At 32.0% G+C, this 265,565-nt stretch overlaps 8 protein-coding genes and 2 long non-coding RNA genes across 10 annotated transcripts; 7 read left to right on the top strand and 3 right to left on the bottom strand.

Annotated features, from left to right (window-relative positions):
* Positions 1-2,822: 2,822 nt before the first annotated feature.
* On the top strand, positions 2,823-5,352 carry LOC136988010 (uncharacterized). Its single transcript, XM_067285783.1, has 2 exons — positions 2,823-3,100; positions 4,304-5,352. Exons 1-2 carry the CDS (start codon positions 2,901-2,903, stop codon positions 5,349-5,351), a joined length of 1,248 nt encoding a protein of 415 aa, XP_067141884.1. The 5' UTR covers positions 2,823-2,900; the 3' UTR covers position 5,352.
* A 2,487-nt stretch (positions 5,353-7,839) lies between these two features.
* On the top strand, positions 7,840-242,143 carry LOC136988014 (uncharacterized). The gene is made up of 7 exons (XM_067285785.1): positions 7,840-7,896; positions 8,690-8,757; positions 10,427-11,030; positions 12,650-12,846; positions 240,522-240,924; positions 241,545-241,663; positions 242,034-242,143. The coding sequence occupies exons 1-7, from the start codon at positions 7,863-7,865 to the stop codon at positions 242,118-242,120; spliced, it is 1,512 nt and encodes a 503-aa protein (XP_067141886.1). The 5' UTR covers positions 7,840-7,862; the 3' UTR covers positions 242,121-242,143.
* Positions 25,451-27,090, top strand: LOC136988019 (uncharacterized). The gene is made up of 3 exons (XR_010882712.1): positions 25,451-25,516; positions 25,660-25,849; positions 25,937-27,090. It is a non-coding gene; the product is annotated as an uncharacterized lncRNA (long non-coding RNA).
* On the bottom strand, positions 99,811-101,331 carry LOC136988016 (uncharacterized). Its single transcript, XM_067285788.1, has 2 exons — positions 101,050-101,331; positions 99,811-100,962 (listed from the first exon to the last, which is right to left on the bottom strand). The coding sequence occupies exons 1-2, from the start codon at positions 101,220-101,222 to the stop codon at positions 99,861-99,863; spliced, it is 1,275 nt and encodes a 424-aa protein (XP_067141889.1). The 5' UTR covers positions 101,223-101,331; the 3' UTR covers positions 99,811-99,860.
* LOC136988026 (uncharacterized) lies at positions 119,526-122,064 on the bottom strand. The gene is made up of 2 exons (XM_067285808.1): positions 121,765-122,064; positions 119,526-120,573 (listed from the first exon to the last, which is right to left on the bottom strand). Exons 1-2 carry the CDS (start codon positions 121,962-121,964, stop codon positions 119,526-119,528), a joined length of 1,248 nt encoding a protein of 415 aa, XP_067141909.1. The 5' UTR covers positions 121,965-122,064.
* On the bottom strand, positions 130,799-140,752 carry LOC136988027 (glutamate receptor U1-like). The gene is made up of 8 exons (XM_067285809.1): positions 140,407-140,752; positions 137,531-137,610; positions 135,980-136,138; positions 135,763-135,910; positions 135,460-135,689; positions 135,076-135,329; positions 134,812-134,995; positions 130,799-130,927 (listed from the first exon to the last, which is right to left on the bottom strand). The coding sequence occupies exons 1-8, from the start codon at positions 140,750-140,752 to the stop codon at positions 130,799-130,801; spliced, it is 1,530 nt and encodes a 509-aa protein (XP_067141910.1).
* LOC136988017 (uncharacterized) lies at positions 191,501-192,924 on the top strand. Its single transcript, XM_067285789.1, has 2 exons — positions 191,501-191,668; positions 191,745-192,924. The coding sequence occupies exons 1-2, from the start codon at positions 191,586-191,588 to the stop codon at positions 192,829-192,831; spliced, it is 1,170 nt and encodes a 389-aa protein (XP_067141890.1). The 5' UTR covers positions 191,501-191,585; the 3' UTR covers positions 192,832-192,924.
* Positions 207,201-209,921, top strand: LOC136988011 (uncharacterized). The gene is made up of 3 exons (XM_067285784.1): positions 207,201-207,551; positions 208,531-208,704; positions 208,781-209,921. The coding sequence occupies exons 2-3, from the start codon at positions 208,532-208,534 to the stop codon at positions 209,865-209,867; spliced, it is 1,260 nt and encodes a 419-aa protein (XP_067141885.1). The 5' UTR covers positions 207,201-207,551; position 208,531; the 3' UTR covers positions 209,868-209,921.
* LOC136988012 (uncharacterized) lies at positions 228,738-230,116 on the top strand. The gene is made up of 3 exons (XR_010882710.1): positions 228,738-228,826; positions 228,905-228,993; positions 230,011-230,116. It is a non-coding gene; the product is annotated as an uncharacterized lncRNA (long non-coding RNA).
* Positions 236,159-240,190, top strand: LOC136988028 (uncharacterized). The gene is made up of 4 exons (XM_067285810.1): positions 236,159-236,233; positions 237,016-237,083; positions 238,358-238,805; positions 239,985-240,190. Exons 1-4 carry the CDS (start codon positions 236,185-236,187, stop codon positions 240,188-240,190), a joined length of 771 nt encoding a protein of 256 aa, XP_067141911.1. The 5' UTR covers positions 236,159-236,184.
* Positions 242,144-265,565: the final 23,422 nt, after the last annotated feature.

Consider the following 265,565-nt stretch of genomic DNA (forward strand, 5'->3'; position numbering starts at 1 on the left):
TATGTGATTTCTATTGATGTAAAATTGACATGCAATAATCAATTGTTAGCATTGTTAGGAAGTTATTGTTATCAAGTTCATGTAACTACGTCCGATTTTAAAAAATAAAGCTTCAGAGTACAAATTTAATTAGTGGTATCCTAATTTAACAACTGATTGGGGCATGCACAACATAATAAATTTTGTATACCAGTTTAAAATGTTTTCTGAGGTATATAACTTTTCCGAGAATGGAAAATTGTGAATTTCGTAATATACAAGTAACTTTTGGTGAAAATTTACCGCTGGAATTAATTATATGCATGATGACTGGCAAAAATTAACAACGTTATTCACTATTTCGAATATGTATACTATGTATTTCTATATGTAGACTCTGCTGTATTTAAGTACAAATAAACAGTACAAACTGCAGTCTAAATCGCCTATTCATGTTTGAATACATCAATGAATATGTATGCATTATTCAACGCTCATTTCATACATTCTCATGCAAATATATAGAATGTTCGATACTCTCATAAACTTTTAATAAAATACATGGAACATATGTTATGTACCATTATCTTGGAACTGCATTCAAATGTTTTGTAAACTAGGCATATAATTAATTCTATTGCTATAATTAAAATTAATCAAGCTGTCAGTATATACAGTAAAAAGTGTAATAATAATTACATGTATAGAAGTTAAATACATAATTACCTTACGAAAGATTCCTATTTTCTTATATAAAATGCCTTGACTCTTTCCAGAAACTGCACACTTGACCACACTGTTGTATATCTACATCATCTAAACATCTAAATATGTATAGTAGAACTTCAGGTATTTTCAAGACTTTAGAGGAGATTTCTTCAGAGGTTATATTTTCTAGAAAAGACTCATTTATTAATAATTCATTTATTAAACCTCATCCGAAAATTGCTCACAGACGGCTGATTGAATAAGTTCTAAAGTTATCAAGAATTCTTGAGAACTTTAATAGTGAGAACTTTGGAAGTGTCCAAAGTAGTGTTGATAAAAGAGTGAATAAGAAGTAGTTGAAGTTGTTACTCACAAAAATTTAACGAGACTGTAAGTTTAAATGTTGAAAAATTGTCTGGTCTTTCAAAATTTACTTCAGAAACAACAGAAATCAGCACAGAAAAACATTGTCATATTTCATACGACGTCATTACATAATTCCGAGATTTTCTGTTATAGGAGTGTTGCAAACAGAGACAAAGCTATTGTGGAGCAGTTGGAGCAAACTGTCCAGGCGCACGAATCATGAGAGCGACAAGTTAGAAAGGGCAAAATAGAAACTTGTAAAAACATTTGCAAAAAATTTCTGGATTTAATAATTAATCAGTTAACTATCAGATCTGAATCCGTTCGACAATTATGTACACTTTTCGAGTGCTTATCGCCTTCATATCTTGTCGTGTCATCTGATAAAAATATTCTAAAAGGATCAGAATTTTTACAGTCGGCATATTTGCCTAGTTTTGGATCTCAACTGTTTCGATTTAACATGTGTTTTTATAGTCAGATAAAATAAATTTCTTGTATAAGCGAAGTTGCAGAATTTTTTTTATTTCACGTCGCAATAGGTTCATCGACATTATTGCAGCATGGCTCATTTTATTAACTTTACGAGCGACGACAACGACAGCAAAACCAAGTTTTTCAAAACTAAAATTAATCAAAACTTATTTAAGAAGCAGCGTGTCACAACACCGTCTTATCTCTGGTTACTATATCATTTGAAAAAAACAATAGCTTGTCAACTTGACCTGAAGAAAATGATTATTCCATTTGCAAATGAAAAAACGAGAAAAAACAATTTTGAAGTGTTTTTTATGTATTTGTTGTCAAACTAAAGTTGCTTACAGTTTGTCAATACAGTTTATATAATATGAAGTAAATATTATTAGTTAAAAAATTATATTTTGTTTTATTATTAGGCTTATATTTATATTGTAGATTAGCCCGGCGTTGCTCGGGCGAAATGTTACGATAGGAAACGTTAAGATTATTAGATTATAGCCGATCTTACTCCTTTTCATTGGATGCAAGAATTAGGCCCTCCTCTTCCGAGATTAATTAGATAAATTTTTATGGGTCTAAAAATATGTCGATTTTTCGAAAAAAACGCAAAATACCACTTTTAAAATAGTAGAGTAGAAGCCAAGTTTTTCAGGGTGATGCTTAACTCTCTCCCTCTTCCCCCAGGGTGGAATTTCGAAAAATTCCTTCTTAGTGTGCATTGGCGCTGCGTACTCTGTGTACCAAATTTCAAATTTCAACTCCTAACTGTTTCGGTTCTGCGATTATTATTATTATTACCCATCTCGATTATATTATAACACTAGCAGATGAATCGTTTCGCTATGAGGACGGCCTTATTGTCTTTAAAGTTTTTGACACGGGACTTTGTTCCTTTTACTGTTGAAATTGAAGGTATATTTTAAGAAATAGCGTTTTATAACTTGATTTCATCTCACTGCAAATGCAAAAAATTGAATTTCTTTCAAGGATTATAAATTCAAACGAAATTTGGTTTTATTAACAAATTTGTTTTTTAATTCAAATTTTCTGATTTATTAAAATGTCTTATAAAATTCATACGATCAAAAAAGCAGGTAATTAGCATAATTTAGCACAATAAATATTTATATATAATAATATTTTCCAAAAGTGTTTAGTATCAACTATTTAGTGAGCTCATTTGCATAAAAAGTGAAACATGGTTGACGTAACCGTGTCTATTCTGGTGAACGTAACACGAGAAAGTGTTTATTTTGAGTGTCAAGTATCGAGGAAGAAAATTATTGACTAAAATTTGAGAGATTCCAGCAACATTCGTTATTATTCGTACGAGTTTCTACTAATATTATTGTAAGAGGCGAAATAAAATGTCAAACGTGCAAGAACAACGATTTAACTTTGACGAAGTGAGTATATTCAACGAGAATGGAGAATCTGTCGTCGTGTCACGAACATCCTTGATAGAAAACGGGGGATTGCTGAAAAACTTTATAATTGTGTGTCCGAATGAAATGAAGTTTATTCTGAAATTACCTCTGACTTTGGAAATGCTCAACCTATTTTCCGGGTTTGTATCAATCTATTGTATAGACGTTTCTTAGTGTTTAAATCTACCTCGCAACAACACGAGAACACGTATAAGGGAAAAAGCTTTTTTTTTTAATCTGTGCAATTATTAAAAAAATAGTTTGCGTATGTTAATGATTGAAATGAAACCGAAAAGTAGTGGACGAAAAAAAAATCTTTATTGGATCGAAATAATGCAATTACTACTGAAATTCGTTTATTTTTTAATAACGAAACAGTTAATAAACAATTACTTAGTATATTGGATGACCAAACGATGTCGTGAATGCGATTTTGCTGCCAATTACCAATCGCGATTAATAAAGGTTCTGATCGGTGTGAAGTCCAACTCGCATTCTCTGACATCACCAACTACGAGGATATTTTGAATGATGGGTTAATGTTACCTATGGTTCCAAAATGGCGGCTCGTCTCTGATTCAAGGGAACAGAATAAAGAAAACAGTGGGGACCACATTCTAACCTAACCTATTCTAATAAGTTGGTTGGGTTAATGTTACCTTAGATGCAAAATGGCGGCTCGTCTCTGATTTCAGCGAGGAAACAGTGGGACGCACGTTCTAACCTAATCTAACCTATTCTAATAAATTATCATAATTATTAGCAACCAAATTATTAGAATAGGTTAGGTTAGAACGTGCGTCCCACTGTTTCCTCGCTGGAATCAGAGACGAGCCGCCATTTTGGAACCATAGGTAACATTAACCGAATGATGTATAAAAATCGACTGAATGGTTAAAGGTTTTTCCGAAATTTTGGATCTATTTTAAACATTAAGATATTTTTAACATTACACTTAATAGTTTTCCTTGTTCATTTTTTCTCCGCCATTAATATTTCTCCGTGTTTATTTTAATGTTTTCATTAATCAAGGAATGTCGCGATGTCTTCGAGTACAGAATATTTCACTTTAAATCCAAATTTGACATCACTTCGTCGGAATATATCTTTATGAAAATAATTTCTATATATGGGGCACTTTAACTGATCCGGTAGCACCTGGAATTCTATTTTTCGTGTTATTTTCAGACAAAACAATAAGACAATTCTTCCGAAAGGTGATTTACGTGTCTCCGATTATCGGTGATTCGTTTCTTACGCGAAAAAATTGTAAAATATTATAAATAATTTGCATATTTTATAATATTTTGACTTTGTAATCTTTTTAAAATCTTTCGTTACAGATTTTTGGAGAAAGATGGTGTTATTTTTACTTCTGCGGATAACGGACTCAAAATGTACCTCATCGGCAAACGTTACTTTATTACCCAACTGGAAAGAACGTGTTTCGATTATCTTGCAAAGACGCTACTCTGCACAAACACTTGTCGCATCCACGATTTCGCTTGCAGACACGACGAGAAACAATTGCAGTTTCGTTGTTGGCAGAGTTTCAATTGGCTCGGAAAGAACGATTTCCACACAGACGACTTCAAACGGTGTGAAGAAAGTACTATTTACAAGTTATTGAGGTGCTTCGTCTTTTTCAGACTAGAGGAATCTGATTTGTTGCGTGGGCTTCTCGAGTGGGTCGAGCAGAAATTTTCTAAACTGAGAAGAACAAACAAAGACATTTCGAAGGGAGAAATAATAAGACCGTTCCTGCCGTTGATTAGATTCTCCATCTTGGAACCACAGTTAATAGAACAGCTTTTGAACTTGATCAGCAAAGTTTGCATTTCGACGAAAGAAGCTAAATCCATCAGAAAATATCAAATTCAAAAAAATGTCGCGACTCTTCCACCAATAATATCTGCTTACGCTAAACCGAGAAAACCGTCTGAATATTCCGCCTTAACTGCCGTAAATTTCACGACTGATGAAGAGTTAAAACGAAATACAAGAATGAAACCAATTTATCAGTTTATGGCTGATTTATGGGTTTTCAAAAGTTGTGTGGCGAATGCGGTTGTGCTGCCAATTAACCATCGAAACCCTGAAGGAATAAAGGTTTTGGTCGGTGTGAAGTCGACGTATTCGCAAGATTTCGTCTTCGAAAGAGAGACTTGTGATATGGACGGAATTGTAGATTTTCGAAATATGAAATATTTGCGGGAGAGCAGCTTTAAGATATTTTTAGTCAAGATTCCGAAGGAAGAAATAAAATCAAACTTTATTGAGATTTTAAAACGAACTCCCGAATATATCCCGATATACAAACTCCGACGTGAAGCTATGAGACATATAGGGGAGAAAACAATATTCAGTTGTAGAATTTCTCTTATTTTCTAAATTTTGTAAAACTGCTTAATTACTTTTAACACGATGAATGTTTTCGTTTCTTCCCTAGAACGTTTGTAAGTGGTCTGACGTCTGTGGTTTTTACAGAATACGAAAATTAATTTTGGGTGTTTAAATAATTATACAATGTAAATACTCAGAATACACGAGGTGATTGTAAACGAAACAATTCTTGTGAAATTATTGAATGACAATAAATTTTAAAAACTTTCGTTTTTTATTTTGTAGCGCATCGTTTCAGATAACATCGAATAGGTATTACGTATTTATGTCATACAAGCGTTCTACCGATGATATGTTATATGAAAGAAATATAAAATAATAACTACTTTTATTATTTTACTACGATAAATTATGATATTGTAGTTATATGATACTTGTAATAAACTACTTAAATAAAATGAATTTTTTAATTATTTTATTAAAATTAATTTCCGAAAACGATTTATTATACTGCATACGTTCAATACTTTTATTGTATAAGAAATGCAAACGTAATAATTATATAAGGAAAATCAATATTTGAATAGTATTTAATCAACTAGTATTTAATCATTATCCAATGTTATTTTCATATGATTTTGGTTTTGTTAGTGAAATAAGTCAACCTGTATGACAGAGTTCGTGTAGTTAATGTGTCATCATGCTGCTCTGGAAACGAATCCCACGTAGGAGGCTTTATGCCCACAGGGAAAAAAGAGTGAAACAATACTCAGGAAATATGGGAGCTAATCCGCATAAAAAATATCTCCAGAAATTTTTTTGGGTGTTAAATGATGGACAAAGCCCTTGTTTCTCACTATCCGGTCGCTCTATTGTCGGGGAGGTCGAGTCCGCAATGAACTCGATGAAAAGGACCTTTTTGCACACGGGGCCAAAAGATTAAACAAAACGAATGTTTGCAGGAACATTAACATGAATTCACGTGTGAAGTACGTTTAAATGATGCGTGTTTAATTTGTAAATATCGTTTATTAAGATCGCATGCAGAAAATAAATCACCAAACTATCGATACCTTTAGACTTTAATACTAATTAATATTCACGCGCAGTAAGGTTAGTAGTGACTCAACGTGAGAGTTAATGGGAATTAAACTTGGAGCCTCCAACATTTAAAAAGTTCCAAGACAAGAAAAAAAGCAGAACGCAATTTAAAAAACTTTTTAATTGCGAGACATCATAAACTTGGTGTTTTAAACCCTTACTTAAGATAACCTTTGTAGTTATATAAAGCAAATACTATAATTAGACTTACGAATAGCCACAATGTGTCTTATATAGAAGATACCGTTTGTTTATCTTCATTCCGTCTGGAGATATTAAGCGAAATAAACGCCAATACACGCAAACAAACATGCGTACAGTACATACATATCCACGGAATTTATTTTCTTTTTTTTTTTTGTCTTTATTTTTGACTTTTTGGGTCAGGAGTCTCAAATCGTGGAGATTTGTAAAAACTCGGAGGGTCAAATTTGACAAGATTTCATTATTTTTCCTTGTTACGTATACATAACAGCCGGAAAATAGAAAGATCTTGAATAGGCTAGGAAACTCACCAAGAATTGTTTTTTATTTAAAGTATTTAGTCCATTTGTAGAAATTGACTGCAAAACCTAACAAACCATCAAACAAGATTTAAATTAAAAACAAAACTCTGATGCAAAATTCGTCTTAAATAATGTCAATTACTTATTAATTTTAAAAGAATAAATGGGCTGCATTTGAACAAATTATAAATTTACACAGTCGAATGGCTGTCTGTCGATCTTTAATCTCGAGAACGATAAAAGCCAATACCAGATATAGAAAGACTAGAGGCAGAATGCTTCGATTATTCATATACGAACTTCCGCTTTGCACAGGAAGTCACGTTATTTTAATTAAACTTTTCTTTTAAACGGAGTTAGATACATGACCGGCACGGCTCCATTCATAATGGAAAAATACGACGTGACGGACAAAACACGATTAATTTAAAGCGCAAAGAATATATTATAAATTAAATATATTAAAAATATGATTAAAAATTTCAGCCCGGCAATTGTAACGACGTGGAAATAAATAATTTCTCGTCGATAAGAAAAGAGAATTAAGCAACTATTACAATATCACGATGTATATAACCACGATTTCACATACTCTAAATACGCATTAAGTGGAATAACTTAACACTTTACTTAGAAGAGAGTGTTTATATGAAAATATTCATATTAAAAGACCAGGTCAAATAACTCCTTATTTAGTTTTTTGTGTTTTTTCAAGTTATTGTCATTTAAGAGTCGGCACATTGTCACGCAGTTAAATTATTCTAAATTTTTCAACTGACTGTAGCTTTCCGATATTAACGAGTAATTCACTAACATACGTCACTGTAAACAAGCGCTGTGTGGTTAACATTACGTATTTACGTTTTCTATTAAGTTAACAATACGCGTTAATAATATAATATTGACGATTGTTGAGATTTAATTGTCGAAGATTTTCGATGCGAATTTTTGAATGCGAATATTTTTCAACATTATGAGTTATTTAAGTAAGTTAATTCGTGTTTATTCAGCGTAAAATCATACTAAGTTTCTTATATAATGTCGTATTGCATATAAAATACGAAACTAATAATAAATTTTTTCCCGAGACATTTAAATATCCCGAAAATAGTACACAGTAAATTGTAATAACCACCGCTGTTATGTTCTCTCTGAAATAAAAAAGATTAGAAGTAAAAATAATTCGATGCCATTAATAACAATTAATTTTCAAGAATTAATTCTAAGTAATTTTATTCTGCTGTTTTCAAAGTAAAGTAACGCATACAAATAAAATAAAACAAAATTTCCTAGCGCAAATTTTATAACCCAGACCAGTCATTGAGCTAATAAGAATTACGTCTGAGGAAATGTGTTACGCATTGATAATACTTTCAAACTTAAGCGTATTTAGTTATTTATTTATTTCCTAGAAACTGCGTTAAGAGAATCTCTTAACTGCAAAAACTAAACACGCAAGAAATTGGGCGAAGTATAACGAAATATTTCTGAATGTAATTAATGATATTTAATTATGTTTGAAACATTTTGAACGTTGAACAGATATTGTACAAATAATAATTCACGATTTTCTTCTTATCCAACATTCCGGTGTTACATGCAAAATGGAGATAAGTCAGACAACACCAGAAATTATAAGACATTTCAATACAAATTCATTTTACACGACTTGTCACTTGATTGGAAGATTTGTTATAATTTATTCAAACATTAAAAGAAATAATTATATTTTAATTGTGTTGAGAAAATAAATAATATTCATATAACGATTGTTTTCAGATTGCGAATATTTATTTGCTGGAAGTTACTTGCCGTTGGGTAATAACTTTTACTTTAGTAATCATCAGGTAAGTTTACTTGAAAATTCTAATCTATGCATTACTTAGAATCGAGTAACTAACATTATGACAGAAATAGAAGTAAAATATATTCTTACGTAAGCCAAATACAAAGCAAAAATTAATACGTAAAGACACTGAAAAATTTCAATCATTTTACAAACACTTTAAAAAAGTGGGCATAAGAGCTCTCATGCCAGTATTTAGTCTCTTACTTACTGCACAATGTAACATATCAAGCAAAGTGTATTTCTCTAACGCCATGAATGTGCAGTTATGTTTTTAGTGTCCAAGACAAAAACGAAATATTTTAATTACACCAGATTTAAACAGAAAAAGCTCACAAGACATTTTACATTGGTTCGTGTATCTGTAAGAAAATAAGATTTGTTATAAATTAAAAGTATTTACATTGAAAAAATACTAAGATTTTATCAATATTGTTTTATTAGATAACTCGTGTTTAAAATATTTTGAAGACGAGGATAAAATTTATTTTAATTCTCGAACAGATACATTGTGACTGTTGTGTAGAATGTTTAGTGTGGCAAATCAAAGTCAACACACGAGAAGGTGCATCAATTACGCTTGGCCTTTATAAATTATATATAATGGAAATGTTGTTCAACATTAAGCATCATCATTATCGATCTCCAACAATATAACTAATAAAGAGAAAAATAATTCTTTTACAAAAAACCATTAATTTTTAAATTAATACATACTTTGTATTTCGTGTGTGATTTTTTTATTTAAAGTTACATTATTTAATATACTATAAGCAATTTGTGACTTAGATATAAACGTCAATGCTTTAGAACTAACAACTGTAGGACTTTTTACAGAATGACATTTTATATGTAGAAGTATGTACAATGGCGATATTTAAAAGCCTAATATACGACACTAAACAATTTAATGTCTGTTTCAAAAACTTACTTTTGTGTGATTAATGTTAATTACTTCTAATTCTACTCATACACTGTACAAATGTAAAAAACAATTTAGGTTTCGTGAAACAAAATTTTAAATATATATATATATTTTAAGTCAGAATTGGAATATTATTTTTCCGTGTACTGGTCAATAGTACAAATAAGTAAAGACTGATTATCTGACTCCATTGTTTTTAAAATAAGTTTTTTATTTATATAATTTTTTATTAATCACTAAAGTATTTCATGAAGGTTTAAGGTAATAAATAAAATTGTAAACAATTAAACAAATGGAGCCAATTGGCTTTATATATTTTCTTTTTCAAGTGTCTTCTCCTGTCAGGAGGTTGACAACCATTTCACGCCATCATGATCTATCTTGTGCTTGTCTTAAGCACTCTTCATACGTTAAGTATGTCCATTTTCTGATGTTGTTGAACCAGTTCAATCTTGGCCTAACCCTACCTCTTTGCCCTTTAATCATTCCCTCTAGTAATAGTTTTTGCAGGCTTTGGTATCGCAGTACCTCATTTTTCTTTTCCTTACTACTTCTAGTAAGGTGAAAAATTTTAATTAATTATTAAATCACAAAATAATCTGTGTTAAATACTTTTGTAATAGTATATTGTGAGAAAAAATAATTGGTTTTAATTATAATGGAAAATAATTAGAATTTTAAATGAAACATTTACTGTGATACTTAAAATTGTTATTATTAATCAATTTTATTCTTATTATTTCAGGATAGAATGCAAATGCCCCAATATGGGCTGGTTACTGAAGTGCCTGAATTGCATGGGTCAGTGCAAGAAGTGGGTGGATACGAACCACCGATTCAAATGGCCGAATATGGGTCTTCTCAAATCTCAGAATACGGGATAGTTGCAGCAACACCCCAATATATGCCATCGCCTAGATTCTATCAATATGGGCAAAATGTGGGTGGATACGAACCACCGATTCAAATGGCCGAATATGGGTCTTCTCAAATCCCACAATACGGGATGACTGCAGGAACACCCCAGTATATGCCATCGCCTGGTTTCTATCAATATGGGCCAGTGCAAGATGTGGGTGGATGGAAGTCGTTAATTCCATTGTTTAAAAATAGTTCTTGGTCAAAAGTGACCGGATATAAGCCAATATTAGAAGTGTCTAAAGAAAAACGAATGACAGAAGAATCAAATAGTGCATCATCGGCACAAGTGCCAACGTATACACCATCATCGATAGCTTTCGAAATTGAGCCAGCAACTGAAGTGTTGGTATGTGAGCCTACCGCTGAAAGTATAGCAGAGACTCCTGTGTTCTCAGGTTCGATGGAATGTTTACTAAATCATAATAAAGGTACACATTATTGATATTATTACAGTATTAATTTGATTATAATATAGAAATATTTATGAAACTTGGGTGTATTTTTATACATTGCTACTGTCGAGATTGCAGTTAGGTATTTGAGGTTGTTACTTAAACCATGTTTAAATCTGGTATTGTGTTTTAAATAAGGGAAAAAATATCTTACGTTTTCACTACGCATTAAAGATATAAAATAAAATGAATTAAAAGACAACATTTGAAACATAAGTGAGAAACGAATAATAAACATAGCCAATATGAAATTAATAATTTATTGTATTTTAAAGTAGAAATGGTCGTATACACTCAGAGATGTAAATTAAACAATAAATATTCGTTTTTAATATATACATTTTGATAACATTTCAGTATTTTTAATCATCCAACAATTCGATATTGTGGCTCACTATATTACTTGTTGACATTGCTGAATACATTTTTAGCGTTAAATTCAGTTTTCATAATTAAGCAATTTGAAAGAGTACACATTTTTCAAAGGTTATCACATGTAATTATTTTTGTTTTATTAATTGAAATTATACATAATTTCCTTTAATTTTCATCGCGATTTTGGTAGTATAAAAATATTTTTCCATTTAATAGTTATTAGAAAATAAATTGAAAATTAAATAGGCGTTACAGACAGAAATTTAGTTTGTTTTACATTTAAATACCTATAATGCAGACATTTCATAATTAAGCCAAGTTGCCAATGATAAGAGCGTATTCCCATTTAAGGATAACAATATCTGCAATTTTTCTCGTTCTCTTTTATCAAATAATCATGATTTTGTAAGACTCAGCGAATTTATCTCGATTTTACTTCAGCAATTTTTCTTTTATTTATATAATTCTAAATTAACAATATGAAACGGGTAATATTACATTGTCTTATTGTTGTCTGCGACATTTAGAGTTCAATTCTTACAACATTTTTTTTTACAGGGCTGAAGATTTGGGTTTACATTACTTGAAAGTAATTCGACCAAATGCACACGAGTATTGTTTATTTCATTTGCGTTTCGCAGTGTTGCAAACCAATACCAGCAATTATTTGTTCTGACATTGTCACAAAACCGGGCTGCAATTTTTAATTATACTTGAAATTACATAAATTTTTAATTCGCTTTCGATCTCAAATGACTAGTGGCTTGTCCGTATCCAACTGCATTCGGGAGAAATCTTTAAATGGAAGTAACGTGACGTTGGTTTTGCATCGAAAGTTCATATATAGTTAGTTGGGTATGCTGCTCCTAATGTTTTTATTTATCGGCGTTCTTCTATATAACTCCCTTCTTGATATTGACGAAAGACAGACTCACAGTCTGACAGACAATAGCGGGAATTTATAAGTCGACAATTTTTTTCAAATTGCAGCCCGATTATTCAGCATATAGCGAGTACATTTTATACTTGATCCGCATGTATTGCCTACAAAACCTCTGACGCGTTTCTTTTTAAAAACACTGAATATTTATTGTGTTCTTATATTTATAAATATCTAGAATTTGCTATAAAATTATATTCTAAATATACGTTAAAATATTGTTATATAATACTTGAATTCACCTGTTTTAATAATTACTCTGTTTTCTTTTGTATTCTAGTTTCTAATTCTCCAACTGATGTCGTTGACACAAGTCAAACTATCTCTTCAGATTTAGATCAGTGCGGTGCAGGAAATTTCACCGAACATACAGATATTGCTGAAATTAACGAACCAGAAATACACTCGAATACAAACCGAGAAAGAAAAATCGATGAACTTTCTGATATTTCCGATGATGAAGAATTTCTTTCTAACGTAAGCTGATAGATTATACATTAATTCAAAGTAATTCTTACATCCTTTTAAAGTTATCACCGAGAAATAAATTAGGGTAATGTATTATTGAAATGGCTGCAAGTTATTTATTTAGTATTAAAGAAATTTTATGCCATTAATAAAAAAACCAATTTTGGTACTTTAATATTGTTTCTAACAGTAATCAGAATCGTTTCAAGTTTCCTCGTATTCATTAAACGTACAATACAAATTTTAATACATTAATTTGCAATAAAATTGTTGAATATGGATTCAACATTTTTTTAAGTTAATTCGAAATTTTAAAATATTTATTTTTCGTTATTTTACAGAATTTCGATGAGCAAAAGAGTGAAGATTTTGATTATTCTCCGGAACAATTGACGGAAACTGTGGACGACATGTACATTCACAGACCGTTAAAATGGGCTTTTATAAATTTAGAAAGATTTTCACTCGTAAACGAAATCATTTATGAAGAAGACGAGTTTGAATCCGAAAATGCATCATCGGAAGACGACGATTCCATTTACACAGACAGCGAATTAAGAAACAATGACCATTCCGATGATGACGTCGAGTCGATTAAAGAAATTCAACAAACGAATGTTGAAAGTGATGCGTCATCAATATCTTCCACGAAAGATGACATTGAGGAAAAAATCTTTGTTAACAATATGAATATAACATCGCTACAAGTCATTCAATCCACTAAAAGTGAAGAATCTGTAAAAGGTACGATTACAACAATTATTCAATATATACTTCTAGCGAAGTAAAATGAGGCATCGATAAATTCAATGAACAATTAGTATACATTTATGGAAATTATTTCGTATGATCTTAATATTTTTTTATAATTTCAATACGTTAAGAATATTGTTGACCGAATTTTGTGTATTAGATGTACTATAGTAACTACACATATAACATAAATATGAAATAAGCATTTGTAGCAATGTAACGTGAAATAATAATTCGAATATTGTTTTAATAAAATTTCAATTGTCTCAAAACAATATTACGTCGTGTTCGTGTCATTTATGCGGACAACAACAAAAGATGCAATTCACTGAATTAGCCTGTGGTTTTCGGCAATCACATATTTAATATTATATAAAAAGAAAATACAATTTATTTTTGAATGAATATTTACTACGTGAATTGCAAGTAATTCTTATACATAATGGCGTAGTTTCTTCTTTTCCGCCAATCCTAAAGTCTTGAAAGTCATTTTGACTCGTGCAAAGCAGAAAATGGAGTCTTTGTATTATTGGAAAGAGCACAATTAGAATTAAAAATATACTATTGTTATTATCATTAAGTTTAAATAATCACGACGTTTAAAATATAAATTGTTTGTTTTAGTGAATCATGATGAACAGAAACAAATTCATGAGTTTCAAGGCTTAACTGAATGCAAAGATAGCGAAAATAAGGACGATGGATCTTTATTCACAGCCGAACCCATCGAAAAATACGAGAAAGAAGTAACAAAATATTTTATAATTCTATTAGTTTAGACTTATAAACCCATATTCACTTTTTTTTTAAAATTTTTACTCTCGATTTTATTTCGGAGTTCAGATTTCGATTTTTTTTATGTACGAAATCGTTAAATACTTTAAAGGAAGTAAAATTTGTTTTCAGTTTTAAAATAATTTATATATTCTGATTGCAAAAATTTAAATATTAAGTGGAAATCAGTAAAGTTACTTAATTTCCTTACAAATGACGTTTTCTCTCTTCCAATACCAAATTTTATACTCGTTCACATGATTAAATATCCAATTATAGGAAATTGTTTTTGTAATCGAAATAATTGTAAAATTTTATATTTGAAATTCTTTTAATTAATCTTTATACTCTTTGTAGGAAACTGCTAACTGCATGGACATTTTTTGGCATTTTCTTCGCAAGTTTTCATCTGTGGTGTGTCCGTGTTTGAAACGAAGAAAGTAGAGTGGTCGATATTTAAGAAGGTATGTTAAGTAATATGTCAATTTTAATTCTTTACGTTTCGTTGATAAAGGTTAATCGATTTAGCATGTTTTCGTCAATCACTTTTAAAACAGTTAAATGTTCAAACAAAATGCCACTGAATTTGAATTAACACGAGTTCATTATATCAGTGTCCCAACGGAGTCAAATGCTTCGACGTCCTATTATAAACACTGACCAGAAAAATTAATTGTCTTACAAAATAGTGTTAGAGGTTTAGAGTAAAAAAATGGAAAGCAAAATTACACTTAGAGAAATGCTTCAGTCTTCCTGCTTTTCTACACTTATCAGTCATCCTGACACTAATGCTATTTAGATTATGCAAAAAAGGGTGTTAATATTTGTTTCATTACACATTTATTTCCCATATTTTGTATCTGTTTGCCCTAGCAACCAGTGGTAACTTGCGGAATTCGATGCAATCGGCCCGCCGATGTTTATCTGTATTTTAAAACGTTTATTAATACCACATATCTCGATGCAACTGCGGCTTTATTCTGAATAATTAAGTGTAATTTACGATCTCGAAGTAATGGAGATTTTGTAGTGAATGCAGTTATACACCACCGTAATATTTTCTTTGATAAGACACTACTGTCGTGTCTGTAAAGTAGCTGTGGCGATACAGCACTTCTGTTACGTTTCCCGTCTAGTTTAGTTAATAAAATTTGACAAAGCAGAAGCTTCCAGTGGCTATTGCTCTTAAATAGGCTTTACTGTATTAATTATGGGAAATTTCGTATTAAAATTAAAACTAACATCATGATACGGTTGTTGCTAAGCTGTAAGAGTTCTCTACTGTATAATCTATGCAGCAGATTTCCTCCTTCAGTTATGAGGGTGTCCTTTTAATTAGAGTAGTGATAATACATACGTTTGAAAACATTATAACATCGTGGATTGTGCTGCATCAAAGTTAAATACGTATCAATGGAATTCGTTGGTTTGAAAACTTGAGCGCAGCCATAGATGCTGTATAAACAATACAGCATCTATGGCTGCGTTCAAGTTTTCAAACCAACGAATTCCATTGACTTCATCAAAATCAAGTGAGGTCTGCATACCATCATACATATATAGAGCATATCAATGTGACTGTGTGTCTATAACTAAGCACGTAAACTCGGTTTTATATTATATTTTGATATAGCACAAATAATGATAAAAAAAAACTTATATTGTAAAATAAACCAACATTGTGAACACTAGGGCAATCCTTCGAAACTAATTTAAGATCCTAGGAGTCCGCAATACTTTAGTTTGGGAAACACAGATCGGTTAGACTATGGGAAACATTGGCCAAGCAGAGGCCGTTTGTTCGGATGCAGAACAATTCTTTGGATGTTATCGAAATGTGTTTATTATTTACAGAAAAAAGGATATCAAATAAAATTAAAATATCAACAAATTTTTACATTTTAATTTTAAATAAAAATGTTTTTAAGTGAACATTGAAATTATTAATATTCTTTCAGGAGAAACTGCAGAAAGGACCAATTTTCTTCTTCTTTTTCCTTGAATATTTTAAAAATTTCTGTTTATGAAGTTAATCTGTTAGAAGAAATGTGTTGAATAAATTACGCTATTAAATAAGAATTTAGTAGAAAGTTGCTTGGTCCATTGAAAAAAAGAAGTCATTTGAAAAACGACAGACGAAATCGTATTTATAAAACAAATTTTATCTTTTCAACTATTATTTTCTCACAAGAGAATTCTAAAATTTATATAAATCTAGACGAAACCTGCAGTTTATTTTGGGTACGATCGAATGTTTTTAAAATTTTGTCTGCAGGTTTTCTGTGGACTTACAGTAATTGTTATAACCATAAAAGCGTAACGAGTGCTTGGATTAGTTTTTGATTATTTCCACCACTTTGTTACATTTCTTCTGGAACAGAATAAATTTAAGAAAATTAATTTAAAACAAAAATGTTTAAATTATCTACTTGTGATGATTTGTGTAAAAGTGTCTTTGTGCTTTAACTTATTTAGGCCTAATTGTTAAAATTATTGAACGTATTAAAGCACAAATCGTTAACATTTATGTTTTATTCTTCTAATTAATAAAATTAATGTGCCTTGATGATGTGTATCGTTAAATTTGTCAGAGGCAATATCTGAATATTTTTACATTTACACCAGAAAATATAAAAAAAGTAGACACTCACAAATATATAAAAGTGTTAAAGTAGAATAAAGGGGGTAAGAAAGCTTCTTGGTACGAGGGAATTGAGACGTAATAGTTTCGGTTATCCACCTGTATAAAGCGTACAACATACATTATAACTGTTTAACATATTTACTAACACCCTAGTGTGAAATCCGCGAATTTAACGCAGTTGTTGGAAATTTAATTGTAAAGAAATCCGATAGAAAAAAACGCTCGTTGCGAGAATTATATCGGAGGTCACCGTTTGTGATAACAAACAGATGGGAAAGTTGACACATTGGTGTCAAGAATGCACCGTTATGGTCAACATTTGACGATCACGTGACCCCCTTTCTTACGACAATGAGTCAGAAGCGAGAGCTACCGGAAGCTCGGGGCGATCGACATAGGAAGTTATAATTGGTGATAGTGACACCTCGACTCCCGGACCTCCATACAGCGGACCCGATCCAGCTAAAGGGAGAAGACATCGGTTGGAGGATACCGAGGACTACTACCGCTTCTACGCTTGTACGATCGTCGCATACTGCTCTCCATATTCGTCCTCGAGGTATTTCGGGACTATACGTTGTAAACTTTCTCTCTGATACGCAGATAAGGCACGCGTCATAGTTTCGACTTTAGTCGCCAATTTTGTGTAAATAGTATAGCTCGTAACTGCATTTAATCTTAGAACTTATATAGTCAGTTCCCTGTAATGTAGATTTAGTTATTAAATAAATGCTTAATTATTTTGTTAAATCTGTCTCCTGTCACTCCAAACCATCTGTCGACTCGCTCACCTCTTTCGCCACTCGATAAAAAGCCATCCGAAACGACAAAGTGGGCGGTCTTTGCAGACTGTTGCCGAGTAAGTGGTCAGGAGGGATTAACCCTTGGCCCACTTACTGGGTAACAGCGTGCAAAAATCGCCTACGTTGTCGTTTCGCATGGCTTTTTATCAAACAAGCTGGAAATTCAAGAATACATCGAAAATATCATCTAGACCGTCAGATAGAAAGAAAAGTATACGACATTAATATGAAACCGTCAATTGGGCTTCGGAGATCAGGGTGACAAAATAGAAAATTTTTTATTGTTTTCTCCATTAAAATCATCATTATTTTCTATTAATCCCAAAAAATTTAATATCTTTAAAGAAACAAATTAAACGAGTTAAAAGAACGGTTTTATAATTAATTAACAAACATTTATGCACATTACGTTATTTATTTATTTATTTATTTTTACAAGTGAGTAGGAAAGTTTCAAAAGACGATTGTTGTCGATCCCCAAAATTAACAAATATACGTAAAAAGAAAGAAAACAGTTATATAAAATTAAAGACATTGCGTTATACGTTGAAACCGAACATATAAAAGTTCTTCGATAGAATATTTTTCGGAGACTCGGTGTTATTTGACTTGCATTGGTAACCTCTTCTGACATCCAATAACTAATGCCAAATTATTTAACCCTGTATGATAATGAACACATGACAAATGGATGCTTCTTATAACATAATACAGTTCCATTAACCTGCGAACATAAGAACGTTAGAAGTATTTGTTTTTTTAGAAATTTGTCCATTAGCCTTACTATTATGCAAGACCAACAGCTACGCACGCAAGCCTATGACAAAATTTGTTTAATGGAAAAAGAAGTTTGCCATTGTCTTGATTAGATGCTTGTCCTCTAGATGCATCCGTAATTTAACCTCTTGGGATGCCGAGTGTCGTATATGACACACAATTTTCCTTTCAAAGAATGAGAAGCAGCTTTTCTTTTTTGCTTGTTAAACAATTAGGCTAGTTATTCCTTTCATCACTAGAGTTTAGTGAAGCTTATTAGACCACATGCATCCCACTGTGATAGAGATGAAGGAAAATATAGTGACGCCAGATACGTCACTAGTAAAGAAAATAAGTGATTGTCTGAGCACACGTTTTTGGAAGTGATCACAAATATGACTGTTTCATGTAAGTATTCATTTTTCTCTATTACTATTGATTATAATTTTACAATTTAAACGTGTTTTTGTTCAGGAGACTTCTAAGATTATATAACAGTATTTTTAAAAAACTGTATTAATAACAGTATTTCATAAGATGAGCTAACTTTTGAATGTGTCGTATATGACACGTTGGTTCTTAGTGTTACAATAATTACATTACAGCCTATGAACTGTTTTCATATTGGCAAGTTATTTACTTTTATAGTTATTTTGTCATTTAGTCATCAATATGTATTCTATTATTTATTTTCATTTTTTATTAAATTAATTTATTAATAAAAATGATTATTTATTTTTATTAATAAATGAATAAATTAATTTCTGTGATTTGTTTTTGTATAGTTATTTATCTGGTTTGCAGGATTTTGTTTGTTAAGAATTTATAAATTATTAATATCATAAATCATATATTAAAACTAAATCATTGATATTATAAATTTTTCAGTGTCAACAGATGAAATAAGGAAAAAATATGTTGATATTGATAGAAATTTGTGTGGACTGGAATGCTGGATCCAGTGATGAAGACAGTGACCAAACATTTAAACCAGTCAGAACATTTATCAACCAAACTGTCTTGAAGAATGTAAGTCATTAGATGATACATTTGACGATGATGAAAATGATGCTTCAGCTATGTAAATAGAGGAAGATTTCTTGACATCAGTTCAGTAACAGACTTCACCATGGCGCCATACAAATAGATTTAAGCCCTTGCTACCAGCTGTTGCATTTCAGGAAGAACCCTGAAAGGGTAAGGAGTGTGAGTCTGAAGAATATTTCTTGAATTATATTCTTGAGAATCTCTTTGATGTCATTGCTTGATGGTGACATGCACAAATCAAATATCACTGATTCACCTGGAAAAACTTTTGAACTTTACTGCTGATGAAATGAAAACAATTTTTGGATAGCCTGCAGAAGAGATAGCAGAGCAATAAAAAAAGAGGAAGAAAAACACACTTCAATATTTAAAATTTAAAGTAAAAGTGTCAAAATGGCTATTACATTCAGATAGTACAGAAAATAAAAAAATGAACAGTGAAGATGACAAAGAAAAGGAAAATAATAAAAAATACTCCAACTCTACATCCCAGAAAAATACAATGCAAAAGTGGAGCAAAACACATACCAGAAATCATTACAAATGGCAAAAATCACTGCTGCCAAATGCACTGATATAAAAGTGTATGAGCTACAGTATACTGTATTAAATGCAAAATCCATCTGTGCCTTGTGACAAATAAAAATTGCTTCAAAGCATGTCATATGTAAATATAAAATGTCAATTATTGTACAAAAACAGTCAAATAAACCATTTTTACATGAACAGGACAGTTTGCATTTTGTACAGGTAGAGACCCATTGTGTCATATATGACACATGCCATTTTTTAGTGACCGAAAACAAAAAAATTAAAAAAAAATGATAGTTTACTAAAAGTGACACCCAAAGGTCAATAATATAACAAAACTTCAATAAAAAAACAGTTTTTTTTCTATTAGTGGATCTCAAGAGGTTAACATGAAAATTACAATTTACTTTTAGTGGTGCCAAAGTTTTTTTGAAACTTGTAACTGGCAGTTATGAGTAACGTCTTAATACTTTCATTTGACGTAAGAATTAAAAATTTTTCAGTTATAAAATGTTATAAATATGGACTTTTGTAATTAGGAAATGAAAAACGTTTATTGGAAAAAGCGAAAATACAAACAACATTGAATCCATGAATGTTTCACGTGGATTTTTTCAAGTATTCGAATTACATACGAAATGTTTTCTATTTTATTCGATAATCGAGTAAATAGATACACGAATTTCCTAAATTTAGTAAATATTTACTGAATGTAAAGAAGAAAATGAACTAGTTTCCTTATTTTCTTGTACAGTACCTCATCCTAACGACGTGACTGAAAGGTTTTGATTAATGTTTTGTCTGTATCGTGGATATGAATTGTTGCTTTTGAATCAAAGAAGAAATTGGCCCTTAGTGTTAATTTATCGAAATTCTCAGAAAGTGACATCACTTTATTTTAGCTCACCGTTAAAAGCATTAAAATAATTGCATCTCATTTTTTCAGATTTTACAGCTGATTTAATTATTGCCAAATATCTTTTGTATATTTAAGATTTTTTGTTGTTAATCATTTAATACTTTTTCAAATGTTTTTTCAATTGAGGAAAAAAATGAAATTTACTAATTCTTTATTATATATTTAATTTCTACATTTTTCTTGAAGAATTTTCGTCAAACGTTAGAAAACAGAACTGAAAATTGGAAAAAACAATCGAATACTTACTTCTGAAAATATGGATTTGAAATTAAAAACATTCTACCTTTCAACAAACTTGCTGTAAAGATTGTGTTGATGAATAAACATTGAACAGTTTTTAACAACAGGAAGCGGGAAAATTTTTAAAAACTGTTCTTTCGTGTTTTTTTGTAAAGCAAGCGCTGAGTTGTTTGTTCCAAATCTCCTTTATCTTTGATTAAATTTAGATTTATTTGTTAAGATTTTGTTGAGTAATTATTTCCAAGATGTGCAGAAGTATTTTTTTCTGCATTCGTAGTAATTAACATTTAAGTTTAATATTTTATATTTCGTAGATTTCGCAAATCAAAGTCTATCAAATAATAATAATAATAAAAAAAATTAAAGTAAATTCCTACTTAGGTCAAGAAAAAAGAATTTTATATTAATTACTTTTTATTAAATAATTACAATTAATATAAATATGTATATTGTGATCTGCTTCAGTTTATCCTCACAGAAAAGCATGATGCCTCACAGAGAAGCAAACTTAGGTCGTCGGACTTAGCGCCTAGGACATAAAATCCTTAATCCTAATATTAATTAATTACATTTAATTAATGAATTAATATTTGAAAAAAACTGTATTAACATCAATTGTCATCCACTACAAGTTAAATTAACATCCACTACAAATAAATAAATAAATAAATATATATATATATATATACTAGCAGACCAGGCCACGCGTTGTTGTGGCTCAAAATGTATCTATTATAAATGTATAACACTTCCTTCATGGGGGGGATTTCAAAATATCCTTTCTTAGTGTACACTCTCTTGACATACCTTATTAAAACGCAAAAAACAGCATCTAAAATAGTATAATAGAAGCCGAGTTCTTCACGGTAAGCCTTAATCTTGTCCATCTCCCCCAGTGGGGGGAATTTCGACATGTATATTATATAAAAACACGTGCGTATTTGAATGCAATGTTGCATCAAAATTTCAAAGGAATTGGTAGGAACAAACGAACGTTATATTTTATTTATATAGATAGATAGAAAATGATCTGCTTTAGTTCATTCTCACAGAAAGGCATAATGCCTCACAGAAAAGCAAACTTAGGTCGTCGGAGTTAGCGCCATCTGTTGGACATAAAAGCCTTAATCCTAGATGATATCTTTTAATTTATATGAATGTTTAACGGAATAATATATAGCCTATGTCCACCCTGAAGGTCCATCCTAAATATTGGTGAAAGAATTTTTGAAATCGGATGAGTAGATTCGGAGATTACCTGTTACAACCAAACTTAGTTACCTCTGTATACATTAGTATAGATATATAGGGAGAGTGTGAACTAATAGTAGAAATTTGAAAAAGAGGAAGTTTATCTGTGGAAATTGTGGCAAAGAATTCTGTTGGAAGTCACACTTTGAAGGCCATAGGAGGATTCACACAGAAGAAAAATCGTTCTGTTGCCAGTTATGCGGTAAAACGTTCAATCACATATCACATCTACGAAACCACCTGAGGATTCATTTCGGACAGAATCCTTTTACCTGCGACTATTGCAAACGAATCTTTATACATAAGCAAAATCTAGTAAAGCATCTTCGAATTCATACTAGAGAGAAGCCATTTAAGTACAATTATTGTTTACGAAAGTTCGCTGACAAAAGCAATTTGAATTCTCACATCAAACGCCATAGCCGACAGAATCTTAATTAATTAACATAAATATAGTAAATGTTTCAAACTTGGAAGTAATAATATAATTTCGAAATTTACCATTTATTCATTTCTTTTGACTTTCTCTTGAAACTTTATTAAAATAGTTAATTACAAACTTAAAATGAAAAATACTGTTAGAAAAGTTATGGAAACAAACATGTTTTGGAATTGAGAAAGAGTTTTTATGCTATCAAAATTACAATTACATTTGCCTCCTATTCTATCAGATTATAGGATAAAGATATGCATTATACAATTTTTATGAAAGGAAAATTGAAGTACTTTTCGGAATTTGAGACATTTCGAAAGTCCAGATTTTACGCCTTTTTATTTCGAAATTAAAAATGAACATTAAAATTAGAGAAAAATTGTTTTTAAAATCGTATTTACTGGTATCTTTATGGGTCTCAATATACACATTTAACTATGTATACACTCGTATAACAAGGAAAAAAGTATGCAATATTTCTTTCCTGCAGTATAATTTCTAAATAAACCATTTACTTTTACTTTCTGGCTGTTATGTATATATAACGATGGAAAGTGTTGGAATGGAAGACAGAAGGGAGCCGTGTTTCATATTTCCAGAAGGGTCAAACATACAGATTTTGCCCATTATTAACAATTTTAATTTTTTATAAAACTCGTTCCTAGCCTTAAAATTAAGTTTTTGTTATATTTTTTAATTGTACAGTAATAAAAATATAAAACCTCATAACAGATGACGCCACATACAATTTTATTTATTGTCGTTAATAATATAAAAGTTATTCTTTAAATAAAATTACATAACAGCCGGGAAATTTATGCAACTCGTTGCTGGATTTTTAAATTATTTTTTCTGTCAAATTCTGAAATCTATTTTTAAAACAAGAATCTATCGAAGCAATTACAATTATATTCCCAAATCATCCTTTTGTTTTACTTCGGATTCGAAAGAAACAGCTGAGATATAGAAAATTTGCGCCAAATAATAAATACATCAGTCAAATATTTTTCTCAGAAGTCTTTCTTTGGTAAAGATAACTCTGGCACTTCGAATCGAACGGTAAAAAGTAGGGAAATATTTTGTGGAAATCGGTTGCCGTTACCATTGATGACCACTAACGGTGAAGTCACGGGTAACAGCTAGTATAGATATAAATATATGTTTCGATGTGTTTTTTAGCCAGTTTCTTGTATTAAGTTTTACTAAATTCATTGCGATAAAAATATTCACAAACATAAGTTGCAGAAAATAACGTTTGAATTTTTGTTGAGTACTTCCTTAAGCTGGGAAATTGATATATTTATTCATATTTTATTCCACGTGGGCCGCAAAAATATTACTGCGGGCCGCGTGTTGCTCATCCCTGCTGTATGCGATCTATTGATTTTTGTGCTAGTATGCTATCTTCATCTTTTAAGTACAAAATACTGCCTCTTTTTATTCTGAATTTAATTCCTTACGGGTGATTTCTTGCAAATTTACGGCAAAATATATATATATATTGTTGCTTAAGTTTTGCATACCAATGTATTATATAGCCCCAAATAATTACATTTAAAAATAATAATTAAAACTGGCCTTTACCTCGAAACTGAAAGTGAAGTAAAATTCAAAATAAAATCATCAAATCAATTAAAACATAGTATTGTGGGGCGTGTGGATAACATAGTTGTTTTCCGTTTTCGTTGGTTTGGTTATATTTCATGCAGGCAGAGTTGAATTTCTCTTTTTATTACTTATTTGTAGTGTTAGTTTTTGGTTCAGTTGGCGGTGACGAAATATTTTGCTTTTAATATATATATATAGAGTAAATATAGATATAAATTTAGATAAAACTAATATTATATTGTCTTTATCGGCATTTTTATGCCGCTTAATCCATTTTACACTGTTTCTTATGGAAACATTTTCTTTATATTTTTAAAAAATTAGTTTTTGAACAACTTTTAGGAACGAGTTAACTTCGAAACTAGAGGTTTGACTGTGTATATGTATAATACAAGAATTCTTGATCAACAGTTAATCAATCGATGTTTCTGCGTAAATCAAATATGGTTCCTCATTATTCAACCGAACAATCACCACCCACTACAACAAATTTTCCATTAATAACAATAATTTCTATTTTTATTTTATCATTAGTAAAAAATATTTTCTTTAATAAAAATGAGCAACTAATTTCAAAATAAAATAAATTCTTAAAGCTCCATTGAGGATTAAAAAAAGCAACCCAAAAACAAAGAAGAGAAAGTATGAGACCCAAGTGCCCAAGTTTACGGGCGCCTCCGCTATTCACTCTTCTTCACATTTTCATTTCCTTCTTCAGGTTTTTGATGTTGAACGGATATTCCAGGGAACTAAACTTCAAGCTACAGGCCTGGAAAACCTGCTATCAAATCCGAGTGAATATCCCCAGAAATTTTTCACCAGTGGGCTGTCTCAAATATGTCGGGCCTCGTCTTTTTCTACCTGACCGTCTCCCTTGTGGGTCTGACCAAATCTGCAAAGGAATTGTATAAAATACGTTTGTCATTGAAAACAGGGCAAGAAAATTTACAATGAAAACTACAATTTTTGATCAAAATTCCGTTTTCTCTTTACACGTCGTCATAATAAAACTGTAACAATTGGCAATTTTATTCTTATTCATTGCTATTAAAGTATTATTTAGTTCCAGCTGTTCACATTATGGATTCAGAGACAATCGAACTTGTAACATCAGACGGGAGTAAAATAATTATTTCTTCATCCGCTTTTAATAAAATTCGCAACGAACAGCTGGAATCTATAATGGAATGTCAAAAAAGTTCGAGGATTCTGAAATTGCCATACCCGACAGAAGTTGTCGCTCGGGTCGTTAAGTAAGATAATCTTAATATGCTGTGTCTTAAAATACAAAAGTAAAAATATTCGCGTTCTCATAAATATATTTCCTACTTATCTTGCAGCTATTTGTGTACAAATGACCCTCAGTTAAAATCTTTGGACAACGCTTTCCAGTTGTATGACTTGAGCAGAAAATATTCAATTAGAATTTTAAGCAGGAAATGCGAAAAGTTTATTATCGGTCGGTTAAGTAAGAAAAATGTATGCGCAATTTACGATTTTGCGTGCAAAATGAATCTCTCTCAGATGGAATATAGTTGCTGGAAAATTTTCGATACGTATTGGCCAGAGATATTCGAGGGAGAAGACTTCAAATCCTGTGAAACTACGACAATAGACAGGTTAGTGTCTCGTCCGTTATACACAAATATGGACGAAGTGGATATATTTTCTGGCCGTCTACAAGTGGATCGAAGAGAAGACCAAACGAGAGATTGGAACATCATTCGTTCAAATGGATGAAAACGCCAAGAAACAAAAATATCGAGAAGAATTGCAACCGTTTCTTGAAAAAATCAGATTCTTAGCCATGAGCAAATGGGAATTAATTAACAAAGTATTCAAACTCAATTTGTTTAGTGAAGAAGAAGAAAAATCCATTCTCGTCTGCAAGGAAACCAAAAATGTTTCAGATTACCCGAGTTATTTCAGCAAAAACTCAAACGACAGATGCAGGAGCAAATCTTTAAATTACGCATCTCTATTTGAGTTTAAACATATTAAAGAATTCCCTCGCGTAACCGAAGAAACTAAGAAACCATTTACATTATTCAGCACTGAGGTATTTGTGAGGGAAGATTGTTTCGTCACTAATCTCGATCTTCCCATAACTCTTAACATAAAATACATACCATTGCATATCTATGGCTACATAAATTCGGTAGAAAACGGTGTTTTTCATTTGGAATCTTTCTGCAATTTCCCTAGGAAAAGTCGAGTTGGTTGAACCAATATTCGTCGGGAAAAATTCGACTTGCCGTCTGTGCGCAGTTTTTGCTCAAGATCACTGGCTCCTTCACAATATAAATTTACCTTTACGATCAGCAGACACTTTTGCTACTCCCGAACAATCGGAGGGGGTGTTATTTGAAGAGAAGTTGATTAAAGACGGGATCATTGAAGAAGAAAGTGATAATTTTTACTTCCGCGTCTACTTGTACTTTTAGAGAGAGTTCATATATTGTTTTACTTATATAAATTCGAAATACAAAATCTGAAAATTATTTTAGAGACTTGACATTATTTCACGGCATCAAATTTTATTTCGATGAATTGTTAAAAAATTTCCCGTTTATTAATAATTTAATCAACAATTTATAAACAATATTTTTAAAATAAAATTTTGCGTATTTAAACATATTCAATTTTTTGTAATTTTTAACACTTCGTTCCTGTAGGCATTAAGAGGCCTATTTGTTTACACACATTTAGCCGAAAATTGCGATTATCTGGGCCGACATATTTATAATTAATAGCTTCTGCTGATGTAACGTTGAAGGATGTGATGTGTGTTGAATCTAAATTTTAGATTTTTTAAAAAGAGTTTAAATTCCTTAAAATTAGTTTAATTTCGCATCTATGGACCAGAGTGATGCGTATTATTAAAAAAAAAAAAAAATCAGATTACCAAACGTTTCTGTGTAAGATGAGTCACTTTAATTCCTGAAATGGTCGCTTAGTGTTGACCGTGACGTAATTATATCGAAACAACAAACGCATTCGAGTTCGAACATGTTTTACTTGTTCAATTAATACGTGCGTCAATCTGAACTTATTTAAATTACCATGAGATTTAAATAAACATTATTTCTGATCTGTAAGACCCAATTACGGCATCCAAAAATTCAGTATAAGTCCTGTCTATATATATAATCGAGACGAGTTGATAATAATAATAATCAGCGCAGAGCCCAAACAGTTACGAATTGAAAGTTGAAATTTGGTACTCAGTTAGGGTACATCACGAAAACGCACACTAAGAACGGGTTTTTCGAAATTCTTCCCCACGAGGGAGAGGGACAGGATTAAGACTTAAAACTTCCATCAACAATGGAAGTGTTGAGAAACAATGGAAGTGTCAAACAATGGAAGTGTTCAGAGAAAGCGACATGCAAGATGCAGATGCAGTTTTTTTCGTTTTAGCGGGAAATCGAACATATTTTTGGATGGGTCTAATAGGTCCAGACTAATTACAGAATTTCTTGGATTCTGTGAAAACGGGTAAGGTCGACTATAACGTAATAATCTTAACCTTCGCTATCGTTACTTTTTCCGAGCAACGCCGGGCTTACTTGCTAGTTAATTGATAAAATACTAGTAGACGAGATAAGTTTAAGTAAGACTTTGTTTATTACTTTTCATTATAGATGTTTCTTTTATTAAGTGTATAAAGATAAACTTTCTACACTATTATTCTATCTGATAGATGACTGGAATAATTTCTGATTGTAGGTTTTAAGTATATAAGATGTTTAGTGTTAACTGTTAGAAAAATAAAAAAAATTTAGCTGTTTCCAATTCCTTTCCAAAATGATTTATAATGGAAACATTTTTTAAACAAAATTAAATATAACAACACTCTTATTGTTACACGCATAATAATAAGTGTAATAATAATTCGTAATTTGTTTTTAAAATAACGGTTACCTTAACAGAAAACAATTTGCTCTAACAAAACAAATGTGCTATTTAAATAGAAAACTCTTTTACTTCAAATATTCACGTCTGTGGATTATTCTGTGTAGATTAATAATAATTGAGAACATACATCAGAGAATTTTGCATAAAAATACTACCAAGTCTCATTCTTTTTCTTAATTCATTGGGAGTGTTTTAGTATTTGTCGTTTTGCAAAGAAATGATGATTTTACTTATCTTTTTCCAAATGTACAACTGTAAAATTTGCAAATAAATCGAAACATTTGGCTAAAGTTTGGCAAAAGTAAAGAATAAAATCCTGATTCGTATTTTGAAAGTTAGCTAATATATTAGTTAGCTTTCTCTTCATCAAGCTAACTATTTACTTCTAAATATTAAAATGTAATAGTGAATTCATTCTTTCCTTATTCTGTGTTAGAATACTTAACGAAAACTTTCTCTCAATATCGCCCATAAAAATATAAATATAATAAAATAATTCTGAAAGTTTTGTACAATAATCAAGAAAATTGCATTTAGAAACCAGTGATATGTCGAAACGGTCCAGTAGACAAAGTCGTACACAACCATCATTCCAAATAAGTTACGCTCTATGTAAAAAATTATTCTTTGTAGAAGAACATAAACTAAAAAATCATACTATCATACTGTGAAATAAATAACAACGTATTTAATTAAATTTCAATTATGACTATTTACAAAAATTATTAAATTTTCGAGTCTGTCTTACATCCTTTTTTACACCTCAGAGATTCACAGTATAATGGCTTGAATTAACGTATTTAATCTATTATTGGAATAATAGCAGACAATTTCAAAGGTAAAATACGAAAAAATCTTTATTAAATTAGACAAATCCACGATTCACTATTAAAAATAATACACAACAAATTATGCATTCGTAATCTATTAAATAGGCCTATCCGAAAACAGAACGTCGCGTTTTAAATATAGTTTTACACGTTTCTGTATTGTGTAGTTTATACTCGGTTCTTTTTTACTAAATGTAAAAATTCAGAATTTTATTTTCAAGTTGTCTGATATTAGTCCTTGACATGAATTAAACCACGTTTTCTAAGACTGGAATTCTATATAACTGAAAATCTTACAATTACTATTTTGCTCTTTCTTTAATTTGTTTTGTTTGTTAACAGTAAATGTATGATTATTATCGAGAATGCTACAACTAATATTTAACATCAAATCTGAAGTTAAGAATATGTACAAAAATATTCATTTTTGACTCTATCCATTAATCCTTTAACACAACCATAGAAGTAACCGTTACATTGGTTTGAAGAAAACCTTAATTAAAAAAAGACAAATAACAACAATAGGTAAAAATTCACAAAGTTAAAAACAATCAAAAGTCAGCCTTTTATTCGAGGATCTGAATAGAACTAGGGTAGATGTACCAGTTTTGGCCAGTGTACCAGTTCTGGCCAGAAAACAAATTTAACTTAAAAATATAATCACCACATATTCAAATCCGTCCAATGAAACAAACTTTTATTGTTAACTGTTCACATAGTTAACAATAAAAGTTTGTTTCATTTGTGATTATATTTTTAAGTTAAATTTGTTTTCTGGCCAGAACTGGTACTACACTAGCCAAAACTGGTACATCTACCCTACATAATTTATAACAGAAAAAAATTTGTTAACGTTGTAGCAATTTTCTATTCATTCATACCTTGCAAGATTATAGAATGGTAGCCGTGGCAGTTTACATTTGCAGCTGCATATATTTGTGGAGCTGCAATTTGAATATGAGTGCCATCAATAGCTCCTACAACACCTGGAAAGCCACTCTTGTTGTGTAAACTTTGAATAGTTTGCTGCACTCGCTTTCCCAAAAGCCATTTGATAAACTATGGTGCAAGTTCTGAGAGAGCAGTGCATGTTGTTTGCACAGTACGAAATAACGTTGATTTAAATTCATCACACCTGTCACTAACAGACCTACAATATATTAAATATCTTTTTACTACATTAAAATTAATACAAAGAGATTAGTAGTTAACCCCAGTTACGTCTGTCAAGAAATGACTGATTCTGTCAATATTGTATAAGAATATAACGAACTCACCCTAAGAATATTCTATATAATTTCAAATGTTTCGTGTAAAGGTTTCAATGTACTGTACCTCGAAAATTTTTATTTCATTTTTGCACGTCTTTCGTAAAATTTTATTCGTCAATCGTCAAATATTTGTGAGAATAAACTGCAAAGATAATCTCATTTTTAAAATGTATATTTTCTTTCCTGAAATTTCTTCGCTAAATGCTGCAACGAAATGTAAAATGGAGTATGATCTTTTTCACGATAAAAATTTTATATCTTTTTGTTATACAAATCTGTAGTTTGTTAACTTAATCTTTAATTTTCGTAATAAAAATTTTTCTTCTGGAAAAATTCGACTAATTGTAATGTTTCAAAAACAAGATATGAAAATTTTGTAATTATAAATTTACACTTAAGACGCAATTAATGGATCTTTGCACTTAGCATTAGAAAATGCCATTCACCGAATCACATATTTCAGATTGCGCAGAAATATCCTTCTGCTCGAAATTACTCCTTTAAAGGTTACGCTAAGATTTCAATCATTGGTTACTTGTCGCAATAGTACTAGTATTGCGGGACAAGGTCCCATCCGAATGAGAATCAATTATTACTATTACTTCCAATACAGCAAAATTAAATATTTATTTAAATACAGTGAATTCAATCCCACCATACAAAAAGAAAGCAAGATGTACAGCGGTGGTAATAAAACCATCTGTTTTCTTTATCAAAAGAATAATTGTTTTCAGGTGGATTAATGAAAATATAACTGGGCCATGGCTTGAAAGTAACAAAGCTGACGACAGGAAACGATTCTCTAAAAGCTCGAATTAAAGGATCGAAACATTTATCGCACACACGATCAAAAATATACACAAAACATTTCTTCTGTAATATTTTGCGTTTGAAACGCTTCAACTTCTGGAATTTTTTTTTCACAATCTTATATTTCACGTGTCGGAAGCAAAGAGAAAAAGCATTTATCTTTTCCCCATGAAATATTGTACATCTTTCTACATATTTCTTTACAAAACTAACACTTGAATTAAGGTTCTTCTTGTAAAAATACGCTGCTAGATCATTATACACGATGACACATTTCGTTTCTTTTACCGATATATTTGCTTTCTGGCATACGCGCTCCATGCGCGTGTTCCAACTGTCGCCCGGTATCGCATACAGCAAGAGTTCATCTTCATATCGATCCAATGGATAATTAATAATATTCAAGCCTGAAATATTCGGAAATATTGATAATAGTATTTCCACGGTTTCTTCTGCTGATGAAGACTCGGAAGATGCAGAAATTTTCTCTACTTTATCCTTGCATACCTTCCAGGTGACTTTGTCATCTGTGTCAAACACGTGATAGATATTACTACATTAAGTGACAAGAATACTAAAAATTACTCAAGTACTTACCACAAATTTCTGAAATGTAATTCCGTAAGTTACGAATACGAAAGTCTTTAGTTTTGTCACCTATATTTAGAGAATTCGGCAGTATTTCGTGTTTTTGTGCCAAGAACCAATTGCATTGAAAGTTGTGGTCGAAGCCTGCGTAATGACGTACTTTGCTTGATTCGCGGATTAAATTCACTGGAATTTCCTATTGAAATTAATCAGGATAATTAAAATCGTGTCGATAAATTCTGATAATTGTAAAATTTATTTGGATTTGATATTGTTAAGGTAAAGACTTTAATTCATAATTACGTCTTTGTTAATGTATTAAATTGAATTGATGTGTTTTATTTCTTTCTATCGTTTTTTTTAAATATTTGTATATATTAAAAAGTTATTTAAACTCAGTTTTATTGAATATTTAATTACTGTATATAAATCAATAAAACTGTAGAGTCGCTATGTAAAATTCTGTTATTCTTCACTTCTTTAAATTAACAAAATTTAGTATTAATGTCTATGACTCAAATGAAACATTTTATCGTTAATTTTGCGTTGACAAGTCTGACTTAAATACGCGACGACACATCTCAGTGTTTCGTTCGGTGGTTTGTTTAATTTTTTCCGGCAATACAATAAATAAAAAAAATTATCGTAATAATTATTTCATTGAGTGCGTGTAAATTGCAAAGAAAAAATTTGTGCCTAGATCTCTACAATCAAGAGATAGAAGATTCTATCATATGCATTTTCTAAGCCAGTTTCGATTCAAACCATGTTTCGAATCCTTTTGTTATTATCAAGAGAAACGTAAATTAAAACGTTGTTTGCAAATGGAACATTACTGTGTGAAAGCACCCGACAACTCGTATTAATATTTAAACAAAATTTTCTGCTGACAAATATACACAAAATCCGTTTACCTGATGTAATTTTAATGAAAAGTTACAATCGTGAAATTTAGAACCCAAACTACGACCAGCGAAACAAGTTCAGCTTGCAAAGATATACGACGCATCACTATAAAGATAAGCCCATTTTTGGTATGTATAAAATATACAAAATATTTGTGGCCGACCTGAGTATTATCAATTACGCGCAATTGGCCTGAAAACAGAAAAATTTGCATACCACTGAGTTAAAAACGCTTTTAGAAGAAAAAGAAATGAATGAAGCAAGACTTAAATGAAAACTTCTTCACAAATAAAAAATTTAAAAGTCAAGTATGAAAGATTCTTTAAACATTTATAAAATGTGCAACACTATTAAAACTTTGAACAAGAAACTATTATTCAACATGTGTTATCATTATATAAATAAGCCATGATAGAAGTTACATGACAACGATCACTCAAACTCAATCCTTTCACGACAGAACACAATTATCACAGATGCATACACTTTGCACACATAGTTCACAGTAATGAATTCGACAGCATTCCACATTCATTCTCATTATCCATCTTATAGAATGCTTTAAGTCTTAAAACAGTTACAGAAAACGTAACATAACACAACACAGAACATCACTAAATCTCAAACTTCACGATATGTACTGTACGTAACACCTATAAAAAATTTTAAGTTGCGCGTTATTTTTTTATTTCTATTAAATTGCAACCATCTTAATGTAGAAAACTTCCAACACACTTGTAGTATATCAACAATATATGTTTTTCAATTTCATTTCTTCTCCTGCAAGTTCAATCAATTGATTTAGATAAAGACTGACACTTTGATCTTAATGAATTTTACGTTTATCAAAATGGTTGATAATTCGTTAAATGAAAAAATAGTTTTTAAATCCATGTTGTAATCTCGATCATTTAAAAGAATTGTGTAAAATTGACCCGCCACCAAGAAAATAATTGAAAAATAATTACCCTTTTGATCATTGTTATTTTGTGATACATGATTCTGTCGACAACATCTCTCCATCCTGTACAGACTTGTCTACATGCGTCTAATTCTGCGTCTTTCAGATATTGAAATATATAATAAAATATTATCTCTGGCAATTCTGTTAATCCGACATATCCGCGTTGTGATATTTGGCACATTTCTTCTGGTCCTTGAAGTAACGTATCTTCCATTTTCTGAAATGCTGTAAATAAAAATAAGTTGTTAAAAGAGCAACAGGAACGTGTTCTGAATAATGCGCTGTACATTCTTTTTTAATGAAATTTTTCACTAAGCCTGATGGTGATAACGCATTCGTTAAGTTATTTGCGGTGTTTTTTTTTTATAAAATCAGCACTGCTGCTTTCGCTACGAAAGCGCTGCAATTGGTGCTAAATGTCTTTTAACATCGCACACGGGGCAGAGCCGCAGTTCCAAAATGGCGGATCTGGGTGCAGCTGTTAAAATGTGTTGCGAATAATTTAATTCGAAACATTTTAAAAGTATATCGTTTTTGTAATGTCAGGCTTTCTTTAGGAGATCGAATTAAGAATTTAAATTTAACGTGTGCAACTTCTTTCTACGACATGAAGCAAGGAATAAAAGATTAAAGATTAAGAGATAAGAAAAATTTCTTTAAATTAATTTGTAAACTAAAAAGCAAATTATTTCTATGTAAAATAATAAAATAAAAATTAATGCCTTTAAACAGAATTTTGCCACGAGGTGGCCTATCTACCTCATCAATATGTAAATGAATACAGTCATACGCATCAAACCAATAAGAATTCATTTGTACAATAGAATCTCTGGCTTCGATGTAAAAAGATCGACTAGATGACAAAAATTAATTAATGTACAGAGAAGTAAAAACAATTTTATGTTTGCAAAGATCTGTGATTTGAAGTTGGCTGAAGAGGGGCGTCAACAGCCCGAAACGTGTACAAAACTTAATACACGTATCAACTAAAGAAAAATTAGTGATGAATTTTGCCATGTGTCCGAGTAAATACACTATATAGTTAGTGTTCAAGTTGCAGAATAAGAACCGGCACGGTTTCATAAATAATACAATAAATTAATTTCATTATAATTTGCAAGTTCTATTTTACGGCGGTGTTAAAATATAACTTTACTTTGGCGCCTGTTCTCTACGGCCATGGTTCTCAATCCGTGCTCCGTAAAGCCACTTCAAGCGTTCCGCGAACAAATCAAATATATAATGAAAAACTGATGCAAAGGAAAAATCAGTAGAATGTATAATAATTTTTGTGTAGGAATGTAATCTGCAAATGCCAGTGATGTCATACACTGGACCAGGAGTCGCCATAGTGGTCGATATCGATCCCCAGAGATCGATATAACATTACGGGGGGTAGATTATCAAGCTTAAACTAAAGATAAGGGGGAAATAAGGATCAAGCTTATCCGTCTCACTGATGTCAGATACAAAACTTATTAACAAATATACAATAAACTAAAAAAATGCAAAATTAAAAGAAATGTATTAAAATAGTGAGTCCTTTTTTTGCTTGTAACAAACTATTTGGTAGGGGGCATTGTGAGGTTTCGATAACTTGTAACGGATCGATGATAAAAAAGTTTGGCGACCCTTGTACTAGATCGAGTGCTCTCTTGATATGAAAAAGGTTTGCCATGCCTGCTTTAAAGCTGATGTAAGTGTTCCGCAGAAAAAAATGTCAAAGTTCAGTGTTCTCCGATATGAAAATGACTGAGAACCACGGATCTATCCGACGGCACGATTTGAATAAAATGAAATATACATCAAATATTTTTATGGACTTTTTTACTCCATTTAGCTATATGAAACTGTCATAAAACATATTATTAAAAGTGCAAACCGGTCCCGTTAATACTAAAAAGATAACGAATTTACTTACACATAAAAGTGTACTACATCATTAATGAAAATATTAAAACATTACATTTTAAATGTGGATTAAAATCAATATATAACGTATGATAATGCGATATATAACTAATAATTCTGCTTTTCTTTTAAATGACAAAACCGTTTTCATGTCTTAAACAAAATTAAATTACAGTAGAGCATCGATTATCTGACCCCCAATTAACCGACCGCGTTCTAGTCGGAAAATACAAATGTCCGCTAGTGATGTGACGATACAATATTTGGTTATGTCTTGGCTACTTTAATATTATTTTTCAAATTTTTGCATGTTTTAGCTGGCAGCACTGGCTCGACCATGAAAGGGAGGCTAGTATTTAAACCAGGCCTAATGCACTATACCAATAATGTATTTTTTCATACTTTTCGGTTATACGACCAACCCCAGTCCCCAATTGAGTCGAATATTCGATACTCTACTGTATATTTATTTACATAAAGACATTAGACATCTGATGTTGCATCTAACAAATATTTATCATGATAATATAATTATTGTCCTTAGCCTTTGTTGGTTCATGTAGTCAATAATAATAATATTAAGTCGTTCTAATTACAATAAAAATACTATAGTATATTATGATCTATCACATGATGTCTCCAAAGTTCAGGAAAAAGAATAAGTTATCAGAGAACACGTCAGAGATGAGTAGTCACGTGACCGAATAGCATCCACAAATGTCTCGTGACACGCTTCGTACGCGTCCGCCGTCCGATGTGCCGCTCCGCGACGAAAAATCAAGCTTAAGCACGGGATTTCCGAACGGTGCACACTCGGTAAGTATTCCTACAATTTTTTGTTTATAGCATATTTTACGTGGATTATTCCAAAAAATTATACCTGTTTTGGAAATGTTCGAGTCAAGTTAGTCTAGAATCAATTATTTTTATAAAAGAAAACCTTTCAAACAGCCGTAACCCTAAACTGCACAAGTGTGGAGTACTTTATTTAAAAACGAACGTCAATCTGTTCGTATTGTTATGGTTGGTCGAATTTAGATATCAAATAAAACGTGGTAAATTCTAAATGTGCAGATTACTGCAGATATTTGAATGTATGTTCGAGTCGATTCAATTGTTAACGATTCAACCATTTTCGAGTGCTCACGTTACACGTACTCCACATAGACATCACAGCCATTACAATTTATTTCTGTGTATTCCCATGGTTACGCGTTCTTCCAGTTTACAAATACTCTCAACAGCTTAGAGAAGAAAACGCATAACGTGATGAAAGGCCAACGGATAATCAACTTCTCGCATTTCTAAATATATCATCACCTACGTTCGCGTCAAATGAACATACATTTCTAAAATTTGTATAGAAATTACTATTTGTAAAATATTTAAAACAGAAGTACTTACCAAAAATTTTAATTATCTAACTCGAAAAAATGAGTAACCGAAACTAAATAAACTCATACACGAGTCTACCAACCGTTTACGATGATAGAACAGAGACAGAGTGTTGCCAGATGTTTTCTGCTTTTGTAGCCATATAATTTTAAAAAGTAGCCAAAAAGTAGTCAACTCCCCAGCTAAATGCCACAGTCAACACGTATAAAGAATTAGATTCAATAAGTGCAGTCTTCAAAATTTAGAACACCAACATCGTGTTATAAGTAGTCCATACATATTAATTAATTATTCAGTCTTAAGAACTAAATAAGGTGAAATAAATGCAACACATATTTAGCAGCCTTTATTTCAGTTCTCTATTATTTTAAGACGTACAACGTACAGTACAATTTCCAACTATAGAGAACTTTCAAACTATAAATTATACTTATTAATAGTTTTTCGTAATTTATCAGGTAATTTGCATTCACTCACACGTATGTCTCTGGATAATAAGTAAAATCGAATGTGAAGGTGTGCGCGTAAAAGTTGTACCCAATTTGTACCGTGTGTCATTTTATAAATGGTTAACAGCAGAGAAAACTCTTTTTACTGAAGCATTTCATATCGGTAGTGCAAGTATATTCAATGCTGCTTCAGCAAATCGTGTTGCAGGATTGTTACTTGTAACATCCTTACCTATTATGATTGTTTTCCAGAAATGTTCTTCCATTGAATCTGGAGTAATTCCTGGAAGTTTTTGGACACAGCGTATCAACTTCTCGAATTCGACGCTGTTAAAATGGCATATGGATTTTGGTACTTTGCAAATGTTTTTCATGATTGATTCAATTTCGTGAATCTGTAAAAGTTTTGCAGATCGAACACTTTCTTCTAGATTTGACCACTGTATTGAATTTGGTAGGCGAATTTGTAATTGATGAATTGTTGATTTTAGAAAAATTAAAGCGTCTTTCCTTAATTTGAAATTTTGAATGAACTGAAAATGATGAACTTTCAAGAAAATGGTGGAAATTTGTATCCATGTCACAGTCAGGTATGAGCAAGTACACTGATTCGAAATTTATCAAATCCATACATAAAAACTGTCCTATAGAATGGCTATGTACGACTGAAGGTTTTATGATTCTTTTAGCAAATGACATAAACCCTGCCTGTAATTAATTAATAGCTGCAATAGTATTTATACTGTTGTGAAAATCCGGACTTGACGAAAACTTTGGGCTTGAAAATTAAATTTTTCCGAAATATTTCAGGTTAAAAAATTTTCCCAGCAAAAAACTAATTGAAATTTTCGAGATTTAAATTTTTGATATCTAAAGAAACAAATTTTATTTGAATGATCTAGTGTTTATCGTGTGACCCTTTGATGTATGTACAAGCATGGTTTAAACAGTTGTTCTCAACTGATGTTTCACAGACTTCTCTGCTGGTGTTATAAATTTCAGAAATATATTCAGAATGCTTTACTTAAAATATTATATATATATATGTAATATTAATACGTAATTCATTTTAATAATATAATATATATATTATATTATTAACCCTCCTTATTAACCGGTCCATAACATATTTATATATGTTATGGACCAAGTGATTAAGATGCCGGAAGGCCGCAGATTGTTTAACGTCACTAGTTATTAGAGAGGTTGAGGCGCATGTTCAAACGTTAAACTTGTATGGCAAGAAAAGTACACGTTTGACGTTTTTAGTCCAAATAAAAGATTTTGCGATGCACGTTCACAACATCCCATGAGTCAGTGAACGTCGCGCACTGAATCACGAGATATTTTTTGAAAAACGGCGGAAACATTCAACAACGATAAGTGTTACTAACGAAGGTAAATAAGCAAATTAAGCTATTTGAAAGTATTTATAGGATGTTTAATAACACTAAATAATTATTTTTAATTAGCATCGTGTCTCCTACCATATGATAAACAATAGGACAACCTCATACTTTTTTCGAGGGAAGTACTGGCTTATGTAAATCCGAAAGCAGCTCGAAAAGTTATTTTTAGAAAACTAACAAACGTATTACGCTGTTGATGGTAGAAGATGCCGTGTATCTGACAGTCTTACAAATCACCCATTCATATACCAAAGACATACAAATTGAGTTAGGTCTAGAGCAGCGTTTCTCAAAGTGGGCGATAACGCCCCTTTGTGGGCCGTGAGTAAATCTAGGGGGATGTAAAAGAATGTATTTTTTTTTACATTCTTTTACGGAGGCAGTAGCCTCAAAAGAATGGTCGTCTCCGAGGGACTGTGAATCCTAAAGGACTGTTGATAGTGTGAACGGCGGAAGTAAAGACAAAAGACAAAGTTCCAACTTTGTAAAGTCGTATTTAGCATCGTGTTTTTTATATTTATTAAATGTGAATAACGCCGGCCATGTTCCTGTATTTAATTTTTACTTAAAATATCAAACATATTTAAGAAAAATGTTATTAGATTGAAGAACAGGAGGAGTAGTGTGTTAGAAATTTTAAGGGTAAAAGGGAACAAACATTTTTCACACAAATATCTTTATGAATAAAAAATCAAATATACAAAGCATATACAATGGCAAATGATCATTCAAACAGAGATTTTTTTATAGCATATGTATGGTCCCTATCAATAGTATCAAGTTGAGCCTTAATATAAGACTTTTCTAACTCAGTTGGCTTAGTTAATCTTGAAACTGATTTTATTTTACGTTTGGTTGACTTAAACCGCACCTGTTGAGTAACATTTTTGTTTGCAGGTTCTATTTTTGTTTCAGGTATTTCCCCAAAGTCTTTACCACTATCACTGTTGTTAATTAAACTTAGTATACTATCTATACCTATCTTCATCTAAATTTACACCTGTTAAATAATATTTTACTAAATCCTATTTTCCAAGCAGCCTCTCTTTCGTATGTTTTTGTATCTGAATTGCTGTGGTGAATGTAGCAGCAGTAAATGTAAATAATTCACTCTGTTGCTGGCTAACAGGATCATCAGGCACCTGATCTTGCAAAGATACTTCTGATATACTGTATTAGAATAAGTTGATACAGCATGAATATGTTGGCAAATCGTATAGTTAATATGATAATTAGGGCAACTGCAACTGTAACTATGGAAACATATATTTACACACCTGAGATGGCAGTTTCTGCTGGACAGTTGTCATCTGTTTCTTTCCAAACACTGTATTTTACACTTCCCTCTTTTGATAGAACATTCCACATTGCACAGTTGACCTGAACTATACTATCTTTATTTATATTTTTACTTTTAATATGATTATTTTCAATCTGTTTTAAGCGATAAGATGATTTATCCTTAATTGCCTTATGCAGTCTGTCAAATAGTTTATCCCTGGTGAATCTTATTAGTGCATAAATTACCCTATCCACCCTTTTTCGTTTCTTTCGTTTCTTTGAATTTTATGAAAAGATTCCACATACATATTACAATTTATCCCTAAACCTCTCCTGTAGCTTTATGCCCACTGGTAAACTCAGTTTGCATAATGACACAAAAAATAATTTCCAAAATCTCGTGTAATATCATTATTTAACAGATCATTAAGCATACTATGTAAAAGGGATTGAAATTCTTCCTCATTTCTTCCTTCCAATAGCATCTTGATACATTTATACACTTGTATCTTAGTTTCTTGTGTACCTTTTACTTTCTGGAGTTGTTTTCTCCAGTTTCTGTCTACATGCCATATACAAAGTAAATGATTTTGTGGTTCTGGCATTACATGATTCCATGCATTATAAAATGCAAGATCATCATCTGACATAAATACTTTTGACTCAATAGAACCAACTTTATCACAGATTACCTTGAAAAAGTGGGTGAGAATTGCTGTATCTACTCTGTTAGACAATAGATAGGCAGCAGGAAACCCTCCTCCATGTCCGTCTACAACTAGAAGTGTAGTTAATAGGAAATCATAGTTAATAGTTCTATGTGTGGAATCTAGACAAACTATATTATTACCAAATTGCTGTAATGATGATGCTTGAAAAGGTGTCATTAACATGAGCATAAAATCATCCTTTTCAAGTAAATCAGTATTGCAATCCTTTTTCTGAGGCTTGTAAAATATTACAGGGGATTTTTATTTTTGACATGTCATTTAGCCAAATCTCTACATTTATAGCATCATTATCATGCGATCTCAAAGATTGATAAATGTGAAACTGTTTTTCAATATTTTTTAAGTCCTGGTAATTAGGCCACTCCCATAGCCAATTTACTTGCTATTTGAGTCTTTTCATTCTCAATGAGATGAATATGTGCAAGGTCAGAATCATGTATGTGTGGAGCAAACAATGTACATATAAATTAATTAGAATTATAACTGTGAAAAACTTCTATTGTAGAAGGACAGCACGATGTCATTTTGCAGGATCCCTGACTTTTAAGTTGTCGTCTTCTCTCATCTGTTATCAAGTTTGGTGTTCCTGATCGATGACAGATGTAGTAAGTTTTATTTCCCTATGAAGTTCTAAAGCCTGTCTGTTTTCTATATATGCATTTAAATTCCTTCTCTTCTGCTAATTTCCAACTCTGGAATTCTAAAATTGTATAAAAATGAATTGCAATTCTTCATAAAATAACAATTAATATCAAATGTAATCCTAACAAGTTACTAAGGAATTCTGATATATAAATACATTCCAAGTTTTTGAATTTTGCTCCTTTTTTATATATTTTAATCTCATGGGATGTAGTTAAATGGATTTTATTAATGCTAATTAAGATTCTTTTTAAATCAAAAAGCCTACACTGTATTGTCAATTTTTACATTACAACTGTTGAGTACTGTACAAACAAGTATTATTTAGAGTAGAAGAGTAATCTACTTTTATTATTACCAACAAGGTTTATTTATATTTACTAAAAAATACAGAATTTATTCTATTTTTAATAAAATGTAAATTTTATATGGCTTTGTGAACCTCTTCCACTGTGAGGGCTTAGAATAGAATTTATTAGGCAAATGCTATCAGTTACATAATACCGTATACTGTTCATACAGTGTTATGTGATATAGTATAAAGCAATATTAAATTTACAAAATTAAGTATGTAACAAATAAACAATTATTAGCCTACTGCCAAGTACCCACACATATAAACTAAACTTTTTAATGTGCAGCTATTTCTCAAAAACGGTACAAAATTCATGTTACTACTCATACATTGCATAAAAACTTGAAAAATCTCTCTTAAAAATTTACAGTGAAGTAAAATCTATAAATTAAAAATTATTTATTATTAGCTATCATACTGCAACTGCAGAATTAGGCTATGTGATTAGTCTCTTCTTTATGTAGAATTTTTGTTTTCTATTGTATTTTTTAGATTTATTCAGACCCTTTATAAGGAAATGTAATCAAGTCAGTAAGTAAAATTTTACAATATATTTTGTGACAATTTCTCTATGTTACAAATTACAAGATTTTATTACAAATTATATTATTGTGAATTATTATCATTATATTGAACTAACCTTTTTTTTTTTTAACATTTAGACGTCTAGTTACGCTGTGTTGATGTTTTGTCTCCTAAGGCATTTTTAACTGTCTTTCTGTTGATTAATTTGTTTTTTTGGTTCCTCCTATTTCCTTTTATACTTTGTCAATCTCCATGCCATTATTTAAGTTTATGGTGTTGCTTTTATTAACGATTGCAAAGTGTTCTTTAAATTTACGTAAATAACTGTCTTTTTCTTTGTGGATTATTTTTACACTTTTGATATTGGTTGTATATCCATATTTGCTGCAGTGATTAGTCCATGGAGATTGGTTATATTTGTGTCTAATTGCTGCTTCATGTTCTTTTATTCTGGTTCTGGGTTGTCTTCCTGTTTCTCCTATGTAGATTGCTGAATTTTTGCATGTACAGTACATTTAATCTCATGTACTACTTTCGCTTCATCTAGTTTATCGTTATTTTTAATTTTATTTTTTAGTTCGGCTGCTAGTATAATACCATTTTTTTCTGAAAACATTTTTATATTTTTTATATGTGCCTTTTATATAGGGAAATGACGTATATGTAATATTCTCATTCTTGTTTTTAACATTGAGTCTGTTTTTTATAAATGCTGTTATCCATCTTTTTAATAATCTGTTTGGGTAGTTGTTCAAAATAAAAATATTTATTACAGTAGAGAGTCGAAAATCGGAATCAATTGGGGACTGGGGTTGTTCCGATTAGTCATTTGTTCTGATTACCCATTATGTACGAAAAAATACATTAATCTGTCTGATGTTCAAATTTTTCTCCGTTGCGTGTGGCTTCGTGTTGAATTTTTCTCCGTTGCGTGTCGCTTCGTGTTGAATTTTTCTCCGTTGCGTGTCGCTTCGTGTTGAATTTTCGTCGATTTTAAGCCTAACGAAAATTTTTATAATAATAATCGATGCTATCGTATCGTTAAAAATGATTTCTGCATTTTGTACAAACAAAATAAATATATTGAAGAATATAAAAACATGAAAATTATACTTTAGAAGTAAATTTAGTATCAAAAACGTTCGATTCAGCATGACACAGTCCCACTGAAAATCGTTCCGATTACCGGCGATTCCGATTACCGGGGTTCCGATTAACGACTCTCTACTGTAGTTAATTTTTTTGTTTTTCTCTGTCTTCTACCTTAGATGTTCTGTTCCATATTTTTCATAGTGCTGTTATAAAATTATTACTTTTAATTTTTATAGAACAATATGATTTATAATTGAGAAGTTTATCTACATTGATGCTTTTTTTGTATGGTTTTATATTGAGGATGTTTTTTTTCCCAGTTTATGGTTATGTCTAGATAATTAATTTCATTCTTATTCTGTTTCACTTTCAAACTTTAGAGTATCACTTAGTGTGTTCGCATAGTTGTGTATTATATTTTCATTAGTTATTGTCGTATATTATTATTATATCATCCACATATCTAGCCATAAATACTATTCCATTTAAGTTTGCTAATTTTTTTATCTATTTCTGTCATTTATATTTCGGCAAGTTTTGGTCCGATTATTGTTCCCATACTAATACCATTTTTTTTTCTATATATATTTTTCTCTATATGGTAGTAATTATTTTTAAAACTATATTTTATTAGTTCTAGTACCGGTTATGTATGTCTATATTGCGTAGGCTTTTTTCAACGAGTTCTTATTTTATTGATGGGTACGTAGTAATTATGTCCTGACTTAGTTGACCTATATGTTGGTTTCATCTTTATTCCTATCAGTTTTCTTATTAATTCGTCAGTGTTTTTTATTGAGTAGTTTGAGTATGGGACTATTTTTAGTTTTTTCTTTATGAATAGTTCTAAGTTAGATAATATCAGCGCCGGATTAAGCCTTTAGCGGGCCTTAGACAAAATATAAATTGGGGCCCCATTTAAATAAGTTGTTTCTAAACAAATCTTAAATAATGTCACTTAAAATTTTTATTAATAATAGAGAATACAAACGCTAATACAATAATAATTGTACCAGTGGCGTAGCTGGCATGGGTGACACCCGGTGCGGATATCGTGGTGTCACCCTTTTTTAACTCTTTTATAAAACACTGTTGAATTGTAATATCTTCGCACTCGAGCAACTTGAACGCTATATTGAATATGCCATGTCGCGACGTATGAGTTTAGATTTATAGAATAGATTATAGTAAGACTTTCAGCTAGTGCGAGCTCCTCGTAGCAAAGAAACTGTCATGGGAGTCGAGCCGTTGACCTTTTTTTTTCTTTTTCTAGGTACGGGTCACCATAGGATTCAAGGCCGGGTGTTCAATCGTTAACAGGACATTGTGATAGTTTCTTTCCGATTTTAATTCTATCACGGTCAGGTGTCACTCCTACACAGGTGACACCTGGGGCGGGCCGCCCACCGTCCCCCCTAGCTACGCCTCTGAATTATACAACAAAAGAATTTCTGGTACAACGAAAAATGTATATAATTTTAGCTATTAATCAGCCTTTAAAATATTTAAATTTTTCGTTTTGGATTTTCATTTCAGAAAATTGATCAATCTAGCCGTTTGACAGTGTCTCTTTCTTTAGTAAGCATTATTAAAGACAGCCTTTCCTGTCCTGTCGAATTTCTTAAATATTTTTTAACTCGTTTTAAAACAGAAAAAGATTCTGCACTGAAGCCGGGCCCCTCCGAATTACGGGCCCTAGACATTTGTCTAATTTGTCTATTGGATAATCCGGCCCTGGATAATATTGTGTGTTAAAATCTACTAATGGTCTCAATATATCTCCAGGTTTGTGTGTTTTGAGACGTATTTTAAGTTGTGGTTTTCTAATATCTTTGTAGTTGAGTATTTGTTTATTCTCAACTGGTGTTATATTTTTTTGTTTATATATTGTAATTTTGTGATTTCTTTTTTCGTCCATTTTTTTTAATTTTTTCTTTTGGGTCTTCGGTTAGTTGTACAAAATTATCTGTTAAAACTATTTCAGATTTTTTCGTTTTTTTCCCATTTTTTATTAACAATAATGATTTTGTTGGTTTTATCTGTCGTGGCTATAATTTGGCTATAGGAGGGCGGCGGGTACATCTCTGCTGAGAGGGCGTCTTTGTAGCATTGGAGCAAGAGGTGTGCTTACCTTTAACGTAGAGCTTGTGAAACCATTTTAGTTAAGAATAAAGTTGTTATATCGTTCAAGGATTGTATTAATTGTGAGTACAAATATCCTAGCATGCGACAATAACGCAACAAAGGGTTATGAGCCCAGGAAGAAAATTCCAACGTTGATGCAACTGGATTAAACGACCAGCCATTGTAAGCCTAAATTTGCTATCTTAGAAACCGAACCTTTATAACGAATAGAATGGCCGAAATAGGACATGGTCAGTTACCGAAGTTTACGGGTAACAATTTCACAAGCTGGAAGTACCGTATAATGGCCATCCTAGAAAGTAGAGATCTAGAAAATCTGTTAATAGACGACCCACCTACGGATCCCGCCGAAGAGGCGAAATGGAAAAACACGGACTCACAGGCCAGAGGCATTTTAACATGCGCGATGGATGATACACAAGTGGCCCTTATTTTAACGTGTAAAACGGCAAAACAAATTTGGACCCACTTGGGAGAAAGATATGAAGGGGAGCTAAGGAAACAAACGATAGAGGCCAGAAACAATGTGGCGAGATTAGTAATGAATCGTGACGAGACATGGAGAGATTATCTCTTAAGAGGAGAAAAACTTCTGGAGAGTGCTAGGATAATGGGAGCTCAAATAGAAGACGACGAATTCATCACCGCACTATTGAAAGGTTTACTGCAAAAGTACAACCTAATAGCCATGCAATTCGACAACTTAAAGGACCCAAGATCTCTGATGTGAGAAAAACCTTTGAAAGATATGAAGAAAGAAATGGGCCCAAACAGAGGGAAAACCTCGCAGCCTACAGAGCACATCACCCACCGAATTACAAAACCCCAAAAGACAATGCACAAAAAAAAATCTCGAACAAGGGAAATGCTATGCTACATCTGCCGTAAACCAAATCACAAGGCAATTGAATGTTGGTTGAACCCGATTAACAAAGCAAGGAATAGAGACAAACGGGATAACTACTTCGATCTCGATAACCAAAGACCAAATTTCAAAACTTCTAAAATAGCTTGGGAAAACTCAGCTAGAGAGGACGATAACCGACAGAGAAAGGAAAAATCAGCTAACGAGGTTAACAACCGACAGAGATTAATGACTTCAAAACACAAACGGTGAGCCAGATACATGATGGATTATAGACAGTGGGGCGACCAGTCACATGACCCCAAATCGCCAATGGTTAGAGAATATGAGAGAAGACAGAAAAACAATCACCATGGCCAATAATAATGTCATACACTCAGAAGGCATAGGAGTCGCAGAAATAAGAGACGACAACTCTAATAGATCGAAACTCGAAGACGTACTATACACCCCGGATCTGAGCAACAACTTAATTTCTGTAACCAAACTGGCAAAGGAGGGAATCAAGATAATCTTCGACGCCGAGAATTGTAAAATACTTGACGAAAGAGGAAATGTCATCATGTCGGGCAAGAAGTGGAAAGACCTATACACTGTTAGACTCAGGACCCCCAGCCATGAATACAGTATGAAATCCCACCATAATGACTGGGAGACCTGGCATAAGCGACTCTGCCATATCAATGGAAATTACATGAACATTTTAGCCAAGAACGAGATGGTACACAAATTCCCACTCGTACCACAATCCAACACACCTGTATGCGATACCTGCATTCGAGCGAAGTTCACCAGGAAGTCCTTTAAGCCGGTGATCACAAAACAATCAAAAAATCCTTTCGATCTCCTACATCTTGATTTAGTCGGACCCTTCAGAGACGAATCAATGGGAGGAGCAAAGTACGTACTCACCATTGTGGACGCTTACTCAAGAAAACTTTTCACCAAATTCTTAAGGGCCAAATCCGAAACGACGGAAAAACGTCGAAAACGCAATTTCGAGAAATGTCAAACAAATCAGATCTGATAGCGGGGGAGAATTCCTTAACGAAAACCTAAGGACATTTTTAATGGATAAAGGTATTAACCATCAACTGACTAATTACTATTCCTTTGCTCAAAACGGAGTGGCAGAAAAGGCCAACAGAACTCTTATCGAGGGTACCACAGCGCTACTGATAGAAGCGGAACTGCCAAAAAACTTCTGGGCTGAAGCAATGAATTGCTTCACTTATGTACTCAACCGCACATCCACCCAGAACGACATGAAGAGGACCCCCGAGGAATTGTTCTCTGGAAGAAAACCCACTGCAATTAATATGATTCTAAAATTGTTTATTATAAATATTATATAAAAACATTTTTCATTTGACGATATAAAATATATAAATACAAAAATGACTAATATAAATGCAGTCGATTTAATCAATATTTTAAAATGGTAAACAATTAATCCTTTGTGATAATCATAAAATTTTGCTGAAAAGAACTCATCATACAGGGAACACACCAGTAATTGACTACGTCAACTTTAAATAAACAGTCAAAAATCTGTAATAAACGACCGAAGAGGAGCAGAAGACCCAAATGCATCGTCTTGTATAATAAAGTTAACATAGTCAATACTGGTGTGTTCCCTGTGTGATTAGTTCTATTCAGAAAAAAGTATTCTCATCACTAACGGAACCAATGGAAAAACGAGTAACAATTAAACAGCAAATGAACATTTTTTTCATATAGTTAATGACTCGACTAAGCGGACAGTTGCTTACACCATGTACTGTACATTACGTTCCGTAGGCGACCAATAAATATCGATGTTTTGTTGATAATGTCACTTGTCACACGTAGCTACACTACATATTGTTTGTTTGCTGTCAGATAAGTCTCGGAAGGTATTTTTGTCTGTTAATTTTTTAGTTTGTCGCCGATGGGAATGTAGTATTCGAACAAACGAACACACAACAGATACGTGAATGCAATTCATATACATTATAGGTTATATGTATTTGCATAATGAATTTTTATTCCGAGGAATTTTTCGTAATACAAATTATTCAGCCAATACGAGCAGCAATATACACCATTAGATATTTCGCTATTTCTTTCAATATTTTTTCTAGTTCTTCATTAGACGGCAAATTCAGTTCTTTCCACTGTTCGATAAGGACATCTACAAGAACAGTTGAACTTTTTAAAAATGTTACAAATGTACATTAATGTTTATTATATATAATTTAGTTTATGTAGAGAATACTACATCGTTTAAAACGTATTTATTGTTTTTGTAAAAATAAACTGTTCTTACCAATTGGATTCCCGGAACTTTTTTCTATTTCCCTATTTGTATGTCTCTCACAGGCCAGTTATTTCGTAAATTAATAGGGCAATCAATGTAGACATTTTTAATTTGCCGTCATTCGCTAAACTCTAGCGCGAATTAAGAATTTCCTCCACTTTCTCTGTAAAAATGACCGTCGCTATGTCAGTCCATTTTGAATACGGGAAAACAATGTCAATTACGAAGTTGTACATGAAAAATAAGTACTAATTCTCTTAAGTGTATTCTGAAATATTAAGTAGGAATTTAGAACAGGCTTTTACGAATGAATCGATTAAATATTAAAGTACTCGGCCTGGAAGAAACTGTTGTTTCCATGCTGTATACATATAGCTTAACTGACTTTTGTAGCTTTCTCTTGTTAATTTTATAATTATACTAGCTGGTAGGCCCGGCGTTGCTCGGGCAAAAGTAACGATAGCGAAGATTAACACTTCCATTGTTGACACTTCCATTGTTGACACGTTCATTGTTGAGACTTCCATTGTTGACACTTCCATTATTACCTAATACTTCCATTGTTGATGGAAGTGTTAAGCCTTAATCCTGTTCCTCTCTTCCGTGGGGAGGAATTTCGAAAAATTTCTTCTTAGTGTGCGTTCTCGTGACATAACCTGTGTACCAAATTTCAACTTTCAACTCCTAACCGTTTGGACTCTGCACTGATTATTATTATTATTATTATTATCAACTCGTCTCGATTATACATATAGATAAGAATCAGCCGATATTTTATTAATTTTTGTATTATTTTGAATAGAAGAAACATTAACACGATGGCAATAGTAGCTTATTTGTTTGGCTCATTTATAAAGTTGTATAAAGTAACATTAACGAATATCGATACATACAGAGACAAATGTGCGCAATAATCATAAACTTTCCTTTGTAATTCAATAAAATTCCAAACATCTGAACTGTGAGGCCCGGAAATAGCCCCCCCAAAAGGGAAATGTACAAGTTTGTTAAGTCAAACCGCAAGATTATAACTTTTATAAGTGTCGAGTCGGCGACACCGGACCTTGATGCCGACGCTCATAAAGAGTAACGGAAAAAACAAAATTTTACGTAAAGAAAATTTAGAAAGAAAAATATTAAAAATTTAAGACGCAGTTTAGAAAGCAAAACGAAACTAGAAAGAAAAAAATATCAAAATGAGCGTAGGTGTCATAGTCAACAAATAAACGCGATCATAGTCTAAAAGACGGTGTCGGGTAAACCTTCTCTTGCCTACCTTTCCTGCGACCTATTCGAAGCTCCATTTACACCTGGAGACAGGTGGGATACCAATTGGGAAGCGAGGAGGAGAAGAGTTAGCCAATCAGCGATGATTCGATCCCGAGAAAATTATAAAGCCTCCGATGTCAAGGACAGAAGAGCTTCCTCTAGACTACCTGTTGTGTTCATTTACCTCCAATAGTGGTGTTTCCGTTCATCTTTTGTGCACTGTCTCTTCAGATTTTCGAACTTTTAACACGACGTTGCTACGAGGCCCCTCCAGCGTAGGACCAGACCGAAACCGAAAACAACCTAAAGCTCTGAACTCAAGGACCATTGCTAAATTTATGTAAGCATTTTCGACTAAAATAAACGGTTTCTATGTAAAACGCTTGTTTTTCTGCCTCCTCAAAGCCGCCACACACATGCGAATAGCCCTTAGCCATCCAGACGGTTGGGAATAAAAACTCCCCTCATTTCGACGAACTTACAGAACGTTTAAGTCATAATTTCCTAATTTATTTGCAATCGTAACGAATCGCTTTATTACTATTGAAGAATTTATGACTTTAAACAAAGAGAATATTCCTTTTATTACATAGAACACTTGTTAAGTTTCATGAATAATTTTATACATTATGTTATTTAGAAATGAAATAATGTATAAAATGACGTCATACATTTCATTCGAACTGCTTCCTTTAAACTTCCACAGAGTTAGAGCTAGAATTCATCCAATTATAGTTTATTTTACTTTAACATATGAGTTTATCAATTTGTTTATTTATTCTCTATTTATGTGTTAATGTACTAATTATTATTGTTTTTATTTTTATTATGTTTTTATATATACTAAAAGTAAATTTTTCCAACTTCCCCAAAATTTTATGGTAATTTATGGAGCTGCAGATCGATTAACAGTTGCTGGTAATCTGATTGTGAACTTCTGCTCTAGACAAAGTACACGTTTGTAGTCTACATTTCTAACATTTATTACATTTTTAATGACTTCATTTATTTAATGATTGTCTGATTAAACATCTGACTGCCTGCTGTTTACTTATCTAAAACCTCTGCATTTCTCTTTCTTTTTTTTATTTTCATAATCAGGCAAAAGTGAAAATGTCTAAAGAAACTAAAAAATATGGGCTTTTGTTACATACAAAATCTAATTATTCTCCCGATATAAATGTACTTTTCCTGCTTGCAATAGAAAATTCAATTTTAGCCATTTAAAATATAATGGTGCAGGTAGTACTTTTAGATTCTGTCAGACCATTAATTTAATTTGTTAATTCATATATAAATTAGCATTGATATGTAAGCCCAGCGTTGCCCGACATGAAACGTCACATCTTTCAGCATTTCCATGGTAAATATAATAAATAAAATTATTTATTTAGTGTTTCGGAGCCCATTAAAAGTTAACGCTTGTAATGTTTCTAGTCTTGCTATTTAAATAAGAAATAAAACTATAAAATTAAAAACTATCCCGTTCTCTATTTTCCAGATGAATCAATATTTCTAAGTTATTCTCATTTATTCTACATAAATCTACAATACTTCATAAAGAATTCTGAAGTTCTTTAGAGGAAGCGATTCAATGTTTAAATTTTCACTTTCATTGTAATAAAGTTGTAATTCGATTACAAATGGCAAATTGATTTCTTTTCAAGAAACTTTGTCAATAATTACATGAAATATTTCATTTATGCAGACGTTAAAGAAGTTTTTCACGAAGGATAGGTTGGATCAAACGAGAAAATGACCAGATATTATTACATGACTCTAAACATGAAATATCTAAATGACCATAAAGTGTACCAAGAATAACCTAAAGTAAAACTAGTGATTTTTATTTTAAAAAATTTAATGAAATCTCTGTATTCATTTATATTTCACATAAACATTTCTGTAGTCGTTGCAAATTTAATTCCTTCTGCAAACAGAAATTTGAGAAATGTGTTCTCTCTGTTTAATGGCTCATTAATGTTGTTATAATTGGTGGATACAGATGGATCGAGCATGCAGAATTCACGTGTACACGTTGTACCTGTACTCATTGGATGTATATAAATATCGACTTCTGTTCGTGGTAATCCATTCCGAACTCGATTACATACTATCGAAGATGAACTCGTTGTTGATGATCACTGCTTGTTTGGTTTTGATCGGTGAGTATGAACTTATAATTGATTAAATTACTTGTTAATTTTATAACTCGCATAATTTAGTATTGTTGTTATTTATCGGAAAGTTATAAAATTCGCGTTACATTTATTAAATTATATTGTATTTTTGTGGAAATGAAAATACACGCAGATTATAGCTTGTTCTTTCATATATGACTTGAATCAGAAATCATATTTACAGAAATTTTTAGTTGAAAAATTAGGAAAATTTAGGTAAACTCATTCTATTATTTTAGAAATTAGGACGATCTGAATTAATTGTTAGGAACGACGTAAATTCCGTTAAAGTTGAATTATTTATGTATTATGAGATCTGCATTCCATAGATACATGGCAATGTAACAAAAAAGGCAACCTGCCAGGAAGAGATATCTTTCAGGGGGTCATTGTACGAGTTACTAATCTCTATTTAAGTGTAAGACGTGTAAAGTAAATCAATTTAGTGGTGTTATCCACTCTGCCACTGATCATTTCTTTATTTAAATATGAATATGTAGACCTGTCTAAATGAGTGATATATTTTTTAGTTCAGTGATTGCTATTTGATTTATAGAATTATCTAAGTATTTTCAGTCACTTGTGTGTGTTAGCTTGACAGATGCGATTAAATAGAATAACATCATAAATTCAGACTTACAGGAAATTATGTCCTGAAGTTTTTTTATTATAATGTCATTTCCCTGGCTAGATAAGTCGCCGATAATTACATGGTACGAATAACACATCATCTGCCTGGTGTTTAAAATAGCACATTTATATTTCAGTTTTTATAATTCCTGTGATATAATAATAATGTAATCGCTTTTGATACATCCTGAGTGCAAAGCGTTAATTATTTCAATTTTATTATATTAATAACTATTATTTCTTACGGTTAAACAAGTGTATTTTTGCATTCATTACAGGAACAGTGTGGGCAAAGGACGATTATCTGGCGATCAGGGGCTGCATATACAGTTGCGTGACGGATAGGGAGTGCGAAACAGAATGCAAGAAGTACGGAGGAAAAATTGGATTTTGCCGATTTCTTACGTGCTATTGCGAAGGTCTGCCCAAAAGTGTACCGACTTTGCCCAAACCTGGTAGAAAATGCGCCTAAAAATAATGGCAACGTCTTTTTATTGTCCACCAACAGAAATATTGTAACGTTTCTTAATTGCAATTATGTGAAATAAAGTGTAATACTTTTATTGCAATATGTTTATTATGCGATATACAGTTTACAGAATACAGAAATATTATGAATATTCTTCGTATGAAATCATTTAACTTTTAATTATAAAAACAATACTATCATTGAATCTACGTTTTGAATTTTGCTAGCTTCATTATATATTCATTAGCTCGATGATAATGATAATTCCAAAAGACATGACGTAATTAATGTGTGTCTACATTTACGTTTGTAAAAATGAGTTTAAAAAGAATGTTTTTATTTATGTAAATTACACGTGAAACGTTGCTATACATAAAAGATACCTTAAGGGCTATTGATCTTATATACAATACTGTATATACTAAATCAAATGCTCTCCTTAATTAATCGGGCTAATGAAATGCTATTATTAATGATTAATTTATTGAGTAACTAGCTGACCCGACCACGCGTTGTTGTGGCTCAAAATGTATCTATTATAAATGTGTAACACTTCCCCCGTGGGGGGAATATCGAAAAATCTCTTTTTAGTGTATATTCTGTTGACGTCACCTATTAAAACGCAATTAAAAACGCAAAAAACCGCATGTAAAATAGTATAAATAAAAGCTGAGTTTTTCACAGTAAGCCTTAATCCTGTCCCTCTCCCTCGCAAGGGAATATCGAAAAATCCCTTTTTAGTGTATATTCTGTTGACCTCACCATATTAAAACGCAATTAAAAACGCAAAAAACCGCATGTAAAATAGTATAAATAGAAGCCGAGTTCTTCACAGTAAGCCTTAATCCTGTCCCTCTCCCTCGCAAGGGAATATCGAAAAATCTCTTTTTAGTGTATATTCTGTTGACGTCACCTATTAAAACGCAATTAAAAACGCAAAAAACCGCATGTAAAATAGTAGAAATAGAAGCCGAGTTTTTCACAGTAAGCCTTAATCCTGTCCCTTTCCTCGCTGGGGAATATCGAAAAATCCCTTTTTAGTGTTTATTCTGTTGACGTCACCTATTAAAACGCAATTAAAAACGCAAAAAACCGCATGTAAAATAGTATAAATAGAAGCCGAGTTCTTCACAGTAAGCCTTAATCCTGTCCCTCTCCCTCGCAAGGGAATATCGAAAAATCCCTTTTTAGTGTATATTCTGTTGACGTCACCTATTAAAACGCAATTAAAAACGCAAAAAACCGCATGTAAAATAGTAGAAATAGAAGCCGAGTTTTTCACAGTAAGCCTTAATCCTGTCCCTCTCCCTCGCAAGGGAATATCGAAAAATATCTTTTTAGTGTATATTCTGTTGACGTCACCTATTAAAACGCAATTAAAAACGCAAAAAACCGCATGTAAAATAGTAGAAATAGAAGCCGAGTTCTTCACAGTAAGCCTTAATCCTGCCCCTTTCCTCGCTGGGGAATATCGAAAAATCCCTTTTTAGTGTATATTCTGTTGACGTCACCTATTAAAACGCAATTAAAAACGCAAAAAACCGCATGTAAAATAGTAGAAATAGAAGCCGAGTTTTTCACAGTAAGCCTTAATCCTGTCCCTCTCCCTCGCAAGGGGATATCGAAAAATATCTTTTTAGTGTATATTCTGTTGACGTCACCTATTAAAACGCAATTAAAAACGCAAAAAACCGCATGTAAAATAGTATAAATAGAAGCCGAGTTTTTCACAGTAAGCCTTAATCCTGTCCCTCTCCCTCGCAAGGGAATATCGAAAAATATCTTTTTAGTGTATATTCTGTTTACGTCACCTATTAAAACGCAATTAAAAACGCAAAAAACCGCATGTAAAATAGTAGAAATAGAAGCCGAGTTCTTCACAGTAAGCCTTAATCCTGTCCCTCTCCCTCGCTGGGGAATATCGAAAAATCCCTTTTTAGTGTATATTCTGTTGACGTCACCTATTAAAACGCAATTAAAAACGCAAAAAACCGCATGTAAAATAGTAGAAATAGAAGCCGAGTTTTTCACAGTAAGCCTTAATCCTGTCCCTCTCCCTCGCAAGGGAATATCGAAAAATCTTTTTTTAGTGTATATTCTGTTGACGTCACCTATTAAAACGCAATTAAAAACGCAAAAAACCGCATGTAAAATAGTAGAAATAGAAGCCGAGTTTTTCACAGTAAGCCTTAATCTTGTCCCTTTCCTCGCTGGGGAATATCGAAAAATCCCTTTTTAGTGTATATTCTGTTGACGTCACCTATTAAAACGCAATTAAAAACGCAAAAAACCGCATGTAAAATAGTAGAAATAGAAGCCGAGTTTTTCACAGTAAGCCTTAATCCTGTCCCTCTTCCTCGCTGGGGAATATCGAAAAATCCTTTTTAGTGTATATTCTGTTGACGTCACCTATTAAAACGCAATTAAAAACGCAAAAAACCGCATGTAAAATAGTATAAATAGAAGCCGAGTTTTTCACAGTAAGCCTTAATCCTGTCCCTCTCCCTCGCTGGGAATATCGAAAAATCCCTTTTTAGTGTATATTCTGTTGACGTAACCTATTAAAACGCAATTAAAAACGCAAAAAACCGCATGTAAAATAGTAGAAATAGAAGCCGAGTTTTTCACAGTAAGCCTTAATCTTGTCCCTTACCTCGCTGGGGAATATCGAAAAATCCCTTTTTAGTGTATATTCTGTTGACGTCACCTATTAAAACGCAATTAAAAACGCAAAAAACCGCATGTAAAATAGTAGAAATAGAAGCCGAGTTTTTCACAGTAAGCCTTAATCTTGTCCTTTTCCTCGCTGGGGAATATCGAAAAATCCCTTTTTAGTGTATATTCTGTTGACGTCACCTATTAAAACGCAATTAAAAACGCAAAAAACCGCATGTAAAATAGTAGAAATAGAAGCCGAGTTTTTCATAGTAAGCCTTAATCCTGTCCCTCTCCCTCGCAAGGGAATATCGAAAAATCCCTTTTTAGTGTATATTCTGTTGACGTAACCTATTAAAACGCAATCAAAAACGCAAAAAACCGCATGTAAAATAGTATAATAGAAGCAGAGTTCTTCACGGTAAGCTGTAATCCCGTCCATCTCCCGCCAGTAGGGGGAATTTCGACATGTATATTATATAAAAACACGTGCGTATTCGAATGCAACGTTGTGTCAAAATTTCAAAGGAATCGGTAGGAACAAACAAACGTTATATGTTATTTATATAGATAGATAGAAAATGATCTGCTTTAGTCCATTCTCACAGAAAAGCATAATGCCTCACAGAAAAGCAAACTTAAGTCGTCAGAAGTTAGCGCCCTCTGTTGGACATGAAAGCCTTAATCCATATATAAATATATTTTTGAAAGGGGGGAAATGGTGGTCTTTACATATGCCACAAACCTTCGTAGGAGTGTATTAAACAACTTCCCGAAGTTTCATGGCAATCGGACAAATGGTGTGGTAATGCATGAAGGACGAACACACAGACACACAGACAGACACACAGACATACATTCGTTTTTATATATATAGATTTTGTACTAGACATAAGCGTTAAAAGCCCTCTGTTATTAAATTTGATAATTATAATATTACGTAATAAATTTCGAATTTTCTGGAAGAAAAAAGAAGCGAAAGTTGCGGGTTCGAGTTCCACTCCGGGTCGATTCTTTTATCAAATTTGTTGAATTTTTACGTTGTTAAAACTTGTACAGGGTTCTAACACATATAAAGTGTTTTGTTCCATTCACTTTTTTCGGAAGTTTATTAAAGATTTTTTCAGATATTTTTAATGCCATGTGCTGGGCGAGGCGCATACCATGCGAATAAATGAATTTACTTGCAGGTGTAATAATAATTATTATAATGTATAAAAAATGGATTTTTTCACGTCTAGTTCGTTTTGAAAATTGTCGCCGCACGCCGTTGGTTTATAAATATCAATTTATACCTGCTTACATGTATAGAAAATATATGCCAAAATGCATTTCGGATTTGCTGGTTTTTCTTCAGTTGTCTTTCCTTATAAATGTATATATATAAAAATTAAACTATAGATCACCATTTATAGTATACTTTATATAAAAACTTTCAGCAATTCATATACGATATTACAATATTATCGTTTCTTCGTAATTTTCACTATTTGATATAATTTAAACTGCACATTTACATTTTAACAATTCAGTGTCTACCTTTCTTTTGTTTATTTTTTATACGTTGTTTTCTTCCCAAATTACAAGATATAATTTTAAACAGATAAAAATTTTGTACTAGTCACATTTGTATAATTTCTTTAATTAGATGAGCGATGACACCTAAATAAGAGGCTGGTTATATTGTAACTTCCGATTGGATAATAGGACGTCATATGGTCACCATAGAAAGATTTTCTGAAGAAGTGACCCGGTGCGGCCATTGTTAGTAAAATTTAAATTTAATGAAGTTTAAAATACGCTGTTTTCCAAAATATGTAAAAATGCAAATTAAGGGTCATTCCCTGGTCGAGCATGAACTTGATTTGGTCACTGACGTAGCCTGTAATTTTCATCAGGATATGACACGAATATAACCAAAATTTCATCTTGATTGGACAAAAATTGCAATGGTTATAAGGAATTCACACACAGACGACGGCTTTTATATTAGTGATTTATGAATTTTTATATTTTATATCGTCAGACAAAAATGCTATAATATAATAACTATAATCAACAATTTGAAAATCATCTTACTTATATACAGACTCACATTCCACTTTCAGATTACGTACGTAAATATCATCACGCTCATAACTACGCTACACCCTCACGCTTCTTTCATATTAGTAATTATTATTAATTAAATAATATCTATTATACCTTCTTAAGCCTTTTTTCGAATTTCCGGTACTAAGTACTAACATTAACGACCACTTAACTAACATTTTCGATCGCCTCCGCGATCTTCGACAGGTTTTATTCGACGGTTTTCGAGATAGAATGAACCTCGAAGAATTCTTTCATTCTACCTCGAAAACCGTCGAATAAAACCTGACGAAGATCGCGGAGGCGATCGAAAACGTTAGTTAAGTGGTCGTTAATGTTAGTACTTAGTACCGGAAATTCGAAAAAAGGCTTAAGAAGGTATAATAGACATCATATGTACCGGTATGAGGATTGTTTCTAATTAAATAATAATTCAAAGAAATTGAATAAAAATAAACAGAAATAAAAAGTACTAGTTAAGTACAATAAAAATAATGTTACATTCACAAAAAGAACTTCCCGACTATCGCGATAAAATGTTTTACTCATTCGGGAATTACCGATTTTCGAGAATTAAAAGATTTCGGGAATACAGCCATTAGACAAAATGTTATTATATTTAAAATTTCTTTCACAGATTTATAAAATATTAATTTAGAATAAGATTCTTTATATCATAGAAGAAATCAAATTTAATTATTTCCAATTTCTCTATTTTAATCGTTTTTCTATTTCAATCGTTAAGTAAAAGAATCTAAACTTGTACATGACACTATTTATTTACCCTCTGATTTATTAGTATAATTTCCTAATTAACAAAAATGTATTTAACATTAATTTCGCTTTGATTTTTGAAGTGGTATTCACACCAAATACAAAAATAAGAATAGAAGTCGAGATATTGTGTAACCTACTTCCTACTACTTCTTACTACTATAGAACTTACTTCCTACTACCTCCGAAATTGGCGTTTTTGGGTGGATTCGACACTTCAAATTTAGGAAAATAGATATAATCAACAAAGGTAACGAAAGGAAATTCTGGTTTGAACGCTTTCAGTGTTGCACGTATATCGTTCCACATGCTAGTGTAAATGAATGCGAAACATCTATCTTGCAATATATTCGGTTTCAAACGTTTCAGTCTCTCTAACCTTTCTTTGACCCTATAACAATCGCGTTCGATACGTCCGACACATAAAGAAACTGCCTGAACTCTCTCACCATAGAAAACAATGCTTCTTCTTATCTTCTTTTCGAGCGAGTAAGTACTGTATACACCAGTATCATCGTCAAGGAATTTGATCGCATAATCTTTAATTCCGATGACGCACTTTAGTTTCTCTCCTGGAATGTTGAGTAGCTGTGATACGTACGGCATTTTTCCTGTTTCGAATTCTAATGCTTTCTGCTTTTGTAAATGAAAAATGACGAATATTGAAGCCTGGAACCGACGGAAACATTGCAATATTTATTTCGATTTCGTCTTCTGTTGACGAGTGAGTATTAAATGGTAGTTGGACTTTTTTCCTATAATTCAGTAAATGGTTAAACATGGATGACATGAACACTGTTCATCATAGAAGCGATAGTTGTGAAAAATCAAATACTGTCCATGTTTTATTCCAAGAACTTAACTTCCTGAAATAATTTATATTTTATCGGTATAGTTGAGTGTCTGGGAAAATGTGGACCCACCCAATGACAAAAGATACAAAGTTCGATACAAAACCATGAGTACTGAAATTAATCACTATACCCAACAATAGAACGTAGTTTTTCAGAATTGTCTGCTAAGGTGTTCAGCATTGATATTGGTATTTTCTGTTTAAAAAATGACATATTAATTAATTCATCTATTTTAATACATCAAAGTATGGTATATTTATCACACTAAAAGTATGTTTATTGTTCAAATTGGTGAATAGTTAAAATAGAAAAATGGCAATAAATACAGCAATTTTAACACGTATTTCTTTGTTAATATTAAATGTGAGCTGTTATTTTTTATTTTGTGTGTGTGTTTATGTTATGGATTCTTATTGCAGACTGGTGAAGCCTAATGTAATTTTTAGTATGTGATTTTTATTGGTGTAAAATTGACAAAGAATAATCAATTGTTAGCATTGTTAGATTAGCATTGTTAGCAAAGACATGTCTGACGTGTTGGCAAAAATGATGGATAATTATTTAACCGATTTTAAAAATTAAGCTTTAGAGTAGAAATTTAATAAGTGATATTCTAATTTAATAATTGATTGGGGCATGCAAACATACTTAAATTTTGTGAAAACGTTTAAAATGGTTTTAGCGGTATATACGTTGTAATATGTAATCTAAAAGATACTTTGATGAAAATTTACCACTGGAATTAATTATATGCATGATGAATAGCAAAAATTAACATTATTTACTATATGAAGTGCTCAGTGTATGAAGACTCTGCTGTGTTTATGTACAAATAAACAGTCCAAATTGCAGTCTAAACCGCCTATGCATGTTTGAATACATTATTCAATATGTGTATACATTTTATAAGCTTATTTTATACATTCTCGTGCAAATATATAGAATGTTCGATACTCTCATAATCTTTAAATATAATATGTGCAACATATGTCATGCAGTTTTCTTGGAATTGCATTCAAATCTTTTGTAAATTAGGCATATAATTAATTCTATTGCTATAATTAAAATTAAGCAAGCTGTCAATATATAAAGTAAAGAATGTAATAATAACTAGTTAAGTAACGCTGCATCAGCGTGTAGTCGGAACGAAGCTGCTCGCACCTCTATTTTCTAGATTATGAGGGGAAAAAGAAACACAGAATCATTCTTTCTCAACAATATATTTGATTTCTATTGGATCATTTAAAGGTACAAATATAAGGTCAGAATAAGCCATTAATTAATTGCTATGCCAACGTTTCATGTAATTCTGGCTATCACTACGGGCCTCGGACTTACAGATCGACTCGTAGCGATCTTTATTGTAACTCTCTAAAAATACTGAGTCAGTTATTTTTTTTACTCTTCTCAGTGTAACATAGGTAAGAACGATAGATACCTCTTTTTTCCCTATATCTATTTTGATTTTTGAAAGAGTTAATTCCTGTGATTTATCTATAGTATCGAGTATGCTAAGGTAAGGGGAAACTGTCTACGAGATCGCAATATACTGCCATCGTTCGAGGAGCGAATTATGGGGATTATTGGAAACAGATTACCATAGATGAAAGGTCCTTGATAGCTATCGAATTACACTAAAATAAACAGAGGTAAAGATGGAGGGCAAGCATTAGGAGCATATATAATGTAGCGTATAGTTCCTAGTGAACCATTGACGAGACCTCCTTGCACCCATAAGTTGGCTCTCAGCATGATTCTGGCATTAACTGAGCGATTCAAATACTTGAAGAGACCAAGAGCTGAGTCATCTTTGGACAAAGGCGGGGCAATATCTGGAGTGTTTTCAGATGCTATATAAGCAAGAGGTCATCCAGTTGACTGCAAGTAGTCTTCGTTGCTTTGTTTAACTTGCTCGTTTGTTGGATATAGCTCTACTGCCGTTTGGAACTGATCAAGTTCATCTCTGGATAAATAGGCTCGATTTATTGTCGTCAGAATGTTCAGATTTGTATCAGAAAAATCTCCCGAAGCTATATGTTGTAAGACATCTGTGAAGGAACTATCTGCGCTGTTTTGTCTATGAGAATTACCTGGAGGGGTTCTAGGTTAACCCAATGGGTAGGAGGAGTGGCCTAGCAGTTGGGGTACAACTCTGTCTCTCTCTCCCTCCACATTGAAAATGAAATTGACTTTGAAAGCGGTGATCTGACCGTCAACACTTCTACATTGTTTATGTCCATGTATCCTGCAGCCTAGTCCCCTGGTGCAAGGGTGCTTTTACTCTGCTTTGTATATAAACTGATACTGCTGTTATTTGCTTTGCAACTGTCAATTTGTACATATTCATTGTTAACGCTTTACATTGCGATCGGGATAAGCTCTCCCGACTACCATATAATGTAAACTGTATCCTGCTTCCAACCATTAATTTCCATGTGTTTATTTAATAATGGTATTAATCAGAAAAGCTTTATAAACAGGATAAGTCCTCCTGTATACTGATATACACTTTATCTCATTGTATTCGCACCTACTAATTGTATTCGTTAAGAGTTAAGACTGCAAAACCGATATGTGGACCGGGAAGTGCCCCGTAGCATGCTCGGCAACACTACATAATGTTCTCATTTGTCCCGTGGGGGGCCCCCGGTAGCTTCTTTTCACACTTTCTTATCTCCTTGTGTTTCCCCTTCTACCTAACTTCTTACTTTCCTAATTTCTTTTTTCTGTTTCCTACAGGATTAAATCTGTGTTATAACGAATAGCCCTTCTTATCTTTAACATCAAATCAAATCAAATCAAATCTATGAGAATTACTAAGTTCAATGAACTTCTCAAAAGAATCAAATGTAATGTAATGTCCCAACAGGGTCCCTACTTTGTTGGGACATTACATTGTAAAAAACACTCGAGTAGAGAGAAGTATCTTTAACAGGAGGAAGCTGACGAAAATCACCAAACAAATAGATAAAAAATCCACCAAATGGCTCATCTTCTTCGGGGTTTATCTTCCTCAATCTTCTCTCGATCATGTAAAGCATTCTTGCACAAATCATTGACATTTATCATCGATGATGATAAATTTGAGCGATTTCATCTCAATCTGCAATCTCTGTGCAGCTTTTTCGTTTAGAGATCGAAATTTCGTACTAACGATAGTTAGACGAAGGAGAGAATGGATCGTAAAGCCATCAATATTGATCACTGCTGCTCCATTTATAGAATAATAAGTGAAAAAAAGAAAACTTTTTAAAACTTATTATTTTATAAAGATTCTTTATATTTGTTGTGTATCTAGTTAGCGATAACATTTACCTTTCAAAATTACTGTTTAACTGCTTGTCATATTTTCCGACCACTATATGATGCCGCTTCTACACGTGCGTGCAGGAAGCGACTAACACTTGACTTCATGCATTCCTTGTCAACATTATAACTCTAGAATGAGTTGTCCGATCTCGATGAAATTTTCTACGACGACTCATCATCACTCAAAGATGAACTGATTAAATTTCAACTCTCAAAAATGATCCACACTGAAGAAAAACCCCTATCTCCAGTTCTACAAAAACGGATTACTTTTGAGAGATAAAATTTTAATCAGTTCATCCTTGAGCGATGATGAGTCGTCGAAGAAAATTTCATCAAGATCGGACAACTCATTCCAGAGTTATTTTGTTGACAAGGAATGCACGAAGTCAAGTATTAGTCGTCACTGCGTTCCGACAATTAGAAGTGTAAAAATTAAATACGTAATTACTTTACGAAACATTGCTATTTTCTTATAAAAGATGCTCTCAGTAAGGTCATTCCATAAACTACACACTTGGCCACACTGTTGTAAGTCCTGATCTTTTAGAAATGTAAATATGTGTAGTAGAACTTCTGGTATTTTCAACACATTAGAGGCGATGTGTTGTGATGTTGACGATGTCTGTAGATGTATCTTCATTTACTCTTTGTTCCATTTTAAAAACTTTTTACAAAGAACGATTAATTTTGGAATCAATAACGTGTTGTTCTCAATATTTAATTAACAATCAAAAACAATATAATTCTTTAAAAAGTACAACTACATAGATTTTCTAGAAAAACATGAGAAATCTATAGGGCGATATATACATATATACACACGATAGGTAAAAATTTTAAGTTGATTAGAATTTAGACTTATTTCTGTAAAGCTATTTAGTCCTGCTATTTCTTTTAATGTGCTTTTTAAAAGACACATTTCATAGACATTTCCAAAATACAAAAAATACCTAACTTTTTGCCGTCGACCGATATATAAAACCTGATAAACAAAAAACAATAGGACTACTTAGAGACTCTGCATCGTTCGGCCGCCATTGCTTAAGCTCGTTTCCTTCGTGGAGTATAACGATCAACGACGGTGGCGTACAAAACGAGTAACTAGACTACTCAAAACTTCGCTCACTTCAACCACGAGACATCTCTGACGCGTTTTCTAAAAACTTTTCGAATTTTGAAGTGTCCGCGGACCACGGTTTGATAGACATTGCCTTTGTTACGTTTCCGGTAATACCGCTGTCAATTATGATACTCCACCATCGAACTGAGCTTAAGCAATAGCGGCTGAAACGTTGAAGAGTCGTTAAGTAATCTTATGATTTTTCTGTTTATAGCGCTTCTTGTATCGATCGGCAACAAATAATTTTGTGTGTTTTGTGAATTACTACCCGATGTGTGTCTGTTAAAACAAAAATTAAGATATAATTTTACCACATTTTTTTCTCACTATTTAATCTATCACGGTTTGGACAATATAGAGCATGACCACTGTACTTATCGTTCGAATTATTAAGAGTAAGATACAGAACAGAAAATGAAAACTTCGCGATATATAATAACATTACGTACATAAATTCTCTTATAAAGTTTTTGTAAACATTTCTATCTATAAAACGGTAAAAACACACGTACTTACCGGTAGTAACAAGCAAGCGTCTGATCCAAAAGAATGACAAATCCAAACTGAACCCTACTACGCTGGTCGGTATTCGATCCAACTGCGTTACTCACTGGATCTCGGGAAATCGACTCGCCCAGTGTTAACCCTGCATAGCTACTGATGGGTCGCGTAGACCCATCAGTAGCTATGCAGAACAGTACCTGCGAACTTTGGAAACGCAATTTTAACACAATAAATCTTAGACAACCCCGCTCTCCTGCCTTTGTATTATTGTGCTCGCTCTTGCCAATGGTGGGTGTGTTCAAACGCTCTGTGCATATTTCGCACCATAACAGTAATGACAGGGTCAGGTTGACCTTGAATAGCAACGATGTCGGTAAGTGAAAACTATTGTTTTATTTTAAATCGTTTTCTTTAGTGTAAAATATATATTATTTTAAGAGGATTTTATACGCCATTATAGCATAGGTTTTTTCCAGTACAGTAGAGCATCGATTATCCGACCCCCGATTAACCGACTTATCGGTTAACCGGCCGCATTCTAGTCGGCAAATTCAAATGCCCGCTAGTAATGTGGCGCTACAATATTTGGTTATGTCTTCGCTACTTTAATATTATTTTTGTTAAATTTTTGCATGTTTTAGATGGCAGCAGTGGCTCGACCATGAAAGGGAGGCTAGTATTTAAACCAGGCCCAATACACTATACCAGGGGTGGCCAACAAGTCGATCGCGATTGACCAATCGATCGCCAAGCCAACTTTGGTCGATCGCTAGCGATGTCTTGACTTAATGTATTATATTTGTAACCGAACGCAACTGTATGCAAGCAGTTATGACTCGACTCATAAGCAGTGAGTGCACTTCGTACTGAAACAGTGTATAAACATAGTATGTATTTCACACTTCCCCCTCCCCACTTAGACTATGTCTATGACAACAAGTCGATTGCGACACATTTTTCCGATAAAAAGTAGATCTTATGTGCACAAAAGTTGGCCACCCCTGCACTATACTAATACAGTAGAGACTCGTTAATCGGAACCCCGGTAATCGGAATCGCCGGTAATCGGAACGATTTCCAGTCGGACTGTGTCGTGCTGAATCGAACGTTTTTGATACTAAATTTACTTCTAAAGTATAATTTTCATGTTTTTATATTCTTCAATATATTTATTTTGTTTGTACAAAATGCAGAAATTATTTTTAACGATACGATAGCCTCGATTATTATTATAAAAATTTTCGTTAGGCTTAAAATCGACGAAAATTCAACACGAAGCGACACGCAACGGAGAAAAATTTAAACATCGGACAGGTTGTATTTTTTCGTACATAATCGGCAATCGGAACAAATCACTAATCTGAACAACCCCAGTCCCCAATTGATTCCGATTTTCGGTTCTCTACTGTAATGTATTTGTTCATACTTTTCGGTTATCAGACTTTTCAGTTATCCGACCAACCCCAGTCCCCAATTAAGTCGGATAATCGATGCTCTACTGTATTTCTGTTTTTTTTTCTTTTTTTTCTATTTGGGTTTGAATCGGAATACCACTGGCGACAATTAATTTTAGTCTATTGAATTCATCAGAATAGCAAGATAATCCGTGATCAACACAATAAACCGGAGATTATCACATTTTACATTGTAGTTGTCAAATTAAAATTTTTGTTCAAAATTCGACTTGAATTATAAATTCAGCATTTTTTAAACTAATGCAAAAAAGAAGAAAAAAGAGTAGCTTATTTATGAACAGAAAACGTATACTTATGCATTAATAATATATTTATGCACAGTTTATAAATGCTAGTTTTCTATAATGCCCAACAATTAATGTACAAAACTCATTTGTAATAAAAATGGTTGAAACAGAAATAAGTAAATATGCATGGGATATTTTAAAAGTTTTAATGAATTTTTATAATGAGAGCTTCAATGTCACGCAAGAATACGGGCAACAATAGATTTACCATTGTTACAGTTTCTTTGTTGAGTAGTTTTTTTCGAAGAAATAAGACGTGTTCGAAAAATTGTGCTTCGATTTCTTGTGGAAAATTTTGTTAAAAGTTAATGTGAGTAATATTTGACAGACTACAAAATATACTGTACAAATATTTTTATTAAAATAGAATTACTGATCTAGAAATTTGTCGTTACGTAATCATAAAACTCTCAATCTTAATTAACAGCAAAGAAGTTAAATAAGAAATTAATTTTAAGATAGGTTTAATATTTGAAAGTGATTTGAAATAAAATATATTTTATAACAATTGCCAAAGTAAATAATAATGAGCATAAATCTGTGAAAAATATTCGCTTGATTATTCCCTGACGCTCAGACCCAAATAATTCACGAATTGTTATTTTTTCAGATTTCAAAATGGATAGGTTTGTGAAGGATGAATATTTGCATGCGGATGAGGATAGAGATACAGAATTGGTGTTGTCGGAGGAGCAATTTGATCCTCACGATCTCAGCAAAAAATTGCCAACAAATTATGATGATCGAGATGATTCCTTGAGTTGGGATTTTGATAGTTACGAAGAGACAAATTACATGGCAATTGTTCTCGATCTCGCTGAGGAAGATTTTGGCTATAGCGATCTCAGCCCAACAGTTTATGATAATCGAGATGATGATGATTTCTTGAGTTGGGATTCGGAAAGTTACCGAGAAACCAACTATATGGAAATTGATCTCGATCTATCTGAAGAATATTTCGGCTATAGCCATTCTAATCCGCAACAGGTTGATAAAGAAAATGCTTACTTTCGTTGCAATAAGTATGAAAATTATCATATATCGCATGCTCAAAAAGTTGAGCTGCAAACTGTCAACGATTGTCTTAACAGGTAAGATTAAACATAAATGTCTTACGTATTTACGTATTTAATACGTATTTTATCTTATTTTCTATTGTTGTTTCTAGAAATCCAGAGTTACTGTGTGAAGAGCAATTTGATCTGCCTGCTCTTAGTATGAAATTACATACTGGTAATGATGATTGGAATAGTTTCTTCAGTTGGGACTTGGAAGGATACCAAGAAACTGGTTATTCGGACATTGTTGTCGATCTTAGTGAGGATTGTTTCAATGACAACGATCGTAACTCGCAACAGGTTTTAGAAGATCGTGTTTACTTTTGTTCCGATAAATGCGAGAATAATCCTGTATCTTGTGAAGAGAAAGTTGAGCTAAATGTTATTAAAGATAATTCTAATAGGTGAGATTTTTATATTTATTTAATACGCATTTTTATCTCACATTCTGTATTGTTTTTATATTATGGAAATGAAATAGTTTTAATATATTATACAAAAATATAAAAACACGATTTATTATTAAAATTAATATTTAATATTCATGTATTCACTAATATTAAATAAAAGATTTTATTTATTTCTTTTACAATATAATGTTAATTTCATGGTGAATATTTTATGTACTTAAGTAGTTAATATTTATTAAAGTTGATGGATTTTCATAGAACTTTTTTTATTTATCGGAAGTTTGTCTGAATGTAGATAGTTGTGACCTATCTTCAGTAATTTATGATCTGTAGTTTTTAAATAACCTTTTGCTAACAGATACTGAAAGAGAGAAATAATCTGAAAATTATTGTTTTGTGTGAGGCACGAATTTATTATTAAATTATCTGTATCTCTGATTGTAGGATTCTTTGCAGTTAGCATAGAATTTTTATCCTTTGTACCTGCATTATTCTCTGCCCCAAGTGAAGAATATAGCATCGTCCTTACCACAGGCAATTACGTGAATTCGAAAAATGTTAAACTAGATTTGTCTGAGATAGAACTCTTTAGAACTGCTAACTTGTGAGAGGCATTTCCATTTGATTCTTGCTAGTTATGTGGATTAATACATTCTGTATTTCTATTAATTCTGCCCTGTTCCAAAAAATTTAGGGCAAGCTGTACCAGCTTTTTAATCCTACAGTAGACAGCATATTATATTAATGTTTAATTTCTAAAATGTTTTTAACGGCATTGTATGATAGTAAGATTTTACACTACTTTCAACACTGTTACCATAAATGAAAATGTTACGTTAATGAAATAGACAGAGCCTTTGAGGATAAAGGTAGTATCAGCTCATGTCACGTATTTCCATTGAAAAAACAGCAAGTCAATGTAACATAACTATTTTATCTACTAAATATCTCTGTCTGAAAGGCTATATATTAATAACATTTATTGTGTAATAAAGTATGATACATAACATTTTTACTCATACAAAAAAATCGACTCCTTTCTCCATTCAAACGTTCAATTCTATTTCACTGTTCTAATCTTTAATTAAATATAATAAATATATGTTATCAATAGTTTTCAATTCATTTACATTTCTCATTTTAATACGATAGGACAACCGAGGATATGCCATCCAATGTGCATGTCAATCAATTAATAGAGCATGCACCAAAGAAAAAAAGATTTTCTAAATTGAGAAAATTTTTTAGATTCTTTTTTTTGTATGTATCTTTAACTTATATTGTATTATATAATGAATATGTTTATTCGCTATGCACACATAGGCCGTTCGACAAATTGCTATGATTCGACAGTTATTCTAACATACTTTTATCTTAGATACTGTTGTACATACCACTCTAAATGATTGATTGTATATATCAATTTGTGTATACATTCGATTCGAATCCCCGATTAACTACTCGTGTTCGGTGGCTTTGTCCAGATGTAGATAGCTAAAGTCAAAACTAGTGTTTAAGGGAAGCAATTTTATTTAATTAGTTGGTTAACTGATCTAAATTATATATGTATTTTCGTGTTCCCTTCTAAGACAAAATCCCGTAAGGTTGTAGTCTCATGACACTGCGAAAGCAATAGCATAAATGGTTGCAAAAACCATTATTTAGTAACCATATGTAATATGAATATGAATTGACAGTACTATAATTGAATACATTATAAATCACACATAGTAGTATCACTAAATTGCTCAGAGTCAATGCCTCCCTACCATTTCGATATTTTACAACTTTGATTGTAACGGGCTTTTTCAAAACCAGCAAGGGGTCCAATAAAAATCCAAGCTGCAGAATATCAAAAATGTACTTGGTTTGAGGCCATTCGGGATCAGAAACCTTGATGCATAAGCTTCATTACTTTCATAGTAGATATGCCAGTGCTCTACCATAATATACTTCAGTTTCAATCGCACACATTTTTATCTTATCAGATGATAAACATATTAATTTCAAAATTATTTAAATAATTGAATATTTCAGAAGAAAATCTTTATTATCTTTATTTTATTTTTACAGAAAACAGAAGAATTTCAGAGATTTTCATCTCTATGTACAAAGTTACATTTGGGTTATAAAATTCCAATTTCTTTATACTTGATTGAAATTTTTTATATTCCAATTTATTTTCCTTGACTTTGCTTGTTTTCCTTCTTACCTTTATAAAAAAATATTCAAGGAATATACGAAAAAATCATTAAATAATGAAAATACAAAAAAATCATTAAAATATAAAAATACAGAAAAAATCATTAAAATATGAAAATACAAAAAAATCATTAAAATATGAAAAATACAAAAAAATCATTAAAATATGAAAATACAAAAAAATCATTAAAATATGAAAAATACAAAAAAATCATTAAAATATGAAAAATACAAAAAAATCATTAAAATATGAAAATACAAAAAAATCATTAAAATATGAAAAATACAAAAAAATCATTAAAATATGAAAATACAAAAAAATCATTAAAATATGAAAATACAAAAAAATCATTAAAATATGAAAATACAAAAAATCATTAAAATATGAAAATACAAAAAAATCATTAAAATATGAAAATACAAAAAAATCATTAAAATATGAAAATACAAAAAAATCATTAAAATATGAAAATACAAAAAAATCATTAAAATATGAAAATACAAAAAAATCATTAAAATATGAAAATACAAAAAAATCATTAAAATATGAAAATACAAAAAAATCATTAAAATATGAAAATACAAAAAAATCATTAAAATATGAAAATACAAAAAAATCATTAAAATATGAAAATACAAAAAAATCATTAAAATATGAAAATACAAAAAAATCATTAAAATATGAAAATACAAAAAAATCATTAAAATATGAAAATACAAAAAAATCATTAAAATATGAAAATACAAAAAAATCATTAAAATATGAAAATACAAAAAAATCATTAAAATATGAAAATACAAAAAAATCATTAAAATATGAAAATACAAAAAAATCATTAAAATATGAAAATACAAAAAAATCATTAAAATATGAAAATACAAAAAATCATTAAAATATGAAAATACAAAAAATCATTAAAATATGAAAATACAAAAAATCATTAAAATATGAAAATACAAAAAATCATTAAAATATGAAAATACAAAAAATCATTAAAATATGAAAATACAAAAAATCATTAAAATATGAAAATACAAAAAATCATTAAAATATGAAAATACAAAAAATCATTAAAATATGAAAATACAAAAAATCATTAAAATATGAAAATACAAAAAATCATTAAAATATGAAAATACAAAAAATCATTAAAATATGAAAATACAAAAAATCATTAAAATATGAAAATACAAAAAATCATTAAAATATGAAAATACAAAAAATCATTAAAATATGAAAATACAAAAAATCATTAAAATATGAAAATACAAAAAAATCATTAAAATATGAAAATACAAAAAAATCATTAAAATATGAAAATACAAAAAATCATTAAAATATGAAAATACAAAAAATCATTAAAATATGAAAATACAAAAAAATCATTAAAATATGAAAATACAAAAAAATCATTAAAATATGAAAATACAAAAAATCATTAAAATATGAAAATACAAAAAATCATTAAAATATGAAAATACAAAAAAATCATTAAAATATGAAAATACAAAAAAATCATTAAAATATGAAAATACAAAAAATCATTAAAATATGAAAATACAAAAAATCATTAAAATATGAAAATACAAAAAAATCATTAAAATATGAAAATACAAAAAATCATTAAAATATGAAAATACAAAAAATCATTAAAATATGAAAATACAAAAAATCATTAAAATATGAAGATACAAAACAAGGATAAAACTTCCAATTTTTAAAAAAAAGTTTGTTTTCAATTAATTTATTATTAATTTGTATTTAAAGAAATGTTTATTCTTTATTTATTTGTTGTTAATTGATACTTAAAAGAAAAAGTTCATTTGTTATGTTCTTTGTTCCTATTGAAAAAAAGTGTATTTGAAATTTATTTATTGTTAATATGTAGTTAAAAAGGGTTTATTTGTTACTTCTTTGTTTTCTGTTCATATTGTAAAAAGGGGGCTTTGTTTTGAATTTATTTATTTCTTACTTATTTCTTTTTGTACATATTGAAAAAAAGGAAGTTTTGTTTTTAATTTATTTATTGTTAATATGTATTTAAAAAGAGTTTATTTTCAATGTATTTATTATTTATTTGTATTTAAAAAGAAGTTTATTTTTTTTATTTCCTAGAAATTCATGAATTATATCAACATTTGTTACATTAATTTTGTACTCTTTCTTACTAAATGTTTAACTAAATAATAAATATGTAAAATATTTTAATGTTATAAAAAATGTATTTATTAATAAATGTTTTGAATAAAAGTTTCTGAATGAAGTATTAAATCGATTTTTTAATAAAATTATTTAAAGCCGAGTTATAAAATTGTTATAATTTTAAATGTGAATAAAATTTACTATAAAAATAAGATATTTCATTTATTGAGCATCATAAAATATAATTTAAACATAGAAGCTTTAAATATATATAAGTCATTTAAAGTGTACGTTTTTATTTACTGTATTGCAATATATACACCAAGTGTCTCAAGTTTACATACGTACTGTACATATGTAAATTTATTCACAAGACTTTAAAATATCATCATTAAGATTTATGATGGAAAGTAAGGTGATCTGCCAAAGGGTTAACTGTTTGCAGGACTTCCTATGTGGAAACTGGATTTTGTTTAGTTGTTAGACACATGAAACTGGTGGACATGATTTGTGCTGTGGCGAACTTCACACCTTTACATCATATCAGTTATGAAAAACAAGCAATGAACTTTGGGTGATATGAGTCATCATCTCCTGGAACAAGTTTGAACTTACCCAGTAAGACTGTTAACTGTTAGTTGTCCGTTGTTATCCGCATCATCAAGACATGTACCAAATACGCGAGGAAGACAATAAACTCAGTTTTGTTACGATCTCGTCCGTCTCATCGTTTTTATCACGCGCAGTGACAAAAGGTAAAGCAAAAGTAGTAAAAACACTACAGTGTCACTGTATGAAGAGTTTTTGAACACCTTGAGTAGTGTATGTATATATATATATATATATACTTGAAATTCCCTTGTTCAGCATGATGGAATATTTTTTATAAGAAAGTAGAGATTAAAAATTGTGAAGGGGTATGGGTTTTATTGGGTTATGTGAGTTATACTTGGTTAACACTGGTGGCTTTGTACTATGCCGGATCAGAGTCAAAGCAGACTAATTAAAAACAAAAATTAAAGGGAGTGAGAACAATGCCTCGGAATTAACAATACTTTTTTCACTATTGGTATCATGGAAGAAGAAGAATCAGATGAGAGTATATAATATAAATATGAAGAACCTCTTGAAGGTACTATTTCATGACTTTGATAATAGATTTTTCCTTGCTGTAGCAATAGAAAGAAAACGTAACATTCAAATTTTTCCTTCAAAAAGAGTCTTTCCACAACTTGTATAACATGTGCCATCATAATGTTTTATTGCACGTTTGATCTGGATATTAATACTAAACCACCTTAACGTAAAATACTACGATATAAAATAGGACTAACTGTAAGTATAAGAACGTTTTTATTTACTGAATTAAAACCGTTTTAATACAAAAGTAACTCGCAAGGATTTGACACGATTTGGAAATCAGCTCCACAATTAGGGATCGAATGTTAAGTTTTACGTCACGCCAATTTGCAGAGTTTGCATGTCAAATGACATACCGAATTTTAAGAGACATCCTACCTCCTTAGCAAAATGGAATGGCCGAAAGGCTTATCCACAATTTCTGCGTCTATGAAAGACGAAAAACACCGAGATCGAGACCAAAGATTGAAAGAAATTGAAAGGAATTTAAACAATGTCCTACAAGCAAAACACCATTTGAGATGCTACACGGATATTCACCCAGATTCAACGTTGGAATCATCGGAAGGTTAACGGATGAAGAAACAGAGAAGTGGTGTAATCCTAAATCCGAGCAAAATGAATTCATAAATAGGACAGAGGGAAAACAGAATTTGAATTTTATTTGAAAATTTGATTTTATTGTTCAACAGCTCTTCCTAACCAATTAGGATAGGTAGAAGTGTAGAACGATTGAATCCGAACAAGGGGAAATATATTAAATCAAATAAAAGCAATGGGATCGGTTATTAAAATCAATAAAAATTAAAAGGTTTAAAATACTTAAACACAGCGAGTTAAAGTCACTCAGTTTTTCTGACTTCGCAGTAGTTAACACAAGACAAGTGGAAAGACTCTAAAGACTACAATACTTTTTATTAAACTTTTCAATATTGCTTGTTGTAGTAATGTAGTACTGCATAAAATAGAAAATGTATTTATAAGATGCTTTGTAGAACATAATTGTATCGGTAGCTATGCAAATACCATCAATTTGAATATGGGAGTCAACACAGATGCATGTTGGGATGTATTTGTTGAATATAAAAGCACGGACATTGTTAAACAGAATAACTACCGAGGGGTTGTGAAGCGTAATGCATATGGTGATAAAAGTTTAATAAAAAGTACTGTAGTCTTTAGAGTCTTTCCATTTGTCTCGTGTTAACTATTTCGAAGTCAGAAAAATTGAATGATTTCAACTCTCTGTATTTAAGGATTTTAAACCTTTTAATTTTTATTGATTTTAATAACCGATCCCAATGCTTTTATTTGATTTAATATATTTATAATTAGTAATGAAAAGTAGGAATTAAAAAAAGGGAAATAGTGGTAATGAAGATAGCTTCACAATCCACGTGGAAACCGACTAAACGCAACTTAAGGAGATAGATTCGTTGATAAGTAAGGAAGTTTTTTAATCAACTGATACATATAGAGAAACGCAGCTAGAGGAGAAGGAGAAGTGCTGTTTCTTTATTACTAGAGCGCATGTTAGCCAGCTTTAACCACGAAGGACCTCAACAGGATACGATGACGACGACAATAAGGATATCGAAACTCAAAAATAAGCGAGTGATGACGAGGTGTAAGTTAAGACGAAATTTTAAACGGAATGCTTTTAAATCAATTCATTACGAACCGTAATTTCTGAACCTGGTGTGATTAAATTTTTTGGAGAGGATTTGAGAACCTTGCAGTCATGTTTTCTTTCTGTATAACTTTTGTTCTGAAAATGTGTGTTAACTCGAATGAATTGTATGTTCGGAGAGACATGCTACTAGTAGTAGTTGTGAGAACGAATTTGTTTCTAAATGTAACAAACGGTAATAAGTACTTCATGTAATAATTCTTTATATTAATATTATCACATCTCTTAATTAATTTGTTAAAAGAAAAACAAACGTATTTCGTTTTGCACTCTCAGTCAATCAGGTGATTAACAAGTCAGGATGTAAGAGCTGAGGTTCCGTGTTCATTACAGGCTGCGAAATGAAAAAGTCTGTTAACAGTAGGGCCAACGTGTTTGCGTCGTCATAAAAAACGTCTTCTGATATAAGAGTCTCATCTCCTCATTAGCAACCTCGGGCTAAGCTAACATATTTTATAAACAAACATTATAATAAAACAAAATCTTTTACAAAGAGTTTAAAATCGTTAATACTGAAAAAAATATATTATATATTAACCTTTTAAGGTATTCATTTGTTCTTCATAATTGCTTCAACTCTATTGAGAGAATAGTTATTTTTATCTTGATGAAACCGTGTTTTATGTTTTCTTTCTTGAACAGACACAATACAGTGACAGTTAATTTAAACACTGGGCAAATTTTTATTCTTTATTCGGTTGGAACGCTTTTTACATCGCGCGTTTCGGGCCGATGCCCCTCCTCAGCGAACTTAGAATTGTCTGTACATATTACAAATACATGTGTACAAACAGCACAGCATTTATTGGGGGTTGTTACCTCCTGAATATTTACTTTGATGTTGAGAGCTTGTATACCATTAAAGAATGGACCGCACCTCGCTCGAAAAAATTTTAGACAGAGTACGAGTAGACTAACAGCATGAATCTGAAATTTGTCTCCCATCATGTTATTTGGGGATTCCTTTGCATGGTGACTAAAGTTGTTTCCGTATACAAATCTCACACGCCGCCACTTCAACTACATGATTTGGTTTTTTAATTTGCATACACTTGGCTAAGTACTCGATAGGGCAGGTATTAATTCAAAGGAATTTTTCCTTCCAACAAAATTATTCCAGAACATAACAACAATTCTTAAAGCTTATTAATATACAACAAGTGCCCATTGACAATTTTTTGTTTCATTTTTAAATTTTAATATCTATCATTATGCAAATGGCGTAATATCGAATATTGAAAACATTTTTTTATATTTTATAACATTTTTATCCAATTTACGTTGATTTTTATACTTAAGTTAGTATTTATACAATTCTTATTTTTATTTTTAATGATTTCTACACTTTCTTTGAATTTCCTGTTATATGTCTTCTTTTCTCTGTGTAGAATACTTATTTTATTATTATCGATTTTACAATTGTTTAATGCACAATGGTCGTGGAATGCAGAATTTAATCTATTATACTTTAAGTCGGCTATATGTTCTTTTACTCTTACTTTAAGTTTGCGTTTGGTTTCTCCTATATAGAAGTTAGTGTTTTCACAAGTGCATGGTATCTTATAAACTATGTTTCTCATATCATCTTTCTCTCTCTTCTGTTTCTTTTTTCTTTGTTTAGCTTTAAGTCTGGAGAACAAATTTTCGTATTTAGGGCAGGCTTTATATTATTTTTCCTCATCTCCATATCGATTTCTTCATACAGGTTCCTTATATATGGGAAGCTAGCATATTTTATTCTCGGTTCAGTTTTTTTATCCTTTGTTTTAATCTTATTATTAATTTTCTTTTCCCATTTATTAATCAATCTAGTTGGGTACCCGTCTAGAACAAAATTTTTCTTTAATTCTTTAATATGTTTAAGTTTATTAATTTCTTTACTGGTTCTAATCTCTATTTTCTGGTATTCCATGTTAAAAATATTTTGTTTTATATACAATGGTATATTCGAATTATACTTTATTGTAGTGTTAATCGAACATGGTTTCTTAAAGGGTTCGAAGTCTAATTCGTTTTCCTTTCTTGTTATTATGACATCTAGATATCGTATACTATTATCGGCTACATTTTCTTTTTCTATTTTAAATTGAATATCCTTATCTATATTATTTATTATGTTTTAGATTGTGCTAAGTTTTACTTCTGCATCATTATATATAATTAAAACGTCATCTACATATCTTTTATAATATTTTATGCCTAGTATGTTATTAATCGCTTTATCGATATCTATCATTGTTATTTCGGCTAGTTTCGGACCTATGACAGACCCCATGCTGATACCATTGTTCTGCGTGTAATATTTCTCATCTATCTCGAAATAATTGCTCATATACGTAAATTCTATTAATTCTATGATTTCAGGTTTTACTTCTATTTTTTTAAGTTTATCTTCAATTAGTTCCCATTTCATCGACAGGGTACATATCAGTCACGTCTAGGCTAGCCATTTTTGATGTTTTTTTTTTCTATTTTAACGTTTTTTTAGACTATCTAAAAGTTCCTCTGTGTTTTGAATAGAGTGTTTCGAATTTTGGTATTTTTTAAGTTTTTGTTTTAGGAATTTTTCCAAATTATATAATATAGCAAATTTAAAATCAACTATGGGTTTTACTTTTTCTCCCATTTTGTGAGTCTTGAGCTGCACGTTCAGTTTGGGTGTTCTGTCATTATCTTGGTTGAGGATAAACTCTTTTTCTGCTTTTGTGATTTTATTAAGTTTTTGCAGTTTTGAAACTCTATTTTAATTCTTCATATAGAATTTTTCGGATTAATTGACAATTTTCGAAATTTGTTGTTTTCCACTATTTCTAGTTGTTTTAACTTAATCCAATTTTGGGTTACTATAATAATTTGTTTAGATTTATCTACTTTAATGATATCTAGCTGGTTATATCTTAAAAATTTATGCAATGTTTCGATCTCGTTTTTATATTTATAATAATTTTTATCTGTTATAGTTGTTTTACTATTTTTCCTTACACTATATTTTTCAATTTTGTTACTTAAATTCGTTTTCAGGATTTTTGATTCCATGTCTTCGAGTTCATTACACATACGATCTAGGTTGGGTATTATATCCAGTACTTCCCAAGTGTTAGGGCCGTTAAAATCTAGTCCTTTCCTTATTGTTTCTAGAATATGATCGGGAATCGTAATTTGTGTTTTATTTAATACCAAGGATGTTCTCCATTCTATTACCTCCTCCATAGTTGGATATTGAAATTGCTTAACTAGCTTGTTATGTTTAATTATCTTGTATCTATTTATATCATATTTTTGTAGATTATCAATGATTTTTTCTTATTTCTTGAATCAGCCTTTCTTTTCTTTTTGTCGTATTTTTGTAAATCTCGCTTCAGCCTTCTGATTTTGATATGTTTAAATTTTATAGCTGATCTTAATATTATAAGATTGATGTATTTTCTATCCCTTGTTATAATATTTTCTGTAATGGACCGTGGAAGAGAAAGTGTTCTTAAGGGTGTGTTCTCTTTAAGGTGAGTTATCTTTAAGAAGAATAGTTATTGTTTTTACTTATAAAAATTTATTGGTTTCACAAATTGTCTTAACAGTTAAATTGTGTAATGTACAGGTTTTTTTCAGAAGATGCAGTTTTACTAAACACGTTATTTTCTATAGCCTAATTGATTGTTTTTAAAATATAAATTGTTCCACTTAAAATAACTTTATACATTAAATTAAAGAGCACGGCTACAATATAAATATAAGTTTTGTTTACTTTTTGTTTTATACTTTATTTAATTTTTAATTTTTTCCAAATAAAGATTAAACTTCCAAATTCCTTCTTGTGCACGAAAGCAACCCTTATTAATGTTCTAACTGTTCTGACAAGTGTTTAAAATTTCATGCTAAAAAATATACGTATTTTATATGGAGATAGGCCTGGTATGCTTGCTGACGTCAAGATTGTGTTGTGCTGCAAACATACCTACCTCATCAGCGGTTTTAATGGAAGGTAAACTGCAGTAAGCTATAATCCAATTTAGAGAATAATTGTTAATTTTTAAAGCCAAGCATTTTAAATTTTTGTAGCAATATAGTAAAGGCAGTTACAAACCTTAACTGTGTCGAAGCCAATAGTATTGTCGGTGAAAATGGTCATGTTTGTATTTTATTGAACTAATTAATCCTGCTCTAAATTTCCTTTCCACAATGACTGCATCTGCTTGTGAAGGCGAAATCTAGAAGCTTAAAACCGAACAAAAATTACAACAAAGGTATAACATAGACTACTATCAAGTTTGGAGCATCGGTAAAAGTGTTAATATCTGAGTTTTGAATACATTGTGACGATAATGACAATTCGGACTAGAAGCGAGCGGTATTTTGAATCAAATAACTTATTTTCATATTCTAACAAACAGAAGTTGCTATTAGATTGAATGTTTTAGGTAATGGTGAAATCTGTTGGCGGTTTATTAGAAAAAAGCTGAAATGAACTGTACTATACCATTTAGTATTAAAAAAGAAAACTCGTCGTGCTAACAACAGCTTTCGGATGTTGTGGGAGCTATAAATTCAACGAGCCTAAATGCCGCATCCATATGTGATTATAGGGTAAATAACAGGTCGTAAAATATACCCATTGCATTCTCGGAAGAGCATCAACTGTTCTGGTCAGCAATAAACATGAATTTTAAATAATGTCGATCTGGCTAATGTTAGAGATGTGGGAGGCTCACGTAAGCGCGGTCTTACAGTAAGACTTAAACTGTAACCTGCGAGCTTTATAGTAGAATTTCTCTTGTACAGATTTGTCTATTGTGGTTATTGTAGATTATGTGTTTTGTCTCATTAAATCAAATAATTTACACATTGCAATATGAAAATGGTTACATTAATTATTACATTCACTGGACTTAGTAACAATACCTGTTATAATACACACATACGGCGACATTCCGCAAAACTCGAAATATTTTCATCATGTTGCAAAAATAGAAAATAAAAACTAATCAGTTATTTCTATTGTATTTTTACGTGGTAGGATCTAAAAGCTGAAAAACCGCTTATAGTTACTTACTTTGAATAGTTTAAAACACCGATGCACTCTCACATTGAAAGTACTCCTCCTGGTCGACGATGCATCGTTTTCCAGCGTTGGTACAGGTTGTAGAAGATTTAAGGAGGATGCACTCATGCGGATCGAAAGTGAAAAGCGGCAGAATGACGTCAGTTTTTCTCGCCGCATAAGTCGATTTTGTGCCGCTCTTCTCGTGCCACAAAAGTTGGTTGAATTGTATTTTTTGCGGCGAACGCTGCCAAGACGCGTTTCTATCAGCGAATAGCAGTTCGTCTGGTAGTCACTTGAAAAAATGCAAACACGTGGTGTTTTAATGGCGGAAAGTTCGACGCGGTTAACAGCGAAAGTAACTTCAGAGTATTGAGAAAAAGTTAACAAATTTAACACAAGGAGCAATTCAACCTTCAAATGAGATAGTTGGTGACCCTCCAAGTTATAAGCCTCCATGTGCAATTAAAAACGCCAAAAGAACCATATTTTTACGCGCAACCCTCCACGAAATGTAGCCCTGTCATGCTTACTGTTATGAATCGCCTACATTATTTTCGTTCAAAGCGCACAAAAGCAAACAAAAAAAAAACAAAAAAAAAAAAAACGCAGGCTTCCCTGTTTAAGATCTTTTTTCTTCCGTCTCCAGGATCTGTCGTCGTTGCCGATGCAGTTTTTCATTCCACACGGCCCGCAGGACACATCTCCTGCCTGAAGTCGTCCAGGCCTGAATTTCCACCTGTTGTCTGTAAATACAACTACCGTATTTTACGGACTATAAGACGCACTTTTTTCTTCGAAAAATTGCCTTCAAAATTTAGGTGCGTCTTATAGTCCGTAGCATCTTATAGGTATTTTTTAAAAAATTGCTTAAAAATTAAGGTGCGTCTTATAGTCCGTAAAATACGGTAATTGTTATTATTTTTGTCTTTCCTGGGACGGTACATGATCCCCTGACCTTGCTGGTAGTAGTCCGCCTCTTTTCGCACCAGCCCACCACGTCGCTATGTTAGTTAACTCTCTCCCTCTTCCCCCGGAAGAGGAATTTTGAAAAATCCCTTCTTAGTGTACATTCTTATGATGTATCCTAACTCTGTACCAAATTTCAACTTTTAACCGTTTGAACTCTGAGCTTATCATCATTATTATTATTATTAACCCATCTCGATTATATTATAAGATTGTGAATACTAATATTACTATTTAATATAATACTTTATATAGTGGAGATATGACACATGATCCCTTCTATGTCTCTACCCTGTCGACCTTTAATAAAGAACCAAAATTTAATAGCGTTAATTCCCTTTATACACACGCTACTGTTCCAAATTTTGTTTCTTGAACTTTACTCATTTTGAGATATTGTTTAATAGTTCAGAACAGAATAAAGAAATTAAACAAATGAGACGCCAACATACGAGCATGGACGCGCGAATATCTCCCTTTATTCGACATTTTTTGAATTCGAGAGATCTCCGAACGTATAATTTGCAAAAAACTCGAAGTCAAATGTGACACGATTCAAATAATTCTTCGTTTTTTATATACAGTACATAACAAGTTGGGAAGGTAAAAAGGAGTCGGAGTCTGGAAAATTTTTGACGACTCTGACTCCTAATAAAGTACCAAAACTCCACTACTCAGACTCCGACTCCGACTTTGACTCCACATTTCTGCTTTCTTCAATCTCGAGAAAGAAATTAGACAGATGACATCCGAGATCAGATATGCAGTTAATTCATGATCAACACAACTGTATTGTTAAAGAAAAAGTATGATGTACAGGGGAGAGAAAGTACTAATTTGAGGTGGAGATTATATATTTTAAATAAAATAAATTAAAAATTTCATCCCGGCGTTGTGACGATCTTACAATAAATTCGTTTCATTTTCGATTTTAATTCTATCAGTATAAACGCTGGTATGTAAATACTGCCAGCTCTTTACATTGTTAGCAATAAAATTGCAGATAATTCATAACTTTACTATAACTTTATTTTTTGTTTAATAACTACGTGCTTCACTTACGTTATTAATTTAACACACTTTTTTAATTTAAAGAAATATTTGAAGTGTTCAGACGGGATTTGTTATATTTATTGTTATAGACAAGTGTTGCCTGAAGTCGAGTACAATAGCAACTTCTTGTTCCGTAAGTGCAATAAAGTTTTTCACTGTAAGAATATTTAATGTAAAAACAGTGGTATTTTTTGCATTTATTGGTGCGAAAACTGTTATCATATTATATATGATAGGTAATTACAGAATATATGCAGATTTTTCCGTCAGATTATTTTTCATATTAATAAATTGAAAGTAAATTTTGCTCTAATTTTAATTAAAATCTTTTTTTTTGTTTTTAGTTTCTGAACTTTTTCTGATAATATTTACAGCGTAATATTCATATGTTAAAGTCTTTCATACAGAATTCTTGGTTCTGTTAGCTGAATATCTACATTTTTTTTAGAATTTGTTTAACATCTTCAAAGATACACGTTAAAATCTTCTATTGGTTCTCCGTATTCTCGAATTAGCCTTAATTTTTAAACTTCAGTTTTAATTAATAAATACTTTATCACACTTTAGTAAATTTTCATTTTTGTACGAAACCATTTAAGTCCATTAATTCTATAGATTAAAGGGAGTGTGTATCTCTCGTTCGTTCTGAAAGCACTCACTTATATAAATTTCTGTTTTGACATGATAAATACAGCATTCAATATTTATATTGATAATAAAAACTGAACATTTTTCTATTTTATAAAATGACGAACATTCAGAAGAAATACACGAGACCATCCATTGGAATTTCTCTGTTAGACTTCACTGTGAAGAGGAGTATCGCCATAAAAGTAAGTCACGTTTTTTGTATTTTCAAACCGATGTATTACAAGTAGGAATCGTTGAAAATCGACAAATCTATCGAATTAAAATACGACCAAAGAGCCCATTTAAAACTTGGCATTCCACACAAAAATCATCTCAACAGCAATTATTTTCTAATAATACAAAAGTCATTTATTTAGCACGTAGTTAGCAAATAAAGCAAGAGTGCGGAATAACGCGATTTAATATTCTCATAACGGTTAGAACAGTTAAGAAAATACTAAATCGCTAGGCGGCACGAGAAAACGCTTGCTTATCCGACTTAACATTGTACAATTGCCATACCTGAACCATTGAACATTTCTCAAATTTCTGTTCAGCGGCATCGTCTAGAAAGCAACAGTTTATTTTAATACTTGAACTATGTACTGTACATTCATGGCAATATTTGTTAACTTATAATAATAATAATAATAATAATATGTTGTTATAATTACTTATTATTATTATTATTATTATAAATATTATATATTATTGTTATTTATTGCGTTTTTAGTTGTGGAATGCCTTGTTGGACTTTTTTCTATTTCTTCTAAAAGTGGAGAAATTTAGACGAGGAGAACGTTGACCCAAAGGAGGATTGCTTGAAAATTATTAGTTAAAATGACACAAGTGAATATTTTAAAAATATTTCATCGTAATATGTCACAGCTAATTTATAAATTCAAAAACGGTCGATTTATAGAAAAAACTCGCCATTCAGCCTTAAAAGCCTTATGTGCCAGGCGTACTGAAGGCTGAGGTCAGGATTGACCTATTTAGTTCTCCACTCATCTGAGCCTCTATACGGATTCATGCAGAGCCTCTATAATTGTGTACAGCAATAGCCACGAATCGTAGAATTTCACAAGCAAAACCGAATCTACTTTTCAACTCTTGAATATCGCCAGTACTTTTGGAAACTCCAAATAAATGCATTGATATGTTTGGTAGCCTTTTTAGCAAAGGTTATTTAGGAAAGGTTTTTAATAACCTTCCGGCGACAAGTAACCTAAAAAGGAAGGTCAGTCGCCGAAAAGTGTTTTGTCTTGAAACACAAAAAATAAATGGTGATCTTTTTTGGGCAGATTTTGTCTTTATTTTAATATATAAATTTATATTATCATAATTTTATGAGATTTGCAATATTGACGGAATAAGTGAACGCAACACATGAACTATTTGCAAAATCCCTATAATAGAAATTCCTCCTGTTAAACATGACGGACTACTTTATACTAGAAATGGAGATTGAAGAATTGAGAAGATTAGAGATTGCTAAAAACTAAATAAGAGTAGATAATAATTATACGAATTAACTGGTTTATACTGACTGTCGGAACATACTCGATACGCGATAATACATCTTAAATAACGAGCTTGTTACATCATTACTTTTCATTGGATAATAGATCGCCTTGTGGGTGTTTGTAGGCGCTCGAGCCCGAGATGGAGAAGGTCACAGAAAGAACAGATAGAAGTGCACTCCACTACGAATTTAACATTAAATAACTCCGGTTTATTTACATAAGTATTTTACATTTCTGTACATAAGTTATATATGGATCTTAGCTACATGCCAGTTATATAAGGTTCCCTAAAAAGTAGCAATTATCATTAATATCGCGGGTCCCTGACTGCGAGAGAGGGAGTTCACAATAGTCCGCGAGTTTATAAATAGTTAAATGCCCTACTTAAATCGAGGTTGATTCTTTCGTAAATCGGAGGATTGAAGAATCGAAGAACTTCTGGTTCGCAAGATTGTTCGTTAGATCTTCGACTAGTCGATTTGGAGCGTTGCTAAGATAACTTGCTCGGATTGGCAGGATGGACGATGTTTCCGAGATGAGCAACGATCTTCAGAGACGAACAAACTCTCGATGCGGACGGACTCTCTATGCCGTCATCGGACACTGCGTTTTAATTGGGGGTCCTCCCCTCTAACTTCTTATGCTTATTTTTGGTAATGTTGATTTCTCTGTCCAATACATATTTTTGTTGTTAGATTACATTCGATGTGTCACCTGGGAAAAGAAATGACTCCAACTAATGATACGATCATATCCTCAAAAAATTTAATTAGTTTGTCGCTGGGAAAAATTTTTAACCAGAAATATTTCGGAAAAATTTAATTATGAAGCCCAAATTTTTCGTCAAGTCCGGATTCTAACAACAGTATAGATACTATTGCAGCTATTAATGAATTACAGGCAGTGTTTATGTCATTTGCTAAAAGAATGATAAAACCTTCAGTCGTACATAACCATTCTGTAGAATAGTTTTTGTGTATGGATTTGATAAATTTCAAATCAGTGTACTTGCTCATACCTGACTGTGACATGGATACAAATTTCCACCATTTTCTTGAAAGTTCATCATTTTCAGTTCATTCAAAATTTGAGATGAAAGAAAGATGCTATAATTTTTTAAAAACAACAATTCATCAATTACAAATTCGCCTACCAAATTCAATACAATGGTCAAATCTAGAAAAAAGTGTCCGAGTTGCAAACTTTTACAGGTTCACGAAATTGAATCAATCATGAAAAACATTTCCAAAGTATCAAAATCCATATGCCATTTTAACAGCGTGGAATTCGAGAAGTTGATACGCTGTGTCCAAAACATTCCAGGAATTACTCCAGATTCAATGGAAGAACATTTCTGGAAAACAATCATAATAGGTAAGGATGTTACAAGTAACAATCCTGCAACACGATTTGCTGAAGCAGCATTGAATATACTTGCACTACCGATATTAAATGCTTCAGTAAAAAGAGTTTTCTCTGCTGTTAACCATTTATAAAATGACACACGGTACAAATTGGGTGCAACTTTTACGTGCACTCCTTCACATTCGATTTTACTTATTATCCAGAGACATACGTGTGAGTGAACGCAAATTACCTGATAAATTACGAAAAACTATTAATAAGTATAATTTATAGTTTGAAAGTTCTCTATAGTTGGAAATTGTACTGTACGTTGTACGTCTTAAAATAATAGAGAACTGAAATAAAGGCTGTTAAATATGTGTTGCATTTATTTCACCTTATTTAGTTCTTAAGACTGAATAATTAATTAATATGTATGGACTACTTATAAAACGATGTTGGTGTTCTAAATTTTGAAGACTGCACTTATTGAATCTAATTCTTTATACGTGTTGACTGTGGCATTTAGCTGGGGAGTTGACTACTTTTTGGCTACTTTTTAAAATTATATGGCTACAAAAGCGGAAAACATCTGGCAACACTCTTTCTCTGCTCTATAATCGTGAACAGTTGGTAGACACGCGTATGAGTTTATTTAGTTTCGGTTACTCCTTTTTTCGAGTCAGATAATTGAGATTTTTGGTAAGTACTTCTGTTTTAAATATTTTACAAATAGTAATTTCTATACAAATTTTAGAAATGTATGTTCATTTGACGCGAACGTAGGTGATGATATATTTAGAAATGCGAGAAGTTGATTATCCGTTGGCCTTTCATCACGTTATGCGTTTTCTTCTTTAAGCTGTTGAGAGTATTTGTAAACTGGAAGAACGCGTATCCATGGGAATACACAGAAATAAATTGTAGTGGCTGTGAGGTCTATGTGGAGTACGTGTAACGTGAGCAGTCGAAAATGGTTGAATCGTTAACAATTGAATCGACTCGATACATACATTAAAATATTTGCAGTAATCTGCACATTCAGAATTTATCACGTTTTATTTGATATCTAAATTCGATCAACCACAAGAATACGAACACAGTGACGTTCGTTTTTAAATAAAGTACACGGAACTTGTGCAGTTTAGGGTTACGGCTGTTTGAAAGGTTTTCTTTTATAAAAATAATTGATTCTAGACTAATTTGACTCGAACATTTCCAAAACACGTACAATTTTTTTGGAATAATCCACGTAAAGTATGCTATAAACAAAAAGTTGTAGGAATACTTACCGAGTGTGCACCGTTCGGAGATCCCGTGCTTAAGCTTGATTTTTCGTCGCGGAGCGGAACATCGGAAGGCGGACGTGTACGAAGCCTGTCAGAGTTACAGAGTAGGGGGCTGTCTGGAAGACTTAGCCCGGCGAAGAATGGGGGGAGAAGGATGGGAGAGGGGTATAGGTGGAAAGTAAGGAAGGAAGGGAGTGGGAATGGGATCACTTGAGATCTTACAACGCAAGTATTTATGAAAACAGTAATAAAATACATACAAACTACCAATTTAGCAGAGATGAATGTTGGTACACTTACATACAATATATGCAATCAGTACAGCGAGTCACATAATCCAATAATACAATGTAAGAAAGGAAGTAATACAGGAAGAAAATGCGTGTACAAGAAAGATTAAAACTGTAATTTACAATGAGAACAAAACAACAAGAGTTTATTGGCTAGTACAGTACATGCATACACAGTATGCTGTAAGCCAATACATGAACGTGTATAATGAAGACAAATTGAAACAGAGATACAACATTACACAGTACACAAGAAAGACACATTCACATACCACAGAATGTGAGAGTTAATAAACTGTCCATGGTTGAGAGGCCAACAAGCTTTTTCCGCTTGTCCCTTAATAGTGGGAATAGTATCCTGCTGTTGTAGTTCAGATTGCAGGCTGTGCTGAAGTCTGTGTTGCCCGGAATATGCTGCAGGATTCGACGAAAGTCACTAGGTGCCGGTAAGCCTCCTTGTCCGCACAGAGAAAATCGAGTTGGGGTGGCCAGTTTTGGCCCTTTTGTATACAGTAGACAAATAAGTCATGCCTTTCTGCATCATAGTGCGGGCAGTCAATTAGAGTATGAAACACATCCCCCAAGGAGACACCATCACAGTCACAGGAATTGCAGTTGCTCTTCCCAAACCGATGTAGATAATAAGGAAAGTTTCCGTGCCCTGTCAGACACTGAGTAAGGCTATAGGTGGGAGATATGTGAAAAAGCCATTGCCGGCTCTGCACCGATGGTAGGAAGCGGAAGGTGGTACGCCCAGTGGTAGATGCAGTCCATTCAGACTGCCAAGTGGACAGAGTCTTCTTCTGAAGATAGCTATTTATGTAGCTTATAGGCACTGTGTTGAAGGAAGGTGAGACATCTAGTGTGGCTACTCTTTTTGCTAGCTCGTCTGCCCTTTCATTTCCGCTGATGCCATTATGACCTGGAATCCAGCAAAAGAAAACATTCCTCCTTCTTTTGAGGTTGTTGATAAGATGTCTTACCTTGACCCCTGTTGCGGTACACTTCTGCGTGCCCTTTATCACATTTAGGACGTATCTGCTGTCAGTGAGAAATTGAAAATTTCCTTTTAGGGTTTTTAGTTTTGCCGTTATTGTTGTTAGGGCTTTACACATTGCCCAGAGCTCCGCTTGATTGTTGGAGCAATGGGCTTGTAGCTTATAATATTCCTCATGAACAACTGTGTTGGTGTTATTGTTTCTCACAATAAAAGCTGCCCCTGTCCCATTCTCATTTTTTGCTCCATTGGTATATATACTCCAGTTCACATCTGCAATGTTTTCGTCGTCCACTTTGTGTATCAAGGTGATGTTGCTATCGGCAGGATGCTGTCCCACCTCCACACCAGAATGGTACGTATCAACATCGCAGGTGCCAATTAGCTGAAGTAATTCCTGACAGCTGTCTGGATAGTCATTCTTGTTAATTATGTCCTGTGAGTTTTGTGTGTTCTCTCCCATCTTTTGAGGTAAATCCTTATTTAAAAGGTTCCACTTCCAGACAATGTTGTCTATTTTAATATGAATGGGGGTCAGGTTGGCCAAGACCAACAGGGCATCCGTAGGTGCTGTACGGTATGCCCTGCAGATCCGAATAGCAAAACCTCTTTGCACTGATAGTAATTTTCGTTTATTATGGATCAGGCTTGCCTTTTTGCCCCAGATCTGGGCAGCATACAGAAGTGATGGTTCGATTGCTCCTTTATAAATTATGCTACATTGTTTAGCTCCTAATCCCCAAGTATTGCGTGCAATGTAATATAGACTGTTAGCCTTTTGTTTAATCTTTTTGCAAAGTTCCTCTATATGATATTTCCAGCTTAAAGTTGGGTCGATGATGACTCCCAAGTACCTCAGATGCGAAGTGATTTTAATTTTGTTTCTGTTAATATAAAGGCAAAGAGGGCGTTGTAGTTGCTTACGTCTTTCCTTTTTTGTACAGACAAGGGCTTCACACTTTTTAAAATTTATAGGAAGCTTATGCTTCTCGCTCCAATTGTAAACTTCATGGAGGATTTCATTGCCTTTACTTTGTAAAATATTGCTATTTTGATGTTTAATCATTATGATCGTATCATCTGCGAAACCTTGGAGCCTAATATCTTGTGTACTTGGAAGTATTTGGAGCAGATTGTCATAGGCCAGGTTCCATAAGCCCGGACCACTACTGGAGCCTTGTGGACATCCCCGGTGAAGCCTGTCACGAGACATTTGTCGATTCTATTCGGTCACGTGACTACTCATCTCTGACGTTTCTCTGATAACTTATTCTTTTTACTGATCTTTGGAGACATTGCGTCATAGATCATAATATACTATAGTATTTTTATTGTAATTAGAACGACTTCCTATTATTATTTTTGACTGCATGAAGCAGCAAAGGCTAAGGAGAATAATAGCATTATGATGATAGGTATTTGTTAGATGCAACATCAGATGTCTAATGTCTTCATGTAAATAACGACATGAAAGAGATTATGCCATTTAAAAGAAGAGCAGAATTATTAGTTATATATCGCATTATCATTCGTTATATATTGATTTTAATCCATATTTAAAATGGAATGATGTTTTAATATTTTCATTAATGATGTAGTACACTTTTATGTGTACGTAAATTCGTTATCTGTTTAGTATTAACGGGACCGGTTTGGACTTTTAATAATATGTTTTATGACAGTTTCATATAGCTGAATAGAGTAAAAAAGTCCATAAAAATATTTGATGTATATTTCATTTTATTCAAATCATGCCATCGGATAGATCCGTGGTTCTCAGTCATTTTCATATTGGAGAACACAGAACTTTGACATTTTTTTCTGCGGAACACTTACATTAGCTTTAAAGCAGGCATGGCAAACCTTTTTCATATCAAGAGAGCACTCGGTCTAGTACAAGGGTCACCAAACTTTTTTTTATCATCGATCTCTTACAAGTTATCGAAACCTCACAATGCCCCCTACCAAATAGTTTGTTACAAGCAAAAAAAGGACTCACTATTTTAATACATTTCTTTTAATTTTGCATTTTTTTAGTTTATTGTATATTTGTTAATAAGTCTTGTATCTGACATCAGTGAGACGGATAAGCTTGATCCTTATTTCCCCCTTATCTTTAGTTTAAGCTTGATAATCTACCCCCCGTAATGTTATATCGATCTCTGGGGATCGATATCGACCACTATGGCGACTCCTGGTACAGTGTATGACATCACTGGCATTTGCAGATTACACTCCTATACAGAAATTATTATATATTTTATTGATTTTTCCTTTGCAACAGTTTTTTATTATACAGGGTGAGCCAACGAAAACGAAACGGCAGAGTGTTCGTGTTCGTCCAAGCAAATCGCTTGGACAGGTCGATTTTATTCTCGAGGGGACAACTTATGCAATAAAGTTTATGCGATTCTGTATATTAACTAAACAAACATTTTGGAACTGCAGCTGTGCTCCGTGTGCGTTGTTAAAAGACATTTAGCACCAATTGCAGCGCTTTCGTAGCGAAAGCAGCAGTGCTGATTTTATAAAAAAAAAACACCGCAAATAACTTAACGAATGCGTTATCACCATCAGGCTTAGTGAAAAATTTCATTAAAAAAGAATGTACAGCGCATTATTCAGAACACGTTCCTGTTGCTCTTTTAACAACTTATTTTTATTTACAGCATTTCAGAAAATGGAAGATACGTTACTTCAAGGACCAGAAGAAATATGCCAAATATCACAACTCGGATACGTCGGATTAACAGAATTGCCAGAGATAATATTTTATTATATATTTCAATATCTGAAAGACGCAGAATTAGACGCATGTAGACAAGTCTGTACAAGATGGAGAGATGTTGTGGACAGAAATATGTTTCACAAAATAACAATGATCAGAAGGGTAATTATTTTTCAATTATTTTCTTGGTGGCGGGTCAATTTTACATAATTCTTTTAAATGATCGAAATTACAACATGGATTTAAAAACAGTATTTTTTCATTTAACGAATTATCAACCATTTTTGATAAACGTAAAATTTATTAAGATCAAAGTGTCAGTCTTTATCTTAATCAATTGATTGAACTTGCAGGAGAAGAAATGAAATTGAAAAACATATATTGTTGATATAACACAAGTGTGTTGGAAGTTTTCTACATTAAGATTGTTGCAATTTAATAGAAAAAAAATAACGCGCAACTTAAAATTTTTTATAGGTGTTACGTACAGTACATATCGTGAAGTTTGAGATTTAGTGATGTTCTGTGTTCTGTTATGTTACGTTTTCTGTAACTGTTTTAAGACTTAAAGCATTCTATAAGATGGATAATGAGAATGAATGTGGAATGCTGTCGAATTCATTACTGTAAACTATGTGTGCAAAGTGTATGCATCTGTGATAATTGTGTTCTGTCGTGAAAGGATTGAGTTTGAGTGATCGTTGTCATGTAACTTCTATCATGGCTTATTTATATAATGATAACACATGTTGAATAATAGTTTCTTGTTCAAAGTTTTAATAGTGTTGCACATTTTATAAATGTTTAAAGAATCTTTCATACTTGACTTTTAAATTTTTTATTTGTGAAGAAGTTTTCATTTAAGTCTTGCTTCATTCATTTCTTTTTCTTCTAAAAGCGGTTTTAACTCAGTGGTATGCAAATTTTTCTGTTTTCAGGCCAATTGCGCGTAATTGATAATACTCAGGTCGGCCACAAATATTTTGTATATTTTATACATACCAAAGATGGGCTTATCTTTATAGTGATGCGTCGTATATCTTTGCAAGCTCAACTTGTTTCGCTGGTCGAAGTTTGGGTTCTAAATTTCATGATTGTAACTTTTCATTAAAATTACATCAGGTAAACGGATTTTGTGTATATTTGTCAGCAGAAAATTTTGTTTAAATATTAATACGAGTTGTCGGGTGCTTTCACACATTAAAGTTCCATTTGCAAACAACGTTTTAATTTACGTTTCTCTTGATAATAACAAAAGGATTCGAAACATGGTTTGAATCGAAACTGGCTTAGAAAATGCGTATGATAGAATCTTCTATCTCTTGATTGTAGAGATCGACTAGTGCTACGCACAAATTTTTTCTCTGCAATTTACACGCACTCAATGAAATAATTATTACGATAATTTTTCTTATTTATTGTATTGCCAGAAAGAATTAAACAAACCACCGAACGAAACACTGAGATGTGTCGTCGCGTATTTAAGTCAGACTCGTCAACGCAAAAGTGACGATAAAATGTTGCTCTTGAGTCATAGGCATTAATACTAAATTTTGTGAATTTAAAGAAGTGAAGAATAACAGAATTTTACATAGCGACTCTACAGTTTTATTGATTTATATACAGTAATTAAATATTCAATAAAACTGAGTTTATATAACTTTTTAATATATACAAATATTTAAAAAAAACGATAGAAAGAAATAAAACACATCAATTCAATTTATTACATTAACAAAGACGTAATTATGAATTAAAGTCTTTACCTTAACAATATCAAATCCAAATATATTTTACAATTATCAGAATTTATCGACACGATTCTAATTGTCTTGATTAATTTCAATAGGAAATTCCAGTGAATTTAATCCGCGAATCAAACAAAGTACGTCATTACGCAGGCTTCGACCACAACTTTCAATGCAATTGGTTCTTGACACAAAAACACGAAATACTGCCAAATTCTCTAAATATAGGTGACAAAACTAAAGACTTTCGTATTCGTAACTTACGGAGTTACATTTCAGAAATTTGTGGTAAGTACTTGAGTAATTTTTAGTATTCTTGTCACTTAATGTAGTAATATCTATCACGTGTTTAATTAACGGCACAGATGACAAAGTCACCTGGAAGGTATGCAAGGATAAATTAGAGAAAATTTCTGCATCTCCCGAGTCTTCATCAGCAGAAGAAACCGTGGAAATACTATTATCAATATTTCCGAATATTTCAGGCTTGAATATTATTACTTATCCATTGGATCGATATGAAGATGAACTCTTGCTGTATGCGATACCGGGCGACAGTTGGAACACGCGCATGGAGCGCGTATGCCAGAAAGCAAATATATCGGTAGATGAAACGAAATGTGTCATCCTGTATAATGATCTAGCAGCGTATTTTTACAAGAAGAACCTTGATTCAAGTGTTAGTTTTGTAAAGAAATATGTAGAAAGATGTACAATATTTCATGGGGAAAAGATAAATGCTTTTTCTCTTTGCTTCCGACATGTGAAATTTAAGATTGCGAAAAAAAATTTCCAGAAGTTGAAGCGTTTGAAACCCAAAATATTACAGAAGAAATGTTTTGTGTATATTTTTGATCGTGTGTGCGATAAATGTTTTGATCCTTTAATTCGAGCTTTTAGAGAATCGTTTCCTGTCGTCAGCTTTGTTACTTTCAAGCAATGGCCCAGTTATATTTTAATTAATCCACCTGAAAACAATTATTCTTTTGATAAAGAAAACAGGTGGTTTTATTACCACCCCTGTGATTCTTGCTTTCTTTTTGTATGGTGGAATTGAATTCACTGTATTTAAATAAATATTTAATTTTACTGTATTGGAAGTAATAATAATAATTGATTCTCATTCGGATGGTACCTTGTCACGCAATACTAGTACTATTGCGACAAGTAACCAATGATTGAAATCTTAGCGTAAACTTTAATGGAGTTATTTCGAGCAGAAGGATATTTCTGCGCAATCTGAAATATGTGATTCGGTGAATGACATTTTCTAATGCTAAGTGCAAAGGTCGATTAATTGCGTCTTAAGTGTAAATTTATAATTACAAAATTTTCATATGTTGTTTTTGTAACATCAGAATTAGTCGAATTTTTCCAGAAGAAAAATTTTTATTACGAAAATTAAAGATTAAGTTAACAAGCTACAGATTTGTGTAACAAAACGATATAAAACTTTTATCGTGAAAAAGATCATACTCCATTTTACATTCCGTTGCAGCATTTAGCGAAGAAATTTCACGAAAGAAAATATACATTTTAAAAATGAGATTATCTTTGCAGTTTATTCTCACAAATATTTGACGATTGACGAATAAAATTTTACGACAGACGTGCAATAATGAAATAAAAATTTTCGAGGTACAGTACATTGAAACCTTTACACGAAACACTCGACATTATATAAAATATTCTTAGGGTGAGTTCGTTAATAGCGGTCGCTGTACAGTGCATCTCTACTACGGGAGTTTGTAAGCATTTAGAAACGACAGTTAAAGGAAAAATAAGATGGCGGCGCCTATACTTATCGAGAATATCCTGATGACAGGGAACTATGATGTTAAAATATTCGATTTTGGTGATGTTTGAAGCAGAAAACTCTTCTCCCGCCGACGAAGAATCAGACGAGTCAGAGATCTGCATATGATGTTCGGGTAAAAAATTACATCACGGAGATTGCTCCGTCATACAGGTAGGATAAGGACCATTTAGAAATAAACGCCACTGGATGACTACGTTATTAATTTTTTTTATTTTGTTTTTTCATTTTTATTGACTTCAAAACTCATTTCAGGCTCATTTGAAGCGCTCAGTAATTTACAAATGCCAAAAATAACTAATAATTCTATTAATACGGCAGGGAGACCGTCTTTGACAGCATAAGGTGCCGATGACCTTATGGTTTTTGGGCAGCCGTGTGGTATGTTGGTAAATATTAACCACACGTATTACGAAATAATTCCAACCAGTAATCCTGCAGTTTACGTCGATCGATATTAACGCAAAAAACGAATGAATCTGCAATTTATCGTTTTAAGTATTCATCTAATCCATCTTCAAGAGTTGTCTTATTTTTATCTCATGGTTTATTTTCGAGGTAAAATTTTTGATGTTTATATTTTTTAAGATTACTAATTGCATTTTAGGAATCTGGAATCTGTTTGAATAAATTTAGAATGTTTTGGCTGCTTACATTGAGTTTATGTGCAATTTTCTGTTTTCTCATTATAAATAAATGATATATATAAAAAATTGGACAGACTATAGTTTTAAAGTATAGTGAAATCTTATACAATATTGACAGAATCAGTCATTTCTTGACAGACGTAACTGGAGTTAAGTACTAATCTGTTTGTATTAATTTTAATGTAGTAGGAAGATATTTAAAATATTGTAGGTCTGTTAGTGACAGGTTCGGTGAATCCAAATCAACGTTATTTCGTACTGTGCAAACAACATGCATTGCTGTCTCAGAACTTGCACTACAGTTTATCAAATGGCTTTCGACAGAGCAAGTGCTACAAACTATTCAAAGTTTGCACAATAAGCGTGCTTTTCCAGGTGTAGGAGCTATTGATGACACTCATATCGAAATTCCAGCTTCACAAATACATGCAGCTGCGTATGTAAACCGCCACGGCTACCATTCTATAATCTTGCAAGGTATGAATGAATAAAAATTGCTACAACGTTAACAAATTTATTTTGTTATAAATTATATAGTTCTATTCAGATCCTCGAATAAAAGGCTGACGTTTGATCATTTTTAACTTTGTGAATTTTTACCTATTATTATTATTTTTTTTTTTAATGAAGGTTTTCTTCAATCTAATATAACGGTTACTTCTATGGTCGTGTTAAAGGATTAATGGATAGACTCGAAAATGAATATTTTTGTAAATAGTCTTAACTTCTGATTTGATGTTAAATATTAGTTGTAGCATTCTCGATAATAATCATACATTTACTGTTAACAAACAAAACAAATTAAACACAGAGCGAAATAGTAATTGTAAGATTTTCAGTTATATACAATTCCAGTCTTTTAAAAACGTGGTTCAATTCTTGTCAAAGACTAATATAAGACAACTTGAAAATAAAATACTAAATTTTTACATTCAGTAAAAAAAACCGAATATAAACTACACAATACAAAGACGTGTAAAACTATAGATAGAACGCGACGTTCTGTTTTCTGATAGTCTTATTTAATAGATTACGAGTGCATAATTTGTTGTGTATATTTTTAACAGTGAATCGTGGATTTGTCTATTTCAATAGCACCCAAACTGGAGAATCTTCACAGATGGTGCAAAGAATGACCACGGCATAGGAGCGGCCTATGTAATCCAGGATACCTCAGACAATTATATCAAGGAAGAATATCGTAAGCTTGAAGCCCACTGCTCAAACAATCAGGCTGAGCTGTGGGCGATGCACAATGCACTGTTAGAAATAACAAAAAATCCCCGCAAATACTCTGGCACCATAAACTTTCTTACTGACAGCAGATACGTCCTGAGCGTCATAGTAGGCACAGCTAAACGGTCTTCTACCGGCACTAAAGTTTTTCACCTGGCGGCAAATCTTCAAAAACAAAGGAAGGCCAATTTCTCCTGGATCCCTGGGCATAGTGGTATCCCTGAGAACGACAGAGCAGACGCTCTCGCCCGAAAAATAACCAACCTTGATGTCACCCCTTCGTTTGGAGCGGTCCCATCGACTCATGTCAATAAACAACTCCTTCACTTTAAGCAAAAAATAACTCCTTCACTTAAGTTACGAAGATTGGCAAAAGGAGTGGTCTTCCTCTTCAACAGGAAGACTCACCTTTCAATTTATCCCGTCTATTTGGAATCGCCAACACATGCATCACTTTACCCCATCTTATCATCTGACCCAATGCCTCACCGGACATGGGAATTTTCCGGCTTATCTCACACGCTTTGGCAAAAGCGACAACAACATCTGTGAATGTGATAACACCTCTATTGGTGATGCAATGCACGTCCTCCTGGACTGTCCTGATCATGATGTAGATCGCCAAAGCCTCATAGATTACTGCTCAATAATGGACAAAATTGGCCTCCCAAATTAGACTTCTTGTGCAGCAACAAGGGAGCCTTTAACCACCTAAGAACCTTTGTGGAAAATTGCTGCGTGTATCAAGTCACAAACTCTCCGGCCTAGTGGGGACCTCTTACCTTGCCCCCCTATTTCGTTGCACAGGCAGTACCAGCCCATCTAGCTTCTCATCATCACCGCTACAACAATGCTATCAGTCCTTGTACAGTACAGTACATATTGTAATATATTTTCTGTAACTCCAATATTTGCCAGAATGGCACTCTGTATATTATTATAATATTTTTGTATCTAATAAATGCGATGCAGGACGCAATGTGAACTCATACCTACCTTCTCTTCTGTCCTTTCTCTCACCAACCCAACCTTCCCTTTCCCCTCCTTCTCCCCTTCTCCATCACTCTCACTCTATCTTCCTCACCCACCCTCTCCCCACTCCCCTCCTCCTCCTACCTAAGGCTAAGTTGCACAAACAGCCATATCTTTACTCATCATGTCTATTTCAATAAAGATTTTTTCGTATTTTATCTTTGAAATCGTCTTCTATTATTTTAATAATAGATTAAATACGTTATGTTATTTATTTCACAGTATGATAGTATAATTTTTTATTTTATGTTCTTCCATAAAGAATAATTTTTTACATAGAGCGTAACTTATTTGGTATGATGGTTGTGTACGACTTTGTTTACTGGACTGTTACGACATATCGCTGGTTCCTAAATGCGATTTTTTTGATTATTGTACAAAACTTTCAGAATTAATTTATTATATTTATATTTTTATGGGCGATATTGAGAGAAAGTTTCCGTTAAGTATTCTAACACGGAATAAAGAAAGAATTCACTGTTATATTTCAATGTTTAGAAGTAAATAGCCAACTTGATTAAGAGAAAGCTAACTAACATATAATGTGAATTATACATAATATGTTAAATTATTTTTATAACACTTATACGATTCTCGAGTTTGTGTATCTTTTTTATTTAAACAATAAACATAACTAATTATGTGGCTAGAATATTAAGTTATTTTGATAAATTATATTTATTTACTCATAATTAGTTATTTTAAAAAGAAATTACGAATTATTATTACACTTATTATTTTACCTGTAACAATAATTGTAACAATAAGTGTGTTATTTCTCTTAACATAATATTTAATTTTGTTTAAGAAATGTTTCCATTATAAATCATTTTGGAAAGGAATTGGATACAGCTAAATTTTTTTATTTCTCTAACAGTTAACACTAATATCTTATATACTTAAAACTTTCAATCAAATTATTCCATTCATCTATCAGATAGAATAATAGTGTAGAAAGTTTATCTTTATATACTTAATCAAAGAAACATCTATAATGAAAAGTATTAAACAAACTCTTACTTAAACTTATCTCGTCTATTAGTATTTTATCAGTTAAGTAGCATGTAGGCCCGGCGTTGCTCGGGCAAAAGTAACGATAGCGAAAATTAAGATTATTACGTTATAGTTAACCTTACCCGTTTTCACAGAATGCAAAAGATTCTGTGATTAGTCTGGACTCATTTAAAAATTCTCTAATTAGTCTGGAAACGGGGACCCTTTGGGTCCCCCTGTTTCCAGACTAATTAGAGAATTTTTAGATGGGTCTAAAAATATGTTCGATTTCCCGCAAAAATGAAAAAACTGCATCTGCGTCTTGCACGTGGCTTTCTCTTAACACTTCCATTTTGACACTTCCATTGTTACTTAACAATTCCATTGTTGATGGAAGTTTTAAGTCTTAATCCTGTCCCTCTCCCTCGTGGGGAGGAATTTCGAAAAATCCCTTCTTAGTGTGCGTTCTCGTGACGTACCCTAACTGAGTACTAAACTTCAACTTTCAACTCCTAACCGTTTGGGATCTGCGCTGATTATTATTATCAACTCGTCTCGGTTATATATATAGACAGGACTTATACTGGATTTTTGGATACCGTAATTGGGTCTTACAGATCAGAAATAATATTGTTTATTTAAATCACATTGTGATTTAAATGTAAGGTTGAGAACGACTCACGTATTAGTTCAAACATGTTCGACACACAAATGCGTTTGTTGTTTCGATATAATTATGTCACGGTCAACACTAAGTGGCCATTTCAGGAAGTAAAGCGACACACGTTGCAGAGAAACGTTTGGTAATCTGAATTTTTTTTTTAATAATACGCACCAATCTGGTTCTCTGGTCCATGGATGCGACATTAACTTACTCTCTTATTTGAAAAGTAGGAATTTAAATTATCTTTAAAGATCTAAAATTTAGATTCAACACACATCACGTCCTTCAACTTTACACCAGCAGTAGTTATTAATGATAAATATGTCGGCCCAGATAATCGCAATTTTCGGCTAAATGTGTGTAAACAAATAGGCCTCTTAAGGCCTACTGGAGCGAAATGTGTTAAATTAAATAAAAAATTTGAATATGTTTAAATACATAAATTTTATTTTCAAAATTATTGTTTATAAATTGTGAATTAAATTGTTAATTAACGGAAAATTTTTCAACAATTGATCGAAATAAAATTTGATGCTGTATAATAATGTCAAGTCTCTAAATTAATTTTCAGATTTTGTATTTAGAATTTATATAAGTAAAACAATATATGAACTCTTTCTAAAAGTACAAGTAGACGAGGAAGTAAAAATTATCACTTTCTTCTTCAATGATCCCGTCTTTAATCAACTTCTCTTCGAATAACACCCCCTCCGATTGTTCAGGAGTAGCAAAAGTGTCTGCTGATCGTAAAGGCAAATTTATGTTGTGAAGGAGCCAGTGATCCCGAGCAAAAACTGCGCACAGACGGCAAATCGAATTTTTCCCAACGAATATTGGTTCAACCAACTCGACTTTTCCTAGGGAATTGCAGAAAGATTCCAAATGAATAACACCGTTTTCTACCGAATTTATGTAGCCATAGATATGCAATGGTATGTATTTTATGTTAAGAGTTATGGGAAGATCGAGATTAGTGACGAAACAATCTTCCCTCACAAATATCTCTGTGCTGAAAAATGTAAATGGTTTTTTAGTTTCTGCTGTTACGCGAGGGAATTCTTTAATATGTTTAAACTCAAATAAAGATGCGTAATATGAATATTCGCTCCTGCATCTGCCGTTTGAATTTTTACTGAAATAACTCGGGTAATCTGAAACATTTTTGGTTTCCTTGCAGACGAGAATGGATTTTTCTTCTTCTTCACTAAACAAATTGAGTTTGAATACTTTATTAATTAATTCCCATTTGCTCATGGCTAAGAATCTGATTTTTTTAAGAAACGGTTGCAATTCTTCTCGATATTTTTGCTTCTTGGCGTTTTCATCCATTTGAACGAATGACGTTCCCATCTCTCGTTTGGTCTTCTCTTCGATCCACTTGTAGACGGCGAAAAATATATCCACTTCGTCCATACTTGTGTATAACGGACGAGACACTAACCTGTCTATTGTCGTAGTTTCACAGGATTTGAAGTCTTCTCCTTCGAATATCTCTGGCCAATACGTATCGAAAATTTTCCAGCAACTATATTCTATCTGAGAGAGATTCATTTTGCACGCAAAATCGTAAATTGCGCACACATTTTTCTTACTTAACAGATCGATAATGAACTCTTCGCATTTCCTGCTTAAAATTCTAATTGAATATTTTCTGCTCAAGTCATACAGCTGGAAAGCGTTGTTCAAAGATTTTAACTGAGGGTCATTTGTATGCAAATAGCTGTAAGATGAGTACAAAATATATTTATGAGAACGCAAATATTTTTACTTTTGTATTTTAAGACACAGCATATTAAGATTATCTCACTTAACGACCCGAGCGACAACTTCTGTCGGGTATGGCAATTTCAGAATCCTAGAATTTTTTCCACGTTCCATTATAGATTCCAGCTGCTCGTTGCGAATTTTGTTAAAAGTGGACGAAGAAATAAGTATTTTACCCCCGTCTGATGGTAGAAGTTCGATTGTCTCTGAATCCATAATGTGAACAGCTGGAACTAAATAATACTTTAATAACAATTAATAAGAATAAAAGTTGCCAGTTTTATTATGACGACGTGTAAAGAGAAAACGGAATTTTGATCGTAAATTGAAGTTTTCATTTTAACTTTTCCCGCCCTCTTTTCACTGACAAACGTATTTTATATAATTCCTTTGCGGATTTGGTCAGACTTACGGCCAAGTAGAAGGGGACGAGACCCGACTTATTCAACACGGCCTACTGGGGATAAATTCCTGGGGATACTCACTCGGATTTGATCGCAGGTTTTTCAAAGCAGTAGCTTGAAGTTTAGTTTTTGGGAATTTCCGTACAACGGCTAAAATCTGCAGAGAGAAGTGAAGATTAGTAAAAGATTAGTGAAAGGCAGAGGCGCGCGTACACTTGGAAACTTGAGAATCGTAATTTCTCCCCTTTGTTGTTGGGTTTTTTGAATCCTCAATGGAGCCTTAGAGATTTATTTTATTTTTTGATTAGATGCTCATTTTTATTAAAGAAAATGTTTTTTTACTGATGATAATATAAGAATAGAAATTATTGTTATTAATCGAAAATTTATTCTAGCAAGTGCTAATTCTTCGGTCGAATAATGAGGAACTATGTTTGATTTACGCGGAAGCATCGATTGATTAACTGTAGATCAAGAATTCCTGTATTATACATATACACAGTCAAACCTCTAGTTTCGAAGTTAACTCGTTCCTAAAAGTTGTTCGGAAACTAATTTCTTTAAATCTAAGCAAAATTTTTCCATAAGAAACAATGTAAAATGTGTTAAGCGGAATAAAAATGCCTGAAAATACCGATGAAGACAATATTATTTTTATCTATATATATTTTACAGTAAAAACCCGTTTTTAGTTAAAACTAGTTTTTACTGGATGCCATTGTTAAAACCCGTTTTGTCTCGTTAAACTAGAATTTACTGCTGTAGATGTTTTGATTTTAGTTAAAACTAATTTTAGCTACATAAATATGTTTGGGAGAAATAAATAAAGTGACGATTGGGATTAAAACATTTGTAGTATTTAATACGATATTTATTGAAAATATTGGTCACACATCTGTGTTATTAACATTAATTAACCCTTTGTCCCTGAAGGCAACGATCGATCGGTACCCTGGCTTTTTAAGCAAAACTTCGAGGGTACCGATTAATCGTTTCTTTGGTAAATATCGATTTTTGTAAAATTTATTAACAACAGATATAATCTCGTTCGGTATGAAGTGAATAAAGTGTAATAATTCATTATATTAGTTGATAGCAGTATAAAATTTTGATTTCAAACAAATGTTTGATATAATGTGCGATAATTTCACAACGAATAAACATACATGCATAAGTGTTATATCGAATTGTACAAAACAATATTCTACGTCTTTCTGGCTCAGTGCCAGCAAACAACTATGTAACTAGACAATGTTAATTTTCACAAAACGATACAAATTATCAAGTTTATGTGTCAGTTCTGATATATATATATTTTTTTCGTATAAATTTTTCTAATAAAATGCATTGAAAAATACCGTGTTTAAAAGTAAAGATATTAATAAATGTAAGTAATTTTTTTCATATAGATATAATAATAATTTGATTTTTGGTGAATTTTTAAAATAATATCGCCTGACTGACTTATATTGCCTTAGGAGGAATCGCAAAATAAACATAAACAAGATGTCGGGGAAAAGGGTTAAAGCGATACGAAATTCATCATACACTATAGGAACGTGTTAGCTGAATGACCTTCGTCGAAATAGTTTTACTAACCCGTTTTGTCTAGTTAAAACTAGGTTTAACTCACATTCATTTTTGACGAGCATTAAATTCTAGTTATAACAATGACATCCAGTAAAAACTAGTTTCAACTAGTTAAAACGCGTTTTAACTAAAACGGGTTTTTTCTGTAACATATATATCTATATTTATTCTATATATTTATTAAATACAAAATATTTCGTAACCGCCAACCGAACCAAAAACTAACACTACAAATAAGTAATGAAAAGAAACTCAACTCTGCCTGCATGAAATATATCCAAACCAACGAAAACGGAAAACAACTATGTTATCCACACGTCCCACAATACTATGTTTTAATTGATTTGATGATTTTATTTTGAATTTTACTTCAGTTTCAGTTTCGAGGTAAAGGCCAGTTTTAATTATTATTTTTAAATGTAATTATTAGGGGCTATATAATACATTGGTATGCAAAACTTAAGCAACAATATATATATATATATTTTGCCGTAAATTTGCAAAAAATCACCCGTAAGATATTAAATTCAGAATACAAAGAGGCAGTATTTTGTACTTAAAGGATGAAGATAGCATACTAGCACAAAAATGAACAGATCGCATACAGCGGGGATGAGCAACACGCGGCCCGCAGTAATATTTTTTTGCGGCCCGCGTAAAATATAATATGAATAAATATATCAATTTCCCAGCTTAAGGAAGTAGTCAACAAAAAAATCAAACGTTATTTTCCACAACTTATGTTTGTGAATAGTTTTATCGCAATGAATTTAGTAAAACTTAATACAAGAAACTGGCTAAAAAACACATCGAAACATATATTTATATCTATACTAGCTGTTACCCGTGACTTCACCGTTAGTGGTCATCAATGGTAACGGCAACTGATTTCCACAAAATATTTACCTACTTTTTACCGTTCGATTCGAAGTGCCAGAGTTATCTTTACCAAAGAAAGACTTCTGAGAAAAATATTTGACTGATGTATTTATTATTTGGCGCAAATTTTCTATATCTCAGCTGTTTCTTTCGAATCCGAAGTAAAACAAAAGGATGATTTGGGAATATAATTGTAATTGCTTCGATGGATTCTTGTTTTAAAAATAGATTTCAGAATTTGACAGAAAAAATAATCTAAAAATCCAGCAATGAGTTGCATAAATTTCCCGGCTGTTATGTAATTTTATTTAAAGAATAACTTTTATATTATTAATGACAATAAATAAAATTGTATGTGGCGTCATCTGTTATGAGGTTTTGTTATAAAATAACTTTATATTTTTATTACTACAAAATAAAAAATATAACAAACACTTAATTTTGAGGCTAGAAACGATTTTTATAAAAATTAAAATTGTTAATAATGGGCAAAATCTGTATGTTTGACCCTTCTGGAAATATGAAACTCGGCTCCCTTCTGTCTTCCATTCCAACACTTGCTATTATTATATAAACATAACACCGAAGAACGTAAAAGTAAATGATTTATTTAGAAGTTATACTGCAGGAAAAGAAACATTGCATACTTCTTTTCGTGTTATATATACATATTTAAATCTGTGTAGATTGAAACCCATAAAGATACCTGTAAATACACCTATATGTTAAACAGTTATAATGTATATTGTATGCTTTATACCGGTGGATAACCGAAACTATTACATCTCAATTTCCTCGTACCAAGAAGCTTTCTTACCCCCTTTATTCTACTTTAACACTTTTATATATTTGTAAGTGTCTATTTTTTTATATTTTCTGGTGTAAATGTAAAAATATTTAGATATTGCCTCTGACAAATTTAACGATACACATCATCAAGGCACATTAATTTTATTGATTAGAAGAATAAAACATAAATGTTAACGATTTGTGCTTTAATACGTTTAATAATTTTAACAATTACGCCTAAATAAGTTAAAGCACAAAAACACTTTTACACAAATTATCACAAGTAGATAATTTAAACATTTTTGTTTTAAATTAATTTTCTTAAATTTAAACAACACACAGTCAACTCTCTTGTTCCAAAAGAAATGTAACAAAGTGGTGAAATTAATCAAAAAATAATTCAAGCAGTCGTTACGCTTTTATGGTTATAACAATCAAATTATTTTTTTTCAATAAACCAAGCAACTTTCTACTAAATTCTTATTTAATAGCGTAACTGATTCAACACATTTCTTCTAACAGATTAACTTCATAAACAGAAATTTTTAAAATATTCAGGGGAAAAAAAAGAAGAAAATTAGTCCTTTCTGCAGTTTCTCCTGAAAGAATATTAATAATTTCAATGTTCACTTAAAAACTTTTATATTTAAAATTAAAATGTAAAAATTTGTTGATATTTTAATTTTATTTAATAACCTTTTCTCTATAAATAATAAACACATTTTGATAACATCCGAAGAATTGTTCTGCATTCGAACAAACGGCCTCTGCTTGGCCAATGTTTCCCATAGTCTAACCGATCTGTGTTTCTTAAACTGGAGTATTGCGGACTCCTGGGATCTTAAATTAGTTTCGAAGGATTGCCCTAGTGTTCACAATGTTCGTTTATGATAAAATATACGTTTTTTCTATCATTATTTGTGTTATATCAAAATATAATATAAAACCTAGTTTACATGCTTAGTTATAAACATACAGTCACGTTTATAAGCTCTATATACGTATGGTGGTATGCAGACGCCTTTGATTTTGATGGAATCAATGGAATTCGATGGTTTGAAATCTTGAGCGCAGCCATAGATGCTGTATATTTAATTTTTATGTAGCACAATCCACGATGTTATAATGTTTTCAAACGTATGTATTATCACTAGTCTAATTAAAAGGACACCCTTATAACTCAGGGAGGAAATCTGCTGCATAGATTATACAGTAGAAAACTCTTACAGCTTAGCAACAACCGTATCGTGATGTTAGTTTTAATTTTAATACGAAATTTCCCATAATTAATACAGTATAGCCTATTTAAGAGCAATAGCTACTGGAAGCTTCTGCTTTGGCAAGTTTTATTAACTAAACTAGACGGGAAACTTAACAGAAGTGCTGCATCGCCACAGCTACTTTACAGACACGACAGTAGTGTCTTATCAAAGAAAATATTACAGTGGTGTATAACTGCATTCACTACAAAATCTCCATTACTTCGAGATCGTAAATTACACTTAATTATTCAGAATAAAGCCGCAGTTGCATCGAGATATGTGGTATTAATAAACGTTTTAAAATACAGATAAACATCGGCGGGCCGATTGCATTGAATTCCGCAAGTTACCAGTGGTTGCTACGGCAAACAGATACAAAATATGGGAAATAAATGTGTAATGAAACAAATATTAACACCCTTTTTTGCATAATCTAAATAACATTAGTGTCACGATGACTGATACGTGTAGAAAAGCAGGAAGACTGAAGCATTTCTCTAAGTGTAATTTTGCTTTTCATTTTTTTACTCTAAACCTCTAACACTATTTTGTAAGACAATTAATTTTTCCGGTCAGTGTTTGTTTCAGGACGTCGCAGCATTTGACTCCGTTGGGACACTGATATAATGGCATGGTGTTAATTCAAATTCAGTGGCATTTTGTGTGAACGTTTAACTGTTTTAGAAGTAAATGACATAAACATGCTAAATAGATTAACCTTTATCTACGAAACGTGAAGAATTAAAATTGACATAATACTTTACATACCTTCTTAATTATCGACCACTCTACTTTCTTCGTTTCACACATGGACACACTACAGTTGGAAAGTTGCGAAGAAAATGCCAAAAATGTCCATGCAGTTAGTAGTTTCCTACAAAAAGTATAAAGATTAATTAAAAGAATTTCAAATATAAAATTTTACAATTATTTTATTGTTTGAATTAGTTCAAAATTTTACAATTATTTTTCAATTATCATGTAAACGAGTATATAATTTGGTATTGGAAGACAGAAAACGTCAAATTTAAGGAAGTTAGTAACTTTCGTGAATTCCATTTAATATTGAAATTTTTACAATCTAAATATACATATTATTTTAAAACTGAAAACATAAATTATACTTTCATTTAAGTGTCTTTAACAATTTCAGACAGAGAAAAATCGGAAATAAAATTAAAAGTATATATTTAGCAAAAGAAAAAAAAAATGAGTTTATTCGTCTAAACTAATGAAAGTTAGAAAATATTTTCTCACTTTTTCATATTCTTCAATGGTTTCGTCTTTGGATAAAGATCTATCATCCTCATTTTTGCTATTTTCGCATTCAGTTAAGTCCTGCAACTCCTGCTTTTCTTTCTGTTCATCGTACTCTAAAACAAAAAAATTACACTTCGTTATTTTTTAAGTTAATTATAATAACAATAATATATTTTTATTTCTAATTATGCTTTTTTAATTGTACAACGATGCCATTTTCTGCTTTGCACGAGTCATAATGACTCTCGGGACTTTAGGATTGGAGGAAAAGAAGAAACCACGCCATTATGTATACGAATTACACGCAACCTTCATTCGTAGTAAATATTCATTCAAAAAAAATTATATTGTTTTAAATATTAAATAGGCATTTCCGAAAACCACAGATTAATTCAGTGAATTGCATCTTTTGTTGCTGACCGCATAAATGACACTAACATAATATTGTTTTGACACAATTGAAATCTTTTAAGACAATATTCGAAGTATTATTTCACGTTACACCGCTACAAATGCTTATTTCACATTTACGTTATATGTGTAGTTACTGTACAGTACATCTAATACACAAAATTCGGTCAACAATATTCTTAATGTATTGAAATTATTAAAAAATATTAAGATCATACGAAATAATTTCGATAAATGTACAGTCAAACCTGTTTTTATGCGCTCTTTTTATGTGCGATTTTTATTTGTGCGATTTTTTTAATGCGAATTTTTAATTTGTGCGGTATAGTTGGCGACTAGTCTCGTGCGATTCGTCATGTCTCACGTTGACTTATTATAGCTAAATAAACTTATTGTAGCATAAATGCACTTATTATAGTAATATTATTGCATGAATATGCGAAAAATGAAATAATTTACTTTTTAAGTCAACAAAACACCACCTGGACAAAAATATGTAAAACAGACGATAGACCAGACGATAGACCAGACGATGCATTCAAGTGCTGACATCTGTTGTCAATAAATTTTATTTCGTATGGTTTTGAGTTATTTTCTACGTGAGACTTCTTTTATGCGGTCCCTATTGACCGCATAAAAAAATTATTTTTTTAATTGTGTTGCGAAAACTATTATTTACAGCCATTCGTGAAGTATTCGGTCAACAATATTCTTAATGTATTGAAATTATTAAAAAATATTAAGATCATACGAAATAATTTCGATAAATGTATACTAATTGTGTATTGAATTTTTTGATTCTTAATTTTACTTCGCTAGAAGTATATATTAAATAATTGTTGTAATCTTACCTTTTTCAAATTCTTCACTTTTAGTGGATTGAATGACTTGTACTGATGTTGTATTCATATTACCAACAAAGTTTTCTTCTTCAATGTCATCTTTGATGGAAGATATTGATGACACATCACTTTCAACATTCTTGTGTTCAATTTCTTTAATCCACTCGACGTCGTCATCGGAATGTTCATTGTTTCTTAATTTGCTGTCTGAGTGGATGGAATCATCGTCTTCCGATGATGTATTTTCGGATTCACACTCGTCTTCTTCATAAATGATTTCGTTTACGAGTGAAAATCTTTCTAAATTTATAAAAGCCCATTTTAACGGTCTGTGAATGTACAAGTCGTCCACAGTTTCCGTCAATTGTTGCGGAGAATAATCAAGATCTTCATTCTTTTGCTCATCGTAATTCTGTAAAAATAACGCAAAAATATATATTTCGAAATTTCTAATTAACTTAAAAATTATATTGAATTTATATTCAGCAATTTTATTTTTAATTAATGTAATAAACATTGTATTGTACGTTTAATGAATACAAGGGAACTTGAGACGACTATGATTTATGTTAGAAACAATATTAAAGTGCTAAAATTGGTTTTTCATCAATTGGCATAAAATGTATTTCATAATAAACAGATAACTTGCAGCCAAACATACAAATAACACCTTATCCTTGCCGAGAAAAATATTTACCACAAAAACAAACGTTTTCAGCCTGATTTACAGGCCATCATCAGGCTGTGAACAAAATTGAAACTAAAGCATTCTATTAATAGAATACAAAATTGAAAATCAAAAATTAAATTACTAACGGAATAACATAAAAAATGAAACAAAACATAAAATAAGTACATAGGATTGCTTACTAATAATTAACATAACACCTCTAATAAAAATTACTAATTGATCTCGTTAGTACATTTTTGAACCATAAACTTCCATGCAGAGGGAAGACTTTCTGCATCTCTCTCATTCAAACATCCTTCCTGTAGTTTACTCTTATAAATCTGAATCTTTTCAACGGTCATCGCCAAGATGGGAAATATAATGGTTTGATGATGGCTGTATTATTTTATTTGACCTCGTGTTTGCGCCATTTGGGACAAAATTGTTGCATTAGACCCGTTTCTGATATTATAACTATGTTCCTTGAGTCTAAGCCCCAAATTTGTGGTGGTTACTCCAATATAATTTAATATCTAAATGTATATTCTCGTATGTGATTCTATAAACTTTTGCAGTTCCTCTGACTCTATACTATCTTTATCATTTCTGAGGATTTTGTATAAACCGTTATTTAGTTGATACGGTTTGTGGGTTTTTAAATGTATATTTATTTTTGGTGTACGATCATTATTATCATTTAGGATGAATTCTTTCTCTTGTTTGGTTAGTTTATTTAATTTTTGTAATTTAGTAATTCTATTTTTTAGTTCTTTTTGTATAACTTCTTTCGGGTCAATTGGGAGTAGTCTAAATTTTTCACTTTCCACTAGATCATATTTTTTCTTTTTTATCCAGTCTGAATATACTATTATAAGTTGCTTGGATTTATCTGCTTTAAGTATATCTAAGTTATTATCTAACAAAAATTTTTTTACTTGACTAATTTTATTATTATATGTGTAGTAATATTTGTCTTTTATTACTTTCTTTCCTTTTTCTTTTGTTATATATTTCTTTATCTTGTTGCTAATATTCATTTTCATGAACTGAGACTCTGTGTCTTGGAGGGTGTTGCATATTTTGTCTAAGTTTGGTATAATTGTTAAAGTTTCCCATTTATTTGGGCCGCTGTAGTCTAAACCTTTTCGTAAGACGTCAAGAATTTCTTCGGGTATATCTATGTTAGTTTTATTTTCCACTATGGAATCTTCCCACTCTCTTATTTCGGTGGTAGATGGATATTGAAATTTTTTTATTAATTTCCCAATTTTTTTATATTTGTAGTGTTCTAAATTCTCTATTTGTTTTTGCTCTTGATGTTGGTCAGGCTCGATATCGATATTTTCTCTTTTCCTCAAATTACGTTTCAATCGCCTTAGTTTTATGTACTTGTACTTTATTGCTGATCTTAATATTTTTAAATTAAAATAATTCCTATCTCTAGTTGGAATGATGGCGGCAATGGATTTTGGTAAGGAGAGTGTTTTCAACGGTCTTTTTTCTTTTAGGTGTGTCTTGAGGTAGTTTATGTCTATTAAGATTTTTTGAATCATCACAAGGATGAAAGGTGAGATTCAAAAATCTTAATGAATCAACTAAATAAAGGTGGAAAAAAGCCAAGTGGTTGTTATTAACACGAATTTGTGTTTGATACTTCGAAGAATAATACAACACGGTTTCACAAAAATTCATCCAAATGTATATTCTCGTATGTGATTCTATAAACTTTTGCAGTTCCTCTGACTCTATACTATCTTTATCATTTCTGAGGATTTTGTATAAATATCGGGCCCTCTTTCGTAACGTTATTCATACTTTCATTATAGGTAAACTTTACGACTCCAGTCGGAACACTTTTAATTGACCTTTTCTTGATGTTTGCTTCATATTTATTAACTATTTCGGGAATTTTCTTTGTAGAAATGGGCTGGCAGAATTACAATTTAATAAAAAGTAGTAAACATTACAGATGGATACTAGTCCAATCTGTAATGTTTATTACTTTTTATTAAATTTCGGGAATTGTTCTTTTCCGGTAACCCAGGGTCTGGATCACGTTCATTATTCTATTTCTTTAATCTGGCTTGGATTCTGTCACAATACAAAAATACCCCTCTTCGGAAAGCCTCAATTTTATACTTAAATGAATACCTAGATTCGGATAGAATATACAATGGGCTGTGGGATGGTTTAATAAAAATGCTAGTGGATAAATGGCCTTTTTTGAATTTGATACTGATGACTAGAAAATACATATTTTAGGAGTAAACAACAGGAAGGATGTTTGAATGTGAGAGATGCAGAAAATCTTCCCTCTGCATGGAAGTCTGTGGTTAAAAAATTTACTAACCAGATAAATTAATAATTTTTATTAGAGGTGTTATGTTAATTATTAGTAAGCAATCCTATGTACTTATTTTATGTTTTGTTTCATTTTTTATGTTATTCCGTTAGTAATTTAATTTTTGATTTTGAATTTTGTATTCTATTAATGGAATACTTTAGTTTCAATTTCGTTCACAGCCTGATGATGGCCTGTAAATCAGGCTGAAAACGTTTATTTTTGAAATAAATATTTTTCTCGGCAAGGATAAGGTGTTATTTGTATGTTTGGTGTTTTGCTGAGTACTTCCTGATATTAACTTGCAGCCATTTCAATAATGAATTACCCTAATTCATTTTTCGGTAATAAACTTTAAATGGATGTAAGAATTACTTTCAATTAATATAATATGTATCAGCTTACGTTAGACAAAAATTCTTCGTCATCGGAAATATCAGAAATTTCATCGAATTTTCTTCCTTGCTTTGTATTCGAGTGTATTTCAGGTTCGTTAATTTCAGCCATATCTGGATGTTCGGTGAAATTTCCTGCACTGCTCTGATCTAAATCAGAAGAAATAGTTTGACTTGTGTCATCGCCATCACTTGGAGAATTAGGAACTAAAATATAAAAGAAAACAGAGTAATTATTAAACCAGGTAAATTCAAGTATTATATGAGAATATTTTAACGTATATGTAGAATATAATTTTATAGCAAAATCTAGATATTTATAAATATAAAAACACAATAAATATTCAGTGTTTTTAAAAAGAAACGCTTCAGAGAATTTTGTGGTTAAAGCATCGGGATCAAGTGTACAATGTACTCGCTATATGCTGGATAATTGGGCTGCAATTTGAAAAAAAAAACATTGTCGACTTATAAATTCCCGCTATTGTCTGTAACTGTGAGTCTGTCTTTCTTCAATCTCAAGAACGGAGATATATATATATATATATAAGAAAGCCGATAAATAAAAACATTAGGAGCAGCATACCCAACTAACTATATATGAACTTTCGATGCAAAACGAAAGTCACGTTATTTCCATTTAAAAATTTCCTCCCGAATGCAGTTGGATACGGACAGGCAACTACTCATTTGAGATGGAAAGCGAATTAAAAATTTATTTAATTCCAAATGTAATTAAAAATTACAGCCCGGCTTTGTGACGATGTCACAACAAATAATTGCTGGTATTGGTTTGCAACACTGCCAAACGCAAATTAAATGAACAATACTCATGCGTATTTGGTCGAATTATTTTCAAGTAATGTAAGCCCAAATCTTGAGCCCTGTAAAAGGAATGTTGTAAAAATTGAACTCTAAATCTCGCAGACAACAATAAGACAATGTAATATTACCGGTTTCATATTGTTAATTTAGAATTATATAAATAAAAGAAAAATTGCAGAAGTAAAATCGAGATAAATTCTCTGGGTCTTACAAAATCATGATTATTTGATAAAAGAGAACGAGAAAAATTGCAGATATTGTTATCCTTAAATGGAAATGTGCTGTTATCATTAGCATCTTGGCTAAATTATGAAAAGTCTGCATTATAGATATTTAAACGTGAAAAATAAAAGCCAAATTTCTGTCTGTAACGTGTATTTAATTTTCAATTTATTGTCTAATAGCAATTAAATAAAAATTTATTTCTATACTACCAAAATCGCGAAAAAATGAACAGAAATTCATGTATAACTTCAATTAATAAAACAAAAGTAATTAAATCTGATAGCCTCTGAAAAATGTGTACTGTTTCAAATTGTTTAATTATGGAAACTGCATTTAACGCTATAAATATATTCAGCAATGTTAATAAATAATATAACGAGCCACAATATCGAATTGTTGAATGATTAAGAATGCTGAAATGCAATCAAAATTTATATATTAAAAACAAATAGTTATTGCTTAATTTACATTTGTCAGTGTATACGATAACTAAAATACAATAAAATTATTTTAATATCATACTGGCTATGTTTATCATTCGTTTCTTACTTATGCATCAAATGTTGTCTTTTAATTCATTTTATTTTATGTATTGAATGCTTAGTGAAAACGTAAGATATTTTCTCCCTTCCTTAAAAGACAATACCAGATTTAAAGATGTGTTATTAAATAACAACCTCAAATATCTAACTGCAATCTCGACATTAGCAATGTATAAAAATATACCCAAGTTTTATAAATATTTCTATATTATAATCAAATTAATACTGTAACAATATCAATAATGTGTACCGTTATTAGAATTTAGTAAACATTCCATCGAACCTGAGAAGAGAGGAATCTCTGCTATATTTCCAGCGGTACGCTCACATACCAACACTTCAGTTGCTGGCTCAATTTCGAAAGCTACCGATGATGCCATAAACGTTGGCAGTTGTGCCGACGATGCAGTGTTTGATTCTTCTGTCATTCGTTTTTCTTTAGACACTTTTAATGTTGGCTTATATCCGGTTACTTTTGACCAAAAACTATTTTTCAACAATGGAATTAACGACTTCCATCCACCCACATCTTGCACTGGCCCATATTGATAGAAATCAGGCGATGGCATATATTCAGATGTTCCAGCAGCTATCCCGTATTCTGGGATTTGAAAAGGCCCGTTTTCGGCCATTTGAATCGGTGGTTCGTATCCACCCACATCTTGCACTGGCCCATGCAATTCAGGCGCTTCAGTAGCAAGCCCATATTGGGGCATTTGCATTCTATCTTGAAATAATAAGAATAAAATTGATTAATAACAACAATTTTAAGTATCACAGTAAATGTTTCATTTAAAATTCTAATTATTTTCCATTATAATTAAAAGCAATTATTTTTTTTCATAATACACTATTACAAAAGTATTTAACAAAAATTATTTTCTGATTTAATAATTATTAAATATATGAAGGCAATTGGCTCCATTTGTTTAATTGTTCACAATTTTACTTATTACCTAATGACATTAATTTAAACCTTCATGAAATACTTTAGTGATTAAAAAAAAATTTGTATTTTTAGAATTGTGTTTCACGAAAACCTAATTGTTTTTTACATTTGTACAGTGTATGAGTAGAATTTGAAGTAATTAACATTAATCTCAGAGAAGTAAATTTCTGAAACAAACATTAAATTGTTTAGAGCCGTATATTAGGCTTTTAAATATCGACATTGTACATACTTCTGCATATAAAATGTCTTTCTGTAAAATGTCTTACAGTTGGTAGTTCTAAAGCAATGACGTTTATACCTAAGTCACAAATTGCTTATAGTATATTAAATAATGTAACTTTAAATATTAGAAAACACACAAAATAGAAGGAATGTATTATTTTAAAACTTAATGGTTTTTCGTAAAAGAATTATTGTTCTCTTTATTAGTTATATTGTTGGAGATCGATAATGATGTTGCTTAATGTAGAACAGCATTTCCATTATACAAAATTTATAAAGGCCAAGCGTAATTGATGCACCTTCTCGTGTGTTGACTTTGATTTGTCACACTAAACATTCGACACAACAGTCAAAATCTATCTGTTCAAGAATTAAAATAAATTTTATTCTCGTCCAAAATATTTTAAACACAAGTTATCTAATAAACAATATTGATAAAATCTTAGTATTTTTTCAATGTAAATACTTTTAATTTATATCAAATCTCATTTTCTTACAGATACACGAACCAATCTAAAATGTCTTGTGAGCTTTTTCTGTTTAAATCTGGTGTAATTAAAATATTTCGTTTCTATCTTGGACACTAAAAACAGCACTGCACATTCACGACGTTAGAGAAATACACTTTGCTTGATATGTTACATTGTGCAGTAAGTAAGAGAATAAATACTGGCATGAGAGCTCTTATGCCCGCTTTTTTAAAGTGTTTGTGAGAAGATTGAGATTTTTCAGTGCCTTTACGTATTAATTTTTGCTTTGTATTTGGCTTATGTGAGAATAGATTTTACTTCTGTTTCTGTCATAATGTTAGTTACTCGATTCTAAGTAATGCATAGATTAGAATTTTCAAGTAAACTTACCTGATGATTATTAAAGTAAAAGTTATTACCCAAGGGCAAGTAACTTCCAGCAAATAAATCTTCACAATCTGAAAACGATCGTTATATGAATATTATTTATTTTTTTCAACACAATTAAAATATAATGATTTCTTTTAATGTTTGAATAAATTATAACAAATCTTCCAGTCAAGTGAAAAGTCGTGTAAAATGAATTTGTATTAAAATGTCTTATAATTTCTGATGTTATCTGACTTATCTCCATTTCGCATGTAACACCGGAATGTTGGATAAGAAGAAATCGTGAATTATTATTTGTACAAATCTGTTCAACGTTCAAAATGTCACAAACATAATTAAGTATCTAACATAACATTCAGAAGTACAGTATTTCGTTATACTTCGCCCAATTTCTTGTTTGTTTAGTTTTTGCAGTTAAGAAATTCTCATAACGCAGTTTCTAGATAATAAATAAATAACTAAATATACTTAAGTTTGAAAGTATTATCGGAGCGTAAGACATTTCCTCTGTCGTAATTCTTATTAGCTCTGTGGTTGGTCTGGCTTATAAAATTTGCGCTAGGAGATTTTGTTTTATTTTATTTGTATGCGTTACTTTACTTTGAAAACAGCAGAATTAAATTACATAGAATTAATTCTTGACAATTAATTGTTATTAATGGCATTGACTTATTTTTACTTCTAATCTTTTCTATTTCAGAGAGAATATAGCAGCGGTGGTTATTAACAACTTACAGTATAATATTTTCGGGTTATTTAAACGTCTCGGGTAAATTTATTATCATTTTCGTATTTTATATGCAATACGGCATTATATAAAAGTCTTAATACGATTTTACGTTAAATAAACATGAATAAACTTACTTAAATAACTCATAATGTAGAAAAATATTCGCATTTGCAAAATTCGCATCGAAAATCTTCGACAATCAATTCTCGACAATCGTCAATATTATATTAATAACGCGTATTGTTAACGTAACAATAGAAAACGTAAATACGTGACGCTTACCGCACAGCGCTTGTTTACAGTGACGTATGTTAGTGAATTATTCGTTAATATCGGAAAGGTACAGTCAGTTGAAAAATTTTAAATAATTTAACTGCATGACAATGTGCCGACACTTAAATCACAATAAGTTGAAAAAACACGAAAAAACTAAATAACCACATATTTGGCCTAGTCTTTTAATATGAATATTTTCATATATATGTTACCGGCAAATCCCGATTTTACGCCAAACTAGTTTGGCGTAAGCGTGTCAGGCCAAACTAGTTTAGCATTATTATTCAAGTATATTAATGGTTAAATATATCAATGGTTCAACTAAAATTAAAAGGAAATCAATTAGATAGACAATATTTATTTAAACATAGTCTACTTAATTTTAGAAAACGGGGTTAATGTTACCCTACGTATCAAAGGTGGCGGCTCATCCCCGAGTCCAGCAATCAGAAGACAGGGAACAGTGGGGACGCGCGTTTTAACCTAACTTAACCTATTCTTTTCAATGTCAGATGTGGTTGCTGTATATACGTAATGTGAATGTATAACTTTTTAATACGAATAAATAAATCCGGTAGATTTTCTCACAGCTATTGCTGTGAAGAAGTCTACCGGATTTATTTATTCGTATTAAAGAGACATACATTCACACTAACCTATTCTAATAAATTACCATAATTATTAAGTAGACTATGTTTGAATAAATATTGTTTATCTAATTGCCTTTTAATTTTATTTTAACCATTAATATACTTGAATAATAATTCTAAACTAGTTTGGCCTGACACGCTTACGCCAAACTAGTTTGGCGTAAAATCGGGTTTTGCCGGTAACATATACATTTGTTTCTAAATAAAGTGTTAAGAAGTCATTTCACTTAATGCATATTTAGAGTATGTGAAATCGTGATTATATTCATCGTGATATTCTAATAATTGCTTAATTCTCCTTTCTTATCGACGAGCAATTATTTATTTTCACGTCGTTACAATGCCGCGCTGCAATTTTAAATCATATTTTTAATATGTTTAATTTAAAATATATTCTTTGCATTTCAAATTAATCGTGTTTTGTCTGCACGTCGTACTTTTGCTTTATGAATGGAGCCATGCCGCTCATGTCTATATCTCCCGTTTAGAGAACACAGTTTAATTAAAATAACGTGACTTCCTGTGCAAAGAGGAAGTTCGTATATGATTAATCGAAGCATTCTGCCTCTAGTTTTTTTAAATATCTGGTATTGGCTTTTATCGTTCTCGAGATTAAAAAATGGACAGACAGCCATCCGACTGCGTAAATTTATAATTTGTTCAAATTGCAGCCCATTTATTCTTTTAAAATTAATGACATTATCTAAGACTAATTTTAGACCAAAGTTTTGTTTTTGTTTAAATTTTGTTTGTTTGTTTGTTAGGTTTTGCTGTCAATTTTTATAGTGGACCAAATACTTTCAATTAGGGACAAGACTGGTGGGTTTCCTCGCCTATTCAAGATCTTTTCACTTTCCGGCTGTTATGTATACGTAACAAGGAAAAATAATGAAATCGTGTCAAATTTGACCCTCCGAGTTTTTACAAATCTCCACGATTTGAGACCTCCTGACACAAAAAGTAAAAAAAAACAGCAAAAAACAAAACCGTGGGTATGTGTGTACTGTACGTATGTTTGTGTGCGTGTATTGGCGTTTATTTCGCTTAAATCTCCAGACAGAATGAAGATAAACAAACGGTATCTTCTATATAAGAGACGTTGAGGCTATTCGTACGTCTAACCCTTCTATTTTATAAAATTATAGTATTTGCTTTATATATACAAATGTTATTTCAAGTAAGTATTTAAAACACAAAGTTCGTAATGTCACGCAATTAAAAAGTTTTTAAATTGCGGTTTGCCTTTTTTCTTGTCTTGGAACTCTTTAAATGTTGGGATCTCCAAGTTTAATTCCCATTAACTCTCACGTTGAGTCACTACTAACCTTACTGCGCGTGAATATTAATTAGTATTAAAGTCTAAAGGTATCGATAGTTTGGTGATTTATTTTTTGAATTCGATCTTAATAATCGATATTTACAAATTAAACACGCGTCATTTAAGAGTACTTCACACGTGAATTCATGTTAATGTTCCTGCAAACATTCATTTTGTTTAATGTGTTCGCCCCGTGTGCAAAAAGGCCCTTTACATCGAGTTCATTGCGGACTCGACCTCTCCGACAATAGAGCAACCGGGTAGTGAGAAAGAAAAGCTTTGTCCATCATTTAACATCCAAAAAAATTTCTGGAGATATTTTTTATGCGGATTAGCTCCCATATTTCCTGAGTATTGTTTTTATCTTTTTTCCTGTGGGCATAAAGCCTCCTTCGTGGGATTCGTTTTTATGATCCCAGAGCAGCATGATGACATATTAACTACACGAACTCTGTCATACAGATTGACTTATTTCACTTACAAAACCAAAATTATATGAAAATAATATTGGATAATGATTAAATACTATTCAAATATTGATTTCCCTTATATAAATTATTACGTTATTACATTTGCATAACTTATACAATAAAAGTATTGAACTTATGCAGTATAATAAATCGTTTTCGGAAATTAATTTTAATAAAACAATTTAAAAAATTCATTTTATTTTAGTAGTTTATTACAAGTATCATACAACTACAATATCATAATTTATCGTAGTAAAATAATAATAAAAGTAGTTATTATTTTATATTTTTTTATATAAGATGTCATCGGTAGAACGCATGTATGAAATAAATACGTAATACCTATTCGATGTTATCTGAAACGATGCGCTACAAAATAAAAAACGAAAGTTTTTAAAATTTATTGTCATTCAATAATTTCACAAGAATTGTTTCGTTTACAATTACCTCGTGTACACTGAGTATTTACGTTGTATAATTATTTAAACACCCAAAATTAATATTCGTATTGTGTAAAAACCACAGACGTCAGATCACTTACAAACATTCTAGAGAAGAAACGAAAACGTTCATCGTGTTAAAAGTAATTAAGCAGTTTTACAAAATTTAGAAAATAAGAGAAATTCTACAAGTGAATATTGTTTTCTCCCCTATATGTCTCATAGCGTCACGGCGGAGTTTGTATATCGGAATATATTCGGAAGTGCGTTTTAAAATCTCAATAAAGATCGATTTTATTTCTTCCTTCGGAATCTTGACTAAAAATATCTTAAAGCTGCTCTCCCGCAAATATTTCATTTTTCGAAAATCTACAATTCCGTCCATATCACAAGTCTCTCTTTCGAAGACGAAATCTTGCGAATACGACGACTTCACACCGACCAAAACCTTTATTCCTTCAGGGTTTCGATGTTTAATTGGCAGCACAACCGCATTCGCCACACAACTTTTGGAAACCCATAAATCAACCATAAACCGACAAATTGGTTTCATTCTTGTATTTCGTTTCAAGTCCTCATCACTCGTCAAATTTACAACAGTTAAGGAGGAATATTCAGAAGTTTTTCTCGGTTTAGCGTAAGCAGATATTATTGGTGGAAGAGTCGCGACATTTTTTTGAATTTGATATTTTCTGATGGATTTAGCTTCTTTCGTCGAAATGCAAACTTTGCTGATCAAGTTCAAAAGCTGTTCTATTAACTGTGGTTCCAAGATGGAGAATCTAATCAACGGCAGGAACGGTCTTATTATTTCTCCCTTCGAAATGTCTTTGTTTGTTCTTCTCAGTTTAGAAAATTTCTGCTCGACCCACTCGAGAAGCCCACGCAACAAATCAGATTCCTCTAGTCTGAAAAAGACGAAGCACCTCAATAACTTGTAAATAGTACTTTCTTCACACCGTTTGAAGTCGTCTGTGTGGAAATCGTTCTTTCCGAGCCAATTGAAACTCTGCCAACAACGAAACTGCAATTGTTTCTCGTCGTGTCTGCAAGCGAAATCGTGGATGCGACAAGTGTTTGTGCAGAGTAGCGTCTTTGCAAGATAATCGAAACACGTTCTTTCCAGTTGGGTAATAAAGTAACGTTTGCCGATGAGGTACATTTCGAGTCCATTAGCCACAGAAGTAAAAATAACATCATCTTTCTCTAAAAATCTATAACGAAAGATTTTAAAAAGATTACAAAGTCAAACATTATAAATAATTTGCATATTTTATATTTTACAATTTTTTTCGCGTAAGAAACGGATTACCGATAATCGGAGACACGTAAATCACGTTTCGGATGAATTGTCTTATTGTTTTGTCTGAAAATAACACGAAAAATAGAATTTCAGGTGCTACCGGATCAATTAAAGTGCCCCATATATAGAAATTATTTTCATAAAGATATATTCCGACGAAGTAATGTCAAATTTGAATTTAAAGTGAAATATTCTGTACTCGAAGACATCGCGACATCCCTTGATTAATGAAAACATTAAAATAAACACGGAGAAATATTAATTACGGAGAAAAAATAAATAAGGAAAACTATTAAGTGTGATGTTAAAAATATCTTAATGTTTAAAATAGATCCAAAATTTCGGAAAGACCTTTAACCATTCAGTCGATTTTTATACATCATTCGGTTAATATTATCTATGGTTCCAAAACGGCGGCTCGTCTCTGATTCAAGGGAAAAGAAAAAAAAACAGTGGGGACGTACGTTCTAACCTAACCTAACCTATTCTAATAATTTATTAGAATAGGTTAGGTTAGGTAAGAACGTGCGTCCCATTGGAATCAGAGACGAGCCGCCATCTTGCACCTAAGGTAACATTAACCGTTGGTTGGTAATAATTATGGTAATTTAGTAGAATAGGTTAGATTAGAATGTGGTCCCCACTGTTTTTTTTCTTCTGTAACCTTAAATCAGAGACGAGCCGCCATTTTGGAACCATAGGTAACATTAACCCATCATTCAAAATACCCTCGTAGTTGGTGATGTCAGAGAATGCGAGTTGTAGTTCACACCGATCAGAACCTTTATTAATCGCCATTGGTAATTGGCAGCAAAATCGCATTCACGACATCGTTTGGTCATCCAATATACTAAGTAATTGTTTATTAACTGTTTCGTTATTAAAAAATAAACGAATTTCACCAGTAATTGCATTATTTCGATCAATAAAAATTTTCTTCGTCCACTACTTTTCAGTTTCATTCCAATCATTAACCTAAGCAAACTATTTTTAATAATTGCACCGATTTAAAAAAAAAGTATTTTCCTTTTCACGAGTGTCTCGTGTTGCTGAGAGGTAGATTTAAACACTAAGAAACATCTATATAATATATTCATACAACCTGGCAAAGTGGTTGAGCATTTCCCATGTCAGAGGTAATTTCAGAATAAACTTCATTTCATTCGGACACACAATTATAAAGTTTTTCAGCAATCCTCCGTTTTCTATCAAGGATGTTCGTGACACGACGACAGATTCTCCATTCTCGTTGAATATACTCACTTCGTCAAAGTTAAATCGTTGTTCTTGCACGTTTGACATTTTATTTCGCCTCTTACAATAATATTAGTAGAAACTCGTACGAATAATAACGAATGTTGCTGGAATCTCTCAAATTTTAGTCAATAATTTTCTTCCTCGATACTTGACACTCAAAATAAACACTTTCTCGTGTTACGTTCACCAGAATAGACATGGTTACGTCAACCATGTTTCAGTTTTTATGCAAATGAGCTCACTAAATAGTTGATACTAAACACTTTTGGAAAATATTATTATATATAAATATTTATTGTGCTAAATTATGCTAATTACCTGCTTTTTTGATCAGGTGAATTTTATAAGACATTTTAATAAATCAGAAAATTTGAATTAAAAAACAAATTTGTTAATAAAACCAAATTTCGTTTGAATTTATAATCCTTGAAAGAAATTCAATTTTTTGCATTTGCAGTGAGATGAAATCAAGTTATAAAACGCTATTTCTTAAAATATACCTTCAATTTCAACAGTAAAAGGAACAAAGTCCCGTGTCAAAAACTTTAAAGACAATAAGGCCGTCCTCATAGCGAAACGATTCATCTGCTAGTGTTATAATATAATCGAGATGGGTAATAATAATAATAATCGCAGAACCGAAACAGTTAGGAGTTGAAAGTTGAAATTTGGTACACAGAGTACGCAGCGTCAATGCACACTAAGAAGGAATTTTTCGAAATTTCACCCTGGAGGAAGAGGGAGAGGGTTAAGCATCACCCTGAAAAACTTGACTTCTACTCTACTATTTTAAAAGTGGTATTTTGCGTTTTTTCGAAAATACGACATATTTTTAGACCCATAAAAATTTATCTAATTAATCTCCGAAGAGGAGGGCCTAATTCTTGCATCCAATGAAAACGAGTAAGATTGGCTATAATCTAATAATCTTAACGTTTCCTATCGTAACATTTCGCCCGAGCAACGCCGGGCTCATCTGCAAGTATAAATATAGGCCTAATAATAAAACAAAATATAAATTTTTAACTAATAATATTTACTTTATATTATATAAATTGTATTGACAAAATTAAACAACTTTAGTTTTACAACAAATACATAATAATACATAAAAAACACTTCAAAATCGTTTTTTCTCGTTTTTTCATTTGCAAATGGGACAATCATTTTCTTCAGGTCAAGTTGACAAGCTATTGTTTTTTTCAATTGATATAGTAACCAGAGATAAGACGGTGTTGTGACACGCTGCTTCTTAAATAAGTTTTGATTAATTTTAGTTTTGAAAAACTTGGTTTTGCTGTCGTTGTCGTCGCTCGTAAAGTTAATAAAATGAGCCATGCTGCAATAATGTCGATGAACCTATTGCGACGTGAAATAAAAAAAATTCTGCAACTTCGCTTATACAAGAAATTTATTTTATCTGACTATAAAAACACATGTTAAATCGAAACAGTTGAGATCCAAAACTAGGCAAATATGCCGACTGTAAAAATTCTGATCCTTTTAGAATATTTTTGTCAGATGACACGACAAGATATGAAGGCGATAAGCACTCGAAAAGTGTACATAATTGTCGAACGGATTCAGATCTGATAGTTAATTTATTAATTATTAAATCCAGAAATTTTTTGCAAATGTTTTTACAAGTTTCTATTTTGCCCTTTCTAACTTGTCTCTCTCATGATTCGTGCGCCTGGACAGTTTGCTCCAACTGTTCCACAATAGCTATGTCTCTGCTTGCAACATTCCTTAACAGAAAATCTCGGAATTATATAATGACGTCGTATGAAATATGACAATGTTTTTCTGTGCTGATTTATGTTGTTTCTGAAGTAAATTTTGAACGACCAGACAATTTTTCAACATTTAAACTTACAGTCTCGTTAAATTTTCGTGAGTAACAACTTAAACTACTTCTTATTCACTCTTTTATCGACACTACTTTGGACACTTCCAAAGTTCTCACTATTAAAGTTCTCAAGAATTCTTGATAACTTTAGAACTTACTCAATCAGCCGTCTGTGAGCAATTTTCGGATGCGGTTTAATAAATGAATTATTAATAAATGAGTCTTTTCTAGAAAATATAACATTTAAAATAATGTGTTAAATGACATAAAAAGCTTTAAACGAAAAAGAAAATGGTTGATATGATCAAGCAATAATTCTTGCATTGAGCAGTTTAGCAAAAAATTAGTTTTCAATCGATCTCATAATTAATGAAAAATCAACGACCTTTTTAAATTTCCTTTTCAAACAAAATAATGTGCGGTGTATTCAAATTTAATTATAAAATGGAGTTTATTTTTCTTGTTATGTGAATCAACGAATATATAATGTCTGGCTCACGAAAATTATTTTTATTAACTAAAATTGTTAAGGTGGAACAGACATAAATTTACACAAAAAGTTTGTGACCTCGAGAATAATGTCTTTTATCACGTGTCTGATTATGTATCTTTACGAACGATTGTAAGTAAACAAAAATGTCAGTACTGGACACGTGTCGTATAGAACTTGCAATCAATAATAACTGCATCAACCAAAGATTGATTCAAATATTTTAAGTTTTCTTCTCATCTAGAGTTTACTTTCAGACATAATTTGCTGAATTCGATTAATAAGATGTATGCGAACAAGTGACTTCATTCGTTATTAAATATATCATTGTGTATTCATTCAGCAACCGTTACATGTTTATTTTTTGTATCTTTTATAAGTACACTTTCTTCAAATTTAGAAAAACTCTCATAAATTCGTAACGGGTTAGATACAAAACAGAAAATCAAATGATCTTACTTTTTAATTGTATCATCACCTTCGTTAGCGTCAAATGTATATTTCATTTTAAAATTCATATTAAAATCATTAAAATATTTAATATAAAAATAGTTACCAAAAGTCTCGTTTGTCTGACACGAAACGGTTACAAATGCAAACTAAAGAATAATCGTAGTATAAGCAAAAACTTTTTTCATGTGAGGTAACGGTCTGTCCCCTAAGTTAATCTGTGCATTTGCAACTCTGTAGCAGACACTAGCAAAGTCGGTAGATATACTGGTTTTTGCGCTATGTTCTCCAGTAGGATTAATTTCTCAGAGTGCCGATAACTGGCATGAAAGTCACTCTATGGGTAGAAGTTTGTTTATCTATACCGTTCGTAGGTAATTTTCTCGTTTTCAAACATTTTTGTAACTTTTTTCTGCTATTCTCTCAAAAAATCTTATTCGTAATTACATTTTTAAATTCTATATCATTTACAAGGAAAGAAAAAGTGCATTTGGTTTATAAAAATAATTAATAAGAGGACATAAAATTACAGATAAGGATGTAGATAAATTTAAAATATAACTATTTTTGATTTAATTTATCCAGGTTTCTAGATAGAAATCACTCTAAAACTGTTAAAACTAATATCTCAAATACTGTAGTAGAGATAACACAGACTTATCTCACTGCTACTGGTAACATGAAAATGACCCTTCTGTCATTTTAATGCTTCCAGTAGCCTTGTGATAAGTTTCAACAATTTTCAAGACAAGAAGTTCTTTTATAATGTCTAAAACTGGTATATTTCTATTGTTATATTTTATAGTCCACTAGAAAATTTATATAATTGCGTTTTTTAAAAGAATTACATGGTTTTTGATAGTTAATTAAATATTCAGAACAACACATTATCAATTCCAAAATTAATTTTTCTTTGTAGAAAATTTTTAAAATGGAAGAAAACATAAATGAATATGAATCGACAGAGACATCGTCAACATCCGAAGAAATCTCCTCTAAAGTCTTGAAAATACCTGAAGTTCTACGACACATATTTAGATCGTTAGATGATGTAGATCTACAACAGTGTGGTCAAGTGTGCAGTTTCTGGAAAGAGGTGAGTCAAGGCATTTTATATGAGAAAATAGCAATCTTTCGTAAGGTAATTACGTACTTAACTTTTATACATGTAATTATTATTACACTTTTTACTGTATATACTGACAGCTTGCTTAATTTTAATTATAGCAATAGAATTAATTATATGCCTAGTTTACAAAACATTTGAATGCAGTTCCAAGATAATGGTACATAACATATGTTCCATATTGTATTAAAAGTTTATGAGAGTGTCGTACATTCTATATATTTGCATGAGAATGTATGAAATGAGCGTTGAATAATGCATACATATTCATTGATGTATTCAAACATGAATAGGCGATTTAGACTGCAATTTGTACTGTTTATTTGTACTTAAAAACAGCAGAGTCTACATATAGAAATACATAGTATACATATTAGAAATAGTGAATAACGTTGTTCATTTTTGCCAGTCATCATGCATATAATTAATTCCAGCGGTAAATTTTCACCAAAAGTTACTTCTATATTACGAAATTCACAATTTCCCATTCTCGAAAAGTTATATACCTCAGAAAACATTTTAAACTGTTATACAAAATTTATTATGTTGTGCATGCCCCAATCAGTTGTTAAATTAGGATACCACTAATTAAATTTGTACTCTGAAGCTTTATTTTTTAAAATCGAACATAGTTACATGACCTTGATAACGATAACTTCCTAACAGTGCTAACAATTGATTATTCCATGTCAATTTTACATCAATAGAAATCACATAACAAAAATCACTTTTTTTCCGAAAAGAAGTGCATAGGCTTTACCAGACTGTAATAAGTATCCATAACACACACACAAAATAAAAAATAACAGCTCATATCTAATATTAACAAAGAAATACGTTTTAAAATTAAGGTATTTATTGTCTTTATTATATTTTAACTACTCAGCAATTTGAACAATAAACATAGTTTTGGAATGATAAATATAGGTATACCTGCAGTTACGTCGTTTCGAGTTACGTCGTTCTCGATTATACGTCGTTTGTCAAAAAAGTATATGGAAAAGTTTAAGTCATCTTATTCGACTACACATCTGTCCGCCACAAATATTGAAGTCGTAATATCACTAGAAAAGCGTTACAAGCAGATAAAATTATATTAAAATATGTACATTTACAGTAAATGTTAATACAATCATCATAAATCCTAGAGAACGAAACATGAAAACATCTGTGTTTCTGTGTTGTCGTCTTATTTAGCGGTCTTTAAGTGCTTATTATTGGCATTTTCCACCGTAGTTTCGACTTACGTCGTAATACACAAGTAAATTCGACTTACGTCGTTTTTCGGATTATATCGCCTCTCTTGGAACTAATTACCGACGTAAGGCGAGGTACACCTGTATACCATACTTTGATTGGTAAAATAGATGAATGAAAAGAACTTTTGTCTAATTAATATGTCATATTTTTACAGAAAATACCAATTTCAATGCTGAATACCTTACCAGAAAATTCTGAAAAACTACGTTCTATCGTCGAATATAGTGATAACTTTTAGTACTTATAGTTTGGAACCATGTAAGTTTGCCATTGGGATTGTCCACGTTGTCCCAAACACTCAACTATACCGAAAGAAGATGAATTATTCGATGCACTTGACTTCTTTCATGAAAATAAAAACAGTAAGTATTTGCATTTTTCACGACTATCGCTTTTATGATGAACAGTATTAATGTTAAGCCATTTACTCAATTATAGATGGATACACCGAATAACCATTTAATGTTTACCCATTAACAAAAGACAAAATGGAAATAAATATAGAAATGTTTTCATCAGTTCCAGGCTTCAATATTCTTCATTTTTCATTTACAACAGAAGAAAGCTTTACAATTCAAACAGGAAAAGTGTCGTACGTATCAAAGCTACTCAAGATACCAGAGGAGAAACTGAAGTGCGTCACTCGCTCAAAAGGAAGATAAGAAGGGGCATTGCTTTCTATGGTGAGAGAGTTCAGGCAGTTTCTATACGTATCAACCCCATCCAATTCGATTATTATAGTGTGAAAAAAAGTTAGGAAGATTAAAACATTTGAAACCGACAATTGTGCAAGAGAGATGTTTCGCATTTATTTTCCCTAAGATATGGATACCGGAAGCGTTCAAAGAAGAATTTCCTTCCATTACCTCTGTTGATTATCTCGATTTTCGTGAATTTGAAGTGTTTAATCTACCCGAAAACTATAATTTTGATTGTGTAGATTCTTCCTTTTCGCCATTTGCAAGAATAGTTTTTGTATGGTACGAATGAAAATGTAACAATAAAACACAATGTTTTTCATCTCAAATTAAATCATATTGCAACATTGTATATTCTCTCGTATTGGGCTGCATTGTGTTTAAACAAAATAGTTCAATATTATAGTAAAGAGTTTGTTGAGTGAATGCTATCGGCAAGATTTAAGCAATTATTTCAATGTCGTTCTAAAGAGCAACATTAGTTCAAATTTAGTTTAAAAATAGTAAATTTGGACGCATGAAATGTTAACTTAAATAATATCAATTTAAGAATGAGAACTGTAGTTATTTCAGTAATCGCATGTTCTGAAGTTGTAATTGTAAAATTGATTTCTATTCATATTTTTGCACCTGGTGTAATTACCATTTCAAACATTAAAGAGTAATTAATGCTAAATATATTTTTGTTAATTAGGAAGTTATACTAATAAATCAGAGGGTAAATAAATAGTGTCATGTACAATTTTAGATTTTTTTAATCAACGATTGTAATAGAAAAACTTTTGGAAATAAATTAATTTGTATTTGCTATGATATAAAGAATCTTATTCTTAATTAATATTTTTTAGATCTATGAAAGAACATATTTAAATATCATTATGTTGTGTCTAATGATTGTTCCCGAAATATTTGAATTCTCGACAGTCGATAGTTGCTTTTGTAAATGTAACATAATTTTTATTGTATTTAATTAGTACTAATTTTATTCAATTTCTTTGAATTATTATTTAATTAATAACAGTAACTTGTAATATAAAAGAAGCGTGGGCGTGTAGCGTAGTTATGAGTTTGATGATGTTTACGTTCATCATCTGAAAGTGAGAATAAGACTGTACCAATATATAACTAACACTATTCTAAAACTGTTGATTATAATTATTATGTTATAGCATTTTATTTGACGATATAAAATATAAAAATACTTCAATTAGTAATATAAAGCCGTCGTCTGTGTGTGAATTCCTTATAATACTTGCAATTTTTGTCCAATGCAGATAATATTTTCGTTATATTCGTTTTATGCTTTGACAAAAGTATAGGCTACCTATTTTACCAAAATATTGGCTAAAGATATCTAAGGCTTCGTACTTTATTTACTGCATGCGTTCCTAATAAACGATATTTTGAAATTAAACTTAATTGTACTTCACAGGATCGGAACGATGCGTTGTTCCAGTCCTGTTGCCGTTCCCTCGACAAGTCGATTGAGTTCAACAACTAGAAACAAAAAGAGCCTGAGAAATTATCATATCAACAATGATCGACAACGAAAATCAAGCCGCCGATCAAGGTACAGTATTTCTTATCGCGCGATATATTGTAAGCTCACTCTCTCGGCTAGGAACCTGTTAACTTCAATACTCAATCATGTTACGCTATACAGCTTTAGAAAATTTAAACTGCTATTTGAAAGCTAATGTAAATGCGTGTAAATCATATATAAATAAACAAGTATTTTCCTTCCTAATTAAGTTGTAGTGTAAACTTCTTCCGGCCTCTTTCAATCAGTCTCCATCGCGGACCCCAGGGGTCTACATAGGTGACCGCTGACACAAGAACGGAACCAAATAGTTCTCTGTATAAAACTTAATGGATACAGTGGTGTCAGTCCTAATGTGGCATTGTAACATGGTGCCGACCCTCTGGTCTCATTGTTATCAGTATAAGATTCACCCACTTTGAACTGTAATAACTCCTGTGCCTTTTTTCGTCGAAAATGATCAGAAATCCGCGAAATAGTTATTATTGTGTGAACACTTGTTAGAATTATTTGAATAAGAACTAATCAGTGTTTATAAACAAGATAACATCACAGGCGTTAGTAACGTTCAGCAAGGCTTTAATGTGGGCATCATTATGCATATTAACCCTTTATTTAAACGTTTCTAAACAAGACAAAATATTCTGTAGCGGTAAATTAAATGCAGTCGTCCTGACAAGTATATAGAAAAATCCGTTTTTATTTTTAAAATTAATTAATTCTGTGAAGAACGTATACGAAAGTTGGCCTGATATTATTTTTAATGTTTAATTCATGTATGTATTGATCTTTTCTATGTTAGGTTATATCAACACCGGAGTATTTGAGAAGAGTTTCCGAGAGGAAATTAAAAGTTCAGAAAAATGCAAGGAACATTTGTCCCCTGTAGTTTTACATTTCTCTCTAGAATACGTAAATACTTTTGTAAATAGTTTTGTTTCGGAATAAATATTAATTTTACGTTTTCAATTAAATAACCATGTAAAACAGAAGAAATAATAATATTATTATTTTCAATTGGCAGCATTAACTTTTCCTTTCCAAGAATAATACTTTATTGATATCTTTTCTCAGATTTTACTTACCAAGATTCAAGAAATTTCGCTGTGAAAGTTGTGGCCACGACCTCTTCAACGATCTATTTAAACAGCTAAAACAAGAATGAGAAAAAACAAATTATTATAGAAAATTGTCGTTATTATTGTTGACAAAATTATAGTTTATAGCTTACTTTGAAATCCGATTTCATTTAATACTAAATGTAGATTATAGAATTGTCAAATTCTCCTAATGTAATGCTGCATTCATTTTTGGAAATATGAAACGTTGATTGCACTGAATATTTCGGTTGAAATTTAATATTTTTATTTCATTATTTCGGATTTAGAGAATCAAAAACTTAGGAATGAGAAACATCAATGCGTAACCTGCGGCAAAGAATTTCCAAGACTGTTCCAACTGGAATGTCACGAGCGGATCCATTCTGGAGAAAAGCCGTTTCGTTGCAATTTCTGTGGTAGAAGATTTAACCACATTTTCAATCTTCGAAGACACGTGAGAATACATTTTGGCGAGAAACCATTTACTTGTGACAGCTGCAAACGAATTTTACACAAAAAGTACATCTAGTTCAACATCTTTGTCCACACAGGAGAAAAGCTATTCAACTGTAAATATTGTTTCCGAAAGTTATCTCAAAAGTCTCATTTGAATTCTCACGAGAAACTACATACCACAGAAAAACGTAACTGATGTAAGCATCCGTAAACTATTTTTACAAAAAAGATTTCAATTTATATTCGCATATCTACTATGTTCAATATTATAGACATTATATTACATTACTTTTATCGTGTGTTTCGAGTTTGTAGTTTTGTATTTATATTTTTATTCAAATAAACATTTTCGATATGTAAAATTATGTTTACTGTTGATGAAATAATTCACAATATTGCGCACGATATGCAGTCAGAAATTAGCGGAAGTTCGAAGAATGTAATCATTTTGCAGAAAGTAATGGATATGATGCATGAACCACGCTTTCGATTCAACGAGATTAGTTTAAAAACTGGATTAAAATTACTTTTTCACAATGACATGGCCCAACTTTCTGAGTCATACCTTTATATCTTTTAATCGGATATTTTCTTTAAATGAAAGGAAACACTGGATTGAATTCATATTTAGACGATGCTAACAGTTTATTCATTTTGGATCGTTAACGATAACACTAGTAACTTGATACTTTTTGACTTTTAGATTCTAAATGTAGTTGTCGTATTAAGTTTATAATTCAATTCAAGAAATTTTTGACTTGTCAAGAATCTTCCACAGTGTTTTTTATACATATTTGTAACCGTCCAGGTACTGGAAACTACACTTTAAAAAGAAGTAGATTCATAAATTAATATCTTTCTGTCTCCACTAACGAGCTAAAATATACTATATAGAGTGGCCGTAGCCACGCCATATTTAAAGAAAATTGAATACACGGAATCGGAATACAGAATGGAATTTTCATAATACCTGTTTGCAACCCTTTTTCAATTCCAATTTGAACCAACAAACTAAACATCTAATTTATTACTTTTTAATAATAATTTTATATAGCATTTTGTTCAGTGGAAAATTTTTTTTTGTAAAATAAAGGCATAGTCAATTCAAAAATTCTTTTAAAACCACTATTATTTTGTGGATTTTCCACCTGATAAAATCCTATAATCGAAAAAATCTTTTTGCGATAATTTGTCACCAGAGGGAATAATGAAAAATCTTCCGCTTAACACAGTACTCTTCTAGTGGATGAAAAAGTCCGAAATTTCCAAATGGAAATAGAATAGAAAACCAGAAGACGTCATAAGATCCACCAGTTCCAATTTTTCAAATATATATTTTTAATTAGATAATCTTTTGTGTTCTTAAGGAATGGTTTAACTGGACAGCGGAGTAGCCTATAAAGAAAGGTCAGGTTGTCTGAAGTTTCACTCTAAGAACATGTAATAAATGGTAGATTTTAAAAGAATCTTTGCATCAACTGTGTCTTTTTATTTTACAAAATAATTTTATAATTATTATTATTATTTGCCATTAAAGCAAAATTATCTTTTGATATTTCTAATTTATCTTGTAAATCAACATTATTAATTAACAGTTTAGGTCAGTGGTTTCCAACCTTTTTGTACCTGCGCCCCCTTAAAAAAATTGTTGCGCTCCCTTAATTTTTCTAACAATCTAATTTCATAAACACTCAACTGATATTATAATTTATTTAATGGGCTACAAAAATAATATACAATATTATGTAAAAATATACATAAAAAATAATTATTTATTATAAGAAATAATAATTTTAAATGTACTGAAAATAATGTACTATTATAACAGTCATGAAATTTACCTCAATATTAATTTAGAAGTTACCAAAGCGAAGTGTTTCATTCTATATATCAACGTGGTTATCGCAAGCACTACTAACGAACTAATTCTGTTCATAGACAACAGAAAAAAAAACAGATGCTTCTGTTTACTGAAGTTTGGCGAGAGTAAGCACGAGAATACCCGGGATGTTCCGAGTGATTGTCTTTTGTTTCCTCGCCCCGCCGGCGCTCGGCTCCAAACGCGAAAGCGAGATGTTTTCGTTCCAGCAAGAGTATGGATGGATGTTTTAGCATTTGTACCCGAAAAATTCGCGGCGAGGATTGTGGATTACGTATACCTATTTTGCTGATTCATTTTTTTGACACCTATTCGACTTTTTTGGTTTGTATTCGAAAATGATATTTCGGAAACAGCTGCATGCCCCTCTTGCAACAGTTCGCGGCCCCCTAGGGGGCGCGCCCCACAGGTTGGAATCCACTGGTTTAGGTTGATGTGATAAATCAATATGAAGCCATCTGACTAATCCATTAGTCTACTTTGTTTACCAATATTAAATCGTTTAAACATTTCTTAATTATTTTCTTTTATGGAGTCCATATGTTGTGCAGTATCTTTAAAAAATGATGCACTCTTTGAAAAGCTTTCTTGGGCTTCTTTTGAGTAAAATAAGACCAAAAAATTGCTCGATAGGAATAATTTAACTTGTAAAATTACTTGTTTGTCGTTTTGAAAAATGCTGTATTAAAGGAACGAACTATTGTAACTATAGTTACAAGTAAGCTTAACAAAATTACATGAAAGACAATGCGATTTGCTGTACTTTTTGAAAGCATCGGTTTTTTCGTGCGAAGCAAGTGGCAAATTAGCAGGTTTGGCAGGAGTCCCAATAGGAGAGAACATGAAAGTACATTACCTATCCAGCTCCTGATTGAACAATCGTTACGCCTTAAGAATCCCTGAAAAAAGAGGGACACAATCGAAAAAGAAAATTGTTTTGTCCAGACCCTTAACAGATAACAGATAGTACAGCAATTATTCAGCGCACTTCATGATTCAGAACATGTAGAATGAATGAAAATATTATCATGAAACTAATTTTATAAGTGTCAAACACAGTAAAGTTTACAATGTTTAATAAACGTAGTGTAATGTAAATCTTCAATCTGAAATCAGCAGTAATGTTAACAAAATGAAAATGTTTAAAGTATCTCAATCTCTTTTACTACCGAGAAATTCTAATTTAAAATTACATAATTCAGTTAAAGTTTAAACAGGTCTAAAATTTGTTTTATATCTTAATCATCGGCATATAATTAGAATAATTTATATTTAACACGGAGCAAATTAGCAAGTGCATTCTCACCTCTATTATCGATACGAAGTAATTAAATAATAATCGTAAAATAACAAATAACTAATTCTAAAATGAGTTGTAAATTAATTTTCGTTTATTTCATACTTCTTATAAAGTGTACAGTACATAATTAATAATTGTATTGTACAATTAACAAAAGTATGTTTAAATATTATGAATATATTATACGTTGAATTATAATACATGAAATTAAAAAATGATTAATTTTACATGAAAAAGACAGTTGTTATTTACGATACATGAAGTTTATAAATATTTCAAATACACGAGTAATCCAACAGGAGATGTTTCAATATCTATAGTAATTTGGTAAAAAATTTTCATGCAAACAGAAGTGCTTTTATGAAATTTTCGCGATATTTTTCACATAAACTAAATTCACACAATTTGGCATATTATAAATTTAGAAATTGTTAGGTCAATTATTATATATAATTATTGTTTTAACGAATTACAATATTCAGAATCAGATAGTATCAATATCATGATAAATTTGAATTTTCTGTATGTAACGCGAAATAGAATTTTGCGCTGTCTAGAATAAAATTGAAAATATTTAGTTAGTTAAACAATGCTTTCTTCTATCGATATAATTAATGGGCAGAATAAAGCAAATATAAAGTTTTATCTTCTCCTTGTTAAAATGATCAGCAGAATGATTACAATAGTTGTTATTTAGTATTTTCTACATTAATAAAGTGGATTGCAGGTAACAGTTTTAATTACCTTTGTTAATATTATTTCAATGGTTAAGCAGATTAAAGACACTAGATATCCAATGCCCATAAGCAACAAAGTACTTTTAACATCTTTGATTGTCAATGGTTTGAATTCTGATGCTTTTTGGAAATCTTCAAACTCTTGAGGAAACAATTTTTCAAAAATTCCAGCTTCAAACATGCGAGTTACTCTAAAACGAAATTGTTTTAAATATATTAAAATAAATATTAATTGTGGTATGCAGTGTAAATGAATTTATAAATTTTTTACGTGTCAGTTAAATCCTTTTTAAATGGAAAATTCTTTCTGATTGGATAAGCGATGATATATGTACGAAAAGAATCTTTCGACATCACGTATTTAGGCCTTTCTGCTTTATTGATGTGCAGATTTAGAAGAATTTTAGTCATTATGTATGCAAATCGTTCATTCTGCACTTTTTTAATGCCTTGTGGTATAGCCATGGAGTTATTATTGGATAGAATGTTTTCACGTAAAATTTTACTATTTTCTGACTTCGATTCCTAGAATTAATAATTATATTAATATAAAACACTATCGTTATGATGAACAAATTTTAAAATTAAAAAAAACATTTAAGAGGTCATCCTTCCATATGTAAAGTATAAATCTTTCAAAATTAAAAACACTTACCATGATGTCTTTCCACGGAAGAAATCCCTTGTATGTTCCGCATGAGTACTCGCCATTGCGGACAAAAACAGAAAGTTCCTGAAAATCTCTTGGAAAAGACTCAGTTAAAGGACATGTCATAAAAGACATTAACGTTCCGCTGTAACTGGATACTAAAACAACAATCGATAACCACCAAATTCCTATCATGAATCTGGATGCAAATCTTTTCACTTTCTCTAGATTCAATCCTAAATTCAATTAAATAGACTTTTACTTTTATGAAACTTGAATTTAAGTTACATTATAACTAACGAATGTTACCTTCACCCAGAAATGTACAAATTAAATTCCAAAAAACTACACACAGAGTCCATCGTTTTCCTGTTTTTGCAGTGATAAAGTCCTTCTCCAGCACTTTATGTAGCGTTAGTCCAAATATCAATACAATAGAAAATATAGCAATCCAAACCTGATTACATAAAATATAACTTAATGTTTGAGTTTTAATAATAGTTTAAAACTTGTTATAGTTACTTACCTTTAAGGTAAAAGGCTTCGTAAGAAAATTCCAATTATCAACATTATCTGGCGCTTTAATAACAAAACTTACAGGATAAAAGGAAAAAACTGACGTAAACTCCATTGCAGAGAAGCGTTCGTGATTGACACCTACAGGCAGAAAGGCCACATCTGCTTCCTGAATTAAAAAATTAATTATAAAAGTTGAAGTAAAAATAAATATACTTTAAAGCGTTGATTGACAAAATATAAAATTAAAGTGTTATGTTGTTTAAAATGTTATACGTTTTGTACTGACTTTTAAGGGTATTGTAGGATTTAGCTGTTTGAAGATTCATACTAATTTGATTTCGATTTCATCGATCCGCAACCCAAAAATTTAATTTTGTAAATATTACATATCAAATACATTTAATATCCATGGAGTTTATAGCAGGGAAAAATGTCCAATTCACTAGCTTTTAATAACAACTTATCTATATTGTTTGGTGAAAATATAATATATAGAGATTATATAGAAGGTTCTATTACTGCCTCTTAAGACCCTTTACCAGATACTTTTGATAACAGGCAATGGAACGATTAAGTAAAAAATAAATGAGAATTATAGATAAATCTACCTGAGATAGAAAAAGAAAAAAGAAGTAATCAAACGTTATGCAATATTTAACGTGGCTGAAAATTTGTTATAAAGATTACTGCAAAGCAAACCAAGTGTTTAATTGTCATAGTACGATATTAAGAAAGCAACGGAAAAAGTTTGCAAAAAGGAACATTTCAGGCAATACGTAATTTTGAATGGCATGAGAGTACACAATGTGTATATACTTTTATGGAAAAGTTCGTGACACGTATATTCAATTTAGTTTTACTCACTAAGTGATCTATTGTACTTTTTGAAACTAATAATGTACACTACATATAATAATTTAATGTTTTCATCTTCGTTGACCTTCTGCATTTGCTTTTATTAGGTTTCATAGGCCATCGACATAAAAAAAAATGTGAAAAATATTTATATGTGATCGGGACTGATAAAGGTATTCAGTTTTTACCTGACATTTTTTCTGACATTTAATTAGAAGTTGAAAAGCAAAGGAGATAGCTTTTTTCGTCGACGATTCTCTTGATATGGTTTAATTAATTTAAAGATTGTGTTTTTTCATATTTAATGCGTTCTAAGGTAAATGTTTAGTTTGTGAATGATCTATTTTTTCAATTCATTTAAACTATGCCTCTTATGACTTTAATAATGTATATCTGTGAAATTTTTCCTTCATTTGCATACTAATACATTCTATTTGGTGTTTATTTCACGTTTGGTTATAACTATACATTGGTTACCAATCAATGAAAGATTATTCAGTGACCGACATCGCGTATACGATCGTATACGTTCGTTACTCTATGTAACTCGATTTGATTCTTGACAAATTTTCATGTGATGAGACGCAGTGTTTAATTATTAAAGTGGAATGATAATCTATTTATTATTTTTAGACCTTTGATTGTAAAATTAGCTTTTTACACATTAACTTGTTTTAAACACTTGTATTTTATGTTTACTCACCTGGTTTGCAACTTGCCCTAGAACTCCGTCCCACTTACCACTTTCATGTTTATCTCCTAAAACGCTTTCTATCGGATGCACTACAAAGTATCTATTTAAATGTCACAATTTAATATTTTCAAAATAATTAACCTGATAAATTTATAATTTTATATCTTATATTTTATATTTAGTTAAAATAATTTTTAAAACGGTTTTTAAAATAAAAAGATTTTTATTTAACGTCATGTTAAGAGAATATAACTATTAGTAAATCAAAGCAACACTTTTAGAACAGGAATATAAATATATGCCTTCAAAATAATATTTAAAAATAATCCGAAATAAATATATATTTGAATGATATAATTGTGAAAACTATGGCTTTCGTTAGTGAATTACAACATGCAACAACAATATGAGATGTATATTAATTAAACAATTAAACTAAAATATTCACGAATATTCGTTTAATTCCTCATAGATACACTATATATTTTGACAGCTGTATGTAGCTTTTATTTTTGTATAATTTGTTGTTTTCCATTTTTTTGGTAGATTGCAATGTAAGAAACCTTTACAAACATCAGCGAACATAATGTCTTTTGCGAACGTTATGTATTCAAGTATGATACGTATTACTATTTACGTATTTTCTTATACATTAATTATTATATGAAATACAGTAGAGCATCGATTATCCGACTTAATTGGGGACTGGGGTTGGTCGGATAACTGAAAAGTCGGATAATCGAAAAGTACGAAAAAATACATTATTAGTATAGTGTATTAGACCTGGTTTAAATACTAGCCTCCCTTTTATGGTCGAGCCAGTGCTGCCAGCTAAAACATGAAAAATTTATCTAAAATAATATTAAAGTAGCCAAGATCACTAGCAGACATTTGAATTTGCTAACTAGAACGCGGTCGGTTAACCGATAAGTCGATTAATCGAGGGTCGGATAATCGATGCTCTACTGTATATATGAAATCAACGAAAATCATGTATATAACACATCTCTCACTGATGTTTTTTATTACTTTTCATTGCTTTTAATATAAGTGCAGGATATTCTATATGAGCCTACATTTTATGCACTATACATAAACAATTTCTGATGGTTATTTTACTTCATACATTTTTAAACGTTCTGACTTGGTAAACTAAAAGTTTTTGTTGTATCATTTAAAAAACCATGTAAAACTTTTATATTAATTTTATTATAACTTTTTTATGTTTGTATCTAAGAATATATCAAAAACATTTTCCATTATGTACAGCAATGAGTCATATCGGTTTTTCTTTAAATTATACTTTCTGCTATAATCATGTTTTTTCTTTCTCTATTCGTAAACTTGCATCTAATACAGTATCATTGTATTAGATGCTAGTGTATGAACTAAACTTACTTAATAATGTCCTATAAATTACGTCTAATAGATGATATAATATCTTTGATTTTAGATTTTAGTCTAAATGTAGATTAATCCAATTGTTTTAGATTTCAATCCAATTGTACGCTAGTCCGAGGAGGGTCAACAGAAGATGAAAAGCTTGACGGCAATAGCTAAATCAGAACGAAGACACACACACAGTCAAGTGACAACTTCTGCTTTCTTACTCATCGTACACCCTTTTTATATGAAGAGGTGTTTTGCAGGCCCTTCCTTGATTTTTCGTCAGAGGAGTCGATCTTCTCGGACCAATAAAGTGATGGGTGACATAGTTGTGACACAGAAATTTTACTTACCTTAACAAGGAACTCAACTCGTGGGAATCAAGTTTAAACCGATCTTATCAGAAAGTTTTGTCGGTTGGTTTCCCATTAAACTAACCCTTTTTGGTGTACTTCGTTCCGTTTTTGTATAAAATGTAGTTAAATATTTTGATTAAGATTATATAAAGATGTTAAAGTCCACAATATAAAGATCCCGATCTTCACATTACCTGGGTTTTATAAAATCAAGCTTGGTTTTATCGAGCGTGCTGGATTTTCACCAAAGGAATTGTTTTTACAGATTTGATTCGGTTCACTCTCTCTTGCATTATATCGCGATCGCGTCATAACGTTACAAAAGTTTTTATTTTCCTTTTCGCGGAGGTTATTAATACGGTACGGAAATTGACAATTTCCTAACGATATTTGCTCTCTCTCTCTCTTGTAGAATAGTGTAAGTTAAAAAATAAGAAAGTCATGAAATAGGTTATCTGGATTAAATATGATTCGGGGAATTTCTCGATTTAGGTTCCTCTTTCTTGTTACTTTTGGTGGTTGTATATTATTTCTGCCTTCCTTTGGCGAGCTAGCTTTTCTTTTAGGGATTCGACTTCGTCGTGGAGTTGGAAAGATCCAAGGGCGATCTTCCACAGGTCCTTGGCTTCTTAGAGCATATGAATGAGACGAAGTTGGTTGTTCCCCTTCGAAACTGGACTCTATTTCAGTTTCCTTTTCTCCTTCAGATTCAGATTCCGATTCCGATTCAGATGTGGGTTCAGATTGTTATTGTGACATCTCGGAGAAGATAAATTCGTCCCAGGGGTCTAAATAGAAACATTCCTTTGGAAGAGATTGATTGATGGATGTGGTAGTGGCAGGTTGATGTATAGAATTCAGCTCAAACTCTTGCCGAGCAATTGCGTGCTTGAGGCGATTAGCATGTACTTGAAGTCTTTTCTTGGTAGTTAGATTTTCAATGATGAAGGTAACAAGACTTAGTTCAGCCACGATTCGAAACGGACCTGACCACCTTGGTGCCAACTTTCGTTTAAGTCCCTGAGGTACAATTACTTCATTCAAAAATACTCGATCGTCAATATGATACGTAGGTATTTTATGAGTTTGACGATGCCGTGTCTGTCTTTTTCGGGCAGCTTGTTCTGCATGTTTTAGTGCTACCTGATGAGCTTCTGTCATTCGATATCTGAAGTTCTGATGCATAATTGTCTTCAACATCGTATTTAGTTCTCGTGGGACTAGTTATTAGATCAAAGGGAAAGGTTGGATCTCTTCCGTATAATAGGAAGAAAGGGCTGTCGCCTGTAGAAGCATGTATAGTTGTATTATAGGCAAACAATGCATAAAGAATCCATTTGTCCCAATCTCGCTGGTCTTTAGCGATATAATGTGCAATGATATCGATAAGAGTCTTGTTAAATCTCTCCACTATTCCGTTACATGCAGGATGATATGCTGTAGTAAGAAGTCGCTTTATTTGCAATAATTCGCACACTTCTTTAAACATCTTAGATATTAGATTCGGTGCGCGGTCAGTAAGTAATTGAACAGGCGTGAAATGTCGTAGGACGATATGTGTGACAAATGCTTTTTGCAATAGTTTTGCTCTGAATATTCGGTACAGGTATGGCCTCAGCATAACGGCTGAAATGATCGATGAAAACAAGTATATATTTGTTGCCATTTGACACGATAGGTAAGGGTCCTACTATATCCATAGCAGTATGTTCGAACAATCGTGTTGGAGGAGGAAATAATTGCAACTCCGCTTCTTTTCGTTTGTCTTTTCTTTTCATTAACAGCTCTGACAATAGGTTTTTATATCCTGGTTCATCGTTGGCCAGTAGAACAGCGATTGTAGTTTTCGTTGCATTTTCTGTGATCCTAAAAGGTGTATCATGATGAATTCATAAGATGTAGGGAATTAAGATGGACAGAATGACTAGTTGTTCTAGGAGTTCCCCTTGAGAGGTAGATTGTTGCAGGGTAGCCAGATTTAAATTTTTATAAAGAGCCAACTAAGATAAAAAAAAGCCAGAAAAAAGCCAAAATTTATTATATATTTTATATACATTATACTTTAATTATACTTGAATGCTATTTTATTATGATAACGCTTCTTTTCCAAAAAGCATATCTTCATGATTAAGGGAAGAAATTGAATCAGAGGAATACAGTTTCTCAGAAGTAAAATACTCTAACATTTTATGTGAAAGGACAAATTATTTGCAACATATATTTGAGGTCAAAGGTTGTGACCTAATCCTAATAATTGCATCTAGAAGAGAAAGTTGCATTCTATTCCTTGCCTTATTCTTAAAATGAGTTAAAAGTGAAAACACTCTCTCTACTGTAGCATTGCTAATGGGTGTTACAGGTATACCTCGTCTTACGTTGGTAATTGGTTCCAGGAGAGGCGACGTAAGTCGAACTTACTTGTGTAGTTACGTAACTACAGTGGAAAACGCCAATAATAAGTACTTAAAGACCGCTAAATAAGACGACAACACAGAAACACAGATGTTTTCGTGTTTCGTTCTCTAGGATTTATGATGATTATATTAACGTTTACTGTAAATGTACATATTTTCAAATGATTTTATGTGCTTTTAACGCTTTTCTAGTGATATTACGACTTCAATATTTGTGGCAGACGGATGTATAGTCAAATAAAATGACTTAAAGTTGATTTTTATTTTCCATATACTTTTTTGACAAACGACGTATTATCGAGAACGACGTAACTCGAGGTATACCTGTATTACGCAAGTGAGGGCAAAAGTCGCAAGTTCTTTGAATTGGGGATTTTGTAATATGTTTTGGTAAAAAAAGCTCACTTTCATTGGGTATTCCACATTTCTTAAATTGATTTTCGTTTATCCAATTGACAAAAAGTAATTTCCTGTATTGCTCTTCAATCATATTAAGATTGTCTTGTGCTAAATTCAAAAATAACAATTCAGAAAACTTTGGTCATAAAGCTTGGTTTAAAATTATATTTGGGCTTAATTGCGCTATATCTTGAAATCAATTCATTGCCGATGGAAGCCGTTGTTGAACTTGATTTAAAGCTTCTTCTAACGTGTGAAAACTAGTGATGTAACGAATAGTATATTCGATCTCAGCCGAATACCGAATATTCGGCTAGGAGAGTGGCCGAATACCGAATATTCGGCCAGGAGCGTGGCCGAATACCGAATATTCGGCCAAACTATTCGGCTTGATTGATGCACGTACAAAAATTGGCGCACAAAAATTATGGCAAGGATCGCGCACCCTGCTCTCTATTGGCCCGCTGTCACTACGATTTTTTCTTCCAGTAGGTCTAAATTATTTAAATTAATTAATTAAATTATAATTATTAAAGTTAATATGAGATAGAGCCTAACGTCTACCTCTAGTGCCAAATTGGTTTATAATTTATGTAATAGCCGTAAATAGCCCGATATAGATTCGGCAGTTGTTGGTATTTAGATGTAAGTTATAACTTATAAGTTATTTTATTTGCAATCGATCTTTTTAACTCTTTAATTAAGCACTAAAATTTTGTTTTTACTACGTATTTGTAGACCGAATAGTACCTTTAGGATATACTTTAGTGGGAAGATTTATGGTCTAATTTCTCCCCAGTTGTGGAACAGTTAAAATATATTATTGGGGTGTTTCTATTTGTGAAGCTTTGTGATATTTTGTTGTTATTGTTTTTGTCAATATTTTTAAAATTAACATGATTTCAAATGTTATCTTTTGCACATAATGAAAAATGCTCATTCTTTGCTTTATATATAAAATAAATTATATATTAGTTACTCATTTTCTAGAAATAGATAAATAATTCTTTCTTTAAATACGATAAGTTTCAATAAAACGTTTCGTAAATCATTTTAAAATATACGCGAATACGAATATGACATAATTAACAAAACAATAACATTGATGCTTGATACATTCTAACCTACACGCCATCAATGCCATAAGATATCGGGCTAGATAAACGCTATAATATTATTTAATTACGAAATAATTTAATACTAGAGTTAGATGCTATTTCTTATTAACTTTAATAATTATAATTTAATGTTCAGCATTAATAAAAGTTACCAAAATGATTAATTTACTGTGTTTTTGCTATTTCTTACTCCTGTTTTTAGGTATTCGTATTCGCGAATGTTATATTCGGTATTCGGCCGAATAGTGAAAAATAGGCCGAATAGGCCGAATACCGGGTAGTAACCGAAATATTCGTTACATCACTAGTGAAAACACCTTTCTTTGATAGTTAGAAATTGTTGCTTGACTTTTTCATCATTATTTACTTGCAGGTATTTATCTCATTTATTCAAAAAATTCATTCCAAAATCAACTTTAGAAATACTTTTCTTATAACTACCATCATAAAGTCTACTTTTTAAAGTTTTGTAGTGCAAAATAAACTTTCATGCAACTGATAAGGGTCTGCTTTATTTTGTTGAAAAAGGCCATTTAACCTTTCAAATTCTTGAACTATTGGAGTTGCAAATGAAAACAGAGAAAATTAGTCTGATCCAAAATCATTTCTTTTAATAATATACAACTTAGAATTTATAATATAAAACTTAGAATGCCTACTGGAAAAAATAAAATCAGATTTGTTAAAAATAAAATTATCATGATGATGTTCGAAAAAAAGCCAAAAAGCCAAACAAAATTTTTGACACCAATCACACTGAAAAAAGCCAAATTTCGCAAATTTGGCATCAAAAAAGCCAATCTGGCAACCCTGGATTGTTGATGATACAACACTCTCTCTTCATCTAGGAAATAATGTTGTGTTTGATCTGGAGATGTATCACTTTCTAGATGATGGATAATGGTATTCCATTTCTCTTCTCTTCTCTGAAATTCGCCAATTTGTGTCTTTGAATAGATTGGGACAAAGCTTTTGGCAGTAGAAATTTGTCGAATAGGAATTCTACTTAATGCATCTGCATTTTTGTGACAACTTCCGGCTCGATGTTTGATATCAAAATCACATTCCTGTAAAAAAATGACCCATCGGGCAACTCGAGAATTTGACGTAGAGTCTTTATTATTGATAAGCCATTTTAATGGTCGGTAATCGGTTATTATAGTGAATTTTCTCTCATACAGGTACGGTCTGAAGTATTTGGTGGCCCAAACTACCGCCAAATACTCCTCCGTAGTGCTATAGTTCTTCTCTTGTTTTCTTAATACTCTGTTGGCATATGCAATAAGTTTTCCTCTGTCCATTTCTTCCTGAGACAAGACCGTTCCAATTGCTTCGTTTGATGAGTCTATGGATAGAATAAAATATTTAGAAAAGTCTGGAGATTTCAAAAGAGGAGTTGAGGTGATTATTTCTTTTATTCTCTCAAAACTGCGTTCGTGTTCCTCTCCCCATTGTAATTTGTTATCCTTTTTCAACAAATCGGTTAGAGGTTTGTTATCTTTTCATAAGATTCAATGTGTCTTCGGTAGTAACCCGTTAATCCAAGGAAAGATTTGACGTCGTGCTCGTTTGCAGGTCAGAGGGAAGTTCAGAACACATTTTATTTTATCTAAATTGGATCGTATTCCTTCAGCCAAGACATCATGTCTTAAGAATTTTATTTGTTGTTGAAGGAAATGACACCTCCTGTGTTTTAATTTTAGACCCACAGTAGCCAGTCTCTGAAAGATTTGTTCTAAACGAACTAGATGCGTTTGGAAATCGGAGCTAAAAGTTAGTAGTTCGTCCATGTAAACTAGACAGGTTTTCCCTTTTATGCCGTGTAAGATAAAGTCCGCGGCCCTTTGCCAAGACGCTGGGCTTTGCCCCGCAAAAGCCCATTGCCATGCGGTTCCATTGATAGTGACCATCAGGGGTTGAGAAGGCTGACTTCTCCTTATTGCGCAATTTCAATTGCCAGAATCCTGATAAGGTGTCCATCGTCGAGAAGTATTTCGCTCAACCTGTAAGACTAAGCGCTTCTTGCACCAAAGGTACAGGGTAAGGATCCGCCCTTATTCAGCCTCTTATAATCCACAACGAGACTCCATGTTAGATCGTTTTCCCTCACTAACAAAGAAGAGGCCGATCAGGGAAATTTCGAATGTTCTATTATACCCTCTTCTAATAGTCTGACAATGATTTTATTCATCTGTTCTCTTTGAGCATAAGGTATCCTATAAAGTGGGTGATACGCAGGTGAGGCATCTCCGGTGTTTATCTCATGTTATACTACTGGACAATATTCCAAGTTGTAGTCATTTGCGGCAAACACATGCCTATATTTGTACAATAGATCTAATAAGACACGCTTCTTGTCCTTCCCAATGTGAGTCCAATCGAACAGTTGACCAAATTCCTCTTTCGTTAGAGTTGCTGTTGCACTTGAATTCTGGGCGTCAGTAGGTCTGATGGTGTTCGGGTGATCTTCTTCCTCCACTGTCTTGTGGAAAATTCCTACACACTCGCCTTTAGATAATTTCCTTGGTTGAGTAGATAAATTCATTATTCAGACGGAGTCTTGGCCTACTTTCCTCGTTTTTACTAAGGAATCGACACCTAAAACCCCCTCTTGATTAGATATTTCAGACTCTATACCTCTTATTTTTTCTCTCCATTTTATTCCAGATATTCTCGCGGTAATAATAATCTCTGTTCCTGGAGGAAGATTGCAGTCTGTTATCAAGATTACCTCTCTTGCCTGTTCTCTAGGAATAGATTCTAGTGAAATAATAGATTTGTCGTTTTTCGTAATTATAGAGTTAGTAGGAGGTTGTATAAATGTACCCTTACGAGTTCGTTTTCCATTTTCTCGGATTAATCTCGTTGTCTCCACTTCTGGCTTCCGGAAATCTATTTCCTCTCCTCCTGGAAGTATTATTTTCTCTCTTGCTAAATTTATGAGAAGTTCCTGGCCCTTAATTATATCTCATCCTAATAGACCGTCAAAAGGATGAGGTATTTGATCGTCTACTACATAACAGGAGTATTTTAATTGTAAAGGTCCTATTTGGAAACGGAACCTTATAGCTCCATACGTTCTGATGCCATGTTCCGTGACACTTTGAAAGATTATTCTTCTTCCCTTTTTATTAAAGTTGATTGTAGTTGTTTTCTGAGCGAAGGTTCGGGATATATGTGTTACAGTGAAACCAGTATCTATCGCCAATCGAGCTGGATAATCGTTGATTGAACAACATAGGATAGGTTCTAGATTGTTGCTTATCATTCTAGCTCCTATTCGATTCCGCGCTCTCAATTCATCTCCCTTTTGTTGTACATTTAAGTTTATGGTCTCAGATTGGATATTCCTTTGAGGTCGACGTGTGTGTGTATTATCGTTCCTCTATCGCCTATTACTCTGTCGCCACTTTATTTTGTTTATTCTCCCTTGTGGTGGGTTTTGAGATGGCGCTTTAGTTAGATTAGGTTGGAAGTGGTTTCTTCGTCTCTCTGGTAGATTGTTTGATCGATATGGTAGGCTTCTGCCACGCGCTTCCCTGACAGATGAATCAAATCGAGAATATTCATGTCCTCCTCTCGGGGAATAATATTGTCTTCCCCTGTTTACTGGATGTGTGAATCCAAGCCACCGATGATTCTCCTTTAATTTTAGTTCGTTTAATTGGCTTTGTATGTTAGCTAACGTCGCTTCTAGGTTACTTGTGCATTCGTCCTCGGGACTGGTTATTGCTCCGACTATCCCTTGTGATTTCCCAGTCAACTGCTTTATAGTCTCCTCACTGATTGCCACTTTAACTGCTTTATCAAAGGAATCTGGTTCCCTGGACATCACCCTCCTTTTAATTCTATTGTTGAGATCGCTTAAAAATTGGGCGAGTAGCCGCTCCTGTCGCTCTTTAGTTCGGCATCGCTTGATTATTTCTGTTTTGCGAGCATCGGTCCCTGTCTGTTTGATTATGGTCTCTGATGCTAGATCTTGCAGCTGAACTGCGTACGTTTGTACATCCTCGCCGCGTTTTTGAACACATGCATGGAATTTCTGAAATCTAAGCGAGTATGGCTCTTTTTCAAAGCGCAAATCATTTGTCATTTGAATTCCTCGTACATATCAATCGCTCGCATTCGCGCATATTTCCGTGCGAAATCCCTCACTGTGCCTGTTAATTTTAACTTCGCGACGCCGAGACTATGTACCTTTGTCCATCCAGTTAGTTTTGCTATTTCGTCTAGTGAGTCAAAGAAGTCCCTGATGCACAATCCTGATGTGTCGCCCAAAAATGAGTGGGTTAAGTGTTAAAGTATTTTATCATTGAGTAGTTGTTGTTTCTCATGTATAAAACGAAATTAGAATGATAAATAACATTTATAATAGAATTATAAATTATTATAATTAACAATTTATATAAATTATATAACTATTTTTTACTTTTTTATTTATTTTAAAACTATATCAAAACAATATATTCATTGAGTAATAATAACAGTAAAAGTATAATAAACCGATTCTATGTACTGTTAAAGTTTTATAATTAAATGTAATATACTTTGCTTGAGATTGACATGAGAAAGCCACTTACCTAAATTTTAGTTTCTCTTGGATAACTTTAAAAAGTGGAAATATCTTTCCACCTGTTATTTGTCTTCTAGTTTTATCATATGTCATAATTAGTGCATTCTGAGAAACAAGAATAAGCGATTATTTATAAGCCATTTTATTATTATTATGTTTTTTTCTTTAGCAGTAACAAAATTTTTTTACCTCAATTGCAGCAACTCTCCAAACGTATGAATCGTTGGGCAATCCTATTTAGAACAACTATTATTACAAAACAATATTATTGTTAAATACTGTCGAATCTATGTATATAACATATGTTACTGTGAAAGACTGAAATTAGAGAATGTCGATATTTTCCTGTAAATGTCGACACATACAAAATACGTCGGTGAAAGACCGAATATTTGGTTATATTATTATACATTCGAACAATCGCCGGTGTATGTCAACAAGCACAGATAAGATTTGGTGAAGGTCGAAATGACACCCGAGAAGCCAATGTCGACAGAGAAGTGACAGTCTGTTGCCAAATCCTTTGTGGGTAGCTGGAGGTAGGACAAGGACATACTTTTTTTCCCGGCACTGGTTTGGTGGAACCGCCCATTTTTTCACGGGATGGCGTTTTCGTTTTTTTTTTTTTTTTTTTGATAGCGTGAGGTGGGGATCTGTTTGTCAGCTTTATACACGTAATAGGTTCGTAATTTGTAAAGAAAAGTTACTTTCCAGATGAAATTTCTTCTCAAGAAATATCGCTGAGAGAAGCAGCTGCAGCTAATTCGAAAAGTAGAGAGAGAGGCTATACACGTTGTCATTGCAAAAAGAAGTGTTGTACAAATAAATGCAGTTGTGAAAACAAGGGACTCTTGTGCAATTCAAAGTGCCATAACAGTTTAAGTTGTTGCAATAAATAAGATTGTATAATGTTAATCACATAATTTATGTGTAAGTTTATTATTGTATTAGTTTCTTTAACTCACCTTTTGTATTCCATTTGTGATCATTTTGTCTCAGTTTGTCGATTAAATGAGGAATGTATTTTTGATATAGCTGCGATACAGATATAGTTATTTGTTTAATAAATGTTTTTTCACCGTTATCGTCAGCAGCGGGTTTTTCTTCGGGTACGACAGACACTCTGACCGGTTCTTTCCACTTTTGGACAGTTTTCTGATATCTCGAAATCAACTGACTTAATAATTTGACTTTAGTATCGTCAGATAAATCAGTACTCTCGAGTAATTCTTCGATATTATTTCCAATTCTTATTTCAGGTTTAATTTGATACGCCGCTAACAACTCTAGAGGGACCAGAGCCATCTGTTTTGCCATTAGATTCTTTTTCCTATTACTTTACCAATTAATCCTCCTGCCATAGACAATAGCGGTGCCAGTAGAAGGGAAAGAAATCGCCAGATTGATTAACCAAAATTTTTTTATTGGTATTTAAAGGGACGTGTTTTTCACTTAATTTTCTAATTATTTTTTTATATTTTCATAATTTATGAACATTAGCGGGTATATTTTCTCTCCGCAAATTATCGCATATTTCGCATAAAACTTTAACTTGATCGGGAGTAGCTTCTTTCAATATTGCTCTTCGTTGAGAAGGGGTAGTTTGGGCTAAAAGCGCCAGCATATAATAATTTTTTTTTTAAGTTCTTCATTTTATCGGTAAGTATATCCAAAAAATAACTTGCTCATCCGGAAAACACGAATCCCTCACCGAAAGTTTCTTGTCTGTTTTAGGATGAAAATCCAATAACAAATAACCAAAATTCTTTTCTGTCGCTTTTTTATACGCATCCGTAAAAAAATTACATTTTACTGCAAAAGCTTGCCTCCTTAAACAACTTACTTGACTTTCATCACGATTTTTTTTAAGCAAAATCAAATAATGAGTTTAGAATAGAATGTGTATATTTTCTTCATTGTCTTAACTTCGAAATAGAAGATATCCAGAGTTATGTAACAAAATCAAATAATGGGTATTTAAAGTTATATCTCTCATAATTCTATTCTTCAGAAACAGATTTTGCATTATCAAGATCACACTTACATTATAATGGTGAGACTCTTCGTAAACAGGAACGCAGTTTTTCAACTAAGTTGGTGCATAAAATCATCAATTATTACTAAATCCCATCCTTGCACAGATTCAGGCAGGCCATACATAAATGTAATATTTTTTTTCGTCTCGAAAAAACGGTAAATATACAGAATAACACCATAAAATTTTCTTTAACTGTTTTTCATAAATTTCACAACTAATAATTTTTTTTAATAGCGTAGTCTTTCCACACTGCGACGGTCCCGCAATTATACAGTTACTCTGATGTTTAAAATACATATCAATCGATTTTATGAACTTTAGTAAATTTATAATGTCTCAATCCGCAATTTATCTCTCTAAATATTAATATATTCTTTTTATTCTTTTCAACATAAACTTCTCTCATAACATCCGAACATTCTTCGAACGAATAATATAAATTATTACCAACTTCATTAATTCTTCCATCGTCGTCCACAATTACAAAACCAAATTTTCCATCTTTTTTCCATATTTCTCCGTTATCTTTAAAATAACGCAAAACAATAGAAAAATTATCAGGAATATCGAAAGAAAAATTATTTACCGCAGCAATGCAGCTATCGAGTGACTTGTACAAACGAGGAGAAACAGAATAATTTCTGTTGCCGTCGTAGGTAATAATAAAACCGTATGCTTCCATGACCGATGCTGGCGTTAAAATAAATTCTAACGTATCTTAAAAATTAATTTATATCAAAACCCCACCAATCGCAGTTCTTATAATCTAAAAAGGTAAGTCTAAAAATTATTTACTCGACAATTTAGTGATTAGTGCTACCCATTTGACTACTACAAATACATGTGATCATATGTACATCATATAATCATATAATCATATGATCATATAATACATGTGATCATATGAGAATTTTGTGATTAGTGCTACCCATTTGACTACTACAAACAGATGGCACCACCAAAATTTTAAAAGTTTCCGTGAAAGTTGAGCATCTTGTCGATGCATTTTATTACTTTGAAAAACATTACAAGTTTTTATTTTTAAACTTAATGAACCCTTTTTAAAAATGTGTTTTTCAGATTGGAAAAAAGCTATTGTAAATTTTATATTGTATATATACATAAATAAATTTTTTAAAATTAAAGTGAAAAAAGTGAACACGGCCGTATATCAGATTGCATACGTTCAGAAATGTGTCATCTCTTTACTTTCTCAGTGTACCAAAATCCTATGATCTCACAACATTTAGTATATTTTTTAAATAAATATTCTATCCTCGAAACAGTTGAAAAGCATAGTATGAAAACGCACTCCGAGAAATGTTATTTATTATTATTTATTTATTTTAAATATACTAATTATAGATAATTATGAGTAATATGTATATATTTCAAACGCTTATTAACACGTATGCTAATATCCATCATTAATAATATCGATATATTTATTACTCTACTATATATTTACTTCAATATATTATAGGATTTTAACAGACTATTAAAATATGTCTGATATTTAATTTAAAACATTTATTTAAATGTGAAATACAAAATGTCAAGGCATAAGTTAACTTACCACTGCTAAGGATGCAATGTGTATGCATCGTTAACAGGCTTAACAAGCAGATGTATCTGGAATCTATTTATGCAATTTTCAAAAACAAACAATGATAATTCTCGTTCTCTAAGTTAGTGGAATATGTTAGAATTTACAACTTCCAGCTGCATTATAAATCTGCAGACATAGATTTAAAGATATACAACGACAAATACTCATCAAAACACTAAATCAATATACAGAATTTTTGATTTGTGACAACATTTAATCAATTCGAACCAACATGTAACTTTAATCGCATCACGCAATTAACAATACAATTCATCTCTATTTTGAAAATTTAAAAATTCTTTTATTCTTGTAATACTTTCATGTAAATAAAAGTAAAGTGAAAAGCTGACTTTAACAGAAGAATATTATATTTCAAATTAAATGTAATTTATGATTTTCAGTCAGTTCGATATCATTGCTTTCTAGAAAGTAAAGTTTATCAGTTTCAATTTGTGTTAACTTTAATCACGGTTAAAATTTAAATAAAAACAAAACACACAAAGCTAGACAGAAACTGTAATTTTGCTTAGTACATATTTAGATTTACAATCATCCGTGTAATTACAGAAGTTGAAACTGAGTAAAACACAAGCTGTCTCTATTGTTATAAAAAACGTTTTAATAACAATAATAACAAAAAACCATTTCATTCGTGAAATGGTTTTTAACATAATTATTTAACAGATTATTATGCTGCAGCAGAGCAGAGTAGAAGAGAACCTTGAATAATAGAAAACTAAGTGTAGTGTTCAAAGTTATAAACAATTCTGCAATATATCTGTTACTTTGTTCTGTAAAGTTCATAAAGTAAAAATACTTTTAATAGATTGTATTTTCAGTAGTAACTTGAAATAGAAATTTTTGGAAATACTGTTAAAACAGACGTTCGGGATCGTTCGATTCTGGTTCACCACAAGTTTTATTGTAATTTCATTTATATTCATAAAACAAATAGAGAAAACGAGTTTAATTCCGTTTTTTTTCTGTACAAAATAATGTGTTGTAAGATAAAGAAGGATTTAATGTTTTCGCTCTTTTGTAAAAAAACTGAACAAACAATTTTTCACGCAAACGCCGACATTAAAATTAAATTTTGTTTACCGTTTGTATATTAATTTATGTCAAATTTGCCGATATTTAATCCCTCTGTGTACACATTTGTAGTGTTTCACAGAAATATTATAAATCACAGTACTATTAACTGTATATAAAATTTTCAATATCTTTAAATTTAATTTTTCTTGTGAAAACTCGAGATTAAATGTAGATCGCAACGTTAAATAAAAACAGCAAAATAGTAACGTAGTTTTAAGCTATGTAACAACAGTACGTGGAAGTTACTATAAGACAGTCATCTGGTTGTGGATGAAGCATTCAGGAAACTCCATGAACAACCTGTTGTGTTTGAGGTTCTCAGAATGTATCTGTTTTCTATGGTTCTAACTCTAGAGATTCCTACGCAAGAATAGCGCGCCCGTGAAGTGATCCCCGCTGAGGGTATGCTTCTGATCAATTCTCACTGCAGCACATTGCATTTAAATTTATATTCCTTGTGTATTAAAGATTAAGATTTCGTAATAGTCAATAGAAAATTAAAAATTTATTTCCATTGTGAAATAACTTTTTTTATACTTATTTTATATACGAGTCACGCACAAAGAATACAAAGAATATTAAATATCGACAAACTTCATTTAAAAAATTATTTTTACGGACGTAAACATATTTCAATTTAAAATGCGAACTATTTTTAAACTTGGGTGTTACACACTGTGTTCTATTGTGAAGTCTGTCTACTGTCATTTATAAAAAAGGGAAATAAGTTTCGAAATTAATATCCCATCTTTTCAATATACAAATTTCGTCTAATTTTGAAAAAATGTTAATAATAATATATTTAACCCTAGCTGAGTCGATCGGACAGACTTGGAGAGACTTTTAGTGAATATTTTTTAATATCAAATATTTTTCAAATAATTCGAAAAAAATTAATATTCCTCTAACTTTTTTACCCGATCAAAATACTGTTAAACTTTTGCACAACAACAATAATTTTTGAGGAAAAAATTTTTTTGCTTCAGAATGACCCATGCGACTAATACCGTATTCACACTGTACATTTTAAACGAGATTAAGATTTAAGCAGAATTAAGTTAAGTCGCATCGTCGAAAACAAGATTAACTACTCGTTCACACTAGGTAATTAAAGCGAATTATTCGCTTAGCCCTCAAATGGGTGTACTCAATATTACATTTTAAATAAAATCAAACTTTTGCTTATTTTTCGTAAATTATAAATAACTTATTTAAAGAGCATAAGACGTTAGTTAGGAATTATTAACATTTATTATCAGTGATGTCGTTGTCATTGGCAGCACGATTTTCTCAATGTTTATATCACTTTAGCGATATAACTGTGATAAGAATGGATTTTTGACAGAAATTTATACAGTGAAACCTGTTTTTATGCGGTCTTTTTTTGTGCGATTTTTTATTTGTGCGATTTTTTATGCGATTTTTTTTTGTGCGGTATAGTTGGCGACTAGTCTCGTGCGATTTGTCATGTCTCACGTTGACTTATTATAGCTAAATAAACTTATTATAGCATAAATGAACTTATTATAGTAATATTATTGCATGAATATGCGAAAAATTAAATAATTTATTTTTTTAAGTCAACAAAAGACCACCTGGAGAAAAATATGTAAAACAGATGATAGACGAGACGATGCAGTCAAGTGCTGACATCTGTTGTCAATAAATTCTATTTCGTACGGTTTTGAGTTATTTTCTATGTGAGACTTTTTTATGTGGTCCCTATTGACCGCATAAAAATATTTTTTTAATTGTGTTGCGAAAACTATTTTAATAGCCACTCGTGAAGTTTCGTGCGATTTTTTTATGCGTTTTTTTTATGCGGTCCCTATCCACCGCATAAAAACAGGTTTGACTGTATATATATATATTTTTTCTTAAACAAGAAATTTATATTATTATTTAAACTTCTTGTACCGAAGCAGCATATACATGCTAACAGAGAAGAGTATCGTTTGTTCGAACATTTGTACTTGTACATTTGCTTCCGCCATTATTTTTGAACTTCTAGCGGGCCTTGTGGTAAGCTTGAAGGGAATTAAGCTCCTTTCAGAAAACGATTTAAGCTGAGCCGGTTGTTGGTAGTCAAACCGGTTTAACGTTAAGTCAGTTCTGTTCATATTTCATATCTGAGGCTGGCTTAAAATGTATAGTGTGAATAGGGTATAAGGATGTGAGTAAAATAAAAGCCAATTAATTTGTCACCGTTACCGATAGCGAGTGTCGCTTAATTTTTAGCGCGTTTAAGTTGTCGCTCGGGTCTATTTAACCCAATAATATCGTTATTTCTTTATATTTTCGTATTTTTGTTTTTTTTCAATATTATTTTGAATAGTAATGTTTTATTAATTTTTAATTATTCTTATTATTATTATTTTATTTTGACCCTTAAATAGACGTGTTTCCTATTTCATAATAATTAAAAATATAGAAAGTTATAAATAATAATGTATAATAACAGATGGCGCAACCAAAATTTTAAAAGTTTCCATGAAAGTTGAGCATCTTGTTGATGGATTTTATTACTTTGAAAAACATTACAAGTTTTTATTTTTAAACTTAATTCCCCTGTGTACACATTTGTAATGTTTCACAGAAATATTGTAAATCACAGTACTATTAAAGTGGAAATAAAATTTTCAATATCTTTAAAATTAATTTTTCTTGTGAAAACTCGAGATTAAATGTAGATCGCAACGTTAAATAAAAACAGCTAAATAGTAACGTAGATTTAAGCTATGTAACAAGAGTACGTGGAAATTACTATAAGGAAGACATTTGGTTGTGGATGAAGCATTCAGGAAACTCCATGAACAACCTGTTGTGTATGAGGTTCGAAAAATGTATCTGTTTTCTATAGTGCTAAGTTTAGAGATTCCTACGCATGAATAGCGTGCCCGTGAAGTGATCCCCGCTGAGAGTATGCTGCTGATCAATTCTCACTGCAGCACATTGCATTTAAATTTATATTCGTTGTGTATTAAAGATTAAGATTTCGTAATAGTCAATAGAAAATTGAAAATTGATTTCCATTGTGAAATAACTTTTTTTATACTTATTTTACATACGAGTCACGCACAAAGAATACAAAGAATATTAAATATCAACAAACTTCATTTAAAAAATTATTTTTACGGACGTAAACATATTTCAATTGAAAACGCGACTGTGCTGACAAGAAAAATGTTTATGTTGGTCCAGCTTATTTATTAAAAAAATTTAATCAGTCTATGAGAATATTAAATTCACGTTTATTTCACGAAGTATAAATTCATAGACAAAGTCTGAATTAAAAAGTAAGTAAATGAACAAATACTTTTCAAAATTACTATTTTGTTTAATTACGAAAAATAAGTATTTATATTTTCAGAAATAGAATGAAGTTGTACTTATCAATACATTAAACAGAAGAAAGAGACCGTCATATCGCAGAACTATTCCTAAACATGGGTACACAATAGAACACAGTGTGTAACACACTGTGTTCTATTGTGAAGTCTGTCTACTGTCATTTATAAAAAAGAGAGATATACGTTTCGAAATTAATATCCTATTTTCTCAATATACAAGTTTCATGTAGTCTTTGAAAAATGTTAATAGTAATATATTTAACCCTAGCTGAGTCGATCGGGTCTCACAGACTTGGCGCGACTTTTAGTGAATATTTTTTAATATTAACCTCTTAACAGTGGAACAGTCAGACCCGGCGCTACCAGTTAGTTGTGGAAGTAAATCGTGGGAAATTTTTTAAGAATTTTCCCACGCGTTTCTCTCGTTTCCGTTTAGGAAAAAAAATTTTAAACAGTTACGTCTAGTAAAGAAAAAATTGTTCTTTATTGTCATATAATTATTATATATATGAATTTTTTTCGCGGTAATTTTTTGCTAAATTTTTTTTTCAAATTTATATTAAATTCTTTTTTGATTTTCTATCCGATACGATTTTTTCAAAAGTTTTTAATTTATTTTCAATTTTATATAATTTTTTAAAGTTTTAGGCATTTAAGTCATGACAATATTTTTCAACCTTCGAATCAAATTCAAGAAAATGTAATTGACAGTTAACGAATTTCATCCACAACAATAGATGACGTAAAAGTTGTTACGTTTACAACTACGACGCCTGGCGGCCTTTCCCCCCAGACTGAAATGTAGCTGAAGGTCCGTCTCGTGTTCTACTTTCTGTAGAAGTGACGTTATCATTGTAAATAAAAGAAAATTTCAGTATATCGTTTATTTAAAATTTTAAACTTCGTTGTTCAAATTTACACCGAAATATTAAAGCGGATTAAAATATTAGCATTTTGTAAATAAACTTACTTGACATATAATAAATTTGAATAAATTAATCTTTAAGAAACAACAAAACAATAAAAAAATGTAGAAATATTTTTATATCCATCTTCACATTTATAACATATGTTATCGTCATTGACCGATATTTAATTTTAAAAACAATTTTCATCATTGGCATGCATCAGAAAAGAAATGCACAACTTTTCTAAAACACACTTCATTGAGAAGGTCCGCTTCACTCTGAAAAAGCCGACAGTTTCATGTCAGAAATCCAATGTGTGACCTACTTTCTCTAACATAGTAAAACAAAGTAAGTTGCAGTACAACAATACACCTAAACACAAATAAATTTGTAGCTCAATAATACATACTTTCATTTATATCCATGTTATATCCAAAAGTCAGTTCTCCCAAATTGTTGAAAAATAAATTATTTTCAACTTTTCTTTTCGTAAAGTAGCATATTCTGAAAAACAAGTTCTATATTCAGCGTAAGATTTCCACCTTTTATCCGTAAAAAAACAACGCAAAATGTACGAATCCACGTAATAAAAAATTATCGCAGTGAACTTCGAAAAACCAGAAACGCAGATACACCAGACTGCACTGTACAAAATTTTGCCACGAACTGATTCATATTTTAATGCACCTGTGAATAATTTCATCACATGACGAAAAGTTTTTGAATAAAAGCTAAAAGTTTTTAAAAATTCTTTAATAAAATCTGATGAATTTAATTAATACACAATAACTAAATCTGTTTAATAAAGATTAATAATTTTCCATTATAATTATGCAAATTAGATATAAAAAAGATCATCGCGCAAATTCTCCCGCGAACCATGGATGACTCTTACGTCACTCTGGATTGAAGGTTTCCTGCAAAATACTGAAAATTTTATATAATTATTTTACTAATTTAGTCAAATTTAAATAATATAAAATGTCTAGATCTGTTTAATAAAGATTAGTAATGTACTATCACTAATATGCAAATTAGATATGACAAAGATCAATGTGGGAAAACTCCTGCCAAAATAAAAATAGCTTTTGGTCACGTGATCACCAAGAAATACGAAAAAATATGTCAAGAAGTTTAATGTTTGTGTACAAATTAATAAATTTTAACTAATGTCCTCGTTTAAAATTTAATGTTTCTGTAAAAATTAGTAAACTGTAACAAATTTCATCAAAGACAACAGAATAATTTTCAGCTTATAAAAACTTTACAATAAATGATTATTTCTTCGAAAGAAGTCGATATGCACAAATAAATAATAAATATGTAATAATGCTTTTATCCATTTTAAGTAGGTATTGTAAAAATTAAGCTATTTAATTTGTTTGGCTTTTATAATTTAGTTTCCGAATATTTTACTATGAAATTCCATTCAGTAAACAGAAACAAAGACAAGCTATTAATTATAAACAGGACAATAGAATAATTTTTACGTGAATTGAGTGTAAATACAGAAAAAAACGAATTATATCAAAGATGGGACGAATAAGCTGACATCCCTCGAACAGAGCTCATATACTCATTGTCATTTTCAGCCTGGTTCCCACTTCGACTGTTTTATCTTGGGAAAAAGTTAATTTTTCAAAATAAAAGTACTTTGTTCTTAGTGAAGAAAAATAAAAGTATCGAAATATAATATTCAGAATTAAAAATATTGATGTATGTCCATATTAGAAATGTATATTTTATTCCGATATTAGAAATAATATCACGAGAAAAACATTAGATATATGAAATACGGCCATAAACAATTTCTTTCTGTCAAATAAATTAAGGATTAAACAGGTTTATTTAAAAAAATTCAATCGCGAATAACTGACTTTAAATATAGAGAGGATACAGTATGCTTGTTATGTGATAGTATCTGCGTTTACAAATTAACAGAATTTTTTTTTTACACATTATTATGCTATAATCTAGGAAACTATGTTTAATAATAAGACATACTACAGAAAGGGTAAGAAAGGAACGTCAGTCATTGTAACTAATGTATTATTGAAAGTTTCATTCATATAGATAATTAATTTTATCAAGATACATTTCTCCAAAAGAAAATTATCGATATTTATCGTAAATATAAGTAAATTTTATTATAATTTAGATAAAAACTCATTTTTTCCCCACGCATGGCTTCTTTCCCCTCCCTCTTACTCCTATACTTGGAACATTCCATTTCATAATTTGATGTAATAATAACGTTTAAAATGATTCTAAATAAAATATTGACACTTAAAGTAGGTTTATATAGGCCTATATTGTCACGAGTCTCAGGTGTATTCATAAAAATGTAATAATCTATACAATAATACTTTCTCACATGCTCCATGTGTTAAAGTTTGCAGCTGTAATTGAAGGTAATGTATAAAGAAACAAAATGTTTATATTATCAATAGTTATAAAAGATATATTATTTTCACGTAGAAAAACAAAATAAGACAGAAGAAACAGACAATCACACGATATCTCTATCCAGGACATTCTATAATTGATTTCAAATTTCTAATGTCGACATACATGAATATTTTTGTGTGTGTGAATATTATATTTCGATACTTATATGTTTCTTCACTAAGAACATCTTAAAACATTAACTTTTTACCAACAAAAAACAGTCGAAGTAGAAACAGGCTGAAAATAACAACGAATTATAAGCTCTGTTCTGGGGATGTAAGCTTGTTTCTCCCATCTTTGATATAATTCGATTTTTTTCTGTATTTACACTCAACTTACGTATAAATTATTGTATTGTGCTGTTTATACTTAATAGCTTAACTTTGTTTCTGTTTACTAAATTGAATTTCACAGTAAAATACTCGGAAACTCTAAATTATAAAAGCCACACAGATTAAATGGCTTAATTTTTACAATATCAACTTAAAATGGATAAAAGCATTATTGAATAATTATTATTTATTCGTGTATATCGACTTCTTTCGAAGAAATACTCATTTATTGTACGGTTTATGTAAGCTGAGAAATTAAATTTTAAACATATTTCTTGGTGAACACGTGACCGAAAGCTATTTTTATCTTGGCGGAAGATTTCCTAGTGACCTATCTCATATCTAATTTGCATATTTGTAATAATATTTGTGATAATCTTTATTAAACAGATCTAGACATTTTATATTATTTAAATTTGACTGGATTAATTAAATAATTATATAAAATTGTCAGTGTTTAGTGGGAAACTTTCAATCGCATTGACATCGTAAGTTTTTCCATGACGTATAGTTGGCGGGAGAATTTGCGCAGCGATCTTTTTTATATCTAATTTGCATAATTATAGTGGTAAATTATTAACCTTTATTAAACAGATTTAGTTATTGTGTATTAATTAAATTCATCGAATTTCATGAAATAATTTTTTAAAACTTTTAGCATTTATTCTAAAACTTTTCGTCATGTGATAAAATTTTTACAGGAGCATCACTATATTAATCAATTGGCGGGAAAATTTAATAGCGTGCGGTTTGGTGTTTCTGTGTTTCTCGTTTTTTCGAAGTTCACTGCGATAAATTTTTATTACGTGGATTCGTACATTTTGCGTTGTTTTTAACGAATAAAAGGTGGAAATTTTACTCTGAATATAGAACTTGTTTTTCAGAATATGCTACTTTACAGAAAGAAAAGTTGAAAATAATTTATTTTTTGACAATTTGCGAGAACTGATCTTTGTTTGGATGTAAATGAAGGCATGTATTATAGGTTTACTAATTTATTTGTGCATATAATTATGTAGTTCTAGTTTCGAGACATTTATGGTTTTTAGTGTTTATAAGCGTGTTATTTAGACATGTCTACCAATTTAGTGCTAAAACGTAGAACTACGTCAAAGAAGAATACAAACTTTAATTAGCAAGTAGTCCCTTTATTAGCAAACTAATTTGTTGGTAGATTTTTTTACATTTAAAGTGTAATTACATGAAACTAAATGGATGTGAACATAGAAAGTAGAATATGGCAAGACTAATAGATAAAACTATTATTACATATTACTCGATCAGAAAAATTTATACTTGAAGAATTTTGTTTTGATAATTATTGCCTAGGGTTTATTGTCGAAAATATTTGGCAAGATTCTAGGACCGAATGACGCGGTGGGGAGGAGGGGCAAATTGTCGACCCCCCTGGGGGAGCAAAAAAGTCAAAGGAACCATACCTGTATATGTGCGCGTTCGCGAGATATAGCCCTCGAAAGTTGCGCCTACGTTATGCGGTTCGCGAGCAAAAAAGCCGGGTCACGTGACCCAATATTTTTTTTACGATTTTACGGGAGTCCCGTCGCTTGCCGTTAAAATTGCCTTTAGTAGACGTTTCCCCCATTTTTTTACTTCGTTCAAGAACTACCGTGAATCGATCACTAGTTTAGCACATGGCGGCGTGTGGTGGCGCTTGTACGAGAGGTCAGTCGGGCCGCCATGTTCGCTGCCATATAGTCATTTTGGGGGGCCTATATCTCGCGAAGGCGCGCTCGTACACCCATGGTTTATTAGTCTTTTTGTTCCTATCAGTATGTTCTACAGTTCTGTAAAGTCCCAACCGCGTCATTCGGACTAGAATTGACCAAATATTTTTCAGTTATATTGTAATTACAGTTAATTCGAATAGTAATGGCGCTTAAATATTTATAGGATTAATTGAAGTTTTCGAATTTTGTTTGAGGAAACTGAGGAAGGCAAGAGTATCTACAGTTGTATAATGAACTGAATTTAAGTAAATTAGGTGACTTTGTATGTTCCGATGTAGTTTTTTATAATATTACGATATACGAACTTTCGATTTTGTAAATTGTATTATACTAAGAAATAAAGTTTTTCGTTATTCTCCTACTTAATGATGTATTTATAATGTTTGTGAACTAAATAATACTTATTAAATTGAAATCCGAGCTTTACAAAGTACTATGAATATTAGAGAAGACCGTTTTACTATAAACTACTACGTTTTACTACAGCTTACTCCAATGTTGATTCTACGAAAATTAGGTCAGACAAGGACAGTTAGACTAATGACGTAGGCTGTTTACTTTTTCCGGTTGCATCGGTGCACTCCCGATAGCGTCATTTACAGAAGTCACACCTACTTTTTTCTGACGCGAGCCAATTAGGAATATTAATTTTTTTAACCAATCAGATGACGGCGGGAGATTTAAATTCGATTTATGTCGATAGATGGCCGTCTAAAATTTCATATTTATTTTAATTTTCTTTCTTTTATTGTAATTTCTCGAGAACTAAAGGATATTCCAAAACAAAGTTGGAGAACCCAACTACTCGTGAAAATTCTACGACTTCACGAAATGGTCCAGGTATTTTATAAGAATTTTTTAACGACTATAGTCGTCCTTCACCACTGCCACTCGATCGCCTTAGACGACTATTCTCGTCCTTCACTGTTAAGAGGTTAATAATATAAATATAAATAAATAAACTTAATCAAGGTGTTGTACTTACTTTTGATGTGAAATTCGACAGAAAAAACGCAAATGAAAGTGTCTCACTCGTTATTGATAAAGCTGCAAACAACATTACCAACTTTATGGATTTTGGCATCTCGACAAAAAGTGTTCCGTACAGTACAAAACACGTTAAATACAAATACAGTCCGTAATCAAGTAAGTGCAAGTACTTGTGTTTTTCGTTTATTTCTTGAACGATTTTCCACACGTCGGTTTGTTTTCCGATGAATCTTTCAATTTCATTTCTAGACGTCGATCGCGGATTCATTTCTTGTAATTCCTCAGACAACTTCTCGTATCTTCGATTTATGATCTGACATATCAAAATTTCTGCTCCTTTTACTGACATTATCTGTCCCAAAAAAAAGATCGTAATCAGCTGGATAATAAAACAACATACAATCGCTACGATTTCTTGACAGCTTTCCTTCTTCAACATGGGATAGGCGACGACAGCTAAGTTGAAGGGCAACGATACGGATATAAAGAATATGATGGAGATCATAATGATGCAGACTTTTTCGATTTTTCTTGATAATTTTTCTTCTCTGACATAACTGCTTGTCTTCTGAACGAAGGATATTTGTGCCCGTTTCAATGTGCTGTTTTGTAGAGCCATGCACATTTGAACAAATTTTGCCTGCATAATGCTGTCACCGAACATTTCGAATACGTCGGTGCAAATCAGCTCGATTCTAGTAAACATTGATGCAATCACCAAAACCCCGAACCATATTGATACTTCCACAATATTATAGTAGATATTATAATATTTTTCGAATTTTAAGATCTTTGCCCAACAGGAACATTGGCACGGATTCACGAATTTCACTCCAAACACTAGAATTGCCATCAAGACTGGTTTCAACAGACAAGTAGGACAAGTTCTAGATTCCTCGTGAGGCTTCATAACTACGAAAAACATTACGAAATTAGTAATTTCTTTAATTGACATAATTGACGTTTGAGGCAACAAAGACGCAGAAGCATTTTCTACTAGATGTTATTCTGGTGCTATACACGCGATGGAAACCCAGAACAACACTAGGCAACCAGTCTATCGACACGTCGGAACTTGCGATCAAATAATAGTGTACCGAACACTGGTGAATGCAGTCGACTTCTTTTGTGTGAAATAATGCTGCACACTAGACTGGCCAGGTCACAATGAGTAAGGGGCTATTTACACTGGACGCCAAAGGCGTGAAAGCAAAGAAAGCCAACAGAGCGAACAAGATCAGCTAAGCGAGTTTCGTTGCTCTGAGCAACAGGTGGTAAGCATGGAGGCAAATTATAGTTCTACACTTTACAAATAGATGACGTTTCAAAAAATTCGATATGTGTTGCAGTTGTCACGGTAACGTTCGTTTTTGTTTATTGTGTTGTGTAGGGTTATCGAAACTAAATTATACACCGGTAGTACTTTCAATGTGGATCTTCTTAATTATTAGATGCCATTTTTTCTGCTTTAAATCAAGATGAAAATCTTACTTTTGTTGGATATCGCTTGTCAACGGGTCCTAGCCGCCACGTACTTTCATTGACTGACATGAAAATTTTAACTGATTTTGCTAGGTTACGTACGCTTTGTTGGCTCTCTTCGCTTTGATACATTTTGCAGCCTTCGTGTCCGGTGTATGTCCCTCTTACGTCGTTAGTTTGTTCCCAGCCTAATTGTCTATTTTGTAAGACGAAAAAATCTTGTTCGAATGAAACTTTATGTAAATTTTTAGTTCAACGATATTTTTCAGTTTCTTATATAAATCTAATATAAAATAAATGCGTTCCGTATCAGAGGTATCGAAAACTTACTTGAAACGTAGTTCAGGATAGTAGCGACCGTATCTTGTAGCTGGCAAACAGAATCATGTACTGGGACTAACATAAATTATAAATATGTAAACACATTAGTGGTGTTTTAATAATCGCTAATTGATATCTGTTTAATGAGTACATAAAACTTATTTGAGCTTTTAAGAATATTGGAAGAATATCAATGAATCCAGTTCATTAACATATTTTGTCATGCATCATCTTATAATATAATCGAGATGGGTTGATAATAATGATAATAATAAGCGCAGAGCCCTACGGTTAGGAGTTGAAAGTTCAAATTTGGTACACAGTTAGGGTACGTCACGAGAATGTATCGATACATTAAGAAAGGATTTTTTCGAAATTCTTCTGGTGGAGAAGAGGGATAGGATTAAGGCTTATCCTAAAAAGCTCAGATTCTACTGTACTATTTTAAATGCAGCTTTTTCGTTTATCCTGCATTTTAATGGGGTTAATGTGTGAAGTTTAAGCAAAACACAAAATATGTTCGTAGTATAAATATGATACGAGATATTCCTGTATAAGTATTTTTCTAGAATATTTAATGTAACACCACATTATACTGGTAGATAGATAGATGCACTCGCATGTCAAATTATAATGAGCTATATAGAATATACAGAGAAATCATTTCTGACAATCGTTTTCTAGGAGTGCAGGGTAGGGTACTGTACTTAAACATTAGTATCTTATTAGGCATACCTCATAGAAGGCAGCTGGATGATTAATTGCGATGAAGAGTCGTTCGTTTATTTATGCGATTTGCCGTGTAATGATATAATACATTTGTGTGTATTGCTTTAATTTTGGACGACTGAATGTGACTACACAGTTTCGACCATTTCTGGAAAGTCTATCTGGCGTTAGGAAGAAATAATATAATTAAAAGACTAACGATTCCTGCTAATTACAAACTGTAAATTCTTATTTATTCCAACCTTCACACTGGCTGGCTAATAGCTTTTACCGTAATTATCCCGATAATATATAATGTTCACTATCAAATAAAACTTAAAAGTATACACATCTTAAATTAGTCTTAAACGCTGAAGACGTAATCGGAATTCTCATCTTAATTTTAATTTAATTGGCATATTTTTAACATATTCATTTCAACTTAGAACTTGGTCCACACCAATGTCCGAGTGGTAACATCAATTAACTCTTCAAGTTTGTCCTCAATTCGCGCCCGACAACGCGCTGAAAGCATGGAGTTTTCGGAGGTTTTCTTTACCCATCTAACACAGTGTCGTATTATATCTTCATGGAACCCAGGAGAATTTGAATTGGGAAGTCTCATGTATAGTGTTGACTTCAGAGACTTTTCTCCGGGGGAATTTTCTTTGGGAAAATATTTTCTTATAAAAGATTGGTGCCCCGGGCAATTGCCAGTTTTGTCCATACGATAACGTGCCACTGGTTTAACAGTAATTAGACATTTTCAATAATCCTGCACCAGTGTTGCGCACTTGATGCCAAATTAACAAACATTTTCTGTATAAAATATGCAGCGCGTATAACACAAAAATGAAATTTTTCTTCATTTAAAATAATTACTTCAAAAACGTAATACAGTATATCAAATTGTTAAGTTAAACGCGAAGAATTTTTTAATATATAAAAATCAACTTTATCGTCACCAATAACAGATGATATAGTTACAAAAATAATGTAATAGTTAGAATTTAGAGTAGCAATAATAAAATTTATTTATATTATTTTTGAAAAATTTATTATATATATATATATATAATGAAGTTTTCATTGTATATATATATATTTCAATCTATTAAATAAAAGCATTAAAAATTGAGGAATGCAAAGAAATGATGTGGCAACAACCAAAGTATTATATAATGTTATAATAAATATGTAATGTAAAAAAAGTAATGTCGAGGATATTCTGAGTACAAAATTTCGAATATTTGGCACATTAATAACCCAGAAGTCAAAATTGTAGAAACTGATACTGTTGAAGCGTAGGAATACTTGTATATTTTTAGAAAAAATCATTGGCAAAGTGGCAAAAATGCTATCTATCATCGAGCTCTCCTGTAGAAACATAATTTTAAGTTCATTCACTTTTATGTTTGTTTTAAATTATCTATTACGTAGTATAATTAAAAAATCAGTTTCAGCCCTGTAAACAATTAAGGGTCTTTAATCATACCCTATCTTGAGCCATGTCAAACACTACCATAATAGGTAGTGTAAAGTAGTATTTGACATAACCGAGATATACTGCCCATAAAAAAAATTGATGAGTTGCTCCCGAATTCGATTCCCGGTCCCTCAGAGGCTAATGACAGAATACACACAATTGAAAAGAGACAAAACGATTATGTGTGATCAGAAATGTAGTAGTAAATCCTAGTATACAAAAGTTAACACGTAAACATCATTAAAAAGGGAAGTGAGAGAATAAGAGCCCATATCGAATACACGCGTAAAGTTAATATAAAACTCTGGGAATTTTCTTTATGGCATGTGCTGCTGTAAGAAATAGCTGTTTTACTTTTTTATAAAGTTTGTTTTTTCATTTCAATAGAAAAATTAATTAAACACGTTTAAGCATCCAATATGTATGCAGTCACTTAAAATATTAGAGTTCTCAAAGTATGAGAATTATTTTGAGTATTTTTATAAATCTTCTATTTAACTGGTATTTCAGTTATAGATGATGTAAGGTTTAGATAACAGGTAAAGCCTGAGATCGTAAAGAACTTTCTGCCAGATAGAAAAATACGGAAAAGAAACTTTAAACAATTAGTGAGCTCTACTTTCTAAAAATAAAATGTCTAATCCGTAAAAGTCATTAAAGAAATATTGAGACAAATTATAAATTTCTTTTACAGAGAAATTAAAAATTCATAACAATTTTATTACTTATTTTTGTAATTTTATTGCAAGTAGAAAGTTAGTGTAAGAGGAGAAATAGTTAATGTTAGCAGGTAAGGCTTCATTTTTCTCATGTTATATTTCAGTAAGGTCAGACTTAGTACGGAGTAAAATAGTCATTAACATTTACAACTTTATAAAACTCATTTCTACCCTGAAAATTATAAATTTAAGAAATTTGCTATTTTAACTATTAAAATATAACAGATGGCGCCACCAAACTTTTAAATGTCGCCGGGAAAGATGAGTAACTCGTTGCAAGTTTATTTTTCAGTTTTAATTATTAGAAAAGGTTTAGGCAGAAATATTTTACAAACATTCAGTCTATCAGTTTCTTTCCTGCTTATTTGTTGTGTAATAAAAATCTTCAGAGAAAGTTGCCATTAATACATTTAAAGCTTCAATTGCTGGTTATATAATATTAATAAAACCTCATTGTTATCTGAGAAAAAACAAATAATTTAAAAAGCTACCTATATACAGATTTTTTTAATATAAAAAAATATTTCCGTGTATAGTTTCCTGTTGTAAAAACCTGTAGAAAAAATAATGCTCCAAAACTAATTTGTTCTGTTATTCTCGAATTAAAATTTATTATTTGTTATACAATCTTTTAAAATATTGTATTGTTAAAAATTTAGTAAAAACAGTGACTCAAAAGCTTATGGATCAGAGTAACTGTTCCATGTCAGAGTAACGAACATCAAATGAGAAATCTTCAACGTGGTATGCGTCATTCTTGCTTTGCGGACGTGGAATAAGGTTCTGCAGTTTTCAACATCAACTCCTGTAGGAAGAAAAACAAAATTTAAAAAAAACATTGATTTTTCCACACCAAAAATATCACTTACATTATATTTATACGAATGGCTTACCAGTATGAAACAAGAACAGCTCATGATGTATAGGAACAATGTATAGGAGTAAATTAGAGAAGAGAAGAGGAGGACACTACTCGTAATAGACACAGTTTTGCCACCATTGTTGTTGCCATTACCGTTGCCGTTTCCGTTTCCATTGCCATTGCCATTACCGTTGTCATCATTTTCGTTAATGCTTTTATCTGGTATCTTCAGCCAACTCATGAGGATCAAAAAAGCAATAGGGATACCCAGGAAACAAACGGAAAGGCAGCAGATCTGCAGGAAAAGAAAAACATTTAATACGTACCGATACTCAATGTAAATCTAATCATTTATAATATTGGACGTATGTACATATCAAGAATTAACATACTCCCTATCAAAATGATTGAAAATTCCAATTTATAGAACTATTTCGTACTTACTTCACTCCATTTTAAGCTATGAAGGGACATTTTTAAGTGTGTATTAAAATTAAACTTTTTTAAAAGGTCGGCTGTCTGCTGAGTAACGCCCTTTAGAGTATCCATCTTTTGAACAAGCTGCTGTACTTAAAATATGCCGTATATACCAATAATGAAAAGTACAGAACGATAATAAAATGAGTCATTCATCCATATTTATACTCGAGACGGAGGGTGTGTTACGTGGTAAACCACCTATAATAAAGCTGGATAGTCAAGCCAATGACATAGTTCGTTTCATTTGATACACGATATGCTATTGGCTTCCTTATCCAGCAGTATTAAGGCGCCGTGCCACTCAACACGCCAGGTAAGCAAATATGCTCTTCCACAGAGGACAAAAAAAATAATATTAAAATTATGTAATTTCATGTGATCAAATATAAATAAGATTATTTTACATGAATTAGTTGTATAAAATTAACTTGTGTAGAAATAAATTTTATGTAAATTAGCATATTGTCTAATTTGCATTCTTGGATTAATCGTAATAAAACTAAGAAAACAATTTGCATTATAGATTTGAATAAATAAATTAGAAATACTCATGTCTCAGAAAATTAAAAAATATATATATATTTTTCTATTTTAATAAGTTTTCTATAAATTAAATTCCATGTGAATAGAATGAAATGAAGTATTCACGTTTATTGATAACAAGGAAGAGATTATTTTTAAATTTTCAACAATATTTATTGAATAATTTAATTATGTCGTTTGTCACATGCGCTAAAAAATATGAGTTATTGCAGTGGTTGGAAATTATTTTGCAATCCGCAGGTCAGATCTAATTTCAAAGGAAACTCGTACACTCGTATTTGTAACAGGTTGCTTGTATATAGCTTAAGAATAACTGATAAACAGAGGCCTGTATTAGGATGTGCAAACCTAAATTCATCCTTATACCACTGCGGGTTTAGATACTGGCTTTCTACCACAGAGCTAATGGTGCAATTCACAGTATTGATGCGGCTAGGACTGTAGCCATAGAAAAACTTGACATAATTTATGTACATCTGTATAAGTGTACTAGCAAATAAGCCCGGCGTTGCTTGGACAAACGATTTGGATGATTTGGTAAATATTATACGTTTGGAATTAAGTTAATAGCGAGGTTGAGGCCGAAGTTTTAAACGCGAAAACGTGTACGTCGGACGTTCAGCGCCGCTTTTCTGTAAACCTAGAAGTTTGACAATGGCGTTTGGAAAGTCAATGGAATCATGCTCGACATTCCAAACGCCATTGTCAAATTCTAGGTTTACAGGAAAGCGGCTGTGAACGTCCGACGTACACGTTTTCGCGTTTAAAACTTCGGCCTCAACCTCGCTATTACTATCAACGGTAATCTTCAACAACCATAGTAATCTAAGTATATAAAATTACTTGTTCTGACTGACTGACTGACTGATTCATCATCGCCCAGAGCAAACCGCTGAAGAGGTGAAGTTCGGTACACAGTTAGGGTACGTCATGAAAACGCACACTAAGAAGGGATTTTTCGAAATTCCCTCGCGTGGGAAGAGGGAGAGAATTAAGACTTAACCTGAAGAACGGCTTCTACTGTACTATTTTAAATGCGATTTTTTGTTTCTAACTACGTTTAGTCTTCACTGAGTACTTAGGTGTATTGAATCGATAATATTTCAAACATTGTTATAAATATTTTTATTTATTTCGAGTTTTTAACCAAATGCTCGAACCGTTTTAAATTCGAATTTGTTATTGCATGTTGGTTCGATTATAGAACGATTGTAAACGTTCCAAAAAATTGATCAAGTTAAAACGTTTGTTTGGAGCAGTAAAATGATTCTCATCAATAAGGAGTATGTTATCCTAAATTTTTCCTAAAAATTCCCTTCTTAGTGTGCATTTTTATGACGTACCCTAGTCCTGAATTTCACCTCTTCGGGTTCAGCGGATTGCTCTGGGCGATGATGAATCTATCAGTCAGGACAAGTAATTTTATATACCGGTAATTAGATTTCTCACATTTAAACTTTTTATTTTATTCGTTTGATTTTTTAATAACTCTATTTATTTACAGAGGCAAGAAAATTTGGGTTATTTGGATTCCTCCCTAGTTACGCTCCTGAAAGTCATAAATATACGTGCGTGAAAATATACATAAATGTGTATTAAAAAATTAAACATATTTTCATAACTTAAAATCAAGACAACAAAATAAATTTTGTACTATTTCATCTTGTTATCGGAATTCACTAAACTTCACAAAACCGCAGTTTTGTAACCTATGGGAAAATGGATTCCTTCAACTGTAAGTACAGTACTATACTTTGATTTTGTCCTGAATAATATACAGGACTTTGACGTTCGTTCCTTTTCTTTCTGTAACGGAGACTTGCCGAGGCCTATCAGAAAAACATGCTTAGGCGCGCTTTAGTCACGAGACCAACTTAGTGCCGTGTGGAGTCTATTGTCTTTGTTTTTGCTTCAGTGCTGTATGTTCAAATTTCGAATCGTTAATTTCATTTAAAAGAAAAGAAATAACTACACGTTTTTCACAGCAGTTTTCTTTTAGGAAATCGTTGTTTAACAACAATAACAATAATTTTCTATAATAATTTGTTCTTTCTTCATTCTTGTTTTAATAGTTTAAATAGATCATTGAAGAGGTCTTGGCAACAACTTTTACAACGAAATTTCTTGGATCTTGGTAAGTGAAATCTGAGGAAAGATAGAAATAAAATATTATTCTTGGAAAGAAAAAGTAAATGCTGCCAGGTTAAAAAAACGCGGACCCGAGTTTGAGAACCACTGGTCAACCGGTTAAAAAGCGTATCAAAAGCGGTCAAAAGTGTCAAAAGCGAAAACTGTTCGTTTTCTGTTGTTTTTCTTAAACGAAATAACTGCAGTCAAGGGCTACACATTTATACTAGATTATTTTTTTCCTTCAATATCATTTTTATTTATATAAGATTCACCCACTTTGAACATTAATAACTCCTGACCCCTTTGTCCAAAATTATCGGAAACGAGCGAGATAGTTATTATTGTGTGAACACTTGTTGGAATTATCAGAATAAGAACCAATCAGTATTTATGGGATACTATAGATTGCACCCTATGGAATTTCTGGACTTTGAGTATATATTTGAATTCAGGAGACCGAGATAAAGGTTAAGTTATTTAACTACGTTAAGTAATATATTAAAATAAATAAAAGCAATGGGATCGGTTATTAGAATCAATAAAAATTAAAATGTTTAAAATACTTAAACACAGCGAGTTAAAATACTCAATTTTCCCGACTTCGAAGTAGCTGACACAAGACAAGTGGAAATACTCATAGACAACAATACCTTTTATTAAACAATTATCACCAAAATGATAATGTTCACCAAAATTATCAATTATCACTAAAATGATAATTGTTTAATAAAAGGTATTGTTGTCTATGAGTATTTCCACTTGTCTTGTGTCAGCTACTTCGAAGTCGGGAAAATTGAGTATTTTAACTCGCTGTGTTTAAGTATTTTAAACATTTTAATTTTTATTGATTCTAATAACCGATCCCATTGCTTTTATTTACTTTAATATATTACTTAACTTAGTTAAATAACTTAACCTTCATCTCTGTCCCCTGAGTTCAAATATATACTCAAAGTCCCGAAATTCCATAGGGTGCAATCTATAGTACAGCCGTATTTATAAACAACATAACATCACACGCGTTAGAAACGCCCAGCAAGGCTTTAATGTGGGTTTCATTATGTATATTAACTCTTTATTTAAACGTTTCTAAAAAAGACAATATATCCTGTAGCGATAAATTAAATGCATTTCTAATGCATGGCAGTTGTGTATATATAACAAGGGAAAGCATTGGAACCGTGTCAAATTTGACCCTCAATTATTTATTTATTGTTATTATTATTTGCTTTTTTAATTTGTTTTTGATTTTATAATTCATACAAAATAAAATTTAATTTTATGAGTTTTTAATTTTAATTTCAGGTGGAGCCACTTGTTTTTTAGTCGTATTGGCGCTAGTTATTTAACGTTCTTATCAACGATAATCTGACATTCAAATAATTTAAATATTTCTTTATGACGTCACTGTGCCCATTGTTTACTTAAGACTGTAAAGTATACGAGCGGACGATTTGTAGAAGGGAAGAAAATACGTAAGAACAAACACTTTAGTGTTAATTATGGAACAGAAGCATGGAATTCAGGTGAATTTTTCAAATTAGAAAATTATGGACTCAATAACGTAAGAACTTTTCATATTTTTAATTATTTATTCGATCAATTAATGAATAGCAAATAATTGTGTTTTCAAACCAGTCTCTTAAATTAAGGAATTCATTCCTGTAGGCCAATTCCCGTACGGAAACTGTATTTTTGGTGTCTTCGAGCAACCTTTTGTCAACAGTTCTTATTCTAATATTCTTGATTTGTACAAGAGCAAATCGTTTATGTTCTAGACAACAATAAAGCGAAGTTTAAAATTCCAAGACGTGCTTTGCTCTATAACGAAGCGTAAGTACATCAATGGTTTTGAAGAAGCAAAAACGCCCTTCTACGATTTTCAAACACATTTCTGTACTTTTCTAATTGTCTGTCTCGCATTTCAGACCAACGTCTCTAACAGTTGCGATACGTGGTTGACAGAACTGTTTATTACTCCCGAAAAAACAACAAAAATGCTAATATTGATGCAAATTTACTTTTTAACATAAATGCAGTCGTCCTGATAAGTATACAGAAAGATCGTTTTTATTTTTAAAATTAATTAATTCTGTGAAGAACTTATGAAAGTTGGCCTATTATTTTTAATGTTTAATTCATGTATTTATCTTTTCTATGTTAGGTTATATAAACACCGGAGTATTTGAGAAGAGTTTCCGAGAGAAGATTAAAAGTTCAGAAGAATGCAAGGAATATTTAGCCCCAGTAGTTTCATATTTTTCTCCAGAATACATAAATGCTTTTGTAAATAGATTTGTTTCGGAATAAATACTGATTTTACGTTTTCAATTAAATAACATGTAAAACAAAAAAAATTGATTTTTTTTTTAACCTGGCAACATTTACTTTTCCTTTCCAAGATTAATATTTTATTTCTATCTTCCCTTAGATTTCACTTACCAAGATCCAAGAATTTTCGTTGTGAAAGTTGTTGTCAACACCAATGATCTATTTAAACAACTAAAACAAGAATGAAGAAAGAACAAATTACTATAGAAAATTGTTGTTATTATTGTTGATAAAATTATAGTTTATAGCTTACTTTGCAAACCAATTTCATTTTATACTAAATATAGATTATAGAATTGTCAAATTGTTTGTCTTAACGCAATGATGCATTCATTTTTAGAAATATGAAACGTTAATTGCGTTGAACATTTCGGTTGAAATTTAATATTTTCATTTCATTATTTCAGATTCAGAGAATCAAAAACGTAGGAACGAGAAACATCAATGTGGAACCTGCGGCAAAGGATTTCCACGGAAGTTTCAACTGGAAAATCACGAGAGGATTCATTCTGGAGAAAGACCGTTTCTTTGCAATTTCTGTGGTGGAAGATTTAACCACATTTCCAATCTTCGAAGACACGAGAAAATACATTCTGGCGAGAAACCATTTACTTGTGACAGCTGCAAACGAAGCTTTACACAAAAAGTACATCTAATTCAACATCTTCGCGTCCACACAGGAGAAAAGCCATTCACCTGTAAATATTGTTCCCGAAAGTTCTCTCAAAAATCTTATTTGAATTATCACGAAAAACTACATACCACAGAAAAACGTAACTGATGTAAACATCCATAAACTATTCTTACAAAAAAGTTTCAATTTATATTCGCATATCTACTATGTTCAATATTATAGACATTATATTACATTACTTTTATCGTGTGTTTCGAGTTTGTAGTTTTTTATTTATATTTTTATTCAAATAAACATTTTCGACATGTAAAATTATTTTTACTCTTAATGAAATTATTCAAAATATTGCGCATGATATGCAGTCAGAAATTAGCGGAAGTTCGAAGAATGTAATCATTTTGCAGAAAGTAATGGATATGATGCATGAACAACGCTTTCGATTCAACGAGATTAGTTTAAAAACTGGATTAAAATTACTTTTTCACAATGACATGGCCCAACTGAGTCATACCTTAATATCTTTCAATCGGTATCTAATATCTAATCTTTAAACGAAAGAAAACACGATCCAATTATTTGTAAAAGCCTGTCACTTAATTCTAATATTATTGTTAATTGTCTACTTGGACTTTACTTATTAATGGGACTTCATACTGGTGTTTAAAGGTTGGCACAGTAATGAAAAGTTGGCAGAAATTATTACTACAGGTGATATAAGAAAGAAATTTTGTTTTTTCCTGAACTAACTTTCATTGCTGTGCCAACCTTTAAAGACCAGTATAAAGTCCTATTAATAAGTAAAGTCCAAGTAGACAATTAACAATAATACGATCCAATTATATTTACAGGATGCTAACAGTTTATTAATTTTGGATCGTTAAAGATAACGCTAGTAACTTGATGCTTTTTATCTTTCAGATTCTAAATGTAGTGGTTGTATTAAGTTTATAATTTAATTCAGGAAATTTTTTACTTGCGAAGAATCTCCCACCGCGTTTTTTAAACATATATGTAACCGTCCAGTAATCGGGAACTAACTTTAAGAGGAAGTAGATCCGTAAATTAATGTCTTTCTGTGTCCGCTAACGAGCTAGAATATAGTAGGCCTATATAAAATGGCCGTAGCCACGCCATATTTACAGAAAATTGAATACACGGAGCCATTTTTTGTTTATTCAAGGGGCGTGCCTTTTTCACAACGAGTTAGAAATATTCCAGCTCGTTGCGTAAAAGTGTACAAAGGAAAGGATGCGTCTCACTGATATGGTGAGAGACAAAATGACCCGACTTGAGTTTTTTTTTTTTTCAGTTTGAATGTAAACGACAAGACATTACTTTCTTTAAAGGTCTCATTTCAACAATGAAGGTTTTTCCTTATAAAATTTTAAACGAAAGATGAATTGTGTAGAAAACCCCAAGGTCGAGGGAAACGTGGTTAGAGAGGAATCGTATTTAGTCGCGAACTTGGCTGTCTGACAAGTTTCGAATTGTCACCAGGTAACGATGAGAGGCCAATCAAAAAATGACTTTGGGGGTAAAACGCGCGCGATTTAAAGACGCCATGTTCTTGGATCATTGTTTATCTCCTACCCATTTGTGTGTTTGTCAACATCTGTTGTTGGAATTTTCCTCTTCCTCGGAGTGACGTTCGCTCTCTGGAATCGTTCTCTCTTTTCAAGAATCACCCCTATTACCAAGACCATCCGTTCGAAGCTGAACAAGGTGCCCTGGGTCCGACGATCTCAAAAACATACGGGGACCGAGGGAAAACAGCCTAAGGAACTTTCGGACGTTTATTTGGTTTCTTTCCGCTAGAATTGTAACAACGAAGAATTAGCTCTTTTGTAAGAAAATTTTATATTTTATTAAACTGTTTAAACGATAGAAAACTGTCTCAGTGTATATTTCATTCCAGTGATATTTTCACCCCAGTCGGCAACCTCACAAGAAACGAAATTTGGCATGATAGTTTGTGAATAAAGAGCATTGATGCTCGATTAAATTTTGGTGGATAAAGGTTAAAGGGTGGGGAGATAGAGGGTTGTCTTGTGTCATATCTCAAGAGGGGTAAGCCTTAATAAAGATGTTATTCGTTATTTTCACAATTTCTTAAATAAAACTCATCACTACCCTCAAAATTAATCTTTTTACCATTCGACAATAATTGAAAATACAAAAAGTTATAAGTAAAGGTTTCTTTTTCCAATAGTGAGAGTAGAGATATTGATCACGTCTTTCTTAATTATCCACAATTAACAGAAACCGAGATTAATACAGTTCACTTTATTTTCCTATTTAACAATGCATTTCGAAGAATTGGTAAAATAATTATTATTATTTATTATAATAATTATTATTTATTATTTTACCAATTCTTCTTCGGTTTCACTGATTCAGTGTTTGAAATACTGAAAAAAATATATTTAAAAGGTAGAAATTTCAGTACACATAAACTGTTACAATAAAATAATTTGTGATAGCTACATCATAATTACATAGAAACAGAACATGTAGCCAGTATCATACACAAACTAAAGATGCAATTTATTATGTATAAATGTGAAATTACAGTATATCATAACTGAACAATGTCCAGATTTACTGATGCTTAATGTAATATATATACTGTATATTTTAGTAATAGGCTATATGGTATGATAGCAGTGGCACTTCCAAAATTCAAAGAACATTGTTTAAATTAGATTACACACCCGTTAACAGCTTGCTTTTGCCATGGAACAGAACCATTTGGACTGTTAAAATATTGGCAAGACTTATCTCTTATAACTTTTGCTGAAAATGATGCTGCATTATTTGCTTTTGTCAAATTGTTGCATTTACTTTTGCTGAAATCTGTGTCTATGGCATGAGATTCCCTGAACCTTCAATATCTATTATCACATTGTGCAGCAGAGTTACAGTCTTTACAATATTTATAGCATTTTCTACACTAGTTTTAATAGATTTATTTAAAATTCTCCATTTTCCAGTTCAGATGCCATAAGCGCATTCAACTGCTCTTCTTACTCTTGATAGTCTGTAATTAAATATTCTTTTACTTTTATCCAGGGATCTTTTACTGTAGGGCTTCAATAGGTACGGAGTAAGAGGATAAGCCTCATCACCAATTAAAACATATGGGGCTTTTATGTTAGATTGGGGCAATGTTGTAGGCCTATCTGATGGCAGTTCCAGTTTACTTGATTCTAAATTTTAATAGAGAGCAGAATACTTATATACTTCACCATCACTCTGCCTTCCATATGCTCATACATCAATTGTTAAAAATTTCAAATCAGCATCAACCACAGCCTAAAGGACTATAGAAAAAAATTGTTTGTAATTATAATACACGTATTGACTTCCAGAGTTTGGTGAACAATTAATCCTTATGTGCTTTCCATCTATGAAACCCACACAGTTAGGAAAGATTCATTTTTTGTAGAATTGTTCGGTCGTTTCTTTGTCGGATAGGCATGTGTTTTGATTGAAGACTTGACCAAAGGGCTTCACACTCTTCCTCGACAATACTCGCAATACTTGATTTATCAATTCTCATGAAAAATGCCAACTGTCTAAAAGAAATCCTGTTGAAAGATATTTGGAAGAAGAAAGAAGAGTAATTATGTAAAAGTGTTCTTGAGTTTAGTATATTTGTATTTTTATTTAATACTTTTTGATTTATTTACATACACATACAGATATAAATATTCAGTAAGTAAACAAAGTTTAACAATAAGTCTTACACTGCACATGGAATCACATTAATCAGCTTTAATTATCAATTTCACTATTTTTCTGTACAGTTAATGTGATATGGTTTCTAAATATATACATTTTACTGTTTGAAGTGAGGTAATTATTACTACAGTGAAGTTCTTATAAATTAAAAGAATAATTATTAAGTAAATTATAGAAATAATTATCTATTTTTATAACCGCTGACAGAATTAATAGAGAAACGGTACGCAGCCAATTATGCTAATTCGAATGAACTACACAAACGAGGATATTATTAAATATTAATAAGATTTTTCTACAAAACATTTTTATAGAAAAATCTTATGAATATTTTAAAAATTCTCAGAGATTACGAACTTTCAATATCTCTACTTTCGTCATTTACAGAAAAGGGTAACATTTGCATACAACTATCCCTCCGGAGTATAAATGTGAAGGAATGAATATCTCATATTTCGTTAACGCTCTGTACTTTTAATTATTGGAACAGACATCGTTAAACATAACTTTTTTAAAGATGGGTGTAATTCACGAACTATTTTATAAAATATTTACGATTTTAACAAACCATCGCTTTAGTTGCCACATGAAGATAATTTTATATAACATCTGTTTGCTCGAAGTAAGTATGAAGTACTTCTATAAATTATAATTTCCAGCACTCTGAATAATAAAAATAATAATCTGAAAACATTTGGATTCATATTGTTGAATATTTAAAACCTTTTTTGTCACCAGATTGTCGTCATTTCCTTTTTTTCATTGGGAATTCCGATTATATTCTTGTGCGTTTTGATGTGTTATTTGAAGAAATCTGACGGAATTCTGCCTGATGAACAAAATACGAAATCCCTGGTATACAAGAGAGAGTCGCTATTATTTAGCATACTGACTGAACTGATTTCACCTTTTGTCTACACTCTGGAAGTATTGTAAGAAAACTTTCGAAGACGACGAAAATAATAAAACGGCACGGAGGAGTAACAAATCTTCCAATAAGCGGAAGAGAGGTAAGAGGAGGAAGAGAAATAAAAGGAAAACGAAAAGAGCAAATGACAAATGGCAAAAACAAGATGACCAACCTCGTATTGACTTGAATACGGTTATTAATGGCGAACAGAAGGAAAATGAAGAATCTCCACGACGGCGTAGCAAATGCTACGTTGACTTGACCATGCTTCCAAATGGCCAAAGACAGGATTTCGTTAATTTAAACACTTTTCCGAATATTGTACGGAGGGTTCTCAACTTTTCAAGTGTGATTTACGCTTTCACAATGTCGTTGTATATTGCCAGCTGTTCTGACATTACTACGGTAAAATAATTTTTTATATAATTTTATACAGTATTATACATTTTAACTATATTATTGAATAAAAGGGTTTTCTTTTCTGCAGAATTTTACTTCGGAAAAGGTGATTCCGTAATGCCCCTTCAGTATATCCTTGGTTAGAAGTGGATTTGAAGATGACAAGTGAAACTTTAGCTGCGAAAACTGATTTTATTGAATATTTTTCTTCTTGCTAAAATGTTTTAACGTTATGATTTTATTGCTAGTACGAAGCTAGTGAAATAAAATTGTTATTTTCTTCGTAAACAAATTAAAGAAATACTAAGAAAATTGACTTTTCTATTTGTAATTCGCTAGTAATGATAACTCACTGTCGCGAATTACTGACTGTAGAAATTGAGCACAATAATTATTCCTTTTTAAGTGCTTCTCTTCGGGTAGAATGAGCTTAACTATTTCAGGCGCTACGTGTTATAAAATAATTGAGCTACTTGAGGTAATGTAAGATAATGTAAAATAAACATTGTTTGTAATTAGAAAACTGTTTTTAAAATGTAAGTTTCTAAAATTTCTTAAAATACCAGTTAAATCCCGTCTTGTCTGATGATTTTCTGAAAATTTCATAAATACTTTCGGCTCTCAAAGCTTAGGATTTATTAAAACATTTCTGTAATCAAAGCAAATCAATTATCTGCACATTTGGTTTATTTATATACAGAAAAAATTCTGTTGCATGGGTTTATTAAATTTTACTTGTTCACATGTAGGTGTGAGATAGCGAGATCATAAGTCATATCTCGAGTATGGTCGGACCTAATAATATTATTGGTTATTAGCATTTACAATTTTTTTTTTTTATAAAACTCATCTCTACCTTCAAAATTAAGCTTTTCGCCATTTTATAATAACTATCAATAAAAAAAACCTTATATTTTTAAAGTACAGTAGTAGATGGCGCCACACGCGGTTTTAAATGTCGCCGGGAAAGTTAAGTAAGTCGTTGCTAAATTTTTATTAATCAAAGTTCGTACTGTCAATTTTGTTTCTATGCTGGATTAACAGAAATCACTTAATAAATTATATTTATTTCCTTTATCTATATATATAATCGAGATGGGTTGATAATAATTAGCGCAGAGCCCAAATGGTTTGGAGTTGAAATTCGGTACACAGTTAAGGTACGTCACCAGAACGTATACTAAGAAGGGATTTTTCGAAATTCCTCTCCACGGGGGAGAGGGAGAGGATTAAGACTTACCCCGAAGTACTCGGCTTCTACTGTACTATTTTAGATGCATTGTTTTATTTTTAACTGCATTTTAGTAAGGTACCACGTGAAGATGAAAGAAGTGTATTCCTTAACAATGGAAATGTTGAGTAACAGTGGAAGTGTTAAGAAAAAGCGGCGTGCAAGATTTACAGGAGCAGATGCGGGTTTTTTCGTTTTTGCGGGAAATCGAACATATTTTTAAAGCCATCTAAAAATTCTCTAATTAGTCTGGAAACAGGAGACCCAATTCTTGCATTTTGTGAAAAAGAGTATGATCTTCATCTTCGCTATCGTTGCTTTTTGCTCGAGCATCGCCGGGCTTATCTATATATATTTTAAATAATGACCATATTTAGGATTATTGCAAGTAAACAGTTTGGACGTTAGAATAAAGTTTGTATTATCTTTCTAAATTTTAATTTAATCAGTTTTAAATTCAGAAAATTTGGAGCAATATAGCCCAAATTTGTGCAAACTGACAATAATCTGTCAAAGGGTACTCTCAGAAAGATTTTGTATAGAAAAATGGCCCCTGTTTGGTGTTTACTTCTAAAGAATACCAAAAAAATTCTATGTGGTCAGCCCATAGATGGAGTTCGAACCTACGACTAACTATCAATGTTCAGATTTTATCCACTTGGCTACTGGTGTGTCCACGGTTGTCCACTGGTGTGTCCACGGTTTAGATTAAAGATTTGAGAGACAGTGTTTATGGTCAGTTTCGTATTTCTGTGTAAGAAAAAATACCGCCATACTTTTAATAAAAGTTTTATAATTAATTTATCAATTAATAAACTTTATATCATGTTTACTTTTAAAATATATTGTATATAAAATTACTGTAAGTACTATGCAATTACTTTACATCAAAGTGGTTCCATAAATAACTTTTAAAATAATAAAGAAATTCGGTATTAATATAACTATTTATTTTTCGATTTGAAATGGCTTAGTTACATCTAACTTTAAGAATTTGAGATAATTTCTTATCGAGTGAAGGAAATCGAATCTTTGACTTAATTTTAATTGACTTTCCGGTAATAATTAATATAATCAGTCAGTGAATTTTTAACTTGGCGGGAAGTGACTTCTGATAGTTATTAACAGAAGTTACTTCCTTCGTTTATAATTTGTATACATTTAATTTAACGAATGTTCTAAGTAGAATTTTGACAATATTTATGATTTAATAACTATTAAATTTTCATAAATTTCTCATTTATAATAGATTATTATCAGCACGTAATGTTTGTATTTTATCCAAGAGAAAAAGTTTTAAGTTCTTGATATTATCATTAGATTTGTTTTTCCGTACCCAATGCGTGTGTGTCGACTTTATACCTTCTATTTCGTCAACTTGCTACTATTTAGGACTTGAATTCCAATAAAAGTCAGGAACCTTGCAATAGAGTATGTTCTAATATCATTCCTAAAATACTGTATCTGTTCAAAATACACTGAGGTGGTCCACATCCATTACAGACTTGACTTAACCTAATCCATTATGGGTAGGTTTAAGAGTAACACTATATTATTAATCCTGCTATAGTGATAGTCGTATAGGGTTTCTACCCTATACGACCATCACTACACTATAGCAGCTAAAGTGGCAGCTTACTGTTCCGGGGTAACCGGAAACCAATCCACCAGGACGCTGTCCATTGTATTGTAGGGCCTGGTCGAATCCATAACGGGATGGCTAAAAAGAAACCCTTTTTAGCGTCCTCGGGATAGAGAGAGTTAAAAGAAACCTTGTTACGATACTGCTTTTAATAAATGGTGTGTCAGAATAAGATGCTAATAACGTGATTCTGGATTTAAAAATATAATAATAATTTTTATGTTGTCATAAAGTCTTGAACGGATGCTTCTAATAGAGGACGGAATACGTTTAATTCCAAGAATTCTTTTAGTTTAGAGAAAAAGATATGTAGAAATAATGAATAGCGGGATTTAAAATAGCTTTTCGGTATAGAACCCCTGTGATCGACAGAATTGTACAAGAAGATCATAATCCAAACTAAAACATCTGAAATGTAAAACAATTACGCCAATTAAAAATTTATGACAATTTAGACGACGGTCAAAATTTTTCTTAGCAGTTTTCAGTTTTTATTTGGTAAAAATAAGCTCGGCGCTTGAAGGCGAAATGTAAGGTAAATGCAGGTGAAAATCTTCTGGGTATCGCTTCCAAGCGCCAAGTTTATCTTTACCAAAGAAAAGTTTCGACCATCGTCTAAATCAGCAGGGTTCTCAAACTTTTTAAAGATTTCTTGCGTGATCTCTTTACAATTTTAAATTGCTTGCGGACCCTTTAAAATTAACTACAATTAACCTATAGGCTACTGTCACCAAACCATTATTTGACAAACAATTATTTATTCAGAAAATGGCAAATCTTAGTCATCAAATGTACAGTACATTCAATGGGATGGGTGCATCTGCATTGCCTGAAGTGTCCCCTTCACGGTCTCAAGAAACAGCTTCGAGTTCCGTAGAGAACCGCGGACCCCAGTTCGAGAACCACTAATCTAAATTGTCATAAATTTTTACTTGACGAAATGTTTTTACATCTTACATGTTTTTGTTTAGATATCAATTGTTTTTTGTTTAATAATTGTATTATTACGTCAAGACATAAGACGATGACGTACAATTCGGCCGGCTATCTGCGAGTGAATGCGCCGTAGATAGTACGATCCACAAAAGCGAATCAAATATTTTTAAAATAAATTTATTACAATAATTATTATTAAATTAAATTTATTAGAAAATTTAATTTAATACAATATACTAACCGGCGGTAATTTTTACAATATACTACAACACAAATCATAAAGGAAGGAAGTAATATCTCTATATCGCAGTAAATTAATTAGAGGAAATTCAATTAAAATTAAGTCGAAAATTTGATTTCTTTCATCGATAACACGGCTATAAATACATAAACTTAGACTATACAATTAACTAAGACGACAAATCTACTCGGAAGATGAATTCTTTAATTACATTTCCAGTGATTTTCTCTATTATTATAGGAGATATTTATGGAAAAGGTTTCGATTTCGACCAATTGCGGAATAAGTGTATTTTATGATTTCTCTTCTAATTAATTTTATATTGGAAAGGTAAAATAGTATTATTTTCATTAATTAATTATTTAAATTTTATAAATTTTTAAGAATAATACTAGAATTTTGTCTTCTACAAAGATTAGAAGCGAACTTATTATGTAAAAAAGTGATTGACCCTTGTACAAGATTCTGTTAATCACGGACGAGGAGATTAGGGATTTATATTAATTCAAGAATAATTTAATTAATCCGTCGTGCCATTAGATTGACATGCAAAAGCTGACATCCTTATATTAATTGACATTTATAAAAAGATTTAAGTTTTGCTAAAATGACTGATGAATTACTTTGCATATTCATTTCTCACTGCTTGCTCCCCCACATAACGTATATTTATATCTTTGTATTTTATTGAATGATCGATAAATACTAAAGAACGAAGTAACAAATATTGCCGTTTCCCAACTTATTATTTATAGTTTACATTTATAAAATACCATTTTGAATTCTTGAAAGTGCGGTTAAAGTCATTTTCGTGTCAATGTGCGTACTATTTTACTATTTTGATTTTTGAACTAGTTTTAAGGAAGTATCTGTTTTCATTGTAATAAATGTTAATTATTTGTCAGATTAAGCTGATACAATTTACGTGCATAAAATTTCGATCGAAGACTTTGTATAGTACATTTCTTAAGAATATTAACATTATTTTAACAATAACTATATATATATAAATAATAAGATTTAATATACTTTGGAAGAATTGTTTACGATTAAGAAGAGAAATGAAGTAAATGTCGTGGAAAATACACTGGATATTCAATTAGATTCCACACCGTGCCCCGTTCTTGAATGTCTGATATTGACAGATAGTTTCTACTCGGCAAGATTTGACAAGGAAGAAGAAATTATCGATTATATAAATGATTTAATTAGTGCGGGAAGCTTTAAAATCTTTATTTCTTGCGTAATCGCACACATTCAATTGTTTATTATATTAATTGTATTGCGTTTCAGACACAGAATCGTATCGATGGATTAGAACTTAATATAACACTTCGTTTGATTGGACGTATCGCGTACACAGTAAGTTAAACAATGTGTGAAAAGTACAATTTATTATTCTCTTTGTCTTTTGTTTATGTGTATTAACATTCCAGGACGAAACCGAACCAGATTTCCTTAAAGAGAGTCTGTATACAGAAAAGGTCGGTGTAGTCGTTGCTAACGAGCTCCTTTCTAAAATGCACCAAATTGAGAAGATTCCCATTGTAGAAAAAGCCGATATTATTGTTATGATTACTGGGTAAGAATGAATAAGGAATTTCTGCAGTATTTTATCGACAGAATTAAAACGTAAAAGTTACGGAAAGATTGATTTCTTAATTGTTTAATATTACTGTTTATTGCGTAGAAAATCTTTACGATCCACACTTGTGAATGTAACATGTTATTGTTATGTACGCCATATTTTATTTACTGCAGTATGCTTTTAAACAATACGAATGATTTCTTCGGGTATTCTGAATATTATAGCAGGATATATGATCTCTCTGTCAACGGTCAAAACTGCTGTACATCTGTGTATCAAGGTATAAATAGAGTTTTTAACGATGTATTGAAGAACTTTCGCCGTACCTCAATAAGAACACTTACATACGCTCCTAATTGTTTTGAGTAGTGTAATTAAATATATAGAAAGATGAAATATATTATTTATTTCAATATATTTTAATATCAGAAGCGTGTATTTATTAAATTTCAAAAATATATTTTCATTCTGACGTTCTGTTTTCTCTGTTTTCTTGTAACAAGAGTTAAGAAATGTATTTTTGTTGCAGACGTCAAGTACTTAACTATCGTCCAACAAAGCCAGGAGACTTTCCAGAAATCAATGGTAGTACATTTAGCATTTTTAATTACATTTAGCATATTTAATTTTTAAAAAGATTTCTAATTTCATGTCGTTTAAAAAATTCTTTGAAGGCCTGGCTTTCATAGGAGCTGCTTGTAATGCGGGCTCAAAATTTGCGGTTGTGAGCGATGACCGTCATCTGTCTTGGACAATTGATACGTTTGTTCACGAAGTAGGACATCTGTAAGTAATTTCTCGAAGTAGTTTCCAATCCCGACATTTTTTAATAAACAAATGATGTTTTTAGAATTAATATTTATCATTCCGATGTGGAAGAAAAATTCGAAAATTGCTCCTCCGTGGTATTACCTAGAGAAAAATATTCTTCTTGCTCTAAGAAAACCGTGAAAGAATTTTTAAAGTAGATTTTATAATTTTATTAAATTTGAAATTAATTTATCATAAACAAGTTAACACTTGGATTTTGTTTTTTACAGCTCACCATCTGGTGCTTGTATGTTCAATAACTGTGACAGTAGCCACAAATGAGCGGCGAATTCTTATATAAAATAACTGTGACAGTAGCCACAAATGAGCGGCGAATTCTTATATAAATTTACCACGTTCATTGATCCATAATAATTGTTTTCTATATTAAAATAAAATTGTAACTAATTCAACGAATTTTATGTATTAAATATAAACATTTCTTAATGTTATGAATAATAATGTAATTATGTTTAAAATTGTACTGTATTGTTATATAAACTGGATTAAAATAAAATAATTACTATTAATTAATTTATTAGTAACAAAGTAATAATAACTTTACGCACGGGCATTTAAATAAAACAATAATAATACAACCAATGTTAGAAAAATACAAACATAAATTTTAAAACGACTATGAAGGAGGTTTCGATTTTCGAAGACAAATTTTATGTAAAACTTTAGAGATTAGGTCGAAATTTGGTGCCCTTTAATAGTGTAACCTCGCTTAACGAGCATAATTCGTTTCAGAATCGTACTCGTAATGCGAAACACTCGTTAAACGAAACAATTTTTATCATAGAAATTAATATAAAATACGATAATTGTATGAGAAAAGAATTAAAATACAAAGTTAAAGGCAGTTATATACTGACAGTTGAAAAAGAGCAAGGAAAAGCTAATTGCCATCCGTACCCCTGGAGTGAGTACTCTCAAGAGCGCCAGTAAGGGATATAAATGCGAGTAGATGATGGAACATTGTACACTGTACGTGTGTGAATGAGTTGGTGCGGTTTGCAAGGTCAGTTGTTCCCTTCAAGAATAGCATCTCTCATTAAACTATCCCTGATGTGATTGTACCTATTGCAGCGAAAAACTAAGTGAAGTGATGTCCTCCTGAATACCACAATCGCATTGTGGATTGTCCCCAAGTTAAAATCTATGCAAGTTTCCGTAGCCTGTAAGTAGCTAAGTGAGGGTGTAACTAGGGTAAAAGTGGCGAAGAATCGCAGTAGTGTCAACCTTGACGATGAAAGTATAGGTGAGCCTACCAGTGGGGTCACGGTCCCAGCTCTTGCCAGAGAATGAAGAATTGCTTTTTGACGTGATTGTTATGTACGAGATAGAAACGTACCAGAAAGTACTAGTGCTGAAGACTTTGCAGCTTGTTTGGCAAGACGTTCGGCAGTCTCGTTGCCGAGAACCCCGCATGACCCGGGACCCATTGGAAATCAATTAGTCCCGGGCAATGAGTAAATTGCTGTATACAGGGTGTTTATAATTAAAATTTCACTTTGAAATGGCCATAAAATGAAAACTACTGGACAGAATGATGTTATCAAACTTGATAATAGTGTACAGGACGTCATGGGATTTTATTTCCCGCAAAAAAAGAAAAAATAGTTCAAAAACTCACCACTAGCGGGAAATGACGCGATATGCAATATTGTTAAACGAAATAAAACATGAAGACATCGGTTGAAAATGTTTTTAATCGTTTCTAAAACGTGTTACAAAGCATGTTCAATGTGGCATCCACCATTTTCTGAAAGCAAGTTAAATCGCATTATTGTGTTCTCAACAGTTGTTCTTAGCATATCAGGAGGAAAGTTATGGACATTTTGTTGTATTGCATTTTTCAATTCCGCCAAATTGTTCATTTTCAACCGACGTCTTCATGTTTATTTCGTTCAACAATATTGCATACAGCGCCATTCCTCGCTGGTGGTGACTTTTTAAAGTGTTTTTTGCGAGAAATAAAATCACATGACATCTAGTATACTATTACCGAGTTGGATAACATTCTGTCCAGTAGTTTTCATTTTATGGCCATTTCATCAAAGTGGAACTTTAATTATAAACACCCTGTACTATTTATTTGCAAAATTTCCTCAACCTTAACACTAAATAAGAAAAAAAAATTGAATTTTTAAAAAATTTTTGGGATTTCCCGGGATGAGCAAAATTTCCCGGGTTAAAAAAACAACTGCGATCCCGGGATCCCGTTTGAGAAACCCTAATACGTACATTTTTGTCAATCAATGTATATTTGAACATTGTATTTTCCTTAGTAAGTTGTCATTATACATGTATTACCAAATTGTGTAAATTATCTTCAAAATACAGGATAGTTATATAAACTTAATCCATTCTTGTGAAAATGGTAATAAAATCATTTGTATGCAGGTCGTGTGAAACATGCTGATTCAAGAAGAGAGAATCACTGTTCTTTGTCCATGTTTTAATGGATTAACGTAGACAGAAATACCATCAAATCCTCTTATTGCATAGTCTACAAGAGAATGTGACACATTGCTCGGCGGGTGGAAACGGTCCCTTTCTTCTCCTACATCTTATGTAATACTTGGATACGCAATGCACGTTTTACAAGTTTGTAATGAAAGTCTCCCACACTTTCGGTTGTGCACACAGTGAGAAACTACCTGACTTAGTCTTCCGGTTGACAACGTAGGCTCTATATTATTGCAGTTTCTACAACAGTATTAACAAAATCTACAAATACCGGACGAACGGTATTTGTACATTTTGTAAATTTTTTATTTACCCGAATAATGATTTAATCGACTTAATATTTAATCTATTAATACTGGTTTAGAATAAATTTATAAAATACTTATAAAATTTTAATATATTAAAATGCTTTCATTAATATCCCGAGAATGTATGTAAATAGTCTGGCAACTTTCGAAAATATGAATATAGTGGTAAATAGAATGTCACTAACTACATAGAAAATAATAATAGACGTTATACTAATCCATCTGACTATTAATAAGACAGCAAAAAGTACGGTGATATTTCTTCGACATTTTCCGGAAAAGATATGAAAGAGATTGATATAATTAGTGCTAGAATCTTAATTAAGTCCGTCGTGAAGAGTTCGAATAATCTAATAAAGAAAAATCTCGACAGAATAAAAGAAGAAACGTACTCTTGAAAGAAAGAAGAAACTTGATTCTTGGAAGAGGGCGAGCAAAATGATGTTGAAGTGTTCAAATTACTGGTAAAGAGATGGTTGTGGACGATGCCCCAAAATATTAATCCTTGAAAGAGAAACAACTCGCAATTCAAAACGAGAGATAAAACAACTAAATTCATCATTTATCAAATTAAATACTTATAGTTGCTACCATTTAACTAACGAGGCCGAAAAGAACGAGTACATTTACGAAGTAAGTTTATTTAATGTAGATAAATTGGTAAACATTTCTAGATTAAAATGATTAGAAGAATACATTTTATAGGCGTGTTTCTAGTTTGAAAGATAATTGCTACGTTATATAATGACAGATTAGAAATTGTTCTCGTTAACTTTTTAAACAAAGGCTGTTAAAACAAATTTGAGCTGTCCGTAGATAACGCAGTTTTAAAATTACACTGTTTGTGATCAGTAAAATTCAACTCTAATGACGAAGTGTCCCCTTATCTAATATTTTCTATTTCATTCTTTTTTTTTACTTTTTTGGCTGTTATATATGGCGGAAGGTCGTCTAGTACCGAACACCTAAGCTTTTCCTATATTAGAAAAAAATGTTATAGCTCAATTGGTCAGGAATGCATTCTATACAAAACTTTATTGTCTTATAAAAACACCTGTTAAAACTCATTTTCCTAAGATAAAAATATTAATCATTTTTTACACTTTTTGCACTCATTATATTTTTACCAAGTTCAATTGTGGAGGGTTGTATCGGACATGAGAAAAATCTGCAAGAAGAGAATTACTTTTGTTTTCACAAACAACTTTTTATTATTAGGCGGAGTTATTATTGAGAAATTTGTAAAAGTACAAATTACAGATAGTAAAATTAAGCGAATACATGATAAAAAAGTGGTATAAATGAGAAAAATTAAAAAATTGTTAGTCTGAAAATTTAATAATTCATTTTATTGACAAATGCAAACATCACATTCATAAAAATATTTGTTTCCTTCAAAATCGGCGCAATTTTCGTAAGTCCAACCTTCACAAATCCTACACTGAATCTAGTCTTTTTCAAAGGTTTCACCACTAATGATGCACTGAGTCTCTTGGTCTTCTCTCTTTTCTTGAACTAATTTAGGCCTATCTGCTGTTTTCTTTGTTTCTCTTTACGTAGACGATTTTCTCCCAGCAGTTTTCTCTTAGCTACAGAGATTCTTTCTTTTTTTTTTTTCTTTCTTTCCTTTATTCAGCCGTAGTTTACCCATATTGTCTCGTAAAACAAAAACATTTTGTGAGAATATAATTCTTATCAATTTTTAACTGTTTCCGATACAATCCGTAACACCTCTGTCTCATGCAAACCGCAACATTGTTGTCCGATACAACCCGAAACATCATAGAACAAAACATCCGTTACCACATACGTATTACTAAGCTTAAGGAGATTTCCGGCCTGCAAGTTAAATGTTTTCAACAATAAACAAAAAAGCAACTTATTCTCATTTTCAGGCAAGCTATGACAATCAGAAGTCATATTCGTTTACTCAAAACACTATTAAAACTACCAAATTTTCTGCCACGTGTCAACAACACTGCTGATTAACTAAATATGGCAAAATCTGAACTTTCTTTATTCACCCATGATGCTGGTGTCTTCACAGAATCTGCCACTTAACACCAAATGTTAGAGACAACGCTTGTCCGATACATAGACGACGACCTTCTCCTAACACAGTGAAAGTATGAAGATCGGTCAAAAAATGACACCCCCAAATTTTTATATTTTTGACTCTGGACATTCAATCGTCGAGAAATGCAAAAAGAAAACAAATCCGACGGTTTTTCTGTATGCACGGATGTTAGCGTGTGGGGGGCACATTTTTTAACCCTATTTGAAGCTTAATAACTCCTGTGTGTTTTTTCGAAACTTTCTGAAATTTTTCAGGGGGATTTGTTTCTTAGGGGGGTAGGAGATAATAAATTTTGGTGGTTAAAGGTCGAGGGGTAGAAAGATAATGGGGATCGTGTATATCGCCAGTATGGTCGGCTTAATGAAGATTTTACTCGTTATTAACATTTACCATTTTTTATAAAACTCATCTCAACCTTCAAAATGAAGGTTTCTGCATTTTATAATAGTAAAAAAAAAATATAAAATTATTAAAATATATGATAACAGATGGCTCCACCAAAATATTAATTGTCGCCGAGAAAGTTGAGCATCTCGTTGCTTATTTACGTATAAATTGGCAAATTACTTCACATTTTAACTAAAATCTCTGCAAGTTACCAAGCAAATTAATACTACCGTAATTTATTAAGATTCGATCTGGTGCATTGTTTTCTCTCTCACGCGTGTATTGTTCGATTAAAGTTCGCCAGCGATAGGTAATTTCATGGTGGCGGTATTAAATTAATGTTGAAGTCAGTTCTAATTTATAAGTATTTTATTGGTTCAGAATTTTATGTATACGTTGATTACATCAATATAAATATCTAAAACTCCGAAAACTGAAAAAGAAACTTTCGGGTATTAATACAGCTGACTATTATCATATACTTTGGCAATTATGTGCGAACGCCTCTGAAAGGAAATGATAATTTATATTTTAAATTAATTTCATCATACGCAGATCTACAAATATTTATTATTAAATTCCGCGTATAATTATGTTTCAATAATTTCATAGATTTTAAAATATATATGAAATTTTATAAGTAATCTTTTGTTGCCAGCTTTGTCTGAAATCAATTAACAATAACTTCACCGGTATTATTGTAAATATACTATAACATATCATATAGATATTTTTAAAAAGAATATAATACATGATTTTGTACTTTAGAATGTCTTCGAATCTGGTACGAATCCGAAGTTTAGAAAAAGAAGAAATTGTTATTTCACAACAATCATTCGATAAAGTCGTGACCAGGAATATGGAATTTTTAATTGTAACTATAGGAAATTCAAAGCATATTCTTTTGCCATATCCAATTCAGATTATCAGATATTTTGTCAAGTAAGTTTTCCAAATACTTCACCGTAAATATTTTAATATATAATGTCATAACTTGTTCTTTATATTATTAAAACAGCTACATGGAAAAGGGCGATCCCGAATTCACCTCTGTCACACAAGCGTTCGATCTGTATCATTTAAGTGACAGACTTAAAATAGATAATTTACGGTATAAATGCACAATGTATCTCATTAAAGAAATTACATTACATAATGTTTGCTCAATACACGACTTTGCCTGTGAAGTTAAAGATGCAGATATAACTTATTACTGTTGGAAAGCTTTCGATAGATACGGAGAAAACGTATTTACAACAGAGGACTTTTTGTGCTGTAAAAGTACAACAATTAATAGACTGGTATCTCGACCCATATGCGAATCTGTCACCGAGATACGCTTATTCTTAGCTGTATATCAATGGTGCGATAAACGAATAGAAATTGAAACAGGTATAAAAGCTTATAACTTAATGGAAAAAGAAACTAAGAGACAAAAAATAAGAAATGTGATTGAGCAATTTATTGGAAAAATCAGATTTCTTGCCATGAGTGTAAGCCAACTAAAATCTTCTGTGTTTAAACTTAACTTCTTAACTAGTACAGAAATAGGGCTTCTTCGATTTGCTTCCAAAACTCAAAATTTATCCGAGTATCCGAGTTACTTTAGTAAGGAAACACAAACCAGAGACATGGAAACTTACAACGACTTGATTGTTTACAATAATAATCAAAATTTTATAAAAATACCCAACGAAAATAGGAAGCCAAAATTATATTTCACCTGTGAGGTAATTTTAAGCGAAGATTCTTTCCTCACCGCTCTTCTCTTACCCATAAACCTCTCTTGCGACAGTGCCATAATGCAAGTATTTGGATATACTAAGGCGTTGAATAACTATATTCGCTGGTATTACACTGTTTGCAATCGGAATGGTATTGCAAAATTGGAAAAGTGTGTGCGCCTAAAAAGGGATATGTGGTTTCGTTTCGTTGCTTTTTTTGTCGATATTAAAAATTTTCGATCCACTGTTAATCTATCGTCCGAAGCATTCGTCTTTGAGAACGACGAAGAGACGGAAAAAAGAGTGTTTGAACAATTAAACCCTAAATTTGATGGTAGCATTTACGATAATATTTCCTTCGAACTTGAATTTTATTTTTAAAAATAAGCTTTAAATGTTATTTTAAAATCAAATTGTTATTAAATTTTTCGAGTATTCGGTATTTATTAAAATTAATGAGAATTTATAATTGTTCGTTTTATCTGTTTATTCTTAGTTTTAATTCTTTCTATTTTTATTGTTTTTCTTAGAAAGAAATTTAACTGTATTATATTGTATAATCCGCATAAAGAATTGTAGAGTAATTATATGTATGATTAATCTTCGTATTAATATTATAATGCAGCTCAGTTTTCTAGAATGTAGATTACAAGTAAACATATGAGCTGTACTCTTATTACTAATAAACGAACAATATATGAAAATTTTTGGAACCAAGGAATAACCCCTTAATTGTATTTTGGATTTAGATTCGTTTTCTGTATAATAAAACAAAATACTACTATTAAAATTATAATTTTAATATGTAGTATTAAGAATTATTTATGCTACATAGGAAGAAGTTGCTCTTTCTGCATCCCTGACATAAGCAGAGTTTTGATTACCGTAACATTGAGTTAAGGTACGACAGAACTAGTTCAGTGTGGGCTACCATTTCCCAAAGCTGATGTCAGGTTTGGTTTATTTGTGTACGGCAAGGCGACACTTGGGCAAATCGTCAAAGGAAGATGCCTCCCGGGCGGACTTTCTAAAGGAAACTGAACCCTATTTAGGTATTACGTGAAGAAAACCAGGAAAACCTCACGTGGCTGTTTCTCCAAGCACGACAATTACCGGTGTTAAAGTTCTTTATCCACTCGCCTATTGGTGGGCGTTGACTTTGCTAACCCAGCACGCCAGGTCTATTGTTATCCGGGAAAATACTACAGTTACTCGTTGTATTTTATTAAGTTTAATTTAGTTTTGTTTTCCGTTGGAACTTTGAACGCGTAAAGACTTAAGTGCGTTATTTTACAATTCATGTATTTAAATAAAAGTAGAAATTGGACGTGGAATGGCAAATAGTAATTGAAGTACAATACTTACAGAATTGAATTGTGATTACAGTTAATATCGTACAGAATTTTATAATGTAAAATTAACAGCTTAGTATTTTGTTACAGAATAATTTTATATGACACAATTGTCTCTTAAAATCTCACCTCCTGATGATAGCCGTAGAAAGTGCAAGTTGGGGATTTTTCTATGGGCTAGGAGTAAATTGGTGCATTCTTATAAATTAATGTTAAATATTTTATTTTATTTTAGTAAAATTAAGAGTGCATTTAATTACTAAATAAACATTTCACGTATGTCATCTGTTAATGAAATCTGAAAGTTCCGAAACGACTCTCTGACTAATTCTTTAAAAATGGAATTGTTTTCTCTACATTGACCAATTGGAGCAAGCACTGCGACCCTATCTTTCTCTAGTGTTTTGCTTACCAATTTTATTATGGCCTTAATTAGTACAATTTTTCCATTGCCTTCTTTTTAAATTCTAACAAAATCAACCTTCTTTCTACTTGACTTGACTTTTTTCGGTTTAATTTTGCTTCAATGGCTTGTCTTAGCAGATTTTTTCGTTCTAAGCATCTTTATTTAAAAAAACAAAGCAAAACAGAATAGTATTGTTTTGTCTGTTTAATTAAATAATTTATCTTTAGACCAAGTTGATTCTCTGATATGAATATTTTTGATAGAATTTAAAGGTAAATAAAAACTTTGAAAGCAAAACCCAAAAAAATCTCTTCATTTACGCTACCTTTTCCTGTAACTGATCTACGATGGTTTCGCCCATACAAAAGAATACAAATATTATATATCAATATGAACGTGTCGTTACAGCATTGATGCGCCAATATGCATTAAGCATGGATGGTTCTACATTGGAACTAATAGGGCTTAAGTCCTGGGCCCCAAAAACTTGAATTATCATCATAAATTTTTAATACTTTTTTATTTGCAGTGAGCACTTATAGTAAAAAATAGTTAATACTATAAATTATCATTATTATTATATTAATATTATTTCTATTAACACAAAATGGGGCCCGATCGGACTTCATTAAACTCTAGGCCCGAAAAACCCAGATCCGCCTCTGTGTTTAAGAAATTCACGTTGAGTGTATAGAATTACGTTAGCCTCTTTTCATACACTTGTAGCCTCTATGTTACAAGTTTGTGACAAAGGGTTGTAAAGTATTGACTAGTAAACAAGGTTGAAGACAGAGAGGGAACAAAGGAAACGCCAATCTCGGTAATTGCATTCACGTGTGGTCCGGTGGTGAACACCTGGACGTAAACAAGTGGGTCGAAATATCGGCGGACGTAACTGTAAGCTTTCATATCATCTGATAAAAGCAGACCTGGGTGATAGCTGTTTGCGCAAGAAAGGTTTAGGATTGGTCGGAAGTTTCTGTCCAGGAAATCCTTAAAGAGTCGTTCTCTATGTGTACGTTCTGATAAGATATACCGTAATAGATGTTTGTTATATAATGAAATTTGCACAATATTTAGCCTACTGGGCATTAAATTGATAAATGAACGGAAATAGATCGAAAACATATAAACATCAGGATAAACTAAACTTCACAAAACCGCAGTTTTGTAACCTATGAGAAAATGGATTCCTTCAACTGTAAGTAGTGTACTTTGGTTTTGTCCTGAATAATATACACGACTTTGACGTCAGTTTCTTTTCTTTCTGTAACGGAGACTTGCCGAGGCCAATCAGAAAGATTGGCCTGGGCGAGATTTAATCACGTGTCCATCTTAGTGCCGTGTAGATTCTCTTGTCTTGTGTTTTTTGCTTCAGTGCTATACGTTCGAATTTCAAAACGTTAATTTCATTTAAAAGAAAAGAAATACCTACAAGTTTTTCAGTAGTTTTAGAAAATCCGTTGTTTGGTAAAATTAAAGGGTTGCCTGAGAAGGTGGGAACCCCCCAAATTGTAGTCCCCCATGTTCAATCAAATAATGTCTAATGAATTATACCCCTACGAGCGACACATCACGAGATATAGCCCCCAAAATCGATCCGCGCGAGATCGCTCTGCTAACTTGCGTCGCTCAGCGAAGACTCGCTTTTAATGGTGCTTATAAATTTGCCAATATCCTAAATCACTAATACAAGGACTTATTAACTAAAAAATGTATTTCCCATTGTTCATTTTAAAGCTTTTCTAATGCGTATGAACATGAGTCATACTTACGAGAAGCTTTCAAGATAATCAAAAACTTTAATAAATAAATAAAAAGCAGAAATGCTTTGTGGAATTACGACTTTAAACAACGAGTTTAGTCTATTTCACCATCGCTAAAATGGTGACTTCTGTCCCGCGCGTGCATGTACTGGTCTCAATTGAGTCCAGGGGTTGCCGTTATAGTTCCATGGACAGGTTTCTAGAAGGGTGGTGCGCAACCGGTTCCATGAATATTAAAAGGGAAAACTGTTAATTTTCTGTTGTTTTTCTTAAACGAGATAACTGTAGCCAAGGGATACACATTTATACTAGATTTTTTCCCCCTTCAATATTATTGTTATTTGTATAAGATTCACCCGCTTTGAACTTTAATAACTCCCATGCCCTTTGTCCAAAATTATCGGAAACAAGCGAGATAGTTATTATTGCGTAAACACTTGTTAGAATTATTTGAATAAGAACCAATCAGTATTTACAAACAAGATCAAAAGCGTTAGAAACGCCCAGCAAGGCTTTAATATGGGTTTCATTATGCATATTAACTCTTTATTTAAACGTTTCTAAAAAAGACAATATATCCTGTAGCGATAAATTAAATGCATTTCTAATGCATGGCTGTTGTGTATATATAACAAGGGAAAGTATTGGAACCGTGTCAAATTTGACCCTCAATTATTTATTTATTGTTGTTATTATTTGCTTTTTTAATTTGTTTTTGATTTTATAATTTATACAAAATAAAATTTAATTTTATGAGTTTTTAATTTTAATTTCAGGTGGAGCCACTTGTTTTTTAGTCATATTGGCGCCAATTATTTAACGTTCTTATTAACGGTAATCTGATATTCAAATAATTTAAATATTTCTTTATTACGTCTCTGTGCCTATTGTTTAAGACTGTACGTTAAGACTTAACGTATACAAGCAGACAATATGTAGAAGGAAAGAAAATACGTAAGAACGATCACTTTAGTGTTAATTATGGAACAGACGCGTGGAATTCACGTGAAATTTTCAAATTAGAAAATTATGGAATCAACAATGTAAGACACTTTTCATATTTTCAATCATTTATTCGCTAAATTAATGAATAGTAAGTAGTGTTTTCAGACCAGTCTCTTAAATTAAGGAATTCATTCCTGTAGGCCAATTCCCGTACGGAAACTGTATTTTTCGTATGTCTTCGTGCAACCTTTTGTCAATTGTTCTTATTCTAATATTTTTGATTTGTAGAATAGCAAAGCCTTTATGTTCTAGACATGAATAATGTGAACTTCAAAAAGCTAAGACTGTAACGAAGCGTAAGTACTTCAATGTTTTTGCTTCTTTAAAAACACCCTTTTACGATGTTCGAAGGCATTTGTGTATTTTTGTTAATTTATAGACAATGTCTTTCCGTCTGTTTCGGATTTCAGATCAATATCTCTAACTGTTGCAATACGTGGCTGGCATGAGTGTTTATTACTCCCGAGAAACAACAAAAATGCTAATATTGATGCAAATTTACTCTTTAGCTTATACATGCAGTCGTCCTGATAAGTACTGTATATAGAAATATCGTTTGTATTTTTAAAATTAATTTATTCTGTGAAGAACTTATGAAAGTTGACCTATTATTTTTAATGTTTAATAATTCATGTATTTATCTTTTCTATGTTAGGTTACATAAACACCGGAGTATTTCAGAAGATTTTCCGAGAGAAAATGAAAAGTTCAGAAGAATGCAAGAGAAATATGAAACTACAGGGGCTAAATATTCCATTTAGCCCCTGTAGTTTCATATTTCTCTCTAGAATACTTAAATGCTTTTGTAAATAGTTTTGTTTCGGTATACGTTTTCAATTAAATAATCATGTAAAACAGAAAATATATATATGTATATTTTTTTTAATTTGGAAGCATTTACTCTTCCTTTCCAAGATTAATATATTATTTTTCTTTCCTCAGATTTCATATACGAAGATCCAAGAAATTTTGTTGTGAAAGTTGTTGCCAAGACCTCTTCAATGATCTATTTAAACAACTAAAACAAGAATGAAGAAAGAACCAATTATTATAGAAAATTATTGTTATTATTGTTGATAAAATTATAGTTTATAGCTTACTTTGCAAATCAATTTCATTTTATACTAATTATAGATTATAGAATTGTCAAATTGTTTGTCTTAATGCAATGATGCATTCATTTTTGGAAATATGAAACGTTGATTGCGTTGAACATTTCGGTTGAAATTTAATATTTTCATTTCATTATTTCAGATTTAGAGAATCAAAAACGTAGGAACGAGAAACATCAATGTCGAACCTGCGGCAAAGCATTTCCATGGAAGTCTCAACTGGGAAATCACGAGAGGATTCATTCTGGAGAAAAGTCGTTTCGTTGCAATTTCTGTGGTAAAAGATTTAACCACGATGCCAATCTTCGAAGACACGTGAAAATACATTGCGGCGAGAAACCATTTACTTGTGACAGCTTTACACAAAATATACATCTAATTAGTGATCTTCGCGTCCACACAGGAGAAAAGCCATTCACCTGTAAATATTGTTCTCAAAAATTCTATCAAATATCTCTTTTGAATTCTCACGAGAAACGACATACCACACTAAAACGTAACTGATGTAAACATTCGTAAACTATTCTTACGAAAAGATTTCAATTTATATTCGCATATCCACCATGTTCAATATTACATTCCTTTTATCGTGTGTTTTGAGTTTGTAATTTTTGTATTTTTATATTTTTATTCAAATAAACATTTTCGATATGTAAATTGTGTTTGGTGTTAATGAAATTAGTCACAATATTGCGCATGATATGCAGTCGGAATTTAGCGGAAGATCGTTTGAAGAATGTAATCATTTTGCAGAAAGTAATGAGTATGATGCATGAACAACGCTTTCGATTCAAAGAAATTAGTTTAAAAACTGACATGGACCAACTGTCTGAGTCATTCCTTAATCTCTTTTAATCACATATCTTTAAACGAAAGAAAACACGATCCAATTATATTTACACGATGCTAACAGTATTCATTTTGGATCGTTAACGAAAACACTAGTAACTTGATTTTTACCTTTCAGATTCTAAACGTAGTTGTTATATTAAGTTTATAATTCATTACAGGAAATTTTTGACTTGCGAAGAATCTCCCACCGCGTTTTTTAAACATATTTTAACCATCCAAGAATCTGAGAACTACACTTTAAAAAGAAGTAGATTCGTAAATTAATATCTTTCCACTAACGGGCTAGAATATACTATACAGGGTGTGTCATAAAGAGTGGATAATCTGTTACCTGCAGATAGGGGACATCATGACTGTTCAGAAAATTAAACATTGTGTTTAGTAAAATTGTCATAGTTTGCGAGTTATTGGACATTATCTATTTTTTTGGAAAATGGACTCCTCGTGTCATGGTCACAAAATTAACCCTTCGTGAGTCGAACGGGTCTGACATACCCGGCGCGAACTTTAGTTAAAATTTTTTAATATTGAATATTTTCCAAAAAATCTGAAAAAATTAATATTCTTCTAACTTTCTATCCCGATTAACATGCTGTTAAATATTTTTGAATAACAACGCTCATTTTTGAGAAAAAAAATACTTTGGGTCTGTCAGACCCATGCGACTCATGATGGGGGTAAAAAAAACCGTTTAATTTGTCGCCGTTGCCGATAGCGAGTGTCGCAATAACTTTATCGCATTTAAGTTGTCGCGCGGTGTTTATTAAATCCTATCATATCGTTATTTATTTGTATATTTAAATTTTTGTTTTTTTTGTTATAATATTGTTTTTAAAAGTAATGTCTAATTACTTTTTAATTAATTTAATTATTTTTTATTCTTATCATATAATTTTTATTTATCACTTTTATAATTAATTTATGATTATTCCTCGTATATTGGGCGATGCAAGTTGGCTTTTTTCACTTTTACTAAGTAATCAGAAACTTGTGAAAACAGTCTAGCTATAAAATTCCAAAAAATGTCCTGCCCCCTCGGAAATGATCTTGGTAATCGAATTTACACAATCGCTATAAATTCTTTTGTTTTAATCGCGTTATAAGCTATAAATTGCTAATTAAATGTTCGACAGTGTTCAGATGAGTAAACATGTTTTTAAAATTGTTTAGCAATGAATATTTCCTGGAAACTCCATTTTCCTATAGTAAGTCTATGGAATATCTAGTTGTGAATTTTAGTATTATTTTAAATTTGTATTAAAAAAAAATTAAACACCGTAAACTGTAATATATTTACTGTACTGTAGTAATAAACCGGCTTTTATATCTGAATCCGTATCAATTTTCTTTTTTGATTATTTTTCACAATACAGTGTAATCTAAATAACACATGATTTGTTTACATTTGTTTATTCCTTTTTTTTTATTTGTCGGGACGCTTTTCAGTACTTTGCCCTTCTTCTGTCAAGTTTATTTTGTTTAATGTATATTCTCATATACTTTAAACAAAATAAAGCCGTCAGAAGAGATCGGTGTGTCATTAAATCACTTTTATGGCGTTTTTAGTTCATTTCTGCTTCTGAGTTAGACTAGTACATTCAAGAAGACCTGTCGAGTAGTGAGAGGAGAATTCTGGTTTTAGTCGTTAGAACTCGTTTTCTGAAAATATCGGATAGCCTCAGTTCTAGACATGTTGAGACAGATATGCCAACTGAAACAGATTTGCAGGAGAGCAACCGAGTTAGCTCCTGATTGGTCGGCCAACAGATCTAAAAACTGTATATAAGGCAATGCCACCGTTGAAACTAGGAGAAACAAGCCTGGCCTAATAGACTATATTTGAGTGCCTTGTCTATAGTAAAGTAAAAATGTACGGAGATTTTATGATCGATTCAGAGATCGAGAATATAGTATATGAAGATGCTTCTTCGGAAGAAGAATGTGATTTTGTAGAAGTTAGATCTGAGAATACAGACACCGAGCAAGAGGAAAACGAAGATATATCAGAAGTAGGCTCACCTGCAGTTGCCTCATCATCACAAGTAGCAGCCTCGTCATCACAAACAGGTGAGCATTGTTCTTTCCTAGCTCGCGATGGAACCAGATGGAGTATGTGGGAATATCCTGCAACGAAGACAAGAAGAGAGAACTTGATTTATCTTATACCTGGTCCCATTGGAGAGGCTACAAACGCAAGGTCTATTTTTGAATGTTGGAATCTGTTCGTAACAGATGATATTTTAGATATCATAGTCATACACACAAATCAACAAATACAAAAAGTACAACCGCATTACGAAAGAGAACGTGATGCAAATACAACAGATCTGCAGGAAATAAAAGCACTAATCGGATTATTTTACCTTGCTGCGTATAAAAAGGTAAATCGCTGTCACGTTAACGAAATGTGGACAACGGACGGTACAGGATTCGAAATCGCAAGAACGGCCATGTCGGAGAGACGTTTTCGTTTTTTGTTAGCAAATCTCCGATTTGATGATAAACAGACGCGAGGTGAAAGACTAAAGTTTGATAAATTAGCAGCAGTCCGAACTTTTTTAGATGTATTTACGAATAATTGTATAAAGAATTACAATGTATCGGAATACTGTACCGTAGATGAGAAACTGGAAGGATTCAGAGGGCGGTGCGGATTCCGCCAGTATATACCAAGTAAACCAAATAAATACGGTATAAAAATATTCTTGCTAGTAGACAGTAAAACATTTTATACGCACAATTTAGAGGTTTACTGCGGAAAACAGCCCGATGGACCCTTCTCAGTATCGAATTCTGCGGACAGTGTAGTGAAAAGATTAACTAGGCCTATTGTTAACAGCGGCCGTAATATAACTACCGATAACTGGTTCACCAGTTTCAGTTTGGCTACAGATTTATTGCAAGACAGGTTAACGCTAGTTGGTACCATCAGAAAAAATAGAAAAGAAATTCCTGCAGAATTTTTAAATATAAAAAATAGAAAAGTAAACAGTAGTAAGTTTGCATTTACTAAAGCGATCACTTTGGTCTCCTATGTGCCGAAAAAAAGTAAAAATGTATTGCTTTTGTCGTCATTACATCATAGTGAAGAAATTGATCGGGAAACTGGACTGGCAAAAAAGCCAGAAATAATATCCTTTTATAATAGAACTAAAGGGGGAGTAGATACCGTGGACCAGTTAACCGGGAATTATAATTGCGTACGCAACACCAGACGATGGCCTATGATCATTTTTTATTGTGTTTTAAATTTAGCAGGAATTAATTCCTATATTATTCACCAAGCAAACAAAAATACATCCAAATTGAATAATAGAAGAGAATTTTTGAAGGAATTGTGTATCATTCTAATGAGCGAACATATTGATAAAAGAAAATGTATTTTAAATCTTTCGAAAACTATCAGAACGGCAGCGGAAAGGATATTTCCGTCAGATTCTGAAGCCGGACCTTCACATTCATCCACGGAATGTGTCGAAAAAAAGAGAAAGAGATGTGATGAATGTGAAACACGGAAAGATAGAAAAACGAAATATACCTGCGTGAAATGCAAAAAATATCTATGCTTGGAACATGCAGTTCAAATATGTAGAGATTGTGTTGAATAAAAATAAGAAACCAACATTTTAACTAAAGATAAATATATGCTATATATTTGTTATTAGGTAGAAGTTGTTTTTATTCTGAATGCACAAGTAAAGTTAAATGTTTTGAGCATAAATTTGAAAATAATAATTATTTAGTTTTTAAATATCAACCAGTATATGTATTTTATTCTGCAACTTAAACAGTAACTATATAGTGTATTTACTCGGACATAAATAGAATATAAATACAACATAAATACTATTTTATTCTTTGTTAGCATATTATGTTTCGAATGTTTACAAATATTATATAAAGACAAAAACAAAATAATGTTTTTTTTGTATCTTTTTAATTAAATTCTGTTTAATAGTTTGATTTGTGTGTTTTGTTTTAAATTTTTTAATTAATATAAATTCCTTTAGCTACAAAAAAAAATTCCAAAAGTTTATTAACTTTTGGAATTTTTTTGTATTTTCCGCATAAATAAAATTTAAATTGCGATTTTTCTTTAAAAATTAGACTGAAATCGATTTGTTTTGAGATTTTATCAGAAACATATTACAGTTTACGACTGGTCAATTTAAATTAAAATACAAATTTAAAATAAAAATTAAATTTTAATTCGGCGATTGCAGTGGCGTAGCGTAGTGAGAGCGGCAAAATTTCACAATAAATAATAATATCTTGTAAAAATACCTAAATAAGAGGGCGGGGAAATTTTCCTCCGCCCCAGGCGGCTGACACCCACGCTACGTCACTGGGCGATTGTCTAACGTTTGTTTACATTATAACCTTGATTTACGTGGAGGGTAGTTCTAATCTCAGTCAATTCCCACCAGACAATTTTGAAACGATGCTTACACGTTCATACGAAATATAACAACTAGAAGTTAGCTAATTAGACCCTAAACATTAAGGAATTAGATATAAGAAAAATAATTACAACTACGCGACAATCATATCGCATAGCTATAATTATTCTATAATCTAATAATTCAGATTAATCTGATAAAAATACTTTTAATTATAATCTGCTTTTATTATTTATTCATTTTTCATCGCGGCACAACAAAACAAACCTGAAAAGTTAGCCCGATCTACATAACGTAATTATGAATGAAATCGCTGCGTTTGATCGCGTTGCGACTGTTTTGTCGCGCGATACACAAAGCGCGACAAAAAACTTTAAAACTAAATTAAGATAATACAAATTGTGAAAATTATAAAATTTTTGATAATTGCATTTTGATAACATTCAGATATTGATATGCATGCCTTTTTACAGTTTTATTGTGTGAATATTTTATATTATAAAAAAAACAAATTACAGAATCGACAACATGTCATTAATTGCCGAATTTTTGATGGGCCCCTCATTATTTTTTCGATCGATTCATTTCGTGCAGAGAAAACATTTATATCTAAACTATCAACAAAGAATTTTGATAAATTGAATAATATTTTGACCGATGTCAATTTTTGAATTAGGTGATCGAGTTAAGCCTAACACACGACTATATCACATTAAAAATTAAAAATAAAATTCATGTGTGAAAATCTAACAAAACTATCTGTTAAATCTTAAAGATGACATTCTAATGAGTAAAACAAAATAAAACAGTTGTCAATTAGTCGATTTTAAACCCAAAAATAAGCATTTTTTAATAGAGCCATAAAACAATTAACGTTTATTGACTCTCGCGAAAGGGGGTAACGCGAAATCTATTTAAAAAATTTTTAGCAGTAGTACTGAATTTCTACTGACTTCACACGAATGAGTGAACTTTCTTCCCCATTTGAAAACAAACCCGATGATTATCGGTGAAACGTCAGATAACTTACAGCGAGTTGAAATTTGATATGTTTATTATTTTGTGATTTTTTCATCAAATTACGTAAAAATAAATATTGAAAAGACAATTTCGTCAATACAGAAGTAATTTATACTACTAGATAGAAAACAAAGCGTAGAATTTAACGAAAAAATTGTAGTTCCTCTACGCGATAGAAAAAATTTATTAATTTCAAAATAAAAATGACGGGTCTGACAGACCCATGCGACCTAAGTAAGAGAACGATTCCTAGCGACTCACGGAGGGTTAAGGATTTTTCCCAGTCTGTTTTTGAATACTAGTCTTGGATACATGTTCTATCAAACCTAAACTGCCATTTTAGTGTCATGCACTTGGTTTATTTTAGAACGAAATAAAAATTTTGATATTATTTCATGTTCTTTTTTGGTGAAAAAATAGTACTGTAACCCGCGTGACAAACTTACTAATAATTTGCTCATTATACATAACTAATAATTTGCCCATTTCATGTTCCCATAGAAATAAATGTAAAATACGATAATTGTATGAGAAAAGAATTAAAATAGAAAGTTAAAGGCAGCTATATACTGACAGTTGAAAAAGAGCAAGGAAAAGCTAATTGCCATCCGTGCTCCTGGAGTGAGTACTCTCAAGAGCCCCACTAAGGGATAAAAATGCGAGTAGATGATGGAACATTGTACGTGTGTGAATGAGTTGATGCGGTTTGCAAGGCCAGTTGTACCCTTCAAGAATAGCATCTCTCATTAAACTATCCCTAATGTGATTGTACCTATTGCAGCGAAAAACTAAGTGAAGTGATGTTTGTTCCTTTTGAATACCACAGTCGCATTGTGGATTGTCCCCAAGGTTAAATCTATGTAAGTATTGCTTAAAGTTTTCGTATCCCGTAAGTAGCTTAGTGATGGTGTAACTAGGGTAAAAGTGGCGAAGAATCGCAGTAGTGTCAACGTTGGGAATAAAAGTGTAAGTGAACCTACGAGTGGTGTCATGGTCGCAGTTGTCTTGCCAGAGAATGAAGCATTCCTTCTTGACATAATTGTTGATATACGAGGTATAAATGTACTAGAAAGTACTAGTGACTGAACAGCGGCGTAGCTAGGGGGCGGTGGGGGCGGCCAGCCCCGAATGTCACCCGTGTGAGGGTGACACCTGGTGGGCCTGTACCTAAAAAAATAAAAGGTCAACGGCTCGCCTCCCATGACAGTTTCTTCGCTATGAGGCGACGCCACGAGAGCTCGCACCAGCTGGAAATCTTACTATGATTTATTCTATAAATCTAAACTCATACGTCGCGACATCGCATATTCAATATAGCATTCAAGTTCGAAGATATTACAATTCAACAGTGTTTTATAAAAGAGTTAAAAAGATAAAAAGACCACGATATCCGCACCGGGAGTCACCCATGCTAGCTACGCCACTGTGACTTTGCAGCTTGTTTGGCAAGACGGTCAGCGGTGTCGTTGCCGAGAACCCCCGCATGACCCGGAACTTATTGGAGATTAACGAGTCTCGGGCAATGAGTAAATTATACAGGGTGTTTATAATTAAAGTTCCACTTTGAAATGGCTTTGAAATGGCCATAAAATGAAAACTACTGGACATAATGTTATCAAACTTGATAATATTGTACAGGACGTCATGGGATTTTAATTCCCGCGAAAAAAGAAAAAAGTTCAAAAACTCACTACTAGAGGGAAACGGGGCGCAGTATGCAATATTGTTAAACGAAATAAGACATGAAGACATCGGTTAAAAATATTTTTAATCGTTTCTAAAACGTGTTACAAAGCATGTTCAATGTGGCATCCACCATTTCCTGAAAGCAAGTTAAATCGCATTACTCTGTTCTCAACAGAATGTTATGGATGTTGCTGTATTGCATTTTTCAATTCCGCCAAATTCTTCATTTTCATTTTCAACCGACGTCTTCGTGTTTATTTCGATCAACAATATTGCATACAACGCCATTCCCCGCTGGTGGTGAGTTTTTGAACAATTTTTTTTGCGGGAAATAAAATCTTGACTTCCTGTACTGTATCTTTTTGTCAATGAATGTGTATTTGAACATTATATTTTCTTTAGTATATTGTCATTATATTAGCAAATTGTGTTAATTATTCTCAAAATACAGGATAATTATATAAACTTAATCCATTCTTGTGAAAATGGTAATAAAATCATTTGTATGCAGGTCGTGTGAAACATGCGGATTCAAGAAGAGAGAATTGCTTTTCTTTGTCCATGTTTTAATGGATTTACGTAGACAGAAATACCATCAAATCCTCCTATTGCATAGTCTTCAAGAGAATGTGACACATTGCTCGGCGGGTGGAAACGGTCCCTTTCTTCTCCTACATCTTATGTAATACTTGGATACGCAATGCACGTTTTACAAGTTTGTAATGAAAGATCTCCCACACTTACGGTGGTGTACACAGTGAGAACCTACCTGGCTTAGTCTTCCGGTTGACGACGTACGCTCTGTATTATTGCAGTTTCTACACGTTGAACCGTTCGTCCCGGTATTTGTACATTTTGTTAATTTTATATTTACCCGAATAATTATTTAATCGACTTAATATTTAATCTATTAATACTGGTTTAGAATAAATTTATAAAATACTTATAAAATTTTAATATATTAAAATGCTTTCATTAATATCCCGAGAATGTATGTAAATAGTCTGGCAACTTTCGAAAATATGAATACAGTGGTAAATGGAATGTCACTAACTAAATAGAAAATAATAATAGACGTCATACTAATCTATCTGACTATTAATAAGACAGCAAAAAGTACGATGATGTTTCTTCGACATTTTCTGGAAAGAATATGAAAGAGGTTGATATAATTAGTGCTAGAATCTTAATTAAATCCGTGGTGAAGAGTTCGAATAATCTAATAAAGAGAAATCTCGAGAGAATAAAAGAAGAAACGTACTCTTGAAAGAAAGAAGAAACTTGATACTTGGAAGAGGGCGAGCAAAATGATGTTGAAGTGTTCAAATTACTGGTAAAGAGTTGGTTGTGGACGATGCCCCAAAATATTAATCCTTGAAAGAGAAACAACTCGCAATTCAAAACGAGAGATAAAACAACTGAATTCATCATTCCTCAAATTAAATACTTATAGTTGCTACCATTTAACTAACGAGACCGAAAAGAACGAGTAAATTTACGAAGTAAGTTTATTTAATGTAGATAAATTGGTAAACATTTCTAGATTAAAATAATTAGAAGAATACAGTTTATAGGCGTGTTTCTAGTTTGAAAGATAATTGCTACGTTATATAATGACAGATTAGAAATTGTTCTCGTTAACTTTTTAAACAAAGGCTGTTAAAACAAATTTGAGCTGTTCGTATATAACGCAATTTTAAAATTACACTGTTTGTGATCAGTAAAATTCAATTCTTATGACGAAATGTTCCCTTATCTAATATTTTCTATTTTTTTTTTTTTTCGTTTTTTATTTTCCCGGCTGTTATGTATAACAAAGGGAAAGTATGAAGATGGATCAAGAAATGACACCCCCGAAATTTTTATATTTTTGTCTTTTGTTCGATTAAAATTGCACTTAAATTGGCCAGCGATAAGTAATTTCATGGTGGCTGTATTAAATTAATGTTGAGGTCAGTTGTAATTTATACGTATTGGTTAATGTTACCTTAGGTAGCCAAGATGGCGGCTCGTCTCTAATTCCAGCAAAGAAACAGTGGGACGCACGTTCTAACCTAACTTATTCTAATAAATTATCATAATTATTAGCAACCAAATTATTAGAATAGGTTAGGTTAGAACGTGCGTCCCACTGTTTCTTTGCTGGAATTAGAGACGAGCCGCCATCTTTGCTACCTAAGGTAACATTAATTACTTTGGCAATTATGTGCGAACGCCTCTGTAAAGAAATGATAATTTATATTTTTAATTAATTTCATCATACGTAGATCTACAAAATATTCATTATTAAATCTCTCGTATAATTATGTTTCAATAATTTCATAGATTTTAAAATATATATGAAATTTTATAAGTAATCTTTTGTTGCCAGCTTTGTCTGAAATCAATTAACAATAACTTCACCGGTATTATTGTAAATATACTATAACATATCATATAGATATTTTTAAAAAGAATATAATACATGATTTTGTACTTTAGAATGTCTTCGAATCTGGTACGAATCCGAAGTTTAGAAAAAGAAGAAATTGTTATTTCACAAGAATCATTCGATAAAGTCGTGACCAGGAATATGGAATTTTTAATTGTAACTATAGGAAATTCAAAGCATATTCTTTTGCCATATCCAATTCAGATTATCAGATATTTTGTCAAGTAAGTTTTCCAAATACTTCACCGTAAATATTTTAATATATAATGTCATAACTTGTTCTTTATATTATTAAAACAGCTACATGGAAAAGGGCGATCCCGAATTCACCTCTGTCACACAAGCGTTCGATCTGTATCATTTAAGTGACAGACTTAAAATAGATAATTTACGGTATAAATGCACAATGTATCTCATTAAAGAAATTACATTACATAATGTTTGCTCAATACACGACTTTGCCTGTGAAGTCAAAGATGCAAATATAAGTTATTATTGTTGGAAAGCTTTCGATAGATACGGAGAAAACTTATTTACAACACAAGACTTTTTGTGCTGTAAAAGTACAACAATTAATAGACTGGTATCTCGACCCATATGCGAATCTGTCACCGAGATACGCTTATTCTTAGCTGTATATCAATGGTGCGATAAACGAATAGAAATTGAAACAGGTATAAAAGCTTATAACTTAATGGAAAAAGAAACTAAGAGACAAAAAATAAGAAATGTGATTGAGCAATTTATTGGAAAAATCAGATTTCTTGCCATGAGTGTAAGCCAACTAAAATCTTCCGTGTTTAAACTTAACTTTTTAACTAGTACAGAAAAAGGGCTTCTTCGGTTTGCGTCCGAAACTCAAAATTTATCCGAGTATCCGAGTTACTTTAGTAAGGAAAAACAAACCAGAAACATGGAAAGTTACAACGACTTGATTGTTTATAATAATAATCAAAATTTTATAAGAATAACCAACGATAATAGGAAGCCAAAATTATATTTCACCTGTGAGGTAATTTTGAGCGAAGTTTCTTACCTCACCGCTCTTCTCTTACCCATAAACCTCTCTTGCGACAGTGCCATAATGCAAGTATTTGGATATACTAAGGCGTTGAATAGCTATATTCGCTGGTTTTACACTGTTTGCAATCGGAATGGTATTGCAAAATTGGAGAAGTGTGTGTGCCTAAAAAGGGATATGTGGCTTCGTTTCGTTGCTTTTTTTGTCGATATTAAAAATTTTCGATCCACTGTTAATCTATCGTCCGAAGCATTCGTCTTTGAAAACGAAGAAGAGACGGAAAAAATGGTGTTAGAACAATTAAACACTAAATTTGATGGAAGCATTTACGATAACATTTCCTTCAAACTTGAATTTTATTTTTAAAAATAAGCTTTAAATGTTATTTTAAAATCAAATTGTTATTTAATTTTTCGAGTATTCGGCATTCAGTTAAATTCATGAGAATTTGTAATTGTTCGTTTTATCTCTTTATTTTTAGTTTCAATTCTTTCTACTTTTACTGTTTTCTTAGAAATAAATTTAACTGTATTATATTGTATAAACCGAATAAAGAATTGTAAAACGTATGATTATTCTACAAATCTTCGTATAAATATTATAATGTCGCTCGATTTTCTAGAATGTGGATTACAAGTAAACATAAGAACTGTACCGTTATTACTAATAAACAATATATATATAAAAATTTCTGGAACCTAGGAATAACCCCTTAATTGTATTTTGAATTTAAATTCGTTTTCTGTATAATAAAACAAAACACTACTATTAAAATTATAATTTTAATATGTAGTGTAAAGAATTATTTATGCTACATAGGAAGAAGTTGTTCTTTCTGCATCCTTGACTGAAGCAAAACTTTGATTGTCGTAACATTGAGTAAGGTAAGACAGAACTTTGTTCAGTGGGCTGCCAGTTCTCAAAGTTGATGTCTGGTTTGGTTTATTTGTGTACGGCAATGCGACACTTGGGCAAGTCGACAAAGGAAGATGCCTCCCGGGTGGACTTTCTAAAGGAAACAACCCTATTTAGGTATTTACGTGAAGAAAACCTTCTATTTACGCTACCTTTCCCTGTAACTGATCGAAGATGGTTTCGCCCATACAAAAGAATACAAATCTATATATATAATCGAGACGAGTTGATGATAATAATAATAATAATAATAATCAGCGCAGAGCCAAAACGGTTAGGGGTTGAAAGTTGAAATTTGGTACACAGTTAGGGTACGTCACGAGAACCTACGATAAGAAGGGATTTTTCCAAATTTTTCCCCAGGGACAGGATTAAGTCTTAACACTTTCATTGTTGATGGAAGTGTTAAGTAACAATGGAAGTGTCAGCAATGGAAATATCAACAATGGAAGTGTAAAGAGAAAGCGACGTGCACGATTTACGGGCGCTGGAGGAAAAAAAGAAAAAGAGTAATATGTTAGAACACATTCGATTTTCAAATTTAAACAGATTAGTTCGGTTTTTCTCGGCTTTTCTTCTTTAAAACATTCGATGAAAATCGAACGATATAATCAGAACACGTCGTGAAAATCGAATAATATTGGAACATTCGACTTTTAAATTCTACTTTTCTTTAGAAATATTTAGTTTTTTGATGAAATTACTCTTTTTCTTTTGTGACTATAACGTAATAATCTTAATCTTTGCTATCGTTACTTTTGCCCGCGCAGGGCCGGGCTTACCTGCTAGTATTATATATCAATATGAAGGTATTCGTTACAGCATTAATGCTGTAACGTTCTCTACGTTCTACTGGAACAAGACTTCGGATATCATGTGAGATGTTAAGAATTCTTATATATATAAGTAAAATTTCGATGTGACGGATATCAACAACAAAATTGTTAATGTATAATTAAAATACAATATTTTTGAATCTAGTACCCAAACATTTTGTATTAAAATTTACGACTCAATTCATTTATTGAAATATACAGCATTAACAAAGCTTTCAACAATAACATCGTTTATTGTTTTCTTCATTTGACCGATTTTAAATGTTGTAGAAGATTTTGGACTAAAGTTTCTTCAATGTGATTGCAAAAAGGAAAATCAGACATAAATGGATGGATAAACTTTTATGAATTTTACCAGAATTCGAACGCAATAACCTTGTGTAACAAAATTTTCCTGTCTATCCAACCCGTTACTGACAACGTGATTTGTCGTCAATGGATTGATATTTTTCTCCAAAACAAAGTATATATTAAAGCCATTTTAATTGCTGCTTTTAGTTTTCTAGTTTTTGAATTCAGTTATTTCAAACGAAACAAAATTTACTATCCTAGAATCAATACTAGTTATAAAGGAGAAAGAAATATAATTTACATACAACTCTTTTCATTGATTATTTTCTTCTTCCGGTTTCTATTGAAAATTGCATTTATTATATCTAATGATATAATAAATGCAAGTATCCCGTCATCCCACTATCGAATTAGCTATTATATCCCACAATAAACAATTCATTCGAATCATAGACGAAATTTCTGCTGTGTAATATGAATTATTATATTGTTATTTTCTTACGGGATATCAACCATGTACATCTTCTGTACATTTACTATTATAACTGCTTTGAGATTTTTCCATTTGAATTAAATAGAGTACATAATTGTAGAAAGAAAATGAAGAAATAAATCGATGTCTGGAATTTTATCTCCCTGCTTTGTATGCAACAGCCGTATTTTTTTGTGTTTCCTGTCTTGTATAGTATCCTTCTTTGGATTAAGTGTCTTAATGTTAATATACGCTGTCATCGTATATGCATTTTTTATTATTTTCCTTTAACTGTATCATATGGATTATCTCTTTTTATTTCTTTGTGTGTAAATGTTTATTATTATATTTTACTTGTTTTTTTAACGTAGATTGTTATTGAATTAAAAGTTGCCATATTTATTTGTTGGTCGCAAAGTTTATGTTATAATGGATATTATTCATCTCGACAGTTACGGATAGGGTAATTTAGAAATCGAAGTAATCCTGTAGAAATGCATTACGAAGACAAATTTCGAATTCGGTATGGATTTTCTAAATCTGGATTTCTTCATATTTTGAATCGTATTGGCGACGAAATTAAGCATCAAGATAGAAGAGAATCGCCATTAACTACTGAAAACAATTGTTGACGGCATTACGATTTTATGCCACCAAGAGGTTAGCCGGTGATCTTATCGGAGTTCACGTCTCTACTGTATGCAGGTATCTATCAAACTATTATTAAATAAATTTTGTATAATGATAGAAACGTTTATAATAAGAATGAGGTCTTGTTTAACGTTTGTATTAAGTTATATATTATACTCTTTATTGATTATCGTCATATCGTTATCAGAACCATCCAAAGCGTTTCAAAGGCCTTTTAGTTCATCCGAAGAATGCTGAAATTGTACATCCGACAGAATGAACTTCTGTCTATTATGCAAGATTTTTCTATATTATTTAAAGATAACTGTTCTGGAATAATTGGGGCAATTGATTGCACTCATATTCCTATCCAGTGTCCTGACAACAGTAGAGCTGAACATTTTTATGATCGAAAATCCTATTATTCCATTAACTGAGAATTATTTATATACAATATCATCTTTACTTAAGAACATTACATATTTAAGCTAAATCATGATAAAATACAATTTTATTTTTCTCCACAAATATTTTTGTAACTGTAAATTATTGTAGCTTAAATGACTATTAAATATGCAATGGCCTATATATTTTTCTAACATTTTAAATTGTTATGCCTTGTTATGAAACAATTCTATTCTTGACTATTTCTTTGACATATGAAAATATATATATCAAATAATATCATTGATATCTCGAACTGAAAACTTTAATGAAAATGTATAATTGATACATGTTTAAATGTATATTCCAGGTAATCTGTGATGGAAAAATAAAAAATAAAAAATATTGTTGCTGGATAGCCAGGTTCAACGTATGACAGTAGAAAACTTAAATCAACACCTTAATGCTTGCTGAGAAATTTTTAATTAAACGAACGTTTTCGGCCTCATCTATAGGCCATCATCAGGTCGAAATACAAAAATTGGAACGCTTACGTTCCATACATAGAATACAAAATTCAAACTAAACGTTTTTTAAAAAATGGAACTAATTAACGAAAAAAATAAAAAATAAATAAATAAATAAACATATAGTGAGAAACTAGAAAAACAACAATAATAATAACAAACGAACATAATATCAATATTACCTATCCTAACTAGAAATAATTCAATTTAAATATAACTAAGTTCATGCCCCTCCTATAAGTTTTTAAGGGCATATTTCCAAGCCGAAGGAAGACCTTCCGCGTCCCTTGCGTTAATACATTTATCTTTTAGCTTACTTCTGTAAATTTCCATTTTTTCCGCTGTTCTCGCCAAAGTTGGGGAATGTACCTGTTTTATGATTCTCGCCTCATTCCACCGTACCACTGATCCTTCAGCTTGCCCCATCTGGGCTAGTACTGTTGTATTGGACCCTTTTCTAATATCATACTTATGTTCCTTCATCCTAATTCCTAAGTTTCTAGTAGTAACCCCCACGTACTCTTTATTAATGCCTAACAGCTGGTTCTCGTAAGGGATCTTATACACACCTGCCTTATCTTCTTTTTTAACTAATCCTTTATCGTTTCTAAGTATTTTATACAAATTCGGAGCCCTTTTTAAGATCACCCTTGCATCCTTCAAGCTTGCTATTTCTTTCATAATCCCTCCTAGATATTTATTGAATGTAAATTTCGTGTACCTATAAGGCCCTCGTCTAGTGTCTTTATCACTGCTGGTCTCAAATTTTCTAATAATTCCCTCTATGACTTTCCTCTTATACCCTAATGTTCCTGCTATCCGTATAATTCTTTCTATCTCCGTAAGTCGGTCTATCACATTTTCACAGTATATAAAGGCCCTTCTAATCAAAGCTCTAAATGCCGCTAACTTATATTTATAAGGGTCATAAGAGCTAGCAGGGATATAAAGTGGGCTATGCGTATGGTTTAATGAATACGCCAGTGGATATATGCCCTTTTCTAAATACGATATTAATGTCTAAGAAATGCAACATCCTAGAGCTTTTTTGCTCAAGCTTCAGGCTAAGGCCTTCTTCGTTTTCGTTAATTCTATCCACAAAGTTAGCAATTACCCGATTGTTCTTCCATATTATGAAAATGTCATCTACATATCTCTTGTAGTATACTATGTCCCTTTCGAAGCCGCGTAGCACTTTTAATTCTACTTTTCTAACAACAAGTTCGCAAAGGAGCCCCGAAATCGGGCTTCCCATTGGTACTCCCCTTTTTTGCTTGAATGTTTGGTCTTCGTAAACGAAGAAGGATTCGCAACATACTAGGTTAGCCATTTCCATAACCTCCTTTCTGTGTTGTGTTAACGTTGGGTTTTCTTTAAACAAGAACTCCAACAGCGCTTCTACGCAGGATTCCACTTTGATCGACGGGTACATACTTTCGTAATCCAACACAGTTCCCACTTCTTCATCCATCAAAGTAATGCTTTGTAGATCTTTAACTACCATAACAGGATCCTTTACCACAAACTTATTACTTTCCATCAACGCGGAGACGTATTCTTGCAATCTTTTTTCTAGGAGAAATGTAGGACCTTTTCGTTTTTCCACAATAGGCCTTATTTCCTTACCCTCTTTATGGGTTTTAGCGAAGGCAAAGAGTCTAGGGAGCCCTGGTCTAGGGTTCCGGCATTTTCGGAGAAACGGTAATATCTTCGCTAGTTTGGTTTCCTCCAGCTTTTTAACCCTTCTATCAATAGTTTGAACTATATTACTGTTGACCTTGATACATTCTGTTTTTCTGATGTATTCTTCTAAGGCTCTATCATACGTTTGTTTTTTCATTATGACAATTTGTTTGCTTTTATCTGCTCTCGCCGCAATCAAATTATTCTCTTTTAACCATCCCTTAGTGTATCTGATATCCTTGCTGTAGTCTTCTCTTTTCCCTTTATCTTGATTTTTTAATACAGTCTTCCACCTAATATAGTCCTTCTCAACGGGATCCAAACCCCTAATTCCTCTTTCGATCTCCTGGTATGACGTTTCCCATATCCCCGCTCTCTCTGGTACGAAGTTTGGGCCTTTGCTCAGCAGCTCTTTTACCCTATTGGGTATTTCAATTTGGTCCCATACTATGTATGTTGTGATGCTCTTCCTATTGTTTTTTGGAACCTGCTTGTAGATAATCCATTTCATTCTCTTAATATAACGTTTCTTTAAGCTCCTGTAGACCTTGTCAGTAAAACGTGCAACTCCAACGTTCATGTCCATAAGCTTATCAGGTTGTTCATTAAATACTTTGTTTTCCAAATCAATGAGGCGTCTCAGGATCCCGTACTTTTTGTTTTTTGCAAACTTAATGGATTTCTTAAGGCACGCAAAACAAACTCTGAGTTTTAACGAGCCGCATTCTTTCGGGATGCGGATTCTATATATAGACATCGGAAAAACTTTGCTAATCATGCATTCTCTTAAAAATTCCAACTTACAATTAGCTTTGACTAGTTTCAACGTCAACTTCCTATATTCCTTATAAAGATCAGCCGGTGTCGCCATGTCAAACTGATTCATACTCGTACCCAGCAGAATTAAATAAAAAAAAAAATAAAACTAAACGAGTATGAATCAGTTTGACATGGCGACACCGGCTGATCTTTATAAGGAATATAGGAAGTTGACGTTGAAACTAGTCAAAGCTAATTGTAAGTTGGAATTTTTAAGAGAATGCATGATTAGCAAAGTTTTTCCGATGTCTATATATAGAATCCGCATCCCGAAAGAATGCGGCTCGTTAAAACTCAGAGTTTGTTTTGCGTGCCTTAAGAAATCCATTAAGTTTGCAAAAAACAAAAAGTACGGGATCCTGAGACGCCTCATTGATTTGGAAAACAAAGTATTTAATGAACAACCTGATAAGCTTATGGACATGAACGTTGGAGTTGCACGTTTTACTGACAAGGTCTACAGGAGCTTAAAGAAACGTTATATTAAGAGAATGAAATGGATTATCTACAAGCAGGTTCCAAAAAACAATAGGAAGAGCATCACAACATACATAGTATGGGACCAAATTGAAATACCCAATAGGGTAAAAGAGCTGCTGAGCAAAGGCCCAAACTTCGTACCAGAGAGAGCGGGGATATGGGAAACGTCATACCAGGAGATCGAAAGAGGAATTAGGGGTTTGGATCCCGTTGAGAAGGACTATATTAGGTGGAAGACTGTATTAAAAAATCAAGATAAAGGGAAAAGAGAAGACTACAGCAAGGATATCAGATACACTAAGGGATGGTTAAAAGAGAATAATTTGATTGCGGCGAGAGCAGATAAAAGCAAACAAATTGTCATAATGAAAAAACAAACGTATGATAGAGCCTTAGAAGAATACATCAGAAAAACAGAATGTATCAAGGTCAACAGTAATATAGTTCAAACTATTGATAGAAGGGTTAAAAAGCTGGAGGAAACCAAACTAGCGAAGATATTACCGTTTCTCCGAAAATGCCGGAACCCTAGACCAGGGCTCCCTAGACTCTTTGCCTTCGCTAAAACCCATAAAGAGGGTAAGGAAATAAGGCCTATTGTGGAAAAACGAAAAGGTCCTACATTTCTCCTAGAAAAAAGATTGCAAGAATACGTCTCCGCGTTGATGGAAAGTAATAAGTTTGTGGTAAAGGATCCTGTTATGGTAGTTAAAGATCTACAAAGCATTACTTTGATGGATGAAGAAGTGGGAACTGTGTTGGATTACGAAAGTATGTACCCGTCGATCAAAGTGGAATCCTGCGTAGAAGCGCTGTTGGAGTTCTTGTTTAAAGAAAACCCAACGTTAACACAACACAGAAAGGAGGTTATGGAAATGGCTAACCTAGTATGTTGCGAATCCTTCTTCGTTTACGAAGACCAAACATTCAAGCAAAAAAGGGGAGTACCAATGGGAAGCCCGATTTCGGGGCTCCTTTGCGAACTTGTTGTTAGAAAAGTAGAATTAAAAGTGCTACGCGGCTTCGAAAGGGACATAGTATACTACAAGAGATATGTAGATGACATTTTCATAATATGGAAGAACAATCGGGTAATTGCTAACTTTGTGGATAGAATTAACGAAAACGAAGAAGGCCTTAACCTGAAGCTTGAGCAAAAAAGCTCTAGGATGTTGCATTTCTTAGACATTAATATCGTATTTAGCAAAGGGCATATATCCACTGGCGTATTCATTAAACCTACGCATAGCCCACTTTATATCCCTGCTAGCTCTTATGACCCTTATAAATATAAGTTAGCGGCATTTAGAGCTTTGATTAGAAGGGCCTTTATATACTGTGAAAATGTGATAGACCGACTTACGGAGATAGAAAGAATTATACGGATAGCAGGAACATTAGGGTATAAGAGGAAAGTCATAGAGGGAATTATTAGAAAATTTGAGACCAGCAGTGATAAAGACACTAGACAAGGGCCTTATAGGTACACGAAATTTACATTCAATAAATATCTAGGAGGGATTATGAAAGAAATAGCAAGCTTGAAGGATGCAAGGGTGATCTTAAAAAGGGCTCCGAATTTGTATAAAATACTTAGAAACGATAAAGGATTAGTTAAAAAAGAAGATAAGGCAGGTGTGTATAAGATCCCTTACGAGAACCAGCTGTTAGGCATTAATAAAGAGTACGTGGGGGTTACTACTAGAAACTTAGGAATTAGGATGAAGGAACATAAGTATGATATTAGAAAAGGGTCCAATACAACAGTACTAGCCCAGATGGGGCAAGCTGAAGGATCAGTGGTACGGTGGAATGAGGCGAGAATCATAAAACAGGTACATTCCCCAACTTTGGCGAGAACAGCGGAAAAAATGGAAATTTACAGAAGTAAGCTAAAAGATAAATGTATTAACGCAAGGGACGCGGAAGGTCTTCCTTCGGCTTGGAAATATGCCCTTAAAAACTTATAGGAGGGGCATGAACTTAGTTATATTTTAAATTGAATTATTTCTAGTTAGGATAGGTAATATTGATATTATGTTCGTTTGTTATTATTATTGTTGTTTTTCTAGTTTCTCACTATATGTTTATTTATTTATTTATTTTTTATTTTTTTCGTTAATTAGTTCCATTTTTTAAAAAACGTTTAGTTTGAATTTTGTATTCTATGTATGGAACGTAAGCGTTCCAATTTTTGTATTTCGACCTGATGATGGCCTATAGATGAGGCCGAAAACGTTCGTTTAATTAAAAATTTCTCAGCAAGCATTAAGGTGTTGATTTAAGTTTTTTATTTAATTCTGCTGGGTACGAGTATGAATCAGTATGACAGTAGAGTTTTTACTAATAGTAGTATAAAAGAAAAAACTTCACCGAGGATATTGTAATGGCTATCTGGTCGGTGACAATGGCTATCCTTGTTTGTCACATTTAATGTCACACTTAAGTATAATAGCAGCCACAGTAAGTTTGCATAATTGGGCCATTGATTTTAATGATGAGGAGTTTATTACAGATCATTTAAATGAAGAAAAAGAAGAAGAAATTTCAACAATGAATGAGCAATCAATTTCAGGATCTGCTTTTCGAAGAACTATTGTACTACAACATTTTAGTTGAATGAAACAGTACTTTAGGACTATCACTAAAGGTTCTTTTCAGGACCATACAATTTTGATAAAGAGTGAGCCTATCACAGACAAAATAATTCTCTTTCGATTCATTTTAAATAAAAATATTACTTAACATAACCTATGTGACAAATTAAATAAACATTCATACAATTGTTTTATTCATCCATATTTTCTCAAAAAGTTTTAAATTATAATTTCTTAATTCAAATTTCTTTTGGAAATATATTTATTTTAATGTTTGTTCTACCAAATATTTGGTTATTTTACTTTAAAATTCTCAGACTTATGTTAGCATTTTATGTATTTGATGTGGTTAAAAACAGTTTTAAAATCATTTATATAGAATTTATTCATTGAAAGCTTTCAATGAATAGAAATGTAAATTAACATCTTCATTTTATTTACAAATTTCAATATTTTCTTTAAAACTTACACCTTGGTCTTAATTACTTAGATAGATATAGGCATAAAATATGAAAATTCCATATTGTAAAATAACTTATTTTTAATCTCTGTTCTTCTGGTATGTTCTACTTAATAAACAAAAGGTAGTGTTTTTCACAAATAGTGCAAAAAGTGAGTTTTAATTTACTCAACAAGTATTAAATGAAATTTATGTAATCAAGCAAGTTAATCTATACATGTATTACTTCAAAAATTTTTATTACACAGTTGCTATTTATAGCATTTTTGATTAAATATTCGTATTTAATAATTAAGAGGTATTCATGTAAAACTGTTTTCTGATAATTTCAGTTCTTGCAGAAGTTTAAACTTTTTAAACTTTAATACCTCTATCTTAAGTTGTTTTGTATCTTGTTTCATTTTCTCTGTTTTTATGCCCCCCTCTATTAGCTGGATTTGGGCTTTATCTAATGAGATAATGCTATCCATTTAATACCCAGTAGGATAGTTATTGTTCAAATTTCATTATATCACAAACATTTATTACGGTATATCTTAATAGAACGTACTGTACATTTAAATAGAAAACGACTCTTTAAGGATTTCCTGGACAGAAACTTCCCACCAATCCTAAACCTTTCTTGCGCGAACAGCTTTCACCCCCCTTTTATGGGATGATATGAAAGTTTACAGTTACGTCCACCGATATTCCGACCCACTTTTTTTACGTCCAGGTGTTCACCACCGGACCACACGTGGATCCAATTAGCGAGATTGGCGTTTCCTTTGTTCCCTCTCTGTTTACAACCTTGTCTACTACTCAATACATTACAACCCCTTTGTCACAAAACCCTCTCTTTTTTGTTTTTGAAGAATTATCTAAACAATGCAAACTTTTTGTAAAAAGATTGTTTTTTTAATGATCTTGACTAATCTTTTTATTATTGTTGCTGCACTCCGTGGTAGAGTTTAGCGGAGAGATTTCACAAGTGAACAGATGCGTATCACGAATATGGAAACACTTCGCATCTATTTGCGAATTAATTTTACAGAAGTGTTCGAGGTAGAAGAAAGCAATGGACAAATTGCACTAACGGGAAGAATTGTCTCAAAAACGATCAAACAGATTACAGGAACGAACTGAAGGATTTCAACTTAAATGTGCGGCATACTGGAAATACGACTAGTTATGCAGAATTGAGAAGACAAACTCCACAATTTAACGGAATGATTTCGCCTAATTATGGACAGATTGGTGTGTTGCTATGATCATTCTGTTAAACTGTGGGATTCGTCCTGTCTATTCTGCACGATAAGTTGCATTTCCTGTCACTCAGTACGTTGAAGGTGAAATTCGTGCAATCTGTTCGATCGTTTTGAGAAAAATTGCACGAACGGGAAGTCTTCCATTGCTTTCTTCTACTTCGAACACTCCTGTGAAACTAATTCTCAAGTACTTGCAAAGTATTTCTGTATACGTGATACCCATACGTTCATTTGTGAAATCTCTTCGCTAAACTCTCGCACGGAGTGTATTGCATTATATTATTTATTTTGAAAAAGTGAAAGGATTTTTACGATCTTTTAAATTACAATATCTCGAAGTTATTATTTTTATTTTATAATACAACTACGAAAAACTTTGAAAAAATAAAGATAAATAATATCTGTAGAATGATAATAAAGCTTTTATATTTGTTGAATCCGTCGCTTTTTTCGTGTTTTGTAAAAATTTTGATTAAATCGGGTAAACTTTTCTTTCATTACTCCACGACGTTGGCAAATTAGTAGACTTTTGCGTATCGACTCAGGAAATCTTTATGAAAATAATTGCAAAGATCTTATTTTCAAAATGTATATTTTCTTACGTTAAATGCTACAACGGGGTGAAATCATTACGAATACAAAATTACGATTTAACTTCCATTATATTTGTATTGTATTGAAGAAAAATATTTTAAAGAATGTTTTATGATATAAAATTTAAGTAAACTTAACCCCCTGTACAGTTCTAATTTATTGTTTTGAAATAAACGTAATTTTTATCTTCTAAACATATCTGCTAAGAAAACACTATTCATTATCACAATATTGCATTAAGTACAGGTAACTTTCGTATAACGCTGTATTTTAGGTTCCATTTTACGTATAAGAAGTGGGTTGAAGTTGCAGAACGATTTTTTTAATGCAGATTTTATACATCAAGTAAGAAATATAATTTTAATTCGAAAAAGTTCATTTAACAAAGCACAAATTACAAAACAAACAAACTTATTAAAAGTTGTAAAATAATTCTGCTTACCAGGATATACAATTTTGATCACTCACTATTGATACGCTTTTATGAATTTAACTAATTTTTCCACTAATTAAATGCTGTTGTTAAAAATGCAACTTGTAAGCAGCATGCAAATTACGCACAAGCTGCAAAAAGAAAATTCCTGTGTATAAAATTGCATACCTAAACAAAATTCTTTCATCATTACAGAGAAAAGCTTTTATTATATAGTGGGGAAGCATAGTCTGGTGAACTATATTGTAGTAACTGAAAAAAAACGTGTCCTAGAACGAGATAAAGAGATGATTTCGTATGAACTTTTATATTGCCGTTTCGATACAACTTGATCCTTATACATATAAGAATCACGTTATATAGAAGCCGTGTTGTATAAGTACTGCGTTATACGAGGATTAACAAATACTATGAAATCTGTAGACAAGTCGTTTAAATCTTTCGAACGGTGACCATCCGAATACCAACTAAGGAGCCGAACTGCTTCTTGACTGGCGGCTAATGGATTGTTGCCATTTGATCGATCTCCCACACATCTTGCTTCCACCGTACTCTAATTAGTTCTACCTGCAATATCGCATGCCCTTTTTGCTTTACCTGAAACACTCGACCGTTGATCACGTTTTGGAATATTTGTATTAAACGGGTACATCTACTTTATTTATACGAAATAGATTTATCATTTTGTAATCTTTCGTGTAATTATTTAATAGGTGACCCAGTAAATAAATTTAATCACTCATGTTTGAAAATATATAAATAAGTCGCAACTTATGTCGATGTTTCATTTTAAAACCAACTAAACTTGTACTGATCTTTTGTCTGTTAATATCAAAGCTTTTAACTGACTCCAATTAAATTTGTATATCGTGAAAATTTGTTGTCTCTTGTTTATGTTAAATTAGAAAATAATAGCACTTTAAAAATAAATTTTTTATTCGTTCTAATGGCTTTAAAATCAGTACTTTTGTGTGTACTGATTTTCGTGTTTTGTTCTTCATGTTTAAGTGAAAAGGTAAGTTATTATCAGAATATATATATAACTTTATTGCTTTTTAAAACTTTATAACTTAAATTTTAAACATGTTTATTTATACATTACAATTATTTTAAAAATTTCTCCAAATTTCAGGTTTCATTCAGTGAAGATTACAACAAACATGATAATAGTAAGGTTTTTTTGCTTTTGATAGTTAAAATTCATTATCTGTTAATAGGTTTATTAAGTGTAAAGTAATATAAGAAATTCAAAAAACATTTAATAGTAAATAGCTCGGTTTAAACTATACAACATGATAGGATTTCTTGCAATGTTCTTGTTTAAATTTAAAATATTCTAAATATAAAAGATTTTTCAACATTTTAAATTGAATTTATAAATCTATAAAAGAATGTCCTTTGGTATATATTAAGTTTAAATTAGAGTAAATAAAGGCAACAGTACGAGTAAAGGAATTAAATGTGCATAAATCAAAATGTGCAGGAAGAATTACTCTATAATAATTTTCTACGTTAAAATTCTATCAAAATATGGGTTGAGATGAAAGTTGTTGCTTTGGACGTCTAATTAGTTAGCTTGTGTTGAATCAGGTAAACTATATAACTGGGTAATTTTACTTTGAAGTTTTTATTGCTTTGTATTGGGTATTAAGATTGTTAGTGACTATGAATGATACCGTAGAACACACCGTTGGTTGAGACATATTTCTTTTCAAGAGTTAAATGGGAAAATATGTAAGTGAACGGAATCGGCTAGAAAATAGAAAACTTAACCCTATTAATAATATAAAAGCCGTGTGAGTGAATTCTTTAAAATTTCTACAATTTTTGTCCAAGTCAGATAAAATTTTGGATATACTGTATTCGTTTTACGCTCTGATGGAAAATATAGGCTACTTATTTTGCGGTAATGTTAGCTATAAAATAAATATCATATCGATTTCCGATCGGTGATCGCACGTTGCAGTGACCTCGACGACCTCATTTAGAAAATATATCTGTAAACATCTTTTTGGCTGCAGGGATTCGTTTTTATTTTGCAAACATTTTCAGTTTAGTTTAATAGGCCATCCTCAGGCTACATTTTTCTTGTAACATCTTTACCGTTAAGCATCGTTAAAAATCAAATGCATAAATAGAATAAAGAAAGAACAACGTTTAAATATTTGAATACAAAGCAAAAATAACTAATACATTGACATAAATAATAAATAACATTAAAATACAAAACAAATAATTCAAAAAAATATACAAAAAATATATAGTAGAAAATGAGATAATTAGAGATTCTAACAACCTTGTTTTGTACAATGTATTCCCATACTGTTGCTAAGCTGTTCGCATCTCTTGCACTAATGCACTTATTTTTCAACCTGCTTTTATACATTTCAAGTTTTTCAGTGTTCTGTGCTAGTGTTGAGGAGTGTATTCACTTAACGATGCTTGTTTTTTTTCATTTTATCACCGAGCCGTCAATCTGCGCCATCCTGGATAGTACCGTGCTATTGGATTCCTTTCTTACGTTATATTGATATTCTATAAGTCTAATTCTCAAGTTCCTTGTGGTCACACCGATGTAATCCTTGTCTATACCCAACTGCATGTTTTCATACAGTACCCTGTATACCCCAGCCATTTCTTCTATTTCTAATCTATCCTTATCGTTTCTCAAAATTTGATACATAGTTAGGGCTCATTTTACAATCATATTAGACCCTTTACAATCATTAAACGGTACAAGTTCTCGTAGTCCATTACATCCCTATTTCCTCATCATTAACATAAGGTCTTGTAATTCTTTCACTACTTTTTCTGAGTTCTGTGCAACCAAAATAGACCTATGATACGTGTCACGCCCTCCATACTTTTCATTGTAAGCATTTCCCTGACACAACTGTTGTGAAAGACGTCTTTCGATACTGGACACACACCAACCTCCCCAATTTTTTAGAAACGGCTCCAGGACATGGGTTGAGCGGAAAGAAATGTTTGCAGGCATTACGAGGTTATTTTAGACGTTTTATTATTTTTTATATCAAAGTATTTTTATACCAAATTTTGTGCCTTTACCTGGAATACGGCGTTGTAGCCAATAGGGAAAAAAGTGAAATGTACTCCGGCTCTAGAATCGATGAGGTTGTAAACAGACAAAGCGATACGTTGTCGGTTGTTAAAACATATAGAGTACCATTTGTTAATTTTAAAAATAATTATTGGATTCTCGTTTAAAGTTTCAAAAATGCCAAGTATTTGGTGCTGTATACCGCATTGTTCTAATAGTGGTGGTCACAAGTTTCCAAAAAATTCAGTACTACGAAAGAAATGGATTCACGTCATTAAAAGAGCAAATTCGTAACTAACTTCATCTAGTCTCGTCTAGAAATCACTTCACACCCGATCAGTATAAGGAGTTTAATATCTTTGGTCAGCGCATTATTTAAAAAATTATAACTGTACAATATTTTTTCCAAGCTATAAGCAATTAAAAGGCTCAATGAGACTGCAAACACTTCGTTTGAAAACTACCTGATGTTTACATCAAAAGCCTCTGTTCAGTTTTAAAATTTAGGTGTGATAAGCCCTAACAGTAGAGTCTGGTTTTGAGCACTTACATCGCATTAATGGTAAGTTAACAAAGGTTAAAAAGTATATATAGTAGCAGGGATTTAGTTAATTTTTTTTATGCTAAATGAAAAATAAATAGATTTATTTTACTTTATTAGGAAACCTCCAAGCAAAGAGACAACTGAAGGCTAATTCTGTATCAAATGTATTTGTTTGGTCTAAAAAAGAGGCACCTTCGGTTACAAGCAGAGAAGCAAGGAAAGAAAACCGTGAGAGCAAAGTTCAAGATAATCATGATGCATCCGATATAATGGATACCGGTACATTAGAAATAGGAGGAGAAATAATAATAAATGAGGAGAAGGACGAGGAGGAGGAGGAGGCTACCAGTGGGCCTATTAAAAATGATGTGACGAGCACTATGTAACTACACAGACACACACTTTTGAAGTCCCAACGTCAGTTAAAAGATTCGAGTTTGATAACAATTCTATAAATTGCTATACTGGGTTAGAGAACTACAATTCTTTCAATTTTTTTACTACAAAGTTTGCAGCATACAGCTTAAATATTACAAGTTTCAGGTTGTAAAAGTTTCAGTGCCAAACCACTTGTTCTTGACTTTAATAAAAGTAAGATTCAATACAACAAATTTTGAGTTTAGTAGAATTTTTCAGTGTATCTGAAGAAACAGTACGAAATATTTTCATTCGTGTATTTACAATGGCGAGAATTGGGTATATGTAGTGAGAGGTCTCTTCTTGACACACAAATGCCTAGTGATTTTAAAATGAAATTATTAAACATTAAGTTTATTATTGATTCTCTAGAATGCAAAATAAGCAAATCAAAAATCTTATTTGCACAGCAGGTTACATGGTCATCGTATAAAAATGACAACACATTAAAATTATATTATAATACGCTTATTGTCTAGTTTGGTATATATTTGTGAGAACCATGTTTGCTTCTATTTCTAGGCTCATTATACCATCACGGTGTAATAAGTCTAGAAATAAAGAGGCCAATATAGTTCTCACAAATATACATTAAAAGCAGTTGTAGGTTGCACACAAGGTGGTCTAATAAGTTTTGTTTCGGAAGCATAAGGTGGTTCTGCAAGTGATCGAAAGGTTATAGAAAGATCTTCACTATGTAAAATAACAAAGACAGAAGACTGTGTAATGGCTGATAGAGGTTTTAACATTCAGGACTTGCTAATTACTAATGATGTTGTGGTAAATACACCCACTTCTACGAGAGGAAAAATTTCAAATAATCAAACTCAAATTGTAAATTAAAATTAACAAGATTCCGTTTTAGTTAATCCTGTCATCAGTACATTCCAAATATGGTACATTTTTTCACATTCACAGGAAGTTTAAACTTGAATAAGGGCATTTAATTTCTAATACTTTGTCGTCATCTAGCCCATCTGGGCTTGCAGCTAAGAATGGGTATTTTGGAAGAAGAAACATGCCACATTCTTTCACATAAGTATTTACAAAAGAAGAATATGCCGCAATTGCTTCTTTTCCACATATTAATCCATGAGAAATTGCCTTACTTTTTATTGGCTTGCTTGAGAGTAATGAGGTACACAATCTCAGTGTATCTACTGATTTTATTTTACAAATTTTTCCAAACTTTGAAGCAATAAATGTTTCTTCCTCCAAATTGCACTTTTTCGTTGTGATCGGATCTCTTTTTCCAAATGTTCTATGTACTCCCTACTTGCTTCAGTTATATATAAAACACTTAATCACATTTTAGACATTGTGCTTTTACGATAATAATGATCAGACTCTAAAGCCCTTACGTTTGCTGGTTGCCTTAATTGCAATATCGGTATTGCACAACCACTCTGCATGTTCATTGCCAAATTAACAACAAAGTTTGTATAATTAGGAATTGAACTGTTAGGTGGTCTGGGATCAAATTTCACATCTTCCAATCGTTTCCTTTTCATTCCTCTCTTCTTAAATATATGAAATTGAAGCTTACTAATTTTAATTGGATTACCCTTAAAATATGAAAAATTCTTCTCATTTGTTTCTCTTATTGTTAATAAGAATTCACTAAAATAAATCATGTTGCTTTCCATTTGCATAGACTGACCTGACCGGAAGTCCTCAGGCATTCTCCATAGGGATCAAATTTCTGGTGACATGATTGGTCAATCCATGACTCGATCGTCGTTGGTCAGAAACAATTCCCAGGTGACATGGATGGGAGCATTATCTTGCTGAAACTGTCACTGATGATTTCCCAGTCTTCCTCCAAAGGAAAGTGGGTGCATTTCCAGCTGTTGGATATATCCTTTAGCATTCTGCTTTACTTCGGAAAAAGCAATATTTGTTTTTTATCGCTCTCCAAAAGCAGCCCAAAGTATTACAGAACCTCCACCATTTGTCGTTTGGAGTAGGTTTTCCATTCTTTTCATAAATCGTGCCATTAGTATTGGCATTCATCGGAGCCATCTAAATTCAACTTTTTCTCATCTGACCAAACTACATTCCTCTACTCTTCCTTCCAGGTCACGTAATTTTTGGCCCATGTCAGTCTAGCAGCCTTGTGCATGTCTGTAAGCTCTGGTTTCGACTTTCTTTTGGCATATTTTAGATGATTGGCAGCACGAACAACTTTCCAAACTGTCCTGAAACTTACTCCATATTTGGATTTTGCAACACTATTTCTGAGAGGGTTTGTTCCTTTCGTAATTTCCCTTAAAATTACTCGTTTACACGAGATGTAAGTTCTTTCGGTCTTCCGTGACTCTATGAAAATATGTCGTCCTTACCCATTTTCCCCTTTCCGAATTAACAATATTATGCTGTACAAACAGAAGACAACTTTTGATTGCCATAGTAACAATTACAAATATCGATAGTTAGATGCCTTGGTTTCATAGATATCCATTTAAATATATTTAAAATTAAGTTAAAAAACATATGCGAATTAAATTTTGAGTGTTCTTATCATTATTGAACACTAAAAATCATTTTATTACGAATAATTAACCTGCTAATTTATTTAGAATCGAAACTGTTTGTACATTTTTCAAAATTTTGTATCTTGTAGAGTTTTAGAACCCATCTGCTAGCAGAATTTTGGCAAATATGGATGCAATGTAAATTATCTGGATCATTCCGACATTAACAATACTGGAATACGTGAATTTCCAGGATGGCTTCTTTATTTATTGTTATAGTATGGAAACTAGTGAATTAATTTTTATTGAGTTTCCTTTACAGAAAAAGTCCAATAAAGTTCATTATTATTATTATTTTGTTTATAGGACCTGAATGTGTAACAGATATGAGTTTAGGATTTCTAAAACGAGCGGCAATTGTTGGCGGTGTTTACGCAGGGCGAGATGATTTTCATTTCGTGGTAAGAATGCTTGAAATAAGAATTTCGATAATTTAGAATATTATAAACATTTAAAATCTTACCAATATTACTTTAAAGGCACGGATATATTATAAAAAACATGGAATATGTGGAGCAACTGTAATTACCGATAGCCATTTAATGACAGCTGCTCATTGTCTGTACGGGTAAGTCGTATAAATATTGGATTTATATATCGCACATTTCCTTTTCACTTATTTTCGTTTATAGTAACCGTACAGTGACAATATAATGCAGTAAATATTAAGTTCTCTTCTGTTGAAAACAAAATATGATTGTTTATCTTACAATAGCAGTGTAAACACACAATATAATTTACTATTAATATTTGCTGATTAATATAGTGAGATTTCCTGAACATTATCAATAAATAGTCTTTAACAAATCAGAACATTTTCAGCAGCTTTATTTCCACTCTCTTCTGCTAAAAATAGCTTTGATTTAAATTCTGCATAAAAATATTTTTGTTTGTTATCAAGAGGATACTTGAAAACAATTTAAACGTTAAAAAAAGACTTCAAATGAACATTCGTTACCAGAAAAGCTTATTTAAATTCATGAGACTGTTAAGCAATTGCTTATAGCCAAAAACATCTATTATTAGTACATTACTGATACAAGGACTGCACTACTACTGATGACTAGTGATTGCCATGTTGAAAACGTAAGACACTATCGAAATTGTAAGACGTGTCTCTACTCGAAACAAGTAAAATTGATTAAAATAACTAGTCTTAGAATCTAGAAGATACAGTATTATACAAGTATAGATGAACGTGGAGAAGAGAATTGGAAATCGTACTAGAACGAGGACCAGCTTAACTATACAAGAAAATTCGATTTGTATCGCAAGTCACATTGTTGAATTGAAAATTTTCCCACGAAAGGAGTTAGATAGATGACCGGCACGATTCCAGTCATAACAGAAAAGTATGATGAACAGGGACAAGACACTACAGTATTAATTTAATTTAATTGAAGAAATGCATTGACAAATTAATATTTAATCGAATTAATAAATCAACTGTCACATTACATTAATTTCAATTTTATTGTTTCGATAATAATTTAATAAGTTGTAAGATATTATAAGGAAAAATAGAGTTTAAATTCTAAAATCTGCAGTTCTTTAAATAAATACCATGTACTTATTTTACTTGTAGCAAGGAAAAGGAAATAAATCGAATGCATTTGATCATAAATGCCTACGATACTTCTAAAAATGAAAAGAATCAACAGTCTCGGAAGATATGTGACGTTCGATTGCATTCTGAATATGATTGTAAGACCTACGTTAATGACATCGCAATCGTTAAATTCGAACCAGCTCTTTCTTTGGGCAGTAATAAGTTAAAAGCAATAACTTTACCACCACCAAACTTTCATCTTACTGAAGGAACTACTGTCGTGGCTTGGGGATGGGGTAGAAAGACTCCCGGTGAGTTTCGATTTTTAATTAATCTTTTTCATTCTATCAACATTAACAAATTAATTCTATTATTTTTGTATTAGATGGCCCGACTTGTGATATTTTACAGAGAGCGTATCTCAGTATCATTTCTGAAAATTCTTGCAAAAACTATTTCCCTCGTATCAGCTCCCTTAATCTTTGTGCGAACGGGAAAAATGGAAATGCGTGCTACGTTCGTATTATTTTATATTTTAAAATAATTTATTGTTTATTTTAAAACAATTCGATTAACATCTTTACTTAAAGTGAAGACATTATTGAAAAGTAAATAAATCTAATATTGAGGTTAAAATATTCAACAGAATTAGGTTTTATTTCAATTACTTATAGTATAATTATATTATTATTTTAGTATCATTATTTAGTAATTGTAGATGTTTTACTCATGTACAGTAATGAAAGTTTATAAGAATGCCTTAAAAATCTGTACTTTACATACCCGTGTTTGAATCAATTTCTGTATGTAAATAGATGAAAGTTTATAATCAATTGCTACTATTGTTATAACAATTTCTTATAAAAAAAAATATGAATTTATTAAAATACTGGAAGTTTTTACAGTTTTTAAAATTTTATTTTAATTTAGGGAGATTCGGGAGGATCAGTTCTTTTAGAACGTTTCAATTATTATATTGCCTGCGGAATTATTTCGCTTGGATATAAATGCGGAACATTTAATACCCCTGATGTTTATACCAATGTAGCCAAACATGTTACATGGATATATGATAATACAAAAGATGCTGGTTGCAAACCCAACATATTAGAAGATTTTTGAAATTTATTCTACGATCCTTAATAGTTTCATTAACTTTTAACTCTTGGTGCTACTGTAAACTAGATGATGATGATTATGACTTCTGTAAACCAACTAGAATTATGTATTAAATGAATAGTAATAAAATCTAAAAAAAAAAACTTTTTTTAATAACAAGTTATTTACGGGAAAACAGTTTGTAAAACAATCAATAGTGATGTAAGATTAACAATTATTTTTATTTAATTAAAGGTTCTTTATGACGAAGAGATCTATATTGATTTGTGACAAATTATAGGTGATGTACTTAGTGAATTAACAATTAATTATTGTGTAGATTAACAATACAGTTCTTAAAACGCAATATACGCTTATTGCAGTGTATTTTTGGTTTTAATAACGTTTAATAAATTTTGTCTTGTTTCTATACGAAATCGTTTAATTGGGTGTTGGTTACTTATGTTAAACCAATACTTGCTGTTTCGATTCTTTCTTACTGCTACACCGTGGAATTTCAAGCAACTCATAATACGACGTCTCCTTTAATGAATTTTGTATAATAATAAAGTTTACTTTACGTATATGTATACGATGTTATTCAAAAACGAACTTTTACATAGGTATATGATACTTATTCTGTCACGAGTACCTATTAATCTTGTGTTTCTTTCCTTCTCCCTTTTATAACGGAGAACGTCGAATAAATAAACATATACTATTATTATTATAAAATAATCAACATAACTAAAATAATTTTTCTTTAACTATGATCTGTCTGATTCTAAATATATAATTTATTTATAAACAACATACTTGAACACCTTCCATAAAACTCCAACAGCAATTTCATCCCCGAATCACGCTGACTTTAACCTAAACTTTGTAACGATTTGAATAAAACAAACTTTAGGTAAAAAATAATTGAACAATCGTTAACGTATAAATACTAATAAAAGAGGATATACTTTTTCATAAAAAAAATATTCTATTCAGAGAGAAATAATCAGGTTTATATGGAAATAGTTGAATATTTTCTACTAATAAAAGCACACTTAAAAAACGATCAACGTTTACAATTTACATGGCATAACACAATAATAATAACAATAACATTTTTATCCAAATTTACTAAAATCGTTTCAAAAATTATAATGTATTTGCAGCAACAGCAAAAGTTGGTCGTCTAACGAATAACGAAAGAGACAAGACCTTCAATTAGCGTATCGACGTCGGTTTCATTCGTTTAGAACTTAACAAAAGTAAAAATATGGTTTCCACTGACTTACGAAATTGAAATGCTCAAAACGATAAACGATGCAGAGAAGTAGCAAAATGAAACGGTTAGCAGAGAGTGGTTTCGATCCACCGACCTCTGGGTTATGGGCCCAGCACGCTCCCACTGCGCCACTCTGCTTCTGCCAAACTACTGAAGCTGTCGACTTTTCATACTTTCTGCTTTAACGACAGACAAATTAAAGGAAAGAAAACAAAATAAATAAAACTTTAGCAGAGAGTGGTTTCGATCCACCGACCTCTGGGTTATGGGCCCAGCACGCTCCCACTGCGCCACTCTGCTTCTGCCAAACTACTGAAGCTGTCGACTTTTCATACTTTCTGCTTTAACGACAGACAAATTAAAGGAAAGAAAACAAAATAAATAAAACTTTAGCAGAGAGTGGTTTCGATCCACCGACCTCTGGGTTATGGGCCCAGCACGCTCCCACTGCGCCACTCTGCTTCTGCCAAACTACTGAAGCTGTCGACTTTTCATACTTTCTGCTTTAACGACAGACAAATTAAAGGAAAGAAAACAAAATAAATAAAACTTTAGCAGAGAGTGGTTTCGATCCACCGACCTCTGGGTTATGGGCCCAGCACGCTCCCACTGCGCCACTCTGCTTCTGCCAAACTACTGAAGCTGTCGACTTTTCATACTTTCTGCTTTAACGACAGACAAATTAAAGGAAAGAAAACAAAATAAATAAAACTTTAGCAGAGAGTGGTTTCGATCCACCGACCTCTGGGTTATGGGCCCAGCACGCTCCCACTGCGCCACTCTGCTTCTGCCAAACTACTGAAGCTGTCGACTTTTCATACTTTCTGCTTTAACGACAGACAAATTAAAGGAAAGAAAACAAAATAAATAAAACTTTAGCAGAGAGTGGTTTCGATCCACCGACCTCTGGGTTATGGGCCCAGCACGCTCCCACTGCGCCACTCTGCTTCTGCCAAACTACTGAAGCTGTCGACTTTTCATACTTTCTGCTTTAACGACAGACAAATTAAAGGAAAGAAAACAAAATAAATAAAACTTTAGCAGAGAGTGGTTTCGATCCACCGACCTCTGGGTTATGGGCCCAGCACGCTCCCACTGCGCCACTCTGCTTCTGCCAAACTACTGAAGCTGTCGACTTTTCATACTTTCTGCTTTAACGACAGACAAATTAAAGGAAAGAAAACAAAATAAATAAAACTTTAGCAGAGAGTGGTTTCGATCCACCGACCTCTGGGTTATGGGCCCAGCACGCTCCCACTGCGCCACTCTGCTTCTGCCAAACTACTGAAGCTGTCGACTTTTCATACTTTCTGCTTTAACGACAGACAAATTAAAGGAAAGAAAACAAAATAAATAAAACTTTAGCAGAGAGTGGTTTCGATCCACCGACCTCTGGGTTATGGGCCCAGCACGCTCCCACTGCGCCACTCTGCTTCTGCCAAACTACTCAAGCTGTCGACTTTTCATACTTTCTGCTTTAACGACAGACAAATTAAAGGAAAGAAAACAAAATAAATAAAACTTTAGCAGAGAGTGGTTTCGATCCACCGACCTCTGGGTTATGGGCCCAGCACGCTCCCACTGCGCCACTCTGCTTCTGCCAAGCGATACAACCTGTCTTCTTCTCATACTTTCTACATAAAGTACAGTGAAATTACATTTTTGAAAATCGCTTAAATTAATAACGAAAACGAAAGAAAACGTGTATTGCCTTCAACTGAAAATCATAATTATTTGTAAGAAACGATTCAAATATTTTCGCCGTGGAAGCTGTTCCGTATTCGACAATACAGAGCTTCTATTGAAAATATGCATATACGAATTTAAATTCGAATATACAATAGCAATATTATCATTTTTTTCTCGCATGTAGTATAGAAATTTGTAATAAGATACATAATGTAGTTATAATATAATTTTAATTTTAATTAATTTAAAGTGCGTTAAAATATGAAAATAATCGCGCAATATGTATTTGTATTTTAGAAAATACATGGAAATACACAGCTTCCATGGATGAGTATGTCATGCTTATGGCAGATGAACAAGTTCTGATGATGCAACACGCTGATCCCGAACTACGTCGTATTACCCGAATATTGAAGTAAAGTTACATTGGTAGAATGATGACAAAAAGCGAACTGTTTGAAATTATGTCCTGAAACGAAATATACTGTATCGCAAGTTTTATACTGAGGATAAAAACGTTCTTCTGTACGTTATTCCTAAGAGTACGAGAAAAAGTATTGTTCGTTTTCACGACCTTTTGGATCATTTCGTAATCAACAAAATGGTTTGCAAAATAAAAATAAAACGTATTGGTACCGGTTAACAAAACGCTATATATGCATATTTTGATGTATTTCGAATGTCGTTTAAATGAAGTTCCAAATGTAAAGCAAGAAGCATTTCTGCATCCAATAAAACCAAGAAGACTAATTTTTTCTATCATTCGTATCAATCATATGGGATCTTTTCTAAAATCCTCTAAGAAAAAACACAAATTATTAGCGAAATTGCGGCCAACGTTTTCAACGCGAAAACGTGTACGTCCGACGTACAGCGTCGCTTTCCTGTAAGCCTGGAAGTTTGACAATGGCGTTTGAAACGTCAGTGGAATCATGCTCGACGTTCCAAACGCCGTTGTCAAACTTCAGGGATGAGACAAAAATCATTAAGACGGACCAATCTCCATCCATTGAATTAGAAATGGAAAAGCTCAAAATATATAAAAGTAAAATGAAGAACCGTTGCCTAAATTCGAAGGATGCTAATGCGCTTCCAACAGCCTGGAATTACATGATAGAAAAAGGCATAGGAATTAAAAACCCTTACAGCTTGTAGTAGTTATACTTAGCCTTGTTTACTGTGTTTATTTATTTGTGCTATTTTATTTTATTCTATTTTATTTACTGTTATTTATTTATTGTATTTATTTATTTTTTCATTTATTTAATATACACAATTATTGTAAATATTTTAAGTTTAAAATGAAACGTATTCGAAAAACGTTGCATTCCGTTTTGGAACGGTAATCGTAAGCCTGAAGATGGCCTATAATATGTAGGTTGAAAACGTTTGAGAAAGAAAATAATTTATGCTCGGCAAAAAATCCAGGTGTGTTGATATAATTAGAGACAGACAGATGAAAGCCAATAGCAGATATAGAAAGAATAGAGGCAGAATGCTTCGATAAATCATACAGAAACTTCCGCTTTGCACGGGAAGTCACGTAATTATAAACTTTTCACTTAAACGGAAGCATGGTTCCATTCATAACCGAAAAGTACGACGTGCACGGACAAAAAACACGATTAATTTTGAAAAAAATTGAGGTACAAAGAATATATTTTAAATTAAATATATTAAAAATATGATTAAAAATTGCAGCCCGGCATTGTAACGACGGGGTGTTAAGTAATTCCTCGTCGATAAGAAAAGAGAAGTAAGCAACTATTAGAATATCACGATGAATATAACCACAATTTCAAATACTCTAAATGTGCATTAAGTGAAATGACTTCTTAATGCTTTATTTAGGAGAAAATGTTTATGTGAAAATATTCGTATTAAAAGACCAGACCAAACATCTGGTTATATAGTTTTTTCGTGTTTTCTCAAGTTATTGTCATTCAAAGGTCGGCACATTGTCACGCAGTTAAATTATTCTAAATTTTTCAACTGACTGTACCTTTCCGATATTAACGTGTAATTCACTAACATACGTCACTGTAAACAAGCGATGTGCGGTTAGCATCACGTATTTACGTTTTCTATTGTTACGTTAACAATACGCGTTAAGATTGTTGAGAATTTATTGTCGAAGACTTTCGATGCGAATTTTGCGACTGCGAATATTTTTCAACGTTATGAGTTATTTAAGTAAGTCAATTCATGTTTAAAATCATATTAAGACTTTTATATAATACCGTATTGCATATAAAATACGAAACTGATAATAAATTTTTTCGAGACGTTTAAATAACCCGAAAATATTATACAGTACATTGTAATAACCGCCGCTGTTATGTTCTCTCTGAAATAGAAAAGATTAGAAGTAAAAATAAGTCGATGCCATTAATAACAATTAATTGTCAAGAATTAATTCTAAGTAATTTAATTCCGCTTTTTTCAAAGTAAAGTAACGCATACAAATAAAATAAAACAAAATCTCTGAGCGCAAATTTTATAAGCCAGACCTACCAATGAGCTAATAAGAATTACGACCGAGAAAATGTGTTAAGCACCGATAATACTTTCAAACTTAAGTATATTTAGTTATTTATTTATTATCTAGAAACTGCGTTAAGAGAATATCTTAACTGCAAAAACTAAACACACTAGAAATTGGGCGAAGATTAACGAAATATCTTTGAATGTAATTGATAATATTTAATTATGTTTGTGACATTTTGAACGTTGAACAGCTTTTGTACAACTAATAATTGACGATTTTCTTCTTATCTGACATTCCGGTGTTACATGCAAAATGGAAATAAGTCAGATAACACCAGAATATATAAGACATTTTAATACAAATTTATTTTACACAACTTTTTACTTGACTGGAAGATTTGTCATAATTTATTCAAACATTAAAAGAAATCATTATATTTTAATTGCGTTGAAAAAATAAATAATATTCATATAACGATTGTTTTCAGATTGCGAAGATTTATTTGCTGGAAGTTACTTGCCGTTGGGTAATAACTTTTATTTTAATAATCATCAGGTAAGTTTACTTAAAAATTCTGATCTATGCATTACTTAAAATCGAGTAAATAACATTCTGACAGAAACAGAAGTAAAATATATTCTCACGTAAGCCAAATACAAAGCAAAAATTAATACGTAAACACACTGAAAAATTTCAATGTTCTTACAAACACTTTAAAGGAGCGTGCATACGAGCTCCCGTGCCAGTATTTAGACTCTTACTTACTGCACAAAATAACATATAAAGCAAACTGTATTTGTCTAACGTCGTAAATGTACAGTTCTGTTTTTAGTGTCCAAGATAGAAACAAAATATTTTAATTAGACCAGATTTAAACAGAAAAAGCTCACAAAATATTTTAGATTGCTTCGTGTGTCTGTAGTATTTATATTGAAAAAATATCAAGAATTCAACAACGTTGTTCTAATAGATAACTTGTGTTTAAATATTTCGGAAGCGTGGAGAAATTTTATTTTAATTCTCGTGCAGATAGATTTTGACTGTTGTGTTGAATGTTTAGTGAGAAATCAAAGTCAACATACGGTTGAGAATACGAGAAGGTGCATCAGTTACGCTTGACCTTTATAAATCTTGCGTAGTAGAAATGTTGTTCGACATTAAGCAGCAACATTATCGATCTCCAACAACATAATTAATAAAGAGAACAATAATTCTTTTACGAAAAACCATGAATTTTTAAATTAATACATTTTTCTATTCCTTTCTTTTTAAGTTACGTTATTTAATATACAATAAACAATTTGTGACTTAGGTATAAACGTCAATGCTTTGGTACTATCAACTGTGGGACATTTTACAGAATGACATTTTATATGTAGATGTACAATGTCGATATTTAAAAGCCTAATATACGCCTCTAAACAATTTAATGTTTGTTTCAGAAATTTACTTCTCTGAGATTAATGTTAATTACTTCAAATTCTACTCATACACTGTACACGTGTAAAAAACAATTAGGTTTTCGTGAAACACAATTTTAAAAATATAATTTTTTTATTAATTACTAAAGTATTTCATGAAAGTTTAAATTAATGTCATTAGGTAATAAATAAAATTGTAAACAAGTAAACAAATGGAGCCAATTGGCTTCGTATATATTAATAATTATTAAATCACAAAATAATTCCTGTTAAATACCTTTGTTATAGAATATTGTGAAATAAATAATTGCCTTTAATTATAATGGAAAATAATTCGAATTTAAATGAAACATTCAATGTTATACTTAAAATTGTTATTACTAATCAATTTTATTCTTCTTATTTCAGGATAGAATGCAAATGCCCCAATATGGACTTGCTACTGAAGCGCCTGAATTGCATGGGTTCTGGCCAGTGCAAGAAGTGGGTGGATACGAACCACCAATTCAAATGGTTGAAAACGGGCTTTTTCAAATCCCAGAATACGGGATAGCTACTGGAACACCCCAATTTATACCATCGCCTGGATTCTGTCAATATGGGCCAGTGCAAGATGTGGGTGGATGGAAGTCGTTAATTCCATTGTTGAAAAATAGTTCTTGGTCAAAAGTGACCGGATATAAGCCAGCATTAGAAGTGTGTAAGGAAAAACGAATGACAGAAGAGTCAAATAGTGCATCGTTGGCACAAGTTCCAACGTATACACCATCGGTAGCTTTCGAAATTGAGCCAGCAACTGAAGTGTTGGTATGCGAGCCCACCGCTGAATGTATAGCAGAGACTCCTTTCTTCTCAGGTTCGATGGAATGTTCACTAAATCATAATAAAGGTACACATTATTGATATTATTGCAGTATTAATTTAATTATAATATAGAAATATTTATGAAACTTGGGTATATTTTTATACATTGCTACTGTCGAGATTGCAGTTAGATATTTGAGGTTGTTATTTAAACCATCTTTAAATTTGGTGTTGTCTTTTAAGTAAGGAAGAAAATATCTTACGTTTTCACTAAGCATTCAATATATAAAATAAAATGTAATTATTTTTGTTTTATTAATTGAAATTATTTATTAATTTCTGTTAATTTTCATCGCGATTTTGGTAGTATAAAAATATTTTTTGATTTAATTCTTATTAGACAATAAATTGAAAATTAAATAGGCGTTACAGACAGAAATTTAGTTTTTTTTTTACATTTAAATATCTATAATGCAGACTTTTCATAATTAAGTCAAGTTGCCAATGATAAGAGCGCATTTCCATTTAAGGATAACAATATTTGCAATTTCTCTCGTTCTCTTTTATCAAATAACCGTGACGTTGTAAAATTAAAAAAATTTATCTCCATTTTTTTCTGCAGTTTTTTTCTCTTATTTATATAATTCTAAATTTATAATATGAAACCATTAATATCGCATTCTCTTATTCTTCTCTGGGAGTTTTAGAGTTCAATTTTTACAACATTCCTTTTACAGGGCTGAAGATTTGGGTTTACATTACTTGAAAGTAATTCGACCAAATACGCATGAGTATTGTTTATTTAATTTGCGTTTGGCAATCTTGCAAACCAATGCTAGCGATTATTTGTTGTGACATCGTAACAAAGCTGGGCTGCAATTTTACATTATATTCGAAATTAAATAAATTCTTAATTCGCTTTCCATGTCTAATGAGAAGTGGCTTGCCCCTGTACAATAGTGGGAATTTATAAATCGACAATTTTTTTTTTCAAATTGCAGCCCAATTATCTAGTACTTAGCGAGTACATTGTATACTTGAACCTGATGCTTTGCCCACAAAATTTTCTGACGCGTTCCTTTTTAAAAACAATAGAAATTTTTGTGTTCTTGTATTTATAAATATCTAGATTTTGCTATAAAATTATATTCTAAATACACGTTGAAATATTGTTATATAATACTTGAATTCACCTGGTTTAATAATTACTCTGTTTTCTTTCATATACTAGTTCCTAATTTTCCAACTGGTGTCGATGACACCGATCAAACTATCTCTCCTGATTTAGATCAGAGCAGTGCAGGAAATTTCGCTAAAAATGCAGATATTACTGAAATTATCGAACCAGAAATACGCTCAAATACAAAAGGAGAAACAAAAATTGGTGAAATTTCTGATATTTTTGATGACGAAAAATTTTTCTCTAACGTAAGCTGATACATATTATATTAATTCAAATTAATTCTTACATCAATTTAAAGTATATTACTGAAAAATCAATTAGGATAATGTATTATTGAAATAGGATACAAAATTTTTATTTATTATGAAATAAATTTATTGCCATTAATAAAAAAACCAATTTCAGTACTTTAATATTGTTTCTAACAGAAATCAGAATCGTTTCAAGTTCCCCTGTATTCATTAAACGTACAATACAATTTTTATTACATTAATTTGAAATAAAATTGCTGAATATGAATTTAGCATACTTTTAAGTTAATTCAAAATTTCGAAATAAATTTATTTATTTTTCATTGTTTTACAGAATTTCGATGAGCAAAAGAATGAAGATCTTGATTATTCTCCGGAACAATTCACGGAAACTGTGGACGACTTGTACATTCACAGACCGTTAAAATGGGCTTTTATAAATTTAGAAAGATTTTCACTCGTAAACGAAATCATTTATGAAGAAGACGAGTTTGAATTCGAAAATGCATCATCGGAAGACGACGATTCCATCCACACAGACAGTGAATTAATAAACAATGAACATTCCGATGATGACGTCGAGTCGATTAAAGAAATTGAACAAAAGAATGTTGAAAGTGATGTGTCATCAATATCTTCTATGAGAGATGACATTGAGGAAGAGAACTTTGTTAATAATACAAATTCAACATCACTACAAGTCATTCAATCCACTAAAAGTGAAGAATCTAAAAAAGGTAAGATTACAACAATTATTCAAAATACACTACTATCCAGGTAAAATACAGCATCAAACAATTCAATACACAATCAGTATACATTTATCATAATTATTTCGTATGATCTTAATATATTTTTTTATAATTTCATTACCTTAAGAATATTGTTGACCGAATTTTGTGTATTAGATGTACAGTAACGACACATATAACATAAATTGAAATTAGCATTTGTAGCGGTGTGACATGAAAGAATAATTCGAATATTGTTTTAATAAAATTTCAATTGTCTCAAAACAATATTACGTCGGTGTTCGTGTCATTTATGCGACAACAACAGAAGATGCAATTCACTAAATTAGCCTCTGCTTTTCGACAATGCCTATTTAATATTTAAAAAATACAGTGTATTTTTGAATAAATATTTACTTCAGTTGAAAATTGCATGTAATTCTTATACATAATGGCGTGGTTTCTTCTTTTCCGCCAATCCTAAAGTTACGAGAGTCATTTTTGACTCGTGCAAAGCAGAAAATGGCATCGTTGTACTATTGAAGATACCTAATTAAAAATAAAAATATATTATTGCTATTATAATCAAATTAAGAAAATAACGAAGTGTAAATTTTTAGTTTTAGGGTACGATAATGAACAGAAAGAAAAGCAGGAGTTGCAGGACTTAACTGAATGCGAAAATAGCAAAAATGAGGATGATAGATTTTTATCCAAAGACGAAACCATTGAAGAATACGAAAGAGTGAGAAAATATTTTCTACATTTCATTAGTTTAGACGAATAAATTCATTAACTTTTGCTAAATACATACTTTCAATTTTATCTCGATTTTTCTCCATGTTTGAAATTGTTAAATATACTTAAATGAGAATAAAATCTGTTTTCAGTTTTAAAATAATTTATATATTCAAATTGTAAACATTTAAATATTAAATGAAAATCACTAAAGTTACTTAATTTCCTTACAAATGACAATTCCTGTCTTTCAATACCAAATTTCATACTCGTTCACATGATTAAATATCCAATTATATGAAATTGTTTTTGTAATCGAAATAACTGTAAAATTTTACATTTGAAATTCTTTTCAATAATGTTTACATTCTTTGTAGGAAACTACAAACTGCATGGACATTTTTTGGCATTTTCTTCGCAAGTTTCCGTCTGTGCTGTGTCCATGTTTAAAACGAAGAAAGTAGAGTGGTCGTTACTTAAGAAGGTATGTAAAGTATTATGTAAAGTTTAATTCTTACTTTACGTTTCGTTGGTAAAGGTTATCAGTCACCCTCACACTAACGCCATTTACATTATGCAAAAAAGAATGTTAATATTTGTTTCACTTCCCATTATTTTTCATATTTTTTATCTATTTGCCCCTAACAACCAGCAGTAACTTGCGGAATTTGATGCAATCGCCTCGCCGATGTTTATTTGTATTTTAAATCGTCGATTAATACCTCATACCTCGATGCAACAGAGGCTTTATTCTGAATAATTAAGTGTAATTAAGTGTAATTAACGTCTCGAAGTAATGGAGATTTTGTAGTGAACACATTTACAAACCACAGTAATAATTTCTTTGCTAAGACGGTACTTTAGTGTCTGTAAAGTAGCTGTACGACACAACACTTCTGTTACGCTCACGGTCTAGTTTAGTAAATTTAGTAAATAGAAAAAGCTTGCCGAAGCAGGAGCTTCCTATCGCTATTGTTCTGAAATAGGCTTTACTGCATTATGGGAAATTTCGTATTTAAATTACAACTAATACAATGATACGGTTATTGTTAAGCTGTAAAAGTTTTCTATTGTATAATCTATGCAGCAGATTTCCTCCATGAGTTATGAGGGCTTTCTTTTATTTAAAATAGTAATAATACATACGTTTGAAAAAAATCGTGGATTGCGCTAAAGAAAAATTAAATATACAGTATCTATAGCTGCACTCGGGTTTCCAAACCATCGAATTTCATTGATTCCATCAAAATAAAAGTGACGTCTGCATATCACCATATACTGTATTTAAAAAGTATTCTATATCAATGTGATTGTGTGTCTATAAACTAAGTTTTCTAAAATAATTTCAAACGTTTATATTACATTTGATATGATATAAATAATGCAAGAAAACTTATATTATGACATAAACAAACATTGCAAACACTAGGCCAATCCTTCGAAATTAATTTAAGTTCCCGGGAGTCCACGGTACTCCAGTTTGGGAAACATAGATCGATGGATCTATGGGAAAACATTGGCCAAACAGAGGCGTTAGTTCCTACATCGGATGCAGAGCAATTCCTTGGATGTCATCGAAATGTGTTTATTATTTATAGAGAACTGGTTATCAAATAAAATAAATATATACAAATTTTTGCATTTTTTATTTTAAATAATAATGTTTATAAGTAAACATTGATATTATTAAAATTTCTTCCAGGAGAAACTGCGGAGAAAGCCAATTTTTATGATTGTTATAACTATGAAAGCGTAACTTATAAAAGTGCTTGGACTTTTTTAAATCTCTTCAAGGCTTCGTTGCATTTCTTCTGGAACAAGAGAGTTGACTGTGTGTTGTTTACATTTAAGAAAATTAATTTAAAACAAAAATGTTTAAAATTGTCTACTTGCGATGTTTTGTGTTAAAAAAGTGTTTGTGCTTTAACTTATTTAGGCCTAATTCTTAAAATTATTGAACGTATTAAAGCACAAATCGTTAACATGTATGTTTTATTCTTCTCAATCAATAAAATTAATGATGTCTATCGTTAAATTTGATAGAGACATTGACTGAATATTTTTACAGTTACACCACAAAATATAAAGAAAAGTAGACACACAATCTTTATAATCGAGATTGGTTGATAATAATAATAATAATAATAATAATAAATGCAGAGCCCAAACGGTTAGGACAGGGGTAGCTAACAGTTTTTGCCCCCTGGCCGGATTGGAAAGAAAAATTCTTTCACGGGCCAAGCGAAATATTAAAATTAAATCATGTTAAATAACAGAAGTTCCTCACGCATGCGCAATGTCATTGAAGAAACGTACAAGCAAAAAAAGGAAAAGGTCGACAGGCAGGCGGCGCTGTGCGTCACACGTCAGCGTAAGCAGAGTGACATTGCGGAATGACAATGAGTTTCAGTGAGTGTGGGGTCTTTCGTTCTTCAAATAATGTAAATTTATAACGGACGAATGCAAAATTTGTAAATCTCTACAATGGAATTTTTTTAAAACATAAAGAAGTATCGCAAATCCATTCCAACAATTATTGGAAGTTAAGTAGCTAATTTTGAAAAATTAATCGCGGGCCGTATTTTGGCCACCCCTGGGTTAGCAGTTGAAAGTTGAAATTAGGTACAATGTTAGGGTACGCCAAGATAATGCACAGTAAGAACGGATTTTTTAGAAATTCCCGAGAGGGAGAGGGAAAAAATTTAGGCGTATCCTAAAGAACTCAGTTTCTACTATACTATTTTAGATGCATATTTTGTTTCCGTTTTTAACTGCGTTTTAGTAGGGTACACGTGTTGCGTTATTCTCGCATGCTAGGATATCCGTATTCACTATTAATCTAAGACTTTAACAACATAACTTTATTGTTAACTACAGAGGTCTCACAAGCTCTACATGGAAGGTAAGCACACCTCGTGCTCCAACGCTACCAAGACGCTTTCTCAGCGGAGATGTATATCCGCCACCCTCCCGTGAATAGCCAAATTATAGCCACGACACCACGTAGGGATGAAGGAGGTGTATTCTTTAACAATGAAAGTGTTAATAACGGAAGTGTTCAGAATGAGAGTGTTATGCAACAATGGAAGTGTTAAGAGAAAGCGACGTGCAAGATTCACAGGAGCAGATGCGTTTTTGAGGGTACTCGAAGATATTTGTTGGGCCATTTAAAAATTCTCTAATTAGTTGGAAACAGGGGTCCTAATTCTTGTATTCTGTGAAAACGGGTAAGAAGGGATATAATGTAATAATCTTAATCTTCGCTATCGTTACTTTTTTCCCGAGCAACGCCGGGCTTATCTGCTAGTTTGAAATAAGTTTATGGATTCTTAGCGCTTTTCCGCTATGAACGACAATCGCACTCACGATAATGTCTCTTATTCATTATTTATTGATAACACTCACTTCGTATTTAGTTTTAGTTTCGAATAAAAACCCCCAATGAGTGAAAAAAGCAATTAATTTTTTTGCACTTTTTTGTAACCTTCAGTTGATCAATGTCCAAATTTTTCCACGGACCACCCAAATTTTCTCGCGGACCATCAGTTGCCGACCGCTAATTTATATTACCATATACAACTATATAATTCATAACAGAACAAATTTGTTAAAGTTGTGAGAATTTTCTACTCATTCATACCTTGCAAGATTATAAAATGGTATCTGTGGAGGTTTACATATGCAGCGGGAATTTCAATATAAGTGCCATCAAGAGTTCCTACAACACTTGGAAAGCCACTCTTGTGAAAACTTTGAATAGTTTGTTGCACTAGCTCTCCCGAAAGCCATTTGATAGACTGTGGTGCAAGTTCTGGGAGAGCAGGGAATGTTGTTTGCACAGCACGAAATAACGTTGATTTGGATACACCAAACCTGTCACTAACAGACCTACAATATATTAAATATCTTATTACTACATTAAAACTACGAAGAAATTAGTAGGTAACCTCCAGTTTACGTCTGTCAAGAAATGACTGATTCTGTCAATATTGTATGATTTCACTATACTTTAAAACTATAGTCTGTCCAATTTTTTACATATATCACTTATTTATAATGATTAAACAAAAAGTTGCATATAAAGTCAATGGAAGCAACTAAAAGATTCTAAATTTATTGAAACAGATGTCAGATGCATCAAATGCAATTAGCAATCTTAATATGAACATGTCCAGAAGGTAAAATCTATGTCGGCGAAACAGGAAGACAGCTTGAACAGCGAATAGAACAACATAAAGCGGCAATCCGACTAAAAAGAAACGAATCCCCGTGGCATCAATATTGTAAAAATAAAAATTGTATCATAAATAGAAATAATATTAAGATATTGTATAAAATAGAAAATATTGTAACGAGCATCGTTGAACATTATTGCATCAAAAGTTATGCAAATGTTATCAATTTAAATACTGGTATATCTGTAGATGCATGCTGGGACAGTTTGGTAGAATATAAATGTACTAGTGTTGTAAAGGTGTAGTGTCCACTGAAGAGGCAAGTTTCTATCTTCTATATATCCTCACTATTGATATCTTTCTTTATCGATTTCTTCAACTGAAGTGTTGTCGGAGTTGTTTCTTCACGTAAATGGCACCTGAACAACTTCACATCCTTATTTGAAGAGGCAAGTTGATATTTTTTGAAAATACCTTTAACAACAGAAAGAAACATATTTATCTACCGACTGTTTTTCCTTTTTTACTTGAAATCTGTTTTCTAAATATACACTATACCACTTCTTAAAGAGTCTTTTTGGATAGCCGTTCAATAGATATTTCTTATTTATTTTTTTAATTTCATCTTCTCTTATGCTGGATCTGGTCGTTCTAGGAAAGATCTTTCTTACGTATTTCCATTAAGTATATATTTTTCTTTTGGTTAATTGGGCAATAAGATTTAAAGTTTATAACTTTCCTTGCACTACAAGGTTTTTCGTATTTGCAATACTCTAAATGATCGTTGAACCTAATAATTGTTAGGTCTAAGTAGTTAAGTCTGTTAAACTTTTCACTCTCGTGGGTAAACCTTATACATTTATTAATCTTATTAGCTTTTTCTACTATTTTTTCTGGAAACGTTACTTTACTATCATATATAAGTATATCATCTGCGTACCGTGCAAGGAACACTATTCCATTATTAAAAACAATAATCTTTAAAAAATTGTAAATTCTTTAAAAATAAACGAGTTTAAAAACAACTCTTTTTTATCCGACTTCGAAATGAGTTAAAAACTGAGATGGACACCTTAAAAATTAGCAAATATTTCTTACTTTATTATCCATACGTTATTATCCATTATTATCCAAATGCATTTCACAATCACTTGCCTCTTCAGTGGACACTACACCTTTACAACACTAGTACATTTATATTCTACTAATTTTTCTAACTATTCTACTAATTGCACTAATTTTTTGTAATAATTTAACTAAATTGGCTCCGATCCAAAAAAACAGGTTATTTGGACTTGTGACAAGACCTAATGTGAAAAAAGAATTATTGGAAGAAGATGGTGTGGTTTACAGACTCCCGTGTTCCTGTGAAACTTCTAATTTTTACGTGGGAGAAACGAAAAGGAAACTGCAAGTAAGGTTGTCGGAACACCTGGCCTCAATACGTCTTAAAATTTATACTTCTCCAATATTTTTACATTGTCGGGCTAATAATTGTTCTATCGATATTAATAATATTAAAATATTACATCGGGAAAAAAATGTAATTAAGGGGAAATTTAAAGAACATTACGCAATCATCATGCAAGCCAGCACAATGAATTTGAATAATGGAGTGATTACTGCGGAATGTTGGGATAGCTTAATTGGATACAAAGATTGTACGCGAAGTAGTCACTGTGTGTATGATGTTTCTGTTGGATGACTTGCATCAAAGTTTCTTTGAAAAAAGCCCTACTGAGGAGGCTATTTACGGCTAAATGCATTTGGGGTAATACAATATGAATAATAAAAAAAATTCTCTCTCTCTCAAGATTTACCTGTTTGCCTCACAATTTTTAATTTTATTCGGATTTGTTTTTAGTAAACAGATTAGAGTACTGTAGAATTTCTAGTCTCCGTACGTCAGAAAAGAGTGGAGATTAATTTTCCGTGTACTAACATATATAGTACAAATAAGAAAAAAAAAACTAAGGTATGATTTTACTATATCTTTCACTGTTTAATCTATCACGGTTTGGACAACAAAGGACATGACCGCTGTATTAACCTTTCGAATTATTAAGAGTAAGATACAGAATAGAGAATGAAAATTTCGAGATATATAATTACATTACGTACGTAAATTCCCTTATAAAGTTTACATAAACATTTCTATCTATAAAATGTTAAAAACACGTACTTACCACTAGTCAAAAGCAAACGTCTGAAACAAAGGAATGACAAATCCAAAGTGAACCGTCCCACGCTGGTCACTATTTGGCCCACCTACGTTACTCATTGGATTTCGAGAAATCGACTTGCCCAGTGTTAATGCTTCCTTAAGCCCTTATCACTTAAACAGCACGAAATCTCTAATCAGTTCCTTATGGTCAAATTATATTCGGCCCATTACTTTTTAAACTCAACTAAACTAAATTTACTTAAAATTTTATTATCTATATAAATATAATTTTAATAATATAATATTAATAATAATAACAATAAAATATAAATACAGTCAAACCTGTTTTTATGCGGTCTTTTTTGTGTGATTTTTTATTTGTGCGGTTCTTTTTTGTGCGATTTTTTATTTGTGCGGTTCTTTTTTGTGCGATTTTTTATTTGTGCCGTATAGTTAGCGACTAGTCTCGTGCGATTCGTCATGTCTCACGTTGACTTATATTAGCTAAATGAACTTATTATAGCATAAATGCACTTATTATAGTAATATTATTGCATGAATATTGCGAAAAATAAAATAATTTACTTTTTAAGTCAACAAAACACCACCTGGACAAAAATATGTAAAAAACGATGCCGTCAAGTGCTGACATCTGTTGTCAATAAATTCTATTTCGTACGGTTTTGAGTTATTTTCTGTGAAACTTTTTTTATGCGGTCCCTATTGACCGCATAAAAAAATATTTTTTCAATTGTGTTGCGAAAACTATTTTTTATAGCCAGTCGTAAAGTTTCGTGCGATTTTTTTATGCGGTCCCTATCCACCGCATAAAAACAGGTTTGACTGTATAATATTTATATAAATATTTAACATCTTTGTATTTTAGAAAATACAAGGAAAACAACATTTCCACAGCTTCCACGGCTGGCACACCACTGGTATATAAATGTATGGTTTACATTTAATATTAATTTTATTATTAACCCTATAATTGTGAAGGTCTCGAAAAAACGAAAAATAAATGAAATAGAGGGGTTTATTGAATCCGTTCGACCACATCAGTGTCATGTATAAAGACACTATATTTAAACAACGTTTATGGATGCAAAATTTCAAATAACAGGTAGGTCTAGTAGAATCGATATATAGGCCTAGTATTTACATCACACGTTCTTTATTTGAATTCGGAATACAAGTGTATTAATTTAAATTTTCTATATTATAGCAGAGGAAGCGGAGAAACAAATGGAAAGTACAAAGGGATAGATATATGAGAGGAAAAAATTAATAAAATTAGTACTGTTAGTGGCAGTGGCGTTTCCTATTCGGACAGAATTTTTACGTATGTGTGTTCTGGCATAAAAGCGTAAAACAGAAAGTGAACTGAAAGCTGATTTCTGATTCAGTTTTCTGCCATACAATTTTACGCATGTGTTCCTGGCCTAACGAAAATTTTTATAATAATAATAGAGGCTATTGTATCGTTAAAAATTATTTCTTTATTTTGTACAAACGAAATAAATATATTGAAAAATATAAAAACGAAAAACTTATACCTTAGAAGTTAATCTAGTATCAAAAACGTTCGATTCAACACGACACAGTCCGACTGGAAAGCTTTCGGATAAACGATGCTTTACTGTATTTAACTTTTTAATTCTGTCCGACTATCTAAAATTGTTAAATACACTTCAATGACAGTAAAACTTATGTTTTCAGTTTTAAAATAATTTAAATATTAAATGGAAATCACGAATATCACTTCATTTCCTTAGACATGACATTTTCTGTCTTTCAATATCAAATATTATACTCATTATATTTGTCAACTTTGACATAAAACAAATTATTAATAGGACTGTATAAATTAAAAGACACAGTTGTTTCTAAAAATTCTTTAGACGATCACCATTTTTTTCCTGTTCTAGAACTTTTTTTCTTTTCTTTCCTGTTCTTTCCTTTCATTTTTTTTCCTGTTCATTTTCTTTTCTGTTCTCTTTTTCATTTTATTTCCTGTTTCTATTTACCATCCGACGAAAATTTAGGAAACTTTAATATTGCAATAATTCGTCACCAGGGGAAGTAGAGGCATCATCTACATTTGACAGCGCTAATTACGTGGATATAAAAGACTCGAAATCCCTGAATGGAGAAGGATGGAATTACTAAGACGTCGTAAGGTTACCAATATGCCAATTTTAGAAATTTTAGAAATTTTAATTGGACTCTTTTTGTTTTTTAAGGAACTTTTTTAACTGGATGGCTAAGTAGCCTCAAAAGAAAGGTCTGGTCGTCAACAGTTTGTTCTAGAACAGGAAAGAAAATGGTGATCGTCTGAAGAATTTTTAGAAACGACTGTGTCTTTTAATTTATACAGAAAAATATTTACCATCCGACGAAAATTTAGGAAAATTATTAATAGGACTGTTAAACTGGTGTAAGTATTAACGCAAAATTGAGCAAAAGTTCTGAAAGAAAACAGACTTTCTTTATTGAGCCTCCTGTACACATACTTTGGTTTACAACTGTGTTTCGGGCTAATACACCCCTCCTCAGCAGGGTTACAATGGTTATTATTTAAGTACAAATAACAAATGAATTATCAGTAAATTTTTAAACGTTAAAATTAATTTATACAGTGTAAAAAAGGCTTACGAAATACAAGAATCCAACTCCCGACAATGATGGGCTCTTTGGTGGAATTTTTAAATTGATTCATAATTCTAAGAATTAAAATTACATTAAGAACTAAGATCATTCAAACAATTTCTAAAATACAGTTAAAAGAAGATGTTTTATTTTTACAACGTTCAGCTTAAACTTACAATACTTTTTTTTAAACTCTTTCCATCCTGTGGGCACTGAGAGGGCCTCTTTTAGAAGGCCCATTATAGGTTCGGCCAGGCTTACAATGGGGCGACCGGGTGGTGAGGGACGGGGCCCGACATATCCGAACGGACCACCCCCGAAAAATTCCTGGGGATTATTCGACCCGTTCGGATGAAATTACAATACTGTCGCGTGTTGAGTGCGCTATCGTTTTCACTTAGTCGTTATCGAGAATGGCTGCCCATGATTGGTTAATTATTTTGCCTAAATTATTATTTATTCTATTTTTTCCCCTTTTAATATTTGTGCTCATATAATTGTCTTTTGTAATTATTTTGTTTTGTTTTTCTATATTTTAATAGTATCTAATTATATTTCACAACCATTTTTATTAACATGTTCAACTACAGCATAATGTGCATAATTTCCTCTTATTGCGCGTATATGTTCCTTTATTCTTGTCCCTAATTTACGTTTAGTTTCTTCGATATATGTTTTACTAGGATTACAACTGCAATTAAAATAATAGACTACACCTTTTTCATTCAATAAATCTACATTTTTGTCTGGTTTATAGTATAAATTTCTTTTAAACAAATTATTTCTATCCGGGACTAAGTTTACTTTATCTTTTAGCTTCAGTCTTCCTGATTTTCTACACTTATCAGTCACCCTCACTCTAATGCCAGTTAGATTATGCAAAAAAGGGTGTTAATATTTATTTCATTGCACATTTATTTCCCATATTTTGTATCTATTTGCCCTAGCAACCAGCAGTAACTTGCGGAATTCGACGCAATCTGCCCGCCGATGTTTATCTGTATTTTAAAACGTAAAATAATGCCTCGTATCTCGATGCAACAGCGGCTTTATTCTGAATAATTAAGTGTAATTTACGGTCTCGAAGTAATGGAGATTTTGTAATGAACTCAGTTACAAACCACCGTAATAATTTCTTTGCTAAGACGGTACTTTAGTGTCTGGAAAGTAGCTGTGACGACACCAGCACTTTTGTTCCGCCCACAGTCTTGTTTGGTGAATTTAGTAAATAAAAAAACTTGCCAAAGCAGACGCTTCCTGTGGCTATTGTTCCTAAATAGGCTTTACTGCATTATGGGAAATTTCGTATTTAAATTACAACTAATACAATGATACGGTTATTGCTAAGCTGTAAGAGTTTTCTACTGTATAATCTATGCAGCAGATTTTTTCCCTGAGTTATGAGGGCTTTCTTTTAATTAGAATACTGATAATACACACCTTTATAAAATCATAACATCGTGGATTGCGCTGCATAAAAATTAAACATACAGTAACTATAGCTGCGCTCGGTTTTCCAAACCATCGAATTCCATTGATTCCAACAAAATAAAGTGACGTCTGCATACCACAATATACTGTATATAAAGAGAATTCTATATCAATGTGACTGTGTGTCTATAAAATAGGTTTTCTAAAAAAATTTAAAATGTTTATGTTACATTTTGATATAATACAAATAATGCAAGAAAACTTATATTATGACATAAACAAACATTACAAACACTAGGCCAATCCTTCGAAATTAATTTAAGTTCCCGGGAGTCCACGGTATTCCAGTTTTGGAAACAGATCGATGGATCTATGGGAAACATTGGCCAAGATCAGGCCGTTAGTTCGTACTGTACATCGGATGCAGAACAATTTTTTGGATGTTATCAAAATGTGTTTATTATTTACAGAAAAATGGTTATTAAATAAAATAAATATATACAAATTTTTGCATTTTAATTTTAAATAATAATGATTTTAAGTAAACATTAAGATTATTAATATTCTTTCAGGAGAAACTGCGGAGAGGGTCAATTTTCTTCTTTTTCGTTGAATATTATGAAAATTTCTCCTTATTAACCCGTTGAGACTCAGGATTAATTAAATACTGTTTAATTTTAATGTAATTAAACATAAAAACGTAAAAAAAACGAAAGAAATGTGTTAATTTTGAAGAAAAAGCTTCAAAATACAATTTCCTTTGTCTCGCCTTTCCGCGAAATCTGACATCGATGAGTCATTGTTTACACAGCTGGATGACCTTGAGAACAGCTGGTGTCGTCTTTCGCGGGACATTCTCATAAACGTCTCAGGAGGAGAAAAATAAAAAGTAGGGTGAATACTAGGTGGCGGTATATTTCTAAATATTTTTTTTAAAATTACGATTTTAATTGAAATTTCCGACCCCCCGACTTAATTAAACGTATATATAATAAAATCTATTAATTAAAAAAATTAAAAAACTATTGGATGTTGTTTTTGACATCAGAAAATAGCTTTAAATAACATTACCGAAGTAAAATCGGCGCACTAGAACTTTAGAAGGATGAATGAAGTTCCATAAAAAATCCCATAAAAAAACAATTAAGCGTTAATCGCGCGTCATTAAGTTAGTCTGTTAGAAGAAATGTGTTGTATCAGTTACGCTGTTAAATAAGAATTTATTTCAAAATTGCTTGGTCCACTGAAAAAAAAAAAAAAAAAATTATTTGAAAAACCATCGACGAAATACTGTTTATAAAAGCGTATTTTATTTTTTCAACTAGAATTTCGTCACAGGAGAGTTCTGACGTTTTCCTAAATCTGTACGCAACTTGCGGTTCATTATGGAAGCGATCGAATGCTTTTCAAATTTCGTCGACAAATTTTCTGTGGATTTTTTATGATTGTTATAACTATAAAAGCGTAACTTGTGAAAGTGCTTGGCTTTTTTAAATCTCTTCAAGACTTTGTTACATTTCTTCTGGAACAAGAGAGTTGACTGTGTGTTGTTTACATTTAAGAAAATTAATTTAAAACAAAAATGTTTAAAATTATCCACTTGTGATGTTTTGTGTAAGAGTATCGTTGTGCTTTTTTTAACTATTTCCACCCTGTGGCACTAAGAGGGCCTCTTTTTGCAAGCCCATTATGGGTTCGGCCAGGCCCACAATGGGGCGACCGGGTGGTGAGGGCCGGGATCCGACATATCCGGACGGACCACCCCCCGAAAAATTCCTGGGGATTTTTCGACCCGTCGGGATTAGAACCTCGGTCCCCCAGAGAGGTAGGCTGCCACCTCGACCTCTCGGCCATCCGGCCTTTATACCTTTGTGCTTTAACTTATTTAAGACTAATTCTTAAAATTATTGAACGTATTAAAGCACAAATCGTTAACATTTATGTTTTATTCTTCTAATCAATAAAATTGAAATGCCTTGATGATGTGTATCGTTAAATTTGACAAAGACAATATCTGAATATTTTTACATTTACACCACAAAATATAAAGAATAGTAGACACAATCTTATAATATAATCGAGATGCATTGATAATGATAATAATAATAATAAGTGCAGAGCCCAAACAGTTAGGAGTTGAAAGTTAAAATTGGGTACAGAGTTACGGTATGTCAAGAGAATGAACAGTAAGAAGAGATTTTTGAAAATTCTCCCGCGAGAAAGAAAAAGAAAATTGAGGCTTATCCTAAAGAACTCGGCTTCTACTATACTATTTTAGATGCAATTTATTGTTTTTAACTGCGTTTTGGTAGGGTACCACGTAGGGATGAAAGAAGTGTATTCCTTAACAATGGAAGTGTTCACAATGGGAGTGTTAACAATAGAAGTGTTGAGAAACACTTCTAATGGAAGTGTTAAGAGAAAGCGACGTGCAAGATTTACAGATGCGTTTTTGAGGGAAATCGAACATATTTGTAGACCCATCTAAAAATTCTCTAATTAGTCTGGAAACGGAGAACCTAATTTTTGCATTCTGTGAAAACGGGTAAGATTGGCTATAATGTAATCATCTTAATCTTTGCTATCGGTACTTTTTGCCCGAGCAACGCCAGGCTTATCTGGTAGTTTGAAATAAGTTTATGGATTCTTAGCGCTTTTCCACGAAGGACGACAATCGCACTCACAATAGTGTTTATTATTCATTATTTATTGATAACACTCACTTCGTATTTGTAAAATATAAAATATAATAATAAAATATTTAATCCTTCATAATACATGTGTAGCCATTAAATTAAATTTAATCCTTCTTATTAATCTTTCCATAATATTTATCAACAGTCACTCGACTTTTTTATTGTCACAGAAAATCAATTGCGCGAGCGGTTACGTATGGGTTAGACCCGGAATGAAGCGAGTGGAGAGGATGACGGAAAGAACGCACCCAGAGATTTATATATAAAAATATACCCGTTTATTTTCTCCATAGGACTAATTAGATACAAGCGATTACTTTACAGAGAAACACGTGATAAGGTACATGGCTCACGATCCGCGAACATAAATTCTACGCGGATTAGAGAGAGAGAGCTTACAAATATTCGCGGGTAGGATAAATACCTTAAGATTTATATAGATTATATCGACGAACGTCGAATAGATGATATGATATCTTCTGTTCTAGATTTCTGCCTTCCAGCTAGTTAATCCAGTGGTCCGAGATTCCAATCCAATTGTCCACTAGTCCATGGAGGATGAACAGGGGAGGAGGAACTTGACGATGGGTAAATCCGAACAAGGACACGCACGCAGTCAAATGACAACTTCTCCTGTCTTACTCATCGTGCTCCCTTTTTATATGGGGAGGGAGTTTGCAGGCCCTTCTTTGATTTCGTCAGAAGAGATGATCTTCTTGGACCAATAAAATTATTGGTGACGTAGTCGTGTCACCGAAATTTGACTCATCTTAACAAGGAACTCAACTCGTGGGAATCGAGTTTAAACTGTTCTTATCAACAGAATTTATCAGTTGATTTCCCGTTTAACTAACCCTTTTTGGTCTATTTCGTTCCGTTTTTGTATAAAATGTAGAGTTTGTATAAAATATAGTTAAAAGATTATAAAGGTACATATAAATGATAAAGTTCACAATATCCCGATCGTCACATCACCCTGGGTTTTCTAAAATCAAGCTTGGTTTTATCGAGCAAGCTGGATTTTCACCTAAGGAATTGGTTTTACAGATTCGTTCCGGCTCTCTCTCTTTTGCATTATATCGCGATCGCGTCATAACGTCATATATGTTACTTTTTCCGTTCGCGGAGGTTATTAATAAAGTACGGAAATTGGCAATTTCCTCACGATATTTGCTCTCTCTCTCTTTCTAGTAGAATAGTAAAAAAAAATAATAATAAGGAAGTCATGGAATAGGTTATCTGGAGTAAATATGATTTATTGATATATAAATGCTACATGCATAGCAAAATTATAAGGTTAAATATTGGTTACATCAATAATTGAAAAAAAAAATTTTTGCAATGATATAGATAAGTAAGGTTTAATATATAAAATTGAATATAGTAATGGATATAAAAAATGAGAATAGAAATGATGGGGTTATCGAGGCATATTGGAAGGAGGAGGGAGCCGAAGTTGCGGAGCGCGAAATTGTCGAGGAGCAGAGGGTTGTCTGCAGGAATTAGATGTTTGTCGGCGGGTCACAGGAGACCGCTCTGTTACTTCGGTGGTGGGTGGGTGCCGCGGAGATGACCGTGGAAGGTTACGGGTAGGAGTCCATTGTTCGATGTATTCCCGGGTAAGGTTGACTTCTTCTTGAAAGGCGACTTCTTCTGAGGATGGACAGACATATCCTAAGGGCAGTACTAGGACAGCAGGTAGTTGTTGATTGATTCGTTGGGTTTGGGCGAAAGCGATGGCTGATCTAACGGCTTCCCTGGTGACTTGGTCGCCACGAGGCGATGACGGAGGAGGAGGAGGTTGTTCTCCTGAGTCCCACCATTCCCAGTCGACATTGGAGCGGGCCATCTGTGGAAGTGAATTATTTATGGTTAGAGATAAAGATGGAGAATTTGAAATTGTTGTCATCACAAAAGCGCTGGATCAAAGTATCAGGGAGTTCCAAGAACTGGGTGGCAGAATTGGGTTCACTGTTCACTTCAGGGATGTATGACGAAGTCCAGGTGAGCATGTAATCACCTCTCCGAAATTTGATGGTGTATTCAAGGTTGGATATGGGAGGTGATGTTAGATTTCTTACTTTGATAAGGTAGCTGGGTCTAAAAAGATATTCCTTATGGACAGATATAAGTAATAAGTGTTCATAGCATTCCAAGATTGCTGCCCACGTATTAAGAGCATTAAGATGAGAGTCAATTCCAAAAAATAAGAATGTTGTCTTTTTTATGACAGGAACTTGGGGATGAAATTGGGTGAGATGTTGTCGAAATTGAGAGAGTCCTCCCGTCCAGGTACACTGAAGGTCGGAAAAGGGACAGGTGAATTGGCGGAAAGGGCAAGATAATTCATGGATTTTTCGTTGTTCCGAGGTTAAAATTTCGGGACATCCCAAAGAAGAATTTGAGCACGGAGTTGTTAAGGTTTGGGCCATTTTGTTCCGCTATCAGACTGCGTATGTAACCAAGGATTCTCTACAGGTAGGACAACTATCCAACTGTTCTCGACATGTTGAGCAAATCATATGTCCGTTTGAACATTGGTACACTGGGGTTTGATATATTGAAATACAGATAGGACATGTGGCAAGCTCCACTAAGGCTGGGTCAGATGGTGCAGGAGTGGTCATTTTGCTATTAGTCCAGAAGAAAGATTCTGTAAAGAAGAGAGACCAACTTCAATGTATTGTAACGGTACATAATAAAATTTCTATAGCAGAATAAAATATAATAGAGATTGCGTCGATAAATGTCGATAGTTACTTGTTTGATAATTATATTACATAATCGGATGTCGTTCAACTGGAGATATAGACACGGTGGGCTGAGAAGGTGTTTCTAACGACCTCTCTGTCAAATGCACCGTTGTATGTTGACGGGAAGATGATGGTGGATGTGTTCGTCGATAAAGTCGATAAAGGATAAGGATTAGGATGAGTATTCCGATGCCGGATGTGATCACACTAATCATTATAATAGTAGATGAATGTAAAGTACTATGCGGATGATTCCGCTCCTGATGTGATGAGAGAAGTTGTTCTAAATCAAGTTCCATTCTGTGTTGAGAATTATCAGCTTGTAAGAGATCAGCGTCAGATTGAAACTTCGGGGATGAACTAAAAGTTGTTCTTTCTGTTAATCGGGTGTATAGTAAATTTAATTCTGTTTCGTTAATAATATTCCTTATAGGTGGTATAAAAAATTGATGGACATTTTCGATTTGAATAGTAGTTTTTCCTTGGAAATGAGAAGTTAATACAATTCCCGGAAGGTATCCCATACAGGTTGTAGGAAGAGTTAATATTCCTGTATTATTTATTTTACTGATGGTAACTGAAGGTCCCCTTAAGGTATTGGAAGAACATTTTATAGTTAAGCTCATTGGAGTGGGTACAGAATAGACCCATGTTCCTTGATTATCGATCCGTTGAAAAATAGGTGAATATGATCTAATAAGTCGCCGTGGACATAATGTATTGATTGATTTTTCCTGACCCACGTACAGGGAATATTCGCAGCTTTGTCTCGGTGATTGCCAGATCGGAACCGAAGGCGAACATACGGAGATCGGGGTTAGTTGACACTTATTTAGATCATGATGTTGTAATAGCATATAGGATTGTCGGTTTTTTGATAGGGCGATGATGGGATATGACTGATTATAGTAGATAAATGCCTTCAGAGAGGGATAGTAGACAGGTAGTCTAATAATTTCATAGATGTCAAAATATCCAGTAGGAGTGACAAGTGGAATTTTGGCAAAAACACGCAGTAGTTGTGGTACTGCTATAGCGGTAATAGAAGTCCACTGGTAGTATTTAAACATGGTCTCCAGTCTGGGTGTCTCTAAAAATGCATATCCCTCAGGTAGATGTAGCTGTATTTCTTTTAGAGTGGTCAGCAAGGTTTCTTTTGGAAGGAAATAGGTACTGAGTCGTCCTTGTTCCAGGGTTTCGATTGCGTTTTCGGATCTCAATTATCTGTGTTTGAAATTTTTGGATAGAAAATTCTGTAGATCGAGTTGCCGTTTCGAAAGCCAGATGATATTGGGTTTGAACTAAGGCTTCTTCTATGAGTGTTTGTTTCCGAATTAAAGATTGGATTCGTTGTCGATTGGTCTTTGCAATTCGTAAGGTATCGTTAAGGAGAGTCGCTTGCGACTGTATGAGGTGAATATATTCTTCACTAGTGTCGGTCAATTGAGCTATCCTTTCATTAAGAATTTCTAAGTCTTCCGTGGTAGCGGCTCCAAAGAGATATTTTAAAAGTTTTCCTCCAGCGTTTATTAATCCTCGTTTCCCGCGTGTAATATTAAGGGTAACAAGAGTTTTTAGATCATGGAAATCGGCTTCGCTTTCTGTGAGAGTAGTTTTTAAAAGGGTGAGTTCATCGGCTGATAGAGTCCAACGTGATATAGGGAGGTCGGCAGAGCTATCCTTCCGTATCTGTCGTTGGACTAAGGTAGTAAGAAGTTGAACATGTTGTTTCAATAGATGCAATTGTTCTTCGTAAGGTTGAAACGATATGTCTAAGACGAGAATCCAATAGCTCGTAGTCATAAAAAAAGTTCCCTTGGTGAGCGAAGACTATGCCCTTGCGCACATTCGGAGTCTCTTCTCGTATGTTTTTTCGAATTTAGTTGAAGGATATAGATAATTGACGTAAGAAGGATAAATCGTAGCAAGAGCTGTATATGCATAGTGCCTGGAGTCTCGTTGGTCGGAGTATTCTGGATAAAGGGGAAAAGTCGTTAGATGAAGAAGGTAACAGGACATATTATAATTTATATTAATAAAATTTTGATTTCGTAGCTATTTCGTTTCTTAAAAGGGACTAAGTTTACGATTTAGAGAATTTTGCGATTTAGGTTCCCCTTTTCGTTACCTTTGGGGGTTGTATATTGTTCCTGCTTTCCCTTGGTGAGCTAGCTTTCCTTTTAGGGATTCGACTTCGTCGTGGAGTTGGAAGGATCCAAGGTCGATCTTCCACAGGTCCTTGACTTCTTAAAGCATAAGAATGAGATGAAGTCGGTTGTTCCTCTTCGATAGTGGATTCTATTTCAGATTCCTGCTCTCCTTCAGATTCCGATTCAGATGCGGGTTCAGATTGTTGTCGTGACATCTCGGAGAAGATAAATTCGTCCCAGGGGTCTAAATAGGAACATTCCTCTGGAAGAGATTGATTGATCGATGTGGTAGGGACAGGTTGATGTAGAGTGTTCAGCTCAAACTCTTGCCGCGCAATTGCGTGCTTGAGGCGATTAGCATGTACTTGCAGTCTTTTCTTAGTAGTTAGGTTTTCAATGATAAAGGTAACAGGGCTTAGTTCAGCCACGATTCGGAATGGCCCTGACCACCTCGGTGCCAACTTTCGTTTAAGTCCTTGAGGTACAATTACTTCGTTCAAAAATACTCGATCGTCAATATGATATGTAGGTATTTTGTGAGTTCGACGATGTCGTGTCTGTCTTTTTCGGGCAGCTTGTTCTGCATGTTTTTGTGCTACCTGATGAGCTTCTGTCATTCGGTATCTAAGTTCTGATACATAATTGTCTTCAACATCGTATTTAGTTTTCGTGGGACTAGTTATTAGATCAAAAGGAAAGGTTGGATCTCTCCCGTATAATAGAAAGAAAGGGCTGTCGTCTGTAGAAGCATGTATAGTTGTATTATAAGCAAACAACGCATAAGGAATCCATTCGTCCCAATCTCGTTGGTCCTTAGCTACATAATGTGCAATGATATCGATAAGGGTCTTGTTAAATCTCTCCACTATTCCGTTACATGCAGGATGATATGCGGTAGTAAGAAGTCGTTTTATTTGTAATAATTCGCATACTTCCTTAAACATCTTAGATATTAGATTCGGTGCGCGGTCAGTAAGTAATTGAACAGGTGTGGAATGTCGTAGGATGATATGTGTGACAAATGCTTTCGCAATAGTTTTGCTCTGAATATTCGGTAAAGGTATGGCCTCGGCATAACGACTGAAATGATCGATGAAAACAAGTATATATTTGTTGCCATTTGACGTGACAGGTAAAGGTCCTACTACATCCATAGCGGTACGTTCGAACAATCGTGTTAGAGGAGGAAATAGCTGCAATTCCGCTTCTTGTCGTTTGTCCTTTCTTTTCATTAAAGCACAACGTTGACAGCTCTGACAATAGGTTTTTATATCCTGTTTCATTGTTGGCCAGTAGAACAGCGATTGAAGTTTTTGTTGCATTTTCTGTGATCCCAAATGGCCTCCAATAGGTGTGTCATGATGAATTCGTAAGATGTAGGGAATTAAGATGGACGGAATGACTAGTTGTTCTATGATTTCCCCTTGAGGGGTAGATTGTTGATGATACAACACTCCTTCTTCATCTAGGAAATAATGTTGTGTCTGATCTGGAGACGTATCGCTTTCTAGATAATGAATAATGGTATTCCATTTCTCTTCCTTTCTCTGAAATTCGCCAATTTGAGACTTTGAATAGATTGGGTCGAAGTTGTTGGCAGTCGAAATTTGTCGAATAGGAATTCTACTTAATGCATCTGCATTTTTATGACAACTTCCGGCTCGATGTTTGATATCAAAGTCAAATTCCTGTAAGAAAATGACCCATCGTGCAACTCGAGAATTTGAAGTAGAGTCTTTATTACTGATAAGCCATCTTAATGGTCGATGATCCGTTATTATAGTGAATTTTCTCCCATACAGGTATGGTCGGAAGTATTTGGTGGCCCAAACTACCGCCAAACACTCCTTCTCCGTAGTACTATAGTTCTTCTCTGGTTTTCTTAATATTCTGCTAGCATATGCGATAGGTTTTTCTCCGTCTATTTCTTCTTGAGACAAGACCGCTCCAATTGCTTCGTTTGATGCGTCTGTGGATAGAATAAAGGGTTTGGAAAAGTCTGGAGATTTCAAAAGAGGAGCTGAGGTGATTATTTCTTTGAGTCTCTCGAAACTGCGTTCGTGTTCTTCTTCCCATTGGAATTTGTTATCCTTTTTCAACAAATCGGTTAGAGGTTTTGCTATCTTTGCATAAGAATCAATGTGTCTTCGGTAGTAACCCGTTAATCCAAGGAAAGATTTGACATCGTGTTCGTTTGTAGGACGAGGGAAGTTCAGAACACATTTTATTTTATTTGGATCGGGTCGTATTCCTTCAGCCGAGACATCATGTCCTAAGAATTTTATTTGTTGTTGAAGGAAATGACACTTCTTGGGTTTTAATTTTAGACCCGCTGTAGCCAGTCTCTGAAAGATTTGTTCTAAACGAATTAGATGCGTTTGGAAATCGGAGCTAAAAGTTAGTATGTCGTCCATGTAAACTAGACAGGTTTTCCCCTTTAAGCCATGTAAGATAAAGTCTGCGGCCCTTTGCCAAGACGCTGGGGCTCCGCAAAGGCCCATTGCCATGCGATTCCACTGGTAATGACCATCAGGGGTTGAGAACGCTGACTTCTCCTTGTCGCGCAATCCTAATTGCCAGAATCCTGATAAGGTATCCATTGTCGAGAAGTATTTCGCCCGACCTATAAGACTAAGCGCTTCTTGCACCAAAGGTAAAGGATAAGGATCTGCCCTTGTCACTTTATTCAGCCTCCTATAATCTACCACAAGACGCCATGTTTGATCCTTTTTCTTCACTAACAAAGCGGGGGCTGACCAGGGAGATTTCGAATGTTCTATTATACCCTGTTCCAATAGTCCGTCAATGATTTTATTCATCTGTTCTCTTTGAGCATAAGGTATCCTGTAAGGTGGTTGATACACAGGAGAGGCATCTCCGGTGTTTATCTCATGTTCTACTACTGGACAATATCCCAAATCATAGTCATTCGCGGCAAACACATGCCTATATTGGTACAATAGATCTAATAAGGGACGCTTCTTGTCCTTTCCAATGCGGGTCCAATCGAATAGTTGACCGAATTCCTCTTTCGTTAGAGTTGCAGTTGCACTCGAATTCTGAGCGTCAGTAGATTTGATTGTGTTCGGGTTATCTTCTTCCTCTACTGCCTTGTGGAAGGTTCCTACACACTCGCCTTTGGATAATTTCCTTGGTTGAGTAGATAGATTCATGATTCGGATGGGGACTTGGCCTCCTTTTCTCGTCTTTACTAAGGAATCGACACCTAGGACACCCTCTGGATTAGATATTCCAGATTCTATAACTCCTATTTCTCCTCTCCGTTTTACTCCGGATATTCTCGCGGTAGTAATAATCTCTGTTCTTGGAGGAAGATTGCAGTCTGTTATCAAGATTACCTCTCTTGCCTGTTCTTTAGGAATAGGTTGTTGTGAAATATTAGATTTGTCGTTTTTCGAAATTATAGAGTTAGTAGGAGGTCGTATAAACGTACCCTTACGAGTTCGTTTCCCATTTCCTCGGATTGATCGTGTTGTCTCCACTTCTGGCTTCCGAAAATCTATTTCCTCTCCTCCTGGAAGTATTATTTTCTCTCTTGCTAAATTTATGAGAAGTTCTTGGCCCTTAATTATATCTCGTCCTAATAGACCGTCAAAAGGATGAGGTATTTGATCGTCTACTACATAACAGGAGTAGTCGAATTGTAAAGGTCCTATTTGAAACCGGAACCTTATAGTTCCATACGTTCTGATGCCATGTCCCGTGACACTTTGAAAGAGTATTCTTCTTCCCCTTTTATTAAAATTGATTGTAGTTGTTTTCTTAGCGAAGGTTCGAGATATAAGTGTTACCGTGGAACCAGTATCTATCGCCAGTCGAGCTGGATAATCGTTGATTGAACAACACAGACTAGGTTCTAGATTATCGCCTATCCTTCTAGCTCCTATTCGATTTCGCGCTCCCAATTCATCTCCTTTTTCTTGTACATCTAAAGTCATGGTCTCAGATCGGATATTTTTTTGAGGTCGACGTGTGTGTGTATTATCGTTCCTCCATCGCCTATTATTCTGTCGCCAATTCATTTTGTTTATTCTCCCCTGTGGTGGGTTTTGAGATGGCGCTTGAATTAGATTAGGTTGGAAGTTGCCTCTTCGTCTACCTGGTAGATTGTTTGATCGATACGGTCGGCTTCTGCCGCGCGCTCCCCTGACAGATGAATCAAATCGAGAATACCCATGTCCTCCTCTCGAGGAATAATAGTGTCTTCCCCTGCTTACTGGATGTGTGAATCCACGCCGCTGATGATCCTCCTTTAATTTTAGTTCGTTTAATTGGCTTTGTATGTTAGCTAACGTCGCTTCGAGGTTACTTGTGCGTTCGTCCTCGGGACTGGTTATTGCTCCGACTATCCCTTGTGATTTCCCGGTCAACTGCTCTATAGTTTCCTCGCTGATTGCCACTTTAACTGCTTTATCAAAGGAATCTGGTTCTCTAGACATCACCCGTCTTTTAATTCTATCGTTGAGACCGCTTAAAAATTGGGCGAGTAGCCGCTCGTCTCGCTCTTTATTTTGGCATCGCTTGATTATTTCTGTTTCGCGAGCATCGGCCCCTGTCTGTTCGATTATGGTCTCCGATACTAGGCCTTGCAACCGAACTGCGTACGTCTGTACGTCCTCGTCGCGTTTCTGAATGCATGCATGGAATTTCTGAAGTCTAAGCGAGTATGGTTCTTTCTCAAAGCGTAAGATCATTTGTCGTTTGAACTCCTCGTATGTATCAATTGCTCGCATTCGCGCATCCTTCCATGCGAAATCCCTCGCTATGCCCGTTAATTTTAACTTCGCGACGCCGAGACTTTGTGCCTTAGTCCATCCAGTTAGTTTTGCTATTTCGTCTAGCGAGTCAAAGAAGTCCCTGATGCGCAATCCTGATGTGTCGCCCGAAAATGAGGGGGTTAAGGGAATCATTCCGGATAATCCCGAAGGTGCACTTCCTCCCGGATTCTCTCCACCTTGAGCCTCCATTCTTTGTTAGATTAGTTCCTTCAAAACAAAATCCCACTTCCGGGACACCACTGTGACCATAGGGCCGGTATCTCTTTGATACCACGTCAGGATGACACCACTGTATCCTTAGATTGATACAGAAAATCAATTGCGCGAGCGGTTACGTATGGGTTAGACCCGGAATGAAGCGAGTGGAGAGGATGACGGAAAGAACGCACCCAGAGATTTATATATAAAAATATACCCGTTTATTTTCTCCATAGGACTAATTAGATACAAGCGATTACTTTACAGAGAAACACGTGATAAGGTACATGGCTCACGATCCGCGAACATAAATTCTACGCGGATTAGAGAGAGAGAGCTTACAAATATTCGCGGGTAGGATAAATACCTTAAGATTTATATAGATTATATCGACGAACGTCGAATAGATGATATGATATCTTCTGTTCTAGATTTCTGCCTTCCAGCTAGTTAATCCAGTGGTCCGAGATTCCAATCCAATTGTCCACTAGTCCATGGAGGATGAACAGGGGAGGAGGAACTTGACGATGGGTAAATCCGAACAAGGACACGCACGCAGTCAAATGACAACTTCTCCTGTCTTACTCATCGTGCTCCCTTTTTATATGGGGAGGGAGTTTGCAGGCCCTTCTTTGATTTCGTCAGAAGAGATGATCTTCTTGGACCAATAAAATTATTGGTGACGTAGTCGTGTCACCGAAATTTGACTCATCTTAACAAGGAACTCAACTCGTGGGAATCGAGTTTAAACTGTTCTTATCAACAGAATTTATCAGTTGATTTCCCGTTTAACTAACCCTTTTTGGTCTATTTCGTTCCGTTTTTGTATAAAATGTAGAGTTTGTATAAAATATAGTTAAAAGATTATAAAGGTACATATAAATGATAAAGTTC

This window comes from Centruroides vittatus, unplaced genomic scaffold, assembly GCF_030686945.1.
Source record: "Centruroides vittatus isolate TY-2023 unplaced genomic scaffold, ASM3068694v2 scaffold_3038, whole genome shotgun sequence".
Taxonomy (NCBI): Eukaryota; Metazoa; Arthropoda; class Arachnida; order Scorpiones; family Buthidae; genus Centruroides; species Centruroides vittatus.

Coding starts and splice junctions, on each gene's coding strand:
- LOC136988017 (XM_067285789.1), top strand. CDS start 191,586: ATGGAATTTTTAATTGTAACTATAGGAAATTCAAAGCATATTCTTTTG. Junction 191,669..191,744: donor ATTATCAGATATTTTGTCAA/GTAAGTTTTCCA, acceptor TTATTAAAACAG/CTACATGGAAAAGGGCGATC.
- LOC136988028 (XM_067285810.1), top strand. CDS start 236,185: ATGCGAATTTTGCGACTGCGAATATTTTTCAACGTTATGAGTTATTTA. Junction 236,234..237,015: donor CAACGTTATGAGTTATTTAA/GTAAGTCAATTC, acceptor GATTGTTTTCAG/ATTGCGAAGATTTATTTGCT. Junction 238,806..239,984: donor AGAGACTCCTTTCTTCTCAG/GTTCGATGGAAT, acceptor TTCATATACTAG/TTCCTAATTTTCCAACTGGT.
- LOC136988027 (XM_067285809.1), bottom strand. CDS start 140,752: ATGTTTAAAGAAGTGTGCGAATTATTGCAAATAAAGCGACTTCTTACT. Junction 136,139..137,530: donor TAGGGCAAGTTGCAAACCAG/GTGAGTAAACAT, acceptor TTTTTAATTCAG/GAAGCAGATGTGGCCTTTCT. Junction 135,911..135,979: donor CGAAGCCTTTTACCTTAAAG/GTAAGTAACTAT, acceptor TTATGTAATCAG/GTTTGGATTGCTATATTTTC.
- LOC136988014 (XM_067285785.1), top strand. CDS start 7,863: ATGCGAATATTTTTCAACATTATGAGTTATTTAA. Junction 11,031..12,649: donor TTTACTAAATCATAATAAAG/GTACACATTATT, acceptor TTTGTATTCTAG/TTTCTAATTCTCCAACTGAT. Junction 240,925..241,544: donor AAGTGAAGAATCTAAAAAAG/GTAAGATTACAA, acceptor TTTTAGTTTTAG/GGTACGATAATGAACAGAAA.
- LOC136988011 (XM_067285784.1), top strand. CDS start 208,532: ATGTCTTCGAATCTGGTACGAATCCGAAGTTTAGAAAAAGAAGAAATT. Junction 208,705..208,780: donor ATTATCAGATATTTTGTCAA/GTAAGTTTTCCA, acceptor TTATTAAAACAG/CTACATGGAAAAGGGCGATC.
- LOC136988010 (XM_067285783.1), top strand. CDS start 2,901: ATGTCAAACGTGCAAGAACAACGATTTAACTTTGACGAAGTGAGTATA. Junction 3,101..4,303: donor ATGCTCAACCTATTTTCCGG/GTTTGTATCAAT, acceptor CTTTCGTTACAG/ATTTTTGGAGAAAGATGGTG.
- LOC136988026 (XM_067285808.1), bottom strand. CDS start 121,964: ATGTCAAACGTGCAAGAACAACGATTTAACTTTGACGAAGTGAGTATA. Junction 120,574..121,764: donor ATGCTCAACCACTTTGCCAG/GTTGTATGAATA, acceptor CTTTCGTTATAG/ATTTTTAGAGAAAGATGATG.
- LOC136988016 (XM_067285788.1), bottom strand. CDS start 101,222: ATGGATTCAGAGACAATCGAACTTCTACCATCAGACGGGGGTAAAATA. Junction 100,963..101,049: donor GTTGTCGCTCGGGTCGTTAA/GTGAGATAATCT, acceptor CTCATCTTACAG/CTATTTGCATACAAATGACC.